At 52.4% G+C, this 250,395-nt stretch overlaps 1 protein-coding gene and 1 long non-coding RNA gene across 6 annotated transcripts; one reads left to right on the forward strand and one right to left on the reverse strand.

Moving 5' to 3' along the window:
* Positions 1-21,890: 21,890 nt before the first annotated feature.
* EPHA8 (EPH receptor A8) lies at positions 21,891-155,455 on the reverse strand. Of its 4 annotated transcripts, none has more exons than XM_044996385.1 (17): positions 155,389-155,455; positions 127,448-127,512; positions 103,977-104,640; positions 66,099-66,254; positions 57,085-57,420; positions 52,839-52,963; positions 52,490-52,651; positions 50,950-51,047; positions 38,432-38,499; positions 37,989-38,114; positions 35,735-35,920; positions 34,064-34,125; positions 33,338-33,547; positions 28,513-28,662; positions 27,518-27,708; positions 25,825-25,980; positions 21,891-24,524 (listed from the first exon to the last, which is right to left on the reverse strand). In XM_044996385.1, the coding sequence occupies exons 3-17, from the start codon at positions 104,620-104,622 to the stop codon at positions 24,410-24,412; spliced, it is 2,787 nt and encodes a 928-aa protein (XP_044852320.1). In that variant the 5' UTR covers positions 104,623-104,640; positions 127,448-127,512; positions 155,389-155,455; the 3' UTR covers positions 21,891-24,409. The 4 variants fall into 4 exon arrangements, with proteins under 4 accessions (XP_044852320.1, XP_044852318.1, XP_044852319.1 ...); XM_044996383.1 differs by lacking the exon at positions 155,389-155,455 and adding an exon at positions 155,034-155,175; XM_044996384.1 differs by lacking the exon at positions 155,389-155,455 and adding an exon at positions 155,034-155,175 and having other exon boundaries at positions 50,950-51,043; positions 52,489-52,651.
* Positions 155,456-185,100: 29,645 nt separating this feature from the next.
* Positions 185,101-198,000, forward strand: LOC123354250. Of its 2 annotated transcripts, none has more exons than XR_006574685.1 (3): positions 185,101-185,137; positions 186,803-186,941; positions 197,586-198,000. It is a non-coding gene; the product is annotated as an uncharacterized LOC123354250 (long non-coding RNA). The 2 variants fall into 2 exon arrangements; XR_006574686.1 differs by lacking the exon at positions 197,586-198,000 and adding an exon at positions 197,358-197,455.
* The last annotated feature ends 52,395 nt before the right edge of the window (positions 198,001-250,395 follow it).

The raw sequence follows: 250,395 nt of genomic DNA on the forward strand, positions 1-250,395 counted from the left end.
TGGGGGATCCCTCGCACTAGGGGAGCAGACAGCTACTCCATTCCCTGCTCTCCCAGCTGTCATAGCAGCCGAATACGAGGCAGCCCTCCCTGCCCCCCTCCACACACCCGCCCAAAGCACAGACAGGGAGGATTCCTGTGGAGTGACTCCTGGCTGCGGGGACCCCTCTCTGGCTGACCCACTCACACCATGGAGGGACAGCCAGGGAGCGGAGCAGGGAGGATGTGCAGGGAAAAGGTGGCAAGAAAGGCACCTGTCCTTGCTTCTGGCACTCAGCTGCCACAGCCCTTGTCCTACCCACCTATCCCAGGCAATCAGCACCCAAGCAGTACCCACCCCTGCTGCTCTAGCCACCTCCCAGCCACCCCACACACTGCCCCTATCATGCCCAGCTGCCCAGGGAGTCACCCATCTGTCCCATCACCAACTCGCTGCCAGGCACCCAGGGGTCCCGTCACCTGCCCAGCAGGGTGGTCCCTCAATAGGTTCCAATAGGGGGCCAATAGGGGGCCAATAGGTTCCCCCTTATCTTCCCAGGCACATGCGGTCCCATGGATGTGGGTGGGTCAACTTGTTCCTTCCTGTCCGCTCTGCTCCTGAGAATCAGTGACTGGCTCTCGTGTGACCAACGTCACACATGGAGCTGTGCCAGTCCTGGCCTTTCCAGCAAGGCGCGCCGCAGGGAGCAGGACGGGAGGGCTGGCCGCGGGGACAGGCCCGGCCTCTCCCGGCAGGGGCGCCGCAGGGAACGGGACGGGAGGGCTGGCTGCGGGGACAGGCCCGGCCTCTCCTGGCAGGGGTGCCGCAGGGAGCGGGACGGGAGGGCTGGCCGCGGGGACAGACCCGGCCTATCCCGGCAGGGGGCGCCGCAGGGAATGGGACGGGAGGGCTGGCCGCGGGGACAGGCCCGGCCTCTCCCGGCAGGGGGCGCCGCAGGGAGCGGGACGGGAGGGCTGGCCGCGGGGACAGTCCCGGCCTATCCCGGCAGGGGGCGCCGCAGGGAGCGGGACGGGAGGGCTGGCCGCGGGGACAGTCCTGGCCTCTCCCGACAGTGGGAGCCGCAGGGAGCGGGACGGGAGGGCTGGCCGTGGGGACAGGCCCGGCCTCTCCCAGTAGGAACGCACAGAGGGGAAGAGCTATGCTAGGCTCAGCATCTCCCAGCAGGGGGCACTGTAGGAAATTTCCCAGGAGCAAACCCTGGGTTGCTGGCAGGCAGCACAGTGCCACTGGGGTCGCGGGGGCAGCTGGGAGGTGTGGTGGAACCAGATCCCACCCACTCTCAGGGTATGTCTACACTACCAGATTAGTTCGATTTAACTTAATTCAAATTTGTGGAATCGACCTTACAAAGTCGAATTTGTGTGTCCACACTAAGGACACTAATTCGACTTTCTGAGTCCATACTAACGGGGCAAGCGTCGACATTGGAAGCGGTGCACTGTGGGAAGCTATCCCACAGTTCCCGCAGTCCCCGCTGCCCATTTGAATTCTGGGATTTCCCCACAATGCATGCTGGGGGGAAAAATGTGTCGAGGGTGGTCTTGGGTAACCGTCATCATTCAACGTGCTTTCGTATGTCTCAAGGGGAGATGGAGGAGCTTACTGACTCGCTCGGATCTCAGCGAAACCAATATCCCCATTGTTATTGCAGCTTGCTGTGTGCTCCACAATCTCTGTGAGAGCAAGGGGGAGACCTTTATGGCAGGATGGGAGGTTGACGCAAATCGCCTGGCTGCTGATTATGCCCAGCCAGACAGCCGTGCAATTAGAAGAGCCCAGCGGGAAGCGCTGTGCATCTGGGAGGCTTTGAAAGCTAGGTTCCTCAGGGAGCAGGGTAACCTGTGACTGTTCAGTTTCTTTACAGAGAAGCTGAACCTGCCCCTGCTTCAGTTACTGTTGACTTTCTTCTGCGGTTACATACCCCGTTCACCATGTTTCCCCCCTTCCAACACACGTTTAAAAATAAAGTTAATGGAACATTGTTAATTAACAACGTTTTCTTTATTAATGAATTTGCGTTAAAGGGTTGAAACAGGGATGCAGACTGTGGTGGGTAAGGTGTGCAGTGATGTTAACACCGCTTCTACACTCGAGGAATGATAGGCTCCTGCTCCTAGAGCGGTCTGCGGTGCCGGACTGGTTGTTTCAATGGAGCCTGCCATCCCTCCTTTTCGGGACTCTGTGTGCGGGGGCTATGTGACCTTGTGGCGGGGGAGGACGGTTACAGATTCCCCTGCTGCGTGGCTCTGTGGTCCGGGACAAGGACCGCTGCATAAGTTCTGTAACCGCTCTCCCATGCCACAAAGTCACGTACCCCCCACCCACACAGAACATGGAAAACACTTCCCAGACCGACCAGGGTGCCTACTGACTGCACTGTGTGTGTGACCTGCTGTTGATCCTGCCCCCGTGTCTGTACCCTGGTAAAGGTGACTGTCCTATGCAATTAACAACCCCCTTCCCTCCCCCCTTCACAGACAGTCTTCTGTAGAAAAACTTGACGGAAATAGTAATTAACAGCAAACTACTTTTAATAATCAACTACACAGTTAGGGGATGAAACTGGGATTGGGGCTTCGGTGAGCCAGGAAGGGAAGGACTTCTCAACATTTAGGGAATGAGAGCCTTCTTATATTTGTGCACTCTGCAGGGGTGCAGTGACAGTTTTCACGGCCCCTGTCGCCCCTCCTTCTTGTTACTTTGGGTGAGGGGGGTTTGGGACTTTGTGGCGGGGGAGGGCGGTTGCAGATACAGTGCAGGGGGGCTCTGTCCTCCTGCCTGTGGTCCTGCAGAACATCCACAAGGTGCTGGAGCATGTCAAATTTTCCCTGGGCATTTCCTGTGTGGCTGGTCAGAACATCCAAGCTCGGACTGCTGTCCAGAGCGTCAACAGAGTGGTGCACTGTGGGATAGCTCCCGGAGCTACTAAGGTCGATTTCCGTCCACACATAGCCTAATTCAACATAGCCATGTCGAATTTAGCACTACTCCCCTCGTCGGGGAGGAGTACAGAATTCGAACTAAAGAGCCCTCTAGGTCGAACTAATTAGCTTCCTGGTGTGGACAGGTGCACGGTTAAGAAATGCTCCGGCACCTTGTGGATGTTCTGCAGGACCACAGGCAGGAGGACAGAGCCCCCCTGCACTGTATCTGAATTTAACGCTGCTAAATTCGACATAAACTCCTAGTGTAGACCAGGCCTCACTCTCTGTCCAGCGATGATGCACAGGGCAAGTCACAGGCAGGAAGGCGCCAGGATCCGGTCCCACCTTGTCGCTGCTAGGAACCAGTGCAGGGCGCTTGGAGGAGCTCAGCTCCTCCCTTTCCCTCATCTGTGCCCTCCAGTGGGGCCTGGTTTCTGAGCCACCCTTCCAGAGTCCGGCACCTGGAAAGGACTGGGCAGCGGATGAATAGTGAAGCTCCATGAAGGGAGGAGAGGAGTCCAGGCACAATGATGAGTGAATTGGGAGACCCCGTGATCATCTGCGGTGCTCCTGGCCTGCCCCAGGCCTGGGCGGAGGAGCCATGTGGAGGGCTGGTGCCTGTCCCAGGGAGGGGGTCATGGAGCAAGAGGTATTGATCTGTTTGCATGTTTCCGTGACAGTGTTTTCCTGCCTGGATAGCGTGAGGATTCTGTTCTCTTCTTGTCACCTCTCTGAAAGGGTACATGGCCGTGATGGCAGGCTGGGTCCCTGGGACTCAGATGGAGCCAGGCGCGAAGCCACATGGGGCCAGAGCTGCTGGTGGAAGCCCTGCTCCCTTAACCACCAAAGATGTTGCAGAGGGCTGGGCTAATGGGGAAGGGAGTTAAAAACTGATTGAAACTGACAAGCTCCAGGCCTCCTGCAGGGCCGGGATTTTAAGAGCCAGCCCCCTCCCCCACTGGCAGCCTGCATGGCTGTGCGTGCAGACAGCAGCTCACACAATGGGGCTCGGCACAGCGGCATTGGGGCCTTTAAGGCATCCCCGGAGCTTGGTGGCGATACGCCAGGGTCAAATCAATACACAGGGGTCTGCACTGTGTTAACCAAACGGGCTTAAAATCACAAACAGTTCAAATAGTGCCACACTGCCAGGATGGACAGGAGGGAGGGGGGCCCTGTCATGACGGGCATGAGAGAAGCCCCCACTGCAGGCGCTCTCGCTAGAGGCCTCATCTGAGATCAAAGCCCCTTTGTGCTGGGCACTAAAGTAAGAACAAACCATGCCCCAAAGCGCCGACATGCTGGTGCGAGTGCAGGCTTGTCTGTGGAGCTGAGAGTCCAACACATCCCAAATGGAGGCCAGTGCACAGGACCCACTTCCAGGCCCTGCAGTGCTGCAGCCGGTGAGCAGTGCCCACAGGCGTCCAGTCCCCGTAAGCGCTAATGTTACCCCCTGGGGAATGAGGCTGCTCTCTGGGATGTTATTAAACCAAGTTCTGCCCTCTGGGTGTGATACAGCAGGCTTGGCTTCTCTAGTGCCCTCCGGCAATGGTCACCCACAGTGGCCCAGCTCAGGCCTCCAGTCAGGTCATGGCTTAGTTCCACACTCCTTGTGGGGTACCCCAGTTCTAAGTGCACATAAATCAGTACCCAAAGTTCAGGCTCTTCAGCTCCTCTTCCTGAGGGTTCTAGGACACAAGGGGCCTCACCTGGGATCTTTAACGCAGGCCACTCACAGAACCCTCCACCCCAGTACTTCTAATCCCACGCAGCGCCCAGCACTTCACCAACCCGTCTCAGCCTCGCCATGGCAAGAACCCCTCATCTGCCACCATCTTCATACTCCCTCAGCACAAATGAACGTAACAATGCACTGTTTGGGTCAGCTGAACCCGGGAGCTCTGGATGAAAAGCCCGAGCTACCTGGGATGGTTCTCAACCAGGGGCACATGTACCCCTGGTGGGACGCAGAGGTCTTCCAGGGGGTACATCAGCTCGTCTAGAGTTTTACAACAGGCTACATTAATAGCACTTGTGAAGTCAGGTACAAACGAAAATTCCATCCAGACACTGACTTGTTTGTATTGCTCTAGATGCTAAGTACAATACTTATATTCCCATCGATTTATTTTATAATGATATGGTAAGACTGAGAAAGTCGGCCAGTTTTCAGTAATACTGCGTGGTGACACTTTTGTATTGTTGTCTGATTTTGTCAGCAAATAGTTTAAATGAGGTGAAACTTGGGGGTACCCCAGACAAATCAGACTCTTGAATGGGGTCCAGCAGTCTGGGAAGGTTGAGAGCTGCTGCGCTAAAGAACACGATCTCCTAGCACAGAAGCAGCGTCAGAGTCATTCAATGTGGTTTCGCTCCTAGAGGGTGCCCCAGAGCCCCATGGTTAGTGTGAGTTACACAAACACCTAATTTGGCATGTTCCTGCTGACAGTCTGTCTGGTAAAGTGAGCCTTGGCACTGCTATCTCGGAGCTCTCTTCCCAGCTCTCCCTCGAGTGAGCAGGGGATGGCAGTTACCCCTGAGTATGAAACCTTGGCTCCCATCAAGGGCACAGAACAGCGGACAGCAGCAGTGGAGAACGCTTGGGCTTGCGCGTCCGTGTACCTTTCTCTAGGCGAGCATGCGCTGCGCGTAGGGGCCTGGCTCGGTTTGGCTTCCCAAAATCGCCTGACAGCTGGAAGCATCTGTGCTATGGTGGGATTCCCTGCAGCCAGGTCAATGTCGCATCACATGCAATACATTTGTGAGCGTAGATTCACTGTGTGCTGGAATGTGCCACCCTCGCCTGTCCTCAGACCCCGTGCCCGGCCCCCGGGTACTGGCTGGCCAGCCTGCTCCAGGCCCCAACTAATGCTGCATCTGGACAGCAGCCTGATCCCACATCAGCACCACGGCCAGCGCTGTGCTTGGGCAAGCAGGGAAGCTGGACACACAGAACCCCACCCCCCTACCCTCTTTCTTCCCATCCCCTCTAGCTGCTCCTCCCAGTCTCCCCAGCATCTGGTTCCCCACCCAGCACAATGGCTGCAAACTCGGCAGGTGGATCAGCAGCAGCAGCCGTTTGGATCTAGCACAGCTCAGTAAACAAGCTGGGCTTCTTTACGCAGCTTTACGCCAGGCAGCCCCACTGGTTTCAGAGGAGCTGCGCTGTGTTAAATCGGAGTATTGGGGTAGCACTGACCCAGGAGCCTGGATGTCATTTTGCTCACCGCTCTGTTTAACTAGCTCCTTGAAACCTGAAACCTGTCTTTTTACTAGAATAATTTATCCCTTCTTTGTATGCACACTGCTTTGTTGTCGTAGGGCTACACACACTGCTTTGTTGTCGTAGGGCTACACACTGATTGCTATCGTAGGGCTGCACACACTGCTTTGTTGTCGTAGGGCTACACACTGATTGCTATCGTAGGGCTGCACACACTGTTTTGTTGTCGTAGGGCTACACACTGATTGCTATCGTAGGGCTGCACACACTGCTTTGTTGTCGTAGGGCTACACACTGATTGCTATCGTAGGGCTGCACACACTGCTTTGTTGTCGTAGGGCTACACACTGATTGTTATCGTAGGGCTGCACACATTGCTTTGTTGTCGTAGGGCTACACACTGATTGCTATCGTAGGGCTGCACACACTGTTTTGTTGTCGTAGGGCTACACACTGATTGCTATCGTAGGGCTGCACACACTGTTTTGTTGTCGTAGGGCTACACACTGATTGTTATCGTAGGGCTGCACACACTGCTTTGTTGTCGTAGGGCTACACACTGATTGCTATCGTAGGGCTGCACACACTGCTTTGTTGTCGTAGGGCTACACACTGATTGCTATCGTAGGGCTGCACACACTGCTTTGTTGTCATAGGGCTACACACTGATTGTTATCGTAGGGCTGCACACACTGCTTTGTTGTCGTAGGGCTGTCCACGGGCACTGGGCTGAGTACCTTAGGGCAGAGAAGTCTGTGTGCTGCATTTCTGGCAGGTCTTCCCCTTAAGCAAAGGAAACCCTGTTCCTTAGGGAGGGGGCTTCCCCGGGCCCATCCATAAGGGGCAGGCTCTAGACCTATTTTTCCTTCACCCTTCCCCACCCCCTGCTCAGGGAATGAGGACCCCCCCACACACACCTGATGCGGATAGAGTGGGTGAGCGTATGGAATGTGGCTGGACGTGCTGAGAGCAGATGGGCCCATCCGTGCTCCACACCCTTACGTAGTCCCCACACTTAGCCATGCATCACACGCTACAAGCTAGAGCACTGCATGCTGGGACAGGTGTTCTTGAAGGGTTGCAGAGGAGGGAGGCTGTAAGTCACGTGCGAGCTCTCGGTGGAGTTCAGGGTCTAGAACTTTGTGTGCTGTAATGACATTTGTCCCTGTAATGACAGTCCAGCCTCTTCTCCTTGCAGCAAAAGCACCTCCCAGGAACTAGGCCTGGGCCTGTGTGCACCCAGCTGAAGCAAAGCTCTGAGTGTTCATAGCGGGGCAGTTACCCTGTGTGACAAACTGGGAATGTTCTTAATGTTTTCTCTGAATACTGTGTTGGTGCCTCAGTGTCCCCTCTGCAGTTCTTAAGTATCTAGGTGGTGGGGTAAGGGGGTGTGATTGCTACAGAGGAAGGGGGCAGTGCACCTAAATGCCTGACACTTGGTCTCCTAGCAACTGATGGCCTGGGCCCCTCCCCAGCAAGGTGCCAACTGAAGGTGCTGGAGACAAAGAGGTCAGGTGACCTCCTGGCCCAGGAAAGGAACTCAGCAGAGGAGGGGCTGGAGGGGGTTGGGAGTCTGGAGCTGGCTGGGGATGAGGAGTGAGTGCAGACATGGGGGTCTGGCTCACTGCCCCCCAGAATGGACCCGGCCGAGGGGTCCCGTTCTCTGTACCTACAAGCTCTGTTTCAGACTGTGTTCCTGTCATCGAATAAACCTCTGTGTTACTGGCTGGCTGAGAGTCACGTCTGACTGCGCAGTGGGGGTGCAGGATCCTGTGGCTTCCCCAGGACCCCGCCTGGGCGGACTCACTGTGGGAAGCGCATGGAGGGGCAGAGGATGCTGAATGCTCCAAGGAGAGACCGACCCAGGAGGTGAAGCCGTGGGAGCTTCTTGCCCTGGAGACAGTCTGCTCCAAGGGAGAGGAGGCTCCCCAAAGTCCTGACTGGCTTTGTGGGGAGCAGTTCCAGAGCATCGCCTGGGGACTCCATGACACCCTGCTCCTGAACAACAAGGAGAAAAGGTAGGATGTTTGGGATGGCAGCCACAGCTGGGGCCACACCCAGTTAGGAGACAGCTGGCTCTGTAACAGGGCTGTGAGCCAGGAGCGGGGTCAGTCTCTCTCTGGGTTTGGAGACAGCCCTAGCTGCCTGAAGGAGCAAAGGGTACTGTGGACAGAGCAGGGGAGCTGAGTCCTGGTGACCTCCCAGGCTGTGGCCTGACAAGAAGGCCTAGAGAGGTATTGGGCTGCAGGTCCAAGCCCCCCTTACCAATGGCGAGTGGCCATTACACTGCACAGTCTGCCCCAGTGAACAGGAGCTAGATGATAACTGGCAGTAACCACCGAGGTGAGGTGGGCTTAGAGTTCCCCCGGGAGGGGAGACCTAGAGAGTGGGGATACTGCTGGGGCAGGACACAGGTGAGGCCCTGGCTAGCAGAGGGTGCTCTGAGCAGGAATTGAGTTAATTCCCAGGGCAACCAGCAGGAGGGGCAGCACTGGTGAGTCTCACTTCACTACAGCATTACTCCCCCACTTGCCATATTTCACTACAGCCAGTTTTTAAATTTCAGCCATTTGTCTCCCTCCAGGCTGGTGCTTCCGCTCCATCCTCCTCCAAGGACTCTCTGTTTTGTGTGGGAACAGGTTTCACTCACTGTTAGGCCTAGGAATCAGCTCTGTCCAGTCTAGCACCCCCTTCAGTCACTTGCCCTATGGCCCCTCTCACTCACCCAGACTCAGATTACTTACTCTCTCTTTGGGACTCGGCTCTCTGGCCAGGTCACTATATAGTTTTCCCCTTCCAGGGTATTGCTAGGTCACTAGACCACCCATCTGGATGCCACCTTCACCAGTCCTGTACCACTTCCTACCCCTGATAGGGGAACCCAGGCCTACCAGCTACTCTGGATTCTGGACATAGAATATCAGGGTTAGAAGGGACCTCAGGAGGTATCTAGTCCAACCCCCTGCAGGACCAATCCCCAGACAGATTTTTACCCCAGTTCCCTAAATGGTCTCCTCAAGGATTGAACTCACAAGCCTGGGCTTAGCAGGCCAAGGCTCAAACCACTGAGCTATACCTCCTCTGTGATCTTACGAGCAGCAGCCAAGGTCTACACAATCTCAGCCCTCACTGCTCATTCCCTGGCTTCTTCCTACTCTACCTTCCACACACTTTCTTCCCTGCAGCTCCTCTGGGAACCCCCTTCTGTCAGGGACAGGATCCCAGGGCTTTTGCTCCCTGCTGGGTTTCCTCCTACCCACCTCTCTGTGCTCAGTCCCTTTCTGCTGCAGCTTCCTGGCTTTGCATCGTATCCAACTTCTCCCCCAGCTGGGCTTCATTGGCAATCAGTCATTTATCAATCAAGCCTGAGGTCTCCCAACCCAGGTGTGGCCTTCAAGATTAATTGCCCCTTTTAAGACAATTTAACCCCTTCAGAGCTTCATATACTTTCCCTTTCAAGACTGCATCCCTACAATGATTCAGGGCAAGAGAGCACTGGGGGCAAATGTCCCCAAATCCGTGACAAGCGAAGACAACAGAGAGCTGAGCTTGATTTCAGTGACCCAGCTGGACTGAAGGCCAGGGCCAAACACAGCTCAGAAGAGGAGGTGCTGACCAGAGTAGCTAAGCGCCCCTATGTTTTCAGGCTTCTCCAAACAAACAATGTCTGCTGCAGGCTGCAAACCTGTTCACAAAGGGGGAGCCTGGGGCAAATGCAGACAACATCAGTTAGATGAGCGTCCAGCAGGACAGATGTGTCCCAAATGCTGAGCTCTCTTGAGGAGGTGCTGTTAGGGTCACTACAGCAGCTGCTGAGCATGTTGTAAAAGCTGGCCCTTGCCTGGGTGCCTGACTAGGACCTGGGTTCTTTTAAACCCCCCTCTAGTTGTGGGTGCTGAGTGCTTGAAAGTCTAGCCCTAGGAGCAGGCCAGGCTGCTGTTTTGTGGGGACCCTCCCCCACTTTCTCACTGTGCAAAAAACACACAAGAAAGTTGAAAGTTTAAAAACATCTTTGGGGTGGGGAGGGAGGGGGGCTGTGTCTGGAACTCCTTGTCCGAATGACCCCACTTTTGTACCACAGGCTCTGCCCCAGGCCCTGAACTAGCACGCTGAATTTCCAGCCAGTCTACACTGAGCATGTGGTTTACAGAGAGCTTTGAAAACGGAGCTTTAAACAGAAACCTTGCTGCCCCCTTACTATGAAGGTGCTGTTGCTCTTGTAATAATAAGCTTGGTCAATTGTATCTTCTCTTGTATAAGGTGGTGTACTAGCCTTGGGAGACACAAGATGGGGCTGTGAAAATGGTCTGACAAGGGGTGTTTAACTGAATGTATAGGCGGTTAGATCGTGGAGAAATGCTATGTTAATTGTGGTGCAAGTCTTCTTTTTTTTTTTTAAGCCGAGCATGTCATCAGTAAAAGGTTGTTCATTGCCAAAGTCACTCAAAATTGTTGCTTCGCTGCAGTGCTGCTATCGAGAGGATACACCCCCCTGGAAACAACTTATTTCTTCATGTCAAAAAAATGACACCAGCAAACTGGGACACTAGTATCTCTAGCAATTCAGTAATGTGCCAAAGGAAAGAACGCTCTTGGAAAATGCTGGGTAATGGCTTCCTCCCCGCATGCCAGTCCCCTTGCTGACTGTGCACAGAATGTCAGTGAACACATTGCCCCTGTGTTGGAGGGGGAGAGGCAGCGCTATCATTGCTGAGCTTAGGGAGGGCCCTGCTCAGAAGGGAGAGGCCTTCTGATCCCAGCTTGACAAAGGCAGGGACAGGAGAGGTGGGATGGGAGAGTTCAGGGCAGCTCAGCTGCCAGGAAAGTCATTCCAAAATGAGGACACCGAGAAGAAAAGCCCAAGAAGGGAAATCAGCAGAGGCAGCGGGAGAAGATCAAAGTGAAAGAACTGCTTTGTGAGGGCAGGGAGTCAGCAGCCACGGCTGTCAGCAGTGACGCCAGGGGACTTATCAAAAATCAGGGCGCTTTCTGCAGCCTGGAGTGAAAAATCTCTCAGCTCAGCCACATCCATCCGTCCAGCCTCTCCTCCCAGAGAGGCGGGTGTCTCTGACAGGCACTTTGCAGAGGGGAAATAAAAAACTCCAAGCTTCCAAAAATCAATTTCTTTCCTGGCCTCCTGTGCAGTGTGTGATGGGAATTTTAAAGAGGCCTCAGCTGCCTGCTCCCTGGGGTGTTAGGCATAGGGCTCTGCTACCTGCTGAAACTACACTACTGCCAAATGCAGTGTCCTCCTCTCCATGGGCCTGTTCGTCAGGGCTCCCTGACTGCCACCATGCTGGGAGGGAAGGGTTAGGGATGGTAAAACTGGGGGTCCTTGGCTTCAGCAACACCTCCACCTCAGGGGAGCAACTGAGCAGGCTGGGGGGCGGTGGGCTCTGTGTCTGGGCTGTGTGTTGGAAGAGAAGACGAGCTTCAGCAGTGGCCAGGGCACATCCCTCTGGTCCTTGGCAGAGCTTCCTCAGGTGCAGTCGTAGAAGAGACTCCACCACCAGAACCCGGAGACAGTCACAGCCCCAGCCCCGGCCCCACAACCCAGTGACCCAGGCAGCAGCAGCACTCTGAGCCAGGCCGCTCAGCAGCTTTATTTATTGGTGCTGGTGTCCCCGATGTGCCAGGAGATTACCAAGAGTTCCCTGATACTCCCGGCTACGAGGCGCTCACAAGGCTGAGGCTGGGGAGGGAAATACAAGGGCAGCTCAGATACTAGGGATATAGCAATCGAGAGTCGCAGAAGAGGGTTTAACGAGGACGGAGCAGGGCCTTGCAGATGAGCTCAGGCGGGTGGGCCCCTGCACAGGGGGCTGCAGAGATGCAGGCACCGAGGGGATTGGGCGAGAAGCTGGCGACTGGTGCCCAAAGCTGGGAGCATGGTGGAGTCGGGGGGGACTCGGTGCTCACCAAGGGATACAAACAAATAAAAAAAAATTTCATTTTGTCGAACAGGCGTTTTCTGTGGCAAAAAGTTTCTGTCTGTCTAAGGTGCTTCCCTGGCCACATCATGGCACTGCACGAGCACCTCACAGCCTTGGTGGGTTTCTCTCACACGCCCAGGGAGGCCGGGCAGGGCTGCTGTCTCCACGGGACAGATGGGAACCAGGGCCCAGAGGGACCAAGTGACTTGCCCAAGGTCACACAGGGAGCAAGGATCTGAGCCCAGATTGCCCAAGTCCAAGGCTGCACTCAACCCATGGCCCCATCCTTCCTTCCCTGCTGGCCTGCTCTGCCTGCCACTGGAAATTCTTCTCTGGCCCCTCCCCACCCTCCATAGCTCATTTCCTTTCAATGACCCACATATCTCCAGCTATCCAGGACTCACCATTGTCACCTACTTGCTCACCTGGAGCCAGATGCCCCCCAGTGACCTAGGTGCCCTCTCTCCACCCCCCATAGCTCATTTCCAACCTCCTGACATCAATGGGAGCCATTGACTTCAGTGGGCTTTGGCTCAAGCCCTTTGGGTCTGTGACATAAAATATAACGTGCATTACAAACTCAACGCGGTTCCTATGAGACAGAAACATCAAATAATGAATTCTTCTCCACCCTAGAACTATTTCTAAAAGATGCATTGGTCCTGGAGTGGCCTTGACTAGAAAATGCATTATTGGTACTGGTATTAATTATTATTATTATTAGCAAATTGCAATCACGTGTACACATCATTTACTGGTTTCTTAATAGCAACATAGAAATAGTGGTCAAAGAGGATAAAGATCTTACATTTAAAAGTCTTTTTGCTGCAGCTGTTGAAGTTGCTTTAGGTAGAATAAAAGCGTGGTGGATATTAAAAAATGATGGGAAATAGAAACAAAATATTTCTAAATATCTGATACTAATCAGTGCTGCACAAAGCTGTGAATTTTTATGATTAAAACTCCTCAAGGCTTTCCATGCCTTTCACCTGTACGGCACGCTCAGTTTGTCACAATGCTCTGGCATGTTATTTTCATGAACGTTTGGTGAATAGTAACTGTTTGAAATGAAACAGTAGCTAAGCTTTCTAATGTCTCAGACTTGACACTGGAGCTAGTGACTCACACTGGTTGCTCCGGAGCCTGTTATCCTGCCCCAGTGTGGTTATTTATATGGGGAAAATGAGCTTTTTCAGCTTTATGTCCTTTTGATAATTTATGAACAAAATTAAAACTACTCTCGTGGTTTGGGCCATAGGCTCCCCAGAGCGAGGGAGTGCTCCTCGGTCAGTCAGTGAGCTGAGAGCTCGCTGCCTGGAGTGTGCCTCCCTTTCTGGAGAAATGCTAACATAGAGCCCTCGTTAAATGGCACAGCAGCAGAAGCAGGAGTCATTTAAAACTGGCTGAGCCAGGCCACTGGAGCATATGCTGCAGGGAGCAGCCCTACCCTGGCCCCAGGGCAGCAGGGTGGATGGTCTTGGGTAGGCCTTTTCCTTCTCTAAAGTCCACGCTCCTGAGTTGCCTATTTGCTGAGCCTGAAGTCCCCTCCTGCAGGCCTTTGCGATCTTGTAACGAAAGAAACTGACACTGTCACAGAGCTTACGTGCAAGGTGTGGATGTGTTGGTGGGGATTTAGTGCTGCTGCTGAGATCAAGTCAAGATCTGGGTCAGGAGGTTGGATCAGGCCCCCATTTATTCGGCTTCACTGTTGCTGTCCCAGCTTCAGAAGGTCTAACCCCCTTGCCCCTCCCCCACGGCAGTGCCAGTTCTTCTCCTGTCTCAGCTGAATGGCACACTTGTCCCTGCACCTTTGCGGGGTAGCCCGTCCCATTGCAGTGACACCCCTAGTGCAACTTTAGCCCCCCCACCCCACCTTTGCTTTTCGGCAGCACATGAACCTTTCTTTCCCCAAGTGCATTCGATGATGCGCAAGGTTCGTTCTCACATACAAGACCTGCTGCTGCCCGCTGCACCCAGGCAGTGCTGGCTCCGTACATGTCCTTCTGCGGCTCCCTCCTTCAAGGGATCCTGTCTAGAACAGTGCCAGGGAACCTACATACCTAATCCCCAGAGTGAGGATTATTCACGTGTGGCAGGTTAATGGGGGCAGGGAATATTGGTTTGCCTGGGTTTAGTTTAGAGGGCACTGGGCATTTTTACTGTCTTTAGTATTGCCAGTCTATGTGCCATTAATTGTTTAATGCCCCAGGGCACTGGAGCTGGGACGCAGGGCACCGTGGCTGGGACGCAGGGCACCGAGGCAGGGCACCGTGGCTGGGATACAGGGCACCATGGCCGGATGCAGGGCACCGAGGCAGGGCACTGTGGCCAGGACGCAGGGCACCGAGGCAGGGCACCGTGCCCGGGACGCAGGGCACCGAGGCAGGGCACCGTGGCTGGAACGCAGGGCACGGTGGCAGGGCACCATGGCTGGGACATAGGGCACCATGGCAGGGCACCGTGGCTGGAACGCAGGGCACGGTGGCAGGGCACCATGGCTGGGACATAGGGCACCATGGCAGGGCACCGTGGCCGGGACGCAGGGCACACATCATAGAATGGATGTTGTTCTTGGTCTGTCATATGTATTAACACAGGATGGGGATGGTTGCAGTTGCAGCAAGACCCTAATCCTGGCTTTCCTGCCCTTGCCACATGTTCCAGCTCAGACCCGGCACAGAGGAGCTTTGGGAAGGGAAGTACCAAAGCTGCCTCCAAAATAAAGGTCCAAGAGTTGATATTAAACTAGGCCAACATGAGCCCTCACCTGGCTGCTCTTTCCTGCTGCTTCATGTGCTGGACTGGCCTATTCCACTGCGGCGTCTCCTGGCTGGGAGGGAGCAAGGGGGGAAATTGGCTCTCTGGGGCAGGGCCCTCGGCCCGTCGCTCCCGCCTGGCTCTCCGGGGCAGGGCCCTCGGCCCGTCGCTCCCGCCTGGCTCTCCGGGGCAGGGCCCTCGGCCCGTCGCACCCGCCCGGCTCTCCGGGGCAGGGCCCTTGGCCTGTCACGCCCTTCACTGTAGCTGTGTGTTAATTTCCTGCTGTTTCCTTGCTCAGTGTTTTGAGCTGCACACCCCTTCCTTGGGCCAACGGGCCGACAGGCCTCCACAGTAATGAGCCAGGAAGGCAGCTCCTAAGCAGCTAAACTTAGAGAGGGGTGGGGGGGGGAAATGCCAGGAGTGCAGTGAGGAGCCCGGCAGAATGATCATGGCTCTGAGGCAGCGCTCCCCAGCAGTGGCCAGGGCAGAGGGACATGTGGCCATGGGAATCTGGCAGCATCTGCTAGCGCTTTGTGCTAGGGAGCAGACGGAGTCAAGGGCGAGGTTCCACACTGCTTCGCTGCACTGATTCCTCTGTAAGGGCAAAGCAGCTGCTCGCTGAGACCCTGGCACTCACGCCACTGGTGGACAAGCCTCTAGCAGCTTTCGCAGCCCAGCTGCCAGCCCCGTAAGTTTACTCCTCCCAGCATCATGTCTCCCTCTTCCCAGCTCCCAGGCAAAGTGTCACATCAAAGAACGGAGCCTTTTGTTTATTCCCCGTTTGAAGTGCTGCTCATTTTCGGTATTCATGCAGCGGCGTTTGGCTCGCCTCTCCCCGAATGAATGCTTAGCGCATTGCTCTTAACTGACTGGAGACCTCCCATTTTAATCTTTTATTCATAATCTTCTTGCAGCTCAGACACAGAAAAAACATGTAAATTCAAAATCGCTGGGAATTGAAAATTTCATAAGTGCTGCTGACCCTTCCCTGGCAGCACAGGATGTGAGCGAGATAAAGGAATTCTAATGAGGCACCTTTCCTTTGGCTAACTGAGTTAGAGGGGCCCAGCACTGATAGGTGCTGCTGGCCTCACTGCTCCACACATGCAGGGAGAGCAGCCAGGAGCGCTGGAGTCAGACCATCCCTCCAGGACCGGGGAGTGCACACACCCCTGACTACCTGCTCCCTCACATGCACACTCGCTCACTCGGATAATCACGCTCACATCCAGCTACGAGTGTGTGCACTTAGTCACCGACACATGCATACTCCTCTGCACATTCACCTACACACAAGCCTGTTCTGCACACTCGCCCTGCTTACTGCTTGTACCCACATGCACACGCGCACACAGACTAACCGTCCCAAATGCATCCCAACTTGCAGGCACACTCCTTCCCTCACACACGCTCCCTTCAACATGCCTGTTCACTTGTATGCATGTTGGGTTACACACTCACCCTGCTGCATGCCCAGCCCCACAGCCATCTACACACATGCACCATTTGCACACACTCACTAACCTCCCGCAGTCTCTCACACACTTGCACACTCAGCCTGACTTGCTCTCCCTCCACATGTGATCCTTTTATGCTGAACACTTGTGTGTAGTTGTGAAGGCTGACGGGTGCCTCTGTATTAAGTGATTAATACTGTATGTGCAATATGAGTGGCCCGTTGCTGGAATGTAAAGAATGGTTTCCGGCTGACTATCTGGCGTTACGGCTTGTCTCTCTTACCAACAGAAGTTGGGCCACTAGAAGATATTCCCTCCCCCACCTTGGCTCTCTCTAGGTCTAGGGCATTAAGTCAAAAGGGATTGTTAGGAGAAAGAAGCAGGAAGCAAGTCAATGCCTAGAGATAAGATGCCTCTGGGGTAAAACCTTCATGGTCCAATAACTGGGCTGTGACCTGGGAAGAGCCTGCCTGCCTTGGGACCAGCCACAGAAACAAGGACAGGTACAAGCAGATTGCACAGGGGATGCAGGCAAAGGGGTACGTCAGGGATCGGCAGCAGTGCCACGTGAAAGCAAAGGAACTGTGGCAGGTACCACGAGCCCACGAAGCATCACAATAGATGTTGCCCCACAAGCCTGTTGTTTTCACAATGAGCTAGGCAGAGACCCCACCAGCGCTATGCAGACCACCATGGACACACTGAAGGAGCCAGAGACCCCTGCTGTGAACAGAGAAGAGGAGGAGGAAGGGGGCTACAGCCATCCTGCGAGCCAGGACCTCTTCAAGACCCCACCACAGTCTAGCCAGCCCCACCAGTTGTGCTTGGATGAGCCTGATAAAGAGGCAGAGACTTTCGGTAAATGGGAGTGCATTTTTCCTTACACTGTTTACATGTAAAGATGGCGCCCGGCCCATCCCCAAGTTAACAAGACTCAGGTGTCGGGTTTTTTTATTGCTTTACTCAGACGAAAAGAGGTAGTGATGCAACAAACAGCAGTAGCGTTGGCATCTGCTTTTCATTCCCCTGTTGGCTGGGGCAGGGCAGAGTCCACGGTGGGACGCTTTCCCACACCGCTGCGTGACAAGTTCGGCTGGTACCATTGCAGTAAACGGGCTAGCAGTATACAGGCCTGGGCAGCTTTGGGATGCCAGTAGCAGCTGTGTTCTCTGTGCCAGTGCGACCCTCAGGAGATATCAGCTAAAACCACCACTGCCTGTGGCACATAGTGCCCACATCCAGCGCCATTGCCCCATACTTGTACCTGGTGACGACCTCCAGCATTGTGAATCCCAGTGATTTTCAAGGTGTGGTGCTGCTCGGTGTCACCACACCTATGTTCTCAGTGAATCTAGTGCAAGGAATTTTCAACCCAGTAACTCCCAGGGTGTCACTCCAGTGGGGTGGCCCCAACCAAAACTGCAGCGTAGACAAGGCTCCAGCACGCTCAAGACTTTTTCTCATCATGTTTTCTGGGTTAGGCGGCCTAGTGGTGAATGCCCAGCCCCTGGCTCCACACTTCAGCCTACTCTAGTGCTGCCACTCGGGAAGCTGCACCCTCTGGGAACTGAGTCCAAAACTACAGATACAGACACACCTCAACCTGAGGGGGTTGGAAGCCTTTCCCTACTCGGCCAAGGAGAGCCTTAATCCCTGTGATCCCTCCCGTTTGACTAAAGCTCAACTTCAGCTTGGTGCATGTGCCTTGCTTTGACAATTGGGCACAATGTTCTTAGCAACTGGGAAATAACTCCAGGGTGTGCCTCTGGCCTCTGCTCCTGCAATTCCCTGAGGCTCTCCAGGGCCAAGTCTGTTTCCAGACTGGGGCGAAATGGGATTATGAGCTTTCAGAATGTGAGTATTAAAACACTGATGCCCTGTGAGGAGTTCTGCAGCTAAGAGTCACGTCTATCGTCATTTACAACATCGAACTTATTTAAGGGAAATGTCTATGGTAACTGTATCTATGGAGCCAGCTTTTAACCAGTTTAACTGTTAGAACATCGATAGTGATGGTTCAATCTCCTATCCGTTTATCTTGAGCAATCTTCTCAAACACCCAGCTAAGTGTAAAGCAAAGAGGGAATCTGGTGCTCCTCGGCAGGTAGGCTGGTGAGTGAGCAGATAGGAATATCAGTAACGATCAGGCAGAAATTGCCCTTTGTTCACTTTACCCACCGAGCGTGTTTGACCTCAGAAAGATTTCATAAAACTGACACAAAGAAGAGGCTTGTGGGCGCGTAAAGCCACATGGGCGATGTCACGTAGGACTGCTGGGCTGTTTCAAAGTCCTGTACCACAGTGACCAAGCACCTTAATAATGCTGCTGGCGTGCAGGGGTTTGTACAATTAATGACATATCCCAGCTTAGCTTGCACAGATAGCAAAGCAAATATAGTGGGGTTGCCTGGTGAGTACCCAGGAATGGTACTATGCATTACTAGAGAAGGAAATCTAGTTCACCAGTGAAAGAATGACTTGCCTCGATGCCTGGCTATCACTGGAACAGGATGTCCCTGCTTGGGACACAAACTGCCCTGGGGCCGAACTCGGTGAGGTGCTGGTGGGTGCTGGCTTCCACTCTATGAAAGGAATTGAGTTGGGCTGGGAGACTGGGCGTGACACTGCCATGAACCTTTTCCCCTTTGCTTCTGGTCCATGGTGGTTTCAGTATAGTAACACTAGAGTGTTTGCAGGCTGGAGTCCCTGGCTCTCTGCTGGGGATGCTGATTGCTGGGGCTAGAGCTTTGGGAAACATGGCAGATTGTTATTTGGGTGCACAAGCGTCTCCATTTGGCATTATAAATATGCTGAGGGTTCTGTAGGTGCTGCTGGGTTGGGAGGGTCTGTCTGCTTGGACAGCTGGTGCCCCACAGCAGGACTGATTTCAGGTGACCCATCTACAACCCCTGGTTTGTTTCTAAGCAAATAGACAACATACCTGGCCTGTGTGTCACTCCCAACCCATAGCCCATGCAGCAAAACATCTGTTCCTGGCTGATTAATTGCCCTTCCCTTCTTGCTGCTCAGAGATGTCCTGACAACATAGGTAAATGGCAGCACAGGTGACCTGAACCTGCCAGGCCCACCTGAACATACAGTCACCTGGTCCCTTTGCCCTGCGGCCTGGCTGGCCCCTTCCCTACACGAACATTGGGACTTGGATAATCTGAAAAATCAACTGTCTCTTCTGGCTTCAGCGCCCAGTGGGGCCATGCTAGCTGGGAGATAAAAACACATCGGAGCCAGCCTCTCGGCCCCTGCTGGGCTAGCCCTGGCCAGGAGGCACAGGGACCTCTTAAAGAGGGGGAAGGGAGAATGGTAATGTTGCAAAACTGGAAACTCATGTCCCTTGTGACAAGTGGGGGTTTGGGGGAGGGCATTTATCTAGTGAGTGGCTATTAGCATGGACACATTTGTTTAATTCTCAGAGGTTAATAATACTGTAGCTGTGCAGAGGGCTCTGAATAGTATCCCCATATAACCCCATGGAACCCTCACCCTGCGCGTTGCACGCTTAGCTGTCAGCCAGGTACAGTCTCTAACACACGTAAGCTCCCCTGGGTTGATGCTTGCTTTTGGATTGAACGCCTATGGTGAAACCCCCTACATCTGGCAGAATGTGAATGTCGGCTTTAGGAATCAATGCAATGTGGAACCTTAACGAACACCCAACTGCAAATCTCTGCTCCCCACTTCCTGAGGCAAGTGATGCTTTTGGTGGGCATATGAAATATCTGCCTTTGACATTTTCACCATGGTAAGGGTGGTGAGCAGCATCTGTTCACAATAACGGTGCAAGGAAGCACGTTTCTCATGCTTTAAACACACACTGGTCCCTTTTTGCCCCTTCAGCTCTGCAGATTCCTCTGTAGCAGATCCGGGTGGCTCTCTTCTCTGTTATAGCATAGCTAGGGTCACAGGTTCATTGCCCAAAGCAGTTAGCCTGCCTTCAGTTTGGCTATTTAGAATGATTTTTGAATTTGCAGGTGGAGCCAAGTATTGTGTCTGGGTAGATCTGCAGTATCCAGAACCTACAGAAAACTGACAAAGCTACGATTCAGCCAGGACTGCAGATGAAATTGAGCAGATTTACTGTAGTGACTCCTTGGGCCAATGGCTCAGTGTTAGTGCTTGAAATAAGCCTGTTGCTGAGGTTATTCTAGGCTATGCCCGTGTGAGCCCTAACAGGAAATGTACATCCTGGAGTATTTTGCTTTTCCGTTGTGCGTTGGTCTCTTTGTCAGGCCCAGAAAGGAATTGCTGCTCTAGTCCTGTGGGGCCTGTTGTAGTAACTGGGCCTACAAACCTACCCTCCTTGTGGGTCCAGCTGGAAGAAGTGAGGGGAAGTTCAGAAGACGGCACAGTAACCGCCACAGCAGGTGGTGATGGGAAAAGGTATGAAAGGGAGACAGACAGACAGACTGAATGAGTCCAACCCAAGCATTGTGGTCAGATCATGCCTGGTAAACAGGAAAGTGTGGAACTGGAACTCAGTGAGCCAAAATTGCCACATCAGAAACTAGGTGCCATTGGGCTATTGTGCCCATCACTCCCTTTGTGGGGCCTTAAAGAAAGGGACTTAGGGGAGAAAAATTGGCTACTGGAGCAAGCTTCACCATCATGGCTGCCTCCCCCACCATCTCCTGGGACCCAGGGCCTTTGTCCTGGTTCTCAGAGACGTCCTGACCAGACCTGGCCAGAGAGAGGGACCCAGGTGACTCCTCCATCCCACCTCCACCCAGGATGAAATGGGATTGGACTGTAACAGCAGCAATGACACTAACTCTTCTCTTCCCCACCCACGCGCACACGCACACACACGCACGTACTCACACAGATACGGACAGCCATGCACACTCACACTATGCACACACCCACATCACACACACTCATGCTACACACATGCATGCACTCACACATGCTCATCCATACACATTCACACTACTCACACACACATCCATAGTCACACTATGAACACATGCACATTCACACTATGCACACACATGCATGTCCATGCACACTCACACTATGCACAAAATGCATGTGCTTGCACTCACACACACATCCATGCACAGGAATGCTATGCACAAACACGCACATGTGCTTTCACTCACACACATGCATGCTATGCATACACATGCACATCCACGCTATGCACTCACCCACACACATGCATACACATGCTGTGCACACACAAACACATCCATGCACACACATGTGCATGCACTCTCTCTCTCTCTCACACATATACACACACACAAACTCACACTATATAACTCATACTGGCTTTGCCGCCCGCCCCACCCCATTTCAACATGCTCCTCCAGCAGGTAAGCTGCTCACAGAATCTCTCACGTAAAATAACTGAAAGGCCTGCCCTGTGCGTGCAGCCTGTGCGTGCAGCCCTGTGTGGGGCCAGAGAAGGGCACAGGTGCTGACTCCTCAGGGCAAGTCCGCTCGGGCAGCCCCATGCCTGCTGGAAGGAACGGCAGCAGCAGCCTGGGGATCCCTTAGCAGCTCCACCAGCCCTTGCACCCTGTGAGAGCAGCCCAGCATGACACATTTGTCAATCAGAGACAGAGAACTGGGCAATAGGAAGAGTTTTATTGTCCGGGAAGAGGTGCCGACTCTGACCATAAAAGAAGGGCAAGGAAGAGAGAGGCAAGGGCCATCTAGCAACCCTCTGTCCCTGGGGACCAGGGCCCATCCAGCAACACTCCTCTGCCGGGGACCAGCACCTGGCCAGCAACCCCCATCCTCTGTCCAGCAATTCCCGTCCCCAGGGGTTGGGGCCGTCCAGCAACCCCAGCCCCGTCCCTGGGTACCAGGACCCATCCAGCAACCCCCGTGTCCCTAGGGACCATCCACCAACCCTCTGCCCTCCAGGAACCAGGATCTATCCAGAACCCCCCCCCACCCTTATACCTCCCATGTGCCGCAGGGTGGGTAAGGCCCAGCCAGCACCCTCCCCCCGGGCGTTCCGCGTGCCGCAGGGTGGGTAAGGCCCAGCCAGCACCCTCCCCCGGGCGTCCTGTGTGCCGCAGGGCGGGTAAGGCCCAGCCAGCACTCTCCCCCAAGGTGTCCCGCGTGCCGCAGGGCGGGTAAGGCCCAGGCAGCACCCTCCCCCGGGTGTCCTGTGTGCCGCAGGCGTAAACGCCGAGTACACAGCCCCCAGGATTGGCGCGTGAGGGGTCTGAGTGCACAGAGGGTGGAATGTAACTAGAACCACATACTGCATCTGGCCCTCGTTCGGAAGAGCTTCCATAGGAAGCAGTGGAGTGCCCACGACATAGTCCCAGAGTAGAATTGACATGTAGATAGAAAACTAAACCAAGCCCAGGAGGGTTCAGATTAGCCAGGATTATTGCAGACTGGAAAATGGCCTTAACCCCTCCCCCCACATCCCACCATCCTCCAGTTTATCTGGCGCTGCTGGAAGGCGACCTCGGGCCAAATCCCGCTGTCATATGTGCTGATGTAAATCCAGAGTATCCACTGGAACCAACGGAGCGACTCTGGATTTCCTCTGCTGTCACTGGGAGGGACTCTGGCCTCACCCACGAACCGGCGGCATGGGTCCCAGATGCACGAGTAACAGCAGCGTTGGGAGGAGCTCGTCTCCCCTGCCCCACGGAGTGGGGTCCCCCAGTGAGCTCTGGCTACACGCCCCCTTGAAGAGGCTTGGCAGCGCAGCCAGCCCGTGGGCTGGGCTTTCTGTGCTTTGAGACCATTTTTGCATGTCTAAAGTCCGACGTAGTAAAACAGCTTTGAACACGGTAGAAAATCGTATTTACAAAGGGGAGAAAGAGGCTGGTTTTCCTCTCCAGCCTGCGCCAGTCCCTCTGCTTCGAGCACGTCTCTCCTCGGGGCAGCTCGACGCGTCCAAGCACCTCAGCGCACTGGCCTGCTGCCTTCCGGGGGCAAGCTCGCCAGCAGGGGGCGCAAGCAGGGAGCTGGCGCAGCTCCTGTCCCGGTGGCCTGGAGAAGCCCTCACCTGCGGGGCAGCCAGGATCGGACAGCTGAGCAGAGCCTTGGGCGGGGGCATCGCAGCTCGGCGTGCTGCTGGGAGCGGTGCCGCTGGTGACTGTCTCCAGGGGAGGCTTGGCCAGGCCCTGTTAGCACAGCAAGGCAGACTGGCTGCCGGCAGCCCCTGGCTGTTTTTAGGTGGGATGTTCAGTAAACTCCCCTCAGAAGACATGACAGGACCGTGAGAGGGGACGCGGCCCCTCGTGCGGCACAAGCCTGCTGGCCTCTGCTCTGTTGGGTCTCGGGGGGGAATCCTGAGCGTGTAGCCCTAAGACACATGCTCTCCCCTGGCCCTGGCCCTGGCCTGCCTGTGCTAGGTTCGGTGCTGGTGCATTCAGGAAGTGGTGACTTCCTAGCTGGTTCCGGGTTCTCCTTTGACAGCACCTCTCACATCTCCCCGAGCACGCGCCAGCGCTTCCGGGCCCCTCGCCAAGGAAGTCCCGTCCACTCACAGCACCAGCAGAAACTACTGCAGGAGGCTCAAGACTGTCTGGTTTTCCAGTGACCCTCCTGAGAGCAGTGGCAATGACCCTGGTAGCTTCGTGGAGGGGCTGGTCTGGAGATCCTGGGTAGAGCAGGCACTTTGCTGTCTCTGCCATGCAATGGTGTGGGAGGCCTTGCAAGGCTCAGAGATCCAGCTAAGCCTCCAGGCAGTACAACAGCAGCTCAGACACAGTCGGCAGCAGCACACGGAAGAGACTTGCCCGGCTGCTCTCGCCATCGCTGTCAGTCAGTGCAACTCCCTTTGCAGGACCCAGCCTGGGCGGCGTGCCCCTTCTATTGCACAGCCCCTAGCTAGGCCCTGCTAGGAGCCCCGGCCCAGCAGGGACACAGGATGGAAAATGAAGTGGCCTGCCCTGCTCTGGAGGCTGCTCCTACCCTCAGCTGGAGGAAGAAGCCAGCATATTCAGCAATGTACCTGGAAAGCTCTTCCACTTTCCCTTGGGAGCGCGAATCCCAGCAAGGCAACAGAAAGCCACAGAGGCTCGAGGTTCTGGCTCGGCGCTTCTCCTGCCGGCTTTGCCCGCTACTCTGCCAGGATCAGTGCTTTTGGAATGCCAGCTGCTGGGTCTGGGGAGCTGGTGATTAGAGGTGCCGCCTGGGGACACTGGTGTTCAGCAGCTGAGACCTCATCATCTGGATGCTGCCCAGGATCTTCTTCTGGTGCCCCATGAGGGTGATCCCCAGGCTCCGGACGTCACTGTGAAAACAAAGGCAACGTCAGAACCCGGCTCCCCCTGTGCTGCAGGCCAGGCCACGGGGCTTCCCTTCTACTGGCTCAGCTGCACTCATCTGCCAGCGGTGGAGCTGCTGTTGTCTGGTCCTGAGGGGCTGACGCGCTGTTCTCAGGAGTGACTGGCTATCAGTCTCCATGGCCCACCCCAGGGCCACCGCCCCCGCGCAGTTCACAGGGGGAGAGGGAGGCAGACGGGAAATGGCTCCTGACACGCTAGGAGCAAGCGAAAGCAATGCTCTGAAATTGGAGCTGCTCACAGATCACCCAGTCAGGGACACAGACAGACGGACAGGCAGCCCTGTCCACTCAGCAGCTTCTCCGATGTGCGTCCCCTCATTCTGCAATCATGTGCAATGGTCTCACACTTGCTGAGCTTCCACTGTGCAGCCTCCCGTCCAACCCTGCTGGACACACCATCTTGTCACACACGGAGCCCCGTGCACCCGCGCGCGCGCACACACGGAGCCCCGTGCACCCACGCGCACGCACACACGGAGCCCCGTGCACCCACGCGCGCGCACACACAGGGAGCCCCGCGCACCCGCGCGCGCGCACACACAGGGAGCCTCGTGCACCCACGCGCGCGCAGACAGGGAGCCCCGTGCACCCACGCGCGCGCAGACAGGGAGCCCCGTGCACCCACGCGCGCGCACACACAGGGAGCCCCATGCACCCGCGCGCGCGCACACAGGGAGCCCCGTGCACCCGCGCACACACGGAGCCCCGTGCACCCACGCGCGCGCAGACAGGGAGCCCCGTGCACCCGCGCGCGCGCAGACAGGGAACCCCGTGCACCCGCGCGCGCGCACACACAGGGAGCCCCGTGCACCCACGCGTGCGCACACACAGGGAGCCCCGTGCACCCACGCGCGCGCGCACACACGGAGCCCCGTGCACCCACGCGCGCGCACACAGGGAGCCCCGTGCACCCGCGTGCGCGCACACACGGAGCCCCGTGCACCCACGTGCGCGCACACACAGGGAGCCCTCTGCACATGTGCGCACACAGACACACAGCTCAGCATCACCTTGGTGCATTGGCTCAGGACTGACTCATAAAGAAGAGCTCCCAGGAGAGAGGCACCAACGCCACTTCCTTCGGTATCTGGATTTTCTCCCCTCCAGGTGCTAACTAGGCCTAACACTGCTTAGCCTGTAAGATCTACAGAGCCCAAGGTAGGAGGGCAGCAGACAGTGATAGGGGTGACGGGTGGTGCCAGCACATCATGGCCTACATCAGTCACTTCTCCCCCTTCGTACTCACTCGATGTTCATCCGCATCACCATCCCCAGCGAGGAATACCCGGCCACCGCGAAGTTCTCCCGATACCGCCCCAGTTTGATGGACTCCAGCCAGTCCTCCACGGTAAAACAGCTCGTGAAATCAAAGAAGCCTCTGTCAAAGGGAGTTTGGGTGAACCTCGAAGACAAGAGAAAAGGCATAAGCTTAGCGCTAAGGGGCGGATCAGCGAGTGGAGTCAAGGTACTGGAAAAGCAGCCATAGCCCAGGCTGTGCAGCGGGGGATGGCAGCCTGATGCCCCAACACTATTCTACCATTGCACAATTACTGCTCTCCACGGCTGGGGCCCTCTCTGGTCAGGCAGAGCCAAAGAGAGGGGTGCGGGAGGGGTATCCAGTGCCAGGGCTCAGTATTGTGTATGCCCTTCAGTGTGCACAACTGAGCTTTGTGTGGAGATGGGCTGTGGATGTGAATCCAAGTGTGTGAAATGCAGCTGCTTCACTCACGGCTGAGCCTGTTTTCTTCTCCTGGCTGGTGTTAGCCAGGCCTATGGCCATGACCGCGTGAAGCCATAAGCACCACCTATGCTGGGAGGCTAGTGTGCCTCATTATGGTTATGGCCTGGACTGTGTTAGCCATAAGCTCTAGCTTGGACGGCGGCTTTAAGTAGTTCTCTGTGTCTCTGATCCATCCGTTGTGTTGCCCATCACTGTGGCATGTGAGTGCCTGATGGCCAGTGCCAGCTCAGAGCCTGGGCTTGGCTCTGTCTCGGACTGTCTCACCATGGCAGTGAACCAGCTCGCTGTCCGCTCTAGCTTGGCATGAGGCTCTAGCCAGAGAACAGGCCATAAAGTGGCCAATGTTAGCCAATGAGAAGCCATTGTTGCCATATCTGGCAAGAGAGTCTCTCACCAATTCACCGTGGCTGTGATGCACTGGCTGGTGCTGTTGAGTGAAGAGTCTTTCTGGCTCACCATGGCTATGAGCAGAAGGTGCTGAGACCACCTGCAGAGCTCTAACTGGCTCATTCTGGCTGTGGCCAGCCTTACCGGTTCCCCGTGGCTGTGCCCGGCCCTACCGGTTCCCCGTGGCTGTGCCCGGCCCTACCGGTTCCCCGTGGCTGTGCCCGGCCCTACCGGTTCCCCGTGGCTGTGCCCGGCCTTACCGGTTCCCCGTGGCTGTGCCCAGCCTTACCGGTTCCCCGTGGCTGTGCCCGGCCCTACCGGTTCCCTGTGGCTGTGCCCAGCCTTACCGGTTCCCCGTGGCTGTGCCCGGCCTTACCGGTTCCCCGTGGCTGTGCCCGGCCCTACCGGTTCCCCGTGGCTGTGCCCGGCCTTACCGGTTCCCCGTGGCTGTGCCCAGCCTTACCGGTTCCCCGTGGCTGTGCCCGGCCTTACCGGTTCACCGTGGCTGTGCCCGGCCTTACCGGTTCCCCGTGGCTGTGCCCGGCCTTACCGGTTCCCCGTGGCTGTGCCCAGCCTTACCGGTTCCCCGTGGCTGTGCCCGGCCCTACCGGTTCCCCGTGGCTGTGCCCGGCCTTACCGGTTCCCCGTGGCTGTGCCCGGCCTTACCGGTTCCCCGTGGCTGTGCCCGGCCTTACCGGTTCACCGTGGCTGTGCCCGGCCTTACCGGTTCACCGTGGCTGTGCCCGGCCTTACCGGTTCCCCGTGGCTGTGCCCGGCCCTACCGGTTCCCCGTGGCTGTGCCCAGCCTTACCGGTTCACCGTAGCTGTGCACTTGAGATTCTCAGGGTTGCGGATGAGCTTGTCCAGGATGCTGACGATCTGGGAGAAGCGTGGCCGCTCGCTGCGCTCCTTCTGCCAGCAGTCCAGCATGAGCTGGTGCAGGGCTGTAGGGCAGCCCATGGGGGCAGGCAGGCGGTAGCCCTCCTCCACTGAGTTAATGACCTGAAAGGAAGGTTTGCTCGGGGTGAGCACCCAGCCCTCCCGGAGCGCACTCTGAGACGCCCTGGCCCTTTGCTCCAGAGCTCTGTGGAGCCAGCCACAGACTGAAGCTGGCAAAGCAGCTGCAGGAGCAGCTCAAGCAGCGACCAATGGCCACTGGTGGTAACAGGCATCTGTTCTCCGGAGGTCTCCCGCTGAACACACCAGCCCTCAGGCTGCCTGGCTCTTTGTGCCAACCCTCCACTCGCCAGCCCCCTCCCTTCCTTTGTCTTATTCATCTCGGCAACCCCCTAACATAACCCCACCTAAAGCACATAAATGACATGCAGCGGGGTGGGGACACCCAGTAACGGGGACCCCCAGTGACACCCAGCGGGGCGGGGACCCCCAGTGACAGGCAGCGGGGCAGGGACCCCCCAGTAACACGCATCGGGGCGGGAACACCCAGTAACACCCAGCGGGGCGGGAACACACACTATGCGGAAGGAAGGACTGCAAACACATTGATATTTTCACACAGGGTATTTGACAATCTCCCCTCACGGCTCAGCTGAGCTCGGCATTGAGGCCCCAGGTTGCCCCTCCCAGACAGCGGAAAGTCTCGAGCTCCATTCCCGTTGCAAGGAGAGGCAGCATCGCCTTTTGCCCAGAGAACTACACTCTGGCTTTGGACCCCCTCCCCAGCGGCCTCCATCTCGCCGTGAGCCCTCACGACCGCTCAGTTAACAGGAGGTGCTGCCCCAGCAGAGGGAGGGAGGGAACCGCCCTGATACCAGCCCAGCCGCAGGCAGGACGACGCTCACTTACATCCCTGTTGGTCATGTTCCAGTAGGGCCGCTCCCCGTAGGCCAACACCTCCCACATGACGACGCCGTAGCTCCACACGTCGCTGGCTGAGGAGAATGTGCGGTACGCGATGGCCTCGGGGGCCGTCCAGCGGATGGGGATCTTCCCCCCCTGAAACACAGAACACAGGGTAACCGTCCAGGACAGGCTCCACCAGGGCAAAGAGCTGGCACCTGGGCAGCAAGGCCATTCAGCGGTTATCGCGGAGAGCCAGCGCTGGGCCTCACTGCTCCAGAGCAGGAACTGGGGTCAGGCATGCATGGGGAATGTCCACTCGCATCAGCCTGGAGCCTGCCATTGGCATCTCCGTGACTGTCAGCACGCCAGTCTGTTAGAGAGACCCGCCGTCTCTGAATCCTTTGTGCTTTCAAACACCATGGAGTCTCCCGGGTCTCCCAGCAAAAAGCTCCCAGGCCTGATCTTGCTTAGCCTAGTTCCCTGAGGCAGGGCTCTCCGTTCTTTGAGACCAAACAGGCCCCAAGCCCTGTCGGTGCTGAGAGTCCAACCCGCAGCCACTGGGTACCACCCAGCGTCAGCCCTAAGGACCAATGGACCCCGGGCGGGGCCTTTTCCAGCGCTGTAAGACTGAGCCTAGAACAGGCAGCTTCCCACCCACGCCCTAAGAACACCCCCCAGCTTTCTGGTTTGGTGACTGGCACCAGCAGCACTGCAGGGCCTGAATGTAAATGGTCTCCCTCCCTTCCCTCGCTGGGCCGAGGAGCATGCGGTTCCTCCTCCCTCCCGTGAATTGTTAGCAGCTCCGTCCTCTCCTGGGCCTTGTCTACACTGGCAAAGTGGGAACCAGACTTCATCACCGGCAGCAACAGCAGGCGCTCTAGTGTAGGCAGGGCTCAGGCATTTCCACCACCGTGTCAGCTACGCCAGCTCAGAACAGGGTTAGACAGAAGACACGCTGAGCCCTAGGGCGTACTCCCAGGCTGAGCGATGAGTCCTGGCTTTGCCAGTGCAGATGCAGCCCTGCCATCCTGTCACGGGTAACTCTGGAGCAGTTAGCAATGGCAGCATGAGAACACAGGATTGGCTCCTAACACTAGACTCTGGGCAGGCGCTGATGCTGAGAAAATGTGTTCATTTCAAATATGACCTGACCCCAACCTTGGTAAAGGGGATGAATTTTAAATACCATTTCTTGCCCCTGCATCGGGCTCGAGACCGGACGTGCACCCATCACTAGCACCTGCTGAAGCAAAAGTGAATGGAGTGTGTCTGTCCAGGTCATCTGGAAACCCTCAGCTAGCGACTCCCTCAGTGGCAAATGCCCACGTTGGATAAAGTTGTCCTAGTCTACCCTAGAGTGCCCCCAATATATTCAAAGCAAGGGCACTCTAGGGGCAGGTGGTAGATCTGGAAACTGAAGCAGGACTGATAAGGGCCAATGACCAGCTCAAGGCTTGTGTCATGTGACACTTTTAAATAATTGGAGATATACCAATCTCCTAGAACTGGAAGGGACCTTGAAAGGTCATCAAGTCCAGCCCCCTGCCTTCACTAGCAGCACCAATTTTTGCCCCAGATCCCTAAGTGGCCCCCTCAAGGATTGAACTCACAACCCTGGGTTTAGCAGGCCAATGCTCAAACCACTGAGCTATCCCTCCCCTCTATGACAGGATAATCTTGTTGTGTCACCAAGGCCGAGTACCGAGAGTTTTGCTTGCACGCAGGACAGAACCTGAAAGCACCAAGAATTTAGCCTGGCTGCTGGAAGGCCTCTGCCCGCAGGAGTCCCAGAGAGCTGGCTATAAGGAAGACAATAAGGCAGAGGGTGGGCTCATGTTTAGACTCCTGAAAGCCTAGACTCTGGGCCCCTTCTCCCTACCGCTCACTGAGGAACGAAGCCTCTGCCCAGAAGGTGTCTGGAGTGGTGCTGCAGGGTGTCCCGCACGCAAGCCCAGCAGGGAGAACAAGCCCAGAAATTATTAGACACTGGAGGATGCGTGTTTATCCTGGGGCAAGGAGCAGCCAAACACAGAGATCCTTGGCTTCTCGCTCTCTCTTACTTCCCCGCTGGGTGGCTTTAGGCAGGACGTGAAAGCCCAGACACACACACACACACATGATCTACGTTAGTAGAACGCTGTTTAGATCGCAAAGTCAAGCACTCAAAGGTTAAGAAATGTCAGCATTACAGTTACACACGTGGCCTTAATTCTCCGCCTTTGTATGTCCATCCTGTGCAGTGAATGAGGATATAGTATGTGACCAGGTTCCTTGGCCAACACTTCAGGGACTGGAGCAGGAAACCCTCCAGAGCTGAAAGCATGAACTAAACAGTTAGCATTTGTAAAGGAGAGCTGTAACTGCCCCATACCCCATGGGGAGCAGGCGCAGAGGGGGACACATGACACAGACTGGCACTGACCAGTGGGTTACATATGGAAACAGGGATCAAACTGATGTGCAGGCAACTGTAAATTTGGCATTTCCTAATTTTTGCGTGCTTGACTTTGTAACCTAAATCAGTGGCTCTTAACCTTTCCAGATAACTGTACCCCGTCAGGAGTCTGATTTGTCTTGCATACCCACAAGTATCGCCTTGCTTAAAAACAACTTGCTTACAAAATCAGACATAAAAATACGAGTCACAGCACACTAGCACTAAAAAATTCCTACTTTCTCATTTTTACCATTTCATTATAAAAGAAATCAATTGGAATATAACTAGTGTACTTACATTTCGGTGTATAGCATATAGAGCAATACAAACAAGTCGTATGAAATTTTAGTTTGTACTGATTTCGCTAGTAGCCTGTTGTAAACCTAGGCAAATGTCTAGATGAGCTGATGTGCCCCCTGGAAGATTTCTGTGAACACCCAAGGGTACGTGTGCTCCTGGTTGAGAACCACTGATCTAAATTTTGTTGGAGCTGTGTTGGCCCCAGGTTATTAGAGAGACAAGGTAACTGACTTGTATTGGTCCAATAAAAGATATTACCTCACCCACCTTGTCTCTCTAATCTAGGGATGGGCAACCTTTGGCACGTGGCCCATCAGGGAAAGCTGCTGGTGGGCCGGGATGGTTTGTTTATCTGCAGCGTCCGCAGGTTCGGCCGAGCGCAGTGCCTGGTGGCTGCGGTTCGCTGTTCCAGGCCAATGGGGGCTGTGGGAAGCGGCGAGGGCTGAGGGATGTGCTGGCTGCTGCTTCCCGCAGCCCCCATTGGCCTGTAACTGTGAACCATGGCCAGTGGGAGCTGCGCTCGGCCAAACTTGTGGATGCTGCAGGTAAACAAACTGTCCTGGCCCACCAGCAGCTTTCACTGACAGGCCGCATGCCAAAGGTTGCTGATCCCTGCTCTAAACTAATGTATGTTTGTTTAACATAGTTTTAATTTAATAATAGGAGATATACCTATCTCCTAGAACCGGAAGGGACCTTGAAAGGTCATCAAGTCCAGCCCCCTGCCTTCACCAGCAGGACCAAGTACTGATTTTTGCCCCAGATCCCTAAGTGGCCCTCTTAAGGGTTGAACTCACAGCCCTGGGTTTAGCAGGCCAATGCTCAAACCACTGAGCTATCCCTCCCTCCAAATTACAATTGTTTGTAATTTCAAGATTTTCTTTAAAAGAAAAACCAAACCCTGTGATGTATAATTGTGTCAACCCAGCCATCCCATCATGCAGCACCAGCAGGATTTTAACCCTGAACTTTCATCGTTATTGTAACACATACAGACCACATTACCCACTGTACCTGCTATATGAGGAGAAGGCTGCTAGCTCAGAGGGGAATGGGTGGGCTCTCTCCCCCCTCCCATGCCAAGAAGCGATAGGCTCCTGCCCCATGTGGTGCCCCTAGAGTGGGGGATGGGCTCCTACCCCATGTGCCAGGTCAGGGAAGGAGTGTGGTCAGGGTGGGAGCCTTGTCCAGCTCTCGTCCTCATTCCCAGCACTCCTGCTGCTCTGGTGGAAGCTGGGGCTTGTCCTTAAAACGTTTGTGTTGAGTTACTATTCTGGAAAGCTGAGCCATGCAGGCCGAGAACAGAAATGGTGATTTTTACGTTTCTGTCTGAGCCAAACTTCAACAGAATTTCATGGGACAAGCAAAAGACACATCTCTAGCTCCGGTGCTTTGCCCCAGCAGAATGTCAAAGGCCTGCAACATATAATGGAGGGGTAAGGGTGCCTCATAAAAAGGTCACAAGAATCTTCTATACCAGAAATGTTAGGTTACCTAAATATGGGGTCACTGCTAGCTCTTCCTAAAATAAGAAATCCTTTGCTCCAGCCAGCAATGGGACTCAATAACTTTAAACAATTTTTAAACTACTGAACCAATCTACTTCAAACTCAGCTTGTTCTGTTGATCTCACTGAGATTAAAACATCAGGCCAAGCCTGAGACTGTATGTATGTAACAGTGTGGCAGCATTTGTGCGAAACTCCCTGAGACAGATGAGCTGTTACCTCACCCAGTTACACGGGAGATGGGAGGAAAGAGGAGCTAGGGTATGAAGAGGGTGATTTGGGACTCTGACCGTGTGTGGACTGTAATTGAGAGCAGGCTAGGAAAGGTACCAGCTCACACTGTGCTGTAACTCCCTCCACGTACAGCTGTATAAGAAATGAGTTTGTATTATATGAATTGTCAGATCATTTATAATGGTCTAAGGGGCTCCATAATTCATGGCACCAGCACAGGAGGGTGGAGCTAGGGCTGAGCTTCATGCCTTGGCTTCAGGCTGTGATCTCTCTCCCTGAAGGTTGCGCGGATGCCTGCTGTTCTTTATGACTCAGCACAGAGAAAGAGGCAGGGAAAGCGCAGAATGTACCGTGGTGGTATACGCAGCATCCGGATCATCCTCGAGGATTCTCGACAGGCCGAAGTCGGACACCTTGCAGACCAAGTTGCTGTTAACAAGAACGTTACGGGCAGCCAGGTCCCGGTGCACGTAGCCCAAATCAGAGAGGTATCTCATGCCGGCACCAATGCCCCTCAGCATGCCCACCAGCTGGATGATGGTGAACTGCCCATCATGTTTCTGGAGAGAAAACAACCCTGATGTTATTCCTGGCCTCTGGATGGGCACCTGACAAACACTGATTCTGCATGGTGACTTGGACCTCTGTGACCTGTACGGCCAGACCCCTGTCCCCATTAAGCTACACTCAGCTCACCTGTTGCAATCTGTAATGCCCCCACACTCGGGCTCCAAACCCAGACACCTCTTGGAGCAAGCCTGGCCAGGCCCGAGGAAATGAGGACAGTTTGTACTCCTGTCACCTCCAACCTCCAACCCTCCACTCTTCCCACTACACAGGCCTGGCAGATGCTCCTGTGCACCAGCAACAGGAGTCCTGCCTCTCACACTAGGATGCTCTACGTGAGACCGAGTGCAGATGCCTTGGAGCTAGTGTTCCCCCAGCGCCTGCAGCTTTTACTCAGCGGTCACAGTGGTCATGAGGCCACAGAGTATGGATCAGCCTGTTCTTCTCTCTCATCAGCCACTCAGCCCTGAAGAATGTGCAATGAATAAAAATTCAGAGGAGCTGATTACCCGGAGAAAGGAATCTAGTGAGCCGTTCTCCATGTATTCGGTTACAATCATTACCAATTTGCCTGTAGGAGACAAGAGAGGTCAAGTTAATAGAGAAGTCACCTTCCTCTGGGAGCAAGGTACCTGCCTGTGCAGGGAGGGAAGCAAATCCAGGGCCACAGGGACAATCAAGGTGTCCCACAGCCCTGCAAAGAGCTGGTGAGGTCCCATCCTGGTGCTGCGTGTGAACCATGTCAGTGTGTGCATATAGCACTAACACAGCCTGCTCACACTCACGCAGCCTGCTCGCACTCACGCAGCCTGCTCACTCACGCAGCCTGCTCGCACTAACACAGCCTACTCACACTCATGCATCCACCTTGCACTCACGCATCCTACTCACACTCACGCAGCCTACTCACACTCATGCATCCACCTTGCACTCACACATCCTACTCGCACTCTCTGTACAGGCGCCATTGTTGTTGCTAAGTCAGTTTCATTGTCTAAATGAAATTTGCATCCCATTACCATAATGCTTTGCATTTCAATGTGCCTTTTAAAACTATAACTTCACATTACAATTCAATATGATGCAGCCTTTAAAATGAACGCTAATGGGTAGTGCTTCTCCGAATCCAATAACCCTGATCTCTGGCGTTGGGGTGCAGAGCGGAGTGGGGTGAGGGGAGCCACCACATGTGATGTTACAAAGGACCCTGTCAGGTGTCCCATTTCACCTCCCTCAAATGAATGTTGGAAAAGCCCCAAATAGCAGCATTCTCCTACCAGGGGTTTGAGCTGCGGCCAGGAATAAACCCTTCATTTCTCTAATGACACTAGAAGGGAAGGAGAAAAGCAGCAGTCCTGCGAGTGACAAGCTGTCTCCCTCTCAAGATGCTAATCGGGAATGTCAAAAGGAGAGAACGCTGCTGGGCTGAGGAGCTGGCTCCTAGACTCTAGAGCCTGAAGCTAGCAGCAGAGACCCCGGCTCGTGGTAGGACTTCATTCTGAGCCTGCTGGCCCGTAGCAATCCAAAGGCACTTTATTGCCAGCTCCCAGGAATTCGGTGCTGTATGTTCAGCCCCGAAAATGAAGCCCTCAGAGCAGAGTGAGGGCAGTGTCAGGGCAAGCTTCGCCCACGCACTGCCACCTGCCAGTGCCCATCCAGCCCTTCAGCAGGGGCTCTCTAGGAACATGTCCCTCTGGTAGGCCTGCCTAGCAGCTGTCTCTCTGATGTGGCACCTGCCTGTTGGGAACCGGTGGGAGCTCCCACCCATGAGATTTGGACACATTTCCTATTGGCCATCTGTGTCCCATCTCCTTAAATTCCCTCTGTAGTTCCCACTGGATACAGAAGCCTCCATTCCTGCCCAACACTCTTCGGTAGCATTGCAATAGTCAGTGACACGGCTGCCACATTCCACCCCAAAGGCGGCTGCATTTGGGTTTGTTATATTGGGGATCCCTGGGGATGAAAGGGGCTAGCGAAGTGAAAGGCCCCCATTAGTGAGATTATACATTGTGCAGCAGCTGGCCGGCCTCTCGGTTGTAGGGGGGGTCTCTGCCAGGCTTGGGAGAGGAAAGCACTTCCTGAGGGCTCTGGCTGTGAGATCAGCTTCCCCTTTGTCCCTATGGTCCTGCACTGACTATGCGACTGCCCTCTCTAATCTGTTGCACCCAGAAACGTACTCCTGGTGACCACGCCCTCCAGGTGGATAACATTCGGGTGGTCGAACTGCGCCATGATGCTGGCCTCGCTCAGGAAGTCCCGTCTCTGCTTCTCCGTGTAACCTGCTTTCAAAGCCTTGATGGCCACGGGAAGCTCCCTCTTCCCTGGCACTTTCAGGTGGCCATAACACACCTCCCCAGACTCTCCTGCAAAGCAAGAAAAGACAAGGGAAAGGGCTTAGCTTCTCAATTCACTGCAGCCTCCTTGCACCCCACCAAATCCGCACTCCTTCTGCCACCAGGCTAAACACATGTCCAGAGCCAACAACTAGGGCTCTGTTTTCTAGAGCCAATAGGAAGGCTGCAGCATGGTCCCGTGCTTGGGGAGTCAGGACTCCTGGGTTCTATTTCCTACCACTGACTCACCGTAAGGAATTATTGCCTGGCTCGGTGCCTCAGAGGCATAAAGACTCTCACCCACCTTTGTGCTGGCATAGCAATGATGAGGTGTGCTCAGCACGTCCTATTATGGGATTTCCAACTTCCCTCACAACAATGTGGGTACAAAGCCAGGTGAAAAGCAAGAGCAGGGCTGGTTTAGTGAGAATTCCCAGCACCTCCCAGGCAGCTCTGAGCCTGCGCATCCTGGCTGGTTCTGTGCAACTGCCAAGCAGGAGGGCACTCAGACTTTGTGCACCAGTGGCTACCATGGGTGTCACCAGCAGCTGACAGCTCGCTCGCTCGCCCTCTCTCTTGTGCGCTTGCCTTCCAAGCCCCTATTCTCAGCTGATATCACTTTTCAGAAAAAAAAAATCAACATTTTTGCTGAAATGGCTCAAGTGTCTTCTCAGCCCAGACATGAACTTTGGGGGTGAAATTCAAGGTAGCAGCAGAGGAGATACTCGTGCATGGACAGCCAGACCTTAAGCTGGCGCAAGTCAGTGTCATTCCATTGGCTGCAGCTGAGCTACACCGATTAGAAAACTGGCTAGATGGTCGGGCTCAACGGGTAGTGATCAATGGTTCCATGTCTAGTTCACAGCTGGTATCAAGTGGAGTGCCCCAAGGGTCGGTGCTGGGGCCGGTTTTGTTCAATATCTTCATTAACGATCTGGAGGATGGTGTGGACTGCACCCTTAGCAAGTTTGCAGATGACACTAAACTGGGAGGAGTGGTTGATACGCTGGAGGGTAGGGATAGGATACAGAGGGACCTAGACAAATTAGAGGATTGGGCCAAAAGAAATCTGATGAGGTTCAACAAGGACAAGTGCAGAGTCCTGCACTTAGGACGGAAGAATCCCATGCACTGCCACAGACTAGGGACCGAATGGCTGGGCAGCAGTTCTGCAGAAAAGGACCTAGGGGTTACGGTGGACGAAAAGCTGAATATGAGTCAACAGTGTGCCCTTGTTGCCAAGAAGGCTAATGGCATTTTGGGTTGTATAAGTAGGGGCATTTCCGCATGTGATCATTCCCCTCTATTCAGCACTGGTGAGGCCTCATTTGGAGTACTGTGTCCAGTTTTGGGCCCCACACTACAAGAAGGATGTGGATAAATTGGAGCAGAGCCTCCAGCAGAGGGCAACAAAAATGATTAGGGGGCTGGAGCACATGACTTACGAGGAGAGGCTGAGGGAACTGGGATTGTTTAGCCTGCAGAAGAGAAGAATGAGGGGGGATTTGATAGCTGCTTTCAACTACCTGAAAGGGGGTTCCAAAGAGGATGGATCTAGACTGTTCTCAGTGGTAGAAGATGACAGAACAAGGAGTAATGGTCTCAAGTTGCAGAGTGGGAGGTTTAGGTTGGACATTAGGAAAAACTTTTTCATTAGTAGGGTGGTGAAGAACTGGAATGGGTTACCTAGGGAGGTGGTGGAATCTCCTTCCTTAGAGGTTTTTAAGGTCAGGCTTGACAAAGCCCTGGCTGGGATGACTTAGTTGGGTTTGGTCCTGCTTTGAGCAGGGGGTTGGACTAGATGACCTCCTGAGGTCCCTTCCAACCCTGAGATTCTATGATTCTATGATTAACACCAGCTGAGCATCTGGCTCTGGATGGTTCACTTCATATGGTTAAAAAATTCAGCACGTGCTTTTTGTGCTCAGAAAGCTACAAACTCTCACTGAGGATCATAACACTCAGCACGAGCTGTATTTATTTAGCCCCTCGCGTCTCCAGAGTACTGCACAAACATTAGCACCATAGCGCCGGGGGAAGAAATGAGTTTCCGAAGGAAGTTCGAAGGGTGTGAAATGCATAGAGCCAGGGCACTCACCGGACCCAATGACTTTCTCAATTTTAATCCTGGAGGCCTCGATCTCTCGTGTGAACTCGTGCACGGCTTGGCAGGGGTCCTCGTACGTGTGAGGATCCACGTAGAACTTTGATGCGGGGAACTTCACTGTTAAGAGTTAAAAGCGAGATTATTCCAACAGCAAACAGCAATGCCCTCTGGGAGCCAGAGAGGCGGAAGGAATCCAGGCCCCAAAAGCAGTGATTCAGACTCCTTAGGGCCACATACAGCGGAGAGATGCCCCAGTGGGGGCCTGCTCTCTGGCACCCAACTCCAGGAAAGCTAAATTTCCCCTTCAGAACACAGACCTCTCCAGACCAGCCCAAGGGCTCAGATACCCAGAGGGACAAGGAAAATCACCTGAAACTCAGCCCCTTCTGGGAGGCAGAGAACAGCTCACCCCAGACACATCTCCATGTACTTACCCTGGCCATTCTGATAGTGCATCTTCTCCTCATCTGAGTCCTGGAAAGCCTTGCTGTAACCACAGTGCCTGCCACGGAGACACAAGAGGCAGAGGGAAGACTCCTGACACAGCAGCTCTGCCTCCCATCTCTCACACACACAGCCACGCGTTACCAGGAAGTGAGCAAGGCGCAGTACCAGAGATTCACCCAGAAGCTGAGCTGGAGCTGACAGCAGGGCACAGAACAGCTGCACTGCAGATCTTCACCCCCACCTCCAGCTTTCGATTTGCCCAGACCAGGATATCTTGTGTACCAGGTCCACGGTTCAACAGCAATCAGCTCAGAGAACACCAGCCCATCCAGCCCCACGTCTCACAACGATCATCAGCTCTTCCCTGCTCTGGGTTTGTCCGCTGCACGTGACCTGTAGTCTGGCAGCCCCTCTGGTCAGCCTCACTTTAGGGTCCAGACAAGGTGTTTTTGTGGCTTCTGTATCTCTAGACCACACGCTACACGAACCTGCCTAATGACACTGTCACTGCTGAGCATTTTGAAATACCGACGCTTCATCCCACCCTCGCCGCCCCCCCAATCAGCAGGAGTTCACATGATTTGGAGCAGACAAAATCAAAGCATAAGAGTCCTAATATATGAAATCCATGTATTTAACATTTGCAATCTCAATCAATAACAACACATGTTTGACTAATAAGGGCACATGAGGCAGAGGGCTGGGGGTACAGCATAGACCTTAACTGTCACTTGAGACAGCGACCACTTTTTATTATGTAACAAGTATTCAACAGACCATAAATGTATATCAGGGTTAAGCAACCTCTGGCACGCGAGCCGATTTTTAATGGCACGCTGGAGCCTGCCGGGACTCCATTGTGCCATTAAAAATCCTGCCGACGCGGCAAGCTGCAGGGTCCGCGCTCCCTGGCTGGAGCGCTGGCCCCTCCCCCCCATTCCCCCTCTTCCCCTGGAGCCCTGCCGCCGCGCGCGCAGCGCTCTGGGGGCCGGGGCTGCGCGCTCCCGCGGGGCAGCGTTTCGCTCTTTGGGGAGGGAAAGCCGCTCCCCGCTCATCCAGAGCCCTGCTGCCGCGCGTGCAGCGCTCTGAGGGGTGGGGCGGGGCTGCACGGGCGGGGCTGCACGCGCGTGGCAGCGACAAAACTCCGGATGAGCGGGGAGCCTTGTGGTAAGGGGTCCAGGGCTGGGGGGGGTTGGGTAAGGGTTGGGGGCAGTCAGGGGACAGGGAGCAGAGTGGGTTGGATGGGTGGGTGGGATCCCGGGGGAGTGGTTAGGGGTGGGGGTCTCTGGAGGGGGCAGTTAGGGAGCAGGGGGGTGGATGGGGTCAAGGCAGTCAGGGGACAGGGAGCAGGGAGGGTCCTGGGGGACAGTTAGGGTGGGGAGGGTCTCTGGAGGAGGTGGTCAGGGGACAAGGAGCTGTGGGGGGTTGGATGAGTTGGGAGTTCTGGGGGGGGCTGTCAGGAGGTAGGGGTGTGGAGAGGGGTTGGCGCAGGCAGGGAGCGGGGTGGGGGGTTGTATGGGTCCAGAGTTCTGGGGGTCCTGTCAGGGGGCGGGGAGCAGTTGGAGTCCAGGGGGTTCTGTCTGGGTGCGGGGGTGTGGATAAGGGTTGGGGCAGTCAGGGGACAGGTAGGGGGTAGGGTCCTAGGGGGGCAGTCAGGGGACAAGGGGCAGGGAGGCTTAGATAGGGGGTGGGGTCCCAGGAGGGGGTAGTTGGGACAAGGAGCGGGGGGGGGAAGTCACCCAGCCCTCTGCCCTGAGCCCTGCAGCCCCACGCGCCCCCCCAGGCCCCTGCCCTGAGTCCTGTACCACCCAGCCCCCTGACTCCTTCACCCCACACATACCCAGCCCCCCTACCCTGACACCTGCACCCCCTCACATGCCCCCAGCCCTCTGCCCTGACTCTTGCACCCCCCACATCCCATGCACCCTGCACATCCCCACCCTGAGCACCAAACGGGAGCTCCTGCACCCCCACTCACATTCCCACCTGCACCCCTCACACCAAATGGGAGCTGCCCAGGTAAGTGCCCCCACACCCAAACCTCCTGCCCCAACCCTGAGCCCCCCCCCCATTCTAGCTCCTGGCCAGATCCTTCCCCCCCCAGCCCTGTGCTCCGGCCACTCCCACCCTCAGCTCAGTGCAGAGAGAGGAAAAGAATGGGCCAGAACCAGGGAGAAGGCAGGTACCCACTGTATGTGGGCAGGGCCGGGATCCCAGACCAGCGGTGGGCTGAGTGGGTCCGGCAGCCGGGATGCCGGCTGGCAGGAGCTGGCGGATGGAACCCCTGAGCGGCAGTGGGCTGAGCCGCTCAGCCTGCTGCCAGTCTGGGGTTCTGGCTGCTGGCCCTGCACAACCTGCTGCCGGTCTTGGGTTCTGGCTGCCAGACCCTTCCCAGCTGGGGTCCCGGCTGCAGGCCCCACTCAGCCCACTGCCGGCCTAGGTGAACAGAACCCCAGACCAGCAGCAGGCTGGCGGCATAAGATCAACATTTTAATTTAATTTTAAATGAAGCTGCTTAAATATTTTGAAAACCTTGTTTATTTTACAATACAACACTAGTTTAGTTATATAATATATAGACTTGTAGAGAGAGAGAGACCTTCTAAAAAACATTAAAATGTTTTACCGGCACACGAAACCTTAAATTAGAGTGAATAAATGAAGACTCGGCACAGCACTTCTGAAAGGTTGCCGACCCTTGATGTATCTAGTCAGCAAAATGACAAATATAATAATAATTGTAACCAAATACCACATTTTGGAGTCATTATAAATGATTACTGGTGTTCTGTCTCATTCCAACAACAGCTGAGCGTCCCAACGTGAGTAATACAGGTAATACACTACTTGTCATCCCTGTTTTCATCTGCAAATGCTAAAGCTGATTTTGGCAGGTCATTATGACACTCCACACCTCCAGGGCATGCCCAGAATATGGTTCCTGGCAATCTGGCTCATAGATTTACAGGGTCCATTACCCTTGATTAACTTCAAAATATCTGTGCACCATTGACTGGTTCAGTTTTTGGAAATGGAGACTTGGAACTGTCATTGCGTATCCATCCATACTGCAGTGCACCTGAATATGTGCTCGTTTGACATTTCCTATAAGTGCTTCCCTTGGTGGTGGTAAGGAGCTGAGCTTTGGTTTGATATGGTACCTTTGCCAGTTTTCCCTGCCCATGATTTCTGCCATGCTTCTAAAATGGGGGCACAGTTTGATTGTCTGTAGTGTGCAGCCAGGAATTTGGGTGCCTGTTCAGCATCAGCAGGCATTGTGGCATTGATGTCACCCAGCAGAGAGAGGGAGTACTCAGCTTGCAGAATTTTCAACAGAGTAATTCTGAAGAGGCCAAAACAGGAAGCTACTGTATCACAGCCTGAGAGCGCCCGGACAGCTAACAGCCCTGGAATCGTGTTCTGGCGTTGCTCTGCAGTAGCATGGATGTCTATTACAGCTCTCTCTTGGACGCTGGGTTCCATAATCACTAAATATGTTAGGCTCTGTTCAAGGTAATGATGCAAGAGTAAGAGAAATATGTCAATGTTATCCGATAATACTGACTTTTCCACCACTTTCTCTTTTGCTATCATCACTGTTTGATGTCTGAGGATGTTCTTTGCTGCCTCATGTGAGGTGGCCATATCTCCTCTGTTGACCACCACACACCCCTGGTTTATTTCAGCTCAGGTATTTTCTCTGTCTTTAATAATTCTGCACAAATGATGCCAATCAAACTCTCTTATTTTCATTAACTGTCAAGACAACTTTCTGTGGAGGTACCGATGCATTTGTCCTTAAATGATGCACTCTGCTTGCTCCTGTAGCTCTGCTCGATTTTGTGACACTCATTGTGCTGATGGATTTGCACCTGTCCGAGACAAGGTATACATCACCTGCTGCTAGCTCGTGTTCAGTGTAGATTCTGAAATTTGTCACAAAGTCCTTGATGATGCCACGTGCTGGCAAGTGTACAGCAGAACCGTCAGTGACGGTGCAGGGGACTTCTTAGGAAGGATGTCTAGCTGACACCTCTGTCTGCAGCTGCTTCTTTAGCTTAGATTTAGCCTCAGCAATCCCGTCACCAGAGGCAGTGAATGTTGATGTCGGTACAGGAACCAATCACCTGTCAAAATATTCTTGATCTCAACCTCTCATGAACTTGCTTGTAGGCCTTCAATAGATAAGCTCAGCATCAAATATCTTGGTTGGACCAACCTGTGCATTTTGCACTGCCAGTGTCTCTGCTCCCCTCGGCATTGTGTCACAAAACCCTGCGGGCGGGCCAGCAATGTTCCGATTCATGCATTTGGAAAATTCCAGCTGTAAGTGAGTTGTCTACACTGACGGTTGTGCCACTCTACCACTGCCAATATTTACTATGGCCTCTGAGTGCCTAGTGGCGTTTAAGGGATCAGTGCACAGGTCTAGTTTCTTACTTATGGCTTCTCTGTATATTGCATCTGCAGCAATCCTCGACTTCATTTTGTCTATGTGGATCTCCTGTATTGTGTTTGGTGTGTGGTGAGTGTTTAATTTATAATGTATTAATGTCTATAATTGTCCAGTAGTTGAAAATTAACTCGCATGAGTGAAGATGTAAGAACTTGTTGTGAGCATGCTCAGAGAGTACAGGAAGAATATACCTTCGGTCTCAGTTTGGGGGAGGAGGGCGTGTACTAGAAAGGTATACAGCTAATACCAACAGACAGCACATATGTACCTCCTAGCTCCAGCACAAAACATTAGTGTGCGGTTTTCATTAAAAATATTTGGAACTTCAATGAAAATGCTTTCACTGCCACCTGGCTTGTGATAAACGCTCGTATTTCAAAATGCTCAGCAGTGACAAGGTATCATCAGGCAGTTTCTTCCAACTTAGGGTCTTGAGATTCAGAATCCACAACAAAACCTTACCCCAGGAGTAGTCGATTATTTTTTTTGTCAAAGTCCAAATGTCTTGGCCAAGGTACAGTCACAGTCCAGATTCCAGAGAAAATAAGAAACAAACCAATAACGATAATAAATAAATGAAAAGATTTCAGGGTACGTTCAAAAGTGCCTGGCAGTCCAGATTTGGCCCATGGTCTGCCTGTTGACTGACTACCCCCACCTTATACTGACACTCAGGCCTAAGGCCTGGTCTACACTACGAGTTTATATCGAATTTAGCAGCATTAAACCGCATTAACCCTGCACCCGTCCACACAACGAAGCCCTTTATATCGATATAAAGAGCTCTTAATACCGGTATCTGTAATCCTCCCCGACGAGGGGAGTAGTGCTGAAATCAGTATTGCCATGTCGGATTAGGGTTAGTGTGGCCGCAATTTGACGGTATTGGCCTCCGGGTGCTATCCCACAGTGCACCATTGTGACCGCTCTGGACAGTAATCTGAACTCGGATGCACCAGCCAAGTAGACAGGAAAAGCCTCGCGAACTTTTGAATTTCATTTCTTGTTTGCCCAGCGTGGAGCGCTGATCAGCATGGGTGACCATGCAGTTCCAGAATCAAAAAAGAGCTCCAGCATGGACCATACGAGAGATACCGAATCTGATCTCTGTATGGGGAGATGAAGCTGTTCTATCAGAACTCCGTTCCAAAAGACGAAATGCCAAAACATTTGAAAAAATCTCCAAGGCCATGATAGAGAGAGGCCACAGCAGGGACTCAACACCGTGCTGTGTGACAAGCGTAACGGAAAGCCAAAGAATCAAATGGACGTTCGCCTGGAGAGAGCCTACTGAGGCCCCGCTCTCACAGGTTGCTCCGAGTAGCTTCTGCCACAAGTAAGGAAGCTCCTAGAAGGAAGAGACTATGGATGCTGAGTGATCCGCCATTGTGACCTGCACAGGATGCGCCATGTTTGTCTTCCTTCCACAGGATAGAAGCGACTTTGTCTGTACAAAGTGCAAGCTGATCTCCATATTGGAAGAGAAGATTCAAGGTCTGGAGAAACGAATATCAACCCTGCGTTCCATAAAAGAAAATGAGGATTTCCTAGATAGACGTCAGGATCAGCTTCAGCGGGCACAATGTTCTGAAGATTCAGAGCAGGCTACGCAGCGGGGACAGAAGACCAGCGAGGATAATTGGCGGCATGTGACTTCCAGAAGAGGAAAGAGTACCAGAAACGTCCATGTACCAGAAACACAGATGCAGGTGAGCAACCGTTTTCATGTTCTCTCCGCAGGTACTAGTGCAGAGAGTGGAGTGGATGATACATCTGAGGGAACAGAGCAGAAGGAGACTCCACTGATTGGAAGGCATGAGATGCACTGTCCTAGGGATGGGGGTTCCACGACCACCACTCCCAAGAGGAGAAGGAGGAGGGTTGTGGTGGTCGGGGACTCTCTCCTCAGGGGGACTGAGTCATCTATCTGCCACCCTGACCGGGAAAACCGAGAGGTGTGCTGCTTGCCAGGGGCTAGGATTCATGATGTGACGGAGAGACTGCCGAGACTCATCAAGACCTCAGATCGCTACCCCTTCCTGCTTCTCCACGTGGGCACCAATGATACTGCCAAGAATGACCTTGAGCGTATCACTGCAGACTACGTGGCTCTGGGAAGAAGGATAAAGGAGTTTGAGGCGCAAGTGGTGTTCTCGTCTATCCTCCCTGTGGTAGGAAAAGGCCAGGGTAGAGACCGTCGAATCGTGGAAATCAACGAATGGCTACGCAGATGGTGTGGGAGAGAAGGGTTTGGATTCTTTGACCATGGGATGGTCTTCCAAGAAGAAGGAGTGCTAGGCAGAGACGGGCTCCACCTCACGAAGAGAGGGAAGAGCATCTTTGTAAGCAGGCTGGCTAACCTAGTGAGGAGGGCTTTAAACTAGGTTCACCGGGGGAAGGAGATCAAAGCCCCGAGGTAAGTGGGGAAGTGGGATATCGGGAGAAAGCACAAGTAGGTGAGTACAAGAGGGGAGGGCTCCTGCCCCATACTGGAACACCAGGACGATCAGTGAGTTATCTTACATGCCTATACACAAATGCAAGAAGCCTGGGGAACAAGCAGGGAGAACTAGAAGTCTTGGCACAGTCAAGGAATTATGATGTAATTGGAATAACAGAGACTTGGTGGGATAACTCACATGACTGGAGCACTGTCATGGATGGATATAAACTGTTCAGGAAGGACAGGCAGGGCAGAAAAGGTGGGGGAGTTGCGTTGTATGTAAGAGAGCAGTATGACTGCTCAGAGCTCCAGTATGAAACTGCAGAAAAACCTGAGAGTCTCTGGATTAAATTTAGAAGTATGAACAACAAGGGGGATGTCGTGGTGGGAGTCTGCTACAGACCACCGGACCAGGGGGATGAGGTGGACGAGGCTTTCTTCCAGCAACTAACAGAAGTTGCTAGATCATAGGCCCTGGTTCTCATGGGTGACTTTAATCACCCCGATATCTGCTGGGAGAGCAATACAGCAGTGCACAGACAATCCAGGAAGTTTCTGGAAAGTGTAGGGGACAATTTCCTGGTGCAAGTGCTGGAGGAACCAACTAGGGGAAAAGCTCTTCTTGACCTGCTGCTCACAAACAGGGAAGAAATAGTAGAGGAAGCAATAGTGGATGGGAACCTGGGAGGCAGTGACCATGAGATGGTCGAGTTCAGGATCCTGATACAAGGAAGAAAGGAGAGCAGTAGAACAGAGACCCTGGACTTCAGAAAAGCAGACTTTGATTCCCTCAGGGAATTGTTGGGCAAGGTCCCCTGGGAGAATAACATGAGGGGGAAAGGAGTCCAGGAGAGCTGGCTGTATTTTAAAGAATCCTTATTGAGGTTGCAGGAACAAACCATCCCGATGTGTAGGAAGAAAAGTAAATATGGCAGGTGACCAGCTTGGCTTAACAGTGAAATCCTTGCTTGTCTTAAACACAAAAAAACAGCTTACAAGAAGTGGAAGATTGGACAAATAACCAGGGAGGAGTATAAAAGTATCGCTCAGGCATGCAGGAGTGAAATTAGGAAGGCCAATTCACACTTGGAGTTGCAGCTAGCCGGAGATGTTAGGAGTAACAAGAAGGGTTTCTTCAGGTATGTTAGCAACAAGAAGAAAGTCAAGGAAAGTGTGGGCCCCTTGCTGAATGAGGGAGGGAACCTAATGACAGAGGATGTGGAGAAAGCTAGTGTACTCAATGCTTTCTTTGCCTCTGTCTTCACAGACAAGGTCAGCTCCCAGACAGCTGCACTCTGCAGCACGGTATGGGGAGGAGGTGACCAGCTCTCTGTGGAGAAAGAAGTAGTTCGGGACTATTTAGAAAAGCTGGATGAGCACAAGTCCATGGGGCCGGATGCACTGCATCCGAGGGTGCTAAAGGAGTTGGCCGATGAGATTGCAGAGCCATTGGCCATTATCTTTGAAAAATCATGGCGATCGGGGGAGGTCCCGGATGACTGGAAAAAAGCTAATGTAGTGCCCATCTTTAAAAAAGGGAAGAGGGAAGATCCAGGGAACTACAGGCCAGTCAGTCTCACCTTAGTCCCTGGAAAAATCATGGAACAGGTCCTCAAGGAATCAATTCTGAACCACTTAAAGGAGGGGAAAGTGATCAGGAACAGTCAGCATGGATTCATCAAGGGCAAGTCATGCCTGACTAACCTAACTGCCTTCTATGATGAGATAACCGGCTCTGTGGATGAGGGAAAAGCAGTGGATGTGCTATTTCTGGACTTTAGCAAAGCTTTTGATACAGTCTCCCACAGTATTCTTGCCAGCAAGTTAAAGAAGTACGGGCTGGATGAATGGACAGTAAGGTGGATAGAAAACTGGCTAGATGGTCGGGCTCAACGGGTAGTGATCAATGGTTCCATGTCTAGTTGGCAGCCGGTATCAAGTGGAGTGCCCCAAGGGTCGGTGCTGGGGCCGGTTTTATTCAATATCTTCATTAACGATCTGGAGGATGGTGTGGACTGCACCCTTAGCAAGTTTGCAGATGACACTAAAATGGGAGGAGTGGTTGATACGCTGGAGGGTAGGGCTAGGATACAGAGGGACCTAGACAAATTAGAGGATTGGGCCAAAAGAAATCTGATGAGGTTCAACAAGGACAAGTGCAGAGTCCTGCATTTAGGACGGAAGAATCCCATGCACTGCTACAGACTAGGGACCGAATGGCTGGGCAACAGTTCTGCAGAAAAGGACCTAGGGGTTACGGTGGACGAAAAGCTGAATATGAGTCAACAGTGTGCCCTTGTTGCCAAGGAGGCTAATGGCATTTTGGGTTGTATAAGTAGGGGCATTTCCAGCAGATCGAGGGATGTGATCATTTCCCTCTATTCAGCACTGGTGAGGCCTCATTTGGAGTACTGTGTCCAGTTTTGGGCCCCACACTACAAGAAGGATGTGGATAAATTGGAGAGAGTCCAGCGGAGGGCAACAAAAATGATTAGGGGGCTGGAGCACATGACTTATGAGGAGAGGCTGAGGGAACTGAGATTGTTTAGCCTGCAGAAGAGAAGAATGAGGGGGGATTTGATAGCTGCTTTCAACTACCTGAAAGGGGGTTCCAAAGAGGATGGATCTAGACTGTTCTCAGTGGTAGAAGATGACAGAACAAGGAGTAATGGTCTCAAGTTGCAGAGTGGGAGGTTTAGGTTGGACATTAGGAAAAACTTTTTCACTAGTAGGGTGGTGAAGAACTGGAATGGGTTACCTAGGGAGGTGGTGGAATCTCCTTCCTTAGAGGTTTTTAAGGTCAGGCTTGACAAAGCCCTGGCTGGGATGATTTAGTTGGGAATTGGTCCTGAGCAGGGGGTTGGACTAGATGACCTCCTGAGGTCCCTTCCAACCCTGAGATTCTATGATTCTATGATTCTATGACGGAGGACTCCAGCTATCCCACAGTCCCCGCAGTCTCTGAAAACCATTTGCATTCTCGGCTGAGCTCCCAATGCTTGAAGGGTCAAAAACATTGTCCCGGGTGGTTCAGGGTATATGTCGTCAATCTCCCCTCCTCCCTCGCACCAGGAAAGAAAAGGGAAAAAAATCGTTACTCGCCTTTTTTCAATGTCACTGAATGTCTACTGCATGCTGCTGGTAGACACGGTGCTGCGGCGCTGAACAGCAGCATCCCCTCCCCTTCCTTTCCTGATGGCAGACGGTGCAATAGGCTTGAAAACCGTCCTCATCATTCCGTGACTGCTCCTGGCTGGCCTGGGTGAGGTCGGCTGGGGGCGCCTGGGCAAAAATGGGAATGACTCCCGGTCATTCCCTTCTTTAAGCTTTGTCTCTTGGAGATTCAGTCCTGGCTGTAATATCATAGCAGCTGGAGGCTGCGCTCCTCTCTTCCCCCCCGCCCCATTAACGTCTAATGGAGATTCAGTCCTGGCTGGAATATCATAGCAGCTGGAGGCTGCCTCCCCCCCATTTTATCTCAATAAAGTTAGTGTTTCTTATTCATGCATTCTATATTACTTCATCACACAAATGGGCAGATAACTGCCAGGATAGCCCAAGAGATTTAGGGGAGGAGGGAAGCAGTGGGTGGGGTTGTTGCAGGGGCACCCCCTAGAATGGCATGCAGCTCATCATTTCTGCGGGGTGTCTGGGGCTCTGACCTGGAACAGCTGTCCTCTCTGGTTCTTTAGTAGGCTTGCCTGATATTCTAGGCGGGACTGACTCTACCTTTAGACAAAACGTAAAGAAGGGAATGACCTGGGGAGTCATTCCCATTTTTGTCCATGCGCCCCTGGCCGACCTCAGCGAGGCCAGCCAGGAGTACCCATGACAGCAGCAGACGGTACAATAGGACTGGTAACCATCATCGTCAATTTCCAAAGCAGCAGACGGTGCAATAGGGCTGGTAACTGTCTCTGCTAACTTGCAAAGGCAAGTGAATGCTGCTGTGTAGCACTGCAGTACCGTGTCTATCAGCAGCATCCAGTAGACATACGGTGACAGTGACAAAAGGCTAAACGGGCTCCATGGTTGCCATGCTATGGCGTCTGCCAGGGCAATCCAGGGAAAAAGGGCGTGAAATGATTGTCTGCCGTTGCTTTCATGGAGGGAGGATTGACTGACAACATTTACCCAGAATCACCCGCGACACTGTTTTTGCCCCATCATGCATTGTGATCTCAACCCAGAATTCCAATGGGCAGGGAAGACTGCGGGAACTATGGGATAGCTACCCACAGTGCAACGCTCCGGAAATCGACGCTAGCCTCGGTACATGGACGCACACCGCCGAATGAATGTGCTTAGGGTGTACACTCCACTTTATACAATCTGTTTCCAAATACCGGTTTCTGTAAAATCGGAATAATCCCGTAGTGTAGACATACCCTAAAACACGGTACTAGCAAGGTGCTACCAGACTACTGCTTTCCCAACAGGCCTATTGCAGATCAGCTCCAGGTCCCCCTTCTCCTGCGTCACGCTGCTGAGGTGACCAGGAGCCCTGCTCTTGTCTATCTGAGCTAACTCTCCCCAGGACCACTCTAGTCTCTTAGCGCGGGGGTTCTCCCAAGACATTTTTTGGTGGACTTAGACTCTGGCCACCAACTCTTGCTGGTGGCTGCTCTGACAATTTTTCCTAAAATACTTAATTAACTTTAGTAAAAAAAAATATATACACATATCCATGTCCAAATCATTGTAATTTATCTATGCAGAGTTTTCTTCAGACTCAATAATAAAAAAAAGTACAGTTGTCTCTATTCTTTACTGGACCTAAACAGAATAGAAACAAAATAAGGTCCTTTGTACATTCGTCTCTTTGTTGTTGTTGTTTCTTTTGGGTTTTTGGTTGCTGTTTAAGACTTGCTAGCTAAGTAAGTGTGCTCCTGTGAAAGCTGACATTTGTAGGTTTGTTAATATCGCTTTTCACAGCAGACTTAGCCCCGGCAAGCCTGGGGACAAATTAAGCTCTGAATGGACAGGTGGGTAGGCAAGCAGCGGGGTCCAGGGGCAATGGAGGGCTGGGGAAGGCAGCGGGGGCCATGGGTGATGGGGGGGGGTGAGCCTGGGGCCAGAGCCCAAAGCCCTGTGGCTGGGGAATGGCGCACGAAGCCCTGCGCCTGGAACCCGAAACCCCATGGCCGGAGCCTGCCACCCAATGCCCTAGGGCAGAAGCCAGAAGCCCAAGCCCCACTACCCCTGGGAAAGGGGGGAACTCACACTGGCTGCCTGCTCCTCTGCTGTTTGTGGCTCCAGAGGGGGCAGGGCCCAACCCCTATTGGTGGCCCTGGGGAAGGGATGAATGCTTTGCCACTGCCCCCTCCAATCACTGCACAGGAGGCTGTGGCTGCAAGAAACACTCCTGGTGGCCACGGTGGCTGCATTTGAGAAATGTTGTCTTAGAACGTTGCCTTGGTTTGCTTCCTGCTCCCTGCCATTCTGTCTCCACCACCCCTGCTCTCAACGACGCTCCACTCCCTGTCAGGCAGACGGAACAGAATCCCCAGGTGTGGCGCAAACGCAGTCTCTTGCCCCAGCTCTAGGGGGAGCCAACATGAAGTGTCTTTGAGTTCAGCATGCAGTGACCGTCGCGGGTCTCCTACCTCTTCTTGCAGATCAGAACCACCAGCAGGATTACAAGGCCAGTTATCAGGGTCAGGCAGATCCAGATTATCGTCATGGTGTCGTACCTGAGAGCTATGGAAGAGAAACATCACAGAAGGGGAACTCAAGGCGCATGTGCTTGGTGTGAGGCACCCACTAACCCACCCTCTGTAAACCTACGTTCCATAATATGTAACACACTGTCCCATCGCTAGACCTTCCACTGAGGATCTTGATGGGAAAGGAATTAATCTTCCTGTCCCCCAGTGCAGGGATCTCCTTACAGATGGGGAAACTGAGGCATGGAGCTGGACCGGCCAGTGTGGCACAGCAAACCCATGGCAGAGGTGAGTGCAGAACCCGGTAATGCTGGCTGCCACTTCCTTGCGCTAATCATTGCAATGGCGCTTCTCAAGGCGCAAGGAGCCCTGGGAGAATTGTTCCCTCTGTCTGATGGTCGCAGTGTCACTCATCCCCCCACAGCGACTCGGCAATTCCTGCCGGGAGCAGCAAGCACTGCAAAACCCTGCCAGGGTTCCCATGTCCTCACTGGGTCGCTAGGATTTCTGGGGGCATGTCCTGTGCTTCTTTGTGCTGCAGTCAGTTGGGACGCTCTGTGAGTCTTTCCCAGTGCATTGTGGGAGAACGTGTCTGTCCTTCTGGGCACAGGGCAGGATTGTGGGAACGCCCTGGAGGAGTGTCACACCGCAGTGATTTCACCTGCATCCTCACTGCAAAGAGCAATCGCACTGCGGGAGACCACTTGTTCGGTTTGCAGCCAGACAGTCCTCGTTTTGTGGAGCAGTGGCCCTGTCTGGGAGGGACGCAGCACCACACATGCCTTTGTCCAGGGAAAACGAGAGGAGAGAGGAGGAAACTGGATGCAGGAGGACACTGGTGGGAACAGAGGTGGAGGTGGCATCTCCGTGCACAGTGATGCAGCCAGGGGTGGACCCACACAGATGGGCAGGTGGATGCAGGCGATGGACGGGGGGAAGTCCTGTATTCTGGAGATGTGTCAGTGGCCACCTGCAGGTCAGAGGAGTTTGTGTGCGGATGGTGGGCTAGCTCTGCAGGGAAGGCAGACCCAAGGAGGTCTCTTCTGCCCTTCTCCTAGTATGCAGTGTAGTGTCCCAGGCCCAAGATTTCAAATTGCCCCCACCCCCAGCTTTCCCTCCCCATCTCACATCCACTTACACTATCATGTGCCATTATCCATTTCCAGCTGCTCATAATCCCTCAAGCAAACCCCTCCATCCAGATGCCAGCTGCTGCACCAACATCAGTGCCTGGCACTCCCAGCCTGGCTTCCAGGACAGCAGAACCACCGCTCCCTTCTGACTCTGCCCTCACCTCCCCATTCGCTTACTCCTCCCCCTTCAGCCTCCCACTGACTGTGCGGTGGATCCCGCTCCGGCTGAAGTCCAAGGCAAACAGCCCAGTGACCAAGTGCTGTGCGTCTGGGTGCTGCACTTAAACCCTCGTGCCCACGCACACACGTCCGCTCTCTCCCCATCCTCATCCTCTCATGCACTCACTTGCTTTCCCGGTCTCCACCTCCACCATCTGGCTGAACCTCCCACAGCCAGCAGAGGTCCGGGCCCGAACCTGGAAGATGTAGCGGGTTGCAGGCTTGAGCCCAGAGACAGTCGCACTTGTGCCTTTGGATTTTAGCGTGGAGTAACTCTGCATTTCCTTGTCCTGTTGGATAGCAAGGCAAAGATCTCACTGAGACAGTGCAGGGACTGGGGAGGGGCCTGGCAGTAACCCTCTCGATGTGTCTGGCTGGTAACAGTAATTACATCATGCAAACTACAGCCTAAGCTATAACCCCGGCTTAATGCACCCTGGCCAGGCTGCGGGGGCTGGACCAGTAAATCGCTGTTACCTTCTCGTAGTACTTGACTTCGTACTCCAGGATGATGCCGTTGGGTTGGTCCGGCTCATGCCACAGCAGCGTGACGCTGTTCTGACCCGTGTTCTCCTGGCGAAGCACCACCACCTGGGATGGGGCTGAGAATGCAGATGACAGAACGTCAGAAACTGGACTTGTCTCCAGGGACAGAGTGAGCCATGCTGCAGACTGGGAATCCCTGGATCTCTGGAGCCTGTTCAGAGTTCAGCCATTGCCCCAATCTTGGGGTCCCGAGGCAAACGCCCAGAGAGCAGCCCAGCTGTCTAGCACCCTCCCTGAGAGCAGGACCTTGCTGTCCAGTTGCCTGGGGCCCCGGCACAGCACTGACTCGTCAGACTCCCCCACATTTAAGCACAATCTGTCCCAGAACTCCATTCTACTCCCTAGTGAGGAGGGACAGCAACCTCCTGCTGTCCCAGGCCATGGGCGCTGCTCTCTCTGTTTTGGATTCACAAAGGTAGAGCAGATTCACAAACCTTTCTGGTCAATGGGCCCCAGTTACACCCTTGCCAGCCCAGGCCATGGCACCAGAGTGCAGACAAGCCCAGCTGGGCTCAGAGTGATTGATTTCCTTTTCAAGTCTGTCTAGCTAATCATCGGCCAGGCCAGGCTATGTGCCAGTGGCAGGAAGAGCCCCTCATCGGCACAGCTGGCATCCTCGGGCCCTGGGCACACTCACTGCGGCTGCCTATCGTTTCACTCCATCGCTGTGGATGGATGCCGGGAGGCACAATGGAACATGACACTGTCACAGAGGGAGAGCGCACCAGTGAAGGACTCCAGTGTCATGGTGGGTGGCTGGACCGTTCTGATCATCCAGTCTGACGTGCATAGCCCAGGCCAGAGACCCCCACCTAGGGATCCTGCATCCAGCCCCGAGCACTGAGATAAGAGATGTCCACTCTCGATTTAAAGACCCCAAATGACAGAGAATCCACCACATCCCTAGGCAAGCTGTTCCAGGGGTTAATTAACCCATTTCCACGTTGAATGTATCTAGCTTCAGCTTCCAGACACCGGACCTTGCTGTGCCTTTGCCAGCTAGATTGCAGGGCCCCCTGCTTGCAGAAATCCTCTCCCCGAAGAGGGGCTCACACGTGGTGATCCAGAGACGATGTGTTACGGCGGGTGCATGGGGCCAATGATAATGTTCTACCCTTGTTATGCTGGGTGGGTGGAAGAGCGAGAATGGGATATTCCATTTTTTCAGTTGGTGGGGGGCAACAATAATGGACCACCCCATTGTTTTGTTGGGTGGATGGGTGGGTAGCAATCGAATATTCTGTTTTTCGGGGCAGCAATAATGGAATGCCCCGTTGGTGTGCCAGGTGGGAGTAGTCATAATGGACTATTCCAGTTTTACGGGTGGGGGAGGGTGAGCAGTAACATTACACACACACACACACCCCCCTCAGTGCTGTGGTGTGCAGCTGCAGGGGAGCTGCATTAGTGGTTTAGCTATGGACCAGGATGCATCATAACACTGGTTACCTGAGAGGTCTGGCCGCCTTATGGCCTGTGTCCCCGGGAAGCACTGTCCCATGGCATCACTGCAAAGGCCAGGGAACTGAGACCAAACAAAGGGAAACCTCCTCACCCTGCCTGGCTCTGCCTGCGGGATTCCAGCCTTTCAGCAGACAGATAAAAGGCCAGAGAACTGCGTGCTGATCAGCATTAACACTGTAACCACACAGGCTCTGGGGGGCAGGCAGGGATGGCTCACCCACCTCTAGCATTGCACGATTGGCTGGTTCATTACAGGGAAAGGGTCTTGCCATTTCTAAAGCCCCTGCTGGAGGCAGACTACAGGCGAAGATGGGGCCTGTTGTGTCTGGGCATTGAACGGGTAACTCCAGGTAGCACTGGCTGTGCTATTCCCGTGGAGACAAAGCACTGTCGTTTTCACCTCACCGTAGCTCATGGAGGTCAGTCCCGGGTGGGGCCTCAACTAGCCAGTTTGCTGTGGTGCAGTAAAGTGCATGTTTCGACTGGGCTGTTTGGTGCCTCTTGCGCTAATGCACACACAAAGAATGAGTCTGTGCAGCTCATGCCTTTGTCAAAGCTCCTAGGGACATTCCCCACATGTTTCTTCCTGGCCATGAGGTTGACCCCAGGGATCAGCCTATGAGCTGCCCAACTCATGGGATGATTTAGTTGGGTTTGGTCCTGCTTTGAGCAGGGGGTTGGACTAGATACCTCCTGAGGTCCCTTCCAACCCTGAGATTCTATGATGAACTCCCAGCTTTTGTACCGCTACCACTGGATTGGGTTAGATCACAGTATAGTTAAAGCAGCACAAACTGTGTGTAGACAGGCCCTGGGGAACGCTGACCCAGAACAAACATTCAGGGAGCGTCCAGACTGGCCCGTGTGACCATATTAACTAACTGGAAGTGATGCAAGGTCAGAATCCCTAGCGAAGACACAGACCATGGGGAAGGTGGCCCAGCCCCAGGAAGCCCTGCTGGGCACAACAGAAGGGAACGGTAGTCAAAGCAATCCCCATGGGCAGAGCACTGAGGCTCCGCACTCCACAGCAATCCCTGGCACCCCTGAACTCCAGGGATTGGTGAGATTCCCCGGAGAGCTAGGCAAGGATTGATTGACTGGGCCGAGCCAATCCAGGGAGTATGGTCTATCCGGCACAGTCCCCATCTGGCCCCTCTCCGGAGTGCTGCTCTGAGTGGTGGAGCTGTCGGGATGACTGAGAATGATCATTGACTATCGCACTGAGCACGTCTCTCCGCTTTGCAGGCTGGTGCCTCTTTTACATTGCAGCATCCCTTTAAACACCTCCAGCCACACGGCTAAACCTCTGTTCTTTCCAACCGGCCTGTTTCTGCTGCTCCCAGCTGCACCTGTTCTACGAGAAAAGCTAACTAGGGAGCATTCAACATCTGTCTATGTAACAAGCCATTGCGGGCATTTAGTGCCCGTCCCCTGAGCATCGGTGTGATAATGCTGGGGCGGGGCCGGCAGGAGGGTTAGGGAAAGGGGGGATGTCCTCTGAGGGGGATCAGCTGGGAGCCTGGGCAGCTGCAGGAAACAGTTTGCAATAAAAGGCCTTGTTCCCCTCTCCCTTATTATGAGCTGACCCAGGCAACTCCCTTGACTTCTCTGGAGTTATTCCCAATTGACACTTGTACATGAGAGCAGAATGAGCCCTGGTTTACCCTACCCACTTACATCCGTATCACTACGTTAATCAGGGGTGTGGATCTCTGAATGACGTAGTTGTACTGATCTAGCCCCGCAGCTATGTAGATGGGAGGGCTTCTCTGGGGGAGGTGGAGTACCTGTGCTGATGGGAGCTCTCTGTCAGCATAGGGAGTGTCTCCACCACGCACTTCAGCAGTGCTGTAAGCGTAGGCAAGCCCTGAGGCTCCTCATCACGTAACACTCCCTGGGCTTGTTTGCAGCTGGGGAGCACAGCTGGAAATGCCGGTCCCTGCACTGGAGAGGGGCCCCAGGGTCCTGCTCTGAGCTGAAGTGGGGAACTGCTTCCTGGGGAAAGAGGCTGTTTCTCAGCAAGGGATTGGAAAAGACAAGATATGCATGAGAGAGACTTTCCCAAGCAAACAACAGGCACCTGCCAGCTGCTGGCCCTTGTGTGAGATGGGAAAGGAGCACTAGACAGAGCATGAACTTTTGCATGGCCCTTTGGGAAGGGAGGTGAGGAGTAGGCCTAGGGGTTCATGCTCCACTTAGTTTCCTTGTCAATAAACAAATGTCCGGTGCACCCCTGGCCTCCTGTGGAAATGGAGCAGCCCAGCGTGAGGCCACAGCGGAACGGCCAGGGTGCTGGGGACCTGGCGACGAAGCAGAATGTGACGGGCTGAAAGCGAACTGAAGAAGATTAATTCCTCGCTCAAAGCGTGCGTCTGCAGACGGCGGCTCAGCAGTGAGCTCCAGGCAGCCCCGTCTCCCCAGCGCCGCTGCCACCCCGGCTGAGGAGACAAGGGCCATTTCTCACAGAAGCCTGTCTGGGAGCTACCATGGTCACCATGACAAGCCAGCATTTGTCACAGGCTCCCCACACACAGTGACCGTGGCTAATTCCCCTTCTGAGCATAGAGAAAGCCAGGGCAGACTCAGATCCCTCGGGGGGCCTTTCGGCAAACGCTGACCCCTCTTGTGAGAAGGTCCAGCTGGGCCCAGCGGGGAGTGTTCACATCAGTTGCCATGGGCCGAGCCTCCTGGGGGTATCTGCTCCTCCTACCTGCCTGGTTCGTGGTGATGTTGACAACAGCAAATCTCTTGGGCTCCAGGCTGAGGTGGGACACGCCATTGACAGCCTCCACCCAGAAGGAGTAGTTCATGTGGGCCATGAGGTTGGCCACAGTGAGGGCAGCCTGCCCCAGGCTCATCTGCTGGGGAACATAGCGGATCCCACTGCCGCACGCCTCGCACTGGCCCAGGTCCCACGTGCAGTGCCTGCAGACCACGTTGTACATGATATCAGTTCGCCCCCCCTTGTCCAGGGGTGGAGCCCACTCCAGTGTCACCGAGGTGCCATTCACACTGGAGACCAGGTTCACAGGAGCAGAGGGGGGCCCTGGAAAGGAAGCAGAGATTCATCCAGATTAGTGGGGTGCTGTGCTCGGGGGGGGGGGAGAGCCCACGGGAAGGTGATGTGATCCGAGGGAGAGAACAGAGTGACACTGACTGACTAAAGGGTGACTGACATGCCCTGGCTGTGTGTGGGGGGAGGAAAATAACCTAGATACAGGCTGATCTGAGGGTGCCATGCCCTGGGTGTGTGTGGCGGGGGGTGGGGGAGGGGAGGGGAGGGAAGGAAATAACACAACCTAGATACAGGCTGATCTGAGGGTGCCATGCCCTGAGTGTGTGTGGTGGGGGGGGTGGGGGAGGGAAGGAAATAACACAACCTAGATACAGGCTGATCTGAGGGTGCCATGCCCTGGGTGTGTGTGGCGGGGGGTGGGGGAGGGGTGGGAAGGAAATAACACAACCTAGATACAGGCTGATCTGAGGGTGCCATGCCCTGGGTGTGTGAGAGGGGGGGGGGGGGGGGGGGGAGGGAAGGAAATAACACAACCTAGATACGGGATGAGCTGTGGGTGCCATGCCCTGGTGTGTGTGTGGCGGGGGGTGGGGGAGGGGTGGGAAGGAAATAACACAACCTAGATACAGGCTGATCTGAGGGTGCCATGCCCTGGGTGTGTGAGATGGGGGGTGGGGGAGGGGAGGGAAGGAAATAACACAACCTAGATACAGGCTGATCTGAGGGTGCCATGCCCTGGGTGTGTGAGATGGGGGGGTGGGGGAGGGGAGGGAAGGAAATAACACAACCTAGATACAGGCTGATCTGAGGGTGCCATGCCCTGGGTGTGTGTGGCGGGGGGTGGGGGAGGGGTGGGAAGGAAATAACACAACCTAGATACAGGCTGATCTGAGGGTGCCATGCCCTGGGTGTTGTGGCGGGGGGTGGGAAGGAAATAACACAACCTAGATACAGGCTGATCTGAGGGTGCCATGCCCTGGGTGTGTGTGGCGGGGGAAGGAAATAACACAATCTAGATACAGGCTGATATGAGGGTGACATGCAGTGTGAGAACCTGACTAGAATAGGATTGTTGATAAATTGCAGAGTCAATTACTTGACCACACTTTGGTTTGTTATGACGAATACTCAAGAGACTAAATGACCAATGTGTCAGGTTTATTAATCTGGTACAGGAAGAGGTTCTGTACAATACCAGTCTCCAAAGAGCAGCCTCATGCAGCGATGGTGCACTCACCTCATGCAGAAGGTGCACTCCCCAAGTCACACATCCCAGCTGGTATTATTTATATGATGATTTTACAAGTTACATGTCGCTACAGTCTAAGCCAGAAGTTTGTCCCAGTTCCCTAACTTGCTATTCTGTTCCTTCCTTCGCTTGTTTTGTACACTAGCATCCCAGGCACTGGTCCGTGAAGGTACTTCCCTAGCTGGTACTAAATAGAACGAATTGATGTTTCTGGATTTTGACAAGTTTCCTACCCATTTATGCCAAATGCTTACTTCAGCAAACGCAAGCAGTTATGGGATACTTAGCATATGTGAACAGGATTACTGTATAGGTTGGTTTGGGCTGTATCGCTGTTACAATATTTGTGCTGAATGTTACTGCTCAGTGCATACTAATATACGTCTGTATGGTGCAGATAATGCATTTTATTGATATGATGTATATTTATATGCTAGCCATCATATATTATTTAGCAGGGCCCCCACCTGTTGCCTTGATAATTGTTATTGTCAAGGCGACACCTTTGCCAAATGAATGTATGAATTAGTGGTGAGGGCCTTTATATGTGATTTAAAGTGTTTTAACAAACTCCATAAGTGGCAACAGATAATTAACACAGCTAAAAGTAAGATACCTTGTAACACAAACAAAGCCTTAAATGCAACCGCTGTCCAGGTGTGGGAAATCAGTATTTTAAGATCCCCATCGTGAATAAGGTTAGTCAAGGCTTGTTCTGCCTTGTGCATGTCCCTGCTAATCTGAATGTGTGTGTTTTTGTCTAGTAATGTTTTTAAATTTAAAGTGATTAATATGCACATTAAAACTGGTAAGTAAGTTTTAACTTCATTGGTGCTCACTTTGGATAATAGATTCATTTTGAAAACTGGGATAGACATTATTATCGTGTGTCCCACAGTGCTAGGTACATGAGGGATAAAACAGAAATGTGGAGTAGTGACTTTACAAGTGAGGCCTCTATATATAAACTTCTTGTAATTAGTTACTACACGGTACTGTCCATCCATGTTATAGGTTACCCTTCCTGCTGATTAGCACCTGCTGGGAAGTTTTCCTGAGCAGGAGACAGAAGTGGCCAGCTTCTCTGTCTCATACTGGGCAGAACCATTGTGACCACACACACGAGTTGAAATGCCAAAAGCATCCTTGGCATAACAAGCTGTGTGAGCAAAAAAAAAAAAGAGGCGTCCTTTTGGCATCAGATTAGGCCTGAATAAAGACTGGGAGTGGTTGGGTCATTACAAAACCTAAACTTAATTTCTCCCTACTGTTACTCGCACCTTCTTGTCAGCTGTCTGTAATGGGCCACTCTCTTACCACTTCAAAAGTTATTTTTCCTCCCTTGGTATTCTGCTGTTAATTGATTTATCTCGTTAGACTGACCTAACACTTGGTAAAGCAACCTATTTATACCCGCTCCTGCATTTTTTACTTCATACATCTGATGAAGTGGGTTTTAGACCACAAAAGCTTATGCTCAAATAAATTTGTTAGTCTCTAAGGTGCCACAAGGACTCATTTTTTTTGCTGATACAGACTAACACAGCTACCACTGAAAGCTGTGTGAGGCGCTTTTCGGGTTTGCATTGCTGCGTGATACACTGCTAGTTGACAGAGCCGATTGTTTCTTGTAGATGCTGTCTTCCAGATAACCTACTGAATGATCAGTAACCAATTTATTAAATATTCCTGTGCCAGGCTCCAATATTGGCAGTGAAACTATAAAAGAAATGTACATGGAACCAGGCACTGAGCAAGGTTATTTTAACAACACATTATCTCCATTAAGATACCATGTCACTCAACCCGAATTATGACTGGTACTTAAAGGGAATTTGTCTACATAACTCAACGTACTGCTGGTTAGCCACAGTTTTTGTTATACACTGAGGGCAATACCTGTTAGCTGTTCATCACTAATGGAGGTCACGCAATTTTCCTTCTTCAATGTTTCCTAATGAGTTGGTTGTGGTAGTTACCATGTAACTCCCATAAGCAGTAAAAATAATGTCTTTACCACTCTGGTTTTTCCTTGCCTTTATATCACTTGCTGCAATTAGTTTGTTAACTTTCTTTGTGTCTGATTAAACAGTTTAGCAATGTGTGCACATTGCAAATCAAACAGATAGCCAGATTCAGAGAATCTTGAAATTTAACCAATCATTCCATCTAGATTTTGGAACCTACTGTTTTGAAAGATACCAGACTATGGAATAGTCTTTTGCCCAGCCCTCGAGTTTTGTGCATTCCTGATAAGGTACTATTATATTAATTAACAAAGTAGTATACAGAAGTGATATATTTGCTTTTACACAATAACCAAATTTAACCATATTTCACTGAGAAAGAATTAAAACTATAGGTATATGCATGAACTCACTTTGCTTAATAATATACAATTTAAACAACAGTTAGACCTGACCCGACGTGTGATCTGTCTTTACAATGTGCCTCCAGTCGATTTCATACTCAACTGTCCAGGGGCAGCTCTAGACATTTCGCCGCCCCAAGCACGGCGGCATGCCGCGGGGGGCGCTCTGCTGGTCGCCCGTCCCTCGGTTCCAGTGGACTTCCCGCAGGCGTGCCTGCGGAGGGTCCGCTGGTCCCGTGGCTTCAGTGCCTGCGGGAGGTCCACCGGAGCAGCGGGACCAGCGGACCCTCCACAGACATGCCGCCGAGGGCAGCCTGCCTGCTGCCCCAAGCACGCGCTTGGCGTGCTGTCCATGTACAGTAGGTTGAGGTGTAGTTGACCAGTCTGTTATTTATACCACACTTTATCTTCTTCTTCTGATGCCCAGGGGTTTCTTCACTGTGCACTGATCTTTCCTGGTGTCTCTGGTCTATGGGATGCACCCTTAAATAGCTTCATTTGGTTTGTTACAGGGAAGGTGCTCACGGACCCTTCACTGGTTTAGGGGGATGCCAAGACGTCTCAGGCAGAACCTCTGTTTTCCCTCCCATCCAGGAGTCCCTGGCAGCACATTGGAACACCAGGGTCAGCATTGACACAGAGGAGAGAGTCCGTCACCCACCCGCCACCACAGCACCCCCCTGCCAGGCCCTAGTTGAAGGGAGAGCACACCCCCTACTCAGTAACTCACACCATTCTCTGCTGCCACTAGCGTGGCTTCCCAGCCACGGGTTGGACAAGCCTCGGGTTGCTTCGCTTGGGAGAGCCCAAGGGATCACTTCATCTCATGGCACAGGCTGCAGATGAAGCAGTGTGGGGTGTTTGCCCATCATCAGCCAGCCCCATGCCTGCCTTGCACCCATCTGAGCACTAACATGTCACAGACTGTCCAAGGCCACTCAGCAATCCGGCTGCCTCTCTGGGGGAGCCTGTCCTGCCATGCCATGGGTTTGATGTGACCGCTGCTTCAGCGGCTGCTGTTCGCTGATATGTCACATGCAGAATCTGAATGAAAACCGCCTGCATTCCACAGCGACATTTCAGCGACTCCTCATCACATCCAAACGTTCCCTGGACAGCACTGGAATTGCAAAGGGGACAGGATGAGCTGAGTGGGAAAGTACTTCTTATCCTGACATGAATGGAGACAAAAGCAAAGACTTTAGGGTATGAGTCAGGGAAAATGAAACAGGAAAGAGTTTTTAAGTATATTAGGAACAAAAAGAATCCTAACAAAGGTATTGGTCCGTTACTAGATGGAAATGGTAGAATTATCAATAATAATGGAGAAAAGACAGAAACATTCAATAAATATTTCTTTTCTGTATCTGGAATGCTGTAGTCATATCATATGATAACGTTCTTTCTATTCCACAAGTGTTTCAGAAGGATGTTGAACAGCAGCTACTAAACATTGACATTTTTACAGCAGCAGGTCTGGAAAACTTGCAACCAAGAGTTTTAAAAGAGCTGGCTGATGAGCTGGGTGGACCAATCATGTTGATTTTCTGTAAGTCTTCGAACACCAGGGAAGTTACACAAGACTGGCAGAAAGCTAATGTTGTACCAATATTTAAAAAGGGTGAAAATGGGATGACCTAGGTAATTAGGTAACAGATTTTTTAGACAAGGGAAATGCGGTGGATCTACTATATCTTGATTTCAGTAAGGCGTTTGATACGGTACCGCATGAGGAATTACTGGTTAAATTGGAAAAGATGGGGATCGAAATGAAAATCCAGAGGTGGATAAGGAGCTGGTTAAAGGGCAGACTGCAGAGGGTCGTATTGAAGGGTGATCTGTCGGGTTGGAGGGGGGTTACCAGTGGAGTTCCTCAAGGTTCGGTTTTGGGTCCGATTTTATTCAATCTATTTATCGCTGACCTGGGAACCAAGAGTAGGAGTGGGCTGATAAAGTTTGCGGATGACACAAAGTTGGGAGGTATTGCCAATTCGGAAAAGGATCGGGATATCCTCCAGGGAGATTTGGATGACCTTGTAAACTGGAGTATTAGTAACAGGATGAAATACAATAGTGAAAAGTGTAAGGTTATGCATTTAGGGATGACTAACAAGAATTTTAGTTATAAGCTGGGGACGCACCAGTTGGAAGTAACGGAGGAGGAGAAGGACCTAGGAATCCTGGTTGATCGTAGGATGACTATGAGTAGGCAATGTGATGTGGCTGCTAAAAAAGCTAATGCGGTCTTGGGATGCATTAGGCGAGGTATTTCTAGTAGAGATAAGGAGGTGCTAGTCCCGTTATATAAGGCATTGGTGAGACCTCATTTGGAGTATTGTGTGCAGTTTTGGTCTCCCATGTTTAAGAAGGATGAATTCAAACTGGAACGGGTACAAAGAAGGGCCACTAGAATGATCCGAGGAACGGAAAGCCTGTCGTATGAAAGGAGACTTGAGGAGCTCGGTTTGTTTTCCTTAACCAAAAGAAGGATAAGAGGAGATATGATTGCACTCTTTAAATATATCAGAGGGATATATCAGAGTGGCCCTGGAGGTTTTTCGCCTTCCTCCGAAGCATGAGGCAGGGGTCGCTTGCTTAAGGAGTGGGTGGATCGGCTTATGTGGCCTGCATCTTGCAGGAGGTCAGACTAGATGATCATAATGGTCCCTTCTGATCTTGAATTCTATGATTCTATGATAAATAACAGGGAAGGAGAGGAATTATTTCAGCTCAGTGCTAATGTGGACACGAGGACAAACGGATTTAAATTGTCAGTCAGGAAATTTAGGCTTGAAATTAGACGAAGGTTTCTAACCATCAGAGGAGTGCAATTCTGGAACAGCCTACCGAGGGAAACAGTGGAGGCGAAGGACCTCCATGACTTTAAGATTAAGCTGGATAAGTTTATGGAGGGGATGGTATGATAGGATAACGGGTTTAGTCAATAGGTCAATAACATGCCACAATGGTAATTAGTACAAAGGGTCAATGATAGGATATTGTTAGCCTTTTTCCAGAGGGTCTGGCTGGAGAGTCTTGCCCGCATGCTCGGGGTTCAGCTGATCGCCATATTTGGGGTCGGGAAGGAATTTTCCTCCAGGGTAGATTGGCAGTGGCCCTGGAGGTTTTTCGCCTTCCTCCGAAGCATGGGGCAGGGGTCGCTTGCTGGAGGATTATCTGCTACTAGAAGTCTTTAAATCATGATTTGGAGCATTCAACAGCAGAGTCAAGGGAGAGAATTATTTCAGGAGTGGGTGGATCGGCTTATGTGGCCTGCATCTTGCAGGAGGTCAGACTAGATGATCATAATGGTCCCTTCTGATCTTGAATTCTATGATTCTATGAATTATAGGCCTGTCAGCCTGACATCAACCCCAGGTAAGATAATGGAGCAGCTGAAACAAGACTCAATTAATAAAGAACTAAAGAAAGGTAATATGATTAATGCTGATCAACATAGGTTTGTGGAAATAGATTCTGTCAAATTAACTTGATCTCTTTTTTAAAAAAAGATTACAAATTTGGTTTATAAAGGTAATAGTGTTGATGTAATATATTTAGACTTCTATAAGATGTTTTACTTGGTATTGCATAATACTTTGATTAAAAAACTAACATGGCCCACATTAAATGAATTAAAAGCTGGCTAACTGATAGTTCTCCAAATGTAATTGTAAATGGGGAATCGTCACTGAGTGGGTGTTTTTCTAGTGGAATCCCGCAAGGATCTGGTTTTGGCCCTATGCTATTTAAACATTTTTATCAGTGACCTGAAACAAAACAGAATCATCACTGATAAAGTTTGCAGATGACACAAAAAATGGGAGAGTGGGAAATAATTATGAAGACAGGTCATCAATATGGAGCAATCTGGATCCCAAGCAAACAACGTGCATTTTAACATGATTAGATGTGAATGTATAGCTCTATGAACACAGAATACAGGCCAGGGTGGGGGACTCTGAAAAATATTTGAGGGTCATGATGGATAATCAGCTGAACACAAGCTTCCAGTGTTGCTCTGTGGCCAAAAAGGCTAATGCTATTCTGGGATGCATAAACGAGAATCTCGAGTAGGAGCAGAGAGGTTATTTTGCCCTTTATTTGGCATTGGTATAACCCCTGCAAGAATCCTGTGTCCAGTTCTGATGCCCACAATTCAAGGAGGATGTTGACAGATTCAAAGAGCCATGAGAATGATTGGAGGATTAGAAAACCTGCCTTACAGTGATAGACTCAAAGGGCTCAGGCTATTTAGCTTAACAAAGAGAATGTTAAGGGGTGACTTGATAACAGTCTATAAGTAATTACATGGGGAATAAATATTTAATAATGGGCCGAGAAAGGTCTAACACGATCCAATGGCTGGAAGTTAACTCCAGACAAAATCAGAATGGAAAAAAGGTGTACATTTTTAATACTGAGAGTAATTAAGCATTGGAACAGCTTACCAAAGGTCACAGTGTATTCTCCATCCCTGATCACTTTTAAACCAAGATTGGGGTTTTTTCCCTAAAAGATCTGCTCTAGGAATTACCTTGGGGAAATTCTCTGGTTTGTGTTACACAAGAGATCAGACTAGATAATCACAATGGTCCTTTCTGGCCTGGGAATCTGTGTATCTGAATCCATGGCATTCACATGCAGAGAGACAGGCCCCATCTACACTAAGAAAAAGAAGGGTTTAAAACACGACAGCTTACATGCTTTAAAATCCTTGTGAAGTCAAGGCACATTGTAGCTTTGACATGTGAGCTATCCTGACTGAAACACACACCGTTATCCTATTGCAGACATGCCTCCGGGACAACACAAACACCCCTGGGTACACTCACAGCGCTCGCCCCAGACACGCACAGAGCATGGCAACTCTCCCATTGACTCCAGTGGGGCCAGAACTCCAGCCCGACGTTTCTAACACATTCACCCCTATAGTGTCGAGGTCCCTCTTGTCCCACAGAAACATACTCCCCTTCCCACTTGCATGGGAATCTCCCTCTCCCGCTGTAGCCAGGCTGATTCGGGTTCTGTTCCCTGCGTGCTGTGGAAAGTGGGCGGGCAGTCCGAGGCAGATGGGCAGGTACTTACGTGTGCAGGCTGCAGACGGGGGATCTTGTGCTGCCCGGTAGTAGCTGCTGTCACAGCGGCACACCTGTGCAGCCCGGCTCTCTGAGTAGCTGTGCAGGGGGCACTTGGCACACAGCTGGTCACCAGGGGCTGACTTGTAAAATCCCAGCTCGCAGGCTAGAGGAGAGGGGGAAAGGAAGCAGTCAGAAGGCAGCACCCAGCGCAGACTCATCCACTGGCTTGGTAAACCCCATATCTAGACACTGAGCTCAATGTCCCTAAGGGAAAGATACTTGCTCTGTGAGAAAGCTCCACTCCTGCCCCTCCAAAGGGACCTCCCAGCTCGCTAGCTCTTCCCTGTCCCTTCTAGAAGCCCTGGAGAGCCCAGTGGCAGGGGCTTCTGAGTCCCTACGTGCCTCTGCATGAAACTGACCCAGGCTCCTGACTGGCTCTGCCCTGCCGCTGGCTACAGTGGCCTCCTAGTGCCGTCCACCAGCTGCTGCTTCCCAGCACGAGGCAGGGGAGCAGCAGCACAAAGTAGGCAAGACACCCAGGCAAGTTGAGGGCAGGGAATTAATTCCCTGCTAGAGGAGGAGGAATGGCCTGTCCAGGACTCCGCTACTCCTCACCATAGCACCCCCTACAGGCCTCCTCATATGGTTCATGTACCACATGCTGGGTAATAATATGAGAGGCCTTCATGCTCGTAAAACAAAATTAAACTATTAAGAGAACTATTTCCAGCAGTGCAACCAGTGCAGCTGACATTCCAGCCATGTGCACACAGACTGACTTCCTGGGCCCTCCTCCAAACTCTGCCCTCCTGCTGCAACCGGGGCTCCTCCCTCCAAGTTGCAGGCAAATTGCTACACCTGGCGCATGGAGATTGGCTAATCCTTGTTGATTAAATGCAGAACAATATTTTCAGTGGGATGCAGCTGAGTTGTATACCCTGGGCTGTGCTGGCACTGCAAGGCAAGGCGGAGGGACAGCTGGGAGCTTTGGCTTCTCTTTCTCACCAAGGGCAGACAAGCCTATGTAGGAAGGAGCAGAATTGCCCAGGAGAAGCTGACAGTAGTTTTGGGGTAACAGGTGACGGGAGGAGAGGGAAGGAGGGAGCAGAGGAGCACAGTAGCTCAGGGCCAGTTCTAATCCCTTCCCTCCTTCTGCAAAGCGTGTCCTTCCAGCAGCTCTCCCTCTTCCCAAAGCTACGGTCAGCTTCTCCTGAGCAACTCCTCAGAAACATGGAGAGGGCAGCAGGGGCCTGAAGCTGCCAGAGAAGGGTCTTCTCCCTCCCCCTCCACCCCCCCGCCCCGCCTCAGCTGCTGCTCCCCACCCTGACGAGTATGGGACAGCGAGCTTGACTGAGCTTCAATGTGCCATGGAGCCTGCCAGGTAGCACAATGAGAGTCTGGACGAGAGAATTAGGGTCTTATCCCAGCTCCATGGGACCCGAAGCAAGTTACTCAGACCCTAATTTGAATACCTTCATTTTTGTGTGCCAGGCTTCATAGAAGATTAGGATTGGAGGAGACCTCAGGAGGTATCTAGTCCAACCCCCTACTCAAAGCAGGACCAATCCCCAACTAAATCATCCCAGCCAGGGCTTTGTCAAGCCGGGCCTTAAAAACCTCTAAGGAAGGAGATTCCACCACCTCCCTAGGGAACCCATTCCAGTGCTTCCCCACCCTCCTAGTGAAATAGTGTTTCCTAATATCCAACCTAAACCTCCCCCTCTGCAACTTGAGATCATTACTCCTTGTTCTGTCATCTGCCACCACTGAGAACAACCGAGCTCCACCCTCTTTGAAACCCCCCTTCGGGTAGTTGAAGGCTGCTATCAAATCCCCCCTCATTCTTTTCTTCTGCAGACTAAATAAGCCCAGTTCCCTCAGCCTCTCCTCATAAGTCATGTGCTCTAGCCCCTGAATCATTTTCATTGGCCTCCACTGGACTCTCTCCAATTTATCCACATCCTTTCTGTAGTGTGGGAAACAAAACTGGACACAATACTCCAGGTGTGGCCTCACCAGTGCCGACTAGAGGGGAATAATCACTTCTCTCGATCTGCTGGCAGTGCTTCTACTAATGCAGCTCAATATGTCCCATTAGCCTTATTGGCAACAAGGGCACACTGCTGACGTATATCCAGCTTCTTGTCCATTGTAATCCCCAGGTCCTTTTCTGCAGAACTGCTGCTTAGCCAGTCGGTCCCCAGCCTGTAGCAGTGCATGGGATTCTTCCGTCCTAAGTGCAGGACTCTGCACTTGTCCTTGTTGAACCTCATCAAATTTCTTTTACCCAATCCTCCAATTTGTCTAGGTCACTCTGGACCCTATCTGTACCCTCCAGCGTATCTACCTCTCCCTCCAGTTCAGAGTGAACTTGCTGAGGGTGCAATTAATCCCATCATCCAGATCACCGATAAAGATGTTGAACAAAACCAGTCCCAGGACCGACCCCTGGGACACGCCGCTTGATAGCGGCTGCCAACTAGACATCAAGCCATTGATCACTACCCATTGAGCCCAACAATCTAGCTAGCTTTCTATCCACCGTATAGTCCATTCATCCAGCCCATACTTTTTTAACTTGCTGGCAAGAATACTGTGGGAGACCGTATCAAAAGCTTTGCTAAAGTCAAGATATATCACATCCATGGCTTTCCCCCTATCCACAGAGCCAGGCTTGAGGTACATCAGTTACGTGCCTGAGGGGCTTGGCTTGGGCAACGTTGCAACTCTGGCAATCTCATCGTGAGTCTGCTGACGTCTGTTGTTTTCCTTAAAACATGGCGGCGCATGGGAAACTGAGCTTTCATTTCACAAAAGAACGTTTCCAGCCCTCCTGGTGGTAGGGAGAAGCCGGAAAGCATGACCTGCGCATGCACACACCGTCCCCCTTCCCCTGGAAGGCAAAGAACCAACAATTCTTCTCTTTGGAAATCTTGAGCCAATCCGGTGGATTTTGGCTCATGATTTCTGATCATCAGGGCCTGGCCATGCTGCTCCAGGCACCTATGTCTGGCCTTTGGCCTTCACCTCTCTGGGCCTGTTTGCACAATGCAGAGGCCAGTATGCACCTTCCTCCCAGCTCCACTCCCCAGCTGTGGGAGATGCACTCACTCATGCCCCGAGCTGGCAGGGCTCGTGCATGCAGCGTTAGTGAGGTTGCTCATCCTCTGGATTTGTGCTTTCTGACCAAGGAGCCGGAGCTGATCCCCCAAATTAGGGGTGGTGAAGTCAGAGCCAATTTGTCACTGCATGCTGCTCCCATTTATCAGCTCTGGAGAGACAGCTGGCCAGGAAAAATGGGAACACAAAGCATGACAAATTTTCATTGAGCAGGAGTTGTAATCATTTAGAATTTAATGTTGTAAAGAAATGTTAATTACCTGTGGCGATGATTCACATTTATTTTAGATGTAGTCAAGGGGAAAATTATGCTAAATTACCACTGTTTATACATGCTCCATACAAAACACAGCACTGGGCCAGAGCTGGTGTGAATGTGCGATGGTGTCTTGGCTGTGACACAGGTCAGACATTCAGCCAGATCCATGTGGCTGCTTGTCATCACTAGGATGCACAAAGTCCCCCGAGCAGACGAGGGAATCTTGGTCAATGTCTCTGATGGAGCCAGGACATGTGTAGTGGCTGTTTCAGGGCCATGGGAGGGAGGGTGTGTGTGTGTGTGTGTGTGTGTGTGTGTGTGTGTCTACACGCAAGATGGCTTCTGTGGCAGGCATGTGAGACAGTGTCTGACAGGCTATGCTAGAGCTAGGGTGACCAGACAGCAAATGTGAAAAATCGGGACGGGAGTGGGGGGGTAATAGGAGCCCATATAAGAAGAAGACCCAAAAATTGTGACTGTCTCTATAAAATCGGGACATCTGGTCACCCTAGCTAGAGCAGGAGTCCATGTAGTAGAACATATGGATTGTTCTGTGGGCTACATAGTCCTCCCGTATCTGCATTGTGGGCGACCGTGTAGATAATGACTGTGTCCTTGAGCTGGCACCTATTGGATCAAAAGCATGTTACGATACCTGTTGGGATGTCCCCCTCCCACAACCTGGTCCTGCTAGGAAACACAGGCCCATAGAGTGTGGGAGAACAGACTCTCACTCAATGATCAGAGGTGAGAAGAACAAACCAGCAGGGAATTGCCATTGGGTAAAAGAATTTAACAGGCCCCACAGACACTGCTCTAACACCCACAGAATGCAATAAAGAACGAGATCTCGTCGCTAGGTTATTTAACCCACCCTGTAGCAGGAGAAGAATTCCATAGAATGGTCCAAAACAACCTACAGCAAAGTTCTCCCGCTCTATACAGTGCTCCTGGACATTTCCATCTTGGGAGAGCCCCCTGGGGAGTGGTCCAGGAGACCTTGGGGATTTATTTCGATGTATATCAATGCTGCCCAAGGTGTTCTGACAGACAGCTGTAGGCAAAGAACATGCACAGGACAGCATGGATCAGGAGTCACAAAACACTCTTGTCTGCTCCATCGCCCCGCCCAGGACATCTCCTCCCACATACACTAGGTCAGCTCACCCCTTCCTGGGCTCGCAGGTAGGCCTGGCAGTGTATCCTAGGCTGGAGACCAGTAAGCTTGGCTCTAAACTGGGGCCTGGCAGCCTAGCTGCTTCCACTGAGCTGAACTGCCACAGGAGGAGAAAGTGAGTTCCTTAGGTCACTGGGACAGGGACTGGGTTGAATTCCCTGAGTTTCAATATATCCCTAGAGTCTGATGACCTGGGGCTGCCATGACCAGAGCTCGGGGGACGTTGCCAAATATAGTCATTAGAATCCTTAAACGATCACATTCTGCTCCCTTCCTAGAGCGGGGAATGGCAGCTCTCCAGTTACGATTACTGAATATTCACGGAAAGCCAATGTCAAGTTCTGCTGGGCGCCCTCATGCTGAGAGGTTTGTTCATCGAACGGGGAGTAGGGACATCATGTGACCTAGCTGTCCAGTCTGGTCAAAAGAGATTGAATTCTATCTTTCTGCCACTCACAGAACAGGATTGTGAAGGATCCCAACGCACCCATCCCTCCCCACGGATGGCCCTCCACCTCTCGGAAAATCACAGTCTGCCAAAGCAGGAATATTCACCCAATAAGGTGTTGTGAATTACTAGCCCAGCTCTAGCTTAGATGCAGTGCCACAAAGTCAGGGCAGGACCTGGGATGATCACGAGGAGCAGGGTAATTAGAGCAGTGGGGATGAGAGTGAGGAATGTTTACGTGGGTCCCCTTCCTCCTCTACACACACGCATACACATGTATGGAGCACATATGCATGACAACCCTCAGGGTGTGTGTAGGAAATCTCTAACCCAAAGCGCTTCTGCCTCAGGCTCTCAAAGCACATACACGTGCATGAAATATACACTTACTTCCAAAGCCATAACCGGCCATTTTAATGCCATCTGTAAAGGGAAATCATGTCTTACTAATCTATTAGAGTTCTTTGAAGGGGTCAACAAACATGTGGACAAGGGGGATCCGGTGGACATAGTGTACTTAGATTTCCAGAAAGCCTTTGACAAGGTCCCCCACCAAAGGCTCTTACATAAATTAAGTTGTCATGGAATAAGGGGGAAGATCCTTTCATGGACTGAGAATTGGTTAAAAGACAGGGAACAAAAGGTAGGAATAAATAGTAAATTTTCACAATGGAGAGGGATAACTAGTGGTGTTCCCCAAGGGTCAGTCCTAGGACCAATCCTATTCAGCTTATTCATAAATGATCTGGAGAAAGGGGTAAACAGTGAGGTGGCAAACTTTGCAGATGATACTATCTTGAGCAGTTAGTTAAGACCAAAGCAGACTGTGAAGACCTTCAAAAAGATCTCACAAAACTAAGTGATTGGGCAACAAAATGGCAAATGAAATGTAATGTGGATAAATGTAAAGTAATGCACATTGGAAAAAATAACCCCAACTATACATACAATATGATGGAGGCTAATTTAGCTACAACTAATCAGGAAAGAGATCTTGGAGTCATCGTGGATAGTTCTCTGAAGACGTCCACGCAGTGTGCAGAGGCAGTCAAAAAAGCAAACAGGATGCTGGGAATCATTAAAAAACGGATAGAGAATAAGATGGAGAATATATTATTGCCCTTATATAAATCCATGGTACACCCACATCTTGAATACTGCGTACAGATGTGGTCTCCTCATCTCAAAAAAGATATACTGGCATTAGAAAACGTTCAGAGAAGGGCAACTAAAATGATTAGGGGTTTGGAACGGGTCCCATATAAGAAGAGATTAAAGAGGCTAGGACTTTTCAGCTTGGAAAAGAGGAGACTAAGGGGGGACATGATAGCGGTCTATAAAATCATGAGTGATGTTGAGAAAATGGATAAGGAAAAATGATTTACTTATTCCCATAATACAAGAACTAGGGGCCACCAAATGAAATTAATGGGCAGCAGGTTTAAAACAAATAAAAGGAAGTTCTTCTTCACGCAGCGCACAGTCAACCTGTGGAACTCCTTGCCTGAGGAGGTTGTGAAGGCTAGGACTAGAACAGGGTTTAAAAGAGAACTAGATAAATTCATGGAGGTTAAGTCCATTAATGGCTATTAGCCAGGATGGGTAAGGAATGGTATCCCTAGCCTCTGTTTGTCAGAGGATGGAGATGGATGGCAGAAGAGAGATCACTTGATCATTACCTGTTAGGTTCACTCCCTCCGGGGCACCTGGCATTGGTTGCTGTCGGTAGACAGGATACTGGGCTAGATGGACCTTTGCTCTGACCCAGTACGGCCGTTCTTATGTTCTTATAATGATACCAACATCACATGGTTTCTGCTCTGCGCGTCCCACCACAGTGATTGGAATCGGTGGCTTTGCTTCCGGCACAGCCCATCCACACATCCCAGCCTGGTGCTGCAGCTCCCCCTCTCCACATCCCAGCTCCTGACGCCTCCTGGCAGCCGCTGCCTGCACTGGGAGGTCTCTGGAGCTGGCAGTCTTGTATCAATAAGAGAGAGTGTGGGGCAGGCTCTGCCAAGCCATCTGTAGCTTGGGCCATTTGTTTACCTCCCGCTTATCCTCTGGGAACAGAATAACATCTGCTAATAAGCTGGCAGGGTAGCAGAAATGATAGATGAACCTGTCAAGGAAATGATAGCCAAGGATCAGCCACACTGCGTGTCCAAGTTGGTGTTGATGGGGGCTAGAACTCTGCCTAGGGAAGCGATCTGGAGAAGGAAAGGCAGCTTTGGTAGTGGCGGGAGGCGGAAGTGCAGCCTGCTTGGAGTTCCTGGCTAGGGTCCTTCTCTTTTCTGTTCTCCTCAGGAGCATGAATGCAGGCTGCAGCCAAGAGATGTGTGTGCGGGAGTGGGGGGTACGGCCAGGAGTAGCAGCGACGCTGGGTAACCCTCTTGTGCTCAGCACCGGGAGCCAGGCCTCAGGATTGCTCCATTCACTGGTCATGCAAGGAAGCAGCTAATGGTGGAAGTCAGCAATGGGCAGGACGAAAAACACTCCCCATCTCTAGGGACTCAGGGCTACCATGGGCACATGCCAGCTGCCTGCATAGCCCCGGAAGGCAGTTCTCTTCCAGGGATTACAATGGCATCAGAGAACATTTCTAGTGCTGATATCATTCCTGGAACTACTACACTGGGATTGATGGAAAAAAAACCAATGGCACAAAATAGTTTCCTCACCCACTGGGGCAGGAACCCCACAGTCATGAGAACTGCCACTCGGTATGTGTGTACGTGAGACAGACTGGCATGGAAATGAGCCACACAGACAACCGAGCTCAGCTGCCAATCTGCTTTTCTTCTGCATTTCAGAGGCTGCTCGAACATGGTGGCAGGGACATGGCAACGGAACAAGCTCTCACGGGACCCAGAGAGCCCCAACACTGATCAAAGGCAGCAATGAACCCCCTCTCCAAATGCAAACGCTCCATAATTGATCCACGCGAGGTTTCTGGGAAAGGGACATGGAGCACTAGGAAGAAACTTGTGTTAGATGGTGTCCTGCGTGACATGGCTTCGTTGAGTTAGTTGGTGTTGCCTGTGTGCACCTCCAATAATTCAGGTGTTAATTTCTGCCCCATGAAGCTGGCTGCTCCCTCACACCCACAAAGATGGTTCCTCCTGCTCCTTCCAACCCATGAAGTCAACTCTTACTGCTCCCTCAGGTCTAGAGAGCTGGCTGTCACTACATACGCCGACGCACTAGGGTGACCAGACAGCAAGTGTGAAAAATCAGGACAGGGGGTGGAGGGTAATAGGAGCCTATATAAAAAAAAGACCCAAAAATCGGGACTGTCCCCATAAAATCGGGAGATCTGGTCATCCTACGATCCACACAGCTGCCAGTAACTGCTACACTGCAACTTTGCAGCTCCCTGTGAATTCCCCCACAGACAAGCACAGACACCAATGGCTGCTCCTTGGACCTGCACAGCTGCCGACAGCCCCTCCCACGAGGGCTAGTTCCAGCGTTTTTGCCACCCCAAGCGGGGGAAAAAAAAGCCGCGATTGTCTCTACCGCCACCGCTTCATTCTTCGGCGGCAATTCAGCAGCAGAGACGGACTGAGGGACCCGCTACCAAATTGCCGCCGAAGGTCCACACGTGCCGCCCCTTCCCGTTGGCCGCCCTAGGCCCCTGCTTGCTGCGCTGGTGCCTGGAGCCAGCCCTGCCTCCCAGACTCACATGACTACCTGCCACCTCCAAATTGGGCCCACAAGGGAATGTGCCAGTGCTAAGCAGCCACTTGTCACTGCCCCCTCACACTGACATCACCACCTGTCGCTGCTTCCATAACCCACACAGCCAGTAATTGCCCCAGGCCTCCCCCCACGGTATCCTCACGGCCACTGCCCTCTAGTCTAACCTGAACACACACTTCCCTCAATCCACCTCTGCCAGCCGTCGCCACTTCCTTCAACCCAACACCGCTTCCCTCAACCCACCACTGCCAGTCATCGCCACTTCCCTCAACCTGACACCACCAGCAATCGCCACTTCCCTCAACCCAACTGTCATCACTCCTTCAACCCACCACTGCCAGCCATCGCCACTTCCTTCAACCCAACACCGCCAGCCATCACCACTTCCCTCAACCCAACTGTCATCACTCCTTCAAACCACCACTGCCAGCCATCACCACTTCCCTCAACCCGACACCCATGGTATCCTCACGGCCACTGCCCTCTAGTCCTCTAACCTGAACACACACTTCCCTCAACCCGGCACCGCCAGCCGTCGCCACTTCCGAAACCCAACTGTCATCATTCCTTCAACCCGCCACTGCCAGCCATTGCCAATTCCTTCAACCCACCACTGTCAGCTGTCGCCACTTCCCTCAATCCGACACCGCCAGCCGTCACCACTTCCCTCAGCCCGACACTGCCAACCATAGACACTTCCTTCAACCCAACACCGCCAGCCATCGCCACTTCCCTCAACCCAACTGTCATCACTTCTTCAAACCACCACTGCCAGCCATCGCCACTTCCCTCAACCCACCACTGCCAGCCATCGCCACTTCCCTCAACCCGACACCCACGGTATCCTCATGGCCACTGCCCTCTAGTCCTCTAACCTGAACACACACTTCCCTCAACCCGACACCGCCAGCTGTCTCCACTTCCCTCAACCCGACACCGCCAGCCGTCGCCACTTCCGAAACCCAACTGTCATCACTCCTTCAACCCACCACTGCCAGCCATTGCCAATTCCTTCAACCCACCACTGCCAGCTGTCGCCACTTCCCACAATCCGACACCACCAGCCGTCGCCACTTCCCTCAACCCGACACTGCCAACCATAGACACTTTCTTCAACCCAACACCACCAGCTGTCGCCACTTCCTTCAACCTCTTTATAACAGTCCTTAACATAGCTGAAAACTGTTACTAGGTCCTCCCTCAGTCTTCTTTTCTCAAGACTAAACATGCTCAGTCTTTTAACCTTTCCTCATAGATCAGGTTTTCTAAACCTTTGATCATTCTTGTTGCTCAATACTGGACTCTCTCTAATTTGACCACATCTTTCCTAAAGTGAGGCCCCCAGAAGTGGGCACAATACTTCAGCTGAAGCCTCGCTAGAGTTAAGTAGAGCAGTACAGTGACCTCCTGTGTCTTATGTAGGATACTTGTTAATACACCCCAGCCTGAGCTTTGCCTTTTTCACACCTGCGTCACATTGTTGATTCACATTCAGTTCACGATCCACTATAACCTCTCTGGCCTTTTCCGCAGCAGTCTGCCTTGCCAGTTATTCCCCATTTTTGTAGCTGTGCATTGGATTTTTTCCTTCCTAGGTGAAGTATAGTGCACTTGTCTTTACTGAATTTCATCTTGTTGAAGTCAGACCAATTCTCCAATTTATCAAGGCTGTTTTGAATTCTAATCCTGCCCTCCAGAGTTTCTGTCACCATGCCAAGCTTGGTGTCACTGCAAGTTTTATAAACATACTGTCCTCTCTGTTATCCAAGTCATTAATGAAAATGTCCAATAGATTATCTGGGACCCTTCCCGTTTCTTCTGTCTACCCATCCAGCCTTGCACCAAATCCTGTTGCTTCCCCCTCTGTAACATTTCTAAATCCCACCTATCCTCTCTCCAACCCTCCTGCCAACACCCGGGGTCATGCCAGGGCTGCCTCTTGTAGCTTCGACCTTTCCACTCTCCCTCACACACCCCTATCCAGACTTCAGTCTATCCAACAACCAGAATAACCTTCCATCCCTATGCTACCCCATGGGCCCCATCACTGGCCTCATCTTCTTCCACCCACTCTCTGGACCAAATTCACCATGGTGTAGCCACACAGAAGGAATCACACAAATGGTGGAGTGGGCCCACTTCCATGCGTATTGATTCAGCTCATGTCTGGGTCTGACCCCTTGTGTGGCAGTGGGACCCCAGGCACAGTGGAGGTTGGGACTGAATGGGAGAAGCACTTTGCTAGGTGCCAGCACCCGTACGAGCAAGAGACAACATAAGCCAATGAAAAGTATGGTACAACCCCCCCGCCAAAGATAATGAGAACACACTGACCCCTCCTGATGATAAGGGCAGGATGAGAGTGTGATGGATAGAGATGTTTTGATCCAACCAACATGTGCATGATAATGGGTGGTAACTAATCGCATCAGAGGGGCAATACATAACTTATTTGTACTGGGTGTCGGTGTCCAGCCTAGAGGGCACTGGAAAGTCCCGCCACTGACTGAGCTGCTCCATTGTCACAGGCAGACATTGATCCGGGGAACTAGGACCACGCTTCAGCGACAATAAACCTGACCGAGTGCCTTTGCTAATAAACCAGGCCTCCTGGTCTCTACGGGCAGTTTGACTGGCCAGTGCAGCACGCAGAGAGAACACACACACGCAGCTAACATATGACAACACTGCACAGAGCTCTTCTTCAGGTCTGGGAAAGGAACTGAGTAAATACAGATAGTTCAGCAAAAGTATGAGCCACTTCACCTTGACGGGTCCTTTAGAATACGTGCTAACTACTTATGCTAAACTCTCTGTTCACTCCTGTGTCTAGCTGTGACACCGGGAGCACCTTTCCAGGCCTGAAGAAGAGCTCTGTGTAGCTCGCAAGCTTGTCTCTCTCACCAACAGAAGTTGGTCCAATAAAAGATATCCCCACCCCCGTCTCTCACATACATTATTTACAGTGGAGCAGAATTCACCCCAATAGAAGAGGAGCTGGTGTCAGTAAGAAAGACAATGGAGAATTCTTTCCAATATGAGTTTGGCCAGGCTGAAGAAACCCTGAGTGTGGGATTACCAGCCAGTGCAAGCAAAGGGCATCAAATTCAGCTGCATGGCAAGTTTACAGGTTTTGCAGCTGACTAATGGAACAGGTCGAATCCCACAGGGCCATGTGCTAGCAGCCAAGAACGGAGAAGCTCTTTGTTTTTTCTAGTTGTGCAAAGTGGGGCCCTGGCCGTCCAGGTTGGCAGTGTCCTCAACTGAATTGTAGTTGCGGGCAGTGTTCCAACAGGAAAGGGGGAGATGCAAGGTGTGCGTGTTTTTGTGTTTCTGTTGTGAAGTGAACTGTGGAGGAAGTGGCAGGATTGACAGGCCTCTGGTGAGCCACACAAGGGGGCAGCACAAACAGCACTCATGCAGCTCCCCCCAGTGTCACTCCCCACTGGCCTGACCATGTTTGTGACGTGCGCACCCTGCCCAGTGGGAGCTAAACGCATTTCCCATGTGGGTCATCAAATAACATGTCAGTCAGTACCAAGGGCTGATCTGAATGGGCAGCTTCCCAGAGACATGAAAGATTCCATTGGCCTGATTCGCCTCTGCTTTTCCCTTGTGTTGTCAGTTCTACCTCTGCTGCAAAGCAGGGTACAACACCCCCAAACCACAACCCTCTGGGCCCATTCTGCGGACTCATATTGCCTGGGTGTAACTGACAACACGGGAGGCTGGACAGTGGCCCATCAGTGCAAGAGGGATCACAGCACACAGCGGAGCAGGTAGAATTTTGCAGTCAAAATGTAATTATGTTGGGAAATATTCCTCACAATGGCTTTTGGTGTATGATGGACTTCCCAGCTGAGTGATGCTGCACGCTGCTATTGCGGAAGGGAATTTCCAGAGGGCTGAAGTCCCCTAATTTCCTGGAAACCTGAGGCAAGTGCAAAGACTTGGTGGGCTCAGAACAGAATCCCGTGCGCTAACTGCATATGACACAGCTTGCAGGAGATGAGCGGGACCCATGAATTACCTGGTAGGAGTCTGGGTGAAGGGACTTCTGGGAGAATGTCCTTTCCCAGGAGCCACACAGCCAGGTTATTTAGTCCAATGGTCAAAGAGGCCCCCAGAGATTTGAAACCAGAAACATGAATGATTTGTCTTCACTCTCCAGGCCTGTCTGGGCCTCTCCCTGTCGTCTCTCACACGCTATCAGCCCCATCGCCAGCTTTCAGTTGTTAAACATTTTCCTCCCAGCTCCATTGCACTTCCCTTCTCCTGTGGGAGGAGTTCGGTTAACATCCACAAAGCCAGCAACTCCCACCCTCAAACCCCTTTTGCTGCCCAGCCTACAAAAAACTCGACAAAGCTGGGCAGCCAGTGAGCCGTGAACACAGCCCCCTACGCTGGCCTGAACACCCGTGTTCCCTCCCATGTCTACCTGAGCCCACAACTGCTTTGTCTCTTGTCTTAGACTCTGATTCTCTGCTCTTTGGGGCAGAACCTACCTGTTTGTTTCGCATTTGTACAGCGCCTGGCACCACTGGGCTCCAAGGCAATGCAAATAAATATTGGTAAGAATTGAAGAGAAAGGTCAGCAGCGCCCTGGCCTGGGTAGGGCAGGGGAAAGCCGGCTATCTGGGCCCTGGTCCAGCGGGGTTCTTACTATGAAGCCACATGGGTGGTGGGGAGGCAGCATTTTTCTTCTTTTTAATAAAAATATCTCCCTGCGTGTGAACTGAATTCCAGGCGCATCCTGGTAGGTTGGAACCCTGACCCAAGTTGGAAGACTCTTGGCCCAAGTTATTGGAGCTAAGCCACCTTGGGAAGCACCAGGGCGGGGCCCTGTGCACCCCAAGTATTCCCAGGCCAGCTGTCCAGCTGCATCTCTGCCCCATGGGGGCTGGGCTCTGCTGTCCTGAAGGAAGCCCTGTTACCACTGGGCACAGGCAGGTGACATTCCCTGGTGACCAACGGGAACCTCCCGTTAAACCGCAGCAGTAAAGGCCTTTCACATCCTCCGGGATTCTCTCCCCTTCCCCGTGGCTGCTGCGTGCCTGCCCCCTCTCCAGGGACCATTTGTACCCTCCCCCTTACTCAGGGGCTGGCGGCAACCATGACCCCTCTTCTAACTCGGGGGCTGCCTGTGCCCATTCTCCTTCCCTCTGATTCCAGGGCGGGCTGCACCACAGTCGTCTCAGCTGCCCAGTGAGCTGGCTGCATCCCTGCCCCCAGCCCCGACCATGGAGAAGGCTGTGACCCCTCAGGGTGGCGGAGTCCGTGCTGGTCCGGCCCCAGCCCTTTCGCTGCTCCAGGATGCCCCACACCTACTGGGAAGAGGGTAGGTGGCCAGAACACCACTGTGGCCTCTGGTTCATTCTCATGACAGCTGCCCTGTGCACTTGCCGTTCAGCGCAGGGACAGCAAATCGATGGAGGACTGGGATCCTTTGGAGCGGGCGGCAGCCCAGACAGGAAGCCTGCGCTGTGTCTGCGTGACAGGCCCTGTCTCAGGGCGCCCGAGGAAGGCCAGTGGCAAAGCTGCTCAGGCAGGGGCTGCCGTGCGTGAGGCTGCCTGTCTGACGGATTCCAGGCTCAGAGGGCTTTGCAGGGGCAGGCTCACCAGCCTCGGGCAGCAGGGTCACAGCTCCGTTACGGTGCTGGGCAGAGGGAGCAGACAGCCTTCGAAGGGCTCCCAGCCAGAGGAGAGCGAGGAGGGAGATGCATCTCCCATGCAGTTAGGGGAACAATAACCAGCCTATTGCCTGTGAAACAGGAAACTCTCTGGAGAGACGGCAAGCGGCAGCCGGCCTAGCACGAGCCAGTGCCACTTCGCCAACAAGTGCCAAGCCCATCTGCTGAGCTGGCCAATTCTCGCTCTGCCTCTGGTCTGCATTACTGGGGAGGCCACAGCTCCATTTCTGAGCAGATCCCTGGGGCCTGAGCCCAGAGTTATTGGATGGGCAGGGGCAGGAGAGGGGACCCCAGCCCCGATGTGCCGAGAGGGAGAGCGTGAGGCGCCACTGCAGCCCCCCAGCCCCGGGAAGGCAGGCGGTGTGGCCCCAGCCCCTGGAGCCAGTGGCACAGCCGAAGCGGGGGCCTGGGGGCACAGTGTGGGCAGAGCCACGCCTGGCTGTTTGAGGAGGCACAGCCTGCCCTACTCGCCGCCCATGAGCCCAGGAATCTGCAGCGACCCATCTGCACTCCCCAGCAAATGCCCTGTGACTGTCTCGGCAGGCCTCGTTCCTCGGCATCGCAAACCACAAGCCTGGCTTTCAGCTGAGGCTTGTAAAAACACCAATGCGTCGACATCCACTGGGGCCGAGCACATTGCCCAGCACTTGGGCGAGACGAGCACAATCAAACTGAGGAATGTCAAGTTTCCAATGAGCTGGGACTTCCCTATGGAACCTTGTTTGTGCGCACGGCTCACTCAGCGTTCTAAGCACCCGTCCCCTCAGCACCTCGCCGCGGTCGTGCAGCCTGTTACAGAGAAGCACACACTGTGCTCTCTCCCGGAGACCTAGAGCTTTCTCCTTGCTTTCCTGTGGCTAGAGTAAAAGGCATTTCGAACTAAAAGCACCTCAGTGATCCCCGTGCCCGGGGTGCCTGGCCGGGGCCAATCCCTGTGCCCGGGGCGCTCAGCTGGGGACAATCCCTGTGCCCAGGGCGCTCGGCCGGGGCCGGTCCCCGTGCCTGGGGCGCTTGGACGGGGCTGACCCGTTCCCAGAGCAATATTGTGGCATTTGCCACTTGTCCATTACCAGAAACGTCAGCACAGAACGAAAGGCAGTGCTGAGCCCATGGCACGAATACATGGGTGTGACTGAGCAAGGCCGCCAAGCAACGAGAGCTGCTGACTTCTCCCACCTCCGGTGCCTTGGGGCTTGGCACGCAGCTCCCCTCTGGGCAGCTCTGGGAGTTTGGCCTCAGAGCAAGGCCTCAGGAGACAAAGATCCTGGCTTGTGAATAATGCAAATGAGAGAAGAAGAGAAGCACAAAACAGCGGGGGTTGCCCCTCCTGCAGCTGGCACGCTGTCCTGAAGGGGCAGCCCAGGATCTGCCCTGCCGTGGAACTCCTTGGGTGGTGCGAGTCTGGCATGGGGGCTGGGGACTGGAGGGGGGCATGGCCAAATGCACAGTGCTTCACCAGATCCTCATCAGGCTGCAACCTGCTGCGTGCAAACGTAGGATAGTGTGACTTGCGCGAGGTTGCGGCTGTGTGGGTGTGAGGGGAAAGGAGTAACACACACACACACCCCACCCTGCTCTAGCTCCTTCCACCTCCCAGGGTGCTGCAAACATCCATGAGACTAGCCTCGCCACGCCCCTGGGAAGGTGCGTAGGGCAGTGTCGTCGTCATCCCCATTGACACAGGGGCAAACATGGCATCATGGGACGTGCCCAAGATCACACAAGTCCATGGTGAGGCCTGGGTAGGCTCTGGGTCTCAGTCCGGCGCGAGAGCTGCATGAGCGCCCTCCTCAAATGAGCTCATTAGAGGACAGAGCCTCGCGGTGAGCATTCTCCACTCTGGAGCTAGAAGGGAAATCTTCCTTTTGCGCTGGGACCGGGCTCATGCCCAGCGTGAGCTCAGTGAGGGTTAGGTTTACACAGCCCTGCACCTGGGCTGCTTGTACATACTGGCACCAAATGTGAACTGCTAGAACTTGAGCAATTTACAGCTACAACATGCTGGTGTCCGTGGCCAGGCAAGGTGCAGGGCAATGGAAAACCAGGCCCAATGAGCAAACTCAGACTGAGCTGCAGAGTCGTCTCTCCAGGCCTCCTGAGCTCCTCTCCACACCCCACACTCACCCGGGAGTTTAGAAGTGAAGTGGCCCTGCCTGACCTCAGAGAGTCTTGTGTGAGCTCCTAGTCAGTTACACCTACCGCCAACATCCCGCTAGGACACATCCCTCTATGATTCTATGAAAAGAAACAGATTCAAACCCCAAACCCTTAGTCCCCAAACCCAGTGAAGGCAGCTGGGTGACAACAGCAAACTTGCCTCTCACAGCACTGACAAGGCCCAGGTGCTTAAAATCAAGGGCATGCATTATTCTCCCAAACGGCAAGGTATGTTTATTTAATCACAGCACAATCTCCTTAACTCTGACCCGAAATGCACACCAGCCCTTCATCAGGACTGTCAACATACAAACAACTCAAAAGCCTCAGGAAAAAGACACCAGTAGTTTAATACGTTCCCATTAATGACACGTCCTGGGTTTGGTTTTTATGTGGGCAATGTAAGATTTATGATTTTAACTGGTCTTTGTGTTACTTTCAGGTAATAAATGAAGACACAGGTTTACATTTTGTATAAATAAAGGAGATTGGCCATATCACCGGATTATTAAATAAAAGGGGCGAGTGTTGCTGGCCAAGCTAATAACAGCTCCTGCCGAACCCAGCCTATTCCAAAGCACACCTGATGTGCTGACCCAGCTAAATTAGCCAGGCAGACACAGCACAGCCAGCCAGCAGAGGGCCTTGGCCCAGAGCCCAGATCACTGAATTCCACAGACACTGCTGAGCATATAAATCCATGGGGCCTCTAAGCAGATGGGCTGCACCTCTCTGAGCCTTAGTTACTGCCTCTCGGCTATATGGCTAATAATGCTTTGTCCATCCATCTGCAGCTCTCAGAGTCCGGGATGTACGTGGGGCAGCACCAGCAGACTGAGTGCAGAAAGTGGGCCCACCTCACTGTGGTTTGGTGGAGATGCCAGAGGTTTCTCTCTCAGAGGCCTGTGCTCTGCTCCCAGCTCCTTAAGCAAACATTACAAAGTCTCTTAAATGCTCAAGTCTTCAATTACCGCATGTCTCTACGCATTTCCTTCCAGCCGGGGGCTTCAGGTGGTGCACGGAGGGAGAGGATTCTTCTTCCCAGATCCTGGGTTCCTTCACTTTCAGAAACCGACCCAGGCCAGTTCAGAGGCCAAGGATGAAAACATTGTCAGCCAGGTGGCCTGTTTGTTTTCCCCCAGTCACAGCACTGACAGAGAACTGAGTCTCCTTTTCACAGAGCAGCCGCTGTTTAAACATGTTACTGCACCGTCCCTTGCACACTGCACTTTGCATGAGAAAATACAGAACTCTCCCCCTAGGATGTTCCAGGGTTGTGGACTCCTGTGAATCCATTGGGCAGATCAAGGGACACAAAGAAACACCCGGGAATTTGCAAAACATTGATAATCGGAGCCGTTTGAACGCGTTTTACTCTCAGCCAGTCCTCACTCAGCGTAATCAAAAGTGTCAGTAAACTGTCAAGGTGTCAATGAGCCTCAACCCACATTTCTGAAAGCACCAGCAGGTTTTTCCTTCTTGGAGTGGCGGGCTGGGAGGCAGGACGGGAGTTACAAGGGGGATCAAATGATAATGAGAGTTTGGCTGCAGCCTTAAAATGGGATTTAGTGTACAGGAAAGTGTTAAAAATGACAAACTATCACCAAGTGTGAGGGATTCCCTGGTCCTGCTTTCAGGCTAGAGGACTCTGGGGAAGCCACATGTTCTGAGTCAGTTACAGTAAGGTGGGGGTGAATTGTGCCTCTGTTTCTGGAAGCGGCCTGCCTTGTCTCTCTCTTTTGGGTTCTTGTGTGTCTTTGTTCTGAATGCTACGGAACAGCCATGTTCCGTTACAACCTTCCAGCAAGACTCTTGTGTTGATCTAACATCTCTGGGCGTCTCCAGGAACGTTAACAGTGAGGTTATCCCCTCTCCATAAGACAGCCCGACACACCTGCCGAGCAGAAGCTAGACCCCTGGTCTGTCAGCACAGCCCTCAGCCGAGTAGCACTTAAAGAAACGCCCTTGTGCTCAATCGAAGGCAACGTGTTCACCCAAATACAGTGCCAGTTCTGCTCCCATCGAAGTCAACGACAGCAAGATTGCATCTGTAGCTCCCAGCTCGCTCATCCTAGATAGTAGGCCAGAGCCAGCCTCAGTCACAGAAAAGCTGAGGGTTCCTGCAGGCATGTGTGTTATTTCAGAATCACAATGATACATGATTTTAATGCCCATTTCTCTCTCTGAGCTGCTGTGTCACAAACACACAAGCGCTCCCCGAGGTGTGTGTGGGAACAAGCACACGGCAAAGCCTCATCTCCAAGGCAGACCAAGCCTGGAAAATGCCGCTGAGGTGCCAGGAGCCCTTGAATCTAGGTAGCTGCACCACTGACTGGACATGATAACACGGTACCTGTGACGCATGCACAGTTCCCATGCAGTGATGTGACTGGCTGGGACAGAGCCCCCAGCACAGGAAAACAGGGCATGCAGACGAGTGGCCGGGCTCCATCGGTGTGGCCAATCCAGGCTGCTTCCCAGGCACCCATAATACCCCGTCCCCTCCCCCCGCCATGAGCCCGAGGTCACGGTGTGAGGCTGCTCACTCAAACCAGCAGCATGAAAAGGGTGTTAGAGAAAACAAAGGGCCCGAGCCCATGGGACCCTAGTTCAGCCCCTCGTGCATACATAGGCTTGTAAGGAGTCAGTGCCATGACCCGCTGCCTTGTTCACCAATCCGCCCACGTCAAGAGCAGCTGGTCTCCTGCAGAACAAGCAGCGTGTGACCCTGGAATTAGAGACTCTATCAGAAGAGCGACAAAGAGTCCTGTGGCACCTTAAAGACTAACAGATGTATTGGAGCATGAGCTTTCGTGGGTGAATGCCCACTTCGTCAGACGCATGCCTCTATCAGAAGAGGTGACTATGCCGAGCCCTGAGAAACAGCACAGCAAATCCTCCGCAATACACTGAGGCATTGGGCCTTCTGCTCAGGGTCGAGCTAAAAGGCTCCTTCCAGCTGCAGGGAAATTAATGCTCCTGCAAACTCCTCTCTTGCCAGTTTTGCAAGACTCCCCCATAAAGTTGGACTCTTGGAACTGTCCTGAAAATGTCCCAAGTGCCTCAAATGCTCTGTGGGGCCGGGACCATTCTGTTTGCTGAGTGCAGCGAACAAATATCCTGCCATCCGTCCTCGCAATCCTAACAAACTACGCCAGGGTTCTCCACCACTTCCCACCCGCCAGAAACACGCCTCTGGGTTTGCACACATCACCCGCCCTCTACAGTCGCCAAGAACTCCCTGGAGCCCCGCAAAGGAGAACTTTCAAAGGCAGCTGCTGTGCTACTTCTGTGCTGATGTCTGCACCCATTTACGCCAGCTGGGGGTCTGGCCCATGACATTTTGCCCATACGTCTAGTGCTTCCCAGGTTTCCATATGGGAGACAGTCGTGTCACTAGCATTCCAGAAAGCATCATTCCTCAGCAGTTACCTCACATAGGACAATCCGATGGTCTCCCTCCCCTTCCTCCACACTCCTCTGCTCCGCCCACAGATGGTCAGAGATGAAGAACACCCAATCCTCTACCTCAGCAGGAAACTCCTCCCGAGAGAGCAGAAGTATGCTGTGGTTGAGAGAGAGTGCCTAGCTGTGAAATGGGCCATGGAAACACTACGTTATTACCTTCTGGGACGATGGTTTACCCTTGTGACCGACCATGCACCCCTCCAGAGGATGCAGCGAAATAAAGAGAAGAACACAAGGATGACCAGATGGTTCCTGTCCCTACAACCTTTTCAATTCACCATACAACACCAGGCTGGAAGTCACCATGGCAATGCAGATGGCTTGTCACGGGTACACTGCCTGACGTCCCAAGTCGCCCAACCCCGGGGCGGGTGGGATATGTGTCAGGGTCAGGCCAGATGGCTACAGGAGTGTGTTAGAAGGCAGATATATTAGTCCCAGATTAAGTAGATCCCTTTTCCCTGGGTAAGGTAATAGGGGCAGTTCCAGAACAAGCAGGAACTTGCTAGAACCAATTAAGGCAGACAGGCTAATTAGGACACCTGGAGCCAATTAAGAAGAAACTGCTAGAATCAATTAGAACAGGTTGGCTAATGAGGGCACCTGAGTTAAAAAGGACCTCACTTCAGTTTGTAGTAGTGTGCATGCGAGGAGCAGGGAGCAAGAGGCACTAGGAGCTGAGAGTGAGAAGACATATTGCTGGAAGACTGAGGAGTACAAGCATTATCAGACACCAGGAGAAAGGTCCTGTGGTGAGGAGGCCATGGGGAAGTAGCCCAGGGAGTTGTAGCTGTCGCACAGCTGTACCAGGAGGCACTCTAGACAGCTGCAGTCCACAGGGCCCTGGGCTGGAACCCAGGGTAGAGGGCGGGCCCGGGTTCCCCCCCAAACCTCCCAACTCCTGATCAGACACAGGAGGAACTGACCTGGACTGTGGCTTCTACCAGAGGGGAAGGTCTCTGGCCTGTTTCCTGACCCACATGGTGAATCTCTGAGGTCAGCAAATCCACCAATAAGTTCAGGATCCACCAAGGTAGAGGAGGAACTTTGTCACAGGGCACATCTCTAATGAAGTCAAGGTGGCTGAACACGGCCTGTTCAACAAATCTAAGATTATACTGAGCCAGATGGTGATAATTTTGCTTGGTGAAAATCAGGAGGGGAAATCTGAGGATGTTATAAAAATATGTACATTTGTCAAAAGGGAGCAAGAGCGAAGAGACTGAATGAAACCAGAAACCTCAGCAAGGTGGCCTGCAATGCAGAGAAGTGCAGTGAATGCTTTTCAAACCGCAAGGCCATAGTAGCATGGCATGAATTAATCGTAACCTCTCCTGAGACAGTTCTAGTGCAAATGTCAACATGGCCAGTTCAGTAGAGGACTCTTCCGTGCACAATGTCTGCTAAAAAATGACAATCAAATGTGAGCATTGGGAAGGAGGTAGAGAAGAGTGGAGGATATATTGGAATGGTAATTTTAGATATGGATGGTTTCATATTACCTTGAACATCGCGATCAGCTTCGGATTCCTCATCTTGAGAAACATCAGACCAGAAAGTGGAGAGGTCAAGAGAAAGGCAACAGAAATGGAGGTGGACTTAAATACAAGGTAAATGAAACAGAACATAACCAGTTAGTTTGGGAACAGGGAATAGTAAAAAGCAACAGAAGTGTGGTATGTGCAATGATAAATTGTCTCCTTTCTGCCCCATCCCTTAGACAGAGGACATGGGGAATCAGTGACATGGGAATGGATGAAAGTGAAATCAGTTCCAGCAATATGATACTGAAGCCAGTAACTTCCAGCCAGATTCTGGCACCTTCACAGATATGGAGTAACACCTCTCTGTGTGAGGATGTCTGCAATCCTCACACAGAGAGGCCTCCCTGCTCCTGCTGCCACTCCATGTCCTTCTCAAGAACTTCTTATGTTCTTATTAGAGTAAAAAGATCCAGTTAACATGCTTCTCCCACAATCCCACACTACCCCCACGCCTTCCCAGGCACCAATGTAGAAATAGAAATCAGCAAGTGCTAGGCTAGTGCTTTCTAGTATCAAGCGTTTTCCCCAGAGTTCGGGTTTGCTTTGGGTCATTATATTTTGTAAACTATGCCATATTTTTAAGGCTATTGTGACACCCTGGCACCCCCTTATTCACCACTGTCACATAATTAGGATATGTTTTGCATAAAGTATGCCTTGTGAGGTGTCATTCTAAAAGTCTTGATCTGCTAGACATTAATATCTCGTTAGCTTGTATGTGCTATCATCAAATGTGAAGTTATGAAGTTTGGCTATGTATGTGTTACTGAAACATGTTGTCAGGCTGAATACACTCTCAAGCAGCCTTTCGGGTACAACAGTAAAAAGGTCAAACAATGTTCATGGTTTATTGAGGAAATGCACACAAGCACCAGGATTACCCCAGGAACGGTGTACAACAGAAACCTCTCAGAGACAGCACTGCATAATGGGAACTGTTTGACCCAGGTCACAACAAAAGAGCTTTCCAGCAAGTGGGAAGAAGATATAAAAGAGGGAAATGACATCATGATGGGACCTCACTCTCCCTGCAACACCACACCTGGAAACACGTGAGGAACGAAGACTGAACTGGGGGAAGTTTGACTGGGATCTGTCTGAGAGGAGGTACGCCAAGTGCTGCATTAGGGGGGCTCTGTTGGTGAGTATCTGAGTGTTTGTTGCAGGGGACAGTTTGTCAGTTTGACCGTGTGCTTGATTGTTTGCTTGTTTGTTTGAAAAGTGTGAATTGGGAGTGGTTTGTTCCAGGTGGGCCTTGAGTGGGCCTGACTGCTATAAAAAGGCAGCCAGCAGCGAACCAGCTGAGCGGCGAACAGCAGAGGCTAACAGAGGGAGTTTGCCTGGGGAGAGCCCACTGAGGCTTTCATCTCGCGGGCTTCTGTGAGTTGCTGCAACCGCTGAGGAAGCTCTTAGAAGTAAGAAATTATAGAAGGTGAGCGTTCAGCTGTTGTAACCTGCACAGGTTGTGCCATGTTTGTCTTTCTTCCACAGGACAGAAGTGACTTTGTCTGTACAAAGTGCAAGCTGGTCTCCATATTGGAAGAGTAGGTTCGAGATCTGGAGCAACAAGTATCGACCCTGCGTTGCATACGAGAAAATGAAGATTTCCTGGACAGACGTCAGGATATGCTTCTACGGGCACAATGTCCTGAAGAATTGGAGCAGGCTGTGCAGAGGGGAGAGAGGGACGGTGAAAAATTTGGCAGCATGGGACCTCCAGAAGAAGAAAGAGAAGTGTCCATGTACCAGCAATGGAGATACAGATGAGCAACCGTTTTCATGTTCTTTCCACAGGTACTAATGCAGAGACTGGACTAGATGGTACATCTGAGAGAAAGGAGCAGAAGGAGATTCCACCAATTGGAAGGCATGAGATGCACTGTCCTAGGGATGGGGGTTCCACGACCACCACTCCCAAGAGAAGGACGAGGGTGATGGTGGTTGGGGACTCCCTTCTCGGGGGACTGAGTCATCTATCTGCCGCCCCAACCGAGAAAACCGAGAGGTCTGCTGCTTGCCAGGAGCTAGGATTCACGATGTGATGGAGAGACTGCCGAGACTCATCAAGCCCTCGGATCACTACCCCTTCCTGCTTCTCCACAGGGCACCAATGATACTGCCAAGAATGACCTTGAGCGTATCACTGCAGACTACATGGCTCTGGGAAGAAGGATAAAGGAGTTTGAGGTGCAAGTGGTGTTCACATCCATCCTCCCTGTGCAGGGAAAAGGCCTGGGTAGGGATCGTCAAATCGTGGAAGTCAACGAATGGCTACGCAGGTGGTGTTGGAGAGAAGGCTTTGGATTCTTCGACCATGGGATGGTCTTCCAAGAAGGAGGAGTGCTAGGCAGAGACGGGCTCCACCTAACGAAGAGAGGGAAGAGCATCTTCGCAAGCAGGCTGGCTAACCTAGTGAGGAGGGCTTTAAACTAGGTTCACCAGGGGAAGGAGACCAAAGCCCTGAGGTAAGTGGGGAAATAGGATACCGGGAGGAAGCACAAGCAGGAGAGTGCAAGAGGGGAGGGCTCCAGCCCTATACTGGGACACCAGGATGATCAGTGAATTATCTTACATGCCTATACACAAATGCAAGAAGCATGGGAAACAAGCAGGGAGAACTGGAAGTCCTGGCACAGTCAAGGAACTATGATGTGATTGGAATAACAGAGACTTGGTGGGATAACTCACATGACTGGAGTACTGTCATGGATGGATATAAACTGTTCAGGAAGGACAGGCAGGGCAGAAAAGGTGGGGGAGTTGCATTGTATGTAAGAGAGCAGTATGACTGCTCAGAGCTCTGGTATGAAACTGCAGAAAAACCTGAGAGTCTCTGGATTAGGTTTAGAAGTATGAACAACAAGGAGGATGTCGTGGTGGGAGTCTGCTACAGACCACCAGACCAGGGGGATGAGGTGGACGAGGCTTTTTTCCGGCAACTAGCAGAAGTTACTAGATCGCAGGCCCTGGTTCTCATGGGAGACTTTAATCACCCCGATATCTGCTGGGAGAGCAATACAGCGGTGCACAGACAATCCAGGAAGTTTCTGGAAAGTGTAGGGGACAATTTCCTGGTGCAAGTGCTGGGGGAACCAACTAAGGGAAAAGCTCTTCTTGACCTGCTGCTCACAAACAGGGAAGAGTTAGTGGAGGAAGCAACAGTGGATGGGAACCTGGGAGGCAGTGACCATGAGATGGTCAAGTTCAGGATCCTGACACAAGGAAGAAAGGAGAGCTGTAGGACAGAGACCCTGGACTTCAGAAAAGCAGACTTTGACTCCCTCAGAGAACTGATGGGCAAGGTCCCCTGGGAGAATAACATGACGGGGAAAGGAGTCGAGGAAAGCTGGCTGTATTTTAAAGAATCCTTATTGAGGTTGCAGGAACAAACCATCCCGATGTGTAGGAAGAAAAGTAAATATGGCAGGCGACCAGCTTGGCTTAACAGTGAAATCCTTGCTCGTCTTAAACACAAAAAAACAGCTTACAAGAAGTGGAAGATTGGACAAATAACCAGGGAGGAGTATAAAAGTATCGCTCAGGCATGCAGGAATGAAATTAGGAAGGCCAAATCACGCTTGAAGTTGCAGCGGAGGGCAACAAAAATGATTAGGGGGCTGGAGCACATGACTCACGAGGAGAGCTGAGGGAACTGGGATTGTTTAGCCTGCAGAAGAGTAGAATGAGGGGGGATTTGATAGCTGCTTTCAACTACCTGAAAGGGGGTTCCAAAGAGGATGGATCTAGACTGTTCTCAGTGGTAGAAGATGACAGAAGTAATGGTCTCAAGTTGCAGAGGGGGAGGTTTAGGTTGGACATTAGGAAAAACTTTTTCACTAGTAGGGTAGTGAAGAACTGGAATGGGTTACCTAGGGAGGTGGTGGAATCTCCTTCCTTAGTGGTTTTTAAGGTCAGGCTTGACAAAGCCCTGGCTGGGATGATTTAGTTGGGTTTGGTCCTGCTTTGAGCAGGGGGTTGGACTAGATGACCTCCTGAGGTCCCTTCCAACCCTGAGATTCTATGATTCTATGACTGGAAGTTAGCTAATGTAACGCCAATATTTAAAAAGGGCTCTAGGGGTGATCCCGGCAATTACAGACCAGTAAGTCTAACGTCGGTACCGGGCAAATTAGTCGAAACAATAGTTAAGAATAAAATTGTCACACACATAGAAAAACATAAACTGTTGAGCAATAGTCAACGTGGTTTCTGTAAAGGGAAATCGTGTCTTACTAATCTATTAGAGTTCTTTGAAGGGGTCAACAAACATGTGGACAAGGGGGATCCGGTGGACATAGTGTAAGATTTCCAGAAAGCCTTTGACAAGGTCCCTCACCAAAGGCTCTTACGTAAATTAAGCTGTCATGGGATAAAAGGGAAGGTCCTTTCATGGACTGAGAACTGGTTAAAGGACAGGGAACAAAGGGTAGGAATTAATGGTAAATTCTCAGAATGGAGAGGGCTAACTAGTGGTGTTCCCCAAGGGTCAGTCCTAGGACCAATCCTATTCAATTTATTCATAAATGATCTGGAGAAAGGGGTAAACAGTGAGAAGGCAAAGTTTGCAGATGATACTAAACTACTCAAGATAGTTAAGACCAAAGCAGATTGTGAAGAACTTCAAAAAGATCTCACAAAACTAAGTGACTGGGCAACAAAATGGCAAATGAAATTTAATGTGGATAAATGTAAAGTAATGCACATTGGAAAAAATAACCCCAACTATACATACAACATGATGGGGGCTAATTTAGCTACAACGAGTCAGGAAAAAGATCTTGGAGTCATCGTGGATAGTTCTCTGAAGATGTCTACGCAGTGTGCAGAGGCGGTCAAAAAAGCAAACAGGATGTTAGGAATCATTAAAAAGGGGATAGAGAATAAGACTGAGAATATATTATTGCCCTTATATAAATCCATGGTACACCCACATCTCGAATACTGTGTACAGATGTGGTCTCCCCACCTCAAAAAAGATATTCTAGCACTAGAAAAGGTTCAGAAAAGGGCAACTAAAATGATTAGGGGTTTGGAGAGGGTCCCATACGAGGAAAGATTAAAGAGGCTAGGACTCTTCAGCTTGGAAAAGAGAAGACTAAGGGGGGATATGATAGAGGTATATAAAATCATGAGTGATGTTGAGAAAGTGGATAAGGAAAAGTTTTTTACTTATTCCCATAATACAAGAACTAGGGGTCACCAAGTGAAATTAATAGGAAGCAGGTTTAAAACAAATAAAAGGAAGTTCTTCTTCACGCAGCGCACAGTCAACTTGTGAAACTCCTTACCTGAGGAGGTTGTGAAGGCTAGGACTATAACAATGTTTAAAAGGGGACTGGATAAATTCATGGTGGCTAAGTCCATAAATGTCTGTTAGCTATGATGGGTAAGAATGGTGTCCCTAGCCTCTGTTCGTCAGAGGATGGAGATGGATGGCAGGAGAGAGATCACTTGATCATTGCCTGCTAGGTTCACTCCCTCTGGGGCACCTGGCATTGGCCACTGTCGGTAGACAGATACTGGGCTAGATGGACCTTTGGTCTGACCCGGTACGGCCGTTCTTATGAGCACAAGTCCATGGGGCCGGATGCGCTGCATCCTAGGGTGCTAAAGGAGTTGGCGGATCTGATTGCAGAGCCATTGGCCATTATCTTTGAAAACTCATGGCGAATGGGGGAGGTCCTGGATGACTAGAAAAAGGCTACTGTAGTGCCCATCTTTAAAAAAGGGAAGAAGGAGGATCCGGGGAACTACAGGCCAGTCAGCCTCACCTCAGTCCCTGGAAAAATCATGGAGCAGGTCCTCAAGGAATCAATTCTGTAGCACTTAGAGGAGAGGAAAGCGATCAGGAACAGTCAGCATGGATTCACCAAGGGCAAGTCATACCTGACTAACCTAATTGCCTTCTATGAGGAGATAACTGGGTGTGTGGATGAGGGGAAAGCAGTGGACGTGTTATTCCTTGACTTTAGCAAAGCTTTTGATACAGTCTCCCACAGTATTCTTGCCAGCAAGTTAAAGAAGTATGGGCTGGATGATTGGACTATAAGGTGGATAGAAAGCTGGCTAGATCATTGGGCTCAACGGGTAGTGATCAATGGCTCCATGTCTAGTTAGCAGCCGGTTTCAAGCGGAGTGCCCCAAGGGTCGGTCCTGGGGCCGGTTTTGTTCAATATCTTCATTAATGATCTGGAGGATGACATGGACTGCACCCTCAGCAAGTTTGCAGATGACACTAAACTGGGAGGAGTGGTAGATACGCTGGAGGGTAGAGATAGGATACAGAGGGACCTAGACAAATTAGAGGACTGGGCCAAAAGAAACCTGATGAGGTTCAATAAGGACAAGTGCAGAGTCCTGCACTTAGGATGGAAGAATCCCATGCACTGCTACAGACTAGGGACTGAATGGCTAGGAAGCAGTTCTGCAAAAAAGGACCTAGGGGTTACAGTGGATGAGAAGCTGGATATGAGTCAGCAGTGTGCCCTTGTTGCCAAGAAGGCTAATGGCATTTTGGGCTGTATAAGTAGGGGCATTGCCAGCAGATCGAGGGATGTGATCATTCCCCTCTATTAGACATTGGTGAGGCCTCAGCTGGAGTACTGAGTCCAATTTTGGGCCCTACACTACAAGAAGGATGTGGAAAAATTGGAAAGAGTCCAGCGGAGGGCAACAAAAATGATTAGGGGGCTGGAGCACATGACTTACGAGGAGAGGCTGAGGGAACTGGGATTGTTTAGTCTGCAGAAGAGAAGAAGGAGGTGGGAGGGATAGCTCAGTGGTTTGAGCATTGGCCTGCTAAACTCAGCATTGTGAGTTCAAACCTTGAGGGGGCCACTTAGGGATCTGGGGCAAAAATTGGTCCTGCTAGTGAAGGCAGGGGGCTGGACTCAATGACCTTTCAAGGTCCCTTCCAGTTCTAAGAGATTGGTATATCTCCAATTATTTATTTTATTTTTTTATTTAAGGAGGGGGGATTTGCTACAGACTAGGAACCAAGTGGCTAGGCAGCAGTTCTGCAGAAAAGGACCTAGTGATTACAGTGGAAGAGAAGTTGGATATGAGTCAACAGTGTGTCCTTGTTGCCAAGAAGGCTAATGGCATTTCGGGCTGTATAAGTAGGGGCTCGAGCCTACTATTCAACATTGGTGAGGCCTCATCTGGAGTACCGTGTCCAGTTTTGGGCCCCACACTACAAGAAGGATGTGGAAAAATTAGAGAGAGTCCAGCAGAGGGCAACAAAAATGATTAGGAGGAGAGGCTGAGAGAACTGGGATTGTTTAGTCTGCAGAAGAGAAGAAGGAGGGGGGATTTGATAGCTGCTTTCAACTACCTAAAAGGGGGTTCCAAAGAGGATGGATCTAGACTGTTCTCAGTGGCACCCAATGACAGAATAAGGAGTAATGGTCTCAGGTTGCAGTGGGGGAGGTTTAGGTTGGATATTAGGAAAAACTTTTTCACTCAGAGAGTGGTGAAGCACTGGAATGGGTTACCTAGGGAGGTGGTGGAATCTCCTTCCTTAGAGGTTTTTAAGGTCAGGCTTGACAAAGCCCTGGCTGGGATGATTTAGTTGGGAATTGGTCCTGCTTTGAGCAGGGGGTGGGACTAGATGACCTCCTGAGGTCCCTTCCAACCCTGAGATTCTATGATTCTAAGTGCTGGTCCCAAGCTAAAGGGACTTTTAGCCTGTGAATGGAACACCTGGGGATTCCAAGCTATAAGCAAGTGCAGCTGGACCCTTAAGAATCTGCAGCTGCTTGTATCATCTCTTAGGGTGAGAATCTGCTGTTCATATCTGATCTATGTAGTATATTAAGTTGAGTTTGTTTTTTGTTTATTTGCTAGATAATCTGCTTTGATCTGTTTGCTATCACTTATAAACACTTAATCTATCTTCTATAGTTAATAAACTTATTTTTGCTTTATCTAAACCAGTGTGTGGGAATCATAACTCAGGGGCAAAAGGCCACTGCATATTCCTCTCCACACTGAGGGAGGGGGCGAATTTCATGCACTTACATTGTACAGTTCCCTGTGCAGCACAAGACGGTATAATTTTGGGTTTATACTCCAGAGAGTGTGTGTGTCTGAAGAGCTGATAAAGCTGTAGTCTTCCTATGCAGGGGCTGGTCAGAGAGCCTGCATGTAACTGCAGCGGGGTGTGTCCCTACCTGTATGTGTGCTGGTGAAAGTGCAGGCTAAAGAGAGCTTTGCAGCTTACCACAGCAGTACAGGGTAAGAGGGAGCCCAGGCTGGTGGGTCGAGGGGCTCAGTGGTACCCCAGTTCCAGGTGGCACCCTGGGGGGAACCTATCACAGCTATGTCTACACTACAAATAGAAACTGTCTTGTGCCCTCTCCCCATCTGGTTTAGCCCCAGCATGGTTCTAACCAAGGAGATGGTGGCAGCTTACAATGAGCATGGGAACCAGACTGCAGGAGTGCAGGCTACTCGGCTAGCTGAAATCTGCAAGACACACTGATCACCTTTGGGTGACGTCTGATGGAAAGATCCAAGTTCAGTGCTACTTCCCACCACCCCCATCTTCAACAGCTCACAGTGCAGGAACGCATCATGGGGCCCACAAGCCGCTGTGCAAGGCAGGAAGAGGTTGATGGGCTACTGAAGGCCCAATTAGCCCAAATTAAGACACCTGGAACAGGAAAAGGCTTCCAGGGAGGGCCTTAAAAAGACCATCCCTGCTCAGCTGGAGGAGAGCAAGCACAGAGCAACTGTGGGGCTCTGACGTGGGAGAGGACTTGGGGCGAGGAAAGCAGGAGCCTAGTAGATTCCTTGGGGGTAAGGGAAGAATTTGTTTATGTTGCTTCAGACTTGTGCACTTTGAATGCACCTGGAGGGCAGACCTGTCACTGACCTCACCTGAGGGCTGAGTCTCTGCAACCTAGAAGGTGAGGGCGGGTGGACGGAGCAGCGGAAGATCAAATGGGAAACCGGGATTGAGGGGCTGCTGCAGCACATGGTGCCACAAGGGGGCACTCTGATAAGGAAGCGCTGTAACGAACGTGCAGCAAATCCCAATATTAGTGCAACAAGAACACAGGCAATAACTGACTCAGCCAGTCAATCACCCCATTATCAGTGTCAGCCTGGGGGAGGGTGTATTCAGGGACTATATTTACACACACAAGCAAACGGATACAGATCTTTGGATCTAAGATTCGCATGCTGGATACGTGCAGAGTTCATTTTTCATAGTGAAAAGGGCCTTTCTGGAAAGATTTATAACCCGAGTGGATCTGTTGAAATTGGGAATTAGCCGTTTTAATTGTCAGGCGGACAAGAGCAAGATTCCAGCGGCTGGCGCCCCAGCGATTTTTCATTCTCTGCCACTGGGCCGAGATGATATAAATCACTCTGCGGAGGCCTAATCATCTTTCTATAAATAACAGGGAAATTCCGTTTTGGCTGGGAGAAGAAATGAAAGACGAGATCCTTTGCCTTTACAGCAGTATTTAAAATGTGATTCCGGATTAATTTCCTTTTTGCCTTTCACAGGCGGACGCCTTATTTGTCAAAGCTAAAGCTGTTTGAAGAGTGGAGTGCTTCCCCCCACCCCCATTCTTCTAAATACCTGCCAGAGTGACGGAAGCCAGGTCCAGAAAACGGATCATGGCCAAAGATTCCTGAGCCTGTCAGGACTGGGGGATGGGAGGCTGGAGCAGCGGAGCTGGGGACCGATGAACCCCAAGCCCAGGTGTGGGATGAGGCAGATGGGCACCCAGCTTGCTACTTCATACGCACCATTCCCTCCCTACCCTCCGCAGTCACCTTTTGGGGTCCCTTTAGCCTGGGCCTCAGCCCAGACTTGGCCTTCTGTCTCTCGAGTCATTCATGTCAATCTGGCCTGTTTGCTGCAGGCACCTCTGTACACTGCTGACAGCCGCCAAGACCCACATCTGCCCTCTCATTGGAGGGAATCACCGAATGCCTCTTGCTGCTGCATACCCGCCCTGCCCCACTGAAGTCAATGGGAGCTTTACCACGGCCGGCAGCGGGGGCCTGATCCACGCCAGCAGGGTGCTATGTTCTTCCCCTCCCACAGGGCCCTGAGGCTGCAGCTCCTGCTCTCCCCGGGTTCGTCCATGGGGAGGGAGCCAGTTTTTAGTGCAACTGTCCCACCCCACTTCTCCTTCGTGTTGAAAATAATTCAGAGCCAGAGCCTTGTCTGACACCAACGGGGTGTTTGGCAAGAGCCAGAGGTGAGGCCTGCAGCCTCCAGCCCCAGTCCCTCTGCCAGTGTCTCGTGGAGTGGGTTCCTCCAGATCACATTGCCCTGCTGGTCACTCCCCTCCATGGCGCCCCACCTGCCACTTCGAGGCTGAGCACTGCTCTGCCCTCCACCGCCATCCTCCCTTGGCGTTGTCTCCTCCCCGCCCCTTCCACTCCGCCAGTGCTCCAGCTTGGCTCCCTCTCTGGCCCATCGCACATGCTACCACCACTCTGGGCTGGTCCCCCAGCCCTTCCTCGTTATCCCTCCGCAGCAGGGGCGTTTGTACAGCGAGGGTCACTAAACAAAACTGTAAACCCTGCATACGATGGAAACCACTTTAAACCAGTGCCCCTAGTTCCAGCCCCCCTGCTCTGTAGTGTGCCGCCGCCAGAGAATCCAGCCAACTGTGTGTACATTCAAGTATCAGAGGGGTAGCCGTGTTAGTCTGGATCTGTAAAAAGCAACATGCATCTGACCAAGTGGGTATTCACCCACGAAAGCTTATGCTCCAATATGTCTGTTAGTCTATAACAGGGGTTGGCAACCGTTCAGAAGTGCTGTGCCGAGTCTTCATTCATTCACTCTAATTTAAGGTTTCATGTGCCAGTAATACATTTTAACGTTCTTAGAAGGTCTCTTTCTATAAGTCTATAATACATAACTACACTATTGTTGTATGTAAAGTAAATAAGGTTTTAAAAATGTTTAAGAAGCTTCATTTAAAATTAAATAAAATGCAGAGCCCACCCCGGAGCAGTGGCCAGGACCCAGGCAGTGTGAGTGCCACTGAAAATCAGCTCGCGTGCTGCCTTCGGCACCCGTGCCATAGGTTGCCTACCCCTGGTCTATAAGGTGCCACAGGACTCTGTTGCTTGTGTACACATTGCATCCAGTTGGCCTATTCTGACTCCCATTCCCTTTCCTCAAACGTCTGTTGTCAGACTGTGGGTTTCTCGGAGCATCGCACGTCGGTGTTTGGAAAGTGCCCAGCATGCAGTGGGCGCTGGTGCTAACACTAATTAACATTCATGATGATGATGGGTCAGCGCCTAAGAGAGAAACGTCCAACAGCAGAACTTCCTTCCTGGCCAGCAGGGTCTGGATGGAATTCGGACCCTGGACGGTGGTAGTGGAAGAGCACAACTGAGCTGTGGACAGAAGCACTGAATTCTGTTCCTTTATACGTGTGAACAGAGCCTGGGTTCAGACTCTGGGGGCTTCAATGGAGTTGGCCCAGCAGAAAGCCTGGCACAGGGTTTTTTGAAGCCCCAACGTGTAATGCATTTCAGCAAAGAATGATTCATTCTGCAACATGTTCATCACGATTCAGTATTGCCCTGGTTAAAGCGTGTCAGCCTGCTCCAGGCAGCCACAAGCGACTAATCAGCGCAAACAGCTCACAGGCTGAACAGAATCCGTCCACGATGTTTAGCGAATAAAAACGACATTGGGATCATTCTCGTTTTGTATATAACTCTGCCGCACAGACTAAACAGACACTCCCTGCTTGGAAGAACTTAATGGGCTCACGACTGATCTGCTAACTGAAAAAGGGGTCAGCTTTTCCTAAAGAACAGCTCATCTACCTCTGCACCTGCAGCGAGGCAGAGACAGCCCGGGGTAGGAGAAGTGGAGAGTGCTGTCAATTCCTATTCATGAGAGCAGCCTGCAAGAAAGAGTTTCCCTTTGAGCTCTCCGGGGGGCACGAAGGGAGCCATAAAGACAGTGCAGAACTAATACCCGGCTCTGACATCTATAGATGTGACATGTTTATAACCTTGGCACACGAAGCTAGAAACCGCGTCAGCTCTAATTAACAGTGTTCCAAGACCCAGTCTACACGTAGATTCACACCCCTGGGAGATGTAGTACAACAGACCTAAGCCCTGGTGTGGACACTCCTCGGTCAATGGAAGAATTCTGCCATCAGCCCAGTTACTGCCTCTTGTGGGGATGGATTCTTACCACCCCAGAAAGCCCCCTTCCATAGCTGCAGCAAGTGTCTCCACTGCAGTGCTACACTGACACCATGGAGGAGGGGACGGGGGGTCCAGGAGGCCATCTGTTCTTCTAATGGATTTCTCCCTGGGAATCAGCCAAGGGAGAGCGAGTCTTGCTGAGGCTGGCACCAAGAATTACATCTAGCCGCAGAGTGAACTACTGTTAGATAGTGCAGACACCAATGCTGGCCTCTGCATATACTGTTGTGGCACTCTGTACCTCCAAGCAGCACCCTGGAGCCCCCATATTCACCCCAGTCACATAATTATGATGCATTTCATACAGAGCAGGCCAAGTAAGATATCATATGAATCATAGAATCATAGAATCTCAGGGTTGGAAGGGACCTCAGGAGGTATCTAGTCCAACCCCCTGCTCAAAGCAGGACCAAACCCAACTAAATCATCCCAGCCAGGGCTTTGTCAAGTCTGACCTTAAAAACCTCTAAGGAAGGAGATTCCACTACCTCCCTAGGTAACCCATTCCAGTTCTTCACCACCCTACTAGTGAAAAAGTTTTTCCTAATGTCCAACCTAAACCTCCCCCTCTGCAACTTGAGACCATTACTCCTTGTTCTGTCATCTTCTACCACTGAGAACAGTCTAGATCCATCCTCTTTGGAACCCCCTTTCAGGTAGTTGAAAGCAGCTATCAAATCCCCCCTCATTCTTCTCTTCTGCAGACTAAACAATCCCAGTTCCCTCAGCCTCTGCTGAAACCCACTGTTCTGTCCAAATCTGTATAGCACCAGTGTGTACTCAGTTATGAGGTTTTGCTGTATGGTTGTTACTGACATATGCTGTAAGTTTGAGAGTCTCTACTGCTAGGAGGTGAACCACTCCCAGGAGGGTGTCAAGCGGCCATCAGTCAGGGAGGTGTAATCGAGGGATTTGCAATTCAATGACACTGGGGCAAGCACCACACAATGGGGACTGCTCAGCTCAATGACTCAGCTGCACAAGACCACCGGGGGGGATTTCTCAACCCTGCGATTCAGCAAAGCCCCCCAGGGCACGTCTGTGCTAGGATTTTCCAGGCACATGGTCTGAGGGTATAAAATGAAGGACAGTGGCATCGTGCCTTTGCCTAGCTCCTCCCCCACCTACGCTGGAAGCAACAAGAACACTGGGAAGACAAAGACTTCAACTGAGGAGACTGGTCCAGGCTCAAGGGAGAAGCCAGCGTGTTAAGAACTGTAACATCCAGGGGGTGAGCAAACTGCTTGATCTAAATACTGTCCCGTGTAACGAGGTTTAAGACTTGGACTGTGCGCTTACCTTTGATTTTCTATGGTAACTAGCTCTGACCTTCTATGCCTCCCACTTATACTCTCTCAAATCCATCTTTCTGTAGTTGCTAAACCTGTTTTATATTTTACCCAAAACAGGGTGTTTTGGTGGAAGTGCTTGGGAAATCTCAGCTCAGTGACCAAGGCGGGTGCGTGTCCTCTCCACATTGAGGGAGGGGCGGACTGGGTAATAAACGTACACTGGTCTGGGGTGCCAGGCTGAGGAGCTGGGGAAACTGGCCGGTGCCTTTCCCTGTGTGATTTGTGAGTGGCTCAGGGAGCGGTCATGGGATCGAGCTGGGTGTGGGTCTCCACATGCAGTTGTGCTGAGTGATCACAGCGCCTGGAGGGGTTTGTTGGCTGTCGCTAGCAAAGCCTTGTGAGAGACGGCCCAGGCTGGAGAGCTAAGGGGGCACAGCAGTACCCCAGTCCCAGGCTGTACCCCGGGGATCCCATCACAGCTGTATCCGCTCAAACACACAGCATACGTGTGGCAGCTCACCACACAGCACTGCAGGGTACATGGCAGACACGAGGAGGCAAGGAACTTTGCGGACACAATCACAGCTTTCCTCTAGGCTTGCTGCAGGAAGCATGGACCAGCCACTACTCGGGTTCAGCTGTAGAGCCCCGGGGGGCTACTCCAGTCACGCCATGTGTGTAGTCGAGGAGAGCCACAAGGCAGCTGCATAGAAGAGCAGCCCACAGCACCACAGATTTAGGAGGAAAGGGAGGCTCTAATGACTCTAATCTCTTTGCTTTGCCAAGATAAATACAGATTTGTTACTGCTATTGCCTGGCAGAGGTCTGTCTCAGGGCCCGGCACCTGGGGTGGAGGATCTGACACTGGATCTGCACGATGGACTTCCGATAAGAACAGCAGGGTTAGTTAGTTACAAATTGCCTAGCCAAAAGTGACCTTCAGCCTTACCCTCCCACCCCTTTGCACACGCCGTGGCACCAGAAATCCTTCGCTAGCAGCAATAACTGCCCCGAGACACCCACGGAAGGGTTAAGCCAACGATCGCATGTATCCCAGGATAACACAAACAAACTGCAAAAACAGACTCCAACGAGAAACTGCAAAACTGGAATTAATTTGCAAACTGGACACCATCAAATTAGGCCTGAATAAAGACTGGGAGTGGATGGGTCACTACTAAAACTAATTTCCCCCTGCTGCTACTCACCCCTTCTTTTGTCAACTGTTTGAAATGGGCCACCTGATTGCATTGGCCTCATTAGCACTACAAAAGTGATTTTTCCTACCTTGGTATTCACCCCTTCTTGTCACCTGTTGAGAATAGCCCACTTCCACCTTAATTGAATTGGCTTGTTATCACTGACCCCCCACTTGGTAAGGCAACTCCCATCTTTTCACGTGCTGTGTATTTATACCTGCTACTGTATTTTTCACTCCATGCATCCAATGAAGTGGGTTTTTACCCACAAAAGCTTATGCCCAAATAAATGTGTTCGTCTCTAAGGTGCCACAAGGACTCCTTGTTGTTTTTACTAAAATCAAAGACACCAGGAGAGGTGGAATTTAGGAAATTAGCTCTTATTCTGCCTGTTCTCCCAACTCCGCAGAATTCTGGGCTCCCCGGGACAGATAATGGTCTCAACAGAGCCTGGGTCTTTTCCAATGTGACTTTGAAAGTTCTAACCCTGCGTCAAGTCTTGTAAGATGAACGACACCATTTGCCTGGCCCCTAAATTCAAACAAAGCCCAGCGTCCCTGTTTGCCGAGTCAAAGCTCTGCTCCTCTAAAAACCTCGCATGAAGGAACCAAAAGCAAACAAACCTGCAGAGAGGGGTCTCCCAGGGAGCCCAGCGCGTGGAGTTCTGTACACACGCAGCCCCATGCCAGCCGCACAGCCGGCTACACGGCTACTGCCAGCTCACCAGAGCTCCTTATCACAGTTTATACAGTTGGCAGCTTGAACCCCTTCCAGAGGAGTGGGGGCTCTTAGGGAAGTCTCCTCTACACCCCTGGGGGCTGCAGTGGCAGCTCTTGTTGGTGATGGGATTAAGGCGATAACCTTGTTTTATACATCTCAGCATCTCTCTTTTGTTCACTGCTGTCAACTCCCTGCCAAAGAGAAGTGAGAGACGCAGCACTTAGGTGTGCAGGAGGGGGGGCTCTTCTCTCTGGCTGTGAGCTGCTACCAGCGAGTGCACCGAGCAGTTCTCAGCCGCTGGAGGGACACGCCTGGCGTAAAGTAGTAGCTTTCTACAAAGCAGGTTTCCTTGCTTGTGTCACCAATAACACTGATGGGGATACCACCCCCGGCCTTCCGACCCACTCACACACTCAGCCTTTCACACGGCTGGTTCACTTTCAGGGTTTTCCTTGGCTCGGAGAGGAATACAGACCAGAACGTTTCACTTCTGTTTGGTCAGTTTCCAGCCAATGTCACTGTCGGGCTCCTGTGTCCTAGCACAGTGCTGCAATGTCTGGATTGCAAATGCTCCAGGGTAGGGTGACCAGATATCCTGATTTTATAGGGACAGTCCTGATATTTGAGGCTGTTTCTTATATAGGCTCCTATTACCCTCCACCCCCTGTCCCAATTTTTCACATTTGCTGTCTGGTCACCCCACTGCTGGGGAATGTCGACTTGTTAATAAAAGACCAAAATAAAATCCCCCCCTTACCCACTGGAATTGATAAGAATGTTCACGGGACCATTTCTGCTGCGAGAGCTCATTGTGCAACCCCTGTATTCTAAGGCCCATTCTGACCTGTTGGTATCTTTGTCCCCTTCGAGAGCTAATCCGTAGGTAAAGAGAGACTTACCCACACAGGAATCCCTCTGCTCTTGGTAGCCGGCGCTGCACACACATTTCCCAATGGGCACCAGCCATTCCCCCTCCGCACTGCAGTACATTTTGGGGGTGTCTCTCTCCTCAGAGTGCCTCACACACTCGCCCCGCACCTCCACCAAGGAGGAGGAGTCCGCCCCGGTCACCACCTGGGAGAAGGACGCCAGGTTCCTGACCAGCGCGGGGCACTTCTTGTAGTAGACCCGGACGGAGACGATGGCAATGCAGGCCCCGATGTCCTGGAAAGCCAGGTAAAAGCCCCGTTTGCTCAGGGGTCCCACGTCCCGCACCTCGGTGTTGAGCTTGAGCCGCCTGACCCCCAGGTCTACGCCGGTGAAGCTCTCGTCGGCTGCTATGGTATCGATCTTCACAAAGTGGCTCTCCCGGGTGCTGGTGCCCAGGTCCCGGTCGGACTCCAGGTAGTAGAGATTGAACGTCTCCTTGCAGGTGCCCAGCACCCCTGGCATGCTGTTACAGTCCCGCAGGGTGAACTTGAGCTCAGCATAAACCCGACGGGCACCATCCCGCTGGACCCAATTGCTGCGCAGCCAGTTGTTCTGGTTCGGGGTCATGACATTACAGACCTGGTAGGTGTGGATAGGGCTGAAAAATTCATCCATTTCATTGATGGAATCCCACTGCGGGACAGAGGGGGAGAGGTTAGTACGAACCCGTATGTCAGCCATTCACTGATACCAGCCCTCGGCCGGGGGCAGAGGTGTGAGTGTGAACATGCCCTTCATCCCCCCTCAACAGGACGGTCATAACTGCAGCTGGTTGAATTATCCAGTGTGAATAAAGCGGATTATGAATTTAGGGGGGAACTTTGCAGGGGTATGGGATTTAGGTGCACAAGCCCCATTTAAAGCCACTGGGATTTGTGCTCCTAAATCCCTTGAGTGCTTCTGACAAATCCCCCTTTCCCTGAGCCTTTTTGCTGTTTGCAAACTGTTGGCGAACCCACCCTCATTTCCATGGGCGTGTTCCCTGTTTGTGAAGATTCGCCAGAGTTCCTGGGAGCAGATCTCAGGTTCTGGGAAGCTCACAAACTGTCCACTGCAGCTGGACACGGTTATTAACGGCATGTGTTTAGTCCCTTTGGTTCCAGCTTCTGCTCCCTGACTGGATGAAAAACATTTTAAAGAGGTGACTGTTGACTGACAAACAACAAAGAGCAAAAAAATGAGCAACGCACGAGCTACCTTTCCTGCAGCGTTCTGTGACATCAGGGCTGGAAAGTGCATTCTTGCATCGATTAGCCAAGCTCCCCTCCCTGCCAACACACCCGTCCCAGCTTCCTTCCTGTCCCTGGCACCAGGAGCTGGCACATGGGGCCTCTGGCTAATCTCCTACCCTGTCTTTTCTCCTCCCTAACGAGAGCACATTGCAGGTTGCTTTTTTTGGAGGGGGTTCCAGAAATCAGCCAGAGCCAGCAGAAGGGGCCAGGTCCTGGCAGAAAACAAAGGTTTGGGCTCCAAGAACTCTGTAGTAACAATCCCTGCTCAAGCCTCCTTCTCGGAGACTTGTTCACTGTGCCTAGTAGAGGCCCTAGACAGAGGGGCAGCACAAGATGTCCTGCTGGCATCTAGCCAACACTGCGGCCGCAATGTGACAGCCTGACCGGAGAGGTGCCTTGGGGCTCTCCCGTATCTTCCTTGCACACTGCTCCTTGGGTGGCTGCCCCAACCAGTGATCCCCCCAGACTCAGCCATCAGCCCTGCTCTGAATACAGCTGACGAGAGCTTCACCAGCGTAGACCTGGGGGTCAGGCGGCTCCAGCTCAACACCAAGGTGCGGGGTGCAGGACCGCCTGGTCCAGGGCTCCTCCAAACTTACCAGGTCTCCTGCTTTGCCACCTCCCTCTCTTGTCCTCCTCCCCTCTCTCTCCTTCCACCCAGACTACCCCATTCTTCTGCCTTCCCTGGTCCTGAGCCCTAATCCCTCTCCCCAGCCCAAGGACGTCCCAGCACAAGCCACGGTGCCACCCACGCGGAAGCCCCACAGGGTGCAGCAGTGGGGCCCAGCCAATGGGCTGAAGGGCCCAATCCCCCAGAGAGAGGGATCCCGTGTGTCTGTGTAGGGAAGGGTGGGAGGGCAGGAGGGAACCAGAAGCTTTGTAGCAGAGACTCGTTTGAATGTGGAAAGGGCTCAGACCCTGCTGGGAGAGGGCTGGAGCTCTGGAATGATGCTGCCCCTGCCCCAGACACTGTACTTGCCCCTCGCATGACCCACCAGAGCGTGACATGCAGCATGACATTGGGGGCAGGCCCCGGGCTCAGCCCTGGCCCTTGCTCACGCCTTGCCTGCTATGGGAGGCCTGGACTCTGTCAGGACACTGGGGCGTCTGGCAGATCTGCCTGAGCGCCACGGACACGTGGGACTGGGGCTGTAGGTGGGAGCCTGGCGATTGGTTATCCCTGCTGGCGTGCATCCTTGCTTTGCGCCCAGCCACGGAGCACGATCTGCCGACACTGACCTACCACGGCCAATCACAGCCGTGGCGGAGATATGCAGAGCAGGAAAACCAATCTTGTCAGGAGCTCTGCAAGAACACAAAAATAAACCCACTGCTCTGCTCTAACTGGACACGAACCTTGGTTCCCATTCTAGTGATGAACCACAGTTCATTATGGACACAAAGCCAACAACGGCTGAGAGAGAGCATGGGCCTGATTCCCACTGTGCTCACACCAGGGTAATCCCACTGACGTTACACCCGCGTACATGAGAGATGCACTGCACTGCAAACATGAGGGAGTGGCAGGCCAACGGCTCACGCAGTGTCACGCTACTTGGCAGGGGACCCCTCCGCACACTGCATCCTGCATTGCTCACGCAGCAACATGCTGCACAAGGGCTAGGAATGACCCCTGGGCTTTACTACTACAACACTCCCCCGCCCCGTGTTTCAGCAGTGGCGTTTGAACCCAGGACCTTCAGATCCATAGCAGAGACCTCGGCTACTAAAGTCAAAGGAGTACTAGAGTAGCAGTAGTAGTAGGCTGTTATCCTGTATGTGGAGGAGCTGCTCGAGAGCAATATGGACACACATGGTGCGAGCACATTTCACAAGCAAAGATCTTTCAGATCTGAACCAAGCCCTTAGAAATGTCACTTGAAATGTTTCAGAATCTGACCCTAAATCCATGTGCGCCTCCCCTGGACCACAAGGCCTCTGCCACCAACCACTTCGGCTCAATCTCTTTCCTTTAAACCAGACACCAAGCCCATTGAAATGGCCCTGGTCCTGTCACCCCCAGATGCTGGAAGCAGCCGCACGGGCCCTGCTTTCCCAGGCTGCAGGACATGCTGGTCCCCGGAAGTGCAGAGCCACTTAGAGCTGAGAACTCTCAGCTCCGCTCTGCCAAACCCCATAATATGCTGTCTGGATCCTGTTGCACTGGCTCCTTCTGCAGCGCATCACGTGAGCACATGGTTAGCAGGGATGAAATGACATTGGGATAGTTTCATGGATTTGAAACAATGAGTCCATAGTTCACGCTTCCTACTGCCTCTAACTCCAGCAAAAACAAACCTCCTTCCTGGCAGAAATTGTGTATCTCTAGTCTCCTGCTAGAGAACCTCTTTGCATCTTACAAGGTTGAAGGTGGATTGGACCTGCCATTTAGGAGACCTGCAACTTCCAAAATGCACTCACTTCTGGAAAAGTCTCCTAACTTTCTATTGCTGTCCCAGAGCTCAGACCTGCCTGGAAAAGAGAGAGGAACTCCCTGTGTGTTGCATTCATTAGGCCTCAAGGAAAATGAGGTCAAAGGGGATATTGAAATATGCTGGTGCATAATTGAAAAGTTAGTCACTCGCTCTGGAAAAATGAACTTCTGCTTACTATAAAAATCACCTCCAAAATTAGATAGCTACATTGAGGCATCTTGTGCATCGACCCGACAGACACCATGTGACAGACATGTTAGCGGTGTGCCCAGGATGGCATTCAGAAAGGCCATGTGTCAGCCTGGTAGGACCGCTTTCCGACCCTAGCACTGTGCAGGACCAGAGAATGGCTAGGTCTACCCAGCAGTTTACGGGGTGACTGTAAAACAGGGAGCCATCCCCTGCTAGCTTTCATCTACCTACCTAGGTAGCAGTGAAGAGGTGCAGGTTAGCTGCCCCCGTACAAGCTCATCAGCTTGCTAGCCTGCGCAGGATCCATGCCAGCGCACCTTCACTGCTATTGTTACCCAGGCTAGATTAACGCCAGCTCTGTGCTGCAATCAGTGTCAAGTGCAGTCGACGTAGCCAGTGGGTGCAGGACTCCTGCAGAGTTCATAACCCTGCCTCTGGCTACCCCGAACTGTAGGGATTCCATCTTCAGCACACTGGGGACTTGGAGTGAAACTTAACAAACAAGCATCTGACAGCTGAGCAGCCTGGCTTTGTCTTCACTGCAGGGTTTACTTGAGTTATCTGCATTCGAGTTAGCCCAGCTCCAGTGAGAGCGGCCACACTGTGAAACGACACTGAGCTGCACAGAGCGATTGGGTCAGCAGCCAACAAGCATTAGCCTGCACCCCCAGCCAGGGCAGCCAACTCGAGGTCTGGCTTGTCTACCCTGCACCACAGTGCAGGCCACGGGAATTGCAGAGCGCCCCAAAATGGTGCAGTCTAGCTGCCCCGTGTGGACACTGCTGCATGAACGAAAAGGGACCTAGCTTTGTTAGCACAGTGCTGTTCGCTAAGGTGAACTAGATACCTTTTAGTTTGTGCCAGCAGCATCCACAGAGGACAGTTCAGGTGCAACGCTCTGGTGCGCATGGCAGTTCACATCCCCCGTGGGCCGCACTGTGGCACAGTGTAAACAGCCTCAAAGGTGCAACACGCTCAAGTGAAGGGTTTGTGTGTGGACGGGAGACGGGACAGGGCCGACACTCAGGTTAATTCTGCAGTGAAGACAAGGCCTCAGCAGGCTGTAACTAGAACTAGCAGGAGTCTGGAAATCCTCAAAGAAAAACGGAACCCCAATCTTCTCTCTGGCCTTTTGCCCCAGGCACCACGTCCGCTTCCCATTGATCGATGGCTCACAAAGACTAAGCGGCAAACCCAGCCCATGATTACAGCCCCTCCACCATCATCCTGGTCCAGGACTCTGATGGCCTCATTCACTGATGCAATAGCTCCCATGCCAATGCTCCAGATTGGCCAGTTGAACTTCTCCACATCCGCCATGAACACATGGAAAACAGCCCCCGAGCCCCGCACCTAAGGAGGCCCCTTCCCGATACCCTGGGGAAGAGTGAGGGGTCATGTCACTGCCCCAGATCAGGCTGTTGTTATTCACACGAACAAAAATGCGTTGGTAAAGTAACAATGTGGGGGGTCTCTCTCTGGGGTGGGAAAAGGGCTGAGTTAAGGTTGGTAAGTGAACGTTTCCAGCCTCTGTTTGCCCCAACCCTGCCAGCCTTGTCCAGGGACCTGTCCTACCAAAGCAATACAAAGAGTCAGCAAACCCAATGGGCCCAGGGTGGAGCTGAGGGGACAGGAGCCAGGACATGCACCATGGAGTGATTCCAGGCACTGCGTACAGGCCAGCACAGCACTGGAGAGTGCAGCATGTTACGCTACAGCACAACACAGCACAGCACTGGAGCGAGTGTGGCACATCACACTGCAACACAACACAGCACTGGAGAGTGTGGCACATCACACTGCAACACAGCACAGCACTGGAGAGAGTGTGGCACATCACACTGCAACACAGCACAACACAACACAGCACAGAGTGTGGCACATCACACTGCCCACACAACACAACACCGGAGTGTGCGACATGTTATGCTATAGCACAACACAGCACTGGAGGGTGTGGCACATCACACTGCAACACAGCACAACACAACACAGCGCTAAGAGTGTGGCACATCACAGTGCAACCATGGGCAGCTCTAGACATTTCGCCGCCCCAAGCAGGGCGGCATGCCACGGGAGATGCTCTGCCGGTCGCCGGTCCCGCAGCTCCAGTGGACCTCCCGCAGGTGGGCCTGCGGAGGGTCCGCTGGTCCCGCAGCTTCACCGAAGCCTCCACAGGCACGCCTGCGGGAGGTCCACCGGAGCCGCCTGCTGCCCTCCCGGCAGAGCGCCCCCCGCGGCATGCCGCCCCAAGCTCGCGCTTGGCGGGCTGGGGTGTGGAGCCGCCCCTGACTGCAACACAACACAACACAGCACTGGAGTGTGTGGCATGTTATGCTATAGCACAACACAACATAGCACTGGAGAGTGTGGCACATCACACTGCAACACAACATAGCACTGGAGGGTGTGGCACATCACACTGCAACACAACACAGGAGAGTGTGGCACATCACATTGCAACACAACACAACAAAGCACTGGAGAGAGCAGCACATCACATTGCAACACAACACAGCACTGGAGAATGTGGCACATCACATTGCAACACAACACAACACAACACAGGAGAGTGTGGCACATCACATTGCAACACAACACAACACAGGAGAGTGTGGCACATCACATTGAAACACAACACAACAAAGCACTGGAGAATGTGGCACACCACAATACAGCACAACAGGACACTCCTGCAATCTCAGCCTTTTCATTCTCAAGCATGTCCCGTCACTGGAGTGAGTGGAAAGCCGTTCTCCAGCTTGCTGGGAAATGTGTGGGGGAGGACGTTAAAGCCATTGTCACAATTAATTGGGCACAAATGACACCAACATCTGTTTTCTGTCTTTTCCCTGCTGAGCCCATTGAGACATTAATTGCAATTGTGTGCTGGAAAAGGTGCCTGCCCACCCCACTGTCAGTGCCATGAGGTGCAGCACCAGGATGGCTCACCAGACGATGTGTCACTGGGAGGGGGGCTCAGGGCAAGCAAAGAACAGGGCTCTCTGGGGAACGTGACAAGCCAGAGTCCAGCCCCTTCTCCACTGAACCCTCACAGACTCACCAGGCCTACGGTTCCCAAAGGAGCAATACACTGCCCCTAAGAGTCCTACCCTAGAACACAGCTTGTGCGGAACACACAGCACTGAGATAGATTTATAGTGAAAACACGGATCCAGGTATTATCAAAGACCAGAGGGTGACGTGAGAGTGAGTAAAAATACTGGGAACAAACGGCTACGTATAAAACAAAATCATAACATGCTTCCTAGAGACTACACTTAACTCACAGGCTAACCCCGTCTCAGACACTTCTCTCATCCAAAGTTCTCCCCAGGGTTTTCACCCAAGCCTGGCTGAGATCCTTTTCTCATGAAGCAAACTCACTGTCCATTTACTTACTCGGTGAAGGGTGCCAGGGTGTCTTCTTTGTTTCCTAAATATACTTGACAAAACCTCTGATGTGTCCCTCCAGATAGGGTAACGTCCCCCCACCACTGCTCGCTTCCCTGTAACTTTTCTCTCTCTGAAGTTTTCACAACCCTTTGTCAGCATTTCGTTCAGACTGGTGAGCGGAGCCGACTGTGACCCATGCAATACTCAATTTACATGTAAACAGCCAGCTAGAGAAACACGTCTTGTCTGATAGCAAACCTGGGGACCTGTTCTTAGGCACAGATTTTAAGAACATAACATTCAGCCTACGTACCTCACTACTTATAGCATCCATACATGTGTCTTGCCATGATTTTGATGACCAGTGTGACACTGGCTTTCAGTTGACACCTCCCATGACACTTCTTGGACTGTGTATACCAGACCCAGGAGATCCCTGTTACCCTCTGCACCCCCTCCCCGCAGGCGCTAAGGGTTTCCTGGGTCTCACACATTCACCCTGCTCGCGCCACGCGTGCTCGCTGCCCATGGCCGATGGCAAGGCCTCTCTACATTGCTGCTGAGCACCTCTCGGGCATGCTCAGTTGGATGGCCACTACACTGGTGGCTGGGGGTGATGCTGATAGCCCAGTCTGAGCCCTGGCTGGCCTCAACCCAAGGTCAAACCTGCAGGGGACTTTCCTGCTTTTCAGATGGTCTTCGCTTGCTCTTTGCCCCTGGCCCCCTGATAAGGCCACACCTGTGGGGTCAGACCTTGCCCCACCCCCACAGGGCCTCTCCTGTGCAGCCTCTGCCCTCGGCACCAGGCCTTGGCTCTCGGAGCTACGTGGCTTGTTCTCTGCACTGCAGGCTGGCACTCAACATGATGTGGTGCTTGCTGGCCAGCGGGTCCATGACCTTCCCAGGCTGGCCTTCCCCACACCTCGCTCTCTCCCCCGTTGCAGGGGTCTGACAGCTCCTGAGCCGAGTTCTCACCCTTAGCACACAGGCTGCTGCTGGAAAGCGGAGGCGGGTGGGGGGCCTGGGACGTTTGTGGGGAGCAGCAGGCAGGCAGGGAGGCTGGGTAGCAGAGCTCTTCGACTCTGACCTGTCTTAGAAGTGGAGTGCGAAGCAGCGACTGGGCTGCCCCAGCCTCCTCTCGGTGATGTAAACAGGTTTCCTTTCTCAGGGCTCTGCTAATGTGCATCGCTTGCCTCTGGGGCGGCCACCAGCGCGCCTGACACGCGTGCCGCTCGCTGCGCCGCCTCCGAGCGCAGACTGCAAGGGGCTTCTCCAGCAGAGACTTCTCCAGCCCAACGTGTGGAGCCACGGAACGAGCACAGGCCTGGCTGCAGGCGGCACACACGGGAGCCAGCACCCGAGAACAGCGCAGAGATACTGACAGGGAACAATGAGTCAGTCAAGTCCTGCCTGTCACAGGCAGCGCAGACCCATCCTCTCTGGACTGGCCCTCCAGGGCCGGGGTCACTGGGAGAATCACACTGCAGCTCCAGCAAGGCCCGGAGCCCCTGGGGGGATTCGCCAGGAGGGGTCCTGTCGTCCTGGCCTCCACTTCAGGGTCTGAAACCAGGGCAGCAGCGACAAACACAGAGCAAGGAAAACGTCCACGGAAAGCACGTCAGGACGGCCAAGCTCTGCTTCAGCATCACTTAGTGTAGGGAGATCCTAGCTCCTGGGCTAAGGATTCCTCCTGCCCCAACCCCAGCTCCGGGGCAGAAGACTGAGCTGCTACTGCTGCTCTCAGCCCTGCTTCCTGGGACCAGCCAGCAGCCGGTTCTTCTTCCCTGGCCTGGCAAGGCTGCCACAGCCCCACTGGGTGCACAGGCGCCGACTTTCCAATGTGCCAGCAGGTAATCTGCCCCAGGCCCCACCCCCACTCCACCCATTCCAATCCCCCCCGCCTCTTCCCGCCCTCGCCCCACCCCACCTCTGCCTGCCCTCACCCCACCCCCACCTCTTCCCACCCCTTTTCACCCCCCCGAGCGCACCTCATCCTCACTCTTCCCCCCTCCCCCCCAGAGCCTCCTGCATGCTGCAAAACAGCTGATTGCGGCAGGCGGGAGGAGGAGGTGCTGTTCAGTGGGGCCGACCGGTGGGTGGGAGGCTCTGGGGGAGGGAGGGGGCGCTCCAGCCTGGAGTACCCATGGGCTCAGCACCTCTGCCTTGGTGCCTCATGTAGCTCTCTGTGCCTTGGTTTTCCCCCCTGCAAAACCCTTCCCTGCCTCGCGGGGAGGGCGGTGGTGTAGCGCCTCCACGGTTTCCTAAGCACTTTGAGCTCCTCTGACGCAAGCTGCTAGAGAGCAGCCAGTCGTCACCATTATCCGCTGTGCTGTGTAAACATGCTGGGCACAGGGTGTGGCTCTCAGGTCCCATCCTCCATCACGCCGAGCTGTTGGGGAGGGGGCAGGTACGATGCTGGGTGGGTCAGTTGCTCCCTCTACTTACGATGGGCAAAACAGCCAGAGCCCAAACTACCTTCGCTACGAGAGCCACAGTGGATGGGAACAGCTTTGTGCTGCACCTCTGCAGGTGCTGTGAGCGATCAGCACCGCGAAGGGGGAAGCGCTCCGAGGCTCAGCGTCTGGAAACACCAACTCATCATACCCCAAGGGGCTCCCTGCATTCACTGGCTATTTAGATTGACAGCTCCTTGGGGCAGGGGGCAGCTTTTTGTCCTGTTTTCGTACACCATGCCGGCTGTAATACACAGTAACAACAGAGGAGGGGCTGTCTCTCTGCTGAGGGGTCTGTTGGGCCCCAGACCAGACCCCTATGGGGAGGGGGGATGTCCCATCACTTGGGATTCCCTGGGAATATTCCCTCCGGTCGGAAGGGTCCATCTGGAGAGGTCTTTCCCTCCCTGATCGCTCGCTCTAGCAAAGGCTACTGAGAGCTTGTCCAAACCAAGCGTCTGAGCGCCTGGTAACGTCGACTGCTGGGAAGCTGGTGCCACTGATGAAAAGAACTATATCAGTGCTAGGCCCTTTCCTATTAACCCAGAGTGTGTCCTGCCTGGAGTGATCCCGCATCAACCCGCAAATGCCACTAGGTCCCTGAGCTCCTGGGCCACCAACATGGGACATGCTCCCGTCCTGTGTGTGTGTGTGGAGATCCAGCAGGCAGGGTCAGGCCTTAGGCAGTTCTGTGACTTTAAGGGTTTCTCTCGTTTACTGCAATTACAGGGCCACATGGCTAGTTGCCCTTCCCAGGAGAGCCTGGCAGAGCTGATGCTGAGCGGGGGCCTGTGGAGGAGGGGATAAGGATCAGTTCAATAACGAGGGCGCTGGGCGTGCACCTGGCCTCTCCAGCCGCGCTCGCCTCGGCCTGCTCCTGGCTGCTGGTTTGAAGTGGCTTTTACTAAACGCAGCTCAGCTCGGCCCCCGTCACTGTGATAAGATCCCCTAGCGAGACGAAAATGAGGACATCATAATTAGCGCGGCGAGTGTGCGGCGGGGGGAGGGAGCGCGATTGCATCTGCATTCAGGGGCTCCTTTAATAGTTTAAATTAAAGTCAACACAAGTTATAAAAAAAGAAATACCAGATTATAAAAGGGAAAAGATGCAAACAGCAGATAGCTGTGCGGCTGAGCAAGGGCTCCGAAATCTCCCCAGGGCCTGCGCGGTGCAACGGAGAGGGACGAGGAGAAGGAGAGGAAGTCGTAGGGAATGAACACACAAGGAGAAAAGCCTGGCTCCATGAAAGAGCCTCAGCCTTGCTATTTTCCATTACAATCCCCCAAACGGCTCCCATTCCCTGGCTGTGCCAAGCCAGGGGACCCCAGACCTACCCAGGCCTGGGATCCCGCCCACAGGGGACAGCCACGGAGCCTCTCACTGCTGGTCCTGCCAGCACGGTAGAGCTGCCACTGCCCCCAGAAGTGTCCTGAGCTCTTCCCCGCAGGGCACTGAAATGTGATTCCTTCCCAGGAGCCACCCAGCATTGTCAAGTGGAAGAGGGAAAAAAAACCACATTATTGTAGCAATAAAGCATTAAATGGGGTTTTTAATAGCGACAATCCCCATGAAATCAGTCACTGTGATGGCTAACAAGGGATTTGTTAGGCAATTAAATACCCTGAGCTTTACCTCAGGCCGTTAACTGCTGGTAGTGACCGGCGTCCGGGGAATTAGCAGTAAGTGCTTTTATCTTGTTTAAATCTTTATTTTCAAAGGCTCCGCTCCTCCTGACGTACCCATTTTTAAATGAGTATTAGCTGCACTGTGGCTTGTTCTGTACTCTGCTCTCAGTGCCAATATTCACGCAGGCAGAGCCCTGACCTGACGGAGAAACCCTTGGAAATCTCACAGCAGGCCAAGGGGCTTCCAGGCAGCTGTAAAAGCCTTGCTATTCCTGCAGCACATTCCTGACCACAGTCGCCTGAGACTCTGCTGCACTTGCAGACCCGAGGCTCAGGGGTCCCATCCGGAGGGGAGAGCCCCACCCCCACGTTCTGTGCTAGGCAGTTACAAGTAATGCAGATGGGGGTTCCTGCATTCAAAGGCTGTCTGACAATGGCCACTGTCCTTGTAGGCTGCAAAGCGTCTCCGTTCTACGCCCAGGCCTTCCAGAGCTGTGAACTCTCCAAGCCAACAGCACTCAGGCTAGCGGAGGGGTTGGCCATGGGGTAGGGAGCACCTCGCCGCTCATGTGATGGTACAAATGCCTTGTAGAAAAAGAGCCGGCCTGGCTCATTCCGATCCAAGAGCTTTTGCCATTGACTGGATGTCTGGTGGGAGGGCTCAGGTCCCAATCGCTCACTGACTTTCCTGGCAGCAGGCTTGGGAGAGAGGCCAAGCCAGAAGTGGGAGAGGTCTGTAGCAGGGTAGTGAGCCAGACGCTCCCGCTGTCTGTGCTGTCACTGCTCCGTTGATGTAGGAGATCAGCCCCCGGCCACCCCGCTGGTGCTTCACCAGCAGGAAACTTTCATCAGTAACACACAAACACTCTAGGCAGCTTCTCCTGTGGCGTGTGTCTCAGCTGGTTGTTTAAGCAAATTTGGTGCAATTCCACTGGATACTTTTTGGATTATTCCAGAGTGAGGACAAGCTGGTTTTTTGTTCATGGGCTGCGTTCAGAGCACCCAAAAGCAGCCACACAGTTAAACTGAGAGTGACAGAGAGCGAGGCACCTGCCACTTACCAGGAAATCAGTCTGGAAAACAAGCAGCGATTTCTTCTGAGCAACACACTGCAGGCAACTGACCATTACCCAGACAGACAGACAGAGAGATTACAAACCAGGCTCTGCAGCCAGATCTCCAATGGCCTCTGCGTTCACAGAGCAGTTGCCAGGATCCTCATTAACAAGCAGACAACAATAACCAGGATACTTATCCAGGATCTCGCACTACTTGTCAATCCCTGACTGACTGACCCTCACAATTTGCCCCCTGTGGGGCAGGTCTGTATTATTAGCCCCATTGTGCAGAGAGGAGAGATGAGGCATGAAGAAGTTGAGCATCTTGTCGAAGGCCACCTGGTGAATGGTAAAGCTGGGGGATCTACCTTCCCCCCTGCTCTCACCACTAGAGAAAGCTGCCCCTCAGTTCTCCTCCCCAGACTGACGGGAGCAAGCGGCCAGCTCTTCTCAGAGCCAAGAGCCTTCACAAAGGCAAATGCATCCGTGTTGGTGTGCGGTGAGACTGCCCCGCCGCGTGTCCACGTGTGTGTGCATTCAGGTGCGGGGCTGTGAGAGGGGATGGGGTCAGGTGGGACCCTGGGACAGGTGGTGAAAGTGTTTTGGCTGCCATGACAGAGAGTGTCCCACATCAACCACAGACTGCGAGTTACACGAGAACCAAGCACTGGCCACACCGGCAGTGCGAGAGAGGGTGGCCCTTTGTTTACTAGTGAAGGGGCAGTTTTTCAGTCTGGTTGGAGGCCTGCCTAAGGCTTCTGGAAGTATCTAGATCCCACTGGACATGCTTAGGGATTTAACACAGCTATTAGCATAATCTGGTATGACATCATCTTCTTTGCATTGTCCCGTCCATACAAGTGGCTTGGTCCTTTCTGTCCCCTGGGACTGAGCAGGGCAGGAGGGCGGAGGCTGCAGCGCTAGCTGCCAGAGGTCCTGGTGGAGGTGCAGGGGACAACATGAGGAACGGCGGGGGGTTGCGCCATTGGTGCTCCAGGCGCTCCCTTTGTAATTAGCATTGCAGGAATCATTCAGCCTCTTTAGATACTCGATTTCTGAACAAAATCATGTTTGACTTTGTAAATCAAAGGAGACGATACAATAATTATTAATAATATGTTGACTCATCTCATCAGCGTTTTAATTAGTCAGTAGAAAAGCAATTTGCAGAGGGGCCGATCAGGCTCTCTCTGATCCGACGGGTCACGTGCCATGTGGGCGCAGGGGAGGAGGGCACTGGAGCGCTTTGTGGCAGGGGCTGGCAAAGGGCAGGACGAGACGGGGGAAGCGGGGCTGTTTGACGGCACTGAGAAGAGTTTAATTGTCAGCGTGAAGGGAACGGTTCCAGGGAGGGAGCTGGCCATGAATCTCTCGGGAGCACTTTGAAGTTTTAATTGAGAGGAGTGGAAGCCTGCGGGGACAGGGCTGCCCCCACTGACCCTTCCTCCCCCTGCATGTGTCACTGAGATGGAGGGTGACGGTCGGTGTAATTAAGCCCTGGCATGGCGATTACAGCCAATTACGCACCTGCTAATCACCCAGAGAGAGGAAACATTAAACCAGACCACACCTCCCCCCGCTGGCCTGCCCATCCCTGGGGTCAAAGGGCGCCCAGCCCGAGCACACTCAAGCAGCTGGGTTTGTGCTTCCAGGTCCCGGCATCTCTGCTTTGTGAGGCTCAGACAGAGCAACCCACCAGTGCCTGCCACCAGTGCCTCGTCTTACCTCCTGAGGGAGGAGGTCCCTTGAGGCTGCCAGTCCAAATCCAATCTAGGGCAGCGATGACTGAAAGTTATCACCATCTGCAGCTACAGCCTGCTAGGGGCCTCCTGGAAATACCGTTGTTAGACTCTTGGTCCTGCTTCTAACAGACAACGGTCCGCATGAGCACACGCACCATCCCCACCGGCGCTCGCTGGCCCATCCCAGCCTAGAGGCAGGCACTGTTTGCAGAGAGCAGTGATGGGGGAAGCCAAGGCTGCCATGACACCAAGACCACATTGAATGGCAAAGAAAAACAAAGCCCAGTTTTCACAACCCCTTGACTTCCCTCAGAAGACAATGAGCTTCCTGAAATTTGGCATCCCTCAGCTCATCCCTGGGTAGTTTTCCTGGGAAGTCAGGTAAACATGACAGTGTTTTGAAGGGATGACATTTTAAAAAATGTACTTTTTAAAAAAATTGCCTTTCCAGATTCATCAGAGTTTCAACCTGGCTGGGCCCAGAAGATCCAGGTGTGTTTGGATTCCTCTTGCTCAGAAGAAACCAGCCACTGTTTTGGGGGGAGCGTAAAAAGTAACAAGCTGTTTCAAACTGGGTAAAGCGCAATGCATATAAACATGGTCTGGTCTAAGCTGCCTTTCCGAGCCAGCCTGCTGGGCTGAACCAGGACGTGGAGGATAGGAGAGCCATGGGAGACGCAGCAGGCCAGGCAGCCTGGAGGGGTCTGAACAGGTGCCCAGGGAAGTAGGGGTACATGGCGCTGAGGAACTGCACTTCCAAGAGGCAAATGCCATTGGTACCAGGCTGCCACGGTCCCCTGGGGCATCTCATGGAGCTTCCGCCTTGTAATTAGGCAGAACCTGATAGATGATGCTAGTTTGGGGTTATCCGTCCCCTGTGCCCCCAGCCGATGGCGCCCTTTTCGGTCTGGTGCTCTGTGCTCTTGTAGTGCCAGAGGAACATGCAGGCAGAGCACGTTCGTAGCCCACCAGGTGCCCGTGCCGAGGGAAACCCACCAGCGCTTGGTGTGCGCCTGGGGGCTGCACCTGGCAGCAGGCTTAGGGCACGGCCCTGCTGGGAGCAGAGTGAGGCAATGAGTGCCCTGCGGGACGTGGCTTGGGGGGTGGAGGATGTGACTGGCTGTCTCTTGATGGAGGAAGCCAGCGTGGGAAATTCCATCCCTCGACAGGAGGTGTCTGTGACAGATTAGTCTGGCCATGAGCCATATTTCACATGGGACAGAATTAATGCTGGGAATGAAGGCTCAGCATTAGAGGAGCCCTGCATCTTCCATGCAGGCTGAGATGCCTTCAGGGTGACCCCCCAGCCAAGGCAATTAACACCCTGAAGCCCGGTCATTCAGGCCAGGACCACAGGCAGCCAGCCCTAGTGGGGAGAGCAGGGGCTTTATTTAGTTAGGTAGCTTTTCAGAGAGGAGCCTGAGCTCAAGGTGCCTTTGCCAAAAACAACCAGGCTCAGTAAAATCCCAGTGTGACAATATTCCCCTTCCCCAGGCAAACAGCTGCCCCCACAGCCCCTCCCTCCCCCAGCTTGGGTCAGCAGCTGGCTCTGAGAACAGGCCCTGATGCCAGCGTGGGGGGCAGGGGTTGCATTCTAAGGTCTGGGGCCCTGACAGAGTCTGCCCTGCCTCTCTGTTATGCAGCAGGGGAGGGGGCGACTCAGACATCCACACTAATTTCAGCAGGGGCAGGATGGCACATGGAGATGAGCATCTCTCAGGCAGGCAGGTCCCAAACCACTGGGGACTCCATAGGGAAAAAACAATGCTTTAAATTCTACCCCGCAACCCAGGCACCACAGGGATGCTGGAGCTGGCACAGTGGCACGGGCGCCCTCTGAGACACAGTGCTCCATAAAGAAGCTGCAGCGTTCTGCACCTGCTTCTGTTTCCAGGTCGTCACGGGGTCCATCTACACAGCTACTGGGAGGTGCAGTTCCCAGCACAGGACTAGCACCTAAAGACAGCAGTGGGACCACGGTGCCGTGGGTGGCTCAGGCTAGCCGCCCGAGTACAATCCCACCTGACCCCGGCTATGTTTCGTGGGTGGCTAGCCCGAGACGCCTGTGGCCCCTGCAGTCACACTGCTATTTTCTGGTGCAAACCGGAGCACAGCTAGCGGATGCATGTCACCCTCCCAGCGGCTGTGGAGTCAGACACTTGGAGCGCAGCCCCCTGCAGCGTCTACGCAAGAGGTGGCGAAAGCACGGACGATGCAGTAAGGGCTGTATCGGAAAGAAATGGCCACAACCCCCTAGCCCTGCGTGGATAGTAGAAAGCCCCCAGACAATTCAGGGGGCCTGGGGCAAAGCAATTTCGAGGGCCCCTTCCATAAAAAAAAAATTGCAATACTATAGAATATTATATTCTCGTGGGGGCCCCTGCAGGGCCCGGGGCAAATTGGCCCACTTGCCCCCCCCTCTGGGCAGCCCTTCCCTTCCCCCAGACAGTGCTTCTGCCTGGCAGTGCTTCACAGCAGACCCAGCCTGGGAACTAATGGCAGACACGGGCCCTCACCATGTGGGACAGACACAATCCTCAGCTACCTTCTGCTTGCTCCCCAACCACGAGCCGCTATCTTACCTAGATTGAGCTCAGCCAACCAGCTCTCACCTGTGTGCCAGTCTCACCGTGTGCCCGGTGTTGGGAGTTCTGGCTGGGCTGGGTGAGGCAGTGATGGAGAGTTGGGTGCCATCAGCATTCTGCAGGCATATCGCATTGCGAGCCCTTCCAGCAGCCCCATACACACTGAGAGGGGGGGCGGGCATGCCATGGAGCTCCACACGAGAACACCCTCGGGGAGGAGGAGCCCTGCCGCCTGGTGATAACGTGCTGCTTTGGCCACTCCCAGGGCAGAAGGCAGCTGAGGTAGCAATACTGGCGTGGGCACACAATCTTAACCCATCGCCAGGAGGGGAAGGCCTGGCCAAGGCTACCAGTGCAGTACCCAGCCCTGAAAGCACACGGCCAGGACTCGAGGCTGCCAGAGGCATCAAGTTGGTCTGAAAATTGTTGTGCCACAACCTTCTGTACACTCCGAACCAAAACTGCAAGACTGCACACGGGGCAGTAGCTAGCCAGATCATCAGTGCGACAAGCGTCATTCTCTGGACACAGCGGCTGGCCTCCCTATGGACAGGAGCTGACAATCCCCACCAGCATCAGACCCAGCTCCCCTGTGCTGACCCTCACCAGCCAGGACAGAGCTGGGCCCAAAGCACAGGCTGTTGGACAGAGGGTAATAAGATGCTCATATGGGGTAATGTTCACTGGTCAATGGAGAAATCGTTGCGAGGGCACAATCTTCAAAGGATATTTTAAGTGGCAAATATGGAACAGGAAACAGGAAGTGAAACTGTTTATCCAAAGCAACAAATGGGATTAGGACGGGGCATCAGAACAGAGGGAGCCAGGGGGCCAGGCCCCTCTCACTTTTTACCAGCCACAAGGGCAAGTGACGGGGGGGGGTGCAGGGGGCTTGGGGAGAAGGGGCAGATTGAGGGCAGGATCTTGGGGGAATGGACAGCATGGGGGCGGGCCCTTGGGGAGAAGAGGCAGTGTGGGGGCGGGCCCTTGGGGAGAAGGGGAGGAGAGAGGGTGGGGGTTCAGGGAGAAGGGGTGGTGCAGGGACTGGGACACAGTTCGGTGCCATTGCCCCCTGCACACTTTTAGGGACCTTTTGCCACTCCTGGTTTAGGAGGCCAGGAGCTGGGATGCTAAGAAACCACCATCGCTGAAACCCTGACAGCATAAAGGTGGAGCTGATCAAAAGTTTTTCAACCAACCTTTTTTCCAGCCGAATAACGCCGCTCTGTCGAAACCAAAATGTTCCGCAGAAACCTCCTGGCTTTGACAAGCCAAGCCTGGCACTCGCCGAGGTGTTAAGAGACCCACCTTCAGGCCCCAGCCCTGCCTCATTTGGCACAGAGACTTGAACTGGAATCTCCCACATTGCAGGTCAATGCTCCGCTCACTGGGCTGTCTCAGTCCCGCCCAATATTTAATTATTTATACAAAGTAAAACACTTTTGATAGACTGGCTCTAGAGCCTTGTGGTGATCAAGTGGTAAAGAGGAGAAAGCCAAGTGAAGGACACCACAGTCACAGGCCTGGGAGACAGGAAGGCGAGCGGAGTTGTCAGTTGAAGAAGTTCATTCTGGAGAAAGAGAGCGCGAGTTGGTTGCAGGATGCCCGAGAGAAGCCACCAGAGGCTACAAGAGAGGGTGGAGGCTGGAGAGGGAGGCTTGGACATTGTCAGCATGGAGGGGGTGGCTCAAGCTATGGAGAAGAGGAGGGAACCAAAGACAAATGGCAGAGGAGCAGAAAGAAGAATGCGGAGATGCTGGATGAGTCTTCAGCACAGCAGGAGAAGAAGCAGGAGTCAAGAGACGAGTGAATACAAAGGCAGACGATGTGCTCAGCTGTGTCTCAAGCAACAGAGGGACCCAGGAGAATAAGAAAATTAACTTAGGATGCAAAACTACACATCAGGGCAGATCCTCAGCTAGTGTAAATGGGCAACGTTCCACTGCAGTCAATGGAGATACGCTGCTTTACACCTGCTGGGGCCTGGGCCCAAGGATTCATTAGAGAGCTGGTGGGAGGGATGGAAAGGGCTGAATGTGGCAGGTACAGCTTGGCAAAGGAACAGCCACAGGGCGAGATGTGACAACAGTCTGTGAGTGTTTGAAGGGTGTGACTACCTAAGGGTACGTCTACACTACGGGATTATTCCGAATTTACATAAACCGGTTTAACAAAACAGATTGTATAAAATCGAGTGTGTGCGGCCACACTAAACACATTAAATTGGTGGTGTGCGTCCACGGTCCGAGGCTAGCGTCGGATTCTGGAGCGTTGCACTGTGGGTAGCTATTCCGTAGCTATCCCATAGTTCCCGCAGCCTCCCCCGCCCCTTGGAATTTCCGGGTTGAGATCCCAGTGCCTGATGGGGCAAAAATCATTGTCGCGGGTGGTTCTGGGTAAATGTCGTCAGTCACTCCTTCCGCTGCGAAAGCAACGGCAGACAAGCATTTCGTGCCTTTTTTCCCTGGATTGCCCTGGCAGATGCCACAGCATGGCAATCATGGAGCCTGTTTAGCCTTTTGTGACTGTCACCGTATGTGTACTAGATGCCGCTCACAGAGGCGATTCAGCAGCGCTACACAGCAACATGCTTTTGCTTTTGCATGATAGCAGAGATGGTTACCAGCCATATTGCACCATCTACCATACCATAAATTGGTAATAAGATGATCGTGGCTACCAGTCCTTTTGCACTGCACCATTTGCTGCTGTCATAAGTGCCCCGGCTGAGATCAGCCAGGGGCGCAAAAGCCAAAATTGGGAATGACTCCCTGAGTCAATCCCTCCTTTTTGGTATCTAAAAATAGAATCAGTCCTGCCTAGAATATGGGCAAGTGTACTAGAGAACCACTGTATCATAGAACCAGAGAGCACAGCTGCTCTGTGTCAGATCCTGCATAGATTATGAGCTGTATGCTATTCACAGGAGGTGCTCCTGCAACAACCCCACCTGTTGATTCCGTTCTTCCCCCAGCCTTCCTGGGCTACCATAGTATTGTCTCCACACTTGTGTGATGAAATAATAAAGAATGCAGGAATAAGACACAGTGACTTGTTAGTGAGATATGAGTGGAAGGCAGCCTCCAGCTGCTATGATAGTCCAGACAGGACAGTAAGGAGTGTGGAGGAGAGGAGCCCAGCATCCCTCTGCTAGTCCAGGGGCAACTGAATCTTTTCTTTACACATGAAGGGTGGGGGCTGATGGAGCTCAGCCCCCTGTTGCTATGATGACGATGGTTATCAGCCATACTGTACCATCTACCACGAAAAATTAGGACCAGGCACCCTTGATTGACCTTACCGATGCTAGTCAGCATGGTTACCAGTCCTTTTGCACTGCCCCATGTGCCAATAGGCTGATGATGAGGACGGATACCAGTCATAATGCATCATCAGCCACCCATGGCGTGGGGGGAGCAAGGATGTTGGTGTTGAGTGCTGCAGCATCGCGTCTATCTGCAGCATTCAGTAAAGATAGGGTGACATGTAAAAGAGTCAAGAGAGGATTGTTTTCCCTTTCACTTCTGGGGGTGGGTGGGGGGGTGCGTAAATTGCCTAGCTATGCCCTGACCCACCATGGACACTGTGTTTGACCCTAGAAGCATTTGGAGCTCAGCCAAGAATGCAAATGCTTTTCAGAGACTGCAGGAACTGTGGGATAGATTGAGTCCTCCAGTCCATGAGCGTCCATTTGATTCTTTGGCTTTCCGTTACGCTTGTCACGCAGCAGTGCGCTGAGTCCCTGCTATGGCATCTGTCTGGAGATATTTTAAAAATGATTTTGAATTTCTTCTTCTGTAACGGAGCGCTGATAGAACAGATTTGCCTGCCCTTACAGCGATCACATCCGCATGGTCCATGCGGGAGCTCTTTCTTTATTTTGATTTTTAACTGCATCACCACACGTGCTGATCGGAGCTCCACGCTGGGCAAACAGGAAATATTCAAAAGTTCGCGGGGCTTTTCCTGTCTACCTGACCACTGCATCCGAGTTCAGATTGCTGTCCAGAGCGGTCAGTGGTGCACTGTGGGATACCGCCCGGAGGCCAATACCGTCGATCTGCGGCCACACTAACCCTAATCCGATATGGTAATACCGATATTAGCGCTATTCCTCTCGTTAGGGAGGAGTACAGAAACCGGTTTAAAGTGCCCTTTATACCGATATAAAGGGCCTCTCAGTGTGGACGGGTGTGGTGTTAAATCGGTTTTACGCTCCTAAAACCGGTTTAAACACCTAGTGTAGACCAGGCCTAAGAGGGGAAGGAATTAGGTGCAGGACGTTACAAAGGGGAACAGAATGAAAGCGAACAAAGGAAAATTGACTCTGAATGTCAAACAGCACCGAAGCAGGGTTTTACTGGATGAAGATGTGGAGTTGTTTCCTGAAGGATGTGGCAAAAGCCTCATTGCCTGAGTATTTAAACCTAGGCTGGACAAAGCACTGGAGACCATATTGTGAGGAACAGTCTGGGGCTCGTATGCAGATAGGCAGCGTGGATGGAAAAGGTCTAACCATCTACAATATATTCTGTTTGCAGGTGTGACAAAGTTCCTCCTCTACCTTGTTGGGTCCTGCGCTTATCAGCAGATTTGCTCACCTCACAGATTCACCCTGTGGGTCGGGAAACAGGCCAGAGACCTTCCCCTCTGATAGAAGCCACAGTCCAGGTCAATTCCTCCTGTGTCTGATCAGGAGTTGGGAGGTTTGGGGGGAACCCGGGCCCACCCTCTACTCCGGGTTCCAGCCCAGGGCCCTGTGGATCGCAGCTGTCTAGAGTGCTTCCTGGTACAGCTGCATGACAGCTACAACTCCCTGGGCTACTTCCCCATGGCCTCCTCCAAACACCTTCTTTATCCTCACCACAGGACCTTCCTCCTGGTGTCTGATAACGTTTGTACTCCTTAGTCCTCCAGCAGGATGCCTACTCACTCAGCTTCTTGCACGCCTCTTGCTCCCAGTTCCTCGCACGCACTTCCTCTCCTCTGGCTCCCTGGCTACCTCTAGCCTGACTGGAGTGAGCCCTTTTATAGCATCAGAGGGGCCTTAATTAGAGTCAGGTGCTTAACAGCCTCACCTGACTCTTAGCAGGTTAATTGGAGTCAGGTGTTCTCATTAGTCTGGAGCAGCCCCTGCTCTGGTCACTCAGGGAACAGAAAACTGCTTATCCAGTGGCCAGTATCTCTCCCTTCGACTACTCTGCTGTTCCCAGCTGGCCTGGGTCTATCACACAGGGTACTCATCATTGCAGTTTCTAAGTGCTAAAATCGGAGCTGAGCCAAGGATTTGATGTACTTACATATTTGATAATATTCTATATAAAATCTCATCATCGTTATTATTAAAAATTCACAGTTTGGATCACTCCTTCTCAAACAGATAGAGCAGAGAGAGAAAGACTCCAGCAACAGATCAGAGAAAAGGATTGGAGGCTTGGAACGATTCCTCTATGAGAAGGAATTGAAAAAATTAGGGCCACTGAGTTTAGAGAGGAGAAGAAAAAGGGGAACGTAAAAACTCAACACTTTTGAGAAGGCCACTCCGGCACCCCAACGCTGCACATTTCAGTTACGCTAGAAGCTGTGTTGCTTCGTTGTGATTGGCAGCACCTGCCTAGTTCTAGGCATAACAGCCCCTCCCTGACTCAGGGATGTGCACACGGATGGCCAGATGCTGATCCCGTCTCATCGTGAAGTGTGCCCGAGTCCATGTCTGGCACAGAAAAGTGCTATTCAGTGTGAGGGAGGCTCAATGTGCCCAACGGAGACAATGAAACCACAGGAGAACCTGGCACTCTCCAAGTCCCATTTCCATCTTGTGACACTGGCCCGCGGCAGTGCCCAGCATAATGCCAAGAGGCAGTGGGGGCACTCGGTGACACAGCCACCTGGGAGAGGAGCAGATGGGCTGCAAATCACAGCTGAGAAGGCACAATCAGCAGAAAGCAAACAGTAACTGGGCAAACAAATTGGTGTTGGTTGGTATTTCGCTCCCAGGCTGGGTCCACTATAAACGTGTGTTGTCAGGGGTGCTGTCCATGGGCGGGGGAAGATGAACATGGGGAACTGTGTGCGTGTAGGGTGTGTGCATCCATGTGAGGTGCAAGGGAAGGTGTGCCCGTGTCTGGAGGGCAGTTGGTGTGTCTGAATGGTGGCTTGCTTGCTTGTGGGTAGGCGTGATGGTAACGTGCTGTTTCCAGCTGTGGGTAGGAATCAGGGGGTTGTGGTTATAGCCCTTTCATAGCCTGTCGAGGTGTGTCACCAGCTGTGCTATCTTACAGAGTTGTCTTTTAACAATACCAGTTTTCTGCCACACAAATACCTGTTGTTCTATTAGTGCCAATTGTGGTAATCTTGAGGCTGATAAGAAACTGCCGTGTAACTCCAGCCTCCTGGGTTGTGCTAGACAACAAGCAAAGGAGACTCCAACTCCTGCACATGCTCAGACCAGTACAGCCGAGTAGGGCCTGAGAACACCTCTCCACAGACACCCACCCGTGCCGAGGAGACACCCCAGGGCAACAGCGCTGTGCCCCAGACCCTTCAGGCAAACTCTGCCAAGCTCAGCTGCAGGCTGAAGAGGCTTGTATGTTCAACAGGGAGAAGGCATTGCTCTCTCCTTTCCATTTACACCGAAGCTGCCCAGAAGGGCCACAGGCAACATGCACTGCCGGTTCCCAAAGTCCCCATTTCTTCAGTGTGCCAATAGCCTCATACTCACCCCGTGCGACGGGTAGGTCAGCCAGCCCCAGTCCCCAGGGATCACTGCTGTGTCCAGCAAGTTCACTGGAAAACACGGGAGGAAAAAAGGCATTAGAAAACTGCTCACCTTTCACAAACAGCCTGAAAAGCAGCACACTCCAAGCTACACCGTGAGACCGTGTGCTCCCACCCCACAGCACACCCCAAGCTACACTGTGAGGCTCTGTGCTCCCACCCCACAGCACACCCCAAGCTACACCGTGAAGCCATGTGCTCCCACCTCACAGCACACCCCAAGCTACACTGTGAGGCTCTGTGCTCCCACCCCACAGCACACCCCAACCTACACTGTGAGGCTCTGTGCTCCCACAGCACACCCCAAGCTACACTGTGAGGCTCTGTGCTCCCACCCCACAGCACATCCCAAGCTACACTGTGAAGCCATGTGCTCCCACCCCACAGCACACCCCAAGCTACACCGTGAGGCCGTGTGCTCCTACCCCCACACAGTACACCCACCTATACCGTGAGGCTGTTACTCCTGGGGGAATTCTGCACCACTGCGAACATCCGGAATTTGTGTCTCCTGCAGTTTCTTTGCTTCCCCGCAGAAAACTGACTTTCTGACGGGGAAGCAAAGGGAAGCCACAAGAGCAGACATGCAACCCTCTCCAGCAGTGTGTTTTGGGCACCCAGGGCAGCCAGCAGAGAGGTAAATCACTGTGAGGCAGGGGGCAGAACTGGGGAAGACCTGGCTTGCGGCTCCTACCCCGTGCCAGGCTCAGCTACTAGTCCCAGCTGGGTTGGGGAGGACGGGACTTCCTGTTCCCCTACACAGCATCTGGGGCCCATGTCAGACCCACTTCCAGATTTCTCCTCCAGCTGCAGGAAGCTCTGCAAATTCCCCCCTCATTCCCACTTCCTGCGCCCATCACTCCTCAGCTGAAGGGGGAGGGATCCCTTTACAGGGAGCTACTCCCCCATCCACCCAATCCCCATGCATCCAGACCCCCTCATACCCAGACCCTCCTGCCAAGCCTCACCCCCACACTCAGAACCAGCCTGATGAGCTCCACTGTCCCTGCACCTGGACCACCCTGACGAGCCACTTGCACCCAGATCCTCACCTCCCTGAGCCCCAACCAGCTGCACCTGGACTCCCACCCCACTGAGCCCCACTCCCCCAGCATCTGGACCCCCTGCAGAGTCCCTTTACCAGAACTCCCCAACAAGCCCCTGTGCATCCAGATCCCCCACACACCCAGATTGCCCCACACAGAACCCTCTCAACCCACCCCTAGATCCCCTCCACACTTGGATCCTGCTGGGCTGAGTCTGCCTGCCCACACCTGGTGCACGTGGCACAGAGGGGCCGGCCATGTCCTCCGCTGTCTGGGCTGGGTGCAGCCTCACCGCTGAGTCTGTGTCCCGGGGGGGAGCTATGCAATGATCTCCCACCCTGTGCAGCCAGTGGCCTGTGCTGCCCAAGGCCATGCTGGAGCCTCGACATTGATTTGACAAATAAAATTTGCAGAATTTTGCAGATTTTAAAATATTGTGCACAGAATTTTTATTGCAGGGGTCGGCAACCTTTCAGAAGTGCTGTGCCGAGTCTTCATTTAATCACTCTAATTTAAGGTTTTGCATGCCAATAATACGTTAACATTTTTAGAAGGTCTCTTTCTACAAGTCTGTAATATATAACTAAATTATTGCTGTATGTAAAGTAAATAAGATTTTTTAAATGTTAAGAAGCTTCATTTAAAACTAAATTAAAATGCAGAGCCCCCCGGACCGGTGGCCAGGACCTGGGCAGTGTGAGTGCCACTGAAAAATCACCTTGTGTGCCGCTTTCGGCACGCGTGCCATAGGTTGCCTACCCCTGGTTTATTGTATTGGTGCAGAATGCCCTCAGGAGTACTGTGTGCTCCCATATCCACCTACACCAGGGGTTCTCAAACTGGGGGTCGGGACCCCTCAGGGGGTCGCAAGGTTATGACCTGGGGGGTCGCGAGCTGTCAGCCTCCACCCCAAACCCTGCTTCACCTTCAGCATTTATAATGGTGTTAAATATTTTTTTTTAAAAGTGTTTTTGATTTATAAGAGCAGTTGCCCTCAGGCATGCTGGGCAAAAGGGGTCACCACTACAAAAGTTTGAGAACCACTAACCTACACTCGTAGCTTCATGGATTCCAAGGCCAGAAGAGACCACTGGGATCACCTAGTCTGACCTCCCTTATAACTCAGACCAGAGAACTTCCCCAGAATAATTCCTAGAGCAGATCTTGTAGAACAATGTCCAGTCTTCATTTAAAAATTGTCAGTGATGGAGAATCCTCCACAACCCTTGGAAAATTGTTCCAACGGTTGTTTACCCTCACTGTCAAAAATGTACGTCTTATTTCCAGCCCCAATTTTCCCGCTCCAACTTCCAGCCATCAGATCGTGTTAGACCTTTCTCTGCTAGACGGAAGAGCCCATTTTTAAATATTTATTCCCCATGTGGGCACTCCAACATTGTGACCAAGTCACCCCTTAAGCTTCTCTTTGTTAAGCTAAGTAGATGGATCTCCTTGAGTCTGTCACTCTAAGGCTGGTCTTCTAATCCTTTAATGATTCGTGTGGCTCTTCGCTGAACCAGCTCTAATATATCCACATGCTCCTTGAATTGTGGGCACCACAACTGGACACAGGATCCCAGCAGCAGTCACACCAATGCCAAACACAGAGATAAAATGACATCTGTGCTCCTCATAGAATCATAGAATTCAAGATCAGAAGGGACCATTATGATCATCTAGTCTGACCTCCTGCAAGATGCAGGCCACATAAACCGATCCACCCACTCCTGAAATAATTCTCTCCCTTGACTCTGCTGTTGAATGCTCCAAATCATGATTTAAAGACTTCTAGTAGCAGATAATCCACCAGCAAGCGACCCCTGCCCCATGCTTCGGAGGAAGGCGAAAAACCTCCAGGGCCACTGCCAATCTATCCTGGAGGAAAATTCCTTCCCGACCCCAAATATGGCGATCAGCTGAACCCCGAGCATGCGGGCAAGACTCTCCAGCCAGACCCTCTGGAAAAAGGCTAACAATATCCTATCATTGACCCTTTGTACTAATTACCATTGTGACACGTTATTGACCTATTGACTAAACCCGTTATCCTATCATACCATCCCCTCCATAAACTTATCTAGCTTAATCTTAAAGTCATGGACGTCCTTTGCCCCCACTGTTTCCCTCGGTAGGCTGTTCCAGAATTGCACTCCTCTGATGGTTAGAAACCTTCGTCTAATTTCAAGCCTAAATTTCCTGACTGACAATTTATATCCGTTTGTCCTCGTGTCCACATTAGCACTGAGCTGAAATAATTCCTCTCCTTCCCTGGTATTTATCCCTCTGATATATTTAAAGAGTGCAATCATATCTCCTCTTATCCTTCTTTTGGTTAAGGAAAACAAACCGAGCTCCTCAAGTCTCCTTTCATATGACAGGCTTTCCATTCCTCGGATCATTCTAGTGGCCCTTCTTTGTACCCGTTCCAGTTTGAATTCATCCTTCTTAAACATGGGAGACCAAAACTGCACACAATACTCCAAATGAGGTCTCACCAACGCCTTATATAACGGGACTAGCACCTCCTTATCTCTACTAGAAATACCTCGCCTAATGCATCCCAAGACCGCATTAGCTTTTTTAGCGGCCACATCACATTGCCTATTCATAGTCATCCTACAATCAACCAGGACTCCTAGGTCCTTCTCCTCCTCCGTTACTTCCAACTGGTGCGTCCCCAGCTTATAACTAAAATTCTTGTTAGTCATCCCTAAATGCATAACCTTACACTTCTCACTATTGTATTTCATCCTGTTACTAATACTCCAGTTTACAAGGTCATCCAAATCTCCCTGGAGGATATCCCGATCCTTTTCCGAATTGGCAATACCTCCCAACTTCGTGTCATCCGCAAACTTTATCAGCCCACTCCTACTTTTGGTTCCGAGGTCAGCGATAAATAGATTGAATAAAATCGGACCCAAAACCGAACCTTGAGGAACTCCACTGGTAACCCCCCTCCAACCCAACAGATCACCCTTCAATACGACCCTCTGCAGTCTCCCCTTTAACCAGCTCCTTATCCACCTCTGGATTTTCATTTCGATCCCCATCTTTTCCAATTTAACCACTCTCCTACTCGAGAGTCCCCTGTTCTTGCATCCCATAATCGAGTTAGCCCATTTGGTCACAGTGTCGCACTGGGAGCTTGTGTTCAGCTGAGTATGCACACACACCCCCAATCTTTTTCAGAATCCCTGCTTCCCAGGAGAGAGCCCCCCATCCTGCAGTCTTTGTTCTAGAGGTATAAAGTGGTGGGATGTCGGCAGAGGGGACAAATGCCCCCGGACTCCTCTCCCAGCACCTCTCCCCACTTACCTCCTACAGGAGGGGACAGTGCAGAGCTGGGAGAGGTGAATGGTGACTGCAGAGCAAACCAGAGGTGAAGCTAGTGTGACAGATCTTTAGGGGAGCTGTGAGTGTGGGGGAAGGGTGTGGTGGGTCTGATTCCTGTTTGGTCTGCCCTGTCCCTCACCCATCCCTGCACAGGGCAGCACCTTGCACCTGATTAGAATCATAGAATATCAGGGTTGGAAGGGACCTCAGGAGGTCATCTAGTCCAACCCCCTGCTCAAAGCAGGACCAATTCCCAACTAAATCATCCCAGCCAGGGCTTTGTCAAGCCTGACCTTAAAACCTCCAAGGAAGGAGATTCCACCACCTCCCTAGGGAACCCATTCCAGTGTTTCACCACCCTCCTAGTGAAAAAGTTTTTCCTAATGTTCAACTTAAACCTCCCCCACTGCAACTTGAGACCATTACTCCTTGTTCTGTCATCTGCTACCACTGAGAACAGTCTAGATCCATCCTCTTTGGAACCCCCTTTCAGGTAGTTGAAAGCAGCTATCAAATCCCCCCTCCTTCTTCTCTTCTGCAGACTAAACAATCCCAGTTCTCTCAGCCTCTCCTCCTAAGTCATGTGCTCCAGCCCCCTAATCATTTTTGTTGCCCTCTGCTGGACTCTCTCCAATTTTTCCACATCCTTCTTGTAGTGTGGGGCCCAAAACTGGACACGGTACTCCAGATGAGGCCTCACCAATGTTGAATAGTAGGCTCGAGCCCCTACTTATACAGCCCGAAATGCCATTAACCTTCTTGGCAACAAGGGCACACTGTTGACTCATATCCAACTTCTCTTCCACTGTAATCACTAAGTCCTTTTCTGCAGAACTGCTGCCTAGCCACTTGGTTCCTAGTCTGTAGCAGTGCATGGGATTCTTCTGTCCTAAGTGCAGGACTCTGCACTTGTCCTTGCTGAACCTCAACAGATTTCTTTTGGCCCAATCCTCTAATTTGTCTAGGTCCCTCTGTATCCTATCCCTACCCTCCAGCGTATCTACCACTCCTCCCAGTTTAGTGTCATCTGTAAACTTGCTGAGGGTGCAGTCCACGCCATCCTCCAGATCGTTAATGAAGATATTGAACAAAACTGGCTCCAGGACCGACCCTTGGGGCACTCTGCTTGATACCGGCTGCCAACTAGACATGGAGCCATTGATCACTACCCGTTGAGCCCGACGATCTAGCCAGCTTTCTATCCACCTTATTGATTCAGCCCATACTTCTTTAACTTGCTGGCAAGAATACTGGGGGGGACCGTATCCAAAGCTTTGCTAAAGTCAAGGAATAACACGTCCATTGCTTTCCCCTCAGGCATGACTTGCCCTTGGTGAATCCATGCTGACTGTGCCTGATCACTTTCCTTTCCTCTCCTCTAAGGGCTTCAGAATTGATTCCTTGGGGACCTGCTCCATGATTTTTCCAGGGACTGAGGTGAGGCTGACTGGCCTGTAATTCCCTGGATCCTCCTTCTTCCCTTTTTTAGAGATGGGCACTACATTAGTCTTTTTTCCAGTCATCCGGGACCTCCCCTGATTGCCATGAGTTTTCAAAGATAATGGCCAATGGCTCTGCAATCACATCTGCCAACTCCTTTAGCACCCTCGCATGCAGCGCATCCAGCCCCATGGACTTGTGCTCGTCCAGCTTTTCTAAATAGTCCTGAACCACTTCTTTCTCCACAGACGGCTGGTCACCTCCTCCCCATGTTGTGCTGCCCAGTGCAGTAGTCTGGGAACTGACCTTGTTCGTGAAGACAGAGGCAAAAAAAGCATTGATTACATGGTGTCAAGTATCAGAGGGGTAGCCGTGTTAGTCTGGATCTGTAAAAGGAGCAAAGAGTTCTGTGGCACCTTATAGACTAACAGACGTTTTGGAGCATGAGCTTTCGTGGGTGAATACCCACTTTGTCGGATGCATGTTTTATGGCTGACCTGGAACAACACTTCCTCAGCTCTCGTCCACTCACGCTCCTTCTCTACCTACGCTACATTGATGACATCTTCATCATCTGGACCCATGGGAAGGAGACTCTGAAAAATTCCACCACGATTTCAACAGCTTCCACCCCACCATCAACCTCAGCCTGGACCAATCTACACGGGAGGTCCACTTCCTAGACACCACGGTGCAAATAAGTGATGGTCACATTAACACCACCCTATACCGAAAACCTACTGACCGCTATGCCTACCTTCATGCCTCCAGCTTCCATCCCGGGCACACCACACGATCCATTGTCTACAGCCAAGCACTGAGGTACAACCGCATCTGCTCCAACCTCTCAGACAGAGACCAACACCTACAAAATCTTCACCAAGCATTCTCAAAACTACAATACCCGCACGAGGAAATAAGGAAGCAGATCAACAGAGCCAGATGTGTACCCAGAAGCCTCCTACTGCAAGACAAACCCAAGAAAGAAACCAACAGGACTCCACTGGCCATCACATACAGTCCCGAGCTAAAACCCCTCCAACGCATCATCAGGGATCTACAGCCCATCCTGGACAATGATCCCTCACTTTCACAGGCCTTGGGTGGCAGGCCAGTCCTCACCCACAGACAACCTGCCAACCTGAAGCATATTCTCACCAGTAACTGCACACTGCACCATAGTAACTCTAACTCAGAAACCAATCCATGCCACAAACCTCGATGCCAACTCTGCCCACATATCTACACCAACGACACCATCACAGGACCTAACCAGATCAGCCACACCATCACCGGTTCATTCACCTGCACATCCACCAATGCAATATACGCCATCATATGCCAGCAATGCCCCTCTGCTATGTACATTGGCCATACTGGACAGTCCCTACGGAAAAGGATAAATGGACACAAATCAGATATTAGGAATGGCAATATACAAGAACACTTCTCCCTGGACACACATTAGCAGATCTAAAGGTAGCCATCCTGCAGCAAAAAAACTTCAGGACCAGACTTCAAAGAGAAACTGCTGAGCTTCAGTTCATCTGCAAATTTGACACCATCAGCTCAGGATTAAACAAAGACTGTGAATGGCTTGCCAACTACAAAACCAGTTTCTCCTCCCTTGGTTTTCACACCTCAGCTGCTAGAAGAGGGCCTCATCCTCCATGATTGAACTAACCTCGTTATCTCTAGCCTGCTTCTTGCTTGCATATATATACCTGCCTCTGGAAATTTCTACTACATGCATCCGACGAAGTGGGTATTCACCCACGGAAGCTCATGCTCCAAAACGTCTGTTAGTCTATAAGGTGCCACAGGACTCTTTGCTGCTGTCACTAGGTTGCCTCCCTCATTCAGTAAGGGGCCCACACTTTCCTTGACCACCTTCTTGTTGCTAACATACCTGAAGAAACCCTTCTTGTTACTCTTAACATCTCTTGCTAGCTGCAACTCCAAATGTGATTTGGCCTTCCTGATTTCACTCCTGCGTGCCTGAGCAATATTTTTATACTCCTCCCTGGTCATCTGTCGAATCTTCGACTTCTTGTAAGCTTCTTTTTTGTGTTTAAGATCAGCAAGGATTTCACTGTTAAGCCAAGCTGGTCGCCTGCCATATTTACTGTTCTTTCTACACATCGGGATGGTTTGTCCCTGCGCCCTCAAGAAGGATTCTTTAAAATACAGCCAGCTCTCCTGGACTCCTTTCCCCCTCCTGTTATTCTCCCAGGGGATCCTGAGGGAGTCAAAGTCTGTTTTTCTGAAGTCCAGGGTCCATACTCTGCTGCTCTCCTTTCTTCCTTGTGTCAGGATCCCTGCTGAGGGTCTCACCCTTTGGGGCGCTGGGGTCCCTAGCTGTTACTCTGCTCACAGACAGGGAGCAGGTGACTAAGGGGAACAGGCCGATTTGCAGAGGCTCTTCTTGCCTGGAGTCACTGAGAGTTCGTAGTGCAGGTCCCTTGCTGGGCTGGGGAGGGACAGGGCTCTAGCCCCGGTGATGTTCTGCTAACAGGGGGCTGTGTGCTCAGCCAGGCTCTGCAAACTGCTGCAGACCAGGGTCCTCTGCACAAGGATCCATGCACCGTCCAGCACATTGGCACTCCCATGTATCAGCCCCTCCTGAGGAAATGGGGGGTGGGAGATGACAGAGAGCAGGAGGGGCCAGGAGAGGAGGGGAAGGACTTGGCACATTCTCCTGAGCCTGCCCCGGCCCAGTGCAGCACTCACCTCGCTGGGCTGGCAGTTTCTCATCGTCTTCTGGAGGCTCAGCTGAGCCCTTTCAACTCACTTCATGCATGGTGTGATCGGGGTTTGAAGTCTGCAGACCAAATGCTGCCCTGCTGTCCAGCCCAAAGCAGCCCCCAACACACCTCTGCTAACACCACACGAGAGACTGGTGTTCTCACGAACAGACTGCAGGGGACAGGCTGCACGAGGAGTGCCATCAAAGTCACTCCTTCTAATGCCCTCCTACCACAGGGAGTCCAGCTCAAGGAGGAGAACCAGACAAATCAATCCAGGGAGAGGAAAGCTGCTTAGGCCAGGGGAGAGACAAGGATGCCTTTAAACACTCTCAAGAGTTTTCTATTTAAGTCAGTTCAATGTCTTCGGGGAGAACGGAGAGGAAGCCAGCATGGAATAAAAGCAGAGAGGGGGGAGCTGCCTGCCGGCTGCAATCTGATACGCTCGGCTCCCATTAGTCCCATACTGATGTGCCCAGCAGTTCAGCAACTGCTCAGAATTAGCCACAGGCACGGTGGCTGCGGGAAGCGCACGCCTGTCCCAGAAATGCTCTGCGACTGGTTTGTTTCCCTGGACGCTTCAGTCAATAATGCTTGTAAGGCAAACAGGAGATTGCGGATTCCCGGAGTCTCTCAGCAGGCTCAGCCTTGTATGAGAAGCAGGTCAAACTGACCTTCCATTGCTCCTATCGACCAGCAATCGACCCTCCCACCCGCTCTCTCCAGCCTCTCCCTGCTTCGCTACTGCTTGATCTTTGGCTTGGACGATCTCTTAGCCCTCCGGCTTGGAGCCACCCCTGCCGTGGCCTGTAACCCTCCCTGCACTTCGCCAGCACCGAGCCTCGACCCCCGCGCAGCACAGCAACACCACCAGCTCGAGAGCCCGTTGGTAGCAGACACACCGTGAGCATGTGGGTGAAACGCTGCTGGCTCGAGCTTGCTTTGCCATGTGGAAGGCAGGGGAAAGGTGCTCAGAAAGGCCAGACACTGGCTCCCTCTCAGATCGGGGTGTCTGCAGCCCTGCTTCGCAGGAGGGTACCTGGACTCTGGGTAGGGCTGTCACACATTCGGGTTTTACCCGGACAGTCTGGTTTTTGGCTTCTTTGCCCGGGTGCCAGTTAGGGATGCCAGGTGCCTGGTTTTTTATTGGAAAGTCCCGTCGAAAAGAGGACCTGGCAGTGTCCAGTCAGATACACTGACTGGACACCAACAGTCTGGCTACCACGGGCCAGGGGGAGGCGCCGGGTCATTAACCCACGCCAGCCCCTGCTCAGCCGGGGCCACCTTCTACCTGCAGGCCAGCTCCTTGTCAGGCTGCAGCAGCTCCCGGAGCAGAGGGAGCCCAGCTGTGGCGGGAGGGAGGTGGAGACAATCCAGCAAGGGGAGGGGCGGGGGAGGGGAGGGGAGAGAGGTGCAAGCAACAGGGGTGAGACCTTGGGGGAAGAGGCGGAAAAGGGGGCATGGCCTCAAGGGAACAGGTGGGGCAGGACCTCAGGGGTCCGGTTGCCAGCAATTAGAAAGGCATGGCCCCAAGGCACATTGGCCAGAGTGTGAGCTCCAGGGTGGCCACCCCAATTGCAAGGCTTTGGGGAGGCAGCTCAAAATATCAGCCGGCACCTGCAGGCACAGAAGCAGGGACCTTGGGCCACTGACGATGTCATCAGACAGCTGCCAAGCATCCACCCTGATCCTTCTCGCCTCTCCAGGATCGGGCTCCTTTGCACCGACATACCTGTGTCCACACTGGGGGTTGCACTCATTTCACTCTCAGTAGAAAATCACAGCCCTAAGTGAAGTAATTCAGTTGGCACAAAAGTGGTGTGGAGACCAGACCTGGGCAGCAGCCGGGCCTGATCCTGGCTGGAGACTCTGGAAACTGGAATACAAACAATAAACACCAGAGCTGAACCCGCCGCTGCGGGGCTCCCTCAAGGCCAGGCCGGAGACTCCAGCAAACAGGGCATTCTCCTCTAGCAAGGGCGGGCTCCATGCAGCCGGAGGAACAGCACCACCTTCACTTACTATTACAGCTCAGGGAACGAGTGGCAGAGGCAGGTAGCGGGGAAGCGAGCTGACTGCGAGGGGCCCCGGCATCACGCTCCTGACAGAGCAGATTAGGGGCTTTGGAGCCATTTATTAATCTTAGCAGAACAATTGGAAAGAATTTCCAGGGTTTCATTGGCTCGGCAGCAGGACGAGGCCCTGTGCTCCCGGTGAGGCGCTGCGCGGACTGCCAAAGAGCTGCCTTGCCCTCAGCACACAGTCATTACCTCCGAGATCTCACATCCATTGTTATTTGTTATTGTTAATCAGAAGATTTTCTGCCTATTTGCCCTGGGTAATTTGCCCAGCAAGGGGCTGGGCCCAGGAGATTTCCTGCTTGGAATGGTGCAGCAGGCTACCCGCACCCTCGGCGACACGCTACTCGCCAGCCAGGCAGCAGGGAGGTCACTGCTAGCATAGGCCCTGCTGGGATCCACCACGTGGAAATCAGACACTGTATTTGTAAACAGCTCCCTAGACCAGCAAAGACACGGCCTCGGATCTCACCGTGAGCGACCTGGAAGGCTTTGGAAGCCTGCTAAGATCCAGGGTTAAGGTTCCATGTATGCCTGGCAGCCTCAGCTTGTGCTGCATGGCTCCGGCAGCGCAACCCTCCCGCGGCATCGTGCCTTGGGCAGCGGCAGGAAACGAAGCAGCTACATTCTGTCCAATCTAGGACCCATCCGGAGCTGCGTACCCAGGTCCCTGTGTGCAGGGGGAGAAGTAACGAGCATTTACATTATTAGAAAATAAACGGCTATTGGACACGTGTGTAGTTCCCATCTAGCCCTAAGGATGCAGTCTCCAGACTATGTGTTCATGTATGGAAGCAGATACCCTGTTCTTATGGCATAAGAATGAGGCTCACAATCCCTTAGACGTGCGGCAGGACATGATGCGATTGGCCCAGTCTGCAGAAATCTGACTGGTTTTACTTGTCAGTAAAATGATGATTATATTTTGCACTTAATCTGTGGCTCGTAAGAGTAAACAGCCTTATCCCTACTTTACAGGTGGGGAAACTGAGGCAGGGGGTGCTGAGTGTCTTACCCAAAGTGACACAGTGAGACATTGGCTTGGATAGGGACAGAGGTCAGCTCTCTTGACATGGATTCCTTTGCTCTAACCACTAGACATGCTGCCTATACGTAGCGTGTCAGGAAGCTGGATTAATTGAAACATAGAAGACTAAACAGTCCAGTTAAGGGAAACTGCTCACCATGGCGAGGGGTGACTCAGCCACACAACAGCCACAGAATAGCACAGAACTAAAGCCCACAAGAAGCACAGAAAATACCTCCCACCAAGCCTTGCTCCTGGGTTCCCAGTGGGAAAAAGAACATAGGACAAGACCTGCATCAGAGGATGGAGATGGATGGCAGGAGAGAGATCACCACTGCAGGGGAGCTGCACTAGACCCGCAGTTAGCGGGGACAGCACAGAGACGGCGCAGTCAGCCCTGCCCCAGTGCAGAAGGTCATGCCAGATGCCTCATACAGGGCCCCTTTCATCCAAAACGTTTCTAGGCATATTCAAGAGCAGCAGGGGAGCAAGAGGAGCTCCAAGATCCCTCACTAATTGTTAACCTGCTGCAGTCCCCGGCCCAATGATTAGATCCTCTCCCTCCCAGGCAGTCATCTCGGTAGCACACACACGGAGAGGAAGGGTCAGTGGGACCAGCCCTGTCCCCTTGGGCTTCAATTCTTCATCATTAGAACTTCAAAGGCCTCCTAAGATTCCCAGCCAGGCTCCGCCCCTGGAACAACGCCTTTTGCATTGATATTTCAACTCTTTGCCGTGTTTTCCCGACACGTCTGTTCTCTGCCTCTCAGTTACTAACCCACTCACACAGCAGAGCGGTAGAACTGAGCTCCCCTCCCTGGGCACCCTCGGCAACCAGGGCTCCCAACTCCTCCGCGCTCTGGGTTCTCCCCACTACTGGATCCATGAATAAACCAGAGCAGAAAGCAAGTATCAGAGTCACGGCCTCTCTACCACTGGCCTTTTTTGGGTCAAGATTGGATTTTTTTCTGAAGTATCTGCTCTCATTCCAGCAGGAATTATGGTGGAAGAGTTCCAGAGGGTTGGACTGAATGATCACAATGGTCCCCCCTTTAGGGGGGAGGGATATCTCAGTGGTTTGAGCATTGGCCTGCTAAACCCAGGGTTGTGAGTTCAATCCTTAAGGGGGCCATTTAGGCAACTGGGGTAAAAATCTGTCTGGGGATTGGTCCTGCTTTGAGCAGGGGGTTGGACTAGATGACTTCCTGAGGTCCCTTCCAACCCTGATCTTCTATGATTCTGGCCTTGGAATCTATGGAGAATGGGCAGGAGGCAAACCAGGAAGTGGCATGCTTTTCCCATAGACTGAAGCAGTATTTTCAAGAGACAGGTGTGGCCAGGTATCTCTAGCCAACCATTTAATCAGTGAATCAGCAGAGTGGCCAACCCCCCAAACCTTCAAACACCATGAATCCGACCTCAAAACATTATCAGACTGGCTTAAAAACCAATAGATTTTAAACAATAATAAAATGTTGGGTCTTTCTCTTGGCCTTCTGTTTTCTAGAGGTGCCACACTTTCAAGCTTTTCGCCACAACCATGAGGCCTAGAAATGTACCTTCTCTTGAAAAGAAAGATGAAATTCTCACGACTCCAGGATTTAAGAAAAAAGTCAGATCAAACCCTGAGAAACTCACAATAAAACTGGAATATGGAGTTTGTTCTGTCCAGGAACAACCCACAAATGGCTCCGGATTGTTTGTTAGTCATGATTTTGCAGTGGATCATGTGTCCACACCGGTTACAGCCTCCAGCCTGGTTAGCTGAATCACATGCGCTTCTTAATGACCACGATGTCCAAACCTGGATGCCTGAAGTTAATCACCTCCCAATGGGCCTGATCCAGACAGGTGCTGAGCACCCCAGGCCACTACTGCCTGCAACAGGAGCTACAGCTCCGCAGCAACTTTGCAAACCCAGGTCTACCCCGTAGCAGCCACAGCACTCCTTGGGGGAAACACTGGCCTTGGGTGCCTGGAGTTTTATTTTTCACCGGGAGAATAATGAATGACAAATAAATCGCCCCCACCGACTCCAGGCAGCGCTCTGTCCCCCTCTAGTGGCGACTGGGTCATATTGCGAGACGGACGAGCCTGCTACAGAGCAGTACGAGAGCTGGCCTTCAAACTCCGACAGCCGAGTCCCCTCCATTGAGCTCCAGAGGGCCTGGGTTTGAATCCAGCTGCCAGCACTCCAGCCAGGGCGAGACATTGCAAATCCTTTCGCTGGCCTGTGAACGGGGCTCTTTGCAGACGAGAGGGGCGCCAGTAGCTGTAGGTCGGGGCCAGCTAGATGCTGCCCAGCGCATTGCTGGAGCCTGGCAAACACAACAGGATCAGAATGCTGAATAACAGCCACAAGGGGCCTGAAAGGAGCGTGCGGACTCTGGGAGGGGCTTGACCAACATCTGCACAGACGTCTTGTCCGATTGCTCCCCAGCTCTTAGGTAGGAGTGCAAGTTCCCCCCATGTCAGGGGCCTGCTCCTTCCCCTGCCCAAGCAGCTTGTCAGCGTGCCCTGGCTGGCGAGTGCGGGAATCTGAAGAAGGGCTACGGTTGTTATACGTTCAGGAGGCTGAGGAGCGGGTGGGAAAACCCAGTGGGCTGGAGGTGAAACAAGCAGCTCCATGGAGCCGTTCAAGGCCTGGGGGCGTGAGATGAGGGGAAGGAGCAGGAATCCTTGGGAGCCATGGGAGAGGACAGGCGTTGTGGGAGCAGATGGAGCCAGGGAGGGAAGAGCTGCTGAGAGTGCCAGTGAGCAGAGGGTCGCTGCTGCAATTGCCCCATCAGCAGGGAGAGGACGGGGCTAGTACCCGTGGGATAGGCAGCACTTTGTGCTGGGAGAGCCCAGCAGCAGGCCACTGGGAAGGCGGATGGGTGGATGGAGTTAACAGCCCTGCGCTCTGGGAGCATGGCCCTGGGAGAGAGTTATGGGTGTCCAGGCAGGCTCCTGAGGGGAGAGCGGAAGGGAGGAGGCCTGCGTTGGGGACTGAATCTGCTGGGGCAGGAGCCCAGAGAATGAGATTCATGTCTGGCCAAACCTGTAAAGCTGAGCCACGAGAGGGAAAGGCCGAGGCTCGGAGCTGGGGAGGGAAGGGGGCAGGAGAGAGGCTGAGCCAGGGACAAGAGGAAGCAGCTAGAAGGAATGGGGAGTGGATCTCCTCTGCTTCCCCAGGGGAATCTCCTGACCCAGGTCACTGGATCCAGTGCCCATGAAATATGGGAGCAGAGACTGCCCCAGTGAGGTGCTGATCAGGAGCTGAGCTGCCATGTGGTGTCCCTCATGCTGACTGCACTGTGTGAGGGGATGCTGGCCCCACAGGGCAGAGAGCCAGCAGAGACCCAGAGCACTGGACGACGCCTGGTTGAAAGACAGAGGAGATGAAAGAGCCCTGGGTGCTCTCAGGAGTGGCTCCTTCAAGTGATTATGAAAACTCTTGATAAGCAGCATCTGCCACGGAGCTCGCCAGGAGAAAGGCGCTTGGAGCGGCACAGGGCAGCATCTCACCCTAAGAGTCGTGCACTAGCAAGAAGAGGGAGCTCTCGCTAGTGAGAGCACAGACAGCTCCTCCCAGGCACTCCGGCTCCCCAATCCCACTGGGTGCAGGGAGAGCACTAGCTTGAAAAATGAGCTGTGTTTGCTTTACTCTCAGCTCCACTGGGATGATCCCACTTCTCTCTTTTCTAACAGAGCCAGGCCAGCTCTGGGCTGTGCGCGGCTCTTTGACAAGATTCAGCTCTGTTCCATTCAGAGACTCTTTGCCAGCCAGCACCACGAGTTACGCACTGTTTGGGTTTCTGGTAAAGTTCTGCTGAAAATATTCCAAGCAAATGCTCAGCCTTAGCTCTGCTCTTTGTCCATCCTTCGCAGGGCCAGCTCCAGGCACCAGCTCAAGAAGCAGGTGCTTGGGGCAACCAATAGCAAGGGGCGGCCCTCCGGCCGCTATTGAGGCAGCAGGTCCAGGTCTTCGGCGGCAGGTCCCTCACTCCCTCTCGGAGCAAAGGACCATCTGCCAAATTGTCGCTGAAGAATGGAGTGGCGCGATCGCGCTGCCGCGGCTTTTTTTTTCCCGCCACTTGGGGCAGCAGAAAACCTAGAGCCAGCCCTGATCCTTCAGCAGTTCTTGCTGCCCTCTGTACCGTGCTCACGCAGACAATGTTTTCAAAAGGGGCCACAGATTTTTGGTGCCCAAGTGAAGACACCAGCCCTGTGTGTCATCAGTCATGCTGAGCACCCCAGCACCAGTCAAAGTCTGGGGGAGCGGTGGGGTCTCAGAACATGGGAAAGTCGAGCCCCAGGTGTCTTGAGAAAAATCGGAAACACCCACATTGGAAACCCCTTTGAAATCAATCCCTTCCCGCCTGGAACGAGATTCATTTTGGGGGCATTTTGTAGGTTTGGCTCAGAAGCACTCATCTCAATGTCACCCCTTTGCACAAATACAAATGATACAAATACGCTGAGCACAAGTGTGGTATTTATCTATTCCAGAGTGCGAGAATAATTTCCACCAACATCTGCTCAGTTCTCCTTCCTCCGATGGCATGCGGATCTGCTAGATAAGGTGTGACCCCTGGTCCAGGATGGTGGAGTGGCGGGAAGGAGAACACTCCTTGCATGACCTGCACCATTGGGGATCCTGTTTTACTGGAAAAATCTTTATATTAATAACAAAGTGCAGTTCAGCTTTACTGTCCAGCACCACCTGCTGGTAAGCCTGTCAAATCTCAAGGCTTCTCCTGCAAACCTACACATGTGGAAGGTTACTTGAGTAGTGCCAGTGGGGTCACTCAGCTGCGGAGTTTCATCTATCAGCATTTGCAGGATTGGGCCCATTACTGGTCAGTTTTTCCATCTGCTCTCGTTGCTCAGTCCGGGGGCGGGGGCGGAGATGGAGTATTGATTTCCCTCTAAGCAGGACCCTCTCTTCAGTGACAATCCCCACAAAACTCATCCTCTGCCGTTGGTTTTGGTGCAGCCCACGCACTAAGAACTACCGGGGAGATTGAAAACTTTTTCCTCCCCTGGGTCCTTCAGTTACTGATTGGCAGCATCTCTCCATATGCACGCTCTGCCTTGCCAGGATTTGGAGAGGTCTGTCTCTGAACTGAACAGGTTTGCCTTAAATTCTTGTAACCAAACCTCTTGCTGGTTGATCCCAAGCAATACAGAGATGAGGCTTTTCCAAGGTGCCTAACTCCCATGGGATTTGGGCTTGTCACTCCCTTGGGCTGCTTTGGAAATCGCAGCCTTAGTGCATCAATACTCTGGGTCTATGATCAGGTCAGCTCCCGACCAGCTCCCTTTGTTCTCTCGTTCCTCTCCTGCCTGATGGCAATACTGCTACATTTGTCACCTGGCACTGATGCTGCACTTTCCCCATGATTTTGGAGCACTGCGTTGAATGGCCAAAGGTGTAAGAGTGGTGAGTGATCTGAGATGCCTCCATTTTTGGATGTTCAAGCCTGAAACACCTAGGCTCAGATCTTCAAACATATTCAAAGCACCTAACTCTCATTGGACACAGTGGGAATTAGGCGCCTAAATACCTTTGAGGATCTGGGTCCTGGTGCCTGATTTTCAGAGGAGCCCCACAGGCTCCTACTGGCTTTGTTTGGACTTGCTGATGCCTGGTATCCACTTGGAGGCAATCAAACTCTGTGGACACGTTGCAAAAGTGCGACGTCTGTGTTTTCAGAGCCACATTGCTGGTCTGCGATTTACATTTCCTGGACATGTTCATACCTAGTCTTTCAGAAGTCATTGCTATAGCAGGCACAGGCCCTTCTTGAATTCTGTCTGGTCCAGGTTCTTATGCCATGTGGTTCAGCGTTACTACTACACACAATCTGGATGTACATTATCAAGCGTGCACAGCAGTTTCTGTAATCTGTACAGTTGCCGTGTCAGGATCTTGGCAAAAGGTGTGGCAGAAAGTGGTTCATCCTGCACGACCACAACTGTTAAATGCGTTTCCGTGGTTCTGTTTTAGGGGTGATGCCTGCCTGGTCCTTCTGCCCAGATCTTCATGAGAAGGACAAGCCGGCATGTTTTCAGGCTGTCCCAATATGTCCCTACTATGGACGCATCCCAAAGTGGAATTTCTTAGAGCTACTGCTCTTTTCACTTTGCATGTGCAATAGTTCACAAATTATTCACAACGCCCAGAGTTCTCACCCAAGACCAATTCTCCCAACAGGTTGTTCCCGGTAACTTCCCATACCGCCCGTGGCTATTAGCTTTGCATACACACAGATCTCTCAGCACTCCTTCTAACATTACACCCAACCCACAAGTAGAAGCCCTGGCCTTTTATACCTGCTATAATCCAGCAGTTTTTCTCCTGTCTCTAGTCTACAGATGTGGAGGTTGCAAGCCAAATTCCGTACTGGTGTAAGGCAATTCAACCTCCAATGATGTTAATGGGAATTTACTCAGAGAGGTGAATTTGGCCCTGTATGTTTCAGCTAAACCATTTAACTTAGGGAAACAAAAATCATGTTACACTTTTATGAGCCGCTGAAACTGCATTTCAGCAGTCTGTGTCAGGAGCCCCAAATTTCTGTAGCAGCATATCCCAGTGGTGCCCCAGGACGAGGGGCGGCCGGGGCAAATGGTGCTGTGACTGAGCTCACAGGGAATATGTTCCTATACGGCAAAGCACAGGAGAGTCCCCCGAGAACACAACTCCTGGTGGTCAGGCTCACTCACTATGTGGATAAAAGAGAGGGGAGACTCTCCAGCCGAGGGAGACCTGGGTCCCTGTGGAAGCGGGGGGCACGAGTGACTGGAACTGTACACAGTTTCCAAAGGAGGTTTTACCAGTGCCATGTGCAATGGTGTTAATACTTCTCTCTCTCTACTGGAAATGCCTCGTCTGATACATCCTAGGAACATATTTGCCTTTTTCACAGACACATCACACTGCTAGCTCATAGTAATCCTATGATCAGCCCACACACCTCAGTCTCTCCCCTCCTCTGTCACGTCCAGCTGATGAGCCCCCTGCTTGTGGATTGTTCACTGAGAAATTTAGATTTTTTCAAATGTGTTTGTTCATCATCATCATCTGAAGGACACGTCTTGTGGACATGATTCAGGCCGTTTGGGGTTTGTTCACTTTTTGCTTTGATTACACCTTTAATGCTGTGCTATGTGGTATTCACAGTCCGATTTGTCATCCTGTGGTGGTCACCCCATCGGGGCATTTCTACCCGTAGGTTGGAATTTTTAGAGCTGGTTGAAATTTTTTCAATGGAAAGGATTTTTTCCTCTGAAAAATAAATTTGTAATTGGCAATTTTTGTAAAAAATGTCAACACTTAATTTTTAGCATTTTTTTTGCAAAAATGTTCATGTTAATTTAAAAAGAAATTCTACTGAATGATTTAATTCATTATCAAAATGGTTATTCACATGTTTCATTTATTGAAAACTGGGGTTTTGGTAACCAATAAATAGAACACTTTTGGTAACAAATTTAATTTCTCTTCAAGGTTGATTTAAATTTATATTTATCATTATATATGTTTATATTTATTAAAGTAGTTATCCACATTTGTCATTTACCAAAAACTGGATTTTCAGTATACAGCAAATTGTAATAATTATTTTGATAAAACAAAAACTGTGAAAAAAAATCTTAAAAACTAGGTCCATTTTGAATTCTGCAAGATGAAAATATCTCCAAAAATTTTGTAAACATTTGTTTTCACTTTTGAACCAGCTCTAGAAAATACTATTAACAGGAGAAATTAAAGAGCTTTCAAGATGTGCTCAGACCCCATTCCAGCATGAACCCTTTGGCACCCCCATATAGTCACACCAGTCTCTGCTTTCCACCGACATTCTCGTAAACAGCAAACAACAACAAAATAAAACAAAATAATCACTCATGCAAGCGTTCACAGAAAACAAAGAAAGGGGTTTGCAAATTTTGTCCAAGCCAATTCACGGTTTTTATTCAAATATTCACAAGTCCTTTCTGCACTGTTCATTCATCTCTAATGATCTACATGAAGAAAATCTTTGTTATTTTCCCTGTTCCTAAATGCTAAAACTGACCGTAGCATCCTCAAAGCATTCCAGCCGTAAAAGCCATTCCCTCTCTCTTTCAGATATTTACTAGGCGAATGATCGCTCCCTCATCACCGCTGGAAGCAGGGCTGACAAAATAATGCACACTGAATAAATTATCGGATGAATTTTGCCTTGTTTTCTATTTGAGCACAGAGCCCATTAATGAGATTACAACTGGAAGATTAGGAGGGGAGAGAGGAGTCCGTGAAATGATCTCTCCATTAAGCTGTGGGCCGCACTATGCTCCCATTTAGGCACCACAATAAAGAGCCAAGTTTTCAGAAGAACACTGAACGCTGAGCTCTTTTGAAAATATGACCCCAGTTGTGGGAAGGAGCTGACCACTTACAAATCTGGGCCCGAACACTTTTGAAAATCTGCTCCTGTAAGCAAAACCCATTAGGTAATTTGGAGAATCCCTCTGCTAGCTGTCTAGGGGGTTTTCCCCTCTCTCTCTATTTTACAAGTTAGATTTGTACAATGGGAACTACCAGGATCACTCTCCCCTTCTTCTTTGAAGACTGGTACCTGTATTTGCTCTTCTCTAACTCCTGGCACCTCACCACTTTTCTTGATTTTTCAGAAATCGTTACCGGTAGCATTTTATCTTCTTCTCCTCCCCCGTTTCTCTTCTCCCCTATGACTGGAGGGGTGTTACTGGGCCACTTCGCCTCAAATGGTCCCCTGAAATGTGTGTTAACTACTCATGCTGAACAATCTGTTCCACCTTGTATTTAGCTGTGACACTCTGAGCACATTTCCCAGACCTGAAGAAGAGCTCAAAAGCTTGTCTCTCTCCCCACAAGAAGAAGTGGGTCCAATAAAAGATATTATCTCATCCAACTTGTCTCTCTAACATCCTAGGACCAACACGGCTCCAATGACACTGCGAGTATCAGTAACACAGTAAATTTATCTGCTGCTTCTCTAAATACCCAGGCATGCATTTAATCCCATGCAGCTAATCTGTGCATGTTCAGATTATACAAATGCTTCCTCAACTAGGGTGTGATTATGCTAAGAGTTTTGAAGCAGACTGCAGATCTGAAGCACTGATTGATATCAATGGGGATTTCTGATTAAAACCAGATGATCCAACAGGGCCCATATTCTTTGTCAATACTTATTTTTACAGGTTCTTCCGCACTCACTAATTGACCAAATTACTTTCCCCTCTTTTTCTGCCTGAAGATCGATTTTCAAACAAATTCGGTATCTCAGCTATTTTAGAGTGATCATTAATTTCTTCCTCTTCCTCTTTTATCAGTGGATCTAGTGCTGTCCTGTCTCCGTCGTGTTTCCTTTTCCCCTGATATATTTGATAAATGCCCTCATTCCCCCATTGGCTGCAGTAACTCATTCTGATCACTGGCTGCCTGTATCTTTTCCCTACAAGCTGTAGTGGACTCTCAGCTTTCCTGTTTATTTGCCTTTAACACTATCCTGGTCACTCCTGGTTCCTTGCACAGGGAGGGTGTTATGGTTATGTCCAAAGCAACATAAATATGTAACATCACCGAATCCTGATGCTGCATGGGAAGATCTGAAAAAATCAGGGACTCTGTGAGCCCAGGTTGGCAACCCAGGATCCCTGGACAATCAAGCCACTTGGGCACAGAGTGGTCTGCGCAGCCTAATGACCATTGTTCCTGGAGCATCATCTTCTGCCTTTGGGACTCTGTTGGGGTGCAGTGACCTCCACACTGACCGCGGAAAGCAGTGAGCAGTTAGCACCTTGCTTATCAATCAGGAGAGACTGCGATGGGTAAACATGCTCCAGGCTACAATCGGAGCGGATGGAGGAGAAAGCTGGGCAGCTTAAATGGAGCTGCTTCCCTTGCACAGAGATGCCAAGAGGCTCCATTTAGGACCATTTATCAATCACTCCCTGCCGCAAAGGGAAGCGTGCATGGGATGTCCCACAAGAGATGTGATGAGTGACACAGACACAGATATGTGGCACACACCCATCTACACAGACAGACATATAATAATAATGCCCTCCACAAAGTCACTTAGGGGATGCAGAGGTATTACAAACACATTCATGCCTATGGAGGTAGCACTTTAAACACCTCTGTTGGTTTGAAAGACTTCACTGCTTTGACAAATCTTTCCTAAGCTTGAGTGGAAGAATGCAGGGCTGCTGGTAGCTCTCAGGCCAGAGGAAACACCGGAAGTAGAGGAGGTTGAAAATCTGACAGAACAATTTTCCATATGAACATGCAGATTTGTCAAAATCAAAATATTTGGTAGGAACGTGTCATTATTGATGAAATGTTTGATAGGAAAAAGTCACGATGAATCTTGCAACTGTCTTATTTCATTCTGAAAAGGTTGAAACATTAAGTTTCAGTAAGATAAAAATGTTTCATTTCAGCTTTATTGTTTTGATTCACTTAGTTTTGACAGTTTATTCATTATATTATATTATCCAAACAGAACATTTTATTTTATTAAAACATTATGGGTCTATGATGCTGAATCAACATTTTTCAGAATTTTTGCTCTGTGGGAAAATTTGGCTTTTAGTTCTGTTTTGGAACAAAAATTATTTTTCAAAATGTCAGAATTTCCTACAACACAACAGAAAAAGAATTTGCCTTCTCCAAACAGCTTGTTTGAAGTTCATCACTGAACAAGCAATATCAGCACTCCCTCCTCCCAACCAGGGGCGGCTCCAGGCACCAGCGCACCAAGCGCGTGCCTGGGGCAGCAAGCCACTGGGGGCAGCGTGCCGGTCCCTGTGAGGGCAGCAATCAGGCTGTCTTTGGCGGCTTGCCTGCGGGAGATCCATCGGTCCCACGGTTTCGGTGGCAATTTGGTGGCGGGTACGCCAAAGGCATGGGACCGGAGGACTTCCTGCAGGTGTGCCGCCGAATCCGCGTTACCAGCGGACCTCCCGCAGGCGCGCCGCCGAAGGCCGCCTGACTGTCGTGCTTGGGGTGGCAAAATACATAGAGCCACCCCTGCCCCCAACACACATCCGAGAGCCCCAGTCCTGCAAAGACCTAGCTCAGGGGAACTACTGACAGACATAAAGTTACACACGACTGTCAGTCTTTGCAAGATTGGGTCCTCATATCTAAGCAGAATCCTTGAGTGCATGGGGAAGGAACCTGCCGGTGGAGAATCGAGCTCTTGTTAAATCCCTTTGGAAAGAAAGAGGTTGTTAGGTTTAGGTGGAATGGAAGGAAGAGCAGACTGGGGCAGCTTCTCCATCTTACACACATAAACACACCCAAGACTCTCTGCACGCACACACCCAATGCGCGCACATTAAACTAACTGATGCAGATGTGACTGAGAAGGACTCTCTGTCCTGCAGCTGCACTTCCCACTTTCTGGATTTACACCAGGTTCTAGTGCTCAGAATAAAACCAACTCGGACTCTGAACAATTCTCCCCTCATGCAGTGCACACAGGGGCAGTGACGCCAGGGTGCCCACTGGTGCCCAGCAGGTTGGTCACTCGGGGATGGTGGGAAACCACGCCACTGCTGCACCCCTGCCGGGAAGTGGTTTCCATTCTATCCACGGCTTACGGTTTGGTCCAATGGCTCTCAGGACCCCCACTATAGCAACTGTTCCAGCACCCCTGCCTATGACTGTGAGGCAGGATGATGGGGTTGGGCGGGGGGCCTGAACGGGGGCACACGAGGGCTCTGAGCTGCAAAATGTGGGCAGTAAAAACCCAACCGCAAAATTGTCCCTCTCTAGAACAATCCAATCCTAATAGACCTATCCCAGCCTAATAACCCCGCTGCAGGGAACTACCCCCGCCCAGCATAACCCCGCTCGGGGGAACTACCCCCACCCAGAGAACTACTCCCATGCCAGGAAAATACCCCCGCCCAATATGACCCCGCTCCAGGGAACTACCTCCACCCAGTATAACCCCGCTCCAGGGAACTGACCCTGCCCAGTATAACCCTGCCCCAGGGAACTGACCCTGCCCAGTATAACCCTGCCCCAGGGAACTGACCCCTGCCCAGTATAACCCACCCCACACCAAGCGTAATGCTGGCTCCACACACACATGCCTGCCCCGTGTATCATGAGTGCCACACACACGTCCATGCCTGCCATAACCATGGGGGGCAGGACGTAGCACTGTCAGGCACAGACATGGCCCCATGAACCCATCACTGCCCAGTGCCCCCCCGGCTCCACTGACACATCACTGCCCTTTGTAGCTCTGGCACCATGGATACACTGCTTCCCTGTGTGCAGGCAGCACGGCTGTCACATCCCTGCCCTCAACTACCCTGGCACTAGGAACAGATTCTCGCTCGGTATAACCAGAGCTGAATTTAACTGTGCCACCATGGTTGTGCCCCAGCCTCATATAACCACAGCGCCATGGGTACCCATCATACACTGGGCATCACAGGCTCATCTATGGCCGGGCATCCAAGACACATCAAGGCGCGTTGTATCCCCTGCATCCCAGACCGTCATATTCCTGGCATCACGGGCACATATGTGCTCAATATAATCTGAAAAGACTGACACAGCTCTGCCCATTGTAGTTCCAGAACCGCAGTCAGATCCCAGACCAGTGTAACCCTGACATTACGCCAGCCCCTGGCACTCCATTTATTGCCTGCTATGATTCTGGCAACACAGCCATTGCTGCCAGCTGTTACCCAGGCACCACTGACATCTCTGCCCCAGAATAAATCTAGTACCATGGACATATCCCTGCCCCATGTCACCCTGGCATCAATCACACTCAGCTACCAAGCATATCGCAGCACCAATCGGTGCCCAGTGTATCCCCGGCACCGCTAACAAGCCACTGATCAGCGGAACCCTGGAACGACAGACATTGATATCGCCATGGTCCCATGGACAACTCTGCCCGGTATTTTCCCAACACCACTGACAATGTGCTGCTCAGTCTGACCCTGCCAACACAGACCTAACCCTGCCTGGCACTCCTCCGCACCGCTCCCGTATCGCTGACCACTGACATCACAGACACTGCGCTGCCCAGCAGCACATCTCCCCATCCCGTGAGCTGCGCGTAGCCTGGTCCCCACAGTTCAGCATTCTCCAGCGTGAGCCCCACAGCCACAAATCAAAGCTCTCCCACCATTTCAAAGCTGCAAACAAGCGGTGGGGTTTGGGGCGAGGGTCTGGGGTCTGAGGACAAGGGCAGATGAATGCATTAGAGTCAGGTCAGTCCCTGCTGGATCAGAACCCAGTCACTGGTCCCAAAGAAGTTAGCGGGGTGAGCGAGAAGCCTGCCAATGGCCTCGACTCCTGGTACCTCTGTATCTGACCAAAGGTGGGGGGGCTGCCACTGTCTGAGCAGCCAGGCAGCCAGCAGCGCTGCGAGAGCTGCGGTGTGGGGAGTAGGGCACATGGGGCCAGGGGATGAACGTGGGCAAAGGGATGAGTGAGGCTGGGATGCGGGAGAGCTCACTTGGCCACGAGACAGTTAGTCTGGCAGGGACACAGGAAGCCCTCCCAGCTGGGGAACCCAGCCCAGCACACAGCTGTCTCCACTGGAGCGTCTTCAAATACCTGCCAGCCCAGGAGCCATTTGTGTGGGGCTGGGTTCAGCAGGGACTCTGCTAAGACCTGAGCTGCCCCGTGGGCACGGCAGGGTGAGGGCCCCTGCGCACAGGCCACCCCTGGGGCAACGAGGGGTCAGTAAGGGTATGGTGACGCTGCAGCCCTGGGAGAGACTCACGCTAGCAGGGCTCAAGCTAGCACACGGAAAAGGGCCTTGTGGACGGTGCGGCTCCGGCTGCAGCTCGGGCTCTCACACACATCTGACCCCCTAGGCATGAGACCCTGGGAGGGTGAGGCTCGGGGGGAGGGCGAGGCTCAGGGGGAGGGCAGCCCAGCCCCAGGTTGAGCCACGAGGCCAGGATGACAGGACCCTGTCGATACAGGGCTTGCACATTGTTATCTGAGCAAGACAGTGACCGACCCCCCAGGGTGAGCTGGCGACAACGTCCCTGACTGCTGGGGGGCCCAGACCCACAGCGGTGTTGGCGAGGGCGATATGTGGGGAAGGACTCCAGCGGCAGCCGTGTACCTTCCCTGCACCACAGCCGGACTCCAGCACATCCAGCGCTGCCTCCTCTCCAGAGGCCCTTTCCCAGGGGGCAGCCTGCATGGGGCCGGGCCCCTAGGGACCTAATCTCCTCCCTCCATACTAAGCTGGGTCCCAGCCAGCACAGTCTAGAGGCAGCTGAATTTCCAGCCCCCGCCTCACTCCCCTCCCTGTGCAATTACTGAAACCAGCACACGGGAACGTTCCCAGAAGCACAAAGAGAGCAGCTTCCCTGGCTTCCGCTGCCTGGTAGCTGAGATGCTCTGTCCGGAGCAGGGTTAGCTGAGGTGCCCGGCGCTGGGGTCAGTGCAGCCGCAGGGCTGCCCGGACTCGCTGGCTGCTGAGAGGGCAGGGACAGCCCAGCCAGCAGCTCTGTGTAACGGGAGCTGGCACTGGGCTCTGGGGGCAGGGAGCTCCAGAGTGTGTCGGGAGTGGGGGGGGCGCGCAAAGGGTCACACACCCAGCAAACAATGTAATTAGAAAGGGAGCTGGGGGGGGTAGGGGGGCCACAGGGCCCTGTCTGACCCAAGCTGCAGCTCCCAGATTATGAGTGATCCAGCCCCCTCCGTGCACTTTTTCCCAGCCCACTTTAAAGCATCGCCTTTGAGGAACGGGAGAAAGTTAGCACTGGGCTCCACTGCTGGGACTCCTCTACCAGCCGCAGGGAGAAGTAAGAAATCATCTGGGCAGCAGGGGGGCCAGGGACAGAGGTGTGACGGGCCGGGCCGAGGGGTGGAACGATGGGCCTGGGGATGAGGGAATTGGGCAGCAAGGCTAGACGAGCGCTGGACCACAGGGAATGGGGAGAAACACTGCTCCCAGGGTGCGGAAGGCGCCAGGTGAGGCTGGCAGATGGGGCAGCAGGGAATGGGGAGAAAGGCTGGGGAAGATGGGGCAGTGGGACTGTCATGGAAAGGCAGCCCAGACCCTGCGGTCAGTGCTGTGGGGGCAACAGGCAGCTGGAGGGTCAGAGATGGCACAAGCTTGCCAGGGCTGCAGGGGACAGAGGCAGCAGGAAAGGCACTGCCAGTGTATTGGGAGCAAGGTGGGCAGCGAGAACTCTCTGACAATACTGAGAGGCATCTGCCTGCACAGGTCTGGTGAGGGACGTCTGGCGCCCTGGAAAGAGGCGGCAGGAATGCTACTGTCAGCGCCCAGGGAAGCCAGGTAGGGGAGCCGGGCAGGCAGCACCCAGGGGAGCCGGGCAGGAGCCAGGCAGGGGAGCCGGGCAGGAGCCAGGCAGGGGAACCGGGCAGGAGCCAGGCAGGGGAACCGGGCAGCCAGCACGCAGGGGAGCTGCGCTGCAGGGTACCTGGAGGCTTCCCAGCTGGCCACGTGGAAGTTTCTGTCACTCCCTCTGTCCGCGTACCCCTGGGGGTGCCGGTCTGCACGACCCGCGCCATCCCTCCAACGCCCCAGCACGGACCGCCCCAGCCCCACAGTCCGGCCGCTCCCGTCTGGGCTGTAGCGCGGGCAGCGGAGAACGCCGCGGTTCCGGCTGCTCGGTCCAGCCCGGGCCGGGCCGCAGGCCCTTGGCATGTGCCACGAAGTCCTCTTGCCCTGCGCTGAAGTTGCGCCGCCCGGCGCGGCGGGAGCGCAGAACTCGGGCAGTCCGGCGCCCGGCGGAGCGCGCGGTGCCAGCCCGGCCCCGGCCCCGGCCCCTGCCCCGCCGCAGACACGCCCGCCCCGCGCCGGGCCACCCGGGCTCCTACCTTCGCTGGTGGCGGCCGCGGCACAGGCGGCGATGGCGAGGAGCAGGGAGAGCGGGGGCAGCCGGGCCATGGTCCGCGGCGGGGGCGGGGACGGGGACGGGGACGGGGCAGGCCGCCCGGCCGGGCTCCTGCGGCCGCTGGCGTCGGGGGTTCGGCAGAGCCCAGCCCCGCCGGCTGCACTTTCCACACTCCTGCTCGCGTCCACCCCGGCAAGCTGCATGCGGGGCGGGAGCAAACTGCCCGTCACAGCCTAGAAGCCAATTGGCTTGCTGGGTTTCAGAGAGCCCCCCCGATACGGTACATCCATCCACGCGCCGGGCTCCCTCTCCCCCCGGCTCGTGCTGCTTAAACAGACCTCGGCTCCGGCTCAGCGCCGGGCAGGCTGCAGGGACACCCCGTGGTACAGCCACCGCCGCCTGGGCAGAGGCCGCTGCGCTGCTCCCCCCTGTCCCGTGTGGACACGGAGCAGGGCAAGGGCTGGCTGGGAGCGAGAGGCAGTGAGTGGACGCTGGACAGAAGAAGCCCAAGCTCTCGAGGCGAGCCCGCCTGTGGCGAGCCCGGGCTGGGGTGCAGGGAGCGGGGCGTCCTCTGGGAGAGGCTGGAAAGTTCTTGCAAAGGTTCTCCTGAGGCCCAGGGCCAGCGTTTCTTCTGCAGCTGATGGGGAGGGTGTGGCCCTCCGGGATAAACCCCACACGGCTCCGGGGGTGGTCCGGAGCACACCTGCAGGGTGGACTCTATGGGAGGGTTTTTTCTGTAAAACATCCTTAGGCATATCGCTGTGCAGAGTGCAGCCGCCATGTTCTCTGAGCCCAGCACCCTGCTGCGCAGGAGATGCACTCTCTGGGTGGGCTCTCACTCTTGTGCGTCTCTTGTTCTCTGGCCTTGTCTAGACTAGGAACAATGTGTGAACTGACAGGGTATAATGAAGTGCAATTTAAAAAGGTGTCAGCCCAACTACCCTGTTTCGAAAGGTGTTAGGCCCTATCTCTACTAGGAGCCAACACACTCTAAGCAGCGCTGAATCAGCATGTATTAGCTGGGACCTTTTTCCTGGCCTAGGCAAGATTCCAGATTCCAAACTAAAGGCCATTCTGCCAGAAGGGACAGGGCAGCACTGTGTGTATGGAGCAGCCTTGCGACTGCTGCTCGAGCCACTGTCGTGGCAGCATGCTGGGCCAGTAATGCGGGTGCTGTGGTGTTTGTACGGTGCAGCTATCAGATGGTGCTGGGAGAATGCAGACCCTGGCAGATACAATGGTCAGCCCTGAAAACCCAGCATTTGCCAACAGCTACCACAGTTGTTTCCTAGACTAAGCATGGGGCTTGGTCCTGCTTTGAGCAGGGGGTTGGACTAGATGACCTCCTGAGGTCCCTTCCAACCCTGAGATTCTGTGATTCCGATCTGTGTGAGTAGTAACCATTGGCACATCCTGACTTCTGGATGCATTGTTGTTGTGACTTAGTATTTAATGTGCTCAGCATTGTCAGCCAGACACAAACAGCAGACGGGCCCGTCCCCAATTGCTTAGTCTAGACAAGACAGCTGCAGACAGCCGGACACAGCCAGATGCAGACAGGGGGTGCTAGGAAGCCCAGAGAAGGGAATGGCTGAGCTCTTTAGTCCAATGATTAATGTCCCATTTTAAGCCAATTTCAGCACATAGCATCAGCTGTGGTGCCACTCCTAGGACCCACCCTGGTCATCGCCCCAGTCCCGGTGAGTAGCGTAGAACGTGAGTGTTTTGGAGGGATCTGAGGAGTCACCGTTGCTCATGAAGGAGGGGCTGCTTTTCAATTCTTCCCTCTGCAGTCCGTACTTATATAGTGTGGGGCCAGTCCACCCTGGAGTGACCCCATGGCCATCAGGGCACTGCACCAAGGACAATGAGACCATCCGACAGCTCAGGCTCACTCACTGACATACAAAATCTTTCTCTTCCTCTTGAATGTTGGGGGCAGGGCAGATCCCTCCTGCCTCAGCTGGGAGTCCCTTCTTGTCCTGGGTTAGGTGTTGGGACTGGGAGGACTGCTGTTGTCTGGGTCTCAGGGAATAGAGACCTGTCTGGCCCACTCCTCCAACCCATGATGCTTTTCTTGTTGGCCAAGACATTTCCCTTCAGAGGGCCCTGGTGACGTTTATAGTCCATCCGCAGCAAGTGAGTGGGGGTGCTCCAGCCCCACAAGGTGCTGTGTTGGGGGGCTGACAGGGCCTGGTTCCCTGCTGCTGGATGCAACACCACCATTGGCTTCCTGAGGGCCTCATCCCTTCAAACACCTCATGGGGGAAGTGCCCTTGCTGCAGAGAATGCTAAGCCCTTCCCCTCCCAGCGTGGGTTCAGCAATTCCCCATTCAGGGAAACGACTCCGGAATCTGTCTAGGCATTTCCCCTGCCCTCAGTGTTGGAATGGCCTTGCGGTACAAGCCTCCACCAGCTGGTTCACGGCCTGTCCCCCTGGGAAGCCGGCTGTCTGGAGACATGCTCTGGAGCAATCCTGCCATCGGAGCTTCATGGGATCAGCCTGCAGTTTAACTCAGGGTCAGGGCTATAGCCATGGTCAGGTTTAGGGGCACGGCCCCATTTGTGCTCAGGGGCAGAGAGAATTAAAAGTAAGGACAGTGTCACAGTTAGTCCCAGGGTTAGGATCAGGATTGGGGCTGTAGCTGGATGGGTTAGAGTTCAGATCACACGAGAGGGGAATTTGGAGCTGTCTCGCTGTGATGAGACTCGGGGTGCTTTCCCCTAGTGATGCCGGCCTAGGTGGGGTCAGGTGATGAGTGCCCTCAACCCCATGGTCACTTTTCTTACTGGAATCGCCTGTTCCCCAGGCACTGGGTAGCGCTGAGCTTAGTTTTCAGCATGTACAGCACAAGGAAAGGAAGAGCTCAGCCATCCCCAACAATGCAGGGTGGCACTGGCCATTAGACGCTAGATTACTCCTGGGGGAATTCTGCACCAAAAAATTAAAGAGTCTGTGCCAAAAAAATTCAAAATTCTGCAAAATTCTGCATATTTTATTTGTCAAAATAAGACAATATAAACATGCCAGTTTCAATTATGTTGGTCGTTTATTTCAAAATATCTGTCAGCAAGTATGTCTGTAACTGTACAGACAAAACAAATTCAGAATTTTTATCTGACAAATTCCTTACTAGGCATATTAATACAGAACTCTGAGTAATTCATTTAAAGTACACTACATAGCCGTATTTCTGCACCCCTCAGAAGCTGTGCAAAGGCTTGGGGGAGTCGGGGTAACAGAGGCACGTTGGGAGAGGAAAGCACTGGGAGCAATCCTGAAGGGTTGTTGTGTGTGGGTGGGAGAGGTATGGAACAGTTTACTTGGGGGGCGGGGTTGTAAGGGACTTGGAGAGCCTCCCCCATGCAGACCCTGGCTGACCCCGAGCCTCTCCCATTCAGTCAGGCATATTGGTCCCTGTCCCCATGTGGTCCGACTCCTCAGACCCCCACCTCCCATCCCCGTGTAGCCCTGGAGTCTCCCTACTCCCCATCCCCATGTGGTCCTGGAGCCCCTGCTCCCCCATTCTCATGTGGCCCTGGAGCCCCTGCTCCCATTCAGCCCCAGGCTTAGTGCTGGCACCCCACTAGCTCCTGATCCGGTGCCCCAGTCTGTCCCCCCACTAGTCCTTCTGAACCCATCTGTGACACCCCTCCCAGCAGCCCCGTGTGCCCCACTCTGGCTCCACCAGCAGGCTGCTGTAATGAACGCAGCTGGCTGCTAGCTGTTATTGTCGGTCAGCCAGCTGTTCTGGTGCGCAGCGGCCTCTGGTAGGCGAAAGGTGGAACTGCAGCACTTCTTGGGCAGAATGTATTTTCTGCAGGGGAAAAAAATGCTGCACCAGACATGAGTTCTGTGCATGTGCAGTGGCGCCGAATTCCCACATGAGTACTGTATGCTCCTTTGTCATCATCCTCAGCATCTGGGAACAGGAGATCCCAGAGGTACTTACCCTGGATGGAGCATCACTGACCCTGGCTCCTGCCAACCCTCCCTTCCGTAGAACTAGAAAAGAGAGGTGCCTGCCCATGGCAGACTGTGGCACTGGCAGTCCTGCAGAAGAGAGGCATCTGCATGTCACTACCCCAGTACACCCACCATTGACAATAGTGGGGGGATGCGCCACCCCCAGCAGGCCACTGGCTCACTGTGCCATTGGACTTGGCTTGTCCCCAGTCACATCCATGCTCACACTATCTGGGCTCCTCATGGGTCTGTGCCGGATGCTCACAATAACTTCCACATCCCTGTACAAACAAGTAGAGGTGCCCATGCTGGATGGTCTCTTTGTGGTGAATCTTGTGGGTAACCTGTTTTCTAATACTGCAGAATCAAAGTGGTGACTCCATGGCACCATGCCCAGGTGCGTTGGGCAATCCCTCCTTCACCTGGTCGCTCAGGTGAAGATTTTCAAAGTGAAGATGTGATTTCAGAGGCGCTGGATTAGGTTAGGTCTCCGGGTAGGGAAGGTTGGAAGAAATGGTAATGAGTCCCTGAGTCACGGGTGTAGGCGCAGGAGAGCTGGGAACCCCGGGGTCAGAGGGGGGTGAAGGGGCAGGAGAGCCGAGAGCCCCAGGGTCAGAGGGGGGTGAAGGGGCAGGAGAGCCGGGAGCCCCAGGGTCGGTGGGGGTGAAGGGGCAGGAGAGCCGGGAGCCCCAGGGTTGGGGGGGGTGAAGGGGCAGGAGAGCCGGGAGTCCCAGGGTCGGGGGGGGTGAAAGGGCAGGAGAGCCGGGAGCCCCAGGGTAGGGGCGGGAGAACGGGCAGGAGAGCCGGGAGCCCCAGGGTCAGAGGGGGGTGAAGGGGCAGGAGAGCCGGGAGCCCCATGGTCAGAGGGGGGTGAAGGGGCAGGAGAGCCGGGAGCCCCAGGGTTGGGGGGGGGGGTGAAGGGGCAGGAGAGCCGGGAGCCCCAGGGTCGGGAGGGGTGAAGGGGCAGGAGATCTGGGAGCCCCAGGGTCAGGGGGAGTGAAGGGGCAGGAGAGCCAGGAGCCCCAGGGTCGGGGGGGGTGAAGGGGCAGGAGAGCCGGGAGCCCCAGGGTCGGGGGGAGTGAAGGGGCAGGAGAGCCGGGAGCCCCCGGGTCAGGGGGGGGTGAAGGGGCAGGAGAGCCGGGAGCCCCAGGGTTGGGGGGGGTGAAGGGGCAGGAGAGCCGGGAGCCCCAGGGTCAGAGGGGGGTGAAGGGGCAGGAGAGCCGGGAGCCCCAGGGTCGGTGGGGGTGAAGGGGCAGGAGAGCCAGGAGCCCCAGGGTTGGGGGGGTGAAGGGGCAGGAGAGCCGGGAGTCCCAGGGTCGGGGGGGGTGAAGGGGCAGGAGAGCCGGGAGCCCCAGGGTTGGGGGGGGGCGAACGGGCAGGAGAGCCGGGAGCCCCAGGGTCAGAGGGGGGTGAAGGGGCAGGAGAGCCGGGAGCCCCAGGCAGAGGGGGGTGAAGGGGCAGGAGAGCCGGGAGCCCCAGGGTCGGGGGGGGTGAAGGGGCAGGAGAGCCGGGAGCCCCAGGGTCAGAGGGGGGTGAAGGGGCAGGAGAGCCGGGAGCCCCAGGGTCGGTGGGGGTGAAGGGGCAGGAGAGCCGGGAGCCCCAGGGTCGGGGGGGGTGAAGGGGCAGGAGAGCCGGGAGGCCCAGGGTCGGGGGGGGTGAAGGGGCAGGAGAGCCGGGAGCCCCAGGGTCAGAGGGGGGTGAAGGGGCAGGAGAGCCGGGAGCCCCAGGGTCAGAGGGGGGTGAAGGGGCAGGAGAGCCGGGAGCCCCAGGGTGGGGGGGGCGAACGGGCAGGAGAGCCGGGAGCCCCAGGGTCAGAGGGGGGTGAAGGGGCAGGAGAGCCGGGAGCCCCAGGGTCAGAGGGGGGTGAAGGGGCAGGAGAGCCGGGAGCCCCAGGGTCGGGGGGGTGAAGGGGCAGGAGAGCCAGGAGCCCCAGGGTGGGGGGGGGGGAAGGGGCAGGAGAGCCGGGAGCCCCAGGGTCAGAGGGGGGTGAAGGGGCAGGAGAGCCGGGAGCCCCAGGGTCGGTGGGGGTGAAGGGGCAGGAGAGCCGGGAGCCCCAGGGTCGGGGGGGGTGAAGGGGCAGGAGAGCCGGGAGCCCCAGGGTCAGAGGGGGGTGAAGGGGCAGGAGAGCCGGGAGCCCCAGGGTGGGGGGGGCGAACGGGCAGGAGAGCCGGGAGCCCCAGGGTCAGCGGGGGGTGAAGGGGCAGGAGAGCCGGGAGCCCCATGGTCAGAGCGGCATGAAGGGGCAGGAGAGCCGGGAGCCCCAGGGTCGGGGGGGGTGAAGGGGCAGGAGAGCCGGGAGCCCCAGGGTCAGAGGGGGGTGAAGGGGCAGGAGAGCCGGGAGCCCCATGGTCAGAGGGGCGAGAAGGGGCAGGAGAGCCGGGAGCCCCAGGGTTGGGGGGGTGAAGGGGCCGGAGAGCCGGGAGCCCCAGGGTCGGGGGGGGTGAAGGGGCAGGAGAGCCGGGAGCCCCATGGTCAGAGGGGGGTGAAGGGGCAGGAGAGCCGGGAGCCCCAGGGTTGGGGGGGGCGAACGGGCAGGAGAGCCGGGAGCCCCAGGGTCGGGGGGGGTGAAGGGGCAGGAGAGCCGGGAGCCCCAGGGTCGGGGGGGGTGAAGGGGCAGGAGAGCCGGGAGCCCCAGGGTCCGTGGAGGGTGAAGGGGCAGGAGAGCCGGGAGCCCCCGGGTCGGGGGGGGTGAAGGGGCAGGAGAGCCGGGAGCCCCAGGGTCGGGGGGGGTGAAGGGGCAGGAGAGCCGGGAGCCCCAGGGTCGGGGGGGGTGAAGGGGCAGGAGAGCCGGGAGCCCCAGGGTCAGAGGAGGGTGAAGGGGCAGGAGAGCCGGGAGCCCCAGGGTCGGGGGGGGTGAAGGGGCAGGAGAACCCGGAGAGAGGTCTGCTGGGCTGAACTGGACAAAGGCTGGGGGAGGAGCCGGGGGGGAGGCCGAGTGAGACAGAGTTTCAGTTTTGGAGCTGGCTGGGAAAATGGAGGGGAGCCCAGATTGGGCTCTGGCCTCCCAACGGGGCTCTGGCCTCCCTGCCCCCAGCCAAGATGGAGCTAACTGAGGGGGGTCTTGTTGTCTGTACCTGCAAGACCTGTCTTGGACTGTGTTCCTGTCGTCTAAATAAACCTTCTGTTTTACTGGCTGGCTGAGAGCCACGGTGAATCACAGGAAGTCAGGGGTGCAAGACTTTGTCTCCCCCACACTCCGTGATGACAACCCTCCCCCAACCTTTGTCCAGTTTCCGGGCAGAGGTGTCACCTGGCCTCCAACCCCCTTCCTGGGTTCTCCTGTTATGTGCTCAGGTATCCTCCCTCAAGGAAAGTCTCCCATCCCCAATGCCAGCAGTCCCAGCAAAACTCCCCTGCAACCTTCCCAGGTCAATACTCCCCACTCAGTATTCAAAGAACACATCAAGAACATTCCCCCTTGTCACAAAGGGCCCTTGGGGGCATCCTCCCACCCTCCCAATGCATCCCAGTCTTGGAAGCACCCAGCATCACGTCTGTGATGATGCTATAGAAATGCCTGTGACAGGCTCAGTGTCCTGTCTGGGCTGCCCTTCAGAGCTGGGGCTGAAGAAGGAAAGTCCTGACCCTCCCTCCTCTCATGTCAGCCCCCTTGGTCTCTTCAATCTTTAGCAACTTCCGGGTCAGTAAGGTCAGGCCAGGGACAAACTGCCAGGGTGCAGCTGCATCTCCTGGCTCCATGCAGCCTCCCACTCTGCTCTCTCACCCCCTGAGCCTGGGCTGCCCGTTGGTAGCCGGGGGCCAGCTTTCTGCTGGACAATGCAAGTGGAAGCTGGTAATTGAGTCCTTAAGTGAACAGCACCACCTCCAGGAGCACTCACTCAGCTGCTCACTGCCTAGGCAAAGCCTGGGTCCTCCATCCCCCACCTGTTCCCTGGCTGCAGCACCGTGGGCGTTCCAGCCAGACTCGGGTCTCTGTCAGGCAGGATTTGTGGCTGAATGGCAGCCCTGAGCTTTAGGAGGGACGGGTGCAGCGCACTGCGGGGGGTTAAAGGGGTGCAGGCACAGAGCTACAGACCACAGGTGTGAGAGGCGAATGTCTTTGCAGGGCGCTGGAGCAGACTGAGAACCTGAGACATGCCCTCGGGTTGGAAAGAGCGCCAGGGCTGCACATCTGTCGGGGTCTCTCCTGCCAAGTGCCCTGCCGGAGCCCCCTTTGGGTCTCTGTGCGCAAGGAGGAGTTTGAGAAGCAGCCGGAGCACGTGTTCCACAGGACCAGACTCCAGGCAGCCAGCACGGCTCTTACCTGGTCACTGGGAAACAGTGCGACTGCCCCTCCCTGGACACGAGACATGGTTCCAGACTGCTCCTGAGCTTCCAGCTGGGAGGAGGGAGGATAGGATGAGAGGAGGGAGGCTCTGAGCGTGAGCTGCCCTCAAAGGCTTGCTGCAGTCAAAGATTCTGAAAACTCAGCCCCTGGCACCTCCCCACACTGCCGTGGGCCTCCTTCACAGGGTGAGAGCAGCAGAGATATCAGCCTGTGGAGCTGGAGCACAGAGAGGCCCTCCAGGCTCCCTCCCTCTTTTCCTTCCGTTCTCGTGCATACACTAGGGACTGTTTTAAAACTGAGATTTTATTAAGCTTAGTATCGCAAACCAAGCCCTCAGCTTGCACACACACATCCCATGGCTGCAAATCCCGTTGGACGGGAGTACATCAAACTCTGCTGCTGCAACCAGAGTTGTCCCCTTCGGCCTGCTGAACAGCTCCAGCCCCTAAAGGGACAGGGCACAGGTCCATACATCCCCGGCAGCCCCTTACTCAAAAATAAGATCATCCCGACATTGCTTTCAACACACCGTAACATTCAGTTCATCCAGTCGACTCACCAGCAGTCGTCCGTGAGTTGCACCCACTCGTAACTGGTGCTGTCAGGTGAATCTTTGGGTCCGTCTCTGTCATGAGTTTGGGAGCCAATGGTGGACACGTCTCTATCTCCCTTCAGTTTATTCCACATTATAGGATGTTTCTGTGGCAACTGTAGTTCCACTGCCCGGCAGAACAGAGTGTTGGCAGTTTTAATTCCCAAAGCTAGTCATATCTTATGAAATAACAATCCCCATCTCTCAGTGGGACAGCCATGGAATTCCAGGTCACCGCCGGGTGGTACACCAGTTATAAAAATATCCATAATAACAAACTATCCAGAACTGTAAAGCCCTCCATTTACAGCAGCAGCCACACCATAAGTCAGTATCACTTTGTTTACCTAAATTCCATCAATCTTGGCTCCAATGCTGAAGAACTTATCAGCAGAGGAGCTGAACCTGGCCAAAGAAGTCACAAAGAAGTAAAAGATTGCGGAGAAGAACTCTGAGACCTCCTTTTCCATCTTCTCTTCTGTTCCAGAGACTGGACTATCCCCTTTCCTTTCCTGTGCTACATGGATTTTATTGTCCCAATAGGATCTTAATTTTCCTGCTCCCTCTCTCGGAAAAATTCCTCGGTTGCCTGGCCAGGGGGCAGCACCAGGCCCCTTTTGACCATGGTGATTCTGACCACAAACCCTGATTTCTGAGAACTTTTTGATGCCAGTTAATAAGCTTTCATCTACTGTTTCCATTTCTCAGTGTAATCTGTATTGTCCTAGCTGCGGATTCAGAGTTTATAGGGAAACCAAACACGATGTCAATGGGCAGACATGGGGACCTTGCACAGAGTAAGCAGAAGGGTGGGAATCATCTCTTCCCCCAGGTTATGCTGGCCTCTCTGTCACACTCAATTCACCTCCGTCACCTGTCTGGAGCAGGCCTGTGAAAGGAAGCTCCCCCCCACGATGGCTGGTGTTGAAAGGAAGCCTGAGGAGCGTATTCACTGGGGCAAAGGCAATAAACCCCCAAGTGCTGCTATGGGGCTTTTCATACCAGGATGCCTGAGGGAGATGAGCTAATGAGCCCCACCCCACCATCCAGCCTAAAGAGCCTCCTTCTCCTTTCCCGCTTTGAGCCTATTCCTCCCAGGATTTCCTAGTCACACCACTGCCTAGTCCCTGCTGGAGCTAGGTAATAATTGGAGATATACCAATCTCCTAGAACTGGAAGGGACCTTGAAAGGTCATTGAGTCCAGCCCCCTGCCTTCACTAGCAGGACCAATTTTTGCCCCAAATCCCTAAGTGGCCTCCTCAAGGATTGAACTCACAACCCTAGGTTTAGCAGGCCAATACTCAAACCACTGAGCTATCTCTCCTTCTCCCTGCTCTGAGGGGGAAGCCATCACTGTGCCATGCTGAGCCCTTGCGGGGCAAGCAATGTGCCTCTCCAACTCTAGGATGGCCAGGAGCTAGCTGGGGCCCTAGTACAGGTCAGAGCAGCCCTAGAGTTACTTCCCTTGCACACAGACTGCAATGACCTCAGTGGGCCATCGCCTCTGCTGGCGATAACTGGAGTTCAGGGATACTCCTGCCTCCCAGGTGCCTCTGCCATGAGGGCTCCTGTGAGGGCCTGTGTATTTCTGGTTATGCCAATGCTGTGTCTGCCAGGGAGGCACAGCTGCCAGGGGTATTTCTAGGGGGGCCTTACAGCTATCGCAGGGGTATATTCCCCCAGCCCCAAGCAGTCCAGGTGGCTGCTTCATGCCCTTGAACAAGGCTCCCTCTGTGAGTCCCAGAACGGGCAGCTGCCGAGTGCTCTCAGCTCCTCACCAAGGCAAGAAGGCCTTTCAATTACCCTGAGTAGGCAGCGTGCTCCTTTCATTAACAGCCCCCCAGAAAGGGGCCTGCCCCCTTCCCCATGCCCCTTGGTGCACTGTCATTAAGGGGCGTTGCAAGTGGAGGCCTCTCTCCGGAGCGCCAGGGGCCCTTGGCAGGCGCAGCAATCAGCGCACGATTAATTCAGGTCAGGGCTGCCAAGGCCTGGTGCTCTCTTCTCCCTTGTCATTACCAGAAACGCTGTGTATTAATATCCTTTATATTAAAAAAATAATCTTATCATAATTTTGCCTGAGATGATTTGGAATTGGAATTCAGACAAACATAAGCCAGGAGTGCTGGCTGAAGAAGGGGGTGAGTTTAAGAAAGGCCTTATGGTAATATCCCTCATTCCCTTATCAGTGAGGATATTAAACGTATTGAAATGCTAAACAGCTCTTTAATGGCTGGCTCTGATTTTCATTAAACGGGCGGAGGATGAGCAAGTGAGAATGGGATACTGTAGGGTTCTCTCTCGAAGAAATTCTGATTGCTGGATATTAAAGGCATTAATGTCCTTTGCTCCACGCACGCCCGGCTGGTGCTTGCTGCCTGGCTTATTTTCTCTCTGGCTAAAGTGGAACTTTCAAAGGCGGCTGCAATAGCAGAGATGCCACGAGTAGAGACTAGGGCACCCAGCAATGGGCCCTGACAGAGGCTGCTGCTGGTGCATAGAGACCAGGTGTCTCCACGCCCTCAGCCCCTCCCTACACTGTTAGACACTGCACAGCTTCCTGCACTCATCACTTGCCCTCCCATTGCTGCTCCAGCAGATTTCCGAGTGCAGACCGGGCCATGGACTCTTCCAGCGTGAACCAGAGCAGGGTCTGATGCTGCTCCAGTGCAAGAGGGCTGCAATGGTCTGGGGGAGGATCTCCCGGGGGAAGCACAGTAGGGTTGAAAGAGTGTTCTGGGGGCAGGTGGAGGAGTAACTCTCATGTTCTGTGCTTCGGGAATTCTTGACTCTGAAACAGCCGTCAGGAAGCTGGGATGGGGCTGCTTTAAAATTCACGGGGGCCCCATGCAACCACTTCAGCAACTGAGAATTCAAGCAGAAAAGATGAAGCACCGCTGCACTCCTAGCCCCAGTGGCACCTTCTGCGTTGCGCTGCTCAGGAGGGCAGCTACCGCACAGAACCTGCCCCAGGATTCCTCAGGTAACAATGCAAATATTTGATCCAACCCTTCCAGGCCTCCTGTCTCCATCACAGAGAAGCACAGCAGGACACAGCCCAGTCTGCATCCTTTGCCAGTCAGCTCCAAGGAAATCAGAGTCCGGGAGGCACCCACCACCTGGCAGGAACTGACCCAGCCCTTCCACACAACCAAGTGCAGCTCCAGTCATGGTGCCTGTGATTTACCAGCCACTGATGCAGTCAGCTGTAACCCAATAGCATGATTCTGTTACTACATTGTATTGTCAATGGCTTGGCCCCAATTTATACTCAGATTAACTTTGTATATTTACAATGTAATAGGGGCCTAATCTTTTATAACACAAGCTATGCTTCTGTTCTCATTTTCCCAGGCCTTTACCTGTTTTAGATGCTTTTGCAGTTTTTGCTTAGACATTTACTTTTTACTTCCTTAACTTGTGCATTACCAATTTTCCATAATAAATAGAGGGCTTGACTGCTTAAAGGATGCTCACAATCATCTGTAAGGTGTATTGCTCTCCCCTCTGAGCATTCTGTTTTAGCAAAGGCATTAGCAACAGAATTTTTGCCGAAGCTTAAGAATTAAATTGTCTGTGATGGCAATTAAACTTTTGTTAAATAAAGTAACTCCTCACTTGAAGTCATCCTGGTTAACGTTGTTATGTTGCTGATCAATTAGAGAACATGCTCGTTTAAAGTTGCGCAATGCTCCCCTATAACGTCTTTTGGTAGCTGCCTGCTTTGTCCACTGCTTGCAGGAAGAGCAACCAGTTGGAGCTAGCTGGTGGGGGCTTGGAACCAGGATGGACCGGCAGCATAGGTGTCGACACCATGGGTGCTCCAGCCCTGGAGCACCCATGGGAAAAAAACTGGTGGGTGCTCAGCACCCACCGGCAGTGCCCTGCCCCTCCCCCCTGCTCCAGCTTACCTCCGCCTCCGCCTCCTCTGCAAGCGTGCCACCGCATCCTGCTTCTCCCCACTCCCTCTCAGCGCTTGCGCTGTGAAACAGCTGATTCGTGGGGCAGGGAGGGAGGGGGGAACGCGGTGCGCTGGGGAAGAGGCGTGGCAAGGATTTGGGGAAGGGATCCAATAGGGGCAGGGATGGGACGGAGTTAGGGTGGGGACTTTGGGGATGGGGTTGGAATGGGGTGGAGCCAGGGCGGGGAAAGGGTGGAGTCAGGGCAGGACCGGGGGTGGGGAAAGGGGCAGGGGGGCACAGGCACCCACCGGCTCTGGAGAAAGTTGGTGCCTATGACTGGCAGTCCCTCATCAGCTCCCCATTCCCCTAAGTTCCCTGTGCAATAGCTCCCCAGCAGGCTATCAATTGCCAGCCGTTCAGCTGTCTCGCCCCACACTGCCATGTGCTGTTCCTGCCCTCTGGAGCCTCCTGCTTGCTGTGCAGGGGGGGGAGAAGAGGGGAACTAATGTCAGGGTGTCCCCCTCCCCTCTGCTCCCCACTTACCCCATCTCCATAGAGCTGGGGGGGCATGACTGGAGGGAGCTTCCTGGCAGCAGCTGCTGTCGCAACTTGCTGATCTATTTAAAAAGGCTAACTTAGAGTGGGGTCAGTGTACTTAAAGGGGCAATGTGCATCTTTCTCACACACACACACACACACACACACACACACACACACTCTCCCATGCTGTCTCCCCTCCCTCCATTTGTGCTGCCTTGTAGAGTGTGAGGCTACATTAACAATAATGTGTTAACCCTTGAGAGCTCAGCCGAGTGCTAGTTTATAATTTAGCAGTAAGGCATTCCCTTGGAAATATCCCACCCTCTGACTTCAGCACCACAACCAAGCTTCACAATCATCATCGCTGTGTACAGTATTAAATTGTTTGTTTAAAATTTATACTGTGTGTGTGTGTGTGTATATATATATATATATATATATATATATATATATATATATATATATAGTCTTTTGTCTGGTGAAAAAAATTTCCCTGAAACCTAACACCCCCCCCATTTACATTAATTCTTATGGGGAAATTGGATTCGCTTAACATCGTTTCACTTAAAGTTGCATTTTTCAGGAACATAACTACAATGTTAAGCAAGGAGTTACTGTATTTGAAAGCACAAACTTTAATAACCAATTTTTTTAACAAAATAGAAAAGAAAATAGTATAAAAATTAAAGAAAAATGAAGTTTAAATGGAGGTTCATGCAAACACTGTGAGGGTACTAAACTTTCATGACACTTGGGTGTGCTTGGGAAAAAGAGGTAGAAACCTGCTGAAATTGTTTGGTTAGCTTTAACATTTTGCAACATAACCAGACAGAATATATATTATTATATTTTAGACATTTTGGCTACAACATACTTATAACTATAGTTTAATATTTAATAAAGGCACAAACAAGTTTACCAAAACCTTTAAAAAGTTATGATTTATTAATATTACCTTTCATTAATGCTGAGATTTTCCCCCTAAGGTTTTTTTACTTTTGAATAAAAGCCTTTTACTAATAAAAAAAACTTTTTTGTTTGCAATTCCATTATTTATTAAGTCAGAAATCTATGTACATATACTTAGAAGTCAGGCCTTTTTCAGCTTTGGAAAAAAAAAAGAACTGGTGTTATGATGGTTATGACCCCACCATAATATTAAAATGTAGATTTATAATTATGAGCGTAAAACTGGCTTCTGTTGCAACAAAATAAAAACAAAAATTAGTCCTATGACACAACGTACAACATAGGACAGCATACAGGTCATATATAACAAACCTATAATTAAAAATTAATGGTGCCAAAATTGTATTTATAACTATATAAGATATGACATTAAGAGCTTAACATTATTGAGGCAATGCATTTTGTAAAATAAAAAAGTAAAGACAAGAATTAAATGTTTAATTTAATTAAGTTGTCATTTAAAACTTTTAATAAGAATTGATAAAATCCCTATTTAGTTATTTGCCCACTTTGCTGTATTAATTGAGTTTAGTTTCATTACTTTATATTACTTTTATCTTAAAAATACTACTATATAGTAATAAGAAAAATCCATGTTTCATATATTAGTGACTAGGATTAGAAGCAAAGTTAGCATTTCTGTTGCTTGGCAACCAGAAAGTTAGGTGTTTCTTTAGCTGTTGGATTCCTGAAGGGTTAAAATCATTAATTTTACTGGGCTTATTTAAAGTTTTTATCTTAAGCATTTTGATGATTTATTTGTTTCAGTTTCTCCATCTCTTTCTATGATGGGTTTTTCTGTAATAACTATATTAGAGAGAAGTGAGGCGAAAGCAATGCAGGAAGGGAGGGAGACGAGAGAGATTAATTAATTCTTTGAGGACATTTCAAAGTACAGGAAACAGTGACAAAAGACATAAAGGAAAAATTTGACCTGTACATAACAATATTAGAGTGTGAAGGTTATATTAGTAGCTTTGAGAGGTGAGTGGGGTTCTGTGGGTTAGAGCAGGGGGGCTGGGAATAATGACTTCTCATTTTTATCCTAGCGCTGGGCAGAGAGTGGGGGTTGCTACCTGTGCCCACAAAATCAGAATTTGTTCCCCAAGTGCCTGTTGCTTATGTCTGCACTCCAAGTTAATTACAGGAGTGTTCTTCCTTGCTGCAGTTATGAGACATCTTCAAACATATTGTGATGGGTTCCTTCTGGGGTCCAACCTGGAACTGGGGTATCACTGAACCCCATCATCCTGGGCTCCCTCTCACACTGTACTCCTGTCACAAGCTGCAAAGCCCTTCAGCCTGCACTTTCACTAGCATTCATATAGGTAGGGAGCAGGGGCGGCTCCAGGCACCAGCACTCCAAGTGCGTGCCTGGGGCGGCAAGCCACGGGGGGCGCTCTGCCGGTCGCCGCGAGGGCGGCAGGCAGGTTGCCTTTGGAAGCATGCCTGCGGAAGGTCCGCTGGTCCCGCGGCTTCGGCAGACCTCCCACAGGCGCCGCCAAATCCGCGGGACCGGGGACCTCCTGCAGGCAAGCCTCCGAAGGCAGCCTGCCTGCCGTGCTTGCGGCGGCAAAATGCCTAGAGCCGCCCCGGTAGGGACACACCCAGCTGCAGTTACACACAGGCTCTCTAACCACTAGCTTCCCATCCTGGGACGCCAGAGCAGTATCATCCTGCCCTAGTCAAATCTGGCCAGTATACAGGTTTAATACTCAGTCTACTTCTCCTGAGTGGACCGCAGGAGCTGGTCCAAGAGGGTAACTATAGCAGGACCGCTTGGAAATAGTGACCATAATACAATAGCATTCAACATCCCTGAGGTGGGAAGAACACCTCAACAGCCCAACACTGTGGCATTTAATTTCAAAAGGGGGAACTATACAAAAATGAGGGGGATAGTTAAACAAAAGTTAAAAGGTACAAGGACTAAAGTGAAATCCCTGCAAGTTGCATGGACCCTTTTTAAAGACACCATAATAGAGGCCCAACTTCAATGTATACCCCAAATTAAGAAAAGCAGTAAAAGAAGTAAAAAAGAGCCACCGTGGCTTAACAACCATGTAAAAGAAGCAGTGAGAGATAAAAAGACTTCCTTTAAAAAGTGGAAATAAAATCCTAGTGAGGCAAATAGAAAGGAGCACAAACACTGCCAACTTAAGTGCAAAAGTGTAATAAGAAAAGCCAAAGAGGAGTTTGAAGAACGGCTAGCCAAAAACTCCAAAGGTAATAACAAAATGTTTTTTAAGTACATCAGAAGCAGGAAGCCTGCTAAACAACCAGTGGGGCCCCTTGACGATCGAAATACAAAAGGAGCGCTTAAAGACGATATAGTCATTGCGGAGAAACTAAATGGATTCTTTGCTTCAGTCTTCACGGCTGAGGATGTTAGGGAGATTCCCAAACCTGAGCTGGCTTTTGTAGGTGACAAATCTGAGGAACTGTCACAGATTGAAGTGTCACTAGAGGAGGTTTTGGAATTATTGATAAACTCAACATTAACAAGTCACCGGGACCAGATGGCATCCACCCAAGAGTTCTGAAGGAACTCAAATGTGAAGTTGCGGAACTATTAACTAAGGTTTGTAACCTGTCCTTTAAATCGGCTTCAGTACCCAATGACTGGAAGTTAGCTAATGTAACGCCAATATTTAAAAAGGGCTTTAGGGTGATCCCGGCAATTACAGACCGGTAAGTCTAACGTCGGTACCGGGCAAATTAGTTGAAACAATAGTTAAAAATAAAATTGTCAGACACATAGAAAAACATAAACTGTTGAGCAATAGTCAACATGGTTTCTGTAAAGGGAAATTGTGTCTTACTAATCTATTAGAGTTCTTTGAAGGGGTCAACAAACATGTGGACAAGGGGGATCCGGTGGACATAGTGTACTTAGATTTCCAGAAAGCTTTTGACAAGGTCCCTCACCAAAGGATGGGTAAGAATGGTGTCCCTAGCCTCTGTTTGTCAGAGGATGGAGATGGATGGCAGGAGAGAGATCACTTGATCGTTGCCTGTTAGGTTCACTCCCTCTGGGGCACCTGGCATTGGCCACTGTCGGTAGACAGATACTGGGCTAGATGGACCTTTGGTCTGACCCAGTATGGCCGTTCTTATGTTGTGTGAAGAGAACTATGCACACTTGTGGTAACCAAGAAGAGATTTCCCCCAAGCACTCCAGTCAAAGCTCACTGGTTTAGATTAAACAAAAAAAACAAGTTTATTAACTACAAAAGATAGATTTAAGTGAGTATAAGGGATAGCAAACAGATCAAACAGACTACCTGGCAAATAAACAAAAACCGCAAACTAAGCTTAATATACTAGATGGTATAGACAGACTTGTAGATTCTTAAGGCCCAAACTACACTTGCTTTGCAGCTTGGAATCTCCAGGTGTTTCATACACAGGCTAGAAATCCCTTTAGCCTGGGTCCAGCACATCCTCCACTTCAGTCTTTGTTCCTCAGCTGTTTCCAGACGTCTTCTTGTGTGGGGACTGAAGAACCACCAATGATGTCACTCCCTGCCTTATATACATTTTGCATATGGCGGGAACCCTTTGTTCCAAAGCTTGGTTCCCAGACCAGTCTGTGAAAAAACAATGACATCCCAAGATGGAATCCAGCATCATGTGTCCTGGTCACATGTCCTTTTAGAGTCATAGTCATCACTCAGGCTGTCTGTAGCGTTCTCAGGAAGGCTCACCAGGTGGCTTCTCCTAAGGCCTATTGTTTTCCCTAATGACTCATTGCCCTGAATAGGCCCTTCCCAACCAGCTAGCTAGACTGAAAGCATCTTGCCTAGTGGTCATCACTCAGGTATAACTACATTTGAAATACTGATACATAGTCAATATTCATAACATCAGAATCAAAAATCATACATGCATACAAATAGGATAATCATATTCAGAAAACCATAACTTTTCCAATGACACCTTACATGACTCATCTTGCATAAAATGCATCATAATTATGCTATAACCATATCATATTCTATGATAATAACATCACTATGAAGAATATGGGATGCAGGGTCATATATCTTTTTAAGATTTTTAGCCTGTCTTTGCCAGCCTAATTTTTCTCCCTCTTGCTGGCTGCATCTCGCCTGACAATCTCCTAGTCTTCCCTTAATTTCTTGTAAACTGTAGGTAAGAGGAGTATTACACATTTTTATACCTTCCACTCACTGTTTTTATTTCCCATTTTGATCTTGTTCTAGTTTTAAATTCTTTGTCAGCACTCTTATATTACTGTTCAAAACTAAACAAGCGAGACACTGCATTGCAATACCATTTTGCTCCTTATCTTTCCCTTTTTTGTTTCCCCTCCATTTCCAGTTTAAACAAGTTACATACACGGCTCCAAGCTCAAGATTTACACTATTGAGCAAAAATATTTAGCATGGCTATTTACAAATTGTAGAGCAAACGGTTCTGTCTTCTGTCATCTGTCTCCCACTTTCATTCGTCATGGCTTTATGTTTGTTATATAGCATTTGCCAAGAGAGAATTATTTTCCTTTCTTTTTATTGTATATCTGTATGCATTTAGCCAAGAAAAGTGATTTAATTTTTATATATACTTAATGTGGCTTATTGCCCAGGAATTCCTGAACTGTTGGCATTTCACCTAACGTGCTTTATCACGCTCTATCTATAAAACCAGTTACTTTTCCAAGGTGTTTTGCTGTATTAGCGCTTATTATAAAATTTCTGCCCATACCTCAGGCCTGGCCTGAGTGGCTGTACAATTGTACATGAGATTAATGAACACCAGGGATCCTACTTTTTCCATGATAAAAAACCCATAAAAATCAAAGTTTTTCCGCAATTAAAACAAAACACTGAACTTTTGTTTCCCTAGTCACAATATATGGATATCAGTTGAACACAATGTTTTATTGATATACAGTAGAACCACATTTATTTGAGCCCCCATTATCTGTCTCTCCATATTAACTGAACCACCACCCGCCTGGGGCTGACAGTGGCTGGGGCTTGCACTGTCAGCCCCAGGCTGAGCCAGATAATGGAGGCTCGGATAAATGGGATTCTACTATATGTGTTTTGACTATATAAGATTCTCTGTATAAATACAAATACTGTGTTTTTCCATGGTAAATGAATTTCTAGGATCCCTGATGAACACTAGCATCTCACTTCTTATGGAACATTATCCCTCTCCAAGCAGTTAGGTCGCCTCCGCACTGTTTGTCTGACATCTATGCTAGATGGCTCCTGGCTGGCTCACCAGTTAGTTGATAAATTGAATAGTAAATTGCTTGACCATATTTTGGTTCATTGTAAAATATATTTATAAGACCAAATAACCAATGTCAGTCAGGTTTATTGCTATAAGTCAATAATAATACAGTACAGGAAAAGGGCTCCATATAAAACAGTCTCCAGAAAGCCACCTCATGCAATCTTACATAGAAGGTGTGCTCCCCAAGTTACACATTTCAACTGGTATTATTTATATGATGTTTAACAAGTTACACATCTCTTTACATGTCACTAAAATTCAACCTGTTTGTCCCAGTTCCCTAACTTTTTCTCCTGTTCCTTCCTTTCTTTGTTTTGGATACTGGCATTTCAGGTACTGGTCCGTGAAGGCACTTCCCTGTCTTGTATTAAGACATAGAATGAATATATTTTGATTTTGATAAGTCTATCTGCTTATGCCAAATGCTTATTTCAGCAAATGCAAGGAGCTACAGGATAATTAGCATAAGTGAGCATGATTATGGTATAGCTCAGTTTAGGCTATATTCTGTTACAGTATTTATGCTTAATGTTATTGGTGTTTAATGCATACTAATATATATATATGGTGACGATCAGACATATTAATATGATATGAGAGAGATTATATATATACTATCCAGCATATGTTAGTAAACAATTCAGAGTCAGAGTCAAGACTCTCAAGCCACCATCCAAAACTGGCCCTGCCCTGCTGCCTGCACTGGAATGCGGTAACTCGGGAGAGAGAGGGACACACCTTGCCAGACCTGCCAGCTCTCCCATTCCACCCTGTTCTGCCTGGGTTAGTAACCCAGCTCCCGGTCTGACCGTCCCAGCCAAAGGCCAGGCAGCTGGTGGAGCAGTTTGATGATGAACGCCCTTCCCATACAGGACACAGGGCATATCAGAGAGGCAACCAAGAGCTAAGCACCCCTCATTCCAATCCCTGCCTCAGCCTCTCTGCACTGAAAAGCAGTGAAGCCCAACTGTGCAGAGAGGGGAGGACTCAGCTTTCAGCTGCTCCAGCCAGCATCAGAGGAGTCTCACTCCATCTCCATGCTATGGTAAGAGAGGGAGGCAGGTGTGGGGAGAGCAGATGGAAAAAGGGCTCACAGAGATATCCAAATGGAGGGATGTGAGAGTGGGGAACATAGGAAGGGTGGCGGGGGTGGGGGGAAGAGAAATAACACAAAGAGAGGAAACTCCGGGGAGGAGGAAAAGATGGGTCACCCTGCATGGGAGAAGCCTCACATAACCAGGGAATGGGAGGCCCAGGCACCTGCAGGTCAGAGAGGGCTGATGCTCATCACAGATGCTGTGAGGACAGGCACAGGTGTGCCTTCCTTCCCTGCAGATATCCATGTGCTGCAGGGGAACCCAGAAACCCAGAGCTTACACATGTGCCCAGCAGCCCCCACAACCCTCAGCAATGATCACCGTTGGCAGCTGTGCCCAGTGACTCTGTTGTAATGGAGGGACAGAGCAGAGCCAACAGCAGGATGGGGCTGTCCCTTTGAAACAGGACAGCTGGCCTAATGCTGGCCACAAGTGCCAGGCAGCACCTGGGTGCATTCCAGGTGTGGAGAGGGTGTGTTTTATCCTTGGAAATTTAACCTGCTCCAAAGCGGAGCCTTGGCCAATGTGCCCACTATGAACCTGCCCAGCACAGTCCTGCTCAGTCAAACACCCTGTAGCCTCCTAAGAGGTCATGTTTCCCTCAGTGATCCATCCCCTGGCTCTGCAAAGGCGGGTGCTGCCCTGCGGGCCAGGTGGGCTGCATTCCATGCACAACGGTGTGTTTTAGGAGTGCAGTTGGTGGCGCCCCTCATCACAGTGGAGAGGCAGGGTGGGGGCATCATTAGGTTAATGGGGATTGGGCATTTACTGAGGCTACTCTTTGGCTTTCTAGCGCCACAGCCGGAGCTGCCTAACGTCACCACCTCTACAAAGAAACTACCTAAATCCTGGCCTGGATTCTACAGTCATGGAATGGATTGCCGTGTACCCCACACGTTTAAGCCAGGCTGCTCAACTCCACCCAGGGGTTTGACACCAAGTGATATGCTGGAAATCTCTCTCTAGATTTCCTTTTAAATGATCCCAAGCGGTTCTTTTAACAATGACATTTTACCAGTTGGCTAAGGAAGGAGAGACACAATATTGTCAACCCCAAGCACTGAAGACCCTTGAGTCAAGTGCCAAAAATAAAGAGATGTTTTTAAAAATTATAAAATTCAAGTTATTTTTCTCTGCCTGTGCAAAAGGTGCATGTGGTTCTTGTTTTCAGGTTTTTCTATGCAACCACAAGGGCTAGAAGCTTGCCTTTATTTAAAATGAAAACTGAGATTCTCACCTAATCATATGCATCCAGGAGTTGGAGCTTTAAGCAACACATCAAATATCACAAGACTTACAATAAAATCCCAAGCGTTAGCAACACTGGAGACAGACCCTGCCAAACAAATTGATATCAGTCTGCTGGCTTCAGTCCTTGATGCTCTCCCCCGGGAAGGCACACACACTGTGTTGATTGTGCGTGCCAAAGAAGGGAAGGGGGCAGTGTTCTGGGGCACTACGGAGCTCTGAACCAACTGACCATCTCACACATCCACTCCAAAGACACCCAAAATTCTGCAGGGAAGGGAAAATATAAACAAACAACAATTAGCCACAGCTAATAAAACAATAGCTGTAATAGCACAAACGATTCCAGCATGTATTTCCTCAGAGTCCCCAGAGCGTAAGGATAGTGATATCACTGGAGGGGATGACTTTGTGGGCTAAGCAGGTGGTTTGCGATATGCAGACTTCTTGAAACCACAGGTCCCTTGCAGGGCTGACTCAGCCTTTCCGTCTTCTCAGGCAGATCAGCTGAGCTCCTGCCACTTTGCTGTGTGGGGTCTTTCTGGTGGGATCTCAACACTTTCTCCTCTGCACTCAGGGTAAACATCCCATGGTGCATTTTGTAAGTGTCCGGATTTGTCCTAGTATCCTTGGCCAACATTTGCCTTCTCTGAGCTTCATTTGGAAATGTCCTGGCTCAGCCTGCACTGGGACCTACTTGTGCCAGAGGGCAGGGGGGACACAGTCACTGCTCTGGCTGCAGCATAAAGGTGTGTGTACCCTTTGAGCTGGGGGTGGAATTCCCAGCTCAAGGAGACCTGCCTGTGCCAGCTCTTAGAATCATAGAATCTCAGGGTTGGAAGGGACCTCAGGAGGTCATCTAGTCCAACCCCCTGCTCAAAGCAGGACCAAACCCAACTAAATCATCCCAGCCAGGGCTTTGTCAAGCCTGACCTTAAAAACCTCTAAGGAAGGAGATTCCACCACCTTATGGAGCTAAAAATAGAGTGTAGCTTTGCAGCATCAGCTGCAGGAGGAGCTGGCCCCAAGCATGCACCTGTCTGAGATGCTAGGCCCCAAGATGATAAGAAAACGGCTAGGGCAAGAAATAATGCTGTGACAGAAGACTCCAGAAAAACAACTGCCATGGTTTGGACACATGTTAAGAACGGACCAGGAAAGGATACCATACATGGTGATACATACCAGAGCGCAAGGAACTCGAAAGAGAAGATGACTGAGGATGCGTTGGATAGACATGGTGAAGAATGATATAGAAACAAAAGAGGCTGAACGAAGCCATGAACCTGGTGCAAGACAGAAAGTGATGGAAAGACTTCATTCAGCCCCATCATCGCCGCTGAGCTGATGGAAGGGAGTAAAGAGGAAGAAGACGACACTGCTCTAACTTAGGCAAGCTGAAAATTAGCAGAGCACAGATGTGCTCCCCCTGCTCCCAACATACCCTGTGACTGGGAGTTCTGAGGCAGGTGGCATAGGAACTGGCTTAATGACAGCTGAGAGGTCCCCCATGCCAGGGAAATTCTCAGACAGGCAATCAGGGCCACCTGATTTCAGCTCACAAGGGGCCAGACAATGGGGAGAGATTCCAGCGCAGAGAAGTCTGAAATTTCCCTCCATTAACATATCACCCCAGTGTGGCACATGGGCATATGAACAATGCGAACAGCAGCATTTTCTTTCCCGGGTCATGCTGGGTGGGAGCTAAAGGTGCAGCTGTGGAGTGACATTCAGTTTGCTGAGTATGCTCTGCAAAGAACACGTCTTATGCCTGCCAGATTCTGGTTAGCTCTGGATGGCTGATGACTTCTCTGATCACTTCCCTGTTTGCTCATGTAGAGGCTTCACACCCAATGGCCTCACCACGCAGGCTTCCTGATATGAACTGCCGACTTTTTCCCTTGCATGTAGCTTGTCATGTGATCACAAGCATTACACATACCCCCCCCCCGGTCTCCCCCCCCCACTAATTTGTGCTCTTTTCATGTCTCCTTTCTGGTGTTAGCAGTGTGCATTGAGAGGCCCTGGTTTATTAATAACCAATGGTGATGGATGGCTGCCAGCTTGTGCTTTGTCTAGTTGTGAATTCCCTCAAATAAAACCTTTCAGGATTCCCCATCTTTAGACTCACTAGCTTCCTTTCCCACTGACTCTAATGAAACGGTTCAATTACCCTGAGGAGAGGCACCACTACATGTGACCCTTGGGGTGTGTGTGTGTGTGTGTAAGTTAGGATGACCAGATGTCCTGATTTTATAGGGACCGCCCTGATATTTGGGACTTTGTCTTATAGAGGCACCTATTACCCTCCACCCCCATCCCGATTTTTCACACTTGCTGTCTGGTCACCCTAATGTAAATGTAAGTCTGTTACCTACTTCCTAGCCCTAGCGTTGGAATTTTGGAAGATCCTGCTGCCCCCGTCTCCCTCATGATCAGACATCCACATGCCCCTGGGAAGAGGGTGAAGATTCAGTCACAATGACACTGTTTGTGAACGACCCAAATTATTGATCCAGCCCTGACTATAATACAAACACGTATAAACAATCATTGACCAATTAGATTATTACAACCTAGTTTCTTCAGATGTAGCCTACTGACCTGTTTTCAATGAGTTCTGACTTTATGGGACGTTAAAAGGCCAGTAAGAATCCATCTGTTAGTTAAAGGGGGCTGAAGAAAAGGTTAATAAACAAATTGAAATGTCTAAAAGGCCTGATTTTAATTAATTTTAACAAACTAATGAACAGATTTACTTGTAAATGGTCAGAAAGATTAATATGTGGTTAGAGAGGAACTGCTGAACAAGGATACGCTGTAACCATCATACAGGAGGAAGAGCTTGAATCCCAGCTTCAGCTAAAAAATGGAACCCAACCTTAAGTAAGGAGCTGACCCAGTGCTGCTCCATCACAGAGCTCCAGCAATAGGAGCCAGCTTAGCAAAGCTGTGCTGATGCAGGACGCATCTTCTCCCAGAGACCTGCTCATGCTGCAGAGCTAGCGGGAGGCAAATACAGTTCAAACTCATTTTCCGTTCCCTAATGTGCCTCTGAACCATGCAGGGAGCAGAGCGAGCAGCACCATTTCTTCTCTGAGCATAGTCATCCTGGCTCAGGGAAAGCGAGGGCTATTCCTTAGGGGGGCTGTAGGATTGAGGTGTACATATGGAGGTAGCAGGCAAGGCAAAAATAACCCACCTCCAGTGCTAGCTGCAGTGCCCAAGAAGGACACAGGTGGGCCAGGTCACACCTCTCTATTACACTGTGTGGGAGGAGGCTTTCACCACTGCCTGCCTGTCTGGATCTGGGGAATGCCATGGCTGTGGGCTACTCCAAGTGCTGGCCTACAGGCACGTTCCCCTCATTTCCAGCCCCTATGCTATGGGTCTAGCACCTCAGAGATTGGGGTCTGTTCCCAGTGCTGCCACAGGTATCCTGGTGTATAACCTCGGGCAAGTCTCCTCACCCCACACGGAAAATCCCACTGTGCCCGTTACACTTCCCCACAGACACTTTGGCAGGGCAGGAGGGGGATGTTTTGCCAAATCCTGGAGTTGGTCTGAACAACCCCAAGCATTCGAAATTCATGAGACGCCCCAAATAATCATGAAATTGGCTTAAAAATCAAGATATCTTAAAATGTAATTAACTTGGTGTCTTTTTATTCACCTTCTGGTTTTGAGTCCTTAGGGGTCATGTTTTCAGGGTTTCCTCTGCCACCAGAAACACTAGACACTGAATCTTGTTTGTTTTCCTTAACCAAAAGAAGGACAAGAGGAGATATGATTGCACTCTTTAAATATATCAGAGGGATAAATACCAGGGAGGAAGAGGAATTATTTCAGCTCAGTGCTAATGTGGACATGAGGACAAACGGATATAAATTGTCAGTCAGGAAATTTAGGCTTGAAATTAGACAAAGGTTTCTAACCATCAGAGGAGTGCAATTCTGGAACAGCCTACCGAGGGAAACAGTGGGGGCTAAGGACCTCCATGACTTTAAGATTAAGTTGGATAAGTTTATGGAGGGGATGGTATGATAGGATAACGGGTTTAGTCAATAGGTCAATAACGTGCCACACTGGTAATTAGTACAAAGGGTCAATGTTGGGATATTGTTAGCCTTTTCCAGAGGGTCTGGCTGGAGAGTCTTGCCCGCATGCTCGGGGTTCAGCTGATCGCCATATTTGGGGTCGGGAAGGAATTTTCCTCCAGGGTAGATTGGCAGTGGCCCTGGAGGTTTTTCGCCTTCCTCCGAAGCATGGGGCAGGGGTCGCTTGCTGGTGGATTATCTGCTACTTGAAGTCTTTAAATCATGATTTGGAGCATTCAACAGCAGAGTCAAGGGAGAGAATTAGTTCAGGAGTGGGTGGATCGGCTTATGTGGCCTGCATCTTGCAGGAGGTCAGACTAGATGATCATAATGGTCCCTTCTGATCTTGAATTCTATGATTCTATGATTCTATGATTAAACAGACAAATTGAGATTCTTACGTAACCACCAGACTCGAGGAGCTGGGGCTTTAAGGGAAACACCAAATACCACAAGACTCATTATACAACTGAGTGTTGACCGCACTGTGGAGTTTTGCAAGGCAGCCCTGGCTGGATCGGAGATTGAAGATGGAAATATTTTTCATCTCCTTGTTTTTTTCAGGCTCATGTTAAATGACAGAGAGTCGTGTCTAGTTTTCAGTTATGTCAATTTCTTAAGCATTTTCCCGTTCCTGCCCTTGAAAATAGCCTCTTGCCTGAGCCAAAATCAAAACCTAACCACATTACCAGGTCGTGGGGTAGTTTCAATTAGTTAGGCAGCACAAGGGGTTTAAAGAAACATTAGACTCTTGGAAAAAAATGTCCAGAAGGAGCCATTTTAGAGTGTTTTCTTCTCAAAGTCCACACTTGATGTACTCAGAAGCACCAGAACACCAGGAAGCTGCCAGGGAGCCTTCACAACGCCTTGCTGGGAGTGCAAGAACGTTTCTTTTTGGAGTTACCTGGGGGGTCAAATTCATCTTGTAACAGGACTGCAGCTGCCCCCTTCCCTGCTAGAGCCCCACACAGCTGCTGAGCTGAGGCCAAAGCCTGTTCTTAGAGCTACAAAGACACAAGCCTCAAACCCTGGAGCTAAAGATCCCTCCGAGCTGCTACTCTCACAAATCAAGCCTTTATGTTCTGTCTAAGCTGCCACTGACCGACAGAAGGTGACATGATCACTCACACATATGATAGCGCCTAATCCTGAAGAGGGTATATTAAATATTATAGTAAATATGAAATATGCCACTATCATGAATGGAGGCAGCATTGAGTCCATAACTCCCACTGAAACCAGCAGGACTAAGATTAGGACCTACAGGATCCATGGCAAATGTTGCTTAATTATTATGTTTTAATTACAACTTACTTTCCTCAAACATAGCTGGTGGCCATATTGTCCAGGGGCTTTGACACTCTGGGAGGTTTGAAGGGGGCAGTAACTGGCCCTTGCTGAGCTAGCTGGTAACAAAGAAACTTTAGACAAAAGTCAGAATTCGGGTCTGTTACATGCCTAGCCAGACCCGAATGCTCACACAGCCCTGGGTCTGCCATATTCCCACTTGGATCCAGCTAGCCCACGGATTGGCCCCAAATGCCAGGCCTCTTTCCTTCCTATGACACAGAGCTGGCACCACCTGCTCTTAGGGAAAGTGCCCGATCAGTGCTCTGTCTCGCCGCACCCAGATACCCATCCGAGCTACGGGCAGGTTAGCGCTCAGCTAGTTCCCTACCTCCAGGACCCAGCCACACAGGCTGCCCTCCTGCTCAGTGAGCAGTGTCAGGGATCCAGCCAGCCAGCACTCCCCCTCCTCCCTCCAGATCACAGCGGAGCTGCCCCCTTTGAAAAGTCGAGATCTCTGTCTCAGGCCAGGGAGTTATTGCTCGTCATACCCCGGGCTGCTCCAGCCAGCACTGGGAGAGAGAATTGCTAGCGATTACTAGATTGATTACTAGATTCTTTAATGCCTGTAGCCAGTGTAAGCCTGGCTCTCATTAGGAAATAAGGACCAGGCTGCATCTCCCAGGTGGTCTTTTCCCCAAAAGAGGCTTCACCATTAGTGAGATGCATTCCTAAGCAGCAACAGGACAGCTGGGAACAGGCCTGGGAGATTTCACCAGTCCACCCACTCGGTACTGGAAGGATCAGGATCCACAGGGAAGCTGGGGGAATCATTCTGGGGGCTAGTCACACCCCCAGGATGAGTAACCCCTTAGCACACCCCAGAGAGAAACCTGCCAGCCTCTGAGGAAAATCAGTGCTGTAGCTATAGGGAGACAAATCTGCCAGGTATCACCTCTACTCCAACACTGCGAAGCACACGCAGCACCCGACGAAGTGGGTGTTCACCCACGAAAGCTCATGCTCCAATACGTGTTAGTCTAGAAGGTGCCACAGGACTCTTCGCTGCTTTTACTCAGCACTTAGACATTATTAACCAGAGCTCAGCTTGCTCTGTAAATGGAGGTAAGAGCCGGCAGCTACACCTTAGAGACAGGGAGCAGGTCGGCCAAGGGGACACTGACAGCTACTGATAAGTGCAGGCCTGGAATGCACAGCTCTTGGCTCCTGGCACAGTGCCCTACCCACCAGCCCATGCCACTGCCCTGCTGGGACTGGCTCCCAGTCTGTGCCCTGAGTCCGCGGGCCTGATGGGCCTCTCCAAGTACAACTGGGGTGTTTCTAGCATGACGCCGCCACTCAAGGGGGCCTGTGCACAGGTGAACCCAAGGAATTGCCCCAGGCAATACAAGGTGAGGACGTAGTTAAACTTCTCAGCAGTCAAATGGGATAGACTAGAGTCATAAGCAGGAACCGACTATACAGAAAGAGGCAGATGTAACAGGGCCATAGAGAAGGAGGAGGGGGGGTACAGACAGGTAAAGGTAACAGTCCCATGTGGCACTCCATCCCCCAATGTATAACACATCGGACAAGTGCCTGTCCCAGGCTAGTGGCTGCACCACAAAGGGATTTCATTCTGCTACTGGTCCCCGCTAGGTGGTAGCTGGGTGGTAGCTGGCTGTACTTTACAACTGGTGTCTTCAATGCAGTCTGGCCTCTTGACAGAGCCAGCGGATCAGTCCGGATTCAGAGCTCAGCTGCAGTGGTGACATTTTACTGGAGTGACTGTGGATTTGCTGCAGTGTTACTGAGAAGCAAATGAGGCTGTTATGAAAGAACTGGACTTGACATAACCTGCAGCCATCTTGTGCACTTAGCCACCATAAGCTGGAAGTGAGGATGCCACATAGTGAGAAGGAAGTTGGCCTTGCTTAGGCAGACAAAACCAGCTGCACAGCTGTGGTGTTACAGAAGGAAGGAGAATGAAAAGGGAAGGTAGATAGCTGACCTTGTCTGGGTACCTGAGCCTGTAAGTTTCTTGATAGACCTGCTTTACTGATAAGCAGCGATGAGCTGCCAAAATCATAACAACTGGTTCCCTCGTCACCCCAGGAGGGATCATGCCCCACCCCGGACTCCTGCCCCAGCCAACCCCCCGCGTTCCTTGATGCCCCCCACACCCCAGGGACCTCTGCCCCATCCACCCCCCTTCCCTGTACCCTGAGTACCCTCCGCCGCCCCATCCAACCCCTCCTCTCATTCCTGATGGCCCCCCAGGACCCCTGCCCCATCCAACCACCCCTTTTTTCTGTCCCCTGACTGCCCCTGGAACCCTTGCCCCTGACTGCCTCCCACCACCCCATCCAGCCCCTGATCCTTTCTGACTGCCCCACCAGGACCCTTGCCCCTATTCAATCCCCCTGTTCCCTGCCCTCTGACCCCCCCCACCCCCAAACTCCCCTACCCTCTCTCCAACACCCACTCCCTGCCCCCTTACCGCGCTGCCTGGACGTGGCTGGCGGTGCTACAGTCCGGCCGCTGCTGGAGCCGGGAGCCCGGGGACGTGGGGCCGGGACAGGAGTCGCGCGGCCGGAGCCGGGACAGGAGTCGTGCGGCCGGAGCCGGAGGATGTGGCGGGAGCCCGGCGGCTGGCCGGGTGGAGCCAGGGAGGGCCGCGGCCAGAGCTGGAGCCGGGCAGCCGGGGCCGCCGCCACGCCCAGACCCGCGCTGGCGTAGCCCGGCCCCGTGGCAAAACAGCAGGGGCGGCTGGAGCCACGGGGCCAGGCCGGGCCGGAGCTGGGGGGCTGTGTCCAGAGCCGGGCATCCGGGTAGGTGGGGGCACGGCAGGGCCGGGGGGGTGATGCGGCCAGAGCCGGGCGGCCGGGGACGCGGGGTGATGCGGCTGGGGCCGGGCGGCCGGGGGGGGTTGGGGATGCAGGGCCGGGGAGGGCCGGGAACGTGGGGCCGGGCAGGGTCGCGGCTGGGAACGCGGGGCCGGGCAGGGTCGCGGCCGGGAACGCCGGGGGGGGGGACGCGGGGCCGGGGGGGGTGCCACGGCTGGGGCCGGTGGCCAGGGAGGGTTGGGGCCAGGTGGGGACCCGGGAATGGGGGGGGCTGCGGCCGGGTGGCCGGGGAGGGTCGGGGACGCAGGGTCGGGCAGGGTCGCGGCCGGACGGGGACCCGGGGATGGGGGGGGGCCACGGCCGGGTGGCCGGGGAGGGTCGGGGATGCGGGGCCGGGCAGAGTCGCGGCTGGGAACGTGGGGCCGGGCAGGGTCGCGGACGGGAACGCCGGGGGGGGGGACGCGGGGCCGGGGAGGGTCGGGGCCGGGAGGGGACCCAGGGCCGGGGGGGGGCCGGGGCCGGGGAGGGTCAGGGCCGCGGGGCCGGGCAGGGTCGTAGCCGGGAACGCGGGGCCGGGGACGGGGGGAGGGGGGACGCGGCCGGGGACGGGTGGCCGGGGAGGGTCGGGGACGCGGGGCTGGGGAGGGCCGCGGTCGGGGCCGGGTGGGGACGCAGAGCCGGGTGGCTGGGGAGGGTCGGGGACTCGGGGACGGGCGCGGACCCAGGGCCGGGGGGGGGCCGGGGTGGGTCAGGGCCGCGGGGCCGGGCAGGGTCGTAGCCGGGAATGCAGGGCCGGGGACGGGGGGAGGGGGGACGCGGCCGGGGACGGGTGGCCGGGGAGGGTGGGGGACGCGGGGCGGGGGAGGGCTGCGGTCGGGGCCGGGCGGGGCCGCGGAGCCGGGTGGCTGGGGAGGGTCGGGGACTCGGGGCCGGGCGGGGACCCAGGGCCGGGCCGGGGTGGGACAGGGCCGCGGGGCCGGGCAGGGTCGTAGCCGGGAACGCGGGGCCGGGGACGGGGGGAGGGGGGACGCGGCCGGGGACGGGTGGCCGGGGAGGGTCGGGGACGCGGGGCTGGGGAGGGCCGCGGTCGGGGCCAGGCGGGGACGCGGAGCCGGGTGGCTGGGGAGGGTCGGGGACGCGGGGCCGGGCGGCCGGGGACGCGGAGCTGGGGAGGGTCGGGGCCGGGGAGGCGGGGACGGGCCGCGGCTGGAGACCGGCCGGGGCACACGGCCCCCCCCTAGTTTCCTACCTCAGCGTCGTCTTCCTGGGCCGGGGAAGCCTGCTTGCTTCTCAGCCCTCCCAGGCTTCCCGCGCGAACGCCTGATTCGCGGGAAGCAGGCGGGGGAGGAGAAGCAAGGAGGAGTATTCATGGCAGGAGGTGGAGGCAGAGCTGAGGTGAGCTGGGGCTGGGCAGCAGGGAGCGCTTGTTAAATTTAAATGCCCTTTTAGAACCAGTTTGTCCCACGGGGAACAACCGGTTCTAAAAGGGCTTCTAAATTTAACAACCGGTTCACGCGAACCGGTGCGAACCGGCTGCAGCTCACCACTGTTGATAAGTAAAAATTACGAGTTCTTTGCTGTCGCTATGGAAATGGTTAGCCTATTAGATGTTCCTTTGAGTTATGTTTGTGTTGAATTACTTTTAAAAAGATTAGTTAGAGAGTGTACTTTGGAGAAGTTTGGATTTTCGATGAACAAGAAGACACTGATCTCAATCTACCCAGCAGCTAGGAGGAAGGCTGGCCCCCAGAAAACTGCTGCTGCCACTCAACACCACCTCACACTTTGGGTAACTATATTTTGGGGTGCTCTAGACTATTGCTATTTTAGAGGTGTGCTTTGTACTCCATCAAAACAAGAGCTTTTGAGTGGAAGCACTCTTATGTACACCAATCATTTATCAGACAGAGGAGCTGTGTCCCCCACGGATTTATTTCCTGATACTGCCAGGAAAGCAGAGACTAGTTACCATGGCTTTGGGTTCAGTTAACCCCTGGGTAATAAGGCCCCTGAAAGCCGGTTTCCCTGTGGTCCTTCCTGAATGTGCCTGTGACAGGTTATGAGCTGAGTTTGCTCCTCCAAGAGTCCTGGCGTGTTGCTGGACAATGCCAAGGCAGCAGCAGCAGCACCACCACCCGTGTGGGCCTGATGCAGAATAAATTAAGTCAAACACATGGTGTAGCTGAGCAGTCCCATGTCTTCACCTGGCTGAACACAGCCTCAGACTTGGCTCTTGAGGCTGGGATTTAGGATACAGGATCCTTTATCCCTGTGCTACTAACTTAGCTCACCACCTCAACCGCTTGCAGAGAGCGAGCTCCCAGGGCAGGTACAATGGCACAGGGCCTTCCCCCTGCAAGCGGCCTTGTGTCACGATTATGGGGCGAGCCCCTGTTGGTTGATCTCGAGTACATGTGCACCCTTTGCTCTGGGCAGAACCATGTGGTCCAACCACTCTGGGCCTGAGTCTGTGGTCACCAGTCTCCTGTTTCTCAGCCATGTCAACATGATAGGCCCAGCTGCATTTGGTATATGGCAGCCCTTTCCCTCCAGGGACCCATGACTGATGAAAGCGACTCAAAAACATCTTCCAAACAAAGCATTATTTATTGATTCCATCCCTCAAAGGTGCAAAGCACGAAGAGCAAAGGGTAGAACCAATAACAGGCCAATATGCCTGGGTCTTCCTCACCCCTTTCTCTCTCCTGGTCAGCTTTTGTATGTTCCCCACAGCCCAGCTTCCCCCATCACTGGCTCAGAGAAACAGACTGTCCTGTTCACAGCATGTTTTCTGGGTGTGTTCTGTCAGCCCTCAGTGACACTTCCTGGGCAGCCTCTGGCCACTCACTCAACCCCCAGCCTTTTCTCAGCCCCTGGATGTAACATTCCCTTTGACCTCTCTCTTCTCAGCCTGGGTAAAACAGCCCTGCCACCAGGGTTGGGACCTAGGCATTTCCTCTTCATAGCTCTAAACCCGTCTATCATGTTTGTGTTCATCACATCTCAGTTCTCAAAGGCCACCAGCATTGCCCTATCAGCCTGTGCGGGTATCAGATACCCCCCTCTCTCTGGAAGAAGCTGGATGGTTTCAGGATGCAGAAGCTGCAGATTGGATTAAATAGTTGACCTGAGTACAGACCTGGGGCCCAGATCTCTGGAAACCAGGCTGATAGGCCTTGCCCAATCAAATTCCTAAGATTTCCCCAAGCCCAGAGGCTGAACCAGACTTCCTCATCCCAGCTTTTCCCCAGGCAATGTAGGACACATGATCCCTGGGACAGCGGCCACGTCTCTTTTCATAGACTAAGGCCAGAGCAGACCATCATGATCATCTATTCTATTCTATTCAGCTTCTTATTGCATGCTCATTTTCTTAGTACCTGGCTAACATCTGTCATGTGTTTGTTCTCTCATCCTCTCCCCTGGGGAAGAAGCGTGGGCAGTAGTGTCTTGGTTTTGTTTTGTGTTTCTCTGTATCATGCCCATTACTCTGTATTTATGTCAGAAAAGGCAAAGGCCAAGAAATGGGCCTGGCAGCTCAAGCAGAAGGTGGGGAGGCTTGTCATGGTCCTTTGTTCCTGGGGGCTGTTTCCACAGCCTGGATCCACAGATGAGCTATACCCTGATTGTTTGGAACATGCCTGGCATGTTCTGTGTACTCCTGCAATCCAGAGAGTGAACAACAAGAACCCCCAGCTCCATCCCGGAGCACGGGCTCAGCTGCGCTGCCCAGGAGTAAGATCCCCAAGATGCTCCCACTGGAGGCTGCATTTGGGCTGAGTTTCCTGGAGGAAACAGTGTTGTGCATCTCCCTGTCCCTATACTAGATGCTACAACTGAGCAGAGCTTCCCTGGGAAAATCCCTGGCCTGCTTCCCCTTACCTATCCCCAGATCCCCCTGTGGAATTATCGCACCCCCAGCACAGGGCAGGCCAGACCGAGACACTGAGTGCAGCCCAGCTACCCTCTGACCTGACCTCTCCAGACAAGCCATGAAGCCATCAACTTCCCTTGCTGCGCTTGGTCGCTTTCCCCTGGGGGTGAGGGAGCAGAGTGGGAGGGGGATGATGGAGCCCAGCGGGTTCTCTGCGTTCCAGAGTATGCATGTGCAGGCTGCAGCTTTGCGTGAGGCGGCTGCATGTTTAGCATGTCGCCGCATGAGCTGCACACAACTGTTCCGTGACTGCCAGACCCCCCTGCTGGGGACCAATCTTCAGCTCTTTGAAATACGCATTAAAATACATGAGCCACACTCCCTGGCTAGGGCTCCCAGCGCTGGATAATTGCTTCTTAAGTGCTTTCTAAATGCAAACTGCACATCATTCCTCCTGCCACGGCTGCTCCCACCCCTGCACCCAGCCTTTGATCCGCTGCCTGTCATGACAATATTGGAATTACCCGGTCAGTCTTAGAGTCCAGGAATACTCCCACTCAGACAGCACAGGGGCCAGGGACACATGCATTGGGCCGTCTCCAGAACCTCGAGAGTCCAGGCTGTCCCAGGGCTCGTCAAACTGCCCCAGCCCTGGGATTGCTGGAACAGCCCAGCCTGGTCTCCCAGCAGTTAGTGAGCAGTGTTCAGAGGGGAGGAGACGTGGGCATCGGGCTTGTCCCCTCACTGAATGCTTACATCAGCCCTGCCAGGAAGCTCACATGCAGGAAGACATGTCTGAAGATCAAACCACTTCCTTGCAAGGCACCTGATCGCACCAAACTACAGGGATCGCGCCAACAACACACGCTCTGAGCCCCCTGCACTCCCCCGGGCTGCCAGCCCTGCTGCCCCCCACCTTTCTAATGCTGCCCCATTTCCGTGCTGGCCCCAGGACATGCACACCCACACCATGGTACATGGTACTTTCCATCCCTGCACCCTCTGGTCTCACCTGGGCCATTTCCCTGACTCCGCAGGGCCAGCAATGTGCAGTGACAGCGCATTCACTCCGGGAACTGGGCACCGATACCAGGGGAATCTTGCTAGAGGGCTTCCCAGCCCAGGACCCTTCTGGGTGCTCGGTGCAGAGCAGCTGGCCTGGTCTCGGACCTGTGACCTTATGTCTCATGCCCAGGGAGGACAACAGTAGCTACCTACTTGTACCCAGTGTGCAGCCAGCCACAGGACTTAGAAACCCTGAGTTCAATTCCCCGCTTCGCCCGCCACAGATCCCCTCTGTGACTTTAGGTCAGTCACTGAGTCTCTCTGTGCCTTGGTTCACCATTGGGAAAACGAGGGTACCCCTGAGCTGTTGTGAGGATACATGCACTAAAGGTGGTGAGGCTCAGGTAATAGGGGTCTATATAAGTTGAGCTCAGAGCAGCCAGATTTCTCGGGGCAATGCTGGTCACTAGACTGCATCACAGCAGGGCTGGCTGAAGAACTGTCCGAGTGCTGGATGTAAGCAGCTCAGCCAGGCAGGTACCCGTGTTCTGCAGCCAGGGGGGTTGTGTGACAATGTGCTGCCAGCATCTCAAAGCCAGACTGGGGCATGGTATCCCCAGCAAGCAACGGAGCCAGGCTGATGAGCTAATGCAGTGCTGTGATGGCAACAGCGCCCTCCTGTGGCTGTGATGACCGTGGACCACTTTGGCCCCAGTGTTGTGTGGCGGAGCATGGCTGCAGCTTGCCGTGGTGCTGGGAATAAGCCAGTGAGATGCTTTGGGTCTTGTTGAGCACACAAGGAAGACACTTGCCAGCAGATCTATCTGGGCCCAAACCCACTGCTCTGAGTGACAAATGCCAGGTACCTGTGCCGCTCTAGCATGGAGATTGAGGGCATAATGTAAATGTCATACATTGAAATAAGAGAGCCTTCCTGACTCCTCTTCTAGCAGCCTCAGGAACCGCCACATTAATGAGGTGCATTGGCTATGGTGGAGTGTAAAGGAGTGGGACTCACCCCTGCGGCGCCTCCTGCTGGTCATCTCAGCGAATTAGCTCTTCCAGCATCCTGGAGCGCCCCCTGCAGGCTGGTGACCTGCCTTACTGCTGACCCCCACATCCCTCCCAGACCCAGTGCCCCATTATCTGGGATGCTGCCCCCTGGTCATACACCCTGTCTTAGGGTCTCCCCTCCCCAGGGAACCCTCACCCACTATCCCCACCTCACCTCAGTATACAGCTATTGCCAGCCATTGTCTAGCCCCTGAGCCTGGGGCAGACTGCAGTATCAGCCTACTCATCACTGGCAAGGGTGAGTTTGGACCTGCTGCCTTTGCCTACCCCTGGGCTGCCCTCTGCAACCCCCAGTACCCCTTGGCCTTCTGCTAGGCCACAGCCTGGGGCTTTCCAGGCTGGAGCTCCCCAGCTCCTCTGCCTTTCCCCAGCCCTGCTCCAGTCAGGTACCTGGTCTCTAGCTCCCTGCAGCCAGGCCCTTCTCCCTCTACAAACAGAGAGAGACTCCTGAGCTCCTGGCTCCCAGCCTCTTTATACAGGCCAGCTGTGGCCTGGTTGGAGTGTGGCCCAGCTGCAGCCGCTTCCCCAATCAGCCCAGCTTTTACCACTGCAGCCCTCCCAGGCAGGAGCAGGGGAGCACCCCGCCACACAGAGAAACATATAAACACAAATTCTAGTAACCGTTTCAAGCTAGGGCACTGAAACAATCTAAACAAACCATGTAGACAGCAGCAGGCTGCCTACTCCATTACTTTTCACTCAGAAAGGCAAACTTTTGCTACGGCTGCTGTTCAGACTGATTGGATATTGCTGCGCCTGGTACCTGTCTGTCTAGTGGGTCACAGGTTGGCACCCATTCTGGCTGGTGCACTGGGGGTTTGATTGTTCTGGCAGAGTAACGCTCCCAGAAGGAGACTCAAGAGAACAGATGATTTTCTGCTCTTTGAGACAAACGACAGTGGGAGTGACAGAACTCAGAGACTTCAAGGCAGGAAGACACCGCTGGGTAAAATATTCAAGGCTGCCTAGGCGACTAAACCACCATTTTCAAAAGGTGACTTTCAATGTCTAAGTCACTTTTGAAAGTGGGCCATAGGCTCCTAAATCACTTAGGTGCTTTGGAAAGTTTACCCCGTTGTAATCATGCAGTCTGACCTCCTGCTTAGCACAGCAGAGTGAGTCCTGCTTCCAGCCCCGAGCTTCTGGGTGTGCTCAGGGCCAGATTAACCCACTGCTGGGGCCAAACATACACTCCTGGGCCCTTACTCTCTAATGTGAATCACCACAAAGAGCTGGACAGTCATCCACTTTGGGTCTGCCAGGTCTGGCTGCTCATCCTGCTGCTGCCCAGGGTGCTGCTCACCAGGGTGAAGAGGTGGTTGGGCCAACTTTGAGTGGTGTTCCACGCCAGAGTGCCACTAGCTCAAATCTTTCAGTTTGCATGCAAATCTGCATCCCCTCCATGAATTTGGGCCCTAGGCATGTCTTATTTTGCCTGTGCATTAATCCACTCCTTGGTGAGCTAAAGAGCTTTGAAAATGAGGTGTCCAATCTCGAGTCACATCTCCTGGAACCCATCTTTTCAGCATTTCATAGAATCACAGAAATGGAGGGTTGGAAGGGACATTGAGAAGTCATCTAATCCAACCTTCTGCGCTGCGGCAGGACCAAGTAAACCTGGACCATCCGTGACAGGTGTTTGTCCAACTCATTCTTAAACACTTCCAAGGATGGGCACTCCATGACCTCCAGAGCTTAACTACCCTTAGTTCCCCAATATCCAACCGAAGTCTCCCTTGCTGCAGATTAAGCCCATTATTTCTTGTCCTAACTTCAGTGGACAAGGAGAACAACTGATCACCGTCCTCTTTAGAACAGCCCTTAACATCCTGGAAGACTGTTATCAGGTCACCTCTCAGTCTTCCGTTCTCAAAACTAAACAGACAGTTTTTATAACCTTTCTTCATAGGCCACGTTTTCTAAACCTTTTATCATTGTTGTTGCTTTCCTCTGGACTCTCTCTGGTTTGCCCATGTCTTTCCTAAAGTGTGGTGCCCAGAACTGGACACAGGACTCCAGCTGGAGCCTCCCTAGCACAGAGTAGAGCGGGACAATTACCTCCTGTGTCTTACATTCGACACTTCTGTTAATACACCCCAGAATATCAGCCTTTTCTGTAGCTGCATCACACTGACGGCTCAGATTCAGTTTGTGGTCCTCTATACCCCCATATCCTTTCCAGCAGTGCTGCCACCTAGACAGTTATTCCCCATTTTATAGTTTTCATTTGATTTTTCCTTCCAAAGTGAAGTACTTTACACTTGTCTTTATTGAATTTCATCTTGTTGAATTCAGACCAATTCTCCAATTTGTCAAGGTCATTTTTAATTTTAATCCTGTTCTCCAAAGTGCTAGCAACCCCTCCCAGCTTGGTATCATCAACAAATTTTATAAGCATACTCTCTCCTCCATAACCCAAGTTATTAATGAAAATTAAGGCTGTCAAGCGATTAAAAATTAATTGTGATTAATCATGCTATTAAAAAAATTAATCGCACTGTTAAACAATAATAGAATGCCATTTATTTAAATATTTTGGATGTTTTCTACATTTTCAAATATACTGATTTCAATTACAATGCAGAACAACATGTACAGTGCTCACTTTATATTTATTTTTGATTAAAAGTATTTGCACTGTAAAAAAATAGTATTAGGTGAATTGAAAAATACAAGTACTGTAGTGCAATCTCTTTATCATGAAAGTTGAACTTACAAATGTAGAATTATGTACAAAATTATGCTGATGATGGGTTCTGCTTGATAACTATCCAAAGCAGTGCAGACCAATGCATGTTCATTTTCATCATCTGAGTCAGATGCCACCAGCAGAAGGTTAATTTTCTTTTTTGGTGGTTCGGGGTTCTGTAGTTTCCGCATCGGAGTGTTGCTCTTTTAAGACTTCTGAAAGCATGCTCCACACCTCATCCCTCTCAGATTTTGCAAGACATTTCAGATTCTTAAACCTTGGGTTGAGTGCTGTAGCTATGTTGGTATCATCTTTGTGTTTTGTGAAATCTGCGCTGAAAGTGTTCTTAAAATGTGCTGGGTCATCATCCGAGACTGCTATAGCATGAAATATATGGCAGAATGTAGGTAAAACAGAGCAGGGGACATATAATTCTCTTCCAAGAAGTTCAATCACAAATTTAATTAAGGCATTATTTTTTTAACGAGCATCATCAACATGGAAGCATCTCCTCTGGAATGCCGGCTGAAGCATGAAGGGGTATACAAATGTCTAGCATATCTGGCACATAAATATTGTATATAAGAAGAGGGCAGCATTATCTCCTATAAATGTATACAAGCTTGTTTGTCTTAGTGATTGGCTGAACAAGAAGTAGGACTGAGTGGACTTGTAGGCTCTGAAGTTTTACATTGTTTTGTTTTTGAATGCAGTTCTGTAACAAAAAAAAATCTACGTTTGTAAGTTGCACTTTCACGACAAAGAGATTGCACTACAGTACTTGTATGAGGCGAATTGAAAAATACTGTTTCTTTTGTTTATCATTTTTACAGTGCAAATATTTTTAATCAAAAAGAATATACACTTTGATTTCAATCACAACACAGAATATATATGAAAATGTAGAAAAACATCCAAAATAGTTAATAAATTTCAATTGGTATTCTATTGGTTAACAGTGTGATTAAAACTGTGATTAATCACGATTAATTTTTTTAATTGTGATTAATTTTTTTGAGTTAATCGCGTGAGCTAGCTGTGATTAATTGACAGCCCTAATGAAAATATTGACTAGTACTGGACCCAGGTCTGTCCCCTGTCTCCCGTGTATCCCCATTTGACAGAAAACCATTGATAACGAATCTGAGTACAGACTTTCAACCAGTTGTGCACCCACCTTATAGTAATTTCATCTAGACCACATTTCTCTAGTTTACTTATGAGAGTATCACGTGAAACTGTGTCAAAAGCCTCACTAAACGCAAGGCACATCACATCTACTGCTTCCCCCATCCATCCAGTCAGTAATCCTAACAAAGAAGGACATTAAGTTAGTTTGGCATGATTTGTTCTTCACAAACCATGCTGACTATTCCTTATAACCCTGTCGTCCTCCAAGTGCTAACAAATTGATTGTTTAATAATTTGCTCCAGGATCTTTCCAGGTATTGAAGTCAGGCTGACTGGTCTATAATTCCCTGGGTCTTCCTTGTTTCCCTTTTTAAAGATAGGTGCTAAAGTTTGCCCTTCTCCAGTCTTCTGGGACCTCACCTGTCCCCTAGGAGTTCTCCAAGATAATTGCTAACAGCTCCAAGATTGTTTCAGCTAGTTCCTTAAGTACCCTAGAATGAATTACATCAGGCCCTGCTGATTGGAATACATTGAACTTATCTAAATATTCTTTAACCAGTTCTCTCCCTACTTTGGCTCACATTCCTTCCCCTGGTTGTTAATATTAATTGTGTTGAGTATCTGGTCACCATTAACATTTTTAGTGAAGACTGAAGCAAAATAGGCATTAAACACCTCAGCCAGATGGAGATCATCAGTTATTAGCTCTCCTGCCCTGCTAAGTACAAGATCTACATTTCATCTTTCTCTTGCTCCTAATGTCTTTAAATAACTTCTTCTTCTTGCCTTTTATGTCCCTTGCAAGATGTAACTCATTTTGTGCCTTTCTCATTTTCTCCCTACATATGTGTGCTGTCTTTTATACTCCTCCTTAGCAATGTGTCCAGGTTTCCACTTCTTGTAGGATTCCTTTTTGATTTTCAGGTCATTAAAGAGCTCCTGATGGAGCCATGTTGGGCTCTTTCTAGTCTCCCTATCTTTCCTTTGCATTGGAATAGTTTGCAGTTGTGCCTTTAATATTGCTTCCTTGAGGACCTGCCAGCTCCCCTGAACTACTTTTTTCATTAGATTTTCTTCCCATGGGACCTTACCTACCAGTTTTCTGAGTTTTTTAAAGTCAGCTTTTTTGAAGTCCATTATAATTATTCTGCTGCTCTCACTCCTTTTCCTCAGAATCATGAAATCTCTCATTTCATGATCACTGTCACCCAAATTGCCTTTCACCTTCAGATTTGCTATGAATTCCTCCCTGTTGGTCAGAATCAAGTCTAAAATGGCCATCCCCTGGTTACTTCCTCCACTTTCTGGAACAAAACGTTGTCCCTGATACATTCCAAGAATTTATTTGCTTCCCCCATAGTTCTAGCTGTTTTCCAGCGACTGTCCTCTGGTCTCATGCTGAATTGCCAGAGCTCAGCAGAGATTTGCCAGAGAAATGCTTTTGGTGGTGGTGTTTGCCATTGCCTGGCTGGGATTCATTGCTACAAGGTTCCACTTGTGATGCTGGCAGATGAGGTGCCAGCCCGTGCCAAAGCCCCAGGCCTATTCACATATGTTAGTATAGATCAAAGCGATTGTTAAATGTGTGAGTGTAGTTGGTGTTTAAACTTCATGAAAACTAATGTTACTTGTATTGTTTTCACATATATGTATCCCACTATAATGTAATAGCAAACATTCACACTGTACAGGTCTGTCGCATCTTACGCTGGGGTTACGTTCCGCAGTCAGCGCGTAAAGTGAAAATCGCGTATAGTCAAAATTACATTGAGCGTAATGGCGGGCGGAATCGCCCGCACTACAGGTACAGTATTAAAATTGTTATTTTTCTCTTTTTTTTTTTTTGCTGACCACGTAAAGCTGAAATCACGCATGTTAAATGCGTGTAAGATGCGACAGACCTGTATACACCCCATGTATATATCCCCTGTAACTAAATAACCCATCAAACAAGAAAGAAATCTTGTGGACTGCAGATGAAGAACTTTCACAGAAAAGTGCTCATTTCAAATCAAGTGGTCATTGTGTGTGATGATTGGAAGTCAAAGACTTTAAATGCATTCCTCACTCTCCATCCTCAAAGGAAAAGCCCAGATGGGTAGTGACTCTGGCAGCTTGTTTTTTGTGAGAAAAAGCTATAAGTAGGGATTCAGGGAAAGATCCTTCATCTCTGGACTGTTTTGCTTCTAACAGAGCAGAACAAGTGAAGGAGAAACTGGAGATCCCCAGAGTTATTCTGGGTAGCCCTGAGAAATTTGGGGAAACTGGCAGATTGCTACATCTCTGCTATTATTTGGAATTATAGACTGTGACTCACCCATACATATAATTTATCTGTTTTAATCTCTGAATAACTCATTTCCTTTTCTTGGCTAATAAACCTTTAGTTTGTTTACTATAGAATTGGCTTCCAATGTTGTCTTTGGTGTAAGATCTAGGGTACCAATGGATCTGGAGTCTTTTGGGACTGGAAGATTCTGACCTGCCACAGGCACTCCTCCCCCTATTCCACCAGTGGGGCTCTCCTTAGGTCAGTAATGGATAGACTTATCCTAGTGGCCACTCACGTATGATGCACTACACAGGCTCTTGATCTCTGCAACTGGAGAATCAGCTGCCTGATGTTGTACGGTGGGTTTTTTTGTTTGTTTGTTTTTCAGGACCAATGTGAGGGGGGCATGGGGCTCAAAGCCATGTCCTCAATCAGTCCTCAGACTAGCAGGCTACGTGGGCTGGTGGATCCTAGCTCACCAGAGGTACCATCCTCAAAGCCCCTGATTGGAGGAGACATCCGGCCTCTCCCGTTGGATAAGACATGTGATTTATGCCAGAAGGAGGCACAGGGAGTTGTCTGAGCAGCTGGCTGGCTGGCTGTACTGGACCTGACTCCTGAGTACTGCCTTGTTCCGATCTCTGCTTCACCCCAGCTACTGACTCCATCTCTGAGCCATGGCTTGACTCCTGACTCTGACACCTGGCTTTCAACGCCTGCTCTGACCACAGGGCCTGACTGCCTATGTCGCCATCCATGACAAGTGGTTCACATTGTTTCTGATCAGACTCTCTACATATGGATGAAGGAATTTGGAGTTGGCTGCAGTAGTGTATAGTGCCATTTCTGCTTGCTTGCTTGTGCACAGGGCCACTCTGATGTGTAATATCCTGGGTGGCCTTCTGGAGCTGCACTAAATTAAATCCAATTTTAGCCTCAGCTGCTTGTAGAGTCAGTGCTTTATTAGCAGTAAAATGGGCAACCCTGGCCCTGGCTCTTTTGTGCTTAGGCTCTTTGTATTCTGCAAAACAACATAACGTGTCTCTGAAGTGATCCCATTATGTTGCCTCAGCAGCTCTCACTGTGGTAATTTAACTTCAGTCGTGCTGGGGAGAATTTGGACAATTATACCTGGCACTGACTTTAGTACAGCAAGGCCCAGGGTTGTTCGAGGTGCTTTGTCTCAGGGAGGTTAGTGGGATTAGATGCACTATCTACCGTGAAATGGTAGCTCAGTTCCAGAACACAGATCATGCTTTGCTGAGATGTGCACCTTCTTCCAGAGCACAGCTCAACACCTGCCCCCACCTCATGCCCTGGAACAACAGGTGGGACTTGCAGTGCACCTGGAAGGGAAGGAGATCCTAACCCCGGCAGATGAAAGGGGAAAGTAGACTCCAGTGCTGAGGCCATCTCATGGAGAATGCCCTGCTGGAAGATGCCCAGGAGGCACTAGCTGACTTTGGTGGTATCGCACGAGGAGAGCAGCACACGCGCTCTCTCTCTCTCTCTCAGGTAGGCAGGGGCTGAACCCACTGAGGTTAAAACCATCGCCTTGAACTCCACCCAGCAATCTTGCTGTTTATCTTATGTAATTAAACCTTTTCTGCTACACCAAGAGTCTGTGCTTGCGAGAGGGGAAGTATTGCCTCCTTGAGGCGCCCAGGGGTGTGTGTAAGATTTTCCCAGGTCACTGGGTGGGGGCTCGAGCTGGTTTGCATTACGTTGTGGGGAAGGGACCCCTAGGTATTGAACCTGGCCCTTGCTGCTATCGTTTCAGCCTGGCAGAGGGGTTACATGTGTATGGACTTACAATAACCCGCAGCCATCTTGCATGCTCAGCCACCATACGTTGAAAACACACACAACAGAGTCAGGAGAATTCGGCCTGGACGTAGGCAGACAGACAGAAAAGTATCACCCGCAGCTGCAGCATTACTGACTGGGATAGCTAGATAGTCACAAGTCATGAGAATGGGGACAAACAAGCCTTGAGTTACTGCAGCTCCTTTCTGATAATAAAAGGGATATGGTTTTACTGTTGCAAATGCATTCCCCTAATGAAGCATGGGGGCCATTGCACCCTGTAAGCGTGTGGACTCACCCCTGCGGCGCCTCCCGCTGGTTGCCCAGGGAATTAGCTCTCCAGCCGTCAGAGCGCCCTCTGCAGGCTGGTGATCCACCTTACCGCTGGCCCCTGTGTCCCTCCCAGGACCCCGGTGCCTCTTTCTCTGGGGTGCTGCCCCTCTGGCCATAACCCCTCAGTCTCAAGATCTCCCCACCCAGGGGAACCCCCACCCCCTATCCCAACCTTGCCTCAGTGTAAGGCTACTGCCAGTCACCAACTAGCCCCCGATCCCTAGGGCAGACTGCAGTGTATACCACTCATCACTGGCAAGGGGGGTTTGGGCCTGCTGCTTCTTCTACCCTCAGTATCTCTGGAACCAGGCCCTACAGCCTGGGGAGTCACCAGCCTGGAGCTCCCCTGGCTTTTCCTCAGCCCTGCCTCACTCCCAGGTACCTCTCAACCTTCCAGCAGCCAAGCCTGTCTCCCTCCACAGCTAGAGGAGAGATTAGGCTGCCCTGGCCTTCTTATAAGGCCCCGTTAGTCTGTTCGGGGGGTGGCCCCAGCTGCAGCCACTTCCCCCAATCAGCCAAGGCTTTTCTCCCTTACCCAGCCCCAGTCCTCTGCAGGCCTTTTCCAACCCCTTCAGCCCTGGAGTGGGTGCTTACTCCGCTACACACCCCAAGGCACTCCCTATCCGTGGCCCCACAAAGTCACGGGACCTCCTGGTCAACCTCCTCCTCGCCCTGGCTAACATGGCCATCTACGCGACCAGGGGGAGGCGGCTGGCCAATGGAGACTCCTGCGACTGTGGGGCTTGTTTCTGATCCTTAGTTCGTTCACGTCTCCGGGCGGAGTTCCTCTGGGCGGCGTCCGCTGGTTCCCTTGATGCCTTTGAGGAGCAGTGGGCGCTGTCCGGGGTTCTCTGCTCGGTGTCCCCATCAGGCTCCCTTCTTCTGACCCTTTGACCGCACTCCTGTCCCTGTTCTTTTATTAGTTGTCCCCCAAAATTAGTGGGTTTTGGAGGTCCTGTAGATTCTCCCCTTAGGCTGGGGAGGGGATCCTTTAGCATTGGGAGGGCTTCCGCCTGCCCAGTTTCCCGGAAACCCAATAGATACACACCCCAAGGGGGAGGAGAGAGCCCTAAATTGTGCGGGTAACAGTGGGAGGGTCTTAATGTTTGGATGAGGTCACAAGGATCCAGCCAGACTCTGAGTTTGCCTCTCCAGGGCTTTTCTACAGCAATGAGTATGTGAATTCAGCCTCCGCTCCCTTTACTGAGGAGCTCCACATGAACTACGCCCTAGCTGCTGCAGGAGGCAATCACAGAACGCAGTGGTACCTTCCTGCAGCAGTAGGAAGGTATCTCATGAGGAGAGCCGTCCGGATGAAAGCAACAGTCTCCTAGGTACAGCCGACGAAGTGGGTATTCACCCACGAAAGCTCATGCTCCAAAACGTCTGTTAGTCTATAAGGTGCCACAGGATTCTTTGCTGCTTTTACAGATCCAGACTAACACGGCTACCCCTCTGATACTTGATATTTATGGTTATAGCGACACAGCTTCACCCATCAGGTGAGCGATCCCAGCGGGTAGAACTGGGCAGTGGCTAATGCCCTGATGGCTCACTGCAGATGTGCTGCAAGGCTCCAGCCTGTTCAAAGCAGATGTGAGGCCAGCCCCATGAGTGGGATAGAGCCAGATAATACACTGGGGGGGGGCCTTCTCCTCGCACCCCCGCTCAGGGCTTGGCACTGTTACACCCCACTGCTCTGTGGAGTAGCAGAAGACTGTCCCCATGGGATGGAGCCAGAGAGGCTCAGATACGTTCACATACACAGCACCCAACCCCCAGCCAAGACCCCTGAGATCCCTGCAAGACAGCACAGAAAAGCTGCTGCGTCTCCAGTCTGGGTTCCCAGAGGGCAGGATGAAGGGACACCGGACAGACTGGGCCCCCAGCGTTGCATTTGCAGTGAGGCACCTTGGAGGGCTTAGCTGTCCATTGCCTGAGGGACGTGGCCACTCTTCTGCAGAGGCTGTTTGACTGCGGTTGGGATGAGTTCACAGCGCTCCCTGGGGACATGCCGAGTACCACTCTAATCAGCCACAGAACAGACTTTGCTCTATTGCACAATGACAAATAAATAAATAACAGTCCATGCTGATAACTCCTCAGCGTGACTCACTGACAAGGAACCAGGATGGACCTGAACTTCCACCAAGCCAGTGGAAAATGTATTTTTAAAAAGCAGATTATCTGGTGAAACAGAGGGCAGGGGGCTGAGCCGGGAGATAATGGGGGTGTCTGTGACAGCTTTATTAAGAAGTGACTAATGTCGGAATGATTTCACGGCAGCTCTCACAGGGACAGGCTGACTCCAGGCGCTGAGGTCTCCCCCTGCAGAGTCGCAGCACCTCTGTCAGGTGGGCTTAGGAGAGAGCTGACCTCAGCACTTTACTCTGAGAGCCAATCAAAGCAGCGAGGGGTCTGCATTCCCATCCACAGGCCAGGCTGATGAGTGTGTGCACAGAGCCGGAGATCCTGGGATGGGAGGTGCTATAGGAGAGCAAGGGATTCATTGCTATTAATTAGTGCTAGCACTAGTATCCTTCCTGGTGATCTGGAATCGGAATGTGCACAAATACACCAGGCCGTGCAGTTCCTCTCCCTATGTATCTTTGCAGACAGTGACAGCAGAGGAAGTTCACTCCCAGTGACCCAGATAACTAACGCTGGGGCCAAGCCCATCAGAACCCCTGGCCATGACTCCCTTGTTCACAGCCCCTCCTGATCCCTGGCCTCTTCCCTGCTCTCTTCTCTCTCCCAAAGTGTTTGCTGGCTGCTTCTTTCTGCGCTGTGCTTCTTGCTGGCACCAGTGTCCTCCCAGATGGCACAAAGATCTCTGCAAAGCTTGACCTGAGCCAAGGCTGGGCCTCACTTTAGCAGATACCATGTCCAGGAGCCCACACGCTATGGCAATTTCTGACCCATCTCTCTAGAGCTGCTCCCCAGCACTCAGGCAAACCCCACCCTGCGGCATTGTCTTTGCAGCTTCTGCTGTAGGTTCTAAACCCTTGCAAGGCCCCAGAGTGCAGATCCCCAGATAGAAGGTATGTGAGGCAGGATGGAGAAGTGGGACAGTGCTACTGCCCCAGTAACTATGCTGGTAAATGACTGGCACAGAACTGTGGTCGGTGAGCTTTGAGCCATGACCTGGGACTTGGACCCACATCCGAGGCTCAGTGCAGGCAGGAGAGAGGATGCTGGTTGGCTGGAAGAAGCAGTCGGAGATGGTGGAGGCAACATCTGCTCCAAGATCTGCATTTGCTGCATAAATTCACAACCTCAGAGTCCTCGGTCACCTGTGGATGCGCAGAACCAAGCACCGTGTCCCTCACTCGAACGAAACTATCGCTGCAGGGTGCCCTGGTGTCTCAGCCTGCCCATCCTCAGGGGGCCTGTGGGGCAGATCTTCCCAGTGAAGGGCCCTGGGCTCTGGACCTGTCTCTCCCCCTGGCCCAGCAGAGCCCCAGTCAGTGGAAGCTCTGAGCGCTTTGCAGGGCCTCTTTCTTCCCTGGGCATTTCTGCGGGGCGGGTTGGGTGAGGGTCCCAGGGATCCTTTGTTGATAGCGCTGGGATTCTGCCCTGCAAGAGCTCGGTGGCGGGAAAGCTGCACTCCATGTATCAACCCATGACCAAGGAGCAGCTGCCGCCCACATTCCAAGCTTTCCTGAGTCCCCGGTTTACTCTAAGGGAGCCCCCAGACCTGCACACAGGGACCAGGAGAGGCCGTGGTCCCTGGACAGCCTTGAGGCATTAGACAAGGTAGTGGACGCCAAGCCCACGCAATGGAGCAGCAGGAAGAGACACCTTTCAATAAGTGGCATGAACTCAGGCATAGCCCATCTCCAGGGAGCAAAAAGCAGGATTAGGGGGAAACCTGAGCCTCAGGGTGGCTGAGAAGAAGTGGGGATGGCACTTTCCCAGTGGCGGCCCTGTGTCCATGCAGGCCCATACCCTCATGCTCTCAGTCTCCAAGGGCTGCTGCAGTCTGCAACAGCGGGCACGTGGCCTGCTCTCTAATCCTGGATTCTCCCCCAGCCGAGCTGAGGCCTGATCGGGATGCATTGCGCTTACCGCGGGATTGACAGAAGCCTTCAGGCTGCTCTCATGCTGCCCGTCAGAGCAGACGCCCCCAGCCTGCGGGAGCAGCCCCTCCCGGGCTTTGAGTGGCTTTTCTCATGCAGCCCAGCACTCCTGCTAATCGGAAAGTGCAAGCTCTGCAGAAGATGATTGATATTCTGCACCGGGCAGTGGAGGCCAGGCCAAAGCTCCTTTCCTTTGGATCAGACGCTGGATGTGGATCTGGGTCTTGGGTACCAAAAGGCCAGGGCGCCCCTGCCCCCGAAGCTGCCGTCTCAGCGGGGTGGGCCTCTCTCAGACGCGGGGGATGAAGCTGTCTCTGACAGGGGAAACTAAAGATATTAGGGAAGGCGTGAAATTGTCTGTGACAGCCATAGCCATGGCAGCTCCAGACATTACACAGGGAGCGAACCCTGCTGCAGATACACCTGGGGCACTTGCTCACCCACCAGGCCCCTCTTAAAGAGACGCACGCACATAACAAGAGGCGTGAAGCACCAGGGGCTAGCGGGGAAATAAGCCACACTGCACCCTGTGCTAGCAGGGAACACGGGCCTTCAACACTCCAGCGTCCTGGGCTCCTGGATAAGGGCATGTGGGCACAGCGGATATGAAGATCCAAAGCAGAGACAGGCTGGACTGGGGAGGCACCGCCCCTGCTCCCTATTAACAACTCCAGCTAACTGAGTAGTAAATTCATTGGAAAATGCATTTTGCGGGGCACTGAAACTATCGATGAATTTGACAAAGAAGGCTGGTCCCGTCGGCCGGCGTCTCTCCAGCTCCACGCCGGCCCCGTCAGCCGGCGTCTCTCCAGCTCCGCGCCGGCCCCTGTCGGCCGGCGTCTCTCCAGCTCCGCACCTGCTCCCATTGGCCGGCGTCTCTCCAGCTCCGCGCCGGCCCCTGTCGGCCGGTGTCTCTCCAGCTCCGCACCTGCTCCCATTGGCCGGCGTCTCTAGCCCCGCGCCGGCCCCTGTCGGCTGGCGTTTCTCAGCTCCGCGCCGGCCCCGTCAGCCAGCATCTCTCCAGCTCCGCGCCGGCCCCATAGGCTGGTGCATCTCACTGCCTCTGTGCTGGCCATGCTGGTTGGAGTATCTCATTGATTCAGGTCTGAGTCTGACCAGCATCTTTTCCAATTTTGGTTTGACACTGGCATATCTCCCAGACTCCAGCCACTGTGTTCCCTTTGCTCACTGATCTCATGTGTTGTCTGTATGAAATGCATGAAAATATTGAGTGCAGCCAACGTCCCCTGGGGTGCAGGCTGGGGAGATTTGAGCAGGCACCTACCGTCCCCACGTGAGCTGCTAACCAGCACTAGCGCCCGCAGCCTCCCTTCCCTGCACCAGCTCGTCTGGCCACCATCACCTCCTGCTCTGATTTACTCAGCTCCCTCTTCCCAGCCCAGCCCTTCTACACTCTATTTTCCTCCTTTCTTCCCTCTCTATCATCAATTGTTTATTTCTCCTTGACATGTGCATGCACACACACTTCATTTGAGCCACCCTCTCTTTTAACTTTTCCCTTCCCTTTCCCCCGCCTGTAACAAAGCAGCACAACGAGGCAAAAGATAGAGGCGCCAGTGACAGGTAGCACTAGTTCTAGCCTCTCTCCACTGTCACTGAGCAAATCACACAGCAGCCACTGAAATTCAAATTAGAGTTTTGCTGAAGCTGCTAAAACTCATCAAAAGGGATCTTTGAAGTCCCCTGGCAGGCTGGTCATTTCTTTTAAATTAGTCCCTGTTGAAATGAAATTGCAGTGAGACGATGCATTAGCATAGCGGAGAGTCAGAGGCAGCACAATGCTCACTCCCAGGGAACGGTGCCCGTTTGCTTCCGCACAAAGAACACAGGCAAATTGGCCTTTTATTGCATTAGTGCAAATGAACAAATCATTTCAAAGCTGACAATTAATGGGGACGGGCAGGCTCGGCAGCAAACACGGAGCAGCGCAGCCCCCAGTGTTGGGGTTTCCAGGTATCCGGCTTTTGGCCAGAAAGTCCGGTCAAAAAGGGACCAGTCCAGTGTCCAGTCAGATGTACTGACCGGACACCAAAATCCGGTTACTGTGGGTGGGTGAGGGAGAGGCAGATTAAGGTTTTGTGGGGCCCTGGGCCAGAGCAAATGAGGGTCCCTACCCCTTCTGCCTGTGGTCCCGCCCCCATTCTGCCCCTTCCACCTGCGGCCCCATCCACGGCCTATCACGGAGTGTGGGGGAGTCAGGGCCCTGCACCCCTCTTCCTGAGATTCACCGTGACTCTCAGCCAGCCAGTAAAACAGAAGGTTTATTAGACGACAGGAACACAGTCCCAAGCGGAGCAGGTACAACCAGAACCTCTCAGTCAAGTCCTTCTGGGGGTTCAGGGAGCTTAGAGCCCAGCTTGGGGTTCCCTGCGTTGCACCACCCAGCCCAAGACTGAAAACAAAAACTCCTCCAGCAGCTCTCTTCCCCCTCCCCCCTGCTCCTCCTCTCCTCTGTTCAGTCTCCCAGGCAGAAGGTGTCACTTCTCCCAACCCCCCTCCTGGCTCAGGTTACAGCTCAGGGAGCGTCCTTCAAGGGAAGTTCCCCATCCTCAATGTCACTCCCCTCCAACATTCCCAGGTCAAATCCGCCCTACTTCCTGCTCCATCACACGGCCCCACCCCATTATGCCCCTTCCCCCGTGATCCCGTCCTGTTCCACCCCCACCCCCCCACTGCGGTCTGCAACCAGGGACGGCTCCAGGCACCAGCACGCCAAGCGCGTGCTTGGGGCGGCAAGCTGCGGGGGGCGCTCTGCCGGTCGCTGCGAGGGCGGCAGGCAGGCTGCCTTCGGTGGCATGCCTGCAGAGGGTCCGCTGGTCCCGCGGCTTCGGCGGACCTCCCGCAGGTTGCTGCCGAATTCGCGGGACCGGGGACGTCCCACAGGCGCACCGCTGAAGGCAGCCTGCCTGCCGTGCTTGGGATGGCAAAATGCCTAGAGCCGCCCCTGTCTGCAACCCATTTGCTCCTTTCTGCCCCCCTGCCCCAGCCCCAAGACCAGAGAAGCTCGGTACCCACCCACCATGGTCCTGGGGCTGCAGCAGGGAGTGAGAGCTCTCCCAGCCCTAAGGCCGTGGCAGGGAACCAGAGCTCCTCCAGTCCCAGGGCTGCAGCCAGGGTCCAGGCGCTGCGGCTTCACCTGCTGCCCTGCCAGGGAGCAGAGTCAGGGCATGGGGGCGACCATTTTTCCAGAGCCCCCCAATTGGCCCTGTTGGCCCAGTGGCTAATCCACCACTGGCCTGTTTGGGGTATTGCCAATGAGGGAGCCGCTCCAGACTTATACCAGTGTAAATGAGAGCTGAATCTGGCCCATGACATCGCCAGAGCCTGGGCTAATCGCCCATCAGCCGGGAGAGAGCCAGCTCTAGGTGAAATCATAAGGGAAAATGCCGCTGATTTTGATAGGGAGGGTGGGAATGGCAGGTGATGCTGAGATCACGGGATACTTGATTGCACCACAAACTCTCAGCACACAGAGACGAGACACTTGGCCACAGTTCGCCCCGGCGCCTCTGCCCAGCACGTCAATCCGGCTCAAACGCACAATGGATAATTTCATCATTTCTTACATGTGTGTGTTAACTACGTGTGTCTCTAGGGACCCAGGAAGATTCCAGTGGCCAAGATTCTGGGGAGTCATTGTTCTCCCACCTTCTGCTGCAGCCAATTGTCGAGGGTCTGGATGTGGGGATCGGGGAACAGGGCCCTTTGGGAGCCAATCCTCCCTGCATGGCCCCTTCGGTATCACTCAGCCACATCAATAGAACAGATGCCGTCCAATCCTCAGAAGCACCGTCAGAGATCAGACACTGGCCTGGGTGGACGTGGGGTTTGCTTCCACCTGGCCTAGCCTATGCTGCTGTTTTTAGTGCGGGGGCTTTGGGCTTTGATGAACACGCAGCATTCGCTGACTGGGGCCTGCCAATCACAGGAGAAGGGGAGTCAGGCTCTTTCCTGAACAGGGTGGACGTGCCATAAGAAGGACGTTGGCGTCAACACTTCCAGCCCCCGACAATACCCGGTTGTGTGTAACAACCGGGGAGGAGCAGCTACCCAGCTGTGTCTGACCCTCGGACACTGGTAGCCAAGCATAGGCAGCAAGTTATATGAGCCCCTGGTGCCCGTTCTCCACCAATATTTAGGAACGTGGGCTCGGCTCCACCAATGTTTGGGCTTTGGGGGGCTCCACGCTTCAGGGGGACGCAGGGTCCAGGGTGGCATGGGGAGTTAGCAGGGGGCTGGAGCCAGCAGCAGCGAGTGACCCAGCCCCAGCCCACACCTGGGGGGAGCAGCGGGTTGCTCATGCCAGGGGATGTGCCCAGCACTATTGGGCTGTAGGAGCAGGTAACACAAGTGTGAGATTTATTTCAGTGGGCTCTCTTAGGGTGTCCCCTGACGGGGAGTTTGGGACAATTCAAATCCCACCTAACGATGCAGAGGGAGTGGCAGTGGCAGCCCAGGTGCCAGCTGACGCTAAGGGCCCTGGCCTCACTGAACACTTCCTAAAATCAGTTTAGTCCAAAGCTGAATGTTGCCCCGAGGGGCGCGCTGATCCCCCGAGGGGCGCGCTGCGTACAATTAACCGAACGAAGAGCTGGAGCGGCCCGACGCCGGGGGCCCTCTCTCTGTACCACCCTTCTGCATGAGCAGAGCTGGGGCAAGTGGCAGCAGCACGCTGGACTTTACCTTTTATCTCCCTCTCCCATGGACGAGTCCATGTGACGTGGCTGGGCGGGGGGAGACGGGTCCGAGACGGGTCTACTGGAGAAAAAGGTCTCCTCCCCCAGGGAATGAGTGGGAGGTTCAAACCCCCCCGAACCCAGAGACCTTCTGAGACCCCATGGTATCTGCTGAGCTGTCCTGTGCTTCCATGTTGGCCCCAAGGCCCCTGCTCCCCATGGCTGGATATCTCCAACAAAGCATGGCTCCCCAGCCTGCCACAGGTCTCCACGGGGGGCTCCCCAGTGCTGGGGGAGCTTTACATAGGTCAATAGAGCCTGCAATTGCTTTGGCTTTTGGCTGGATTTATCGTAGACTGCTGTGGGCAGGGAGAAATGCTTGTTCCCTCTACCCGGTGCTTCCCCATCCTTCCCTCTCCCAGCTGTTAGCAGAGCTGAGCTCGCTTAGTCTAGCTAGCTCACGTAGGGAGAGCCGGGAAGCCAGCAGTATGGATTTAAGTGTGGGCTGGCTGCCTGGGGCATTACCCAGAGTCCCGCGATGCTGCCGCAGCATCACCACTCTTGTTATTCGAGTGTGCTAGAGCAAAGCTGGCTGGGATATGGCCACACGCCCTGCTCCTGCACGCACTGCAGCCTCTGCAGCGGCCCGGCCAGGGACTGCTCCATCCTACCAGAAAAGGGCTTAAAAATCACATTCATTTCCTCTCCCCCGTCCCTGTTAAGCTGGTTCCTTCCCCAACAAACTGCCTAACTCTGCCAGTCTGGGAGACACTGGGCCCAGGTTAGGGTGACCAGACAGCAAATGTGAAAAATCGGGACGGGGGTGGGGGGGGGTAATAGGAACCTATATAAGAAAAAGACCCAAAAATCGGGACTGTCCCTATAAAAATCAGGAGATCTGGTCACCCTAGCCCAGGTGTATGTAGGGCTGGAAGGACAGGCCCGAATGCCCTCCAACCACACTTGTGTTGATCCCTCCTGCTCAGAACGATGCCTCTGTTTGTGCCAGAGGATCTGCTGCTTTCACACACTGTAAAGCTTGTGATACACCCGCGGCTCAGCGAGGCCAGGGAGCCCGGGCTTTGAAGGAGGGTTTCTCCTTTCAGAGGTGGGATGAGGTACGCACAGCACGGACGGTCTCAGGCATATTTGTCCCTTCTAAAGTGCACCAGTCTCCCAGCGAGCAGCTCCCTGTTCCCCACGCTGCTGCCCCGGAGAGACCCCAGTGCTTGCCCTGAGAGCAGCGGGCGTGTCCTGTCCCAGGGCACTGGGGGAGCTGGGGTTTCTGGCAGGAGACACGTTTCTAGCCTGTTAACCACCTTCATGCCAAGCTGGCACCAGCCATCCAGTGCCCTGACCACCACTAGCTTTGCTTTTCATTGCGAGTTCCACTACCGTTTCCTGCCAGCAGCCCAGGCCTCTCCACGTACAAATCTATTTTCCACGATACCCGTGGTTAGATCTGTCGTTTGTCTTCAGCTCCACAGCCCCGCTCAAGTGGTGGGGCCAAAGGTGCAGCAGGCCGTAGGGTAGATCTGGCAGTCTGCCGTGCACAGCTGGGGGGCTGGAAAGACACCTCCCCTGCTACAGGACAGTCCCTGGCCTCCCAAGCAGAGGGAACCCCCATCAGCAGCCTAATCGCAATCCCTGGGCCGTGTGTGCTTAGTCCTCTTTGTAGCAGTTGCAGCACTTGGCTCCCAAGACTCCTGCTCTAATGAGAGGGGAGGGAGTGGTGTGAATGAGAGGCGCAGGGGGTCTCTGTTCCCTTCTCAAACACAGGGAAGATTGCTCCTTTCATCTGCTTTGTGCCAGGAGAAGGAGCAGCTGGCGTCTCCCCCATTCCACCCCTACCCCCACAGGCCTCCTATCTTGGCAGATTCTTCACAGCCTGGCCATCCAGCCAAGATGTTAATTGGAGAACGGAGAGGCCGGCAGGGAGGGGAAGAGCCAGATTCTGCGAGAGACAGTTACCTTCATTAACTTTTCATTTCATCTGCCACTTCCCGTTAGGGAGAAAGGGCTTAAATGTCACAATTTTCTTTTTTTGACTAAGTTAGAGGAAGCCACTTGCTGAGATTCCTAGCAGAGCAGCCCCCTCGCTGTGGGGAGGGCTGCGGGAGGCCAGGCCTGGGCTTGCATTACAAGCCCTGGTCGGCAAAGGCTTCGCACTCAGCCCTGATGCCCAAGGCTGGCTGATAAGCATTCAGCCTCAGAGGGAATTAAAGCGCCACTGCCTAGCTGAGCATCCCATTCTGTCTGCAAATGCCCCGATCCGCTGCCAAAAGAAACCCGAGATTCCCGTAACGGAAGGAGGTAGAGGCAAGCGTCTGTTCTCTGCTCCCTGGGTGACTTTGACAGCCTATGGTGATGCAGGGTTGCTTCACTGGATGGTCAGCTTCCTCCTTGCCAGGGCATGGGGTCGTTAGGCACAGAAGGAGTGTAGGGCAGGGGCACCAGCTCTCCCAGTACAGGCACCTTCACACCCAGGTGACTCCATCCCCACAGGGCTTGTACCAATTAAACTATGTTGGTAGGAAGCCACCCCCCTACCCAACACAGTTAAATCCGTGGCTGCAGGGAAGGCCTTACAAACCTCAACAGCGGAGAAAAGAAAATTCACTGAAATCCAGCTCAAAGCTGGATTTTTAAAAATTAGTTATCTGAAAAAGCGCAAGCCGAGAACATCCCATTGGTATAATGCAAATGGTGCTGGGTTGCAACCACTTCGATACTTTTTCAGCTGGATCATCCTCCCCCTGCTACAAATTAGGGCTCATTAAAAAAATGTTGATTCCCCCTCCCCCCCGCGTTGTGCAGAACTTTATCAAAAAAGGGGGGGGTTGTCATTCCCCCCTCCCCCCCCCAAAAAAAAGCCTTTGACATTTTCAGGAGTTTGTCAGGAAAAGCAAACCTGAAAACCAAGAATGGTTCCTTGTCTGTCAAGTGCAAATTGGTGGCCAAAGACTGAGGGACGTTCCACTTTCATTAGAAATCTGAGAATTGGCAACGTACTTCAGACATCTCTGTTGCTCCAAAGCACGTTCCCTGCCCCCACCTTCGCATGGAACAAGTGTGCCCAGCTCTAGCACAAATAGATACTCTTAGACCCTAACCTTTTTCAGCGCCTGCCACAGGCCCCCTTCCAAGGGTCAGGAGGAGCCGCTGGGGGTCTGCAGGAGACAGCCCCAGACACTGAGAGGATGGAGGGTCGTTTAAAAGGAGCGCCGGTGTGCTCAGCAGCAAGCTCTCTGGAAGGGCAACTCTCCTATCCCCCACAGCACTGGCTGCCTGCCCTGGGGCTGGTGTGATGTGCAGGCCCAGTGCACTGATTTTGGGTCAGGAGGGCGACCCCCATGGAGACTGGCAGCTCCAGTGCGACGCAGAGTCAGTACAGCTGGACAAATACTTGACTTGCTGAAAACGCAGTTCAAAGGCCTGGTTCACGACAGACAAAGCCAGATTCTCCACATTGTGTGTGGGTCCCTGACCACTGGGCTGAAAGTTACAAGGGGGAAGGGTACTAGAGGCGACACCTCCACCCCCTTGGCAGCTTTGGGACGCCAGCCTTTTAAAAATGCCCAGAAATAAAATGTTTTGGCTTGAAAGAAACGCTTCATTCAACCCAAAATGGGCTTTTCCAATTCACCAAATATTCAAAACACTTTCAGACTCGGTTCAACATGAACCGATTTTTTTTTTCTGAACTGCCGACAAACCAAAACCCCAGTTATTTGTCCAGCTCCGCGGAGCAGCGTTAGTGACTGGCGTTTAAAGGTGGCACAGCAAGAAGGAAAAATGGCCATCCTCACGAAAGGGCAGGGAGGCTGGCATGGCTCGAGAGGCTTCTGTGATGAACAAAATGAGAGCGAGAGATTAGCTCAGGGGTTCCTTCGGGGCACAGCCCGCAAGTGAGTTTTAAGGCAGTGCCCACTAGCTGAGAGGAAATAACAGCGTGGCAAGCCGGCAGAGTGACTGCAGACTGGGGATTAGGGCACTCCTGGGCATAGGCGCCGACTTCTACTGGCGCCCTCTGCCCCGACTCCATCCCTACCCTGCCCCCTCCCGCCCCCATTCCAACCCCTTCCCCAAAGTCCCCACCCCAACTCTGCCCCCTCCATGCCCCTATTCTGACTCCTTCCCCAAACCCCTGCCCCAGCCCCACCTCCTCCCCTGAGCACACCATGTTCCTGCTCCTCCCCCCTCCCTCCCAGAGCTTGCTACAGCTGTTTGGCGGCGGCTGGCAGGAAACACTGGGAGGTAGGCGGAGGAGCAGGGACGCCGCACGCTCAGGGCAGGAGGCAGAGGAGGAGGCAGGGTGGGGGGAGAGGGGAGCGTGGCTGCAGAGCACCCACTCATTTTTCCAGCGCCAGAGCACCCACTCCTGGGGACATGGAAGACGCTTGTTCAAGTCCCTGCTCTGATAACTAGTCAAACATTTTATACAACGTGGAACAGCATCAACAGGAGAGACTGAGAAAGCCTCACCCAGGAGCAGCCTAGGCTGGGGCAGGTCCTACCATTCGTTGTACATACAGGTCTGGTCAGCCACAAATCATAGAATCATAGAATCTCAGGGTTGGAAGGGACCTCAGGAGGTATCTAGTCCAACCCCCTGCTCAAGCAGGACCAAACCCAACTAAATCTAAACCCAACTAAATCAAATCACACAGAGACTTTCACCAACTTTAACTCCAACAGCGACTGGCCTGGAAAGTCAGGCCAGAAACGCCACGATTTGCTCTTCATTTGTATGATGTTACAGTCATCCAATCAGGGATGGAATCAATTCAGGAGACCAACCGCACACGGAAATTAGCAGAGTCAACGTGACCGACTCGCAGACCACCCGCAGGCTGGGAACGATTTCTCCTGGACATGCAGTGACTGGCTAGGAATAATCAGACCGTGATAAGAACCACTCGCTGACCACGAAAGGGGCAAGGTTCATGAGAAGGATTATTGCTAATGAACAGCTCAATTTGCAGGCACCACTCTACAGCCTGGCCTTGCTCTCTGCTTGGTGCCCAAGGGGGAATTCATGGGTCTGGGGCGACTGAGGGCCAATCAGTGCAGACAATACCAGTCTCATCTGAGACCGCAGGGTCCCTGTGTGCCGGAGAGCCACTCTTATCTGTCCTTGCTGACTGGAACCAAGCGCTTTGTTTCTCTAGTCTCTCGGGCAGTAATTTCCAGCCTGAGGGACAAACCTACTGCTAAAAGACCCCTTGCCCCATGGAGTTTAAGGCAGGGGAGCTGGAAAAGCTATAGTGGGGGTGCTGAGAGCCATTGAACCAAACTGTAAATCCTGGATAGAATGGAAACCACTTCCAGCCAGGAGGTGCAGCAGCACCCCCAGTTCCAGCACCTGTGATTTAAGGCCAGCAGGGACCATCACAAGCTGAGCTCCGGCATAGCACAGGCCATCAGTACTGGGGGGCAGATTCTCTCAGGTGGAATAGAGGGAATGGCAGCCCCTATGTGGTGGGGGAGACCCCAGCAGGTGCCCAGCCGGCTCCTACATCTCCCTTCTTGCAGCCGTCAGCAATGAGGCCATCAAGAAGAGGAGGGGCCTGGCAGGGGCAGTGTAGCTGGAGGACACAGTGCTCTGGCCATCTCCAGCTGCTGCATGGTCGCTTGGGGACTGCCGCCAGCTAGAGCCAGAGGCCTTGTGTCTCTTTGCCCTACCAAACCTGACTGTAAGCGTGCACAGACTCACCCAGCGGCGCCTCCTGCTGGTCATCTCCGGGAACTAGCTCTCCAGCTGTCAGAGCGCCCTCTGCAGGCCGGTGTCCCGCTACCGCTTGGCCCCCATGTCCCTCCCAGACCTGGTGCCCCCTGGCAGTAACCCCTCACAGACTGGGTCTCCCCCTCCCAGGAGACCCCCCACCCACTATCCCCACTTCGCCTCAGTCTTAGCTACTGCCCAGTCTCCATCTAGCCCCTGTTCCCTGGGGCAGACTGCAGTATCAGCCACTCATCACAGGCAAAGGGGTTTGGACCTGCTGCCTCTGGCATGGTCCCATGGGCTGCCCCTGCAATCCAGTACCTAATAGGCTTTACCAGGCCTGCAGCCTGGGGCTTTCCCAGGCCAGAGCTCCCCAGCTCCCTTAGCCTTTTCCCAGCCCTGCTCCACTCCACTCCAGATACCTGGTTAAGCTCCCTGCACCAGGCCCTTCTCTCTCTCAACTCAGAGAGAGACTATTGAGTGCCTGGCTCCCAGCCTTTCTGTACAGGCCAGCTGTGGCCTGATTGGGGTGGCCCAGCTGTGGCCACTTCCTCACTCAGCCCAGCTTTGACCACTGCAGCCCTCTTTCAGGGCTGATTTCAAGTCCTTCAGGGCAGGAGTGGGGTAGCCACCCCGCTCCACTTACAAATTCCCCTGGGAAATAGACCCAAATCCTCGCCCCTGCCCCTTATCACATCAACAAGGAGGCTAATAATGAAAATGAAAAAATAATGATATCTTATTTGCCCGTTCAAAAAAAAATTACTTGCCTTGAGCAAGTGGGAAAATATAACTTTGCAAGGTTGATGTAATAAAATCATAGTAATAATAATACTTATTGCTTATCGCAGATCGCTGTTTTCCTCTTCGAAGCACTGCAAGGCATTAATTAGTGTCAGGAAGCGCTGGGGTTTGAATGCATGAGCAGCACTGCCTCTCGCTCGGCTGCACTCTGGATTTTGAATAGTTATATTGGTGATTAGAGAATCTCTTTTTCTGCAGGACACCAGCTCCTCAGAACTCTCTCACCCTAGTGCTGGTGAGTGGGGTTCACCACACCTCAATATTCAGGCTGCAGCCCCAGACCCAGGGCTCTTCACTTGGGTGTAAAATTCATGATCTAAACCTCACAGTGAGGGCTCGACCCCAGTAGCCTCCTTTCCGCCTGTTCTACTCACTTCCAGGAAGCTGGTTGGTCCTTTCCACTGCCAGTCATCAGGCAGCCCCACCCCTCCCCACTGCCCCGTCTGCCTCACTGGGATTAAGGGTTATATTCTGGCAGCACCTAAAGACACCCAGCCAGGTCGGGCCCAGGGTGCTGGGCTGGCACTGAACACACTGAGACTGCCCCGAGGAGCTCACTGTCTAGAAGACAAGACAGACACACTGAGATAGACAAACAACCACAATGTAACTTACATTTTGTTTTACTATAAATCAACTTCAGTTTCAAAACCAATGTTGTTGTGAGTGGTAAACCCAGAACTTTTCATTCTGAAAAGGGCAAACTGGCTCATTTGTGGCCATTTTGATTCCCCCACCCCAAAACAGGCAATTCCTTGAACCCAGCCCTCTCCCAGGAGCAGTTCCCTTTTTCACAAAGCAGCATTTTCTGCCCCCAAAAGAAGTTTTGTCAAGAAATTCCCAACCCGCGGTAGTCCTCTTCCTTCAGCCTTGTTCTTGTGTATTTGTGTTACAAGAGCATTAGAGATGCCAGCCCAGATCAGGGCCCTGTTGTGCCAGGTGCTGCACAGACACAGAGTGACAGACAGTTCCTGCCCCAATGAGCTCTCAGACTAAATAGACCAGACAGAACAGGCTGGGTGAACTGGCGCCCAGAGAGATTCTGGAAAGTGTCCAGGTTTGCACAGAAAGCCAGCTCCAATCTGCTGCGCCCCTGTCTTAGCCACAAGCCCATCCTTATTCTCAAACCTCCCTTGCCCCTGCTGCCTGCCCCATCCCCTGTCCTCAGCCAGCTGCACCGTTGCTGATGGGACTGATCATCAGATCATGCCAAGAGCCTGAGTCCCAGGCTGGAGGCACCACGGGGCGTTTGCTCCCGGACGCCCCTCGGCGATGACACATGCCCAGCCTGTAATGCTGGAGCACAGCGTTCAGACTTTATGGTCATAAGAATACATCCGTCAAGTGGTGACAGGCCCAATCAATACAGTGGCTGCTCAGGCAAGCCACTGCTCAGCTGCAGGATGGATTAGGGGACAGATTGACAGTGGACGATGCCAATTGAAACTGAACTACTGCTGGCGCAAGGCTGCCTGCAATCTTCCAGGGGAGACGGGGACCCAATACAGTGCAAGGGCAGCCTCTCAGCAGGGGCCTCCCACCCGTGACCCTCGGGGCTCTGAGTGGTGGCCTCCAGTTAGGGTGACCAGACAGCAAGTATGAAAAATCAGGACAAGGGGTAGGGGGTAATAGGTGCTTATATAAGAAAAAAACCCAAATATTGGAACTGTCCCTATAAAATCGGGACATCTGGTCACCCTACCTCCAGGGCAGCTGTGCTAAGGGGAATTGTGACAGGTTTGCTCTCCTCACCGCTGGCTGGCACCACCTCCTCGAGCTTCTGGGGACTAGCTGGGTCAGGCCAACGCCCCTTCCAGTGGGCACCCCATCAGTTTCTCCTCTGCAGCCCCTCACTCACTCTCAGTGTCCTCTTCGTGGCTCAGCCCTCCGGCCAGGTGACTGCCGACTGGGCCGTTAACAGTCTGGTTGGCAGTGCTGTGGTGCTAAGGCAGGCTAGTTGTGATGGGCTGGATCACAGAAACCCTCTTGGGAGCTGCCACCTGATGTGCCAAGACTACTTCTGCCCCTGCCTTCCCTGCCAGCTCAGGACTCCAGCACCCTGTCTTGCTGAGCTAGACACTCCCATCTGCTCCAACACAGACCCAGGGTCTGAATTACTTGCCCCAAAGCTGCAGGTTTACCTGAAAGCAGCTCACAGAAGTGTTCCTGTCTTTAACACTCAAATGCCCAACTCCCAGTGGGGTCTAAACCCAAATAAATCCGTTTTACCCTGTATAAAGCTTATACAGGATAAACTCATAAATTGTTCGCCCTCTGTAACGCTGCTAGAGAGATATGCACAGTTGTTTGCTCCCCAGGTATTAATTACTCTAAGTTAATTAATAAGTAAAAAGTGATTTTATTAAATACAGAAAGTAGGATTTAAGTGGTTCCAAGTAGTAACAGATGGAACAAAGTAAGTCACCAAGCAAAATAAAATAAAATGCACAAATCTATGTCTAATCAAACTGAATACAGATAATCGCAACCTCAGAGATGCTTCAGTACGTTTTTTCCTCAGACTGGACACCTTCCAGGCCTGGGCACAATTCTTTCTGCTGGTACAGCTCTTGTTCCAGCTCAGGTGGTAGCTAGGGGATTCTTCATGATGGCTCCTCTCCTCCTTTTGTTCTGTTCCACCCTTTTGTATATCTTTTGCATAAGGCGGGAATCCTTTGTCCCTCTCTGGGTCCCCACCCTTCCTTCTCAATGGAAAGACACCGGGTTAAAGATGGATTCCAGTTCAGGTGGCATGTTCACAAGACTTCATTGCCCACTTGCCAGCACACACATATATAGGAAGACTTACAGGTAAAACACACTCATCTGCAGACAACTGTCCTGGTTAATGGGAGTCATCAAGATTCCAAACCAACATTAATGGCCCACACTTTGCATAATTACAGTAGGCCCTCAGAGTTATATTTCATATTTCTAGTTTCAGATATAAGAGTGGTACATTTATACAAATAGGATGATCACACTCAGTAGATTATAAGCTTTGTAATGATACCTTACAAGAGACCTTTTGCATGAACCATATTTCAGTTACATTATATTCACTCATTAGCATATTTTTATAAAATTATATAGACTGAAACGTCACACTAGTCCCTACCTGTCCTGGCTGGTGCTGTGCCCCAGAAGCAGCCAGCGGGTCTGGCTTCTAGGCGGGGGGCCATAGGGCTCCATGGACTGCCTCTGGCCCAAGCACCAGCTCTGCATTCCTGCGGTCTCAGAGAAAGTACGGTATATACACCGCAACGCACTGCACCAAACAAGGAGACTCCACCAGAGAAATAGATCACTTTGTGGGACAGGCCACCCAAATACCCTGAGAAAATGCATTTAAATACAGAAATAAAACTCTCCCCTATAGAACACCCCTAATTGTCACCTGCCACTTCACCCTGGAACCCAGACTGGGTATCATCAAACAATTATGCCCCATACTCAATGGGGACCACACCCTAAAAGAAACCTTTCCTGAACCGCCTCCTCTGGCCTTCAAACAGTCCCTGTAACCTCTCCAAGCTCATCATCACAAGCAAGTTCCCCACAGGCCAGGACACACCAGCTCAAAGTAGTACGCCATGCTGCGAGAACAACAGATGCAAAACCTGTAGACATATCTTCACTGCTATGATGATCAACACTCCCCCCCCACAACACACCTGTCAAGATTCATGGTTCTTACACATGCCTATCACAACATGAAGTGTACCTCAGCCAGTGCACTAAATGCCATAATAATAACTATGTGGGTGAAACCAGACAACTACTATGGTCTCAAATGAATTCACACAGAAAAATGAGAAAAGACAAAAACACCCTGTCACCAGTGGGTGAGCACTCTTCACAAAGTGATCACTTCATATCTGACCTCTCAGTCCTTGTCCTCGAAGGAAACCTGCACAACACCTTCAAAATATGAGCCTGAGAGCTTAAATACATAACTTTGCTAGATACTGAAATCATGGCCTGAATAGAGACACTGGATTTATGGCTTATTACAACAATCTATAATCCACTAACCCTCACCCCCAAGCTTCCCACCCAGCTCCCCATGACTGGAGAGGTGTCAACGGGCCACTTCACCTTGAATGGTCCCTTGAAATGTGTGTTATCTATTCTACCTTGTATTTATCTGTGACACTCTGAGTACATTTCCCAGACCTGAAGAAGAGCCTGTGTATGCTCGAAAGCTTGTCTCTCTTACCAATAGAAGTTGGTCCAATAATATATATTGCCTCATCCACCTTGTCTCTCTAAAGCCCAGAGATACTCAGCTACATGGAAGAGTCTGGAATAAACATCATTTGAAACCACAAAAAGAAGCTGACAATGTCTCTTTAAGGTGATCTTGCTGTACACACAGTCTTCTGTATATCTATCAGAGGTGGTCAAAGAACGTAAGAACATAAAAACGGCCAGACTGGGTCAGACCAATGGTCCACCTAACCCATTATCCTGTCTTCCGACAGCCACCAATGCCAGGTGCTTCACAGGGAAAGAACAGAGCAGGGAATCGTCAAGTGATCCACCCTCTGTTGTCCATTCCCAGCTTCAGGCCAACAGAAGCTAGGGACACTCAGAGCCAATGTAGGCTGGGAGATGTAGAAGAAGACATCGATCAACGTGGAATTCACTGAAAGAATAGAAACAAGGGATAGCAGAGAATTTTCAAAGCTCAGCTACCTCTGGGCCTGCTCTGTTGTGCACCTTCCCCATGCGCAGTGCTGCAGCTGGAGCCAGGGGTCTCACCCTGACTATATAGAGCCCGGTTGCTACCACACAACTGGCACTTTTTGACAATGTTAACAGCTGGGGTCTGAGAGTCCCAGCTGCCCCCACGTCAGTGAAGCAAGATAAAGAGAGGAGCCTGTCTCTTCCCTCTGGAAGATAAATGCCTCCAGATTGTAGCCACTTGAGAGGTCCAGTGAAATTCATCAATTTTGACTTGAAATGAAAGCTGTAATAAGTCTACACATTGAATAGAAGATCAAAGGCAGATCATTAGAGCTCTAGGATTCCCCTCTGAGATTGCATTCCATCAACTGCCTTACTGCCGGCCTTTCTGGCGTCCAGAACCACCCCCCTCGAAAGCAGCACTGATACACAAGAGGAAAGGACAATCTCCTCTGAACGGCCCGTCAGCCTGAGTCAACCCCCTGGCCATTCCCACCACCCCCTCTCTCCTTCCACAGGCAGCCTGCCTGCTGTAAACCACTTACTTTAAATGGCTCCCTCAGGAAGTCCTCACTACAAACTGCAGCCTCACCTGGTCTTGAGATTGGAGAACTAATAAGGGCTGGAATGGCATTGTCCTTCTGCGGACCGGGTGCACATTGCATCGGGCCTTTCATTCTCTGTCCTGCAAGCACGCTCACTCTCCACACTGCAGCACTGTATCCACTTCCCCCCATATGAGAAACATCCCTTTCCTGAGGATTCAAGTCCCACAGCCTCATAGAATGGGTAACAGTGCAACACAATGGCGAGCCCCTGCTCCTCTAGCATGCTCTGGGGGGTGACATCACTTAGCATTGCCTTCCCGGCTCAGGGCTTTGGTCCTTTGTGACAGAATCCTGCCACCAGCAGGTGCCATCAGCTAGTGCTTCAGCAGAAGGAGAAAATTACCCACAATGCAACTGCAGTGCTTCACATGGAAGAAATTCCTCCTCGGCCACTGTTGGAAACAGACGATGCCCAGTTGATTATCCTCCTTCTATTACTGGGGAGCAGTGCTGCAAGTGAATGACACTCACCAGCTAATTGCTATATTATTACAGTAATGCCAACCCCAGAGGCCAAAAAATCATGAGATTGCCCCCAAAATAATGAGATTTTTAAAAACAATATTGTGGGTATTCATCTGTCTTTTGATGTTTGAACTCCCCATGCCCGGTGTAGCGCAAGAGGCTGTCGGCACTGCCCAAGCTCCCAAATGTACTAAGGTGACCTTGGGCCCTGCTGCAAAAGCTGTCACCCTACATCTGCCCATCCCTTCAATTAATTCTGCACCTGGCCCCCCTGCAAGCTCTGCCTCCTGTCCCCTATCAGTTCTGCCCCAGCCCCCCAGAGAGACCGACCTGTCCATGTTGCTTACAGGAGGGGAACGGAGAAAGAGGGGGGAAGAGCCATCCTAAGATGCTGGGCTCCTTAGCTCCCTCTTCCCATCCTGTGAGGACATCCCATCCCAGGATGCAGCCCTACCTGCCCTCTGCCACAGCTCTGATTGGCTGCTCTTCCCAAGGAGGTGGGGGGGCAGGCAGCCAATCAGAGGAGTTTTCCTCAGGCCAGGTTAAATTCAAAAGGTGGTGGAGTGTCCCCTTCATGGCCAGAGGGCCCAGAGGGCATGGTGAGTGGGCAGCTGTGCTATCATCACCCTAGAGGGTGGCACTGTGGGGCTGATTCTAATCAGAGATGGCCCTTGGCCACGGTGCTTGGAGGTGAGTTTCTCCAGGTTGCGTCGGTATTTGAGCCAGTCGCGGCTGGACCCATGTTATCACGAAACGCTTGGGGATGAGCCCCCTGTGCGATCGAGCTCCCCCAAGGCAGTTACACGGTACAAGCACTGTGGTGCTGGCAGCTGCAGGGTGACTCATGGGTACAGGAGCAGATCTTCTTGTGCAGCTGGTCAAGAAGGGTGGCACTCAGACTGATCAGCATGTCCATGGCATTCAGCGCATCAAGAGAGGGACGTGAAGGCCAGTTCTCCCTCCCTCGACACCAGGAACAGCCTTCTGCCACTTGCAACGCAGAGAAACAGAGATCTGGCAGTGTTCACTCATAAGCATTTGCACCATGCTCATCCCGCACCGGGATCTCAATACCTGTGTTGGTGTCATTAGGCATGACTCTAGGTAACTCAGGAGGGTGGAAAACCACAGTGTCAATGAAGCCCTTCTGTAGTAGGCCTGAATGAACTAAAGTCACTCCATGTCTGACCAAAGCACTTCCATGTTTATGTTTGAACTTTAATCGACTTAACAGGCCAGCAACAGAGAATGGTTATCAGTTGCAACACCTGTACCAGAAGGCAATAATGAGGCCTGCTATAATGAGGCCTGCTTGCTCCTGGCTAAGGGGCAAAATAACAGATCAAAAGAAATAAAACAAGATAACTGTTCACAGAAGTTACTAATGAGATGAAGTGGTTGTTGCCAAGTATGACTTAACTGCTTAATGTAATTGTTACTTGCATGATGTATCTGCTATAGAAAAATAGACGGGAAGGGGAAGAAGGGGGGTAGTGGGGGTAATAGGAATGCTTAGCTGAAGTTATGTATAAAGAGGGGAAAACTGCTTGTAGGTGTGTGCTTGATCTGAGACGTGTCTGTGTCTCCGAGCATCACGCTTTGAGATCTCAAATAAACTTTGTCTGCTTCTCCACCTTGGTGTGTTTATTGGAGCGAAGCACACCGGGCAACGAACCGCTGTTGCTGCCTCGGGCATTCTGTGCCGGCAACACCTGGAGAGAAGGATACAGAAAATAAAGCGCAGCAGCAGACTTAGCAATAACAAAAAGTAGCACATGTGTGTGTCAGTGTGTGCATGTGTATAAGCTTGTGTGTGCACATATGTGTAGCTGTGCGTGCGCACGTTGATATGCATGTGTAGAATTGAGTTACAAATCAAGTGAAAAGAAGAAAAAATGATTTCCATTGCTGTGGGTGAGAGGTCAAAGCTGCAGTGTTAAAAATGCAGCAAGTGTTCGACTCCTCCCCCACCCCTCCACCCCACCCCCACCCCCACCCCCAGTTAAAGGCACGCTGATCTTTTCCAATGCCCAGAGTTAGCTCCCATTGTCTGTTACCGCAACAAGCTGACAGGCATCATCAAATTCTCCCTCAGTCAGCACATGTGTGTCCAGCTGCTTCCCTCTGGGCTCGGACATGCCAGAGCCTGGGCGGGTTCATTCCACCTCTGGCCAGAGGAGCAGGAACAGGCAGCCAAATACAGGGGAAGGGCTTCTGCTCATGTGTGTTGCTCAGGGTTCAGAATGAGGATGGAAAGGGGGTTTAACTCCGTAGCAGATGAGCTCCTTCGAGGGACATCGGAGTAATTAGCATCATTGGTGAGAGGTTTCCTTTGCAGAAAGAACCGACCTCAGCTGTTACTGAGCTTAACCCTAGAAACACAGAGCCAAATTTAACTCTTGTGTCCATTAACCTCAGTGGAGTTACCCCAAGCACAGGACTTGACCCACTGACCCCATTTTTATGGCAAGCCAAATTCAGAGGGGACGCAAAGGGTGTAGGGCAGTTAGTGGGCAAACTGTCGCACAAAGGGGCAGATGGGCAGGTTGTAACAGAGAAACAAGCTCTAGGAGGGTGTGAGATCCTATAAATCAAAGTGTCCGTGGGACTGTGGATTGGTTGCCTCATCTGACATCCTCCTGCTGGTGCCTGTTCCTGTTACAAAGCGGCTGTTCCCTGCCTGAAGCATGTGATGCTTCTCTTAAAGCCCCAGCTCCTAGAGTCAGGGGACTGCAGGAGAATCTCACTTTGCATATTTTTTTAAAAGTGATTTTCTAGCCCTCCTGGTTCCAGAGACAAGCTTGACAAATGTTACACCTAAAGGCTCAAGAGCCAGAAGGCAGAGAAGAAGAATCATAGGACTTGGATGGGACCTCGAGAGATCATAGTCCAGTCCCTTGCAGGACTGAGTATTATCTAGACCATCCCTGGCCAGGTTTGTCCAACCTGCTCTTAAAAATCTCTAATGACGGAGATTCCACAACCTCCCTAGGCAATTTATTCCAGTGCTTAACCACCCTGACAGGTAGGAAGTTTTTCCTAATGTCCAACCCAAACTGCCCTTGCTGCGATTTAAGCCCATTGCTTCGTGTCCTATCCCCAGAAGTTAATGAGAACAATTTTTATCCCTCCTCCTTGTAACAACGTTTTATGTACCTGAGAACTGTTCTCATGTCTCCTCTCAGTCCTCTCTTCTCCAGACTAAACAAACCCAATTTTTTCAATCTATCTTCATAGCTCATGTTTTCTAGACCTTTGATCATTTTTGTTGCTCTTCTCTGTACTTTCTCCAATTTGTCCACATCTTTCCTGAAATGTGGCACCCAGATCTGGACTCAATACTCCAGCTGAGGCCTAAGAAGCATGGAGTAGAGCGGAAGAATCACTTCTCGTGTCTTGCTTACAACAGTCCTGCTAATACATCCCAGAATGATGTTCGCTTTTTTTGCAGCAGTGTTACACTGTTGACTCATATTTATCTTGTGATCCACTATGACCCGCAGGCCCCTTTCGGCAGTGCTCCTTCCTAGGCAGTCATTCCCCACTGTGTATGTGTGCAATGACTGTTCCTTCCTAAGTGGAGTACTTTGCATTTGTCCTCACTGAATTTAATCCTATTCACTTCAGACCATTTCTCCCAACATTGGTTTTAAAACCATGAGATTAAAAAAAAAAATCAATCTCACGATTTTGGGGGCCTGTCTCATGGTTTTTGAAAGCCTGGGTTGGCCATGCAGTGCATGGGACACACACACAGCCCTGGCTCACTGCACAGAAAGGGCTGTGTAAGTTTCTGTCACCTCTGACGTTCGTCCAGAAGGTCTGCTGGCAGCATCAGCGGATCTTTAAGCAAAGCCCATGCCTGGTGTGTGCATGCCCTTGAAATTGCTCAGGCAGATCAAACCTGAGCCATTCGCCGGTCCCCTCCCTTCTTTCCCCTGCTGCCTGGCGAATCCTTCAGAGTGAAAGGGGAGCTGATTCCCTGAGTGGTTTTGTGAAACAGGACACGGAGATGAGCCCCCTGAGCCTCCTTGGTGTGGGGATAATCCGACATCCCAGCCACCTGGCCCGAGGCCCTGGCACATGCACGCCAGGGAGATGAGTTCAGGAACTGTCACCACTTCAGTGCTTGGATCCAGCATAAACCAAACTTCTTGTTTAAGGTGGTGGTAGTTAAAACGTGCGGCTTTGATCTTGAGTAAAGCTTTTATCACAGAGACATCAGTCCCGGTGAGCGGAGAGGATAATCTGCCTTGCACACAAAAGGTCACATCTCTGCACGGGTCACGGAAGGGAGGATTTCACTCACATGAAAATGGTTTTCTCAGGGGCTCTCACCCAGAGTCCAGGCGGCAGCAGCTCCCAGCGAAAGCCTTTTATGAGCTCACCTACTGCCTCAAACCCTCGGTGCCGTTTCCGTTCACATGCAAAGGGGGAAAAACCTATGAAAAAGTAAAACAGTGCCGGCTCAGAGGCTTTGCATGTGGGGATCACTGGTAGCCAGCCGCCCTTAATAACAGGCAGGGCGAGAGCCCGACCAGTCACTCCCGTTCGTCCTCTCAGCTCAGACCACAGGCTGCTCTGCTGCGCTCTTGTAACGCTCTGCGAACTCCAGGGACAGTCCACACCACAGGCTTTGCCCCACTGCTCTGGGATGTGCCGACCTGACTGTGCAGAGTAACCCTGCCGAAGCCAGGGCAGTTGCTGTGGCTTTAGCCCTGTGTGTCTGTGATCTGGATCCGGCCTGTCTCTCTCCCTGGGAGACTATTTGGCTGCTCTCCATTTGGCAGCCTGGAACGGAGAAGAAGATCATCTCTTTTCCAATCAATAGGTTAATGCGCGCAGGGCCGGCTCCAGGGGTTTTGCCGCCCCAAGCAGCCAAAAAAAAAAAAAAAGCTGCGATCGCGATCCCGATTGGCGGCAATTCAGTGGGAGGTCCTTCACTCCTTGCGGGAGCGAGGGACCCTCCGCCGAATTGCCGCCGAATACCTGGACGTGCCGCCCCTCTCCAGAGTGGCCGCCCCAAGCACCTGCTTGCTAAGCTGGTGCCTGGAGCCGGCCCTGAATGCGCGAGCTGCTCAGCGCCCAGAGCACTGGGAATTGCCTGCATTACCAAGGCACTGGGTATTGTCCTAGTTTCACCTCTCCTGCACCATGTGTCAGAAAGGAAGGAAACACTGTGTAAAAGGATTAATCTCAGACGCTGGGACCTGATCTGGGAACCAGGGTGTGTGTGCTGGGGAGGAGAGTTACTGGGAAGTAGAGATGAGCTCTGGGAAGCTGCTCCCATCCCTTTGCCTAGACGACTCTACAGCCGAGTCCGTTCCCTTCCTCCGCACAGTCCCAGCGCTGGGTCCTGGAAGCAGAGGGGCTACTGAGCTGAGCGCTCCAAGCAAGGGATTGGCATGTGCTGGTTGCACCCTCTGCACTGGCACCCCTGGCACAGAGCCTGGCTCTCATCTAAGCCAGCGCTATTCGCTGCCTTCAACAGGAGCTCACTGGGGCCCTTCCATCCAGATCCGTGCCTGGTAAATGCGTGACCACCTGCTCTGCTCTGCCCCGCTGCAGCCGAAACGGGAGACGTGGCAGGTAGGACACACTCTGCACTGTGTGGGAAAATGCCCTGGAACCAGCCAGGAACCAGGTCGCAGGCTCCCCTCTGGCTCACCACGAACTGTCCCTGCACTCCAAGCTGCAATGCCAGCTGCTAGCCGGGGCCCCCTCCCGTTCCCCAGCCCAGATGTCCCATCAGTACGGCTGGGTGGGGCGACGGGCCCGGGACCCTGGCAGTTAGTGAGAGCACGAGGCTCCCAATTCCAGGGGACATTAATCGAAATGACAAATATGCCTTGACATCAATTATGTTGCTTTCTTGTTCAACCAAGAAATAATTAACTTAGGTGAAGCAATTAAGTAAACTTATCAAGTGAGGTTTGCACTGTGTTCACAAACAGCTAATTGGTCTGTGCAGCGAAGGAAGGGAGGGGGTGTTGGAAGCAGGGGAGGGGGGTCCGATGAGCCGGTACCACACAGCAGAGCAGGGCTAGAGGAATTTTGCAGTGCCAGCACACGAAGGATGCCATAAAGATCAGTTCAAGGGCAGATCTTGAGCTACACCCAGGCAGCTCTCATGGAAAACTTTCCCTTCTCTATTTCCTAACTCTTAAAAAGCCTGTTTAGGACACATGAATAGCAGCGTGCGCTCTGCTCCCTCCCTGCCCTTTCTGCTTTCCCAGAGACACAGCCTCAGGGGTCTCCCACGAGCAGAGGTAAGAAATAAAGCAATCGATAGGGAGCCCCACTGTGCATAAGAGACTCACACAAACCGACCTCAAAGTGTTTGCCAATAATAGCAGGCAAGGCAAAAGGATGGAGACAGCTGCTCAATGCCGCCTGAATTACCTGCCGCGATAACAGAGGCTCCTGGCCCAGCAGATGAGAATAGCGATGCTTCCCCAGCAAAACAGCTCAGCCCTTCCCTCTCTGTGCTGTCCTCAGCACAGGGGCAAGGGAGTGCGGGGGAGACAGGGTTTGAGCACCCCACAGCTCATCACCTTGGGGAGCTGGCAGCCAGCAGTGTCTAGAACAAAGCCTCCCGCACTGCGGTGTCTGCATTAGCCAGGGCTGATGGGAACTGCAGGCAGTATCCAGCTAAGGGGAGCAAGGGGGCCTCATGGCATCACAGCGTAGGAGGGAGGCCCAGGAAGGGACATACTCAGCAGTAGGATGCACATGTAGGGCCAGCCAGGTAAAGCTAAGGTGTCTCCGTGGCTGGAGAAGGGGTGTGGGGGCAGGGGGTTCAGGTTTCTTAGACACTGGGGACCCTTTGGGGCAGGAGGCCCCATCCTGAGAGGACGGGTCTATGGAGAAGTCACTGTTATCATGACCGGCTCCAATTTCCTCACCCAGGAGCCGGGCTGCTGGAGCTAGACATGGGGGGGTCAGCGCACCGAGCTGGAGGGAGCCACAAGGATCACTCTGGTTAGACACAAACATTGCACCTGCCTGTGGGGGGCAGGAGAAGAGACCTGCCAGTGCCCCAGAGGAGAGCGGCTAATGAGACAGGGCTGGCGGATCGGCTATGTGGGTTTGTGGGCGTGCGGGACAAGGGAGGGTGCAGGGATTCTCAGTGATGGGACTCCTGGGCAGGAGAGCTCACGGGGTGGGGTAGGGAGGCTGCCTGTTTTATAAAGGAGCTTCCAAGAGCGGTGCATGGAAGAGAGGTGAGGGGAGGGGGATCTCTTGAGTTAGAAATCCTCACATTCTCCCAGCTCCAAGCCAGGCTAAAGGCTGTGGTATGTTAGAGATTCAGGAGGCTGAGTTTTGCACTTGAAGCAGAGAGTCCATCTCTGTTACGTGTGAACAACAGAGGCTCCCGCTCAAACATACAGCACTTACGCCATGGGCCCCAAACATACCGGCATGTCAGTCATTTAAAAGGAGTATTTAAGAATTTGAGAGGAGGAGACGGTGAATCTAACCTGTTTCCGTCTCCCTTTCACCAAATAATTACTGAACTGTGAGATTTAACAATTGCCTCCCTTCCAGATCTCAGCTAACGCTAAAGCACGGGCTAGTCTTAAAGTTTATTACTGTGTTGAATCAAAATTTCCTACTAGACATTATTCATGTTTCAGTGTCGCGATGATGGGTGAATGTTTTAACCCTTGAATAGATCACAGATGAAATGGAGGTTCCAACAGCTCAGCTTTCATTAAAACAATCTGTTTTTGTGTCCTATGACTGAGAAGATAATCCTGAGCCCATGATACATTTGTGCACAAACATCTTTCTGGCACTGTGGGGAGCGTGCTGGGAGGGCATTATTGTGCTGGATGGTGGGGATAGCAGCAAGCAAATGCTTGGAGAGTGGTTTCGAATTGAGTCTGAATGCTGTCTTCAGAGATGATTGCTGGGCTTTGCAGTGTTTGTGGCTTTAGAAGGAAATACACTCCAGCTATGCGATGCCCAATGAATTCAGGACATTTTGTGCAGGAATAACCACAGCGGGGTGGTGACCCATCACCATCATCTGGACAAGCAACATATTGTCAAGCTGGACCTGCTTTACAGAGCAGCTTCGCTTGGTGCCGCCAAGAGAGAAGGCGACTGGGACTCTAGCTAGGTAATTCCAGTGTGGGGCTGATAGCAGCCCCGGGCTCCACTGGCCGAGCGAGCGGTTGTCTCTGTGCCATTAGGCCAGATACCGACACGTGCACAGAGACACCCTGAGAGAACACGAGAAGGAAGGGCTCTGAGCGGGCAGATTTGGAAGCTGGTGAACAGAAGGCTGAAGGGCAAAATTAAAACAACTTGCCAAAACGTGGAACAAGCCTGCAGGCAAAGAGAGACTCCATGTTCCAGGCACAGATGGAGCATGTGCCTACAAGCAGCAGCAATTGCACTACGGGAGGGGAGTCAGAGAAGGGAGCTCATTTGGGGGAAGGTGCATCCCACTGGGAGGGGAGAACTGGAGAGGAGCCTAAACAGTCCTGCCTAGGGTGTGAGCCGGGCACACAGGAGAGAGACACAGACCTGGGAACGATCCCAGCACCATTCCCTAGCCTAGGAGAAGCAGGGAGGTCTGTCTGGGGTCCCAGCCAGGGTCATCACAGAGGATGGGGAACGGTGGGGCATTTTTTGGCTTCAGCCTCCCTGCAGAAAAGAGAGGGACAGACCTGGTCCCAAAAGCCCAGGCCCTAGGAAATGGGCGTGCCCAGAGCAGAGCTCACACTGAGGAGGAAGCCAGGGACCTTGGCCCCTCAAGAGGCCTGAGGGCAGCTTGTGCCTGGGGTGAAATAGCAGAGATGTGGATGAGGAAAGCAACAACCTCAGCAGCAGCAGCTTCTCTGGGGCCACTAATATGGAGCCAAAGGAGAGTCTCAGCATCCCCTAGCAGGCAGGGCTGGGGCCACACCCACTAAGGAAAGGGGCTGAAATTGCATCCTCCGCCCCACAGTGCTGAGCGCTGCATATGCCCCTCCCTCTGGGGGGTGGGAGATGGCTCCACCCCATCAGAACCTGCAGGGATTTCCCACGTACATCACCACGAACCCGACTAGGGTGACCCCTCTGCACGCTGCTCCTGCCGCAGGCCGGGGCTCGTGTCAGCACTGCTCCTGAGGGAGTCGTGCTCTCAAAGTGGCTGGGCAGTTCTGGGGAGCAGCCCTCCTTTTCCACCCCTCCCCACCAATGCGCATGTCTGCATTCACCCCACAAGTGCACTGCACTCCTGTGATGCTATTGGCAGCCTTATAAAGCCACACCCCTAGCAAGGAGCCCCACCTCCCCAAGAAGATCAGCACTCAGAAAGTCCCTCTGCAGGCCGTCCTCCATAGGAGGGTAGGTTTGGGATAGGCCAGTAAGGGGCCCGCCTGGCCTCCCATGGACAAAGGTGCAGGCCAGCTCCTCTGTCGGGATGGGACGATGCACGGCTGTGGCCTCCCTGGAAAAGCATTTGGGGTCTTTAGAGTGTCTTCATGCTATCTGGCAGTGGGGGATTGTCAGGGGACCACCACCCCTGGCGCCTCCAAGAGGCAATACTTCCCACTCACAAGCACAAAGTACATGTATAACAAAGAAATGTTTTAATAAAAAGGAGGGAAGTTACCCGGCATTAATTTGGGAAAATACCGCAAGCAGATTCATAAACATAAAACCATGAGCCAAACACCCACCCCAGAGTATGTTGGCCAATGTCTTTTGCCTTAGGTTCTTGAGTCCTTGAGTTCTTGAGAACCAAAAGTTCCTTTAACATGTCCCTCCCTCATCCCTCCACCACACCCCACTCACAGTTGTTGTCCTTGGTCAGTGAAGACCCAGAGTTCAGAGTTCACCTCCCACCCTGGCTAGGGCGGAAGGCACCTTGCTCACTCCGCTGTCCGGGCGCTTGTTCTGGTGTCAGTTGCCCTGCTGGATGACTGGCTTCTTGCCGCTCTGCTCTGTTTGCCACCCGCCACTCCACCAGCTGCCCTGCCAGCCGCTCCATCAGCCGTTCTGCTCCATCAGCTGCCACCTGCGTCTCTACTGGGAGTGCTGCAGGTTGGTCTCTTGAGGTTCCATCCAACTCTCAGTGATTGTCAGCTCTGAGTGGGGGAACCTCACTGCTGAAGGAGGCCAGGCAGAAACACTGTCCCACAACTGATGATTTCAGCCCTAGTGATAACTTAATAAAACAAAAAAACTCCTAATGGAGCCTTAATTATTGCTATCTTTGACCAGTGGGGATGGGAGGTTAAACCATGCCCACACCTCCCAGCAGGAACACCTGTCCCCATCCCCCCGAAACCCTTCCCAGAGCTCTGGCATCTGAGCCCCTTGCTTAGTGAGTTCAGTTCAGTTGAGGGTGACCCCCTCAGTCAGGCCAGGCCAAGCACAATTCTGCTGCCCTTTACTCCTACAACATTTCATTGCCCCTGCACTCAGCACTAAAGTGATTTGTAACCCAGCACCAGCCAGAGTTGATCACTTTGCCAACACAGCTCTGCCTGCTCAGACCTAAGCAGAGTGGGTGTGTGCATGTAAATACAGTCTGGTCCTCAAGTCTTTCCCCCTCCCCAGCTCATCTCTAGCTGTCAGGAGAGAGCTCATTCAAACCTTGCTTGCACTTATTTGGATTGTTTTATGTATTGAACTAATGATTGTAATAATAAAACTTTTACAGTTACAGAAGGTCTTCCCCGAGTGTCAGTGTGGTTATCACTGCTGGGCCCAATTCTAATAATACTGGGCCTGCTCTTGGGACAAGAACCCACCAAATTACAGAGTCCTAACTGGGCAAACTAAAATCAATCATCTAATCAACAAACAATCCATAGATCCAGCAATGGAGGTCAGAGTCAGAGTCCAAATGCCAGAGCCAAAAGAGACAGAATCAGAACCACTCAGCTCCCTCTTGCATGCGCACCAGGTTATAGGCTCCGCATAGGTCTAGTTTTGAGAAGAACACAGTCAATCTAAACGTTTGTGGATGAAAGGGAGCAGAGAGTTGTTCCAAATTGTCACCTTGTTGAGTGCCCAATAATCCATGCAGGGTCCCAAGGAGCAGCCCTTCTTAACAAAGGAAATTGGGGCTCCCCCCAGAGATGTGGATGAATGAATAAGCCCCTTCTGTAGGTTTTCTTGCAGGTAGGTGTGAAGAGCTTGAAGTTCTGGTACAGAAAGAGCATATCTCTGACTGAATGGAACCTCAGCTCTGGGCTGAAGGTGATTGGGCAGTCAGAAGTCTGGCGCTGGGACAGGGTGTTGGCGTTCCCTTTGTTAAATATGTCAGCAAAATTGTGGTACTTTTGAGGTGTCTGTAGCAGCAGACTGGCCGGTGGTGGGAACTGTGCCGTGTTGTGGATTTGTTGCCTTACAGCAAGGGTTCTCTGGGAGGCAGTGGGAGCTGCATAAGGTACTGGGTTTTGGGAGACACATTACCAGTAATACTGGAGAATGTGGACACATGGGTGATGAGGATGGGCACCCCAAGGATAACCTGAGAGTGGGAGGCCTGGATTAACCCAAACTGGAAGGTTTCCTGTTGGCCCTCGAGGGACACCATCACGAAGAACAGTCTGATGGTTACTGGGCTGAAGAAGAGGAGGTCTCAATGGTCTTGACCACGTCTGGGGAGATCTTGTGCAAGAGTCTTAGCACAGCCCTACTCCATAAAGTTGTAGAAGTCAATAAGCACTTCCAAATGGAAATTGGATCTGCAACGGAAGCTGGAGGTGCATTGGGTGCTGACTTGCTGTTGCTACCATTCCAACGGAGGCACACCAAGAACCGCAGAAGGGGACAGGGAGCCACCCAATCCAGACCCCCTTGCTGGGATGTTTCCCAACCCATGAGCCAATGGCTTTCGCTGGGCATGCCGAAGCAAGGTGTCTAGGTCCCCATAATATAAGCATAGTCCTGAGGCTAGGCATTGGTGCTCCTCTGCTTCAGAGAGGGGTGGCGGAATTGGTCAACTCGCAAGGGCTCAGGCACCTGGGGTGAAAAGCGCAGCTGAGGACACTTGGTCTGAAATGTCAGCAGGATTGGGGAGTGGGGTTTGACCACATTCATGGCTCTGCACCATCAGGCGGTCGTATCCTAACACATAACTCAATCAGATCATCCACACCGAGCAGAGGTTCTAGCTGTTCAGCTTATCTTTAATACCTGAGTTCAGCTCCAGTCGAAAATGGTGACACTGCACATCATCTTTCCACTAGAAGTCCATGGCCCAGCGATGAAATTTGGCAGCAGATTGGTGTCCCTGCTAGATCTCTTGAGCTGTGACCTCAGCAGCCCAGGTGTTGTTGGAGTTGTCAAAGGTGGCTAACGTGGCTTGATCAAACTCTTCCAGTTGGCCTAGGAAGGGACTGGATTGTTCCAAGAGGGGAAAGGGCCAAGGCAAGGCAACAATCATTAGTTTGGGCTTGGTCGACGGGGAACGAGCGGGGACGTAATAGGAATAGGAGCTGGCACTGATTCAGGAATCCTCACAACTGGCCATGATCACCATCAGTTTAATCTGAAAGTGGCATCTTTGGCTCCCAGGGGGTTGGGGCAGCTGGTGGAACAGCGTGTGCCTGCAGGGTCATGGTCAGCGCCCATAGGCTCATCCCTCTGTACAGTGTCTACCAGCTCCATCAGGGAGAAATTGGTCTTAATTGGATTCATGTTGGTGGGCTGAATCCCTTGCCTTTGCATTTTTGGGGCTGTGCAAACTGTCAGTGGACTGGGCCATAGGCAGTCTAGCCTTGTGGTTGGATCAGGAGGTCAGAACTTGAGTCAGAGTTCAAATGCCAGAGCCAAGTGAGCCAGAGTAAGAGCCAATAATCAGATCTGGAGTCCGGGAAGGCAGGAGTAGGGCTGGTTCCAAGGCAGGAGCAGGGCTGAGACAGGACTGGAACGAGGCTGGGTGCAGGGCAGGGTCTAGGAATGAGGCCAGCACAGGAAAGCAGAGAATCACGGCAGTGTGTTGACCAGCTGTGCTCTGTTGTTGTTGCTGGGCTTATAAATCAGGCTGTTGAGCCTGTGGGCAATAACAGGTGCTGCAATTAATCTGGCAGTTCCAGGACAGTGTAGCTGAGCCTATTAGTTGCCTAGCAGGGTAGTTAGCAGGGGAGCAGGCCAGTAGCTGGGCTTAGCTGGGCTGACCCTGACAGGGATAAAGAGGCGCTGCTGGCACCCTTCAACCTCCCAGCTCACCGGCCACCAGGCAGTGCTCCGTGAGCTGCAGCTGGGGTCCTCCGGGCTTGAACAATCCTGGGAAGGGCTTGTCTACACCGGAGAGTAAATTGAGATTAAGAAAGTGTGATTTAAAGTGCAATAGCTATTCCAGAGTCACTCCAGGTGTGGATGAGCCCTACTCGCCCCAACCAGTAGCACGTGGTGAGGGTTAGCCCTGCCTTGACCTTGCCCATGAATGGAAGAGCAGATACAGATGACCCAGTGGGCTTGTTATTCTGGGATTTTCAAATAGCTTTTGATAAGGGCCCTTATAGGAGGCTATTAATGAAAAGAACAATAGCAAACAGGGCCCGGGCTGGTCTTCAGAGAGAGACAGGATCAAGGAGGTTTCCCCAGGAACTGCCAAGTTCTGACCATGGTTCTGACTTTGACTCTCTCTGTGGCCTGAGTAGGTCATGTAACCTCTCTGCCTTAGTGTGACACTCTGTACTTTGGGGGAACAGCCAGCACCCCCATATTCATCCTTATAATATGATTGTGTGGTATCCAATGCAAAGTTTGTCATGTCCGGTGTCTTTGGAAGGCTAATGATGCACTGAGCATTGTTGTTATTGTAATCGCTGTTACAGTAATGTTATAGGTTGTAATTTCATGTATATGGTTATGAGGCTGAAAATGTGTCCTCATGGCTTAAAACAGACCCAGGCAAAAACTCTCCAAGAGCAGAGGCAGTTCACACCTCATCAGGGCATGTATGGGACAAACCCAGCCCAGCCACACAAGAACAAAGGACACTGGCCTAGGCAGCAACAAAGGATCTGTTGGATTCTCTAATGAGTCCCCCCCCTTCCTTTGGTCAGTTTGGGACTGTGATGAGGTGATGCTCACCTGACTCTGAAGGGGGGGGGGCAAAGCCAAGAGGGAAGAAAGAACATGATAAAAGGGAGAGACGTTTGCCAGGCTCTTCCTCTCTTCCACCTCCATCTGCAGACATCACCACTAAGTGAGTGAAGCGCTGATCAAAGGGGAGAGCCTGGCTGAAGGGCAACCAGCCAGCCTGTGGTGAGAAGTATCTAAGTTTGTAAGGGCACTGAAAGCATTAAGATCAGCTTAGACTGCGTTTTGTTTTTATTTCATTTGACCAAATCTGACTTCTTGTGCTTTGACTTATAATCACTTAAAATCTATCTTTTATGGTTAATAAATGTGTTTGTTTATTAGACCTGAAGCAGTAGCAGTGTGTTTGGTTTGAAGCGTGTCAGAGACTCCCCTTGGGATAACAAGCCTGGTGCATATCAATTTATTTGTTAAATTGACGAACTCATATAAACTTGCAGCATCCAGCGGGCATAACTGGACACTGCAAGACGGAGGTTCCTAGGGTTGTGTCTGGGACCGGAGATATTGGCTGGTGTCATTTGGTTGCACAATCCAAGGAGCAGCTTCCATGCCAGAGGCTGTGCATGAACAGCCCAGGAATGGGGGTTCTCACAGCAGAGCAGGGTCAGGCTGGCTCCCAGAGTCGAGGATTGGAGTGACTTAACAGATCACTGGTCCGGATAACACCAGAGGGGAACGTCACACTCAGTCTCTTCAAAAGGAAAAGAACAATATTCACCTGCCCAGGGGTGGGGGGCGGGGAGATGTTCCTCTGCTGGGGTCAGGCGTTATCATAATGGACACCTGATGCACAGAGTGTGCTGCCCAGGAGCAGAGATGGTCAAGTCAATTGTGAACCAATTACGCCACAAACAGGGCCCTTTCCCATCCACCAATTGCTGACAAGCCCATCCTGATTTCCCCAAACTTATCTGTGATTCATAATCACCCAAGGGTTGGATGAATAAATTTGCACCCTCTGGGTTAGTCTGTTCTAAGTTCTGCTTCTGCTGCCATCACTGCAGAACCTCAAGGACACGTAGGGGCAGTGAACCGGAGCATCACAGCACCTAACTGCTAGGTGCCCAGAAAATCCCTGCAAGCCACAAAGCCTGAGTCTGGTGCCCAGGGACGGGGAGAGATGGGAGCCTCAGAATGGGATTCAGGCTAGAACGGTAGGTGGCTTCTCACCCAAGCCAGGCAGTGGAAGATGCCTTGGCTGGGGTAGGTGCTAACCCCACCCCTCTCACAGAGACACATGCCTCAGTCTAGGCTGCAGAGAGGCTCATCCCTCTGCTTGAGACTCTCCACGGGAAAGGCTCTTGGCAGAAGATGCCGTGTAGAGGAGGTGGTGAGGGACGTCCCTCATCACGTCAGCCCGTGGTTACAGCACTCAGCTGGGCTGTGGGCAGCCCCCAGTGCAAGTCCCCCTCCATCTGAGGGGAGAAGGGATTTGACCAGAGCTCTGCCCCTCTCAGGTGCGTGCTCTAACACAGGGCTCTGGGACAGTCTGATGCAAGGCTCTCTTGGAGAAGCTGTTCCACTGTGGAGCAGTAACTGTTACTGGGAGTTACTGGAGCAGGGGGACTGGCTCCCGGGTCTCCCATGTTTGTGCTCTAACTCCCAGGCTACAGGGCCAGTCGTGAGTTCGCTCTCTCTCGGCCCCATGACTCTTTTGTTATTTGGCCACAGTGGAATAGCTTCAATGGGAGAGAGTGAGGAGGCCACATCAGGCCATGCTGGAGCTCAAAGGCTGGGGCATGCACTGGAGAGATGGCAAAGCCCTTCTCCCCTCAGGTGAAAGGGGACTTGAACCAGGGGTCTCCCCAAGCCCAGGTGAGTAATCTGCCCACTGGGCCAACAGTTACAGGGAAGGTTGTTTTCCTCCCCCCTTGTGTAAGCTGCCTAGGGGGACCCAATCTGAGCACACCTACTGGGTCAGGCTCTGCAGATGAGCTAGGCAGACAAATGCCTCTCTCCGCCCGGTTCATGAATTGTGCTGGGGCTTCGGCGGCTGGACAGCTGGCGTGGGGCTGCGGTGCGCATGTGCAGAACCAGAACCAGAGGCACTGAGGGGAAATGTACTGTAATAATGTAGGCACTGAGCGATTTACGTGCCCACAGGGCCTGGGGTCAGCTGAGCAGGGGATTGGTGAATCCCACTGGGGCCTGATTCTGGGATTTAGGCATCTAAAAGTGGGAGTTGTGTGCCTAAATCCCCTTGTGAATTTAGCCATCAGGGCCCTTGAGTTGTGCCTGAAACTTGATGAACAGCTGCCCCATGTGGCTTCTTCTCCCTCGTCTCCCAGGGGAGAGGTGGGTGTGCCAGGGAGTGGCTGGGCTTGGTAAGGTGCAGGGGTTATGTCAGTGAAGGCGGCTCACGGGCAGGTGCCTGGCCCTTGGAGGAGGAAGTGGGGACTTTGGGATGGTCCTTAGGCTCCATGGGAGTCACGGCACAGGCTGGGATCAACGCCAAGGAAGCGCAGTCTCCTGCACCTGCTGGTAGAAAGTTCCATGGTGCCAGAGCCATGGAGTTATTGACACTGTCCTCATCTTGACTCCTTTCATTATTCTGGCCCCAGGTCATTGAAGATAAGGACTGAGACCTTGAACTTGAATCCATAGTCTCTGGGAAGCCGGGGCAGGGAGAGAAGACAAGTGAGACATGCTTGGGGCAGCCCGTTGCTGAGGAGACATGCTGCCATGTTCTGGAGTGTCCTCAGGGCTCACGAGGTCGGGCCCAGGTCCCTCACATTGGTGTAGTCTGTCCAGGAGGTGCAGAAGATGTGCTTAAGGGAGGCCAGCTCAACAGCTAGCAGGATGGGCCGGAGGCCTGGAGATGGTAGGAAGCTTTGCTCCCAGACGCTGCTCCGTGAGAGCTCAGTGTCAGGCGTTTGCTATGGCCAATGGCACAGGAGAATGATACATTGGGATTGGCGGTGCCCATTTGCAGACCCCATGCCCCAAGTGCCCGTTTGTGCAAGTGTTGGCAGGAGGCCTCCTCAGGGACACAAACAGCTCCTTGGAATTCAGACCAATGCCTGGAACCCCGGTTGAGCAGCTCTGGCAGCAGGTTCTGCCTTGTCGCATCAGGGACGGTTTGGAGGGTGGAGTCACTTGGGATTTGCACAGGAGAAAATGGGAACACGATTGGGCCCGAGACAGGGGTAACTTAAGCTCTTACTTAAAAGCAGGAGCTGGTCACATGCAGAGCCCAGAAAGGATTCCATCCATCTAGGTTATTGCAGAAGTGCCTGGGTAAACGGGGGGTGTTTCCCCTTGCTAAGAAGCATATACTATTGGCCCTGGCTGGAGGCAGGGCAGTGGAGGAGCTGGCCCAGTGGTCTGATCAAGTGTGACAAATCCCATTTCCTCATTGATTTTCTCGAAGGGCTGCTCGCTGGAGGAAGCCGGATGTATGTATTTGTGTGAGGGGGACATATTAGAGCATCAGGGAGTGAGATTATAGCCCACACTGAAGGTCATTCTCTTCTAAACCCCTTTTTCAGCCACTAACAAGTTTGAGAATGATTTCTTTGTGCTGAAATGTCTGTGCTTCGTCCTGGAGCACAAGGCTGGGGGGAAATGGGAAGGAGATCTCTGGACGTGTCTGTTTTATCAGGGTTTAAAACCAGGGGGCGTAAATAAATAAGTCACTCCCTGGGTTGTAATCCTCTCCTCCTATCACCCTGCCCAGCAACAGCAATGCTGCTCAGCGATGCGGCTCTACCTAGCAGATGCAGGGAGGCAGAGGAGCCAATCCGTGAGCATGGATTGGCTCACTTCCTTTCCAGTTAGCGATGTCCAGAGCAAAGCAATAGCTGGGAAGATCAGGGGGAGAAGGGAAGAGACACTCCAACCAAACATCCTCCCACACATCCCCGCTGGAGAAGAGGGGACTCTGACTACCAGAATAGCCAGTGCATCGGATGCCTCTCTCCTCCCAGCTGACCCAGCAGCAGCAGTTGCAGAGTGGGATTGCGTTTCAGGGGTGCTTGGAACCCTCACCAGCCACTCTGTGCCAACAGACCCAATGGGCAATGCCAGGCCCAGGTGTGAGATGACATGATGAGGTGCCTGCCTCTTATCTGAAAGGCAACTGCTGCTTCCCTCCAAGCCCAGGGGGCTGCCCTACCTTTTACCAAGAGCCACTCAATAACGTCAGCCTGGTCCTACACCAGTGGGGTACAGTCTGCAGGCCACAGAGCCCCTGGAGTCTGGGGAGGGGGCTTCCCAGGCTTGTTTCACTCTTTAAAATAAATAAGCTGCTACATTCCCCACAGCTGCTGTAGAAAGGCAGAACAAGGAACCAATGGCTGGAGGTTAAAGCCGGACAAATTCAGATGAGGAATTAGGCATGCATTTTTCCCAGTGAGGGTGATTAACCAGGGGAAATGGTGGATTCTCCATCTCTTGGTGTCGTCATAACCAGACTGGCTGCTTTTCTGACATTGGCTTTAGCCAGACCCAAGTTACTGGGCTCAATGCACTGGTAGCAGGGCCTGTGTTACACATGAGGTCTAATGGTACCTGTTGGCCTCAAACTCTATGAATCTCTGATTACAGGAGAGGCAAACCCGCAGGTAGAACTCATCTGACTCAGAGAGGGGCAGCAAGGAGAGATCAGCAGCGAGGTAAAGCAACTGGCTCATTAACACACAACTCCTCATTCAGAACAAACTCAGTGTGTGTAATGCTTTTGCTCTGCAGGCTAATGCCACTGGCACAGAAAATGCTGCTTTCAGAGAAAGTGGTTTCTACCTACCCGAGGGGACAGTCTCAGGCTACATCCCCCAAAGGTTTGAATGGGATTCCAGGAGCACCTGGGACACCAGAGATAAGGTTCTCCCAGGGGCCTATTGGCTAATGCTTCGATCTCTGCAAGAAGGAACAAAGAAGCTCTTGCATGTCTGGATGAGAGCCAAGTTATCCACCTTTGTTGGGAGTGCAAGTCACTGAGATGGCTGGGGAGGGCCTGGGGCCAGGTTTCTCTGTCAGCCATCTTGAAACCAGCCAGAAGAAAAGCAAGGGACATCCTAGAGGCAGCGGGAATGCATGTCCAACCCTTCTGGGACCTCACGGCAAGAAGCATTCCTAACTGGCTGCATCCTGCTGTGAGGAGCAGCCACCTCCCTGCCATCTAGCTACGTATCTGCACCCTCAGTTTCCACCTTGTCATTGCAAGGGTTGGGGCAGGAGGACCTAAGAGTGGCCCCCCAACTCTAGGGGCAAATCCAGGCATCAGGGCTGGCTCCAGGCACCAGCATTCCAAGCTGGTGCTTGGGGCGGCATTCTGCAAAGGGCGGCAGTCCCTGTTGTTTTGCCCCCAAGCAGCGCGCCGAATTGCCGCCACGGACGGCGGGGGCAGTCCGTGTGCCGTTAGGGCGGCAGGCGCGTTTCCGCGGCGGTGGCAATTTGGCAGCAGCTTCTATGTTTAGCTGTCCGCGGCAGCTTCAGCTAACATAGAAGCTGCCGCCGAATTACCGCCACCGTGGAAACACGCCTGCCGCCCTAAGGGCACACGGACTGCCCCCGCCGTCTGCAGCGGCAATTCGGTGCGCTGCTTGGGGCGGCAAAAACTGTAGAGCCGGCCCTGCCAGGCACGTGGCACAGTTAGGCTCATGTTCAGTGTGGGTCCCATAAAGGCAGGGGAAGGTTGTGCTACAAAAGGGCTTAGCCAAAGGCCCCGTCAGGAAAGGGTAAGGAAGGGGGGATCCGGGACACGTGTGCAAATAGGGCTCGGTGGAGGCAGAGAAGGCAGCCACACCATCTGCATCCATAGCTGTTAATCCACATCCTGAGGCTAATCTGGAAAAACAATTCACTGGGGAATAAAGAGATCTTGTCAGCCTCCCCCAGGGACACCGGGACCTGAAGGCTGACTGGCCATTAAGCTATCCCCTATTTCCCAGATGCTTCCCTGCACGACGTTGGAGACTCATTAATGAGGGAAGCCTCCCCTACTGGCCAGCGTAGGTTCAGAATAAAGTCCTCAGCAGCCTGGATGCAATAGCACTGCTCTCCTAAGAAAGAGGCTAGGAACATGTTCCCTTGATGAGGATGGATAGGCCAAATCTGCAGAGCTGGGATGGACACTCTAGGCTCTTCATGGGAATTCCAGGTAGGCACCAGGGAGCAGAAGGTACCAATCTGCCCTGAGAAGAGTGGTGCAGCCTGCAGAGTTCACACACTTGGGGTAGGTGGAGGCCCCAGGTAGAAGCAGCCTCTGCTATGGAGATGGGTAGGGGCCGGGATCTCCGCCTGCAGTGCTCAGTGACCCACTGGTGAAGCACCTATGGGGTACAGTTGTGATAGAAAGCTGTTGTTTTCCTGTGTGTGACAAGCCCACCCCAATGCATCCCTGCCAACCCGCTCCCTCTACCCACCCCTCCCATCCCCTCCCTAGAGACAAGCACAAAAACATCCCGCATCAGCCCCAGCCCATGTAACAAGCCTGCCACTCCCTCCCTGCCAGCTGGCAAATCCAGCAGCAGAGCTTTGAATTGGCCCTGTGCGAACGGCCGCTGCTGGAATAGTGGGTGTAGTTCTGGTGCCCGCAATTCAAGGTTGTTGATAAATTGTCAAGTGTTCAGAGAAGAGCCACGAAAATAATTAAAGGATTAGAAAACCTGCCTGACAGTGATAGACTCCAGGAGCTCCATCTATTTAGCTTAACAAAGAGAAGGCGAAGGAGTGACTTGACCACAGTCTATAAGTACCAACATGGAGAATAAGTATCTACTAACAGGCTCTCCGGTCTGCCAGAGGAAGGTCTAACATGATCCTGGCTGGAAGTTGAGGCTAGAGAAATTCAGACAGGAAATAACAGGTACGTTTTTGACAGTAAGGGTAATTAACCACTGGAACAATGTACCCAGGTGGATTCTCCATCACTGACAATTTTTAAATCAAGACTGGATGTTTTTGTGAAAGCTCTGCTCTAGGGATTGTGCTGGGGAAGTTCCCTGGCCTGCGTTATACAGGAGGCCGGACTAGGTGATCACAATGGTTCCTTCTGGCTTGGGATTCTCTGAACCCCTGAACCCTCCGTCTTCCCCAGGCCAAGTGCAGCCATTCATTTGGGGGATCTGTCGTTACAGCACCCAGGCACAATGCTTGTTCCCCTGAGAACACACCAGCACACTGGGGTGGCCTCTGTGACTCGATGGTGGGATCTGGTCTCTGGGCAGGGGGCTTTGCTGCTGGTAGAACCTTTGTGATCTCCAGAGTGCAAACGAGCCAGGCTGCTTTTACTGACAGTGGTTAGCCCCTCATTACGTATCTGTGTACACCTCCCCTGAAGGGAAATGATTGCTCCTTGGAATTCGATTGTCCCAGTGCGTCTAATCAAACTCTCAGCCGGCACCTGCCAGCCCTGGTTCTGTTCTCTCCAGCTGCTAACAGGCTTGTTACATGGGAAAGGAAATTGGGTTCGATCGGTGCAGAGAGGTGAGCTCCCAGCACCGTGCGGGTCACGGAGGAAGCGCTGCAGTTCTGCCCAGAGCCGTCTGGCTAAACCCTTCACACGCACAGCAAAGGCGTAACAGGGGAAGAGACAAGCAGCTGACACGCCAGGTAAAGAAAGCAATTTGTCGTGCCAGGTTGTTTGACAGATGAGTCTGAAGTTGCCAATGGAAGCGGCAGGGCTCCAGTCTGCATGAGTTGTGGCACATGGCAGTCTGGACGAAAGGTGCCTGACAGCCCTGACACTGTCAGGGGACCCCTCTCTGCTGCTCCTTCGCGGAGTTGCTCCGAGAAGTTCAGAATGATCCCTCAGCAACGCCTGATTCCCTGTCAAATGCTAGGCCGTCTTTCTGCAATACCTAGAATTAGGTATGAGAGAACTGTTGAGCCTTTTGCAGCCAGAGGAACCGGAGTAGAGGAAAACAGGTAATAATATGAGGGAAACAAGACAGATACTAGCAATGCAGCTGCAGTTGCATTCTCTATTATGCCATCGTTTCTGCTAATTCCAGTGTGTACGAGGGGCTGTGCGCTTGCTGACAGCCTGGGCTAAGTTCCCAAGTCAAATCCCATAAGCAACACAAAGCTGGGCCCAGCCACTGCTCGGATGAGAGATCTCTATTCCAGGGTTTCTCAACCCATGGGTTGGGACCCAAAATTGGGTCGCCAGAATGTTTCAAAGGGTTGTGTGGTGGCTCCTGGCTCCTGGGGCTGGCTGGGCTCGCCTCCCTGCTCCAGGCACTGCAAATTCTGGGGTCCCAGCACCACTCAGGTTTGGGCCAGCCGCCATGATGACGGGAGTCCGGGTGGGCCAAATTTGAGTGCAACCCCACGAGCCAGGTCACAACTCCACTCATACAAATTTGGTCCAGCCAGAGGGCGGGGCCAAATCTGAGCAGCACCTTGGAGGCTGCAACACCGGGAGCAGAGAGCCTCACACAGCCAGCCCCACAGCACAGGAGCTGCAGGAGTCATCACTGTGGGGTGACTTCTGGGCAGGACCCAACCCCCTGGGGAGCAGGATGCAACCAAAACTACCCCAGAGCCTCCACCCCCAGGTTATTTACTGGGTCACGACAGGCCATAAACATTTACAAATGGGTCCTGAGCCCAAAAAGATTGACAGCCACTGCTCTAGAGAAAGCCTAGGTGCCAATGAAAGTGGTTTTGACAGTTCCGTAGGTGGTACAGTCTCCTGAGTCAGCACTGAGCCAATGCTCCACTAGGGTGTGAGGGCACTGTGCTGCTGTAGATGTCTTGTTTGACGTGATATATATCCACAGTCCTGATGATGGATGCTATGGCACATTCTGCAAGAGTAGGAAACATTAGCCTCATTGTCCTGTCACATCCCACTCTGTGAGACAAGATAGGTGAGGGAATATCTTTTACTGGACCAAGTTCTGATGGTGACAGAGACAAGCTTTTGAGCTTACACATCCCGCTTTGGGTGATTACATTCTCCCTAAATTGCTCCTGTATTTTCAGCTGTCCTCAGCATTCTTCTGCTACGCTGTGGTACAGCATAGCTCTGTGCAGTTAAACTTCATAGATCAGAGAAATATGGGTTAAGAGATTTTGGATATACAGCAGGTAAGACAGTCTGGGTTTCTTCAGAATTAAAGACATTATAGAAATGTAAATCACTATGCACACACCATCCAAGTACTGCATGCTCCATGCCTCTTCAGTAACAAAAATTGCAATTCCAAATAAGCAAAGAGGATTCTAGGACTCAGCAGACTCAGCTGAACCAGGGTTCAAACAATAATTTAAAAAGAGAATTGTAAAAAACAAAGGAACAATGCAGTATAGTTTCTATAAAGGAAAATCATGCATCTGCTATCTACTAGAATTATTTGTGTCAATAAAGCAATGGGTAAAGGAGAACTGGTTTATTTAATTGATTTGAACTTTCCAGAAGCCTCAGAACAGATTGTTAAGGAAACCAAGAAATCACATGGTGGGAAGCGAAGTTTGTCATGGATCACAAACTGGCTCATCATGGCAAAAGATGAACAGTGAGGGTTCCTCAAGGAACTGCACTAGACTTGTGTGTATTTAACAGAATGATTAATGACCTGGCAAGAGAAGGGAATGGTGAGGTGGCTAAATTTGCAGATGATACAAAATTATTTAGGTTAATTGAGACTAGAAAGATCTGTGAGGAACATCAGAGGGAGCTAGGAAAAGGGGCAATGCAACAGCAGATAAAATGTAATGTTGACAAATGCTAGGTAATGCACATTGGAAGGAACAATTTTAATTGCTTTTGCATAATGCTAAATTTGAAATGTACTGTCATCGTTCAGGAAAAAGCCCTAGATGTCATTGTGGGCCATTCAATGAAAACACCTCTGTGCACAGAGACAATAAAAAAGCAACATGTAGAATGGGACAGTAGAAAGTAATAATGAGAATATGGTCATGCTGTTAAATATAAATTGATGCCATGATCTGACTTTGAATATTGTTTTCAGTTGGGGCCACTTATAACCAGGGGCGGCTCTAGCAATTTCGCCGCCCCAAGCACGGCGGCACTCCGCGGGGGGCGCTCTGGCAGTCGCCGGTCCCACGGATCCAGTGGACCTCCTGCAGACGTGCCTGCGGAGGGTCCGCTGGTCCCGTGGCTCCGGTGGAGCATCCGCAGGCACGCCTGCGGGAGGTCCACCGGAGCCGCCTGCCGCCCTCCCGGCGACCGGCAGAGTGCCCCCCGCGGCATGCCACCCCAAGCACACGCTTGGCGTGCTGGGGCCTGGAGCCGGCCCTGCTTATAACGGGTCACTCACCTCCGGAGTTCCTGCAAGTAGCTGAGTGCAGCACCACAGTCCTTTTCTCACCCCTGGTGCTCCCTGCAGACTGCCGGCCAACCTTGATGGGTCTTCAGTGACTTGGCCTTCCTACCAAGTCACACAGTCTGAATGAACCCCTTCTGGGGTAGTAAGGAGTCCAATAAGTAGACAGTCTATTTGCCCTCACTAGGAACCTCAGCCCTGGCTCTGGGCCCTTCAAACTCAGCCCTTTGTTCTGGCTCCCAACTAAGCCTGATCCTCTTCTTGGAGTCTATGCCGCTTTAAATGTGGCCAGTGCGAGGACTCAGGCCCACCCATGATTCCAAGTTCCACCCCAGAGATTCTATAAACAGCAGCCACGTACAGCTTGATCCAATTCATTACTACTTCTTCTTCTTCCCTGAGCCTCTTCCTACCTGGCCCCTTTAGCTTCGCCCTTATATCAGGGGTAAGGTTCTTAGATCCTCTCTCTCCTTGCAAATCCAGTTCTGCAAAATGCAGCCAGACAACAGACTCTGGCTAGCCCTCAAGTTTCCATAGCCAGAGAGGAGCACCATTCATTCCCTCTCAGATCCCAGCCATGACCTGACCTGCTAAGGCCCAGCAGCGCCTTTGAGCTAAACCTGCTGGGCTCTGATAGGCTGCTTCTGTGAGGCCTCTCTAGGCAGGCTTAGAGGATCCACCTTCTCTGCTCCTTCCCTGTCACTTTGCGGCTTCCTGGGACAGGGCGTAGGACTGCCTCACCACCTGTAGGGAGCTGCAAAGGCCAGATGTTACCTGCTCACACCACTCTATGTCAGAAAAAAGCAGAACTAGATAAGGACCCGTGAAGGGGAACAATTCATCGGTTGTAGATTTTAAGGCTAGATGGGACCATTCTAATAACCCAGTCTGACCCCTTGTACAGCATAGCCCTTAGATTTCATCCAGTGAGTCCTGAATCCAGCTCCTAGCTTCTAGATGAGCTACAGCAGATCTCTGAGAGACAGCCCATCTCAATTAAAAGACTTCAAGTGAAAGAGAATCCACCACCTCTCTAAGTAGCTCCTTTGGTTAATTACCGTCTGTTAAAACATTGCACCTTATTTTCAGTTTGAATTTTTCTAGTTTCAATTTTCAGCCATTGGATCTTGTTCTGCCTTTAGCTGTTAGATGAAAATACTTTCTAGTATCCGATATATTCTCCCTCTGCAGGCAATTGCAGATTGTGATCAAATCACCTCTTAATCTTCTTTTTGATGAGCTAAATAGATTGAGTTCCCCAAGTCTCTCACTGTAAGGCAGGTTTCCAGAACTTGAACCATACTGGTAGCTGTTCTCTGTACCCTCTCCAACATCCCTTTAAAATGCAGACACCAGCATACTGCATAACATTCCAGTTCCAGTAATAATCAAACTTAAGGTGTGTGCAGACGTAATACAATTTTCCTACTCCCACTTGATATTTCCCTGTTAAAATATCCAAGTATGGTCTTAGCCATAGCATTACTTGGAGTTCACATTCATTTGGCTACTACCATGATCCCTAAGTCCTTCCCAGGATATCCCTTTAAATGTAAGTGGTTGACGTACTTTGTTTCTAGATATATAACCTTACATCTGGCCATACTAACATACACACATAGGCGGCGAGTTCTATGGGCCCGTGGAGCCCAGGCCCCACCAATAATCCTAAAGGTGGGCCCAGCTCCACCAATGTTTGGGCCCCAGGCCCTGTGCTTTGGGGGGTCCCCGCATTGCAGCAGCTCCCGGCAGAGGCCCCAGCAGCAACTGGGCTCACAGCCCATTGGCCGGGAACCCCAGCCAATGGGAGCTGCCGGGGGCGGTGCCAGAGCTGCCTGGCTGCACCTCCACAGCAGGGAGGGGGAGGGAGCCACCGGCAGCGGCTGAGCCCTGAGCAGAGCAGCAGCAGGGTCTGTGCCTGTCAGACAGACTCAGCCGGTGAGCTGTGGGGGCAGCCAGACACAGAGACACAGCCGGGGAGGGGGGTTTGGTGGGGACAAACAGACACAGCCAGGGGGTTGTGGGACAGACACACACAGTGGGGGACAGACACACACAGCTGGGGGTGGTGGGGGCAGCCAGCCAGACACAGCCAGGGGGTTGTGGGACAGACACACACAGCGGGCGGGGTGGGGGGGGACAGACACACACAGCCGGGGGTGGTGGGGGCAGACAGACACAAAGACACAGTCGGGGGGGGCGTTGGTGGGGACAAACAGACACAGCTGGGGGGTTGTGGGACAGACACACACAGCGGGGGGTGGGGGGGGACAGACACAGCCAGGGGGTTGTGGGACAGACACACACAGCGGGGGGGGGGGACAGACAGACACAGCCGGGGGTGGTGGGGGCAGCCAGCCAGACACAGCTGGGGGTTGTGGAACAGACAGACACAAGGACACAGCTGGGGGTTGTGGGACAGACAGACACAAGGACACAGCCAGGGGAGTTGTGAGGACAGACAGACGGACACAGCTGCGGGGTTGTGGGGACAGACAGATGGAGCCGTGGGCAGGGAAAGGAGCAGCAATGGGCACCCCGGGGCTGGTATAAAATACACAGGATGGGGGGAGCTTCCTGAGGGGACTATAGCAACACCCCCTGCAGAGCAGACCCAGGTTGCAGCTGGCTCTGCCCATCACAGCCCCCTGCCCCACAGAGACCCACACAACCCTGTGCCCCCTCGAGAGACTCCCAATGACCCCTGTCACTCCTCTCCAGAGAGCCCTCCCCTTTGTGCCAGCCCACTCCCCTCCCCCACTGCCTCCTCTCCTCCAAAGCTCCCTACAATCTCCCACTTTGCCTTCCGCCTCCCAGCCCAGCCCATTCCATTGGCCGGGAGGCTCCCAGTCTAGTGGCTATCAGGGCCCACGGGAGCTGCACCTGAGGCAGGGTGCCTGCTTGCATATGCAGACCTGCCTGGCTGTGCCTCCACAGCACAGGGAGGGGGAGCCACAGGTGAGCAAGCTCTGGTCATCATCACAGGCCCAGTAATTCTCTGGATATTTAATTTCACTGAGGCAAAATGTGTGCAATTTTATGGGTTGAATGATATCATACCCACCTGCCTGCATTGTCCATCACTAAGTCCAGTAATTTTGCCAAGTGTTTGTTGCACAACATGGTGGTGCCTACCCCACCTTGTGCTTCAGGGGGTGATGGGGTCCAGGGCAGCCTATTATAGCCTGTTATAGAACTACCTGATTAGTAATTGGATATGTTGGCTGGCATCTTTTTTTACGTGTTCGCTCCCCCTGATGTTAGAACCTGGCTACACCACTGGGGAGGGGAGCTTCCTAGACCTGTGCAGCTGGGGCTTAGGTGAATTTTGTGATACTCTGCCCCTCCCCAGCTACCACCCTGCAGTCCCCACTCCTGCACCATGCTGGGCAAGGGGCAGCCCCATCCCCAGTGAGGCTATGGTGAGGGGTGGCAGCAGGGGAGGCCACACGTGATGGCAACCTCCCCCCTCAGTACCCACGATAGGGGAGGTGAGTGGGCTTTCTGGACCTGAGAGGGACCTAGGAGCATGTGCAGTGAACTGCGGGGGAGAGGAGGGGTCCCTCCCCTGGAGCTTGCTGCTGCCAGGGAGGGTGGAGGGGAGTCCTCTTTGGCCCTAGCCCTGGGGCAGCCTGTCTGCACCCCAAGTTCCTTATCCCCAGCCCTGCCCCAGAGTCCTCACCTGACGGGAAAAACACGCAACTTAAATTTGGTGGTCAGTTTAGAGTATCATAGAATATCAGGGTTGGAAGGGGCCTCAGGAGGTCATCTAGTCCAACCTCATGCTCAAAGCAGGACCAAACCCAACTAAATCATCCCAGCCAGGGCTTTGTCAAGCCTGACCTTAAAAACCTCTAAGGAAGGAGATTCCACCACCTCCCTAGGTCACCCATTCCAGTGTTTCACCACCCTCCTAGTGAAAAAGTTTTTCTTAATATCCAACCTAAACCTCCCCCACTGCAACTTGAGACCATTACTCCTTGTTCTGTCCTCTGCTACCACTGAGAACAGTCTAGATCCATCCTCTTTGTAACCCCCTATCAGGTAGTTGAAAGCAGCTATCAAATCCTCCCTCATTCTTCTCTTCTGAGGAGAGGCTGAGGGAACTGGGATGGTTTAATCTGCAGAAGTCATGTGCTCCAGCCCCCTAATCATATTTGTTGCCCTCCACTGGATTTTCCAATTTTTCCACATCCTTCTTGCAATGTGGGGCCCAAAACTGCAAGTAGTACTCTAGATGAGGCCTCACCAATGTTGAATAGAGGAGAATGATCATGTCCCTCGATCTGCTGGCAATGCCCCTACTTATACAGCCCAAAATGCTGTTAGCCTTCTTGACAAAGGCCAGAGGAGGGAGTGTTAGTGCCTGTGCAGACTTCTGGGAAGTGCATGGGGTGGAAGGGGATGCTCTGGAACCACTCCTTCAAAGCCAGTCAGGACTCTAGGGGAGCCTCCTCTCTGAGCAGACTGTTTCCAGGGCAAGAAGCTTACACCTTCCTGGGTCTGACCTCAGAGCATTCAGCATGCCCTTCCACACCATGCACTTTCCGCAGTGAGTCCGCCCAGGCGGGGTCCTGGGGCAGCCAGAGGTCCCTGCACCCCAACTCCGCAGTCAGATGTGACTCTCAGCCAGACTGTAAAACAGAAGGTTTATTAGATGACGGGAACACAGTTTAAACAGAGCTTGTTGGTACAGAAAACAGAACCCCTCTGTCAGGTCCATCTTGCGGGGTGGGGAGCCCAGAACCAAGTTCTGGGTCTCTCCCCATTTCCCCAGCCAGCTCCAAACTGACACTCCCTCCTCTGGCCTCTGTGTCTCTTCCGGACAAGGAGGGCACCTGATCTCTTTGTCCCCAACACCTTCAGTTGGCATCTTGCAGGGGAAACTGAGGCACCCACACAGTATTCAGAGAAAATATTAAGAACATTCCCACTTCATCACAACAGGTGCAACAAAATATAATACTGTATATTGAAGTAGGCAAGTGCTGCTTCTGACTTTCCACTTTTAATTGACCCTTGTAATCTTGTGGTTCTGACGCGTTGTAGCTTCATTTTATATCGGCTTACAGGGCGGGAGCGGGAGGGCACCACCATTTTGGGCCCCACCAAAAATTATACAAACCTGCCGCCTATGCATACACATTGTTTAATGGCACCAGGCTTACCAAGAAATCCAGATCACTCTGTTATAACTCAGCTGATCTCTGCATCATGAGCAAACATTATCTGCAATGGCTTTATATTTTCTTTCAGATCACTGATAAAACACTGGGCTGAGAACCAGCTCCTGGCAGGGCTCCACTAAAACACCCCCGTTTGATGATGAATCCCCATTAACAATTATATTTTGAAATCTATCAGTGAACACTACACAAAATCAACATGGCACATAATAAATGGATTAAAAACTGGCACATTTTAAATCAGATTTCTCTGTGTGGGGAGATGGATAACATTAGGACAATTTAGAGAGGACACAAAAAAGAGAGGACAGGACAAAGCTATATAAACCAAAAAAATCATCTGGAGAAGGTAAAGTGAGCGCTCTCATTCGCACTTTTTGACATAACACATAATTAACTTGTGGAACTCATTGCGACATGGTATCACTGCAGTCAGGGGAATATTAGGATTAGCCATTTATTTGGATAATGGAAACATTAGGGTAAAAAAAATATTGTAGGGAT

The sequence above is a fragment of the Mauremys mutica genome, chromosome 21 (genome assembly GCF_020497125.1).
Source record: "Mauremys mutica isolate MM-2020 ecotype Southern chromosome 21, ASM2049712v1, whole genome shotgun sequence".
Lineage (NCBI taxonomy): Eukaryota > Metazoa > Chordata > Testudines > Geoemydidae > Mauremys > Mauremys mutica.

Excerpts from the sequence above, each read along its gene's own strand:
- EPHA8 (XM_044996383.1), bottom strand. The coding sequence starts at position 155,103 with ATGGCCCGGCTGCCCCCGCTCTCCCTGCTCCTCGCCATCGCCGCCTGT. Across the intron at positions 52,964-57,084 it reads CATCACCACGAACCAGGCAG|CCCCATCCCAGGTGGTGGTG; the intron begins GTAGGAGGAGCA and ends CTGCATTCTCAG. Across the intron at positions 34,126-35,734 it reads GGAGGGCGTGGTCACCAGGA|GCAAATTGGTAATGATTGTA; the intron begins GTACGTTTCTGG and ends TGTCTCCTACAG.